Source organism: Amblyomma maculatum, chromosome 10 (genome assembly GCF_055883805.1).
Source record: "Amblyomma maculatum isolate TAMU_Amacu chromosome 10, ASM5588380v1, whole genome shotgun sequence".
Taxonomy (NCBI): domain Eukaryota; kingdom Metazoa; phylum Arthropoda; class Arachnida; order Ixodida; family Ixodidae; genus Amblyomma; species Amblyomma maculatum.
This window is the reverse complement of record NC_139353.1, coordinates 171,693,341-171,981,698: the sequence shown is the minus strand read 5'-3', so window position 1 is coordinate 171,981,698 and position 288,358 is coordinate 171,693,341. Positions and strand designations below refer to the sequence as shown.

The window sequence follows — 288,358 nt, the reverse complement described above, 5'->3', positions numbered from 1 at the left end:
ATCTGTGTGGATTATCTGACAAGATATGTGGAGACTGCAACGCTTGTATCAGCCAAGGCAAGTAATTTATCGTCGTTTAGCTGCACTCGATCGTTCGCTGTCATGGTGTTCCCCGTGTCATCATCAGCGACCGCGGACGACGTTCACTTCTGACATCGTAGAAAAATTAGTACTTCGGTTGTGCGGCTGCAACTACCGTCACTCCACACCTTACCACCCATAAACCCATGTTCTGACTGAGCGTACAAACAGCACCCTCACCAACATGACACCGTGCTTCCATTCATGACATACCCGTAAACACCGCGAAGCATTAAATCACCGGGCATTCCCCGTTCTATCTGCTCTGCGTCAGGATGCCCTGCACGTTTTTAGATACCATGATCGCCTTCTCACCTCACGACGACCCTTCTGTTTATCAGGTGGTATGTTATGCTGAGGAAGCTCGTCGCCTGGCGCCCCTGCGAACATTGGTCTCACAGCTCCGCTCCAGAGAACTGTATGACAAGGTTAAGGTGAAAACCTGCGAAACAAGAGGACGCGTTAACAAGGAAGGAGTGCACAAAGACGATGCTGGTACACAACTTAATTTTACCGCATGGAAATGGTCAAACAGAGCAGGGCCTTATGTGCGTCAGCACCAACGCCACAAAGGAGAAAAACACGATTCAATGATAGTGCAGGTGTTCCTATTTTGCACGTGGCAAAACTACGTCCCATTAATAAAATTATATCGTCTTGCAAGAAACGTGACAGAGCTCACTGGCGCATTCAGTGCCTAACTTCTTGATTTTGAAGGCTTTCAATATCTCTCTGTCCATCTGTTAAACCAGCGAAACAAGAGGACGCGTTAACAAGGAAGGAGTGCACAAAGACGATGCTGGTACACAACTTAATTTTACCGCATGGAAATGGTCAAACAGAGCAGGGCGCTTATGTGCGTCAGCACCAACGCCACAAAGGAGAAAAACACGATTCAATGATAGTGCAGGTGTTCTTATCTTGCACGTGGCAAAACTACGTCCCATTAATAAAATTATATCGTCTTGCAAGAAACCTGACAGAGCTCACTGGCGCATTCAGTGCCTAACTTCTTGATTTTGAAGGCTTTCAATATCTCTCTGTCCATCTGTTTTTCCACGGCCGATGATGTTGACATCACTAAAAAGGGGTACAGTTATCATAACTGTTGCACTGTTTCAGTACATTGGCTGTACTATCCGGCCTCAGTGAAGTGCGGTGCTGCCTTGAGTGGGCCTTAATGCACTGGTCAGTTTTGCCGATGTAGGCCTTACCATATGACAGGGGTAGACAGTATACAACATCGGTTGTACATCTGGTGAATAGTTCGGTACTTGATGTTGCAGGTCTTTTTTGTGTCCTTATTTGGAGTGATACGGGTACACAGTGTCGACAGCTTTGTGGGCTCAAGGCAGAACAAAGCAAGCTACACAGGAACAAGAAAGGAAGATAAGACACACACAGCGCTGTGCGTGTCTCGTCTTCCTTTCTTATTCCTTTGTAGCTTGCGCTGTTCTGCCTTGAGATGAGCTAACTAACCTGCGAAGTGTTATTCAAGTTTTGTGGGCGCTGAAAAGGCAACGTTGACTCCGTATGTCATGGCAACCTTTTCACATTATGCAATTTTTTGTGGATGTACGGTATTACAACCGGTCTCGGCTCCTGACGTGACGTTTCTTCATTGTGAGGCATGTGCTGTACTTTTAGCTTACGTGATAGTGATTCAGAAACAGAAATTAGGACCTGTTCAGGGTAACCCGTTGACCGCAGGCGACAAATCTGCTTAAGGAAACTGTTCTCCAGAACGTGTGGCCAGCTTTTTAGCAAGGCATTACTAGGCACAGGTAGGCTATTCCCCTTTTTACTAGCTTAGAATGCGACGAGGTGTAGGACATCAGGCCTTTCTTGGTACAGGGAGCGTATTTCCAGCAAACATGGCTATCGCCAGAAAACTTGAGGAGTAAAGAATCTGATGCTGTCATCAAGTGGCACCTCATGAGTGAAGCTCAAGTCAGCAGAAGTCTCTTTAAAAACAAACAGATATTATGTCATTAGCAGCCAAATCGAAGCTGTAAAAACAAGTTAGTTTTAAAAGGATTAAAAAGTCATTGACATACCTCAAAACCTTAATAACTGGAGCATCAGTGAGCTGGTCATGCAACTCATTGTCAAAGCTAGACAGAAATATATGGCACAGTATGGGAGCCGCACACGAGACAGTAGGGATCCCCTGTTTCTTTATACCTGCGGTCCTCATGCTCTACGAGGGTAGAAAACAGGTAACACATTAAAAGTTCCAGAAACGAGTTCCAGACAAGCTAGAACTGTTCTGGAAAGAAACCGCCCCTCGGCTTTCAGTGAGGTCACGCACAGTCTAAAACAAATTCTTGTGGGGAACAGAATTGAACAAGTCCTCGATGTCTGCGCATATTGCGGAATTAGCACTCACGGAAGCACTAGACAAAAACTCCACAACGCTCGTCGAGGTTTGGACGCCAACGGGGTCGTTGGGTGCCAAGACGTCCAGTGAACGTTTCAAGAGCGCTAGCTCCGACCGTTTAATTCTGCCATGAACCGTCCTAGGTGACGGCCTCCATGAGGAGGCATCCGGTCTTATGAGTTTTTGAGGCAAAGAACATTCTCAGGACATTAGTCTTTTCTTTATAGTTCACTTCTTTCAGCAAGCCCTCAAGATTGAGGTTCTTCAAAAGCTCAAAGGCATGACTTTGACAGATTAGCGGTCGCAGGCGTGAAGTTCTTATTAATCGCGTCGCGAGCTTTAGCGGATAACTGGTTTGTGAGCATTACAACAAAACCACCCTCCTTATTGGATAAGGTCAAACTAATGTTATGCTTCCTAAAGTGCTGAGTGACATAACGTTGGCGTACTCCATTGGGAACACCACGTGTACCGTTCTTTAAAAAGGCAGTGAACACCAAGCATATATCCCTTTCATCGGGAACTTGCAGCGACACGGCGGACTGAGTTAGTTCTCCTCTACAGTAGGTTCTAGGGCAAACTTAGAGCCTTTTTCAAAAGGGCGTCGATGTCAGGAGGAGCCGATGCACCTTCAGGATACGTCACTGCTGTGCCGATGGCCTGAGCGTTCTGCCTTTTCGGCAGAATACGACGAACAGATGTCCAATAAGATTCAGTGAGTTGAGCAGCAAGACGACGGTGCTGGCGCAGCCTACTGGCAGTGAACTGACCAGTTCCATATTGTAGGCAAATGAGGCCAGTCACGCAAATGACCAACCTGTCTCCACGGTTCAGTCCTGAGTATACGGCAGATTTGTTTCCAGTGTCCCACAGAAGACTTCTGAAGACCGAATGAATTGATGACGTCCAGCGGTGGAAGGTCGTTTCGGATGAAATATCAGTAAACTCGGGCTTTGCAGGAAATGTAAAAAAAAATCATGCTTTGCTTTTGATGGAAAAACATTGGTCATGAGGCTCGCGAACGGCGGTGCATCACAACAACTGCTGTATTTTTTTTTCTTGTTAGTCGGACGGCAGTCACAGTAAAACATGCTAAATATTACAGACTAGCGCACATGGCCGCCTGTGACATCTGCGCTATCCGCCCCCTTCACACATAAAGAAAACAAACGACAAAACACATCGCGATCAGGCCCCGTCCCATATAAAGCAATCACGCACCGAAGAAATCATCATTGCGGCTATCACTGCTGGGTTAAAGGCTTGGTGCAAACTGAAGTAAGTACTTTTCATCATGGACATTTACTATAGATGCATGCATACATGTTGTATCTGTGTTTTTGCCGCTCAGAGCATACGACGCACTTGAAACTATTGCCCGACGCTCAGTGTTCTTTTTTTTACCTTACAGGCGCGCCTTCGGTCTCGCCAAAGCATTCGTATTTTGTTCCTTCGGTGTGCGCAATCAGTTGCACTTCGTTAGGGAGCTTGAAAGTCGTCGTCTTCGTCCAACCGTCTGCAACGGCAAGGAAACCGCCCGGCACAAACGAGTCTCCTGCAGGGTTCGTGCTCCTTCACGTGCAGAGTGGAGCGCTCTGGAGGTAGAACAGGGTTGGTTCCTGACCGACATGCGCATCCGATATGTAGGAAATGCGCATGTGTCACCAGATCGTTGATTCCGCAGAAAACGATGCGGTGGCAGAAAGGTTGTGGATCCTTTCACAACAGAATGACAATTCCCTTTGTATTGAGAACCTTTCACCACTGCGACAGCACCCTTTCTGGGGGCAGAAACCTGCGACAGCGCTGAATCATCCATCCATCGCCAGAAAAATGCCGCGCGTTTCCTGCAGGCTTCTGTAGTGCATTCCGGCCGGGACAATGCCCTGTTCAGGGGGTGTGGATAAGTGCCTCTCTGCCAAACTTCGTAGACGAAATCCTATAGCTGCACGCTTGAAGATGACGCGAGGAGGAAGCGACGCCCATTGCACTATGACGCCGCCGCGGTGACCGCATGGTGCTCGGTAACTCAAGACGCTCCGCGCATACGCGCCGCTCATAAGTCACAGGAGACGATTCCACCTAGCTCTGCAGCATCAACAAACCCCTGGATGCTTTGCCCTTTTATATCCCTCTCTCCCTCTCTCTTTCTCTCTCTGCCTCCGCGCTCTCATTTCGAATTCTTTTTTGACACTAAATTTAACAGTCTGTCGTGAATCTGCACGCTGAGAATACGTCTGTCACGTCGAACAAAGCCCGCGCCATGGTACGCGCTACACGCTCGTGCAATACGACGACAGCATATGTGTGCGTGGGGCTGAAACGTGGAGGCTAACCGAGAGAGTTCTATTTAAGTTGAGGACAACGCAGAGGGCTATGGAACGAAAAATGGTAGGGGTAACATTAAGAGATAGGAAGCGTGCAGAGTGGGTCAGAGAAATAACTCAAGTTACCGACACTCTAGTGGAAATTAAGAAGAAGAAATGGACATGGACAGGACATTTAGTGCGAAGAGAGGATATACCGATGGTCGCTTAGGGTAACAAACTGGATTCCAAGGGAAGGAAAGCGTAGCAGGGGGCGGCAGGAAGTTAGGTGGGCGGATGAGGTTAAGTTCGCAGGGGTCAAGTGGACGCAGCTCGCACAGGACTGGGATAATTGGAGGAATATAGGAGAGGCCTTTGCCCTGCAGTGGGTATAGTCAGGCTGCTGATGATGATGATGATGATACGCGTGCGTTATGAGTGGATTGTGAAAACTGAGACATTCACCCATACTGCGTGAACATGATACTGCAATCACTCCGTCCCGAAGGGAAAAAAGGGGCATCTTTCGCTTTCTGCCTGCTTCGGCGTGTCCGTCTTGCATGGCGCGCTTTCGTGGCGTCTGCTACTCTACTTCTCGCCGCATCCGTATGATGGCGCCACATCCTCCACAATAATTAGGATATAGACCAACACCGATCTGTGACGTAAGCACGATGCGTGGGCCGAGTGGGGGTGAAAAATAGGCTTATCACCCATAGGAATACATGGAAGCGAAATATTCCAAAGCAGTTTCCTAATTTCACGTGTCATCTGTGATGTCGTTATTCGGTACAGAGCAACCATGAACGCCCTCGAATAGGCCGTGGAAGTGTGAAATCTCATTACCGAGGCGAGGTATTTTTAAAACACCGCGAAACGTATCGGGGTGCTAGTTGAGAGGGCGACCCATAGAAATAAATGTAAATATAACTCACCGCAACATTTTGCTCGGTTCAGCAGCGTTGAACCCTTCTCATTTTTGGGGGGAACGTCTTGCACGACGCCCCGATGTCATGTTGCATGACACACTACATTCTCTTGCAAGTAATGCAAGTCTGACGACTTGCGCGACCACTCACGGCACGATAAACTGACCGCGCACAGGGATGGATGGATGGATGGAATATAGGAGCGTCCCCTTTGAATCGGGGTGGTAGCAGTAGCTATCATGCTCATTTTTCTCCCTATATCTTAATTATTGATTTAGAATGGTTAACTAAACCACCATTCTATTTATTAAATTTTGCTCCTACATTACTAACATTATGTCACTTCTCTGCTTTTAAGCCACCAATCTTCCAGCCGTTTTTTGCTAGTTTCCACCGCCAGTTTATTCACCCGGCCACTGTTATCTCTAAAGCCAAGAGCTTCAGGAACAGTGATTGCGCCTGCATCAACTTCCGGATGGATACCATTGCATTCGAGTATAATATGGTCAATTGTTTCACTGCAGTTTCCACATACAGCACATGCGTCATCTCCATTGTTAAATTTGTTTTTGTAGCTGCGTGTTCTAAGGCACCCTGATCTAGCTTCAAAAAGTAGGGCACTGCCTCTTGAGTTATCAAAGAAATCTTCCTTCCTGATCTGTATTTTCCACTTTCGGTATAATTCCACACTCTGTTTCTTTTCCATCGAATTTATCCAATTTTTACCTTCTGTGTTTTTCACCTGTTGCTTAATGCTCTTTATTTCTCCGTCCTTGTTACTAGCATACTTACTAGTTAGTTTCCTAGTTCTTTTCCTCCATTGTGAGTCAACGCTTTTTAGGTACAGGTATTTAAATACCTTAGCTGCCCATCTGTTACTGTCCAATTTCCTCAGGCGTTCCTCATATAATATTTTACTCTGAGCTTCCCGTACTTCGAAAGATGCCCAGCCCATATCTCCCTGTACCGCCTCGTTTGTAGTTTTGCCGTGGGCACCTAGTGCTAATCGTCCAACGGATCTCTGATTTGTTTCTAATGTCGACTGTACCTCTGATTTTAGGCACAAAACCGCATTTCCGAAAGTAAGTCCGGGCACCATAATTCCTTTCCAAATACCCCTCAATACCTCATACCTATTGTATCCCCACAATGCCTTATGCTTCATTATCCCGGCATTCCTTCGCCCTTTGGCCTTAAGTGATTGCTCATGTTTTCCAATGTATGCCAATCCTTCGTTTACCCATACCCCCAAATATTTATATTCTGCTACTCTAGGTATTTCAAGGCCTTGAATTTTAAGACCCTGATCAGTTGAGCCGTTGAAAATCATCAGACCCGACTTAACTGCGCTGAAACTGAAGCCTAGAGCGTCCCCTTCGTCTCCGCAATACTTAACTAGAGTTTGCAATTCTTCCAGACTCTCAACTAGCAGCACAATATCGTCTGCATACATCAAACCGGGGAGGCGCTGCTCTACCGCCTTTCCACCTAATCTGTATGACAGGTTAAAACCTAGGTTACTGTCTTGTATCCTCCGTTCCAGGTTTATCATATAAAGCATGAACAGCACCGGTGATAGAGGACAGCCTTGTCTTAATCCTTTGCATACTTTGACATCCTCCGTACTTCTTATCCCTTCCCACGTAATTTCTACTTTGTTATCCCGGTATATTTCCTGTAGGAACTCTACTATCTCATAACCGATACCTTCTTCTTTTAATATGTTCCACAGGAGTTCCCTGCTTACGTTGTCGTACGCCCCGTTTATGTCCAGGAAGGCCAAATACAAAGGTCTATTTTCCACTCTAGATATTTCGATGCATTGGGTAAGCACGAACAGGCAATCATCTAAGCGCCTACCATTTCTAAAGCCGTTCTGAAGTTCTCCGAGTATCTTGTTACTTTCAACCCATGCTTGAACCTTTAATTTCACCGCCTGCATGGCTAACCTGTACATTACAGATGTTATGGTAATCGGCCTGTAGGATTTTATGTGCATCCTTTCTCCTTTCCCTTTATAAATCAAATTCATTTTACTCTGCCGCCAGCTGTCCGGAATTTGCTTATTCGCTATGACTGTTTCCAAAGCTTTTAACAACGTTTCCTTACTTTTTGGACAGAGTTCATTAATCAGCTTGATCGGAATTCCATCTATTCCTGTAGATGTGTTTTTAGGAATATTTTTTTCTGCCTTTTTCCAGTTTAGATTGGTCAGTTCTAAGCTGCTTTGTATTCTGCTACCTTGTGTTGCTTCCTGATTTGCGGAGATTACCCTATCGTCGTTCTTAAATGACTCGGCTATAACTGATGTAATGTAGTTCACTGCATTTTCTCCCTTTAAACAATTTCCCTCGTTATCTTGAATCCGATCTTGCTTTCTTTGATTCTTCTTCCCTAGCCAGCTTATATGGTTCCAGAATTTTCTTGCTCCGCCTCTAGAGGCATCGTGTATATCAGCCATCCAGCGATCGGTGGACTATCTTATTTTACTTTGCACGAGGGCCTGCACTTGAAGTTTCTTTTGTCGATATGATTCCCATTTTTGGTCGATTTCCTCCTGAGAAGCCTGTGCTTTCTTTGCCATTCGGTGTTCCCTTGAAGCAGCCCGTCGTTGTTCAATAGCTTCCCTGATTTCCTTATTCCACCAGCTCCGTGGCTTCCTCTTTCCATTCCAGCGGTTTGCTACTTTAACCTCCTGAATTTTACTCCTTATGAGTAGTTCTACCTGTTCATAATCCCAGTCTTCCATGGGGCTTTTCTCTATTGCTTCCTCTATGTCTGCAGCTATCTGCGCTATTTGATCGTCGTTTAATTTTGCGTTTACGTTTTGTCTAAGTTCCATTTCTCTTTTCATCAAGGGCCCCATCTGCAGACTAATACGTTTATGATCACTTCCCAGACTACACTCCCCTTCTTCGTCTATTTCCATTTTTGTGACCTTGCTATAAATTTCCTGCGACATTAGACAATAGTCAATGGTCGTCTGCCTGTTGCGGAATTCCCACGTGATTTGGCCTTCACATTTTGTTTCTCTATTTACTATAACTAGATCGTGTCGCTCGCAGAAATCTAGCATTAGCTTCCCGTTACAATCCGTGTATCCATCCAGATCGTCGATGTGGCCGTTCATGTCCCCCAGCAGAATAATATTGGCCCCGTTTCCAAACTGGCTTATATCGTCACTGAGACATTCAACAAGATCCCTGTTTTCTTGCCTGCATTGATGTCCTGTTCCTAAATAAACTACCCCTAGCCATGTCCTTATGCCGGCAATGGTTCCTGAAACCCAGATATGTTCTTTACAAGATGATTTAATTCTTTGCCAATTTGTTCCCTGGTGTATCAACATACCTACCCCTCCACCCTTTCTTTCCGTTCTCGTTCTGTTGCATCCTTCCCAGACGTAGCCTTCTATAAACGGCGGATCTTCTAGATCCCTGAGATGAGTCTCGCAAAGAGCGTACACACCTATTTTGTCATCCTTCAACTGCTGTTCTATCTCTAGCCATTTCGCTCTTTTTCTACCTCCTTGCATGTTTATGTAGCTGATCCTAGTGTTAAATTTCTTTTTTGTACTTTTCTTTCTCGACCTACTCTTTGCCATTTTTGGGGGCTCGGCCTCCATTATTACACTTTCTTCTGCTTCACTTCTAACTACCTCTGTGCACGGAGTCCTCGCGGACCCCCTAAAAAAGCTACAGCCCTGCCTGCCAGGCGCCAGCCGATCTCTGCTCCCACCCTTCTGTTAAAATGAATGCCATCTCGCTGAAAAGCCCTACCAAAACCTGCTTTATGGACCTCCCTGTTTACCTCAACCACTTCGAAACGCTTCTCCAGGCTTAACTTTCTTATGTCCTGATTAACTGTCACCACGTCCTTTTCCATCTTTCCGTTCAATCCTAGCACCTCTGGTACTGTGCATACAACTATCTGCGTCTGATGTGCTATCTCCCTGATCTCGTCAACTCCCTTAGCTAAACTTTCCACCACTCCTGCAGCGTCACCATTTAGGACATCGTTTAGACCCGCGGCTACTATTACCATACTGCGCTCTGCGGAATCCTTCAACAGCCTATTTTTACTCTCTTTTAGTACAGCCCTCATTGTTCTCCCTGGGAAGGCTCCAACCAACACTCTCTTATCACCCCTTACACGTTCCAAGATATCTCGCTTGCACCTGTTCATGTTAGAATCTCTGGCGATAAGCACCTGGGCCTTCTCTCTCCCTCTCCCAACTGTTGGCTCCTGCTTTCGGTTATCTGTGTCCTTATCTCTGGGATTTTCATTCTTCCTTACTTCTTCCTTTTTTTTCTGGCGTCTTAGCTGCTTCTAAATAACTCTGACGGTTCGGATCCGCCTGACCTACTTTGCTGATGCCTTCCATGCCAGTGCTGGCCCCAGCCACGTGGCCCGCATTGGAATGTTCGTCCTTGTTGGTTCCAAGGACAAAGTCGGCCCCTTTCTTTTCAATCTGAGTAAGCTGTCCAAGCAGTTTCTGATTTTCCGTCCTTAGCAAACGTACTTCATTTTCTAAATCCTCCACACGAGACACTAAACTGCCCCTTTCTTGATCAAATTTATCTAGACGTGCATTCAGTACGCAACATCGACACAAAAAGTCGCTGCCTTCCGCTTCCCCTACAGAATCAAAACGCGTTTCTTTGAGATTAACCTGCGCCTCACACTGAGTACACTTTACCTTCTTTTGATTGCACATCTTAAGCGCTCATCGACTGAACTATAACTGTTACGAATTCTTAGAATATACAAATTGCCAAAATAAGACACAAGAAACGACTAGCAAACACGCGTTAAAAACCAAATCTGCGAATGCCAATAGCCTAGAAAGAAAAATATTTATCTAAACAAGATAGCTAAACACTGAACGCCAAGAAAACCTAGCTGCCGGCACGAAAAACCAGGCCGCTAGGACCAAGAGCTAAAATCTATTCTTTAGGCTGCACCTAACCTAACTAGCTGAAAAAGAAATAAAGTTAATAAAAGAAAGAACTCATCTATTTGACGCCAAAAGAAGACACAAGAAACGACTAGCAAACACGCGTTAAAAACCAAATCTGCGAATGCCAATAGCCTAGAAAGAAAAATATTTATCTAAACAAGATAGCTAAACACTGAACGCCAAGAAAACCTAGCTGCCGGCACGAAAAACCAGGCCGCTAGGACCAAGAACTAAAATCTATTCTTTAGGCTGCACCTAACCTAACTAGCTGAAAAAGAAATAAAGTTAATAAAAGAAAGAACTCATCTATTTGACGCTTCGGAAGCTCCCGCTGTCGCCAGTCCGTCCGTTTCCGGTAGCCACGTGCAATCGGAGGAGCGATGGAACACGCGTCCGCACTACACGGCTGTCAACTGTCAACACGACAGTTGCAGACGACCATGCACCACCTGTTGTCGCTAGCAGAAGCTCCTGAGCTGGAGGCGGCCGCGGTGGGTATCGCCAGCTACGCTGTCGTCTGCTGCAATGCGCGAATATCGTTCGGTCCATAATGTCGTATGGCGTTTGAGAACTGATTTTTAAATATAATTCTGCCTAGGACGTGTCACTGGAGCGACAGTATTATTAAGCTTATTTACCCTATGCGGCAGCATATCAGACTGTAAGCAAAACTGCGCGATTCGCTACAACCAGCTTGCCTTTTGGCGGTGTCTGGATTCATAACACAGGTCATTCGGGAAGTTTTAAAAGTAGACTGCCTCCGTAATGACGCACCATACTTTATCACACACTTCTTCTAAGCGCTGGTCAATGTTTAACGTCCGGCCACCACTTCTGATGCTCTGCGAAATGAGAAAAATGTTCCGGTAAGTTGTGTTTACATGTATTTCTACGGGTCGCCCTCCCAACTCGCACCCCAACTTGTTTCGCGGTGTTTTAAAAATACTTCGCGTCGGTAATGAGATTTAATATTTTGACGATCTGTTCTAGGATGTTCATAGTTGCTTTGTATCCAATAACGACATCACAGGTGCCCCGTGAAATGAGAAAACTGCTTAGAAATATTTCGGTTCCATGTATTCTTATGGGCGCTAACCCTATTTTTCACCCCTAGTCGACTGCGACGCCGCGAGCGCCCCATTTGTTTGTAAACACGGTGTTGGTCTATAGGGACAAAAATGAGCATGATAGCAACTGCTACCACCCCGTTTTAAAGGGGACGCTTCTATATTCCATCCATCCATCCACAACACGGCTAGGCGGTCTGTGGCGCCGCCGCCCGGTTCAAAGGGTTTAGCCTCCGTCCGTCCGTCAGTCCGTCAGTCCATCCATCCATCCGTCCGTCCGTCCATCCATCCATCCATCCATCCGTCCGTCCGTCCGTTCGTCCGTCCGTCCGTCCGTCCGTCCATTCATCCATCCAAAGGAAGGCGGATTTGGGGATCGCATCCCAACACCTCCATCAAATGTCGGATGGGGGTTTATTAGAGGTACTGGGACTCGATCTAGAAGCACGGCAGGAACAGTCCACGTACAAGTCGGTCCTGCGCACACACCGATAGTGATAGTCTTAACCTTTGGACGTACATACATCTTCATCTAACAGTATGCACAATTTTTAACGTACAGAATCTCTTTCAGATATGAGATCAATAACAGTCCCCGACTGTGTGGTTGGGACGTTGTGATTTGATGCCAAGTTAAAGTTCAATTTCTGTTTCATATGATGCCTAAACGAGTCCTCCTCCCTGTTGAATTTCCCCCAAATTCACGCACAACTCTGAAACCATGCCGTAAGCTGGCACACAGGTGGCATCCACATTATTCACGTGTTCGACAGATGTTTGCGGCGGCACCTAAACTCCTTCTATGACAATGCCGCTCTTCACAACTGTAATACAGCAGGCTTCTCCATTGTTCACTGCGATCGAAAGTAGATGTCTGACAGCAGTCACACCCTGCCTTATGTAGAGGCAGACTACATCTTTCTTAATGGGTTGAAGACGACTGGCATCAGCAACCAAGTTACACCACGGGCATTTACTTCTGACGGCCCTCTTGACTTCCAATTACACACTTAATTGGCTGTAATTAAGTACTTAAATAACCCACATCAACCATTTTGCCACTTGCACATCTTGTTGAGAAACTTTGTTGAGGACATAAATTAAGCATCCAAGAAACTGGTGTCTGACGACGCAGACACGCATTTGCCATGTGCCAGGGTCACGATGCGAGATAGATTGGTGGGGACATAGCGGGCCACGCCTGTGTCAGATGAAGTCTCATAGTTCGTCTAAGCTTGACGAGATGGCAGCGGGCCGTGACATTGTGCAAGATGATATTTTTCTATGGGGAATGCGTGGTTTTGAGGACCATTTTCTCACAAACTGTGGCCGGAGACGAGAGCAAAATATTTTTGTCACATTGTTTTTGTGTAGGTCCATTCTTAAGTGCAGTTTTGTGAATCAGTGGCTTCTTCGCGCATGCCTAAATAAAGGCGTAGCTGGTGAGCAATGTTTCGAGTGTATTTTTATCCTGCTGCACCGATAAGCGGCGGCACGTTGACAGCAAAGCAATAACCATCGCTCTATTCGTTTGTTCTTTGACTTTGCCTCTTTTATTGGCGCATCAGTGTGTCCGCTCATCCGTTCGCCATCTCCACGCACACTCGTTTGAACCCTAGTTTGTTTGTTACTTTAATCCTTCCTTAAATCAGAGGTTCTCTAACTGGATTCTCTCACTTCCTGTATACCATTATTTCTCTTTCTTTGCTTCTTTTTTCCTTTCTCTCTCTCGCTATTTTATCTTTAGGAACACAGTACAGAGGGTAAAAGAATTTCACAACAATTAAAAAAACACCACTAAAAAAAAACCACTAGACCGAAAAAATTGAACAGTTTGTGCTCACGTATTCGAAATCGGCAGGAAACTGGCGGCGACAAGAAAAATAGGCGTGGTTGCTCCGTTAAGCACCGCTCGCCGTTTGTACCGGGGGGTTGACGTGGTGAATAAGCTGCCTTTGTCTTGCGGAGGCGTTTACATAGGACAAACGTCTCAATAGGTGTCTCAACGTTAGGCTAAGGGAACACCACAACTCCTTAAAAGGACAGTCTGGGAATCTCCCGCAGCATTGCCGCGCTTGTAGCATTATCATCATCATCATCATCAGCCTGATTATACCCACTGCAGGGCGAAGGCCTCTCCCATATCTCTCCACTTAACCCGGTTCTGTGCTAGCTGCATCCACTTGACCCCTGCGAACTTCTTAATCTCATCCGCCCACCTAACTTTCTGCCGCCCCCTGCTACGCTTTCCTTCCCTTGGAATCCAGTTTGTTACCCTCAGCGACCATCGGTTATCCTCTCTTCGCACTACATGTCCTGCCCATGTCCATTTCTTCTTCTTAATTTCCACTAGAATGTCGTTAACTTGAGTTATTTCTCTGACCCACTCTGCACGCTTTCTATCTCTTAATGTTACCCCTACCATTTTTCGTTCCATAGCCCATAGAGGGTAGCATTAAAGAGGACCATAAGGGGAAACAAAAGTGCACACCGCTTTTTTCTATGGCCACCGTTCTTTTTAGGCACCGTGACAAGCTGGTTCGTAAAATTATGGAGGCTTACCATATAAAAAAAAGGTCAAAATTTGTGTGTCAGCGAGCCGTCGGTCAACTTGGTAGATTGCGAATTTGATTTCTTAGCCTCTACTTTACCTTGACTTTACTTATCTACTTAGGTGTATCTTCCCTTTTCTTTCTTCCCTCCCCAGCAATGAGTGAGACGTGTTACTGCCTATGTTATGACCTAGCTTCCCATTTAGGAGGCTGCTTCTCTCTCTCTCTTCTGTCTCCTTTTGTTTTTTCTATTTTTTTTTCAAGTGCCCTGTATTTATTGCGTGCTTCAGCAATAAACCCTGCAGTTGCGAGTTAGCGCTTGTCCGTGTCTTCTTTCGTGTACCTTTTCGCGCTATTTTCCATCATGATCACAATTTATAGTATAAAACGTAGAGTTAAAAATTATGGTTATCAATTTTCCTTAATCTACACTAGAAATGTGATGTGGTGCACCAAAGCAGAATAATAAATCAGTAAATGAACACAAACACATTAACTCAACATAAACTGAATGGGATGATTGATGGTGTAAGGAATTTTATTAATTACAGGTTCTATAAGCAAATGATTTGCAATGACGCACTGTTCGTGGTTACGACGATAAGAAATGGTGATTCTGCTGCGCCATCATCGTTGAGAGCGTTAACATTTGTTGGCACTTTCGCGCCGTCAGCTTGTTATGTTGACGGAAGCGCTGGCGGCGGCACCCCACAATTCGGCAGCGTGCAACATTAACTGCATGTCTACGAACCTGCAGGAAGATGTGTAAAGGGGGCTGCACTTGGTTACGCATTTTGGGAATCATCAAGTCGTTCGTGCTGTCGGGATTCATGCAAATATTGATGGCGCTTGAAGCAAAAAAGGCTTAAATTACGGCAGCACTTGTACCGGTTTTCGTACAACTCGTCCGTACTTTTGTTAGCTTGCTCATCCCATTCGTTCACGCAGTCGTTTGCACGTTAGTAATTCGTATTTTATATATGCAGGGAGGCGGGGGGGCGCAGTCGCATTGCCTTGGTCGGTTAAGAATACAATTCCTTTTTGTGTTCGCCCAATCGAACGCGAAATTCGCATTCACTGCGCCCGATTTACGCAAGCTTAAGTGAGAGAACTGCTTCCTGAGCCCATTCGATTGAACAACAATTACTCAATGATTGAGTCATTTCAAAATCAGGTAGAACTTATACCTTTTCTTCGTTACTTTTTCAGTATATAAATTGCTTCAATAGTATTGACAACCCAATAATTTATTCTGGACTTCGCTTCTGCACTGATGCAATGTGCATTGCTTAAGAAAAAAGACGTGCTTCTCGCGACGACGCTAGAAACAGTTAAGGCCACGCGGTACGGCTTGCGGGGGAGAAACGCACCGTGCGATGTCAGCTTGCGGCTGATATGTGTTTTTTTTTCTTTCGGCGCAGATCCCCCCGCGCGATGAGCGTGGCTTTCTCTAAACGCTTGCTTCTTCGCCCGTGATGCCTCCCCCCAAATATTCTTACACCATGGTTTCCAGATTGGAGGCAGCATATGTCAAGTGGAGATCACCTTACATCATCGGAGCAGAATCTATGCAGAATCTTCTGTATCATTTACGGAAGGTGTCGAGCGAAAACGGCTTCGTTCTGTCTGCTCCTTCTCCGCTGCCGTCTCGAGGCGTCGGTGACAGCACAGCGCGACGAACTGCAGAGAATAAAATACAAGCTAACAACAAAACAATTATATTACTTATTGTTTCTTTAGTGAGAAGAAAAACGAGGAAGGAAAAGAGGAAAGAAAAGTTAAAATCCTTTCACTAGAGGGCGCCATCACCGTCTTGTGAGAGAGGGAAAGTGCTCTCCACCTTGGCGCCACCGGTCGATCGCTCCATCCTCCGTCCCAGCGGAGCGCACGATGGCCGCCCCGCTCGTGCTCCTGCTGTCGCTGGCGGTGGGCGCCGCCCCTTCCGCGCCGCGGTTGCGCGCCGTCGACCCAGAGGAGCCCGACGCGCTGCTCAAGTTCGCGCTGATCGAGCTGCAGCGCTCCAAAGTGGAGAGCCGAGAGATGGACGACTGCCACGGACTGGAGCTCGCTTCTATCGACACGCGAGACGAGAAGGTATGGTGCAGTGAGTGACTGAGCCCGAGTGTTGTACGATAACTTTTTTTTTTAGATATATATACATAGATGGAGTGCGGGTCCTTCTTTGTCTATACGCAGAGCTTCGAAAATCTCTCGTTTTCGTTGTTGCTATTAGGCGTGTATTCTGAAAGATCGCAGGTCGTCATGGTATCTTTTTATAAAGTATCGCTTGCAGTCATCAGCGAGATTCCCCTCAGCTAATATGGATCGCGCTGCCAAGCGATGCTCGCTCAGGGCATCGGCCTGATTGTAAACTGGCCATGGCAACGTTTAATGCTAGAACCCTAGCTAATGAGGCTAGTTTAGCAGTGCTCTTTGAGGAACTAGAGGGCATACCATAGGCCTTAGTGATGCTACGAGGCCAAATGAGGCATATACCATACTGAAGGGGGGGAATGTGCAGTGTTTTCGAGGTTTGCCAGGCAGACAAGAGCTAGGACAGTGCTCGTCCCGTGGCTTGTTCTTGTCTATCGTTGTTCGCGCTGTTTTAAAATTATGAAGGAGTGGGGTTCCTTGTCGGTAAGGGTATAGCTGGTAGTATAGATGAATTTTATGACATTATCGAAAGGGTGGCAGGTATCCTAATTAAGCTTAATATGTGGTATAAAATAAAGGTTGTGCATTCGTAAGCACCTACATGTAGTCATGATGACCAGGCAGTTGAAAGTTTGTACAAAGATGTAGAATCGGCAATGGGGAAGATAAAGACGCGGTATACTCTACTAATGGGCGACTTCAATGCCAAGGTAGAGAAAAAGCAGGCAGGAGACAAGGCAGTAAGTGACTATGGCATTGGTTCTAGGAATAGCAAGGGGGAGTTACTAGTTGAGTTTGCAGAGCGCAATAACTTAAGAATCATGAATACCTTCTTCAGCAAACGGAAGAACCGGAAATGGACATGGCAAAGTCCGAACGGGGAGACTAAAAATGAAATCGGCTTCATAATGTGTTCAACCCCCGCCATTATGCAAGATGTAGAGGTAATCAGGAAAGTGCGATGCAGTGACCACAGGATGGTGCGGTCCCGAATTAGTCTAAATCTAAAGAAGGAACGCAACAGATTAGTAAGAAAGAAATGCATTAGCGAATTAGCGGTGAGGGGAAGGGCACAAGAGTTCAGGATCTCGCTACAGAATAGGTACTCAGCTCTAACCGAGGATGGCGACATTACCCTAGAAGCAAGGAACAATAATTTCAGAGATATCATTACTGAGTGCGCGGTAGAACTAGGCGGTAATACAGTTAGAGAGGATACCGGTAAGCTGTCTAAGGAGACGAAAGATTTGATTAAGAAACACCAGAGAATGAAAGCTTCCAATCCAACAGACCGGATCGAATTGGCCGAAATATCAAAGCTAATCAATAAGCGCAAGGTGGCCGATATAAGGAAGTATAACATGGAGAAAATTGAGCATACTGTAAAGAACGGGGGAAGCCTTAAAGCGGTAAAGAAGAAATTGGGCATACGCAAAAACCAGATGTATGCGATAAGGGACAAGGCGGGCAACGTCATCACGAATATGGATAAGATAGTCAAAGTAGCTGAGGAGTTCTACACAAATCTCTACAGTAGCCAAAGTAGTCAGGACCGTAATGATATTGGCGATAGGGACAAACATTCAGACGTTCCACCAGTGACGAAGGACGAGGTCAAGAAAGCATTAGAAACTATGAAAAGGGGGAAATCAGCTGGAGAGGATCGGATAAGTACGGGTTTGCTGAAGGACGGGGGGGATATCGTGTTAGAAAAACTGGCCACCTTGTATACGCAGTGCCTGGTGTCATCGACGGTACCGGAACCATGGAAGAATGCAAACATTATCCTCATTCATAAGAAAGGGGACTCTAAGGACCTTAAAAATTACAGACCAATCAGCTTACTGTCTGTTACGTATAAGGTATTTACTAAGGTAATCGCTAATAGAATCAGGACAACCTTAGACTTCAATCAAGCAAAGGATCAAGCAGGGTTTCGGAAACGGTACTCCACTATCGATCATATCCATACCATCAATCAGGTGGTAGAAAAATGCTCGGAATATAGCCAGCCCTTATACATAGGATTCATTGATTACGAAAAAGCATTTGACTCAGTTGAAACCTCGGCGGTGATGCAGGCATTGCGAAATCAGGGGGTAGACGAGCCGTACGTGAAAGTGCTGGAAGATATATATAGTGGCTGCACAGCAACCATAGTTCTGCATAAAGAAAGCAACAAAATTCCCATAACGAAAGGTGTTAGGCAAGGAGACACAATCTCCCCAGTACTATTCACAGCTTGCTTAGAGGAAGTATTCAGAGACTTGAAATGGGAGCAGTTAGGGATAAGGGTAGATGGAGAATACCTCAGTAATCTGCGATTTGCTGATGACATTGCCTTGCTAAGCAACGTGGGAGATGAACTACAAATAATGATTGATGACCTAGACAGGAAAAGTAGAAAGGTAGGCTTGAAAATCAATATGCAGAAGACTAATGTAATGTTCAACAGCCTCGGGAAGGAACAGCAGTTTACATTAGGTAGCGAAGTACTGGAATAGTAGGCGAATATGTCTACTTAGGACAGGTAATAACCGCAGATCCGGACCATGAAAAGAAATAACAAGAAGAATAAGATTGGGATGGAGCGCATTTGGCAAGCACTCGCATATTATGTCTAGCAGCTTACCGGTATCGCTAAAGAGGAAAGTATATAACAATTGCATCTTACCTGTACTCACCTATGGCGCTGAAACGTGGAGGCTAACCAAGAGAGTTCTACTTAAGTTGAGGACAACCCAGAGGGCTATGGAACGAAAAATGGAAGGGTAACATTAAGAGATAGGAAGCGTGCAGAGTGGGTCAGAGAAATAACTCAAGTTACCGACATTCTAGTGGACATTAAGAAGAAGAAATGGACATGGGCAGGACATGTAGTGCGAAGAGAGGATAACCGATGGTCGCTTAGGGTAACCAACTGGATTCCAAGGGAAGGAAAGCGTAGCAGGGGGCGGCAGAAAGTTAGGTGGGCGGATGAGATTAAGAAGTTCGCAGGGGTCAAGTGGATGCAGCTAGCACAGAACCGGATTAAGTGGAGAAATATGGGAGAGGCCTTCGCCCTGCAGTGGGTATAGTCAGGCTGATGATGATGATGCTGATGATACATTAGTAGTCAGGACATTAATGAGATTGGCAGTAGTGAAGACCACTCAGACGTTCCGTCAGTGACGAAGGGCGAAGTTCAAAAGCTTTAGAAAATATGGAAAGGGGGAAATCAGCTGGGGAGGATCAGATAACGAGATATTTGTTGAAGGACGGTGGAGTTATCGGGCTATGAAGCGGGCCACCCTGTATACGCATTGCCTGGTATCATTCGATGGTACCGCATTCATGACAGAACGTTAATATTATTTTAATTCATAAGAAAGGGGGTGCTAAGGGCTTAAAAGTTATAGAACAAACAGCTTACTATTCATTACGTACAAGTATTTACTAAGGCATTCGCTTACAGAATCAGGACAACCCTAGACTATAGTTAAGCAAAGGATCAAACAAGTTTTAGGGCAGGGTACGCTACTATCAACGATATCCATACCATCACCCATTAATAGCAAAATGCTTGCAATATGACCAGCCCTTACAGATAGCATTAATTGATTACGAAAAAGTATTTGACTCAGTAGAAACATCGGCAGCCATGCAGGCATTGCGAGTCGTGTATAAAGTACAGGAAGATATATATATATATATATATATATATATATATATATATATATATATATATATATATATATATATATATATATTGAAATGTGGATTTAATAGTCGATTGGAACGTTTAGCGCTGGCAGTAATTCGGGCACAGCAGGATCGAATACCAGCCGCAGGGCACAGCTCCAGCGCGAGGGAGATGGGCGCCGGAGACCAGCGATGGTGATGGCGATGCCGCAGCGTTGTTTCTTCTTCGTCTTCTTTATATTTTCCCCGCGTGAAGAAGTCGCCATCCTGGCGACTCACGGAGAAGAGACAACCAGAGGGTTGTAATACGGCTTGAGGCGGCTAACATGGACAACCTCACGGCCGCGGCGGCGGTGGTCGGAAGAAGGGTTGACTGGCTCGATGACGTAGTTAACAGGGGATGTGCGTTCCAAGACGCGATAAGGTCCGTGGTATTTCGTTTCTAGTTTGCTGGTGGCAGGAACGCATAGCCAAACGAAGCTGTCGGCCAGGAACGTCGGGGCAGGGGTATCGCTATTATGCTGATCTTTGCGATAGCCTTGAGTGTTGGAGGTAAACGTGCGAGCTAGCTGACGGCATTCCTCAGCCTTCTGTACAATATCGGACAAAGCACTGTACTCAGAGAGGCATCTGGATGGTATGGCAAAATTGTGTCCGGAGTACAAGATGGTTCACGGCCGTATAAGAGAAAGAAGGGCGAAAAACCAGTTGTTGCTTGGGTGGCAGTGTTGTACGCGAATGTTACGAATAGCAGTACCTGGTCCCACTTGGAGCTCCCAGATTCAGATGTAACATACATTGTGACCATGTCCCCAAGTGTACGGTTGAAACGCTCCGTGAGGCCGTTGGTTTGCGGGTGGTACGCGGTTGTAGCCCGATGTATCGATTTGCAAGACGACAGGAGCTCTTGGACTACTTCGGAAAGAAAGGCACGACCTCTATCACTGAGTAGCTCGCGCGGTGCGCCGTGTGGAAGAATGAAGTGGTGCAGAAGAAAATGGACTACCTCTCGGGCTGTCGCCGCGGGAAGTGCAGCAGTCTCCGCATAACGGGTCACGGTGGTCGACGGCGGCGATGACCCATCGATTACCGGCGGCACTGCATGGTAGCGGGCCATAGAGGTCGATTCCCACGCGATCAAACGAGCGCGCTGGACACGGTAAAGTCTGGAGAGGATCAGCGGGGTGGCGAGAAATCTTGCGTTGTTGACAGGCGGTACAAGAGCGAATGCAACGACATACGAAATTGTACATTCCCCGCCAGTAATACCTCTGACGAATTCGATCATAGGTTTTCAGGACGCCGGCATGAGCGCTTTGCGAGTCAGTGTGATGGCGGGCACAAACCTCGGAGCGGAGGTGGCGCGGAAGGACAAGAAGCCATTTTCTACCGTCTGAGTTGTAGTTCTTTCGGTAGAGGAGGCCGTCCCGAATGGTAAAATGGGAGGCCTGTCGGCGGAGTGCCCGAGGATGCATAGCCGCGGAAGTAGTGCCAAGGACATCTAGCAGGTTAGAAACCCAAGGATCTTGTCGTTGCTCGAAAGGCATATCCTCAATGGTGAGCGCTGAGAAGGAGGCTTGAGAAGGGGATGATGAGTTAGGCGAACGCACCGGTGACCGAGAAAGAGCATCGGCGTCAGAGTGCCTGCGGCCAGAGCGGTACACTACACGGATGTCGTATTCCTGAAGCCTGAGGGCCCAGCGCCCGAGACGGCCAGACGGATCCTTGAGAGACGCGAGCCAGCAGAGAGCGTGATGATCTGTAACTACCTTTAAGGAGTGGCCATATAAGTAAGGGCGGAACCTCGTTATAGCCCACACGATTGCTAAGCCCTACTTTTCGGTAAAGGAGTAGTTGGACTCGGCTTTGGTAAGAGCACGGCTTGCGTAGGCGACAACGTATTCGGAGAAGCCAGGCTTGCGGTTGGCGAGGACGGCGCCGAGGCCGACACCACTGACATCGGTGTGAAGTTCTGTAGGTGCAGTAGGGTCGTAATGGCAAAGGATTGGCGGTGACGTCAGAACGAAGGGAACAAAATGTAGCACATCAAGACAAGGACAGAGAAAGAAGACACACACAACGTCAGAACATTTCGCAGTGTCGCGAATGCATCATCGCAGGCTGGCGACCAAGAGGAGAGGTTAGGGGTGCCTTTCAAGAGCTGTGTAAGGGGGGCTATGATGGTTGCGAAATTGCGAACAAAACGACGAAAGTACGAGCAGAGGCCCACGAAGCTTCGCAGTTGTTTCAAAGTGGTCGGTTTCGGAAAGTCAGCAACGGCGCGGAGCTTCTCAGGATCAGGCAGAACTCCATCTTTGCACACAACAATCCGAGTATTGTGAGCTGGCGGGCACCGAAGCGGCACTTTTTGAGGTTCAGTTGAAGACCGGCGCGGGTTAGGCATGTGAAGACCTGGCGAAGTCGAATCAGGTGGGTCGGGAAGTCGGTTGAAGAGACGACGATATCATCGAGGTAGCATAAACAGATGTTCCATTTCATTCCACGCACTACAGTGTCCATCATTCTTTCAAGTGTGGCTGGGGCGTTACAGAGTCCGAACGGCATAACATTAAATTCGTATAGTCCGTCTGGAGTAATAAAGGCGGTCTTAGCGCGATGCTCCTCTGCCATGGGCACCTGCCAATATCCAGAGCGCAAATCGAGTGAGGAAAAGAATTTTGCGCCTTGGAAGCAGTCTAGGGCATCGTCGATTCGTGGGAGGGGATACACATCTCGACGAGTAATTTTGTTGAGGCGGCGATAATCAACACAAAATCGTATGGAGCCATCCTTCTTCTTAACTAGGACCACAGGAGACGACCATGGACTACAGGATTCCCTAATTATTCCGCGTTTCAGCATGTCATCGACTTGTTGGGCAATGACACGGCGCTCAATCGGGGACACCCGATACGGCCGCTGATGGAGAGGTGGGTGAGCGCCAGTGTCAATGAGGTGAGAAACAGTCGTCGTGCGGCACAAGGAAGATTGCGGGATGTCGAAGGAGGAGCGGAATTGGTGTAGAAGGTCAAGTTGCTCGCGGTGGCGCGGCTCTAGAGCGCTGTCCACACAATGGTCAAAAAGGTCCCGCTGTAGCGGATCTGAAGCCGCAGCGGATCTGAAGCCAACTTGGCACACAAGGACTGACATACCATCAAAGGCGAACAGAAGGTCCACGGGCTCGTTGCGGCCGAGGCACTCCCCTTCGATCAACATAACGGGAGACGCAAGGGGATTGGCTACCAGAAGTGTTCAAGCGCCGTTGTTCATGTCAAGGACGGCAAACGGCAGCGGTAAGTGGCGGCGGCGGCCGACAACGTTAGAGGGCACAAAGAGGACTGTCTTGGCGGTGGTAAAAGGGGCAGTGAGGGGAACCAGAACAGTGCTAACGGGTGGGCTGGTTGTGTCATGAGCTACGAGGAGTTTGGCCGCAAAACGAGGACACGACTCGTGGAGCAGGACATCAGATGGTGCATCACTTGGTTCAATGAGCTCTACTCGAGGATGGGCGCAGTCAATGATAGCATGATGCTGGGACAGGAAATCCCAGCCGAGAATGACGTCATGAGAACATGTGGGGAGAACGACGAATTCGATGATGTACAAAGCTGCAGCAATGACGACGCGAGCAGTGCAGACAGCTGTCGGCTGTATACTGTGAGCGGATGCGGTACGAAGTGATAGTCCCTCGAGGGGCGTAGTCACTTTTCGGAGGGAGCGGCAGAGTTTTTGGCTGATAACTGATACAGCGGCACTGGTGTCGACGAGCGCAAGAGTATAAACACCTTCAACGATGACAGCAGTAACATTCGCGGGATTAAGACGAGGACTTTGAAATCCTGTCGCATACGCAGTTCGTGCCTCGCGAACTGCGGCGGTTAGTTTTCCGGCTGAGTAGCGGGTCGTCGGCGCATTGGCGAAATGGAGCGGCGACGTGGTGATGGCGAACGACGAGGCAGGAAGTCCGGAGGATCGGGGGATGCTGTTGGAGGACCCGATGGAACGCGGAACTGGGGGATCAAATAAGGTGGCGCAGGCCGTGCAGCAAAGGCCATATTTATTCGGCGCCGGCAGTAGCGGGTAGTGTGTCCAGGGATGCCGCAGTGGTAGCAAATAGACCTGTTGTCTGAAGTGCGCCATGGAGATGGTGTCTGATGCAAGGAAGGAGCAAAAGCTGTTGGTGCCGAACGGATAGGGGGCGAAGCATAGGCATACGCTGGCTCAGGATGTGGACTTGAAGTAACTTCGGCATACGTGCGACGCAATACCTGAGGAGGAGCCGGCGCATATGCTGGAGCGTAGCTCAGTGGCGCAACGCCGGGCGATGAAATTATGGGCGTGAGGAACGGCATTGAGGGTGCGACTGGAGCTGATTGAGGAGGAGGATTAGGGACGACTTCAGATACATAATACAACATTTTGGGCGAGTTGGTTACGTACATTCATTATTACAGCGCAAAGACGGACGGGACAAGAAGAGGACACAACAGCGCTGACTGTCAACTAAATTTTATTCGAGACCAGTGGGTTTTTTATACCGCCTGGCGAACAGAAACGGAAAAAACAGGAAACCATGCTGGAATAGCAACATGAATGTGCAAGGGTACAAGAATGAAGATTGGCCGACACGTATCAGATTTCACATTCTAGATATTTAACCTCTTTCTGGGACAATGCCACTGATGGTGCGCTTATGCAATCGTCCTGCAATCTTATAATCATACTAGCTTCTATAATTTCTCTAGTTAATGCGTCTCGGTGTTTCCCTATGACACTGCATTGCCTGTACACAGGTTCACATTGATAGTCACTATTATCTTCTGCGCAGCTTCCAATTTTTCGGAGGTTGTGCGACACCTGATGGAGGTAAGGCAAAACAACAACCTTCCTTCTTTCCCTTTGCCTAACTGGTTCCCTAGTGAGGCGAGGTCTCAGGCTTCTCAGCTGCTTTTCTGCCACCGACACTAGCACATCGGACGGATAGCCAGCCATTGTAAGGCGATCAACTTGTTTCGCAAAGCTTTGTCCCATACTATGCTCGCAACACTTCTTTAAAACATTATTAAAAACAGAATGAATAATGGCCCTTTTTACAAGTTTAGAATGAGCTGATGCGTATGGCAGGATGGGTTTTTTAGCTCGAGGCTCGTACGACCAACACACATGGGACGGAGTGCAATGAAGGGCGAGATCTAAGAACCTGATAGTGTCATTAAGTGGTGTTTCCTGTGTTATAACCAATGGTTCAAGACACTCTGTGAACACTGAATGAATCTTTAGGAACTGCTGCTCAAGGCTGAGGTTGTCGTACTGTACAAACACAAAGTAATCGTCAACAAATCTAAAAATGCGGCACACACCAAACCCTTCCAAACGATCTTGCAGTGTTTTGTCACGCAAGGCCAAAAACATATCGCTGCGCGGCGAAGCTCAGGAACAAGGCCAGTTGGTGCCGACTCCTTAATATATGGCTGCAGAGACATTGTCGCGCGACCTCCTGACGTACAAAAGCCTTGATGTCTTCAGAGAGGCTAGATGACTCCCTCTCCGCGGCTAGTTCAGCAAGTGATGCTTGAGACTGGCGAATCAAAACACGCTCTTTGCGGAGTTCGTCGTAGCTTTGACAGAGGTCGTATATTTCCTTAACAGTAGTGGGGCCTTTGGCGACGAGCATGTTGAAAGCGCCGTCATCAACTCCTGTGAGGACATGACGTATTTTAACGGCCTCGGTCATGGTCGGGTCAACGCGGCGACACAAATCAACATTGTCCTCAATGTAACTGGTGAACGTTTCACCGGGCAGCTGTAGTCGCGATCGAAGACGCTGTTCCGCGCGGAGTTTTCGGACGGTGGGGCGGCCAAAGACATCAGAAAATTTGGTGTTGAAATGCGCCCAGGTGGTAAAGTCCGACTCGTGGTTTCGGAACCGCAGATTAGCGACGTCGCTCAAGTAAAAGATGACATTATTGAGCTTACGATTGTCGTCCCAGTTACTGTGACGGCTGACCCGTTCGTAAGTGGACAGCCAATCGTCGACGTCTTTATCGCTGCTTCCGCTGAAGGTAGCGGGGTCCCGTTGGCGAAGGACACCTGTGCAGGTGACTGGCGGATGTAGGTGCGATGAAGTAGGCTCCGTCATTGGGGTAGTCAACGTTCTGCGGCGAAGTTCCAGGACGAGATGGGTACAGGGAACCTCAGCTTGACCTCCACCAAGTGAAATGTGGATTTAATAGTCGATTGGAACGTCTAACGCTGGCAGTAAATCGGGCACAGCAGGATCGAATACCAGCCGCAGGGCACAGCTTCAGTGCGAGAGAGGTGGGAAGAAACAACGCTGCGGCATCGCCATCACCATCGCTGGTCTCCGGCGCCCACCTCTCTCGCACTGAAGCTGTGCCCTGCGGCTGGTATATATATATATATATATATATATATATATATATATATATATATATATATATATATATATATATATATATATATATATATATATATATATATATATATATGAAGGAAAGAAGCCAACAGTCGGCGAGGCCAAGGAAAGCGTTGGGGATGGGACTTTGTCTTTTTTTATTTATTTTTTAATTGTTTACTTGGATAATCACAGAAATTAGTAATGTAGTGTTTAGGGGAAAGATAATTAAACACAAAGTAGAAGAAAAAACAACGTGCCGATGGTGGGAACCGAACCCACGACCTCCGAATAACGCGTCCGGTGCTCTTCATAGTAGAAGAAAAAACAACGTGCCGATGGTGGGAACCGAACCCACGACCTCCGAATAACGCGTCCGGTGCTCTTCATATATATATATATATATATGAAGAGCACCGGACGCGTTATTCGGAGGTCGTGGGTTCGGTTCCCACCATCGGCACGTTGTTTTTTCTTCTACTTTGTGTTTAATTATCTTATATATATATTCATTATATATATATATATATATATATATATATATATATATATATATATATATATATATATATATATATATATGAAGAGCACCGGACGCGTTATTCGGAGGTCGTGGGTTCGGTTCCCACCATCGGCACGTTGTTTTTTTTTTACTTTGTGTTTAATTATCTTTCCCCTAAACACTACATTACTAATTTCTGTGATTATCCAAGTTATATATATATATATATATATATATATATATATATATATATATATATTGTGAAGAGGAAGAAGTGCACAATGAACATGCCAGTCAGTGGCATCGTGATCGCTGCGCGTGCTGGAGCTGACTGTGTTCGCTGCCGCTGTATTCGCCGCTGATCTGCTCAGTCCTGCTGATCAAGTCCTGTTGATCTGCTGAATAAACCCCCCATTCTTACATTTGGTGGAGCTGCCGGTCAAGATCTATCCTCTCGCCCTGGAACTTCACAGCCGTACATTACCACCTTCTGCGATGCCTGAGGACGTCAACCACCAAGCCGTACAAGTTGGCTCTGCCATCATCTGTCCCGGCTCCCTCCGCCAGCGAGACCCCGCCATCTTCAGCTGCACTGACGACCACGATGTCGAGGACTGGCTCATATCCTATGAACGAGTGAGCGTTTACAACAAATGGGACGCGGAAACAAAGTTAAGCAACGTCATTTTCTATCTGACCGGCGTAGCAAACCTATTGTTTCGAAACCATGAAGCGGACATTCCATCATGGTCCGCGTTTAAAGCCAGCTTCTCTGAAGTTTTCGGCCGACCAGCTGTGAGGAAACTCCGCGCTGAACAGCGCTTGCGTACGCGGTCTCAGCAAGTTGGCAAAAATTTCACGAGCTATATCGAGGACGTCGTCGACTTGTGCAAGCGCGTTAACCCACACATGTCAGAGGCCGAGAAGATCAGCACATTCTGCAAGGCATCGATGACGATGCCTTTCAGATGCTGTCGGCTCGTGATATCCGCACCGTCGCGGAAGTGGTCACACTATGTCAAAGTTATGATGAACTGCGGAAACAAAGGGCCATAACTCGCGCGAACACCATGCACTCTGAGTCCCTTGCTGGCCTGACAGATGCAGGCGAACATTCTGCGCTCCTGCCACAAATTAAGACCTTCATTCGGGAAGAAGTTGCTCGACAGCTCTCCCTTATATCCTGCCATCAAGAACCTTCCTCACACCTAGCTCCCAGTTTGCGCCACATTATTCAAGAACAGGTAGCTGAATCTCTTCCTCCAGCCCCTCAACCCATGCCTGTTACAGCGCCGTTAACATATGCGGCTGTTGCGGCCCGACCGCCACCTACATATGCTCCACCGCCACCAGCCTACGTTCAGCCGCCTCCTGCGCCTGCGCGAGAACCTGCTCAGTTTATGCGACCGGCTCCAAGACCACGTAATCCCTGGCGCACGACGGATAACCGGCCAATTTGTTACACTTGCGGGCTTGCTGGACACATTTCTCGTTTTTGCCGCAACCGTCTCCCGGTGTCGGCACCACCTACTCATGGTTCTGCATACTGGTTCCGACGCCTCAGTATTCCGCGCCTACTGAGCCTCCAGCCCGCCCTCAGTTCTCCCCAGACCGCTCAGCCATGTCCGACCGCCGTTCACAGTCGCCGCGACGCCGCTCTATCTCTCCGATGCGACGTCGACAGAACGCTTCACATGAGGAAAACTAGAGGCCGCAGTTCCTGAAGCGAGAACTGCGACCCAGTCGAACTTCCCAAGTCCTCATCTGTCGCCGACAAACCTAATTGAAGTTTTCGTGGAGGGTGTTGCTGTCATGGCCCTAATTGACACTGGTGCTGCGATTTCGGTAATGGACTCAAAACTATGTCGCACTTTAAAGAAAGTGAAGACGCCAATTGCGGGACTTTCGTTGCGAACGGCCAGCGCTCAGCATATCAAGCCTTTAGCAGCGTGCACCGCTCGAGTAGTCATCCAGAATTCCCTTTATACGATTGAGTTCGTCATGCTGCCAAGTTGCTCGCACGCTGTAATTTTAGGCTGGGATTTCCTGTCGCGCCATGCTGCTATTATCGATTGTGCTCGAGCTGAAGTGGGGTTCTCGACTCTGCCCGATGCCTTACCAGACGCTGATCAATCAAATTCCGGTGCTAAAGCCCTCGTCGCCGAAGATATCGACCTTCCTCCCTGCTCCTCAGTGCTTGTTCGTGTCGCTTGTGCATCTATTAGCGATGACACCGTTCTCTTCACACCAGCCCATACCTTCCTGCGCCGCAAGTGCCTTCCATTGCCCTACGCAGTGGTCGCTATTTCCGCTGGCCTTTCCATGTTATGGGTCTCTAACCCATTTAACTCCCCTACTGCTTTGCGCCATGGCGAATGCCTCGGAAGTATCCAGCCAATCGCATCTCTTCTGATCTCTGAGGAACCTGACGACGCGCCGCACTGTGCCGTGACTGCGCTCAGCCCCCCTTCACCTGCGCCCGCTCCACCCTCTACAGACTTGTTCCTCCGTTCCATCGATGCCGATCTTCCTCCAGAGCAGCGTGCTCAGCTTTTGAACCTACTACATCACTTTCGCTCCTCCTTCGACTCTCATCAAAGTTCTTTGGGTCAAACTTCTACAGTAACTCATCGCATCGACACCGGCACCCACGCACCACTACGACAGCGCCCCTATTGTGTGTCTGCAACCGAACGCCAGGCTATTGAAGAGCAAGTCGACCTAATGATCCAGAATGGCGTGATTCAGCCCTCAAGAGGCCCTTGGGCCTCACCTGTTGTCCTTGTAAAAAAGAAAGATGGTTCTATCCGCTTCTGCGTCGATTATCGCCGCCTTAATAAGATTACGCGAAAGGACGTCTATCCTCTCCCACGCATCGACGACGCTCTCGATTGTTTGCAAGGCGCCGAACTCTTTTCTTCCCTAGATTTACGTTCCGGGTACTGGCAAGTCCCCTTGGAAGCGGCTGATCGCCCCAAAACTGCCTTTGTAACTCCCGACGGCTTGTACGAATTCACAGTTATGCCGTTTGGCCTTTGTAATGCTCCGGCAACATTTGAGCGGATGATGGACACCATTTTGCGTGGCCTAAAGTGGAAGACATGCCTCTGCTACCTCGATGACATTGTCGTCTTTTCTCGTGACTTTGACACACACCTCTACCGTCTGAAGCACGTTTTCACCTGCCTATCTGATGCCGGACTGCAGCTGAATTTGAAAAAATGTCGTTTTGCCGCCCGCCAGCTCACCATTCTCGGCCACGTTGTTTCCAAAGAAGGTGTACCTCCAGACCCTGCCAAACTTCGTGCCGTAACAGCCTTTCCGAAACCGACTTCCAACAAAGATCTACGTAGCTTCCTCGGACTCTGCTCTTACTTTCGCCGCTTTATTAGGAATTTTGCTTCCATTGCTGCTCCCTTGACAGAACTTCTGTCCGGCAGTTCCGACCTTTCGTCGTGGTCACCAGCGTGCGACGATGCCTTCAATGCTTTACGACACATCCTCACGGCACCGCCTGTCCTACGTCACTTCGACCCCACAGCGCCTACTGAGGTCCACACAGACGCCAGTGGTATTGGTCTTGGTGCTGTGCTCGCTCAGCGCAAAGCAGGTTGTACTGAATACGTGGTCGCCTATGCTAGCCGTACACTCACGAAGGCTGAATCCAATTACTATGTCACTGAAAAAGAATGCTTAGCGATTATTTGGGCTCTTACTAAATTCCGCCCTTACCTCTATGGTCGCCCTTTTGACGTAGTGACGGACCACCATGCGCTTTGCTGGCTTTCCTCACTGAAAGACCCGTCCGGCAGACTGGCAAGATGGGCTCTTCGCCTTCAGGAATATGATGTCCGCGTTGTGTACCGCTCTGGCCGCACACATCACGATGCCGATGCACTTTCCCGCTGCCCCCTTACAGCTGAGGTCGCGAGCCTTTCCCCTACCGACGATTCCCCGCCATCGCTTCACATCAATGACATGCCGTCAGCGCAGCGGCAAGATCCTTGGATAAACTCTATCCTCGATTTTATCTCCAATCCTACAGCTGCTTCTCCATCGCGTGCTCTCCGCCGCCATGCTTCCCACTTCGCCATTCGTGATAACCTCCTCTACCGCCGCAACTACTGTGCAGATGGCCGCAAGTGGTTGCTAGTTATTCCCCGGCAGCTACGTTCGCAAATTTGTGACTATTTCCACGCTGACCCATAATCCGGTCACGCGGGCGTCTTCAAGACATACACTCGTCTCCGGCTACGTTACTACTGGCTGGGTATGTACACCTTTGTACTCAAGTACGTTCGCTCATGCCTCACCTGTCAACGTCGCAAGCCATCTCCTCAACGTTCTGCTGGAGAGTTGCTGCCGTTACCCAGCCCACCACGTCCTTTCGACCGCGTCGGCATTGATTTGTACGGGCCGCTTCCCTACACTGCGACCGGCAACAGCTGGGTTATCGTAGCCGTTGATCATCTGACGAGGTATGCCGAAACCGCCGCACTTCCATCTGCCACAGCGTCCGAAGTAGCTTCCTTCATTTTGCAGCGATTTATTCTTCGCCATGGCGCACCTCGAGAGCTGCTCAGCGACAGAGGACGCGTTTTCTTGAGTGACGTTGTGAAAGCCTTGCTCACCAAGTGCAACATTATTCATAGAACCACCTCCGCCTATCATCCCCAGACTAATGGCCTCACTGAGCGTTTCAATCGTACCCTTGGCGACATGCTCTCTATGTACGTCTCCTCCAGTCACTCAAACTGGGACCTCGTCCTTCCGTATGTCACGTACGCATACAATACCGCAACGCAGTCTACTACTGGCTTCTCCCCTTTTTTTTCTCCTCTACGGCCGTCACCCCTCTGCTACAATCGACACCATACTCCCGTATCAGCCAGACATATCGGAGTATACACCTACGTCTCAAGCAGCCCAGCATGCGGAAGACTGTCGACAAATCGCCCGCGCATTCACGGCTAACACCCAGTACCGCCATAAATCCAACCATGACAGCCAACACTCGACACCACACTTCTCGTCTGGCGCTTTGTGTGGCTATGGATACCCTCCAATGCTCCTGAACTGTCTTCAAAACGTCTTGTTAAATACCATGGCCCATACCGTGTTCTGGAGCGCACCTCTCCGGTTAATTATGTGGTGGAACCTGTTACGCCGTCCCATGATCTACGCCGGCGCGGACGCGAGATTGTTCACGTCCAGCGTCTCAAACCCTATTACGACCCTGCCGTCTTGCTCACGCCGTAAGTCGCCAGGATGTCTCCTCTTCGTCCCGCGGGTAATTGTGAAGAGGAAGAAGTGCACAATGAACATGCCAGTCAGTGGCATCATGATCGCTGCGCGTGGTGGAGCTGACTGTGTTCGCTGCCGCTGTATTCGCCGCTGATCTGCTCAGTCCTGCTGATCAAGTCCTGTTGATCTGCTGAATAAACCCCCCATTCTTACAATATATATATATAACAGACAAAGGGAAATGAGGGGTTCGTTATTACAGAATTTAAAGCAGCCAACAGCCTACGAGTCTAAGGCTAACGTTGGGGATATATCTTTTTGTTTTGGTATTAACACGAATTAGTCTTGTGATGATTTTAATATTAAAAAAAAATTAAACGCAAAGCGGCAGGAAAAAACAACACGCCGAAGGCGAGAGCCGAACCCACGACCTCCGAATTCGTGTCCAGAGCTCTTCCAACCGAGCTGCATCAGCTTTTTTTTTTCTTTATTGCCTGTTTTGAGTTCACATCAATTCAAAAAAGATCCACAATAATGGTAAAACTCGCAACAACCAGACTTCGGCTGTCACGAAAGGTTTAAAATTTCTTGAGGACAGCCAGTTCATCGAGCACACTGATCCAGTCAGGTGGATCAGAAAGCACCCGGTACGTTTCTCTAAGGAGCAGCACACTCTCGATAAAGTTCTCGCGTACAGAACGCGTGTTGACATCTGCATGTTGCACTTGCATCCTTGTTTTCCACAGGCTGTGGAGACCCAAGACCATGACTAAATCCAAAGGAATACCCTCACTCTCGACTGGAAGGAACCGTATGCCATACGAATCTAACGGAAGGTCTTTCTTTAGTGTTTTCTGGAGAACATCCCAGTGAAAGACTTGGTCCCAGCAATCCAGAAAGACGTGCTCGATTGTCTCTAGTTTTTTGCAAAGGAGACAGTCCAGGGAACGAATAAGCCTCTTTCATGTAACCAGGTTTTAACAGGTAATGTGTTGGAATGTAGCTTAAAGAAGAACGTTTTAACTGAAGGCCTAACTGGCATCTTTTTCACACGCTTTAAGACATCCTGTCCGGGGCCTCCACGGTGTGGTGCACGGTAAATCGGCAACGGTATCGTCACATCCAGAAGATCTTTGTACAGCTTCTTCTTACACACTTTGCTCAAGTATTCCATTGAAAAACGCGCATGCAACATTCTGAAAGACAAGATAACTTGGCGCATGTACCCTTTTAAAGCGCCACTCATATTCTCACCAGAACAGACAACGTATTCTGGAAGCATTTTACACAGTCGTACTTGCATATGACCGTCCTCAAGAATTTGTCGTTTTGATCACGAAGGAAAAAAAAACGCGAGACAACCTGTCGCAAAAAGAGATGCACAAGGCCCAAGCCCCCCGCCTTAACAGGAAGAACGAGGTTGGTTCTGCTGCACTTTTCCCATGTTGATGCCCACATGAAAAAACGGCAAAGACACGATGAATTTTTTGAATGCTAACACGCGTCGCCGAAAGCACATTCATTACGTACCATATCTTGAGCTGCATCAACGGCTGTCGAACCTTCCGCTTTCTTGGGTATTCATGTTGACTGTAACCGAAACCTGTGAGTGTTCACCAGCGCCACCCTCGGATGTAGAACTTCCTGTTATACCGCGGGCGTCAAGTAGCATGTACCATTAGGGAGGACGGTAACTGGACGAGAAACCACTTACGCTATCTTTCCGACCTCAAGACTGTCAGAACCGAGACCCTCGGAAGCTATTCAGCACACAAGAAGGGGAAATGAGGGGCTCGCTGTTAGAGAATTCAAAGGAGCCAACAGTATACTAGATCAAGGCTAACGTTGGGGATATTTTTTGTTTTTGTTGTGGGTATTGACATTAATTAGTCTTATGATGATTTTAGGGATAAAGAATATTAAACGCAAAACGGAAGGAAAAAAAAGCACTCGCTGCTGGGCTAGTTCGTTTCGGTTCATAAATAAATAGTTTTAAGGCGCAAAAAACAGACAAGACGTATAGGTAGGTGACAGGACGTCAACTACCTATGTGTCTTGTCTGTTTTTTTTTTTGTGCCTTAAAAATATTTAATTATGAGCGGCAGGAAAAAACAACGCAGCGACGGTGGGAGTTGAACCGACGACCTGCGAATATCGCGTCCAGTGCTCTTCCAACTGAGCTGCATCGATTTTTTTTTCTTTATTTCCTGACCGAGGACGTACACAAAAAGACACATGTGACATCAATAACATGACAAAATAAAAGATCTAGCATTGACCTAAAGCTTCAGCCTTCCTTAGCTGAAGTTGTCGGATTAAAAATCCCTCATATGTGACAACCCTTCAAAACTAACCAACCATTCTGGCTCTAGTTTTAAAGCTTTCTGTTCGTCCACATATGCCCGTATGCTCTCTCTAAAGAGCTGTCTCGCTGAACGTGCATCGACGTCACCGTGCTCTACAGCCATTCTGCTTTTCCATATGCTGTGGAGAGCCAGTAGCATCAAAAGATCCAACGGTGTATCATTGTTCGCTTCTACTGGCAAGAATCGAATACCATGTGGGCTTATGGGTAGTTCCTTTTTAAGCGTCCTCTGGAGCACGTCCCATAAAAATACGGCATCCCAGCATTCGAGAAACACGTGTTCAATCGTCTCCTCTTTCCTGCATATTATGCAGTGGACACCCCAGGGTACAAAAAGCCCTTTCTGTTCCTTCCATTTCTTTACCTCCAATGTTCCAGTGTGCAGCTTAAAAAAGAACGTTTTCACCCCTGCCGGCACCATCATCCTCTTCACTCTTTTAAGAACATTTTTGCCCCCTGTGGACGAGTACACAGCTCTGTACAACGGTTCTGGAAGCACCACATCGCACAAGTCTTTATACAGTTTTTTTCCGGTTTACACTCCACAAATAGTCTAAAGTAAACCGCACCATCAAGAACCTGTACGCCAAGACCACTTCCCTTAGATACCCGTGGACACCTCCTGACATGCGGTCAGAAGAAACGACCATTCCCGGGAGAGCTTGACCCAGGCGTAACTGACAGACCGTACGAAGAAATGGATTTTTCACATTCCTCAAAAACATGAAACGATTGACTAACTGGCGCAGAAACAGATGTGCCAAACCAAGCCCGCCGTCCTTCGCCCGGCGGAAGAGATTTGTCCGACTTGTCCGTTCCCACGAAGACCCCCACACAAAGACGGCAAAGATACGATGCATCTTTTGGACATTAGCTCTTGAACAATATAACACTTGAAGCACATACCAAACTTTTGTCACTAAAACAAATTACAAATCGTGGCCTTAGCAAACACCGACCACTGCCATCCATTCCATTTGTCCACTCTATCTTTCAATTTACCGACTTGGTTTTTCCAGTATGGGTCACTGTCCCGATACGATTCAAGAGGGGCACCAAGGTAGCTGACAGGGTTGGTAACAAATTTCATGTTAGCAAAAATGCCTGGGGTCGCTGGCCAGTCACCGTGCCAGAAGCCCAGGCACTTGCCCCAGTTAACAGCACTGCCGCTTACAGCGCAAAAATCTTTTACAGTTTTCACAACTTCTACGATGCTTTCGTAGTCTACACAAAACATCGCGACATCATCGGCATAAGCCAAAAGCTTCACTTCTGCTTGATGCAGCTTGAAGCCCCGCATTTTCTCATGCTTGATAATGCTTAAACATAAGGGTTCAAGATAGATACAAAAGAGAAGAGGTGAAAGGGGGCAACCTTGACGAACTGAGCGTTGGACAGCAATACTGTCACCGACAGATTTGTTCACAATTAGTCTAGTTGTACAAGCACTGTAAGCCATAGCCACTCCTTCTCTGATGACGCATCCGACCTTGACATAGTCTAATATACACAAAAGCAAGTCGTGGGGCACTCTATCAAAAGCCTTTTCAAGATCTATTTGGAGCATTGCTACTCCAAGTCCACCAGCATCGCAACATTCAAGAATGGCCCTCGCGATGTGAATGTTCGTAAAAATGGACCTGTCTTTAATACCGCATGTTTGGTGGTCTCCAACAATATCTTTAATAACTGTTTGCAGTCTTTTAGCTAGTATTTTCATAAAAATTTTATAGTCGACATTGGTTAAACTAATCGGCCGGTAAGAGGTAACACTGCGTAATTGACCTCGGTCCTCCGTTTTGGGAATTAGCACAGTATGAGAAGATGCAAAGGACGGCGGCAGCACATTAAGCTCATATGCTTCATTATACACTTTTTCCAGTACCGGCGAGAGAAAAGCCTGGAAAGCTTTATAAAATGCGGCGCTAAGTCCATCAGGGCCAGGCGATTTGCCGGGGTTCAAATTCCCAATAGCGCATTTCACTTCGTCCTCCGTGATGGGGGTCTCTAGCACACGTGTCGTCTTTTCGTCGAGTTGTGGCATTAAAGGTAAATAAACTCTCTTGAAACTCTCGATATCAACTGCACACCGTGCGAACTGCTGACGATAATGCTCGAAGAAAGCTTGCTGGATTTCTTTCTTTTCATTGGTAATGGTCCCTTGATATTCAATTTCATCTATCTGATTCCTTCGAGCGTGCCACTTTTCTGTGCCTAACGCCCTTTTTGTCGGACGTTCCCCCCTTGTCAGCCGTTCGGCTCTAGCTCTGACAAGGGCACCGCGATATCGGTCAGCGTCGAGTAGTTCAAGCTTGCCCTTAAGGGCTCGTATGTCGTCTATGAACAAACCGGGGTTATTGCTTTCCACATCGATTAGACGCTGTAGATTCACGTGAAGGGACCTTTCTTCGGCCCTTTCTTGTCTGGCTATAGCGCTCGATCTTTCCAATGCTGTCATTTTGATATTCTGTTTAAAAACCTCCCATTTAGCCCCTAACTTTGTTACGCCTTTGTCATTCATATTTGCTATATGCCTTTCAACGTCGGCTTGGAAACTGTCATCAGATAATAATTTTGAATTTAACTTCCACATTTGCCAGTCAAATCCTTGACTTTTAGTTTTGTTCCCAGCGATAGTGACGGTGACCAAGCAGTGATCGCTGAACGATACTGGCTTAACGTGGTATTCGTGGAATACAGGCACCAGATCAAGAGATATGTACATCCTATCGAGTCGAGCGTGGCTAGAAGCCTGGAAATGAGTGAACTGTGCAGCTCGTCCACCCTCCAGACACCCAGCCACATCAACAAGGTTAAACTCATTTACCAATTCTGCGAGAACACAGGTGCTGGCATCACTATGCGGCCTTCTACTCGTTTTATCTGATGCGGAGAGTACACAATTGAAGTCTCCCATTATCACAGTTAGCCTTTCAGAGTTGCAATACTGACGAATACCTTCAAAGAAATCGCGCCTTTCGCCCACGCTGTTCGGTGCATAAACACAAATGATGCGCCATTCGTATGAATACAGCACGAGATCGCAAACAACGAAGCGGCCATACGCACAAGTCGTGACAGCTTGAATTGTGACACCAAGGCACTGACGCACAAACAGCACACAACCAGCCGCTGCTCCAACTGCATGACTTACAACGGCATTGTATCTTGAAGTAAAAAGGCTAACCATTCTCCCGGTTTCTTCTTCACCATCAACTTTAGTTTCCTGAATCGCGATGACGTCTAGTTCCAGCTCGCTAACCAAACGAAACAGTTGATTTTGCTAGCGCCTTGCTGCGAGCCCTCGAACATTAATAGTCGCGAATCTAATGGCTTTGTCTAGACAAATCATTGGTGATGAACGAATACCCGGGAGCATGGTCATACCTTTAGTGATGTCTGTGGCCGAGCAACCCTCCATGGTGGCAGGTGTTAAGTCTGAGGTGGGAGCGGTGCAGCCCCCCCTCTTTTCTCTAACAAGTTCGACCTAGTCCGATAGGACGCCCGCCGTACCGCCGTGGAAGTCTTTGTCGGCGGTCCTTCGACGTCTGCGTTCTCGTGACCTGGTGTTCGGTCCTCCGTGTCGTCGTGTGTCCGCTTCGCTACCGCTGCCGAGTTCGCTGCCTCAGATTCGACCATGCTGTCTGTCTCATGAATGAATACTGTGTTGTGACTGACCTCCGTGTCCCCAGTTGAGTTGCTGCTGCTGGCCACCTTAGCGTCCGCGACGCCGACGGAACACGCTTGCAAATTCTTGACACCCTGCTCCTTGACCTCGTCCGCATTTGGGGAGGGGGGAGTGACCGTTGTTTCTGCTGAGCTGGTGCCTGACTCCTTAGCTGCTTCTTCCGCATCCGCCTCGTCCATGAGGTGTTCCGACATGTCGTCGTTCCTCACGGGCCCTGCGACGTTTGCATACGTCTTTACACACTGCGGTTCATCGTGGCCGAAACGACGACAACGAGCGCAGCGTGGAACCTGGCACTCCTTCCGGATGTGACCCGTCGTCTTGCAGCGAAGGCACAGGGGAGCCCTGCCCGGAACGACGACGAGTGCTGGCTCACCGGCAACTCGCAGCTGGTGTGGGATGTCGTCAATTTTCACCCCTGTCTTCAGCTTTAGGGACACGGTGCGCGTAGTTGACCCTTTGTCGGTGACGCTTTGTGCGCGCCACCTTTCCCTTGCGATGTCAGACACCGTCCCATACGCATGCATCGACGGCTGTCGAACCTTCCGCTTTCTTGGGTATTTATGTTGACTGTAACCGAAACCTGTGAGTAGGCGAGGCGCACCCTACCTGTGAGCGTTCACCAGCGCCATCCTCATATCTATATATATTGCGCTCTATGCGTTAAATAAAGCAACAAAATTCCCGTAAAAATGGGTTAGGCAATTACACACGATGTACTTGATTAACGTCTTAAATTGGGCGTGTTGGTACATGTCTTGAAGGACGGCGCTGTCCTTGTCGTCTCGCCTTGTCCTTGTCTCTTTGCGCTGTTATATATTTGTTCAAGACACGATGTCTTCAGGACTGTTCAAAGCTTGCTTTGAGGATGTATTCAGACTTGGAATGGGAGGACGGATGAAAAATACCTGCAACAGGGAGGCCATGCGGGCTAGTTGGTTTGAATCAAGCATAATGCAACCAGAACAAAACGGAACCCAAGAAGGAGTACACAGGACAGCGCTGTTTTTTTTTTTTTTTTGTTTAGGGAGTCGGTGTCTCACGTAATTTCAATACTACTCGATAAGCTGACCCGCCAAACGACGCTGTTCCTGTAGATGTCGTGACCCCTTCAAGCCTACTTCCCTTTCATGGCACAACACTGTTAACTAGTCATCTAAAAATCCCACTTGCCTCCAGCATTCAGATTTCAGGATCTTGAAATTCCTCTTCCAATGGCCTGTTGAGGGTTCAAGCATCCCAACGTTTGCGGCGACCTCAGGAGGGCACAGGTTGTTCCTGACTCAGTAGGACAGGAAATGGGCTTTGGCAGGTGGTAGGCGCGACGAGGCTGACACAAAAGTTTGGCTCCCTAAAGAACGAACATATAGAAAGTAGTCCACTGAAGAAGGACTGAACTGCAACAGGGTGGCCGTGCGGGCATAATGCAAGCAGCGAACAAAACGGAACACAAGAAGAAGGAGTACACAGGATAGCGCTGTCCTGTGTACTCCTTCTTCTTGTGTTCCGTTTTGTTCGCTGCTTGCATTATGCTTGAAAAATACCTCAGTAATCTGCATTTCGCTGATGACATTGCCTTGGTAAGTAACCCAGGTGATTAATTGCAAATAATGATTGGTAACCTAGAAATGAAAAGCAGAAACGCAGGACTAAAATAAATGTGCAAAAGACTAAGAAATGCTCAACCGCCTCAGGAAGGGACAGCAGTTGAAAATAAATGGCGAAGCACTGGAAGTCGCAGGCGAACATGTCTATTTAGGACGTCTACTAACTGCAGATCCTGATCATGAAAGGGAAATAAATAGAAGAATAAAATGGGAATGGAGCGCATTTGGCAAGCACTCGCAGATTATGGCTTACCAAACCAAAATCGCCCAAGAGTCAATAGTTTTGCCGGGGCAAGTTCATGGTTAAATAGCTGCAGAACAGCGCAAAAAAAGGAAGACGAAAGAACACGCATACGCAGGACGGGCGCTTTCCTTACGAGGAAAGTATATGTAACCGTTGCATCTTACCTGTACTCACCTACGGGGCTTAAATGTGGACACTAACGAGACGGTTTCTACTTTAGTTCAGGACAACGCAGAGGGTTGTGGAACGCAAAATGGCAGGTGTAACGTTAAGAGATAGGAAGCGTGAAGAACGGGTCAGAGAAATAACTCGACTTAATTACATTCTAGTGTAAATAAAGAAAAAAAAGTCCGGACATGTAGTGCGAAGACATTACATGCAATTCAGCAGTGCGAACTGCTGGGCTAGTTGGTTGATATTGCATAGAAAGGGAACCAGCGAATACATACGCAAGACAAGAACAAAGAAGGCACACACCACCACGCTGAACTTACAACTTATTTACTCCGATAAAGAATTGCTCATTTTAAAATAACTTCCTACCTGCGCACACACCCTACAGACAATACACTTTGCGCACCACATGGGGAAATGGCTTCTGTAAATATAAAAACTTGCACACCTTTTCGGTCATACTCATGGACGGATCACTGACGCATTTCTGCTTATTCTTTCTGATCAGGAATGCTTCCAATAGCTCACGTTTAGATTTCCCCGTCCGATATTGCAGGCGGTGTGAGAACTAGGAGAGCACATACAGTCCTTGACATGCAAGGCTGAATTGCTGCCTGTGCCCAAAGTTGTGCGATGTTGCCTCAGGTGAAGCATGCTCCGGTTTGGCCTATGTAGATTTTCCTGCATGACAACGGGATTGAATACACCACGCCCACTGCGCATGTGGTTTACATAGTCTATTGTTTCGTCTTGCAAACACCAGTTCTGCGCAGGTCAGCAGAGATTTGGGTGCACAAACCAGAGAGTTTGCAGGGAGCAGAAAATGCCATAGTGACACCAAACTTCTAAGCCACTTTTTTCAGACAATGTGAAGTCTTGTGGAAGTAAGGAATGACTTCCAACCTTCTTGATTCCACTTCTACTGGCCTGGCAGCCTTCAAAGATAACTTCAGTTTTTTCCCCAAGGATTCCCCCACCGCCAGCAAAACCGAGGGAGGAAACCCAGAACATTGTAGCCGTTCAGTTTGCTCCGCCAGACTTTGCTGCATCACATGAGGGCAACTGTTCTTTAAGGCATTCAAAAAACACAATGCTGCGCTTCACTAACTAAGAATGGGTCGAATTATACGGCAAAAGGGCCTTAGACCTGGGCGCATATTTTCAGCACACGTGTTGATTGGATAAAAAAGTCAATTCTAAATCCAGGAACCTAATGGTGTTGTCGGAAGGAATCCCATTCCTAAAAACAAAGTTCTTAGAACAGATGCTAAAAACATTTAAAATCTGGTCTGCCACAAGGGTAAGCTGGTCAGTTTCAGGTAAGTTCAAAGTTACTAAAAAATCGTCAACATATATAAAAACCTTTACAACACGTGTATCGTTTAGACAGCCTTGTAGCACCTAGACAAAATGTGCTAAAATATATTGAACAGCACCGGCGCAACACGGGAGCCAATACAAATTCCATGTTTTTGCACAGCGTAATCGTCTTCATGCTGCGCAATCGTAGAATTCAAGTACACTTTTAAAAATTCGAGGAAGGATTCCAAAGTGATGCCACACCTATTCTGGTAGGAAATTTTCCCAGATATTTCAATTAATTCGCGCACAGCAATAAAAAGCTCGTCATGGGGCACAGAATAAAACAAGTTCACAATGTCTACCAAAAAGGCTGCATTAGCGCTGGGGAAACCGCGATTGAGGCACTCCACCAGGCTCATTGAAATTCTGCACAACAAAAGGATCAGCAGGCCCTCGAGGGTATGCAGCAGGTAGATTGAAACCACTTTTTGTCACGAACCATCTTCCGTGACGATCGTCCTGGAAGGGTTGCCAGTCTTATGTGTCTTTGCTGTGAAGAACACAGGCTGGGCGTCTTGTTGGCATTTGCGAACTTGATTCTCAATGCTGCCCAAATTCAACCTGTGAGATCATCTTCGTCTCGCTTCACTACTCACGAAAGCCTACTGGAATCACTTTCGGCGATATGTGGCCAGAGACAGAAAGCAACTGGTACAGCTGTCACGTACCTGGGCGGAGCCTCTCTTCCCTCAGAATTCAATGATATCCTGAAGCTCGGACCTACGTTCTCCCTTGAGCCACGGTCCCCCAAGCACGAGCTTCTGGCAGCGGTCCACAGAGTGGCTGACAAGGGCCCTTGTGAGGAGAAAGCTCGTTGCGTCTCGTAGGGAGTTGACTGTCTCATGAGAACCTGGACGGGTCGACGTCAGCCAAGCAAGAATCTGCGCCCTTTGGTCACCTACTTCCAACAAGAAGGCCTCAGTCTCCTTCACGCTGACAATGAAGGTGGGTTCGTGGTGCTTCCCTTTTTAAGACGAAACGGCCGAAGCAATAGAGAAGAACTTCAAGAAGGCAGAAGTAAAACCACGCAAAGCCAAGGCCTTAAGGCTTCTCAACAGGTTGAATTTGGGCAGCATTGAGAATCAAGTTCGCAAATGCCAACAAGACGCCCAGCCTGTGTTCTTCACAGCAAAGACACATAAGCCTGGCAACCCTTCCAGGACGATCGTCATGGAAGAAGGTTCGTGACAAAAAGTGGTTTTAATCTACCTGCAGCATTCCCTCGAGGGCCTGCTGATCCTTTTGTTGTGCAGGGTTCAATGAGCCTGGTGGAGTGCCTCAATCGCGGTTTCCCCGGCGCTAAGGCAGCCTTTTCGGTAGACTTTGTGGACTTGTTTTATACTGTGCCCCATGACGAGCTTTTTATTGTTGTGCGCGAATTAATTGAAAGATCTGGGAAAATTTTCTACCAGAATAGGTGTGGCATCACTTTAGAATCCTTCCTCGAACTTTTAAAAGTATACTTGAATTCTACGATTGCGCAGCATGAAGCCGATTACGCTGTGCAAAAACATGGAATTTGTATTGGCTCCCATGTTGCGCCGGTGCTGTGCAATATATTTTTAGCATATTTTGACTCGGTGCTACAAGGTTGTCTAAACAATACACGTGTTGTAAAGGTTTTTATATATGTTGACGATTTTTTAGTAATTTTGAACTTACCTGAAACTGACCAGCTTACCCTTGTGGCAGACCAAATTTTAAATGTTTTTAGATCTGTTCTAAGAACTTTGTTTTTAGGAATGAGATTCCTTCTGACAACACCATTAGGTTCCTGGATTTAGAATTGACTTTTTTACCCAATCAACACGTGTGCTGAATATATGCGCCCAGGTCTAATGCCCTTTTGCCGTATGATTCGACCCATTCTTAGTTAGTGAAGCGCAGCATTGTGTTTTTTGAATGCCTTAAAGAACAGTTGCCCTCATGTGATGCAGCAAAGTCTTGCGGAGCAAATTGAACGGCTACAATGTTCTGGGTTTCCTCCCTCAGTTTTGCTGGCGTTGGGGGAATCCTTGGGTAAAAAACTGAAGTTATCTTTGAAGGCTGCCAGGCCAGTAGAAGTGGAATCAAGAAGGTTGGAAGTCATTCCTTACTTCCACAAGACTTCACATTGTCTGAAAAAAGTGGCTTAGAAGTTTGGTGTCACTATGGCATTTTCTGCTCCCTGCAAACTCTCTGGTTTGTGCACCCAAATCTCTGCTGACCTGCGCAGAACTGGTGTTTGCAAGACGAAACAATAGACTATGTAAACCACATGCGCAGTGGGCGTGGTGTATTCAATCCCGTTGTCATGCAGGAAAATCTACATAGGCCAAACCGGAGCATGCTTCACCTGAGGCAACATCGCACAACTTTGGGCACAGGCAGCAATTCAGCCTTGCATGTCAAGGACTGTATGTGCTCTCCTAGTTCTCACACCGCCTGCAATATCGGACGGGGAAATCTAAACGTGAGCTATTGGAAGCATTCCTGATCAGAAAGAATAAGCAGAAATGCGTCAGTGATCCGTCCATGAGTATGACCGAAAAGGTGTGCAAGTTTTTATATTTACAGAAGCCATTTCCCCATGTGGTGCGCAAAGTGTATTGTCTGTAGGGTGTGTGCGCAGGTAGGAAGTTATTTTAAAATGAGCAATTCTTTATCGGAGTAAATAAGTTGTAAGTTCAGCGTGGTGGTGTGTGCCTTCTTTGTTCTTGTCTTGCGTATGTATTCGCTGGTTCCCTTTCTATGCTTTACAAGCAATAGTAGCTCACTTTAACAAATTGGATTCCAAGGGATGGAAAGCGCAGCAGGGGGCGAGAGAAAGTTAGGTGAGCGGATGAGGTTAAGAGGTTCGCAAGGGTCAAGTGGATGCAGCTAGCAGTGGACAGAGGTAATTGAAGAAATATGAGAAAGGCCTTTGCTCTGCAGTGAGTATAGTCCGGCTGATGATAATGATCGTCCAATATATACGTTGCCACAAATGAGCGGGCTTTCGTAAACGACACCAGATTTGCACGAAACGAACTGCACGGCAAGGTTTATATTGGGCAATCAGGTCGATATTTTAATGAAACGCTGAGAGAGAATCGCTTGGCAGATCCATATCATCAGGGGGAAGGGCGATCCCGCTGATCACTGGAGGCGGTGCTTTATCAAAAGATACCCTGTCGACCCAAACTCTCTACCCTGTGCACCGATCTTTCAGAATACAAACGTGCTGGCAATAATGAAAACGTAAACAGAACGAGATATTTTCGTTGTACGGGGGGGATATCGTCCTAGAATAACTGACCACCCCCTATACGCAATGTCTGGTGTCATCGACGATACCGGAACTATGGACGAACGTAAACATTATCTTAACTCATCAGAAAGGAGGCGCTAAGGACCTGAAAAATTACAGACCATTTAGCTTCCGTCTGTTACTTATAAGGTATTTACGAAAGTAATCGCTAATAGAATCAAGGCAACTTTAGACTGCAACCAAGCAAAAGATCAAGCAGGTTTTCGGAAAGGATACTTTACTATTGATCATGTCCATACCATCAACCAGCTGACAGAAAAATGCTCGGCATATAACCAGCTCTTATAAATAGCATTCATTGATTACGAAAAAAGCATTTGACTCAGTAGAAACCTCGGCAGTCATACAGGCATTGCGAAATCAGGGTGTAGACGAGCCGTACGTGAAAGTTCTGGAAGATATATGTAGAGGGTGCACAGCAGCCATAGTTCTGCATAAAAAAGTAACAAAATTCCTATAAAGAAAGTTGTTAGGCAAGGAGACACGATTTCCCCAACACTATTCACAGCTTTCTTAGAAGTATTCAGGGACTTGGAATGGGAGCAGTTAGGGATAAGAGTAGGTCGTGAATACCTCAGTAATATGCGATTTGCTGATGAGATTGTCTTGCTAAGTAACTCAGGCGATGAATTGCAAAGAATTATTGATGACCTAGACAGGAAAAGTAAAACCGGTAGGCTTGAAATTCAATATGTAGAAGAGTAAGGTAATGTTCAATAGCCTAGGGAAGGAACACCAGTTTACGGTAGGTAGCGAAGCAGTGGAAGTATTAGCCGGGTATGTCTATTTAGGACAGGTAGTAACCGCAGATCCGGACCATGAAAGGAAAATAACAAGAAGACTAAGACTGGAATGGAGCGTATTTGGGAAGCACTCCCAGATTATGACTGCCAGCTTACCTCAAGAGGAAAGTATACAACAGTTGCATCTTACCTGTACTTACTTATGCGAAGCTAACAAAGAGGCTTAAAAGAACTTGTAGACGGGCTAGATGGTTTTCACCGCACGGGGGTTGTATATGAGATCTCGTTGACTTGCGGGAAGGTTTACAATAGACAGACAGGCAAATGTGTTAACGACCGCGCGGCTCAACATTTCCGCTCCTTAAGCTCCGACAAGGGCGCTAGGTTCTCTGAGCACTGTGCTTGGTGCAGTGGGTGTGAGCCGCGGCTGAGAGAGATACGGATTCTGGGCAGAAGCGTTGATAAGAAGGCGGGCGAACTGCTTAAGCATTTAATATAAGAAAGAGGGGGGATGGGTGTTTTAGTGCGGTCGCTCTGTTGGGGGCAGAAGTGCGATTGCTTGAGAGGTTTCGGTAAAGGGGGCGTGTTTGGTTGGTCTGCGCATGTGTGGTCATTGCTATATATTGCAGGCCTTTTCAGTGCAATAAACCAGATGTGGTAGCGCCTGTTCCGTGTCCTTCCTTTTACTTCATGTGCGTATGTGTTTTTTTAGCGCTAAGAATGCCGTCCGAAGCTAACAAAGAGGGTTCTACTTAAGAATAGGACAACGCAGAGGGCTATGGAAAGAAAAATGGTAGGGATAACGTTCACAGTTATGAAACGTGCAGAGTGGGTCAGAGAAATAACTCAAGTCACTGACATTCTAGTGGAAATCAAGAATAAGAAATAGGCATGGGCATGACGTGTAGCGCGAAGAAAGGAAAACCGATAGTTGCTTAGGATAACAAATTGGATTCTAAGGGAAGGAAAGCGTAGCAGGGGGCGGCAGAAAATTAGATGGGTGGATGAGGTTAAGAATTTCGCAGGGGTCAAGTGGATGCAGCTCGCACAGGACCGGGGGAATTAGAGGAATATGGGAGAGGCCTTCGCCCTGCTGTGGGTATAGTCAGGCAGAGAAGGATGATGATGATGTTTATGACAAAGAGGTACGAAACTGTTTCAGCACTGCATCTGTGTATCTATCTTAAGAAGAATTATCTTACCTAAAACGTGGCAGTCCTACTGCGCATGTGTGATGGCCAGCACTTTCAGAGCTTGTATATTGCCGCGAAACCTTCAAAACAGTATTTGTTGTTTTTTTGGCGGCCGCCGACATACAGGCTTATCACTCTGATTCTGGACCGCGTATCGGTTCCGTAATCTTTGTTTGTTAATGCTCGATGTCGCGAGTCACACCTTTATCAGTTTTGTTGTAGCACAAGATGCACCGAGATCTGTCTCGAAGGTTCCGGCCACTCGGGTGTCTTTCCACAATGTTCCAGCCCGTGCTGGTAGCTGTTTGTGACGTTATCTAGATTGTTCTGTGCAGCCTTTAAATTGAGCGTTGCCGAGTGTGACGGGCATTCTTTGTTCGACGATCGACGAGCACGTTTGTTTCTATCGCCGCCGCCAAGTTGCTTAGTTCTTTTGCGGGCGCAAGTCAGCCCAAATAAAGAGTTTCTTTAGTGCAATCATCGACCCCTTCATTTGTGTCATCGACCTCGTCACCACTACGTGACAATATGACATGCTTTTCTTATAAGTGGCAGCGGAAGACTAGCATCTGCCCTGTTCATGTTTGTTCTTTTGTCCCTGGTGTTTAATAGCTATCAGAAATATGATTTCGGATGCTTTTCAGCTCGCCCAGGTTTCCGCCTTAGGACCGTTTCACATGATGCGATTTTTGCCCTGCAACGCTACAATTCTCGTCGGTCTAGCTAACGGTCTAAGAATCTTGCACCGTGGTCTAGCCGCAGAGCGAACGTCGCTCCAGTCGCGGTGTAGTCGTCGACGCGGTCATTCTCACGACTGACCAATGAGGAGCCGAGGAGCGTCGCGACCTTATGTGACGTATGATGACGTGCAATGGGTTGGCACGCTCAGTATTGAAGGAGAACGCGCGCTCCCATGAGACACCCCGGGTGTTTTTTTTCGGCGCAGCGACGCGCTTTTTGTATGCTGAAAAACTGCCCGTTTCATAAATACGTATGAATTATCGCTTAGAGTCTAAAAATACATCTGAGTATATAAATCAAACATGCTCTATGTATGCGCTTTCTACAAAGTATCAAACAACCCTGAAGGCATCTCTCACCGATTTCGCACGCGGGTTCGCTGCATGTGAAAGCGCTGTGCGAAAACGCACTGCGGTGTCAGCGACTGCACCGAAAATTTTCGCTGCAGTCGCAGCATGTGAAACGGGCCTTATAGGTGCCAATGGCTTTGCCCCTTTCTGATCTGATGTGACATAGCATTCATTCCGTGCCATGGAAGAAATGATGCCCTTCGCGTGTTTTCAATACACTGCGCGCTTTTATATCTTGCAGCCGACTAATCGATCAGATATCGTGTGAATCAGCGCAACGGCACAAGGCCAGAGGAAGAAAGGGACAAACCAAGCGCTGTGTTTGTCCCTTTCTTCCTCTGGCCTTGTGCCGTTGCGCTGATTCACTAGATATGTCAGACCAACTCGCTCACCAGTTCTAATTGATCAGATAGTTTTATATTTTCTTGTCATAATGTGCGTTTTAATTATTACCAATTTAATCCTTATAAGACCACCATGTGCGGTTGGAGACTGAAGTAACCAGGCCTCGGGGTCTGCTTACAGAACTTGCAGTGCCCCTAATATTCAAAAAGTCTCAAAGCTGATGATTCAGATTTTTCATAAGCGCTTCACTACACAGCCAAGAAGCATCGGCGGTAATGGAAACGACGGCGAGTTCTGACTTAGAGCGAGAGCTCTGTGTCAGATAGGTGGCCTATTGACCACAACCAATATCGACAACAGGCGCCTCGAATTTATGTGATAAAATTCCCGCCGGATTGACTGGAGGCATGTCCAAAGTTCTCTCGTTGAGGCCTAAGCTTGCCTTCGAACCGAAGCCGTCAGCACCGCAACTGCTTTAGATGGTTCGCTAACTATCGCAACGCAACTTAACAACACCGCTGCATACCCGAAGAAGTCACCGTGTTGCTCCGCTCTAAGCCAGGTTGTTCTAAGCTGCCTCTCAAGTGCGTCGAGAACTACATCTGAGAACATCAACTTTCCATGATTCCATCGGACAAAGTTTTTTTTTTGCCGTTTCTTCTTTCGAATTATACTCTTCTAAGGCCAACGAAGCTGTGTCATCCGTTTTTGAGTCGTGTGACGATGTAGCTATATAAAAAACAAAAGCCAAAGCTAAGAAGGTGTGTAACCAGTTAAACCTCATAAAGCTTGCCAAATCAATAGGAGAGTTATTTTTTAGACTTGGTTTTCAGTGTTCAATTACATAAGCTAGAACAAGCGTTCAGGGTTATCATATCTGAAACTGGCACATGGCAGAAAACTGTTTCCATATATATTCAAGAAAAGTTGAACCTTTTACGGAATGACGACCCTGTTTGCTGTTTTGATGAAATCATTGACTTTGTCCGGAACGTGCCTGGTGGCAACATTACGGAATTTTCAGTTGATATTTAGGATCTGCATCACTTGTTGACAAATGGCAAGGTGCATTGAAGATTTCGGGTGTGCTGCCTTCCAAAACACGGCTGGTTATCAGTGGACAGCGTCCTACAGCTTATGGAATTTTACTTGAAATCAACTTTATAAACTAGAAAGAATAACCGTACCTTCTGAAGGACGGGATATGTATTGGGTTATACCTGGCCCCGGTTTTAAGTAATCTGTGTAGAAAAGAGTCGTCCAGGCCGGCGTCGAGGTCGGCGAGGAAGCGGGCCGATCAAGAACAACACGATCTGCGCGATGGCAATTCCACAACTGCTTCATCTTCGTCAGAGTCCAGCGAAGGGGTCCATCTTCTTCACAATGCCCCCAGAGAAAAAGGAGCCATCCTGGCGACTTAAGGGGACGAAGATACAATGGGGTCGTAGAACGGCTTAAGGCGCTGCACATGTACAGCTTCGCGGCCACGGCGCGGAAGATCAGAAGATGGCATAAGAGGCTAAAGAATGTAATTGACTGGTGAAGTGAGCTCGACGACTCGGTAGGGCCCATGATACTTGCAGACCAGTTTTGTTGAGAGGCCGGGGCTGCCGGATGGAACCCAGAACCACACGAGTGCGCCAGGCTCGAAGTGTGGTGCATTCTTCTGATTGGTGTCATGCTGATATTTCTGGCGCCATTGAGAGTCGGTCGTGAACGACCGGGCAATCTGGCGGCATTATTCGGCATACTTGGCAGCTTCTGTCATTGTAGTGTATTCTGATGGATCAGGGTTGTAGGGGAGGACAGTATCAAGGGGAGCAGATGGATGCCGACCATAAAGCAGAAAAAATGGAGAGAAACCCGTGCTTGACTGCGTAGCAGTGTTGCTTGCGTATGTGATATAAGGAAGGACAATGTCCCAGTTGGTGCGGTTGGATCTGACGTACTTCTCTATCATGTCACCGAGGGTACGAATAAATCGTTCTATAAGACCGTTTGTTTGCGGATGGTAGGCAGTGCAAGTGCGGTTGATTTTGCACTGAGCGAGCAGGGCTTGAACGACGTCAGATAAGAAAGCGCGGCCTCTGCCGCTGAGCAATTCGCGAGGAGCACCGTGACGGAGAATGAAGTTCGTCAATAAGAAACCTGCCACATCTCGGGCTGTTGCAGCTGGGAGCGCGGCGGTTTCGGCATATCTCGTAAAATGGTCGACCGCGACATTGACCCAGCGATTGCCGTCAGCTGTGTAAGGAAGAGGGCCGTAGAGGTCAATGCCAATGCGGTCGAAGGGTCTAAGCGGACATATTAGAGGCTGTAACTCCCCAGCCGAACAGTGACAGGCAGGTTTGCGGCGTTGACAAGCCAGGCACGATCCAACGTACCTGAGAACCGAGTGGCACATACCACGCCAATAGTAGCGAAGACGGATCCTAGTGTACGTCTTGAAAACTCCGGCGTGACCGCACTGCGGATCGGCTTGGAAAGCTGCACATATTTCGGTCCGTAGATGGCGCGGGATCATGAGGAGCCATCGAGAACGCGCAAGCCCCTTTTTGAGCAAACTGCAGTGATAGCAAACAGTGGTGACATAACAACGCGAGTAATAATTTAATAAAAAATTATAAATGCCTCCAGAGAGACGTGTTAGCAGTCCAATTTTTTGTGATAAGCAACTCGCGTTTCTTCGGCAAAGATACTGTAAGCACAAGTAATATGTCTTTGGCGTATAAATGTGCTTCTTGTGTGAAAAAATAATTTTTTTGAAGTTAACGGTCGTGTTGTTCGTTTCTTCTTGCGTCCTGTCCTGTCCTGCTCTGCTCTACACTCTCGCTATGTTCACTCACCCAAAATGCCAAGTGTAAGGGATCGTCAGTTCGCGCGCGGCCTAGCGCCCAAGCAGAGGGGCATTGTTGGAATGGTTCCTAAAATGGTACGTATATGCCCTTCCGTGTCGCCGTTCGAAGAAGGGTGCCTCGAAGCGACGGCAACGACCCTTAACCGCTCCCGTGGCGGTAGCTGGTATCGGTCAGCGAAGACGACAGAAGCCGACGCGGCTGAGGAGTAAGCCGGCGCCTGGCGCTCAGACGGCATTGTTTAGTTAATCCCCTTCGAGTCCCTGAATGGGAGCCGCTCCGTGTCTCGTTCGAAGGAATGCACCGCAAAGCGTCGGCAGCGTCTTTTAATCACTCCTGTGTGGACAGGCGTCGTCGGCGGATGGTCAGACAGGTTGGGAGCGTAGATGCGTGGGAGCGAACATCTTCGCGAGTTCTCACAGAGTCCCCTAAACTAAAAAAAAAGAAAAGAAGCTCCATGGGTCGCCTGCCTGTACTGTTTCAGTGCGGGAGCAGCGCTGCGGACAGCGGTGACCGGGCACGGGGCGAGGGTGAATTTTCATGGTCCAATCAAGCCGCTTATGGCCAGTGATTGGATAGCTCGGGCCAAGAGGTGTGAACCCGAGGTGCAAACGGAAGTTGCCAAAGGTTCGTTGGGTGTTCTTGGTTGGGTCCTGTCTTAGGTCGCGCCCTGCACCATCGGCTCTGCCGAGTTTGGGAGTCTCTCCAAGGAAGACGGGACAACCAGTTCCCGCGTTTGCTATGTCTTTAAAATCCTGTAAAAGTGTACATATGTAAATAGATGTACATAAAGATGAATTATCGTTCATAATTAAGATCAACCGTTCAAGACCCTTCTGCCTCGCCCAAGACATCCGTCTCTGACGGAGGAGCACCGCTGGGGTAACGGGCCCCTGCCTGGAGAACGAACCAGTTCGTAATAGAAGAGACATCTGGGCGAGTTGGTATGGTGACATGATAGAAAAACAGCGCAACAGACGTGGACGGGGGTGAAGGACAAACAGGACGGGCGCTGAACTCACAACTGAAGTTTATTGAAAAAACACAGAAATATATAACCCAGCGAAGCAGCCCCAAACCGCACATTAAACAAGAAAATCATGATGACCCCCCACACACACCACGTTCAAGAAACTCAACCTCATTATCTGTTAAAGCGATTGACGGTTCACTAAAACATTTTTCACCGAATCGAATGCTATACCTGGCCTCAATGATTTCCCGGTTAATCTGTGCCGGTTGGGCATCCAAAATAACTGTCTGTGTTAGAGAAGGATGGCAGCCGTCACATCCCTTACAGTGTACAACCAGATTAGATCCTCTACCAATCTCTAATGACCTCTCGTGCTCTCGTAACCGGACATTGATACACCCACATACACTTTATCACTTCGCTACCTAAGGTAAACTGCTGTCCCTTCCCGAGGCTGTTGAACATTACCTTAGTCTTCTGCATATTGATTTTCAAGCCTACCTTTCTACTTTTCCTGTCTAGCTCATCAATCATTATTTGCAGTTCGTCCCCCGAGTTGCTTAGCAAGGCAATGTCATCAGCAAATCGCAAATTACTGAGGTATTCTCCATCTACCCTTATCCCTAACTGCTCCCATTCCAAGTCTCTGAATACTTCCTCGAAGCAAGCTGTGAATAGTACTGGGGAGATTGTGTCTCCTTGCCTAACACCTTTCTTTATGGGAATTTTGTTACTTTCTTTATGCAGAACTATGGTTGCTGTGCAGCCACTATATATATCTTCCAGCGCTTTCACGTACGGCTCGTCTACCCCCTGATTTCGCAATGCCTGCATCACCGCCGAGGTTTCAACTGAGTCAAATGCTTTTTCGTAATCAATGAATGCTATGTATAAAGGCTGGTTATATTCCGAGCATTTTTCTATCACCTGGTTGATGGTATGAATATGATCTATAGTAGAGTACCGTTTCCGAAACCCTGCTTGATCTTTTGCTTGATTGAAGTCTAAGGTTGTCATCATTCTATTAGCGATTACCTCAGTAAATTCCTCTTACGTAACAGACAGTAAGCTGGTTGGTCTGTAATTTTTAAGGTCCTTAGAGTCCCCTTTCTTATGAATGAGGATATTTTTGCATTCTTCCATGGTTCCGGTACCGTCGATGACACCCGTCACTGCGTATACAGGGTGGCCAGTTTTTCTAGCACGATATCCCCCCCGTCCTTCAGCAAATCTGTAGTTATCTGATCCTCTCCAGCTGATTTCCCCCTTTTCATAGTTTCTAATGCTTTTTTGACCTCGTCCTTCGTAACTGGTGGAACGTCTGACTGTTTTTCCCTACCGCCAATCTCATTACGGTCCTGACAACTTTGTCTACTGTAGCGATCTGCATAGAACTCCTCGGCTACTTTGACTATCTTATCCATATCCATCTTTGACTATCTTATCCATATGATGACGTTGCCCGCCTTGTCCCTTATCGCATACATCTAGTTTTTGCCTATGCCCAATTTCGTCTCTACCGCTTTCGATTTCTCTACTTAAAATATTTGCTCGGACAGATAAATCCTTAAAAATCAACCACCATCTTCGACGTCTGTAGCTGGCGTAATTGTATGAGTAGCTGCAGTGAAAATGGAAGTGCCACTAAGCGAGAGATGAAAAGTGCGTAATCATTCAGCAGAGTGTACAAAGCGTGGCGCATGATGCAGGTGGAAAACGGCGTGAAGCACCACCTGAAGCTCAAGGTGCAGCCGACACTCATAGTGACGTCAGCCTGCAGTCAACGCAACATCACGACCAGTATTAACCCCCAGGTAAGAGCCTTGCAAGTGTAGTGCTTCTCCAAACGGGAGACCTTTCATATTTCAGTTGTTTCTGCTCCTAAGATGCTAGACATGGCAGGATTGGTATAGTAAATCAAAATGACAGAGATTCAACAAGATTCCAAACAGATGAGTAAGTCATATGACTGATCAACAGCAGAAGTAACTCATCAGGTGCGCGAAGCGAACCATACGAGCTATTCCAACTTTGAGATATTAGTGGAAAATAAAATTTGATGTAATATATATGTGGCCTGGTTCCTTCGAGTAGCACGTGCAATACCGAAAGTAACCGCTTCTCAGAGAGTTCATACCACTTGTGAAACTCACCTGTTGTGATGCTCTGATAATACTTATTGGCTTTAGAACAAAAGCGAGAGGCAAATCATGCATCCTGGTTACTTGTGGCAAAGACGGAGCTTACGCAGCACGAGTGGACGAGTCTGCAAAGATAAAGGGTGAACGTGCGCTGAAGGTGACCGTAGATGAAATTGGTTGTTCTGATGAAAAGTGGAACATGCAGTGCTTAAAGTCTGACTCGATCGGGCTGTCTACTGATTCGATCACAGGTGGAAAGAAAATAGAAAACGCCGCTAGTGCCTGCTTCGCACATCGTTTTATACAAAGACAGAAATAATTTTTCTCCTCGGGTTTTAGAAACTCTCCTAATGAGTCTTACTAAACTGACTGTGAAACTGACGAGACAACACAGAAGAAATGTTCTGATAAGCACTGACACGAATAAAAGATGCAGCCTGCTTTGTATTCATGAAATCCCTATACATTTTAGAGGGATCTCAGACCCCCCCATTGGTCTCAGACCCCCCGACACCCCTCTGACTTCAAGCCCTGGGAATACGCCAGAAGTACTCAACAGTTTGTAAAGTCCGTGCAAGAGTGCACATGCAACAGTGCCATTATTCAAATCCTTTATTCAGTATTTTTTTACAAAACATACTAGGACAGAAACAAAAAGCTACTGTACTAGTAGCTTGACAGGGCTCTTGCCCCTGTCTTGGCATGGGTGGAAGACAAAAACAAACAGGCACTTATGCACAAAACACAATTCACAATGCTTTAAGATCACACACACTCAAACACAACATCGCGTAATTATGCACTTGCTCGGAAAATCAGATTAACAACAGAAATGAAAAAAGGAAATACAGGACATTGAAATGCACACTTTGCACAAAATGATTATTTGGTATTCACTGTAAAAAAAAAAGTAAAAAAAAACTAAAAAAAGTAAAAAAAAAGTAAACAAATGGTAGGTTTACGTTCTTTCTAATATCAGGTGTTCTTTCCATTTTTTCTTTGAGATGTTATGTATATCGATACTGCTTTCCTGTGATAGATTAAGGTATTTCGGCATGTGGTATTGTAGTCTGTGTAGGCCATGATTTGTACGTGAAAACGGAATTACCCACAATTCCCTTCTTCTAATCAGGTAAAAAGTTTCTAGTGTTCTTCTAAAATTGCATATGTTTATAAAAGTGTTATTGTTATGTCTGATAGCATCTTTGTATTTAATATTGAGGTTGAATTTGTGGACGCGCTGGACAGGACGCACATTAAAAGATGAAAATAGTTCATTAGTATGGGCGTCATAGGGGACATTTGCTACGTGTCGAATGGCTTTTTTCTGCAGTAGGCACAATTTATTTATATCACCTGGGGTTGTGTCAGCCCAGATAAGGCTACAATAATTGATGTGAGAAAGAAGTGAATTGTAAAGCAGAAGTTTTTTTTTTTTTTTTTTTTTAAGGAAGCATCTGCCTGAACCGACAAAGCAAACCAGTAACTTTTGCTAGCTTTCCGGCCACATGGTCCACATGCGTATTCCAGCTTAAGTGCTGGTTAAAGATTACCCCTAAGCTTTTAGCGTCACTTACTATATTTATTTTCTCTGAGCCAAGTTGCACGTTGAAATCCCGACTAATATGTTTTTGCACAGGTGCAAATAACAGAGCTTTTGTTTTACTAGCATTGATTTCCAAACCGTTTGTTCCACTCCACTGAAGCAGTTTCATTAGTGCTATATTTGCATAGTGTTTTAGATCATAGATGTTGTTCGACTGGTAGAAAAGGCTGGTATCAACTGCATAAATAATATAATGTGCACTAGTGCTAATATTTATTATAGCAGTGCTTATAGAAGTACCGCTTGCGGCGAATCAGAGTTCATGGTGACTGACCCACCGCGTTTCGCACGGCTTTACTGGTCGCAGAATATTTCAGGCTTCTTCTGGCCTAGTTACTCGATTTTTTTTTCACAATGGCGATTTTGCAACTCTTCCTTCTTTTCCGTTGTACATATGCGCGTAGTACGTTTCTAAGCTGAGGTGGGTACATATAAGACAAACTGATATGAAATTCCAATTGAATAAAGAAAAATTCCAATCGGATACGCAATGAATACGCTTATAATTATTCAATACTCATCATCTCCACAAGGGTCATGTAGCACGAAATTATTCTCTTCGGTAGTTATCAGAAAAGCACCTTTTGCTATTGATGACACTGGTGTAGAAGGCACACACAGTCTGCGTGTATCAGAGTGCCCATATGGCGCTCATCGCCCTTCGCGTGGACTAATAGGTCTTCAGGAAGGCGCGCTATACTTTGGCACAAGGAAGAATAACAAAAAACAAAACAAAGCAGTACGAACGCCAACTTTCAACTGTTTATTATATGTACTCCTTTTCTTATAAACTCACATACTAAGAAAAATGTACATACACGTAATACATATACAAGACGATAAATCATCATCATAATCCTCTTCATCATCACTCTGACTATACCCACTGCAGGGTGAAGGCCTCTCCCATATTTCTCCACTTAACCCGGTTCTCTGCTAGCTACATCCACTTGACCCCTGTGAACTTAATCTCATCCGCCAACTTCACTTTCTGCCGCCCCATGCTACGCTTTCTTTCCCTCGGAATCCACTTTGTTGCCCTAAGCGACCATCGGTTATTCTCTCTTCGGACTACATGTCTTGCCCATGCCCATTTCTTCTTGATTTCCACTAGAATGTCAGTAACTTGAGTTATTTCTCTGACCCACTCTGCACGCTTCCTATCTTTTAATGTTACCCCTACTATTTTTCTTTCCATAGCCATCTGCGTTGTCCTCAACTTAAGTAGAACCGTGTTGGTTAGCCTCCGCGTTTCAGCCCCATAGGTGAGTACAGGTAAGATGCAACTGTTGTATACTTTCCTCATGAGTGATACCGGTAAGCTGCTACTCATAATCTGCCAGTGCTTGTCAAACGCGCTCCATCCCAATCTTAATATTCTTATTTACTTTTCATGGAGCGGTTTGGGGTTACTACCTGTCTTAAGAAGACATATTCGCCTACTACTTCCAGTGCTTCGCTACCTAACGTAAACTGCTGTCATTCCCGAGGCCGTTGAACATTACCTTAGTCTTCTGCATATTGATTTTCAAGCCTGCATTTCTTCTTTTCCTTTCTAGGTCATCAATCCTTCTTTACAGTTCATCTGCTGAGTGACTTAGCAAGACAATGTCAACAGCAAATCGCAGATTACTGAGGTATTCTCGATCTACCCTTATCCCAACTGCTTCCATTTCAAGTCTCTCAATACTTCGTCTAAGCAAGCTGTGAAGAGTGGGGGGGCTGAAAACACAACGGGGGTGTCGTGTTTTGCTGCACTTATTTAAGTCGGTGCGATATCTTGTGTACGTATGCTACAACCGGCCTCACTCTTTCTTTTTCCTTCGTTTTCCCATTTTCTGGCCTGGTTACCTCTCTGATCAACTTCTCTACTATTACCCAATCAAATGTTTGAGGACTCCACCAGCAGCCAGCCTGTCAACTTGGTATTTGCTAATAGAGTCCGGACAACCTTAGAATGCAATCAAGCAAAGGATCAAGCAGGGTTTCGGGAATGGTATTCTACTATCGATCATATCCATACCATCAATCAGGTGATAGAAAAATGCTCGGAATATAACCAGCCCTTATACATAGCATTCATTGATTACGAAAAAGCATTTTACTCAGTTGAAACCTCGGCGGTGATGCAGGCATTGCGAAATCAGGGGGAACCATAGTTTTGCGTAAAAAGTAACGAAATTCCCATAAAGAAAGGTGTTAGGCAAGGCGACACGATCTCCCCAGTAATATTCACAGCTTGCTTAGAGGAAGTATTCAGAGACTTGGAATGGGAGCAGTTAGGGATAAGGGTAGATGGAGAATACTTCCGTTATCTGCGATTTGCTGATGACAATGCCTTGCTAAGTAACTCAGGGGATGGATTGCAAAGTATGATTGATGACCTAGACAGGAAAAGTAGAAATGTAGGCTTGAAAATCAATATGCAGAAGACTAAGGTAATCTTCAACAGCCTCGGGAAAGAACGCCAGTTTACGTTAGGTAGCGAAGCAATGGAAGTAGTAGGCGAATATGTACGCTTAGGACAGATAGTAGCCGCAATCCGGACCATGAAAAAGAAATAACAAGAAGAATAAGATTGGGATGGATCACGGCCTTGTTGTGGCGGAGGGGCTTGCGAAACTCTATGAAGTCGTGAGCTCTGCTGTGTAGGGCCACCCAATATAGACAGGTCACGGCAGAGAGTTCTGACAAAATGTAATTCACTGGAGAAGGTAATGGCAACCCACTCCAGTATTTCCTGCCAAGAAAACCCTATGGCCAGTCCCAATACCATTGATGATATGGCGCCGGAAGATGAGCCACCCAGGTTGGAAGGCGTCCAACATGTTACTGAGGATGAACAAAGGGCGATTCTTAGTAGCTCCAGGACGAATGAAGCGGCTGGGCTAAAGCCAAAAGGACGCACTGTTGTGGATGTGTCGGGAAGCGACAGGAAAGTCCCATGTTGCAAGGAGGTATATCACATAGCAACATGGAATGTAAGATCTATGACGCAGGGTAAACTGGATGTCGTCAAGCGAGAAATGGACAAGTTGAATATTGATATCTTGGGTATCAGCGAACTCAGGTGGACCGGAATGGGAGAATTTAATTCCGGCGACCATTATGTCTTTTATTGTGGGCACGCATTCAGGAGAAGAATGGGGTCGCCCTCATAGTAAACAGAAGAATGGGCAAAGCAGTGCTTGGGCACAACCCCAAAAACGACCGAATGATTTCACTTCGGATCCAAGGTCACCCTTTCAGCATAACAGTTATCCAAGTATATGCACCGAACACTACTGCTGAAGAAGCTGACGTTGAGAGATTTTATGCTGATCTGCAATGCCTTTTAGACCACACTCCATCATCTGACGTCCTTTCTCTCATAGGAGACTGGAATGCTAAAGTTGGGAGTGAAGAAATATCCTGAATTACAGGCAAGTTCGGTCTTGGTGAGCCAAATGAAGCTGGGCAGAGGTTAGTAGAGTTTTGTCAAGAAAACAACCTGACCATAGCGAATACTCATTTTCAACAGCACAAGAGGCGTCTGTACGCATGGACTTCACCGGACGGTCTGTACAGGAATCAGATTTATTATATTCTTTGCCGGCAGAGATGGAGAAGCGCTACACAAGCAGTAAAAACAAGGCCTGGGGCCTATTGTGGCACCGATCATCAGCTTCTTGTTGCCAAAATTAAGCTTCGATTGAGGAAAACGCAGTAAACTAGAAGGCCTTTCAGGTGTGATCTGGATCAAATTCCATAAGAATATGCTGTGGAAGTGAGGAATCGATTTCAAGAATTAGATCTAGAAGACAGAGAGCCTGAAGAGATGTGGACTGATGTTCGTGATATAATGCAAGAAGTTGCTACTAAGGTAATTCCAAAGCAAAAGAAGCGCAAGAAAGCAAACTGGGTATCTGAAGAGGCTTTGTAAATAGCTGAGGAAAGGATAAGATAAGAATGCCTTCCTGAACATACAGTACCAAGCAGTTGAGGACAACAGCCAATTGAAGAACACAAGAGCTCTGTATAAGACAATCAAAGATATCAAAGGAAGCTTCTGTGTTAAGCTGGGCGTGATAAAGGACAAACGAGGCAGGGACCTCACTGAAGCCTCAGAGATGAAGAGGTGGCAGGAATACACAGAACTGTACAAGATGGACGCGGAAGTGCAAACCCAACATACGACGGTTGTGATCACTGTTCTTGAGTCGGGCATCCTGAAGAGTGAAGTTGAATGCGCATTAGCCAGCCTTGCTAGGAACAAGGCTAGCGGAAATGATGGCATTCCAGCTGAGTTGCTTAAAAACCTCAACCATGACGACGCTGTTAACGTTCTGTATACATTATGTCAGCAAATTTGGAATACCCTGCAGTGGCCACAGGATTGGAGGAGGTCAGTTTACATCCCCATCCCAAAGAAAGGCAGTGCCAAAGATTATTCCACCTACCGCACGATCGCGCTTATTTCGCATGCTAGCAAAGTGGTGATGAAAATCCTCCAAGGTAAGCTGCAGCAGTATGTGGATCGGGAGCTGCCGGACGTGCAAGCTGGGTTTCGCAAGGGCAGAGGAACTAGAGACCAGATTGCCAACCTTCGCTGGATCATGGAAAAAGCAAGAGGGTTCCAGAAACCCATCTACTTCTGTTTTATTGATTATGCGAAAGCGTTTGACTGCGTAGATCACAGCAGATTGTGGCAAGCTCTCCAAGAGATGGGAGTTCCAATTCACCTCATCTCTTCTCCTCAGGAACCTGTATTAAGGGCAAGAGGCCACAGTCAGAACTGGGCATGGTCTTACTGATTGGTTTCCGATTGAGAAAGGAGTGAGACAAGGCTGAATACTGTCGCCCTGCCTATTTAACCTATATGCTGAGTGCATCGTGAGGAAGGCGGGTCTGGACGAGCCTTCAGTTGGAGTGAAGATTACTGGGAAACGTATCAATAACCTTAGATATGCGGATACCACCACTTTAATGGACTCAAGGGACTTCTGGTGCGCGTACAAAAAGAGAGTGAGAAGTTTGGGCTTAAACTGAACATTAAAAAGACAAAGATCATGGCGTCTTGCCCTATCAAGTCCTGGAACGTCAAGGGACAAGAAGTGGAAGCTGTGACAGATTTTCTCTTCTTGGGCTCCAAGATTACCCCGGAAGGAGACTGCAGCCATGAAATTAGGAGACGCCTGCTTCTGAGAAGTAGAGCCATGGCCAGCCTTGACCGCCTAGTAAAGTGCAGAGACATTACACTGCCAACCAAGATCCGTATAACTCGTGCTATGGTCTTTCCAGTTGTGATATATGGATGCGTAAGTTGGACTGTGAAGAAGGCTGACCGTTGAAGAATTGACGCGTTTGAATTCTGGTGCTGGCGAAGACTCTTGAGAGTTCCTTGGACTGCCAGAAGATCATATCAGTCGATATTGTCACGTAGTGGTGACGAGGTCGACGACACAAATGAAGGGGGTCGATGATTGCACTAAAGAAACTCTTTATTTGGGCTGACTTGCGCCCGCAAAAGAACTAAGCAACTCGGCGGCGGCGATAGGAACAAACGTGCTCGTCGATCGTCGAACAAAGAATGCTCGTCACACTCGGCAACGCTCAATTTAAAGGCTGCACAGAAGAATCTAGATAACGTCGCAAACAGCTACCAGCATGGGCTGGAACATTGTGGAAAGACAAGCGAGTGGCCGGAACCTTCGAGACAGATCTCGGTGCGTCTTGCGCTACAACAAAACTGATAAAGGTGTGACTCGCGACATCGAGCAGTAACAAACAAAGATTACGGAACTGATAGGCGGTCCAGAATCAGAGTGATAAGCCTGTATGCTGGCGGCTGTTAAAAAACAACAAATACTGCTTTGAAGGTTTCGCGGCATTACTCCCCCCTTAAAAAAAAACATCGCCTCGATGTTCCAAAACAAAGAAACTTAAACATAAACACTGCAAAGTTTAAACACCACAGATTCTTTAAGGCGCGTAATATGGCTTCAGTCGTACAACATGTACAATTTCTGGGCATGCGCGTCGCCGTTGTGATGCTGACGTTCCGTCGGGAATGACTTCATAGTCCAGTGGTCCGACGCGGCGAAGGATTTTGTATGGCCCAAAATATCGACGCAACAACTTTTCACTTAATCCGCGACGGCGAATTGGTGTCCAAACCCACACTTGGTCTCCTGGATTGTACTCTGCGTGGCGTCGTCGTAAATTGTATCGTCGGCTGTCGGTGCGCTGTTGGTCTTTAATACGCAGCCGTGCGAGTCGTCGGGCTTCCTCTGCACGCTGCAGGTAGGCGGCGACGTCAAGGTTGTCTTCGCTGGTTACGTGCGGCAGCATTGCGTCGAGCGTCGTCGTGGGCTCCCTGCCGTACACAAGCTTAAACGGGGTCGCTCTGGTCGTCTCCTGGACTGCCGTGTTATACGCGAAGATCACGTACGGCAAGATGGTGTCCCAGGTCTTGTGTTCAGCGTCGACGTACATAGCGATCATGTCCGCGATCGTTTTGTTCAGGCGCTCCGTGAGGCCATTGGTCTGGGGATGGTACGCAGTTGTTCGTCGATGACTTGTGTGACTGTATTCCAGGATGGCTTGCGTCAACTCTGCCGTAAACGCCGTTCCCCTGTCCGTGATGAGCACTTCTGGGGCGCCGTGTCGCAAGAGAATTTGTTCGACAAAAAATTTGGCGACTTCTGCCGCGGTACCATTTGGTAGTGCTCTTGCTTCGGCGTAACGGGTAAGGTAGTCAGTGGCCACGATGATCCACTTGTTACCCATAGACGAAGATGGAAAGGGGCCGAGGAGATCCATCCCAATTTGCTGAAAGGGCAGGATTGGGGGCGGATGCGGGTTTAGTAGTCCTGCTGGTCTGGTCGGTGGCGTCTTCCGTCGTTGGCACTCACGACACGTCTTCACGTAGTGGGCAACTTCGGCAGGCAGTCGCGGCCAGTAATACTTCTCTTGGATTCGACGCAACGTGCGCGCAAATCCGAGGTGGCCTGCTGTGGGCTCATCGTGCAACGCCTGCAGAATTTCTTGCCGAAGGGTTTTAGGCACTACGAGAAGATGCGCGGTCTTGTTGGGTGCGAAGTTCTTCTTCACGAGGAGGCCATTGCTTAACGTGAAGGATGATAAATGTCGTCTGAACACACCAGGAGGGGAAGCGGTCTTTCCTTCCAAGTAATCGGCTAGCGCTTTCAGCTCAGGGTCTGATCGCTGTTGTTCTGCGAAACTGCTGGCGCTTACCGGTCCCAAAAAGGCGTCGTCGTCATCGTCCTTCGGGGGAGCATCGACGGGAGCGCGGGATAAGCAGTCTGCGTCGGAATGCTTTCGGCCCGACTTATAGACTACAGTCATGTCAAATTCTTGAAGTCGTAGGCTCCATCTGGCAAGGCGGCCGGAAGGATCTTTCAAATTAGCCAGCCAGCAGAGCGCGTGATGGTCGCTTACCACCTTGAATGGTCGGCCGTATAGGTATGGACGAAACTTAGAAGTGGCCCAGATGATTGCAAGGCACTCCTTCTCGGTCGTCGAGTAATTGACTTCGGCTTTTGTGAGTGACTTGCTAGCGTAGGCGATTACTTTCTCCTGTCCGGCACTCTTCTGGACGAGAACGGCTCCTAGGCCCACACTGCTCGCGTCGGTGTGAATTTCGGTCTCGGCGTTTTCATCAAAGTGACCAAGTACGGGAGGGCATTGCAGGCGGCGCTTGAGTTCGTCGAAGGCTTCTCCTTGCGGCGCTTTCCATTTAAAAGGTACGTCAGCCTTCGTAAGCTGCGTCAACGGTTCGGCGATCCGCGAAAAGTTTCTGACAAATCGTCGATAATAAGCGCACAGCCCAAGGAATCGGCGCACAGCTTTCTTGTCGGCAGGCGGTGGGAATTGTGCGATTGCAGCTGTTTTCTCCGGGTCTGGGCGAATACCGTCCTTGCTAACGATGTGACCTAGGAACCGGAGTTCTTCGTAGGCGAAGTGACACTTCTCTGCTTTTAGCGTTAGTCCCGATGACTTGATGGCTTCCAACACTGTCTGTAGTCGTTTTAGGTGGTCTTCAAAGTTGGACGAGAAGACAACAACGTCGTCCAAATATACCAAACAAATTTGCCACTTCAACCCTGCCAGGACTGTGTCCAGGAAAGTCATCACGTCGGGGCGCAGGGCGACGTAATGCACCAGCGTAGTTCATTGCTGTTGCCTCTTGTGCTGGAACAGTCGCAGCCGTCGCTTGAGGAACGCCCAGCGCTTGCTGGACTTCTTCACGGACGACGTCCGCGAGCGTCGCCACCTGGGGTTGTTGCGATGATTGCTGCATTCTGCGGAGCTCTTCTCGCACGATCTCCCGGATGATGTCCCGAAGGTTCTCTCCGCTTGCAGATGCGCTGGGGTAGTGGCATGAGTAGTCTAGTTGAAGTGGTCGCTCGTAGTGGCGCATCCGGCTGTACAACGTCTTCTCGATGGCAGACGCTTCCGTTTCAAATTCCGCCACTGTTGTTGGCGGATTTCGGACAAGATTTGCAAAAAGCGATTCTTTGACGCCTCGCATTAAAAATTTGACTTTCTCACTTTCAGTCATGTTAGGGTTAGCGCGGCGAAAGAGGCGCTTCATCTCTTCAACGTACGCCAGCACAGGCTCGTTAGAAAGTTGAAGTCTTGACTGAAGGAGGTCCTGGGCTCTTTCTTTTCGGACGACGCTTGAAAAGGCAGTCAAAAACGCTTCCTTAAAAATGTCCCAATCCTTCATAGCTGCCTCATGATTTTCGAACCAAACTCGGGCATGTCCTTGAAGAACGAAGTAGACTTGCCAGAGTTTCGTGGCGTCGTTCCAGCCATTGAATTCTGCCACACGGTCGAAAAGGTCCACCCAGTCTTCTGCATCTTCATCCGGTCGTCCATGGAAGCAGGGGGGCTCACGGGGTTGAACGAAAACAACCGGTGCTGTAGGCTGGGCCATTGTGAGCGTCGATGTCTTCCGAGATCGAGTAGGGTCAGGCAGCAGACCGTGTTCGGGTTGTAGGCCTTCAAGTCGGCGGCTGGCTCGTTGACCTGTAGGATGGTTTTCCAGGGCGACAGGAACACGGCTTGGGTCTTCGCTTGAAGGATCAAAGGCAGCACCTCCACCAGATGTCACGTAGTGGTGACGAGGTCGACGACACAAATGAAGGGGGTCGATGATTGCACTAAAGAAACTCTTTATTTGGGCTGACTTGCGCCCGCAAAAGAACTAAGCAACTCGGCGGCGGCGATAGGAACAAACGTGCTCGTCGATCGTCGAACAAAGAATGCTCGTCACACTCGGCAACGCTCAATTTAAAGGCTGCACAGAAGAATCTAGATAACGTCGCAAACAGCTACCAGCATGGGCTGGAACATTGTGGAAAGACAAGCGAGTGGCCGGAACCTTCGAGACAGATCTCGGTGCGTCTTGCGCTACAACAAAACTGATAAAGGTGTGACTCGCGACATCGAGCAGTAACAAACAAAGATTACGGAACTGATAGGCGGTCCAGAATCAGAGTGATAAGCCTGTATGCCGGCGGCTGTTAAAAAACAACAAATACTGCTTTGAAGGTTTCGCGGCAATATTGTCGACCATAAACCCTGACTGCTCATTGGAGGGTAAAATTCTAAAGTTAAAGCTCAGCTACTTTGGTCATCTGATGAGAAGAGAGGAGTCGCTGGAGAAAGATTTAATGTTGGGAAAGGTTGGAGGTCACCGGAGAAGGGGTAGGCAGCGAACGCGATGGTTAGATGGCATCCTCGAGGCGCTGCGGATAAAGTTATGTGATGTTAGGAAGATAGTGAGAGACCAGAAAGAGTGACGTGATATGGCTCATAGGGTCACGAAGAGTCCGACACGACTGAACGACTGAACTGAACAGGAGCGCATTTGGCAAGCACTTGCAGATTATGACTAGCAGCTTACCGGCATCGCTAAAGCGGAAAGTATACAACAGTTGCATCTTACCTGTACTCACCTATGGGGCTGAAATGTGGAGGCTAACCAAGAGGGTTCTATTTAAGTTGAGGACAACGCGGAGATAGGAAGCGTGCAGAATGGTTCAGAGAAATAACTCAAGTTACTGACATTCTAGTGGAAATCAAGAAGAAGAAATGGGCATGGGCAGGACATGTAGTGCAAAGAGAGGATAACCGGTGGTCACTGAGGGTAACAGACTGGATCCCAAGGGAAGGAAAGCGTCGCAGGGGGCGGCAGAAAGTTAGGTGGGTGGTTGAGGTTAAGAAGTTCGCAAGGGATCATGTGGATGCAGCGAGCACAGGACCGGGTTAATTCGATGAATATGGGAGAGGCCTTCGCTCTGCGATGGGTATAGTCAGGCTGATGATAATTATAATGATGATAATGATGATGAATGCAAAACTTGTAAAAGCGGCATTGCTACGCAATGTTTGCTCATGGGAGCGAAATAAACAATTTTATATTATTAAGTTTAGTCTTAAGTTTGGGCTTCATTTTAAGAACATTGTAAATTTAAAGGCGCCGAAATCACACACGCACGCGCGCGCCGGACACACGCACACACGCACGTGCACACACCCTGACAGAAGCACGCACACACACAGGCGTGGACACAGATGCACACAAGCGCACACACACGCGCGTGAAGAAAACGGGAAAGCGCCGCTCACTATTGATTTATTGTACACGAAAACACGTGTATATATACCACTGCGGGTGCATACGCAAGGAACACATTCACACATCATGTTGTATAAGATAAGCCCTGTTCAAAAAACGCTTTTTCAGCTTTATACAAATTTATCGACATATCGCTGACGCACAAACTGCCTTTTTTTACTGATGTAGAACGCTTCAGTTCTCTGGCTTTCTTTTTACCACTCCTTGCAAGAATCTGCACATCTGAAAAACACGGTTCACGAGTGCGTGAATGGCACTATTTGATATGCTTCTGTGGATTGGTACCCTCTTCATTTTGCTCTACATTTCATTCGTGTTCCTGATGCACTTATTAACACACCGCGCAGCCATAGAACGACCGAAGGAGAGGAGAAAATCAGCCCCTTCGGCACATATTATGAATGGTCGCCCATGCATGGTACCAGAGCCTCTTTCTTTTTCGTTTTCATTCTTTTTAATATTTTAGGGCGAAGGCTTCCCTACTCACAACCTTCTTTAGGTTATGGGCCAACTTGTGACCTGTGAACCCGGCTGAAGCCAGCCTTGCCAATTGGTTCTAAAATCTCTGTCGCATCTTATGAATCCATGACTTCCTGAGTACATACTCATACTCAAGACGAAGGGAAGTAATACCTGTTTTCACCAGTTTCGACGCAGGTCGCCAAAAGCCTCACACAGAATACGGAGCAAAAGGCAGTGGGAGTAAGTGCGGAGGTCCCTCGAGAAGAGGTTGAGACCGGTGGCCGTGCTGTATGTGCACAAGTTGGTCCACAATTTGAAGAAGGTTGGCAGTAGACACGTATGGGGTGCCACTCGTCTTTTCTTCCGAGCAGAAGCTAGGAAGCATTTGCCCTCGAATAGTCAAAAGAAGGAAAAATAAAAAAAGCAGTGGTATATACTATGCATGGGTGACCATTTATGAAATATGCTGAAGGGGTTGCTTATGAAGTCCCCTTCACGTGCGATCGTTCCTACATAGGAAAAATGAGACAATGTACTAATGAGTGCATCAGGGAACTAAACGAAGAGCAATATAAAGAGGGCCCCAATTTTCCGAAGCATATCAGATCCTTCTTTTCGCGCGCTTGTGAACCATGTATTTCAGATGAGCGGCTTCTCGCAAGAAGTGGTAACACGAAAGCCAGAGAACTGACTGAAGCGTTCTACCCAGGTAAAAAAATTTCCCACGATTATATTACTTCTTAATGCGAAATTTGAGCGCAGCTCATCACCTGTTTAACCTTTTCGATAGATTGAGGCAAATGTTTCGAGCAAGACACGTATGTACAATAACAAACATTTATTTTTTATTTTTCACACGCATTCCTTCACGAAGAACTCCGCTAACAGTTCTTGGCTGTCGTAAAAGAAGCTTTGTGGTCGGAGAAATGAAGAGAGCAATTGAGTAATCGGGAGGTGGCGGGACGCAGCGCGTGGGCCAATAGGAACGTCGCGCGACGAACAGATAGCAGCGACTGACTGATGCCGCTGCGCCTCTAGTGTGTGAAGCGAGTGAGAACGGGTTGCACGCATGGTGATTCGCCGATAGCGAACAGGCGTTTCGGCAACCGGAGATCACCCTCGCCGCCACGCAGGAAGAGGGGGAGGACCCCCTCCTCCTCTTTCTGCATGGCGGCTACGGTGCTCTACGTAGTGACGTTGTCTTGACTCTCTAGCGGCGGCGGCGGCATCAGTCAGTCGCTGCTAGCGCCATCGTTTATAGATCCTATAAACGATGGCACTATAAACGTTGGATCTATAAACGTAAAGGATCTATAAACGTTGGCTAGCGCTGCCTCTAGCGACCCCCCCTTCTTTTCCTGTGTTCTCCGGTTGCTGCGCTCGCTCGTACTACCATCGTTCGCCGCTGAGTGTACTCCCCCCTCCCCCCCCCCCCCCCCCCCCCGTCTTCCTGCGAGGCTCCGCGTTTGCCGGAGCGCCGGCTCGAACTGGGGGAATGAAAGGGGTGCGGGGCTGGTCACGAGGCCGACGATGACGCGAAACCCAGGAACGGGCGCCAGAGCTGCGCTCTAAGAAGGCAATTAGAGATACGTTAATAAGTTTGTATAAGGCTTTTAACACTTTTAAGGCGAAAGCATTTAAGCGTTCATATTCACTGGGACAGTCCGTCCGTTACACCCTAGAGCAGAGTCAGCTGTTACCCTGCACTGGCGCACACCCTCCTCGGTGACAGCGCCGAAGCGCATGCGCATAGCAACAGTGATGTTACCTGCAGGAGGAGAAAGTACGCGCGGCGTCTTCGCCAGAAGTGTTGCTGCAGTCTAGTGAGTGAACTGGATGGATCCCAAGCGGCTCCGTGATTTCGCACGAAGAGAATGTCACTTTGACGCACAACTTAGTCGAAGGTTAGTCGAAGTAGTGCGACAAAGGCTTTCGCCTAGTGCACTTTAGGCTGCCAAAATGCCCCCATAGTTTTTTAACAGTGCTTATCTTAAGAACATGATGCGTGGATGTGCGTTGAATAAATCAGTTGTGAGCGGCTCTCTATCCCGTTTTCTTCACTTGTGCGTGAGTTTGGTTTCGGCGCCTTTACATTTATAAGGATCAGCTACCAACTAGCCCAACAAGAACTTCTCTTCATTTTACGAAGCCTAGCCATGAGATTGGACTTCTAGAAATTCACTAGGCGTTCAATTGTTTCGTAGGTCGTCGAGATCCCTCTTGTTTCCCCACGTTTTCTCGAAGGTCTGTAAATCAACAAACAAGCATCTTGTACAAGATGCTTGTTTGTTTGATATTCATTGACATCCCTATACATGAATGCGGAAGGGCTACGAGTTCCCAGCAAGAGTCTCCCATGCATATCCGCTGTGACTACAAAAATTATCAGTGGCTAAAGCGGCTAAACAAACTTTGAAGAGCAACACATTTGCTAATTTCATGTGCTTAGACGGGATCGTTGCGTGCGTATCACGTGATCTCTGATGTTTTGGGGATCTTTCCAAGTCAAAGGTGAAAGGTCAGAGGTCACGATCAAGTGTTCAATTAGTCATGTGGTCGTGCACTAGACTACCACAGCAAAATACACTCGGCAGGCTGCCCCATTCTGCCCTTGGCTAAGTGTCAATGTCACCCGGAAGCACCCAGGGGGGGGGGGGGGGGGGGTGTAAGTTCGTAAAGTTTGCGGAGTTGGCGCTCTGATGTTCATCAAACGCTGTTCTCCCTTGCGTGCAGCCAGAGATCTGTGAAGCGGAGGTGTGGGAGAACGACGACGACGAAGGCCACCACCAGATGGCTCTGCTCCGCTCCAGCTGCCTGCAGGTCGAGGAGGTGCGCATCTGAGCCCTAAGGACTCAGCTGGGGGACGTCGAGAAAGTAGCCATCAAATCGTTTTGTTCCGAGCTGCTGTACATTTCATTATTGCTTATTTCGATTTATGACGTCCAAATTTACTTGTGGAAACTGAGAGTACACTCTGACGTATTCTGTTGGAACAATTCTGCGATCCTTTTGGACTACTCCAGTTTGATACCGATGAGGTGATGCTCCTACAGAATTGTTTTTTCTCTTGAAAGTTTTCTGACATGAGAAACGTTTCCAGATTTATATTGCACGTGCCAGCTAGCTAGGTAATTGGAATCTGACCGGCGACGTCTAACCTAATGTATAAACACCAACCATTTTAGGCGTGCTTTACTTTAGTAATTATGCATGAATCACCGCGCGCTATTGTGGCTACAGACGCTAAAGGTTATAAAATTACCTGTTTCGGATTCGGCTTCAAAGGCCCGGCGATGGCTATGTCTAGGTCACTTGAATGTTTCTTGAGGTAACAGCGCTGAACGTGGACGGGAGCACAAGATTAGAAGACGACACAACGAGCGCTGACTTTCAACAACGTTTATTTTGGAAAACCCACAACTTCCTATACCCTTATGTCACACGTCACATACAAGTGACTTGCACATCTCAGCATTGTTATAATCAAAAAATACACGTGCCCCAACATGGATCCCCAAATGCCTGCTTTCTTGTTCGACATTGCTTCGAAGTTAGCCAGGATTATGTAAGAGACTGCGCCTCGAAAACTTGCTCCGTGCAATTCACACAATGTAAAGTTCTAACAAAACGTAATGAGCAGCTGGTTCGTGAGATACTTGAAGCCGCTCAGATAGTCAGACTGCGGGAACGATGTGTAAGCAAACCGTCCCTACTGCTAAAACAAAAAGAAATCGAGCTGCTAAATGTGGAATCCTTTCCGTGAGTGTTCAGAAGTGAGTGTACCATGCTGTTTGCAAGAGAAGGTTATGCGGCACGTGTATTTTTCGATTATAACTATGCTGAGATGTGCAAGTCAATTGTACGTGATGTGTGGCGTAAGGGTATAAGAGGTTGTGGGCTTTCCAAAAGAAACGCTTTTGAAAGTCAGCGCTCATTGTGTCGTCTTCCAATCCTGTGCTCCCGTCCACATTCCGCGCTGTTACCTCAAGATGCATAACCAACATGCCCAAGCTGCTACTCTAGTTGAATGTTTCATTGACTACAACGCTAACGCCAGCTTGCCTAAGAACAGAAACTTCAAAAGAGTGAAGAAACAGCGATCATATTACCAATTTTCACCCCTCACGCGGCCTAGACCCAAATTTGACCTCAGAGTCATCGCTTGGCCGTTCAACCACAACAAAAACAGATGAGAAATTTGATTTTAAAATATTCAACAAAATTAGTAAACTGCAAACAAAAATTTCCGTCACTGCTCTCTGCTCCTATAACCATTTAGCTTGTATTTCATCAAGCGATGTCACTAGATATTTTGTAGTAGAAATGAAAACTGATCTGTTCGCTTGTTTTTATTTGCTAAAATTCACCGAATACAAGCATTCCATTGACAGTGACATACAATTGTCATTAATACCAGAGATTTGATATGATTGGTATTGATACTAGTTATATGTCACTCTTGATATTAGAAGAGTCGCGTGGACAAAACACAAAGCTCACGACAGAGTTGTACAGAACGCTTTATCTGGATGGATTGTTATCCTTTTGCTCAAGGAAGCTGCAAAATTCGTTGAAGTAGCTGCAGTCTTTCCGACATGATAGTTGCGCTAGAAAGGCACACTCAAGATAGGGTGCGGGACGAGCGCAAAACTGACAACTGATTTTATTGTACAAAAGTTCTACATACTTTAGCGAAAAAAGACACACTTAGAGCATGCGCAGCCAAAGGTCATGCAAGTCACAATCAGTAGACACCGAACCTCTATATCTAGATCATGTTATCAAGATAGGCTACATGATCTAGGTTTCGAGGCTCGATGTCTACGGATTGTTACTTTGGCTACGTATGCTCCCAGTGTGTCTTACTCGCTAAAATATGTTAGCGTTTGTACAATAATATCCGTTGTCAGTTTTGCGCTCGTCTAGTACTGTCTTGTGTGTCTTTTTTGCTCAACCATTATGTCTGCAATATTGCACTAAATAGCCCGACAACACATTCTACTGTAGCTTGGTCATAGTTGTGAACTTTTGGATAATCCATGCTTGTTACCAATCGCATTGTAAGACAGCCTAGTTTGCAAACGTTTGTTCTTATAGAGACCCCAAAGTTAATATATATAGTTATGTGGGCTGAGGAAGATTAGTCTGTGGTGGCATCACAAACGCACACCTGGCCTTTTTTTAATAAGCAAGGAACTGACGCAAGCAAAAGCCTAGTTATCATTTTGTCTTTCATAAGATCGTCATGACGTAGTTTACTCTGTCAACTAAGCATTGCTCAATTCACCGTGCCAACATGAAGTGCACTAATAGCGTGGTGCCAACTCTATAGGGCTACTGGCTCGTATATGAAGAGAGTAATTGAAATGCAGACAATTTTTTGCCCGATTAACTCTGCTAGCCCGCACATGAGGAACAACTCAAATCCACTCCCTTCTGTGGCTCTACAGCGAAGGCTAGTGCTTAAGGAGTGGATTGTCTGCAGAGTCACAGAAAAAGCTGTCTAAAGTGCACCTCTGATAGCCGATGCTCGACGCAGTGCACATTACCATACCCTTTAAAAGATGCTTAGTCAATACTGAAGAGGCATGAAGTCCATGCTAAGCGCTGGAAGCCTTCATTCATGCTACAAGAACAGCTCCTTCTTATGAGGTGCTCTATGATCCGTGAACTGCCAGACTGTGGAATTTACAGAAAATAAACGGTGCCCACTCATTTGCCTCTCCACTGTCTTTTTCATATTTGTGCGACACAAGAGGCCCCATTTAGAGCTGCCGAAGGAGGCTGCGATCAAAATCCCACCTCTATTGGCGCCGTTAGTCGCTCTGTGGTGGGCTTTACTCATTTCTAACTGCGCGCTGGCTCAGTGCTCGATCGGTGAACCCAAGGATCAAATTTCGACATCGCAAAGCGGCCGTGTTCTGTGCGATGTCAGCGCACGTTAAAAATCCTCAGGTGGTCGCAATTTGCCCTCCAATAAAGCTTCCTTTACTAGCTCTAGTACGTTAAACCCTCACAAACCAAACTGATCCATTCATAGCTATAGTTGTTTTTCACTAAATTTAGACAAATTGCGATCGGCGAAATGCAGCTCACAGTAATTCCAGCTTGACAGGTACATAGTATGTGGTTAGATAGTGTTCACAAGACGCAGTGGGGAAATTTCGGCATGAGGACTTCTCTCTGTGTTCAAAACTTTCGATAGTGGAGCTCCTCTCACGCATATGATTCACTTTATGCGGTTCACAGCAGTGGCATTTCATGGCTGGTTAAAAGAGAGGTAGTCGCACCGAGGGTGAATGAATTCCCACGGATGTTTGAAAATCTTGTTAGGATGTTCACACGCTGAGATGCATACCCTCCCTTGAGAAAAGAAAAATTATATGAACAAACTGGAAGCGAGTAACGAGCGGATTGAACATATAGAAATGAACTTTCAACAACTGTTAGGAGTGTCTGCACAGCGGCTAAGCATTTGGCTTCATTCTACGTGCACTGTGCGCAAAGTTGGATGCCTGATACCCACAAAGAGTTATTATAATTTTTAGAAGGGCCTCCACAGCTGCGAATCGAGAAGCTGCACCATAAGACGAATGCGAAAGGCCTTCAGATTTTTCATATTTTGTTTCGGCGGTTAAGAGAACTCGAGACTAACGAAAGTTTAGAGGGACGTGCAGGTCATCGTACTGCCTTTTGGAGGAACGGCAAACGTAGCCTTCGATGGCCAAATTTCTTGGGCCGGCGCCGTGCTTGTGGCATTTTAGAGGCCTTGACTAACAATGTCGACGATTTGCCTACTGAGAAGCCATGAGACAAGGTGACTGACAGACGCCGAAGAAACCCAGGTTTCCGATTCCAGCTTATATCCAGCCTCTTCCGGGCTCTGGAGGAAATCACGCGCAACGTATAGTATTATTAAAAATAACCCAGATTCCATATAGATTGTTTTGAGGATTTGTTGATTCATTGTTTTTATGTAAACTTAAAAGACACTTAATATATTTCACAAATCTCTACCAAAGTTTAGTACACTCAACAATGAAGGATTTATATTTCAGTAGAGTTAGTTGTTGGGCTAGTTGGCCGCGTGCCTTTGCGCTGAAAACTATGTCCTTAAAAGGATTTATGTTCAGATTCATTTGGGAAGACGGTAATGTTTCCAAGCCTTACGCAAATGAACAAATCGTACAGCGATACTCACGTTTTGAGCGCAACCACACTATGAATTGATCCTTTTTAAGAACGCAGCGCCTATTGAGGCCTCAGCCAGGCTCGCAACTTCTCCTTTTTACATGAGAGAGAATTGCCAATGCAGCGGTACAAACTCATAGCTTTGTTGTATGGAAGATTCGCGCATCATTATCATTATCCTCATCATCATCATAGTCAGGATTATACCCACTGCAGGACGAAGGCCTCTACCCCTTTTCTGCAATAAACCCAGTCTTGCGCTTGCTGCATCCACTTGACCCCTGCAAACTTATTATTCTCATCCACCCACCTGTTTTTCTGCCGCACCTTATACTATGCTTTCTTCCCCTTGGAATCCAGTTTGTTGCCTTAAGTGACCTTAGGTTATCCTCTCTTCGTACTACATGTCTTACCCATGCCCATTTCTTCTTCTTAATTTCCACTAGAATGTCGGTAACTTGAGTTATTTCTCTGACCTACTCTGCACGCTTCCTATCTCTTAATGTTACCCCAGCCATGTTCCATAGCCCTCGGCGTTGTCCTCAACTTACGTAGAACCCTCTTAGTTAGCCTCCACGATTCAGCCCCATAGGTGAGTACAGGTAAGATGCAACTGTTGTATAGTTTCCTCTTGAGCGATACCGGTAAGCTGCTAGTCATAATCTGCGAGTTCTTGCCAAATGAACTCCATACCAATCTTATTCTCCCAGTTATTTCCCTTACGAACGGCACGACGTTAGTCTGGCGGACGACGTCGGTCGCCGTAGCCGAGAATTGAGGGCGACGCCGCAGTTTCGCGCTCCCGGGCTTCGTTCCAGAACTGACGAATGTTATATGGATGCCTGCTATAATCATGCAACAGTAGCATGCCCGCACAAGTGCGGAGCTTTCGGCAACAGTGCCTCCCTCGGGTGCGCCAGACGACAAACTGCGCTGCTGGCTGCTTGCCCGACTCGGCCTAGTCGTTATCGCCGGACGGCACTTCGGAACGGGACAGAGCTGTAATAGAGATTTGTATTTTGTCACCGCTTTACTAAGAAGCTCATCTCTACATTAGCCCGATGAGACCTGTGTTCGGCGGTGGTCCTCAATTAGGCTAATTTGCTCTCCACAAGTTGCGCGGATGACTATTGCCGGACGTTTTCAGCATTGCTCGGCGGATTGGATCATACTGGCGCTTCGTGGTGATTGTACACTCATCCTGCGATGTAAGGAACTGTCAGTGTCAGTTCACTGTAGTTTCCCACCGCGGTGGTGCAGCGGTTAGGGAGCTCCACTATTGTGACCAAAGATGCCGGATCGAATCGCGGCCTCGGCAGCCGCTTTTCAGTAGAGGCGAAAAGCTAGGCGCCCGTGTACTCTGCGACGTCAGTGCACGTTAAAGAAGGCCAGATGGTCGAATTTTCCGGAGCCCTCCACAACGCGTCTCTCATAGCCTGAGTCGCTTTGGGAAGTTAAACCATAAAACAAAATCAAACTAAACCTACTGTAGCTACATCACTTTAATAGGTGACTATTTTCATTCGCTAAAATTTGTTAATTTTATCTCTACAATCATTAGATTCACACATGAAAAAGCGGCGTTTGAAACGGTGCACGAAAGCGTTGCCTTGTTCAGGCCGACATAAACTATAAACTCACGAGAAATGACGTGCCCTCCTTCATTTCATTTTATTACCTTAAAGACCCCTCGCGGGATATTACATAAGGGTTGGGATGAGCAGAAAAGGTACAAGACAATGCAATATGTCATCACGTACAAAACAAAATGTTGTTTAGATTGCTAGCAAACGATAAATGGCAGGTGATGTCGACGATATGCTGGGGAAGGCCTTTCCAATCCTTAGCTGCACGTGGGGAGAAGGAGGCTGAAAAAGTAACAGTTCGGGCACGTGGGCGAAAAACTTGAAGCATGTGGCTAGTCCGGTGGGAAATGTAAGATGCTGGCGTGATGTAGGGGGCACGGTTAAGTGATGAGTGAAAGAACTTGTGGTACAGTGATAGCGTGGCTATGCGACGACGAACGGAAAGAGGCGATAGTGCTGATTTAGCTTTAAAGGCTGAAACACTGACGTCGTACGAGTAAGAAGAATGAATAATCCTTGTAGCGCGATTTTGAACGGCTTGTAGATCGTTTATGAGGTTGAAATGATGCGGGTCCCATATGGCGGATGCATATTCAAGTTTAGGTCTAATGAGTGACTTCTAGGCGAGCAATTTCACGTGATGCGAGGTGAGGCGAAGGTGACGTTTAAGAAATCCCAGAGTTTTGTTGGCAGATGATATCACGTTAGCAACATGTGCATTCCATGTTAGGTCATTAGATAATGTGACGCCTAAGTACTTGAAAGATGATACAGACTCGTTAGCGATTTTGTAATGGAAGGCATGACTTTTTTTGCGATGGGTAATGGAAAGAAGCTTGCATTTGCTAAGGTTCACCTTACTTTGCCAGAACTAACATTTTCAAATTTTCTTTTTTCCCGCGCACCATAACCGAATGGAATAACCTGCCATTATCATCCCTTCAGGACCTTGATTCCTTAGAAATGGCCGTGCATTGATTTGCTGTCTTGCTTGTACTTGTGTAAATTTTATGTTCATGTTTTTGCACTTTATGCTTTTCTGTTTTCTTTTGAAATTGTTGCCCCTCCTGCCAGGACCCTTCACTGGGTCTGCAGTATGATCAAATAAATAAATAAATAAATAAATAAATAAGCCAATTTTCGCACCACTGTTCAATTTGGCTAAGTTCCTGCTGGAGGGCTTCTTGATCAGTTATGTTTGTTACTTAGCGGTAAATTACGCAGTCGTCCGCGAACATTCGAATTTGGCAGGATACATACTGTGGGAGATCGTTAATATATATTAAAAACAGTAGGGACACAAGAACGGAGCCTTGTTGGACGCCGGATGTTACAGGGAGAGGGTTAGAAGAGTGGTTGTTTACAATGACTGACTGAAAACGATTTGTTAAGAAGGCCTTAATCCAATTTATCACGTTAGGATGTAAGTTTAGAATAGAAAGTTTTTGTATTAATCGCTTATTAACTTTATCAAATGCTTTAGCGTAATCCAGAAAGATGGCGTCAACTTGAAGGTCAGCGTCCAGGTCAGCATGTAAGTCATTGAGGAACATATGGCTAGTTGTGTTTCGCATGAATACCCCTTGCGGAAACCGTGCTGGGATGGATTGAAGAAATTGTTAGAGTCTAAGAAGTCCATTACCTGAGAGTATATGACAGGCTCCATGTTCTTGCAGGGGACGCTAGTTAGAGAAATAGGACGGTAGTTTAGGGGGGAATTTTTGTCACCTGATTTGTAGAGTGGAACGACCTTCCCAAGTTTCTGTTTTCCGGAATGAGACCTGTAGAGAGTGATTGCGAGAACAATAATTCTAGATACACTGCACTAATGCACTTCGTGCTTTTTAGTAGTTTAGTGTTTATCTCGTCGAGACCGGCTGACGAGGAAAGTTTCATTTTCCCAATTAATGACGAGATGCCAGTTGAAGAAAAAGTTATGGCGTCCATCGGTGAGGTGGCATTAGAAGGAGGTATCCTTGGAGGCGGGTGGCGCTGCTGGGTGAAAAACTGACGAGAACGCCGTATTGAAGATGTTAGCGCATTCTGTGTCAGAGGCTTGAATAACGGTTGCGTGAGTGAGGGTTATTGAGTGTGATGGTCCGGGATTGATAACGCGCCAAAATGTTTTGGGGTTATCGCAGAGCATGCGCTGTAGGTCGCTGTTAAAAAAATGCGTGTTTAGCATTGGTGACAGAAGTCAAGTATTTTTTTTCGGCTGAAAAGTATTTCTCTCACGCTTCGGAACTGCTTCTCAACTTGGCAGCGTGAAAAAGCCGCTTTTTTTTTTATTCTCGAGTCTTTTTAGTGTCTTAGAAAACCAGGGCTTAGAGCGATTTTCACGAAAAGTTATTCTAGGGATAAATTTTTGTTTTAGTTCGTGGAGTTTATCTTTAAATATTAGCCAATTCTCGTTAACAGGTCTCTGGTTATAACCGGCTTCGAAGAGTGAGAAAAAATGCTCAGGTCATGATTAATGGCATTGTAGTTACTCTTGTTATAGAGGGTGATTGTTTTCTTTTGTATTTCATGGCGCTCGGTGCGGAAGAAAAAATCTGCTTGAATGACTTTATGGGTCGCTAATGGGCTCAAAAGTATGTAATGGCTGACAAACTGTCAGGATCAGAGCTTAGTATTATATCTAAAATTTTGCTCGAATCGCCTGCGATGCGTGTTGGGCTGGTTACTAGTTGGTAAAGATTAAAGTTCAAGCAAACATTTAGAAAATCTCTTGATTTTGCACTGATTGGCTGGGAATGAGAGCGGTTGAGCCAGTTTATTCCTGGATAATTAAAATCACCAAATAGAAGAATATGCGCGTTCGGATAAGAGGTCATGAGCTGGTTGAGCATATTATTGAGTTCGCGGGAAAAGTTTTGGCTTGCATGCGGAGGCCTATAACACACGCCGATTATGACTGAATGCGGTGAAGTATGGCACAAAAGCCACATTATCTCTAAGTTAGATAGTAGGCGGATGGGCGAACAAGATAATTCCGGTCCAGCAGCGATCAGTACACCACCCCCTCGAGAATCTGTGCGGTCCTTTCGATAAACAGAAAAATTTGGCAAATCGGCAATAACATCAGCATCAGCGATATCATTAGTAAGCCAGGTATCAGTTAACAAGAGCATGCTGCTGTTAGATGATGTGTCTAATCTAGACACGCGTTCTCGTTTCGGCATAAAACTGCGAATATCAGTGAAGGTTACAGAGAACGAAAGATGATTATTTGGTAAAGTACGGGGACGGGTATTGATTACTTTAGGGGGAGGTGACTGCTATGGCATCTCTTGAACGGTCTGCGATGGGATATGGTGCATATAACGCTTAGCATCAATGTGCAATGTCTTGTAGCCAAGTGAAAATTTAATATTGTCACGACTGAAGTCCGAGGGAGCCGTGAAAGTACACGTAGCCAAGGACCCGAGAATGAGGTCGGCTTGTCGTTTCGAACACAGAGTCACAGCGTCCAGCACCAGCGCGCCGCTCGTGCCAACCACCGCTTCGTTGTCGTCGGCACCAAACACGGCTGTCGCGCGGCGCTAGGCACGTGGCATTATTCCCCCCCCGTGAAAGAAAACATCGTCCCGATGACAAGGTGAGAGGAGAAAAGAAAGAAAAAAAAAATTAGGCGTGAGGTGAACTGTACAATGACGCAAGGTTTCACTTGCAGGGAACGCTCAGTCACGCGAAAAGTACGGCTTTAAGCGCACCACATGCACAATTTCAGGCCGCTGGCGTCGAACACTGACGGTCACAGTTCCATCTGGAATGACTTCGTAATTAACGTTGTTTAAGCGGCGCAGGACTTTATAGGGTCCGAAATAGCGGTGGAGTAGTTTCTCGCTCAAGCCTTTGTGACGCACGGGGGTCCACACCCACACTTGGTCCCCTGGTTCGTAGTGGGCCTCCCTGTGCCGAAGGTTATAGTGTCGAGCGTCGGTGGCATGCTGCTCCTTGATGTGCAAGCGGGCCAGCTGACGGGCTTGCTCGGCCTGTTCTGCGAAATGGGCGGCGTCGGGTTCGACCGCTTCTTCCCCGCACGGGAGCATCGCATCCAACATCGTGCGGGCCTCTCTGCCATATACGAGACGGAACGGCGTAAACTTCGTGGTTTCCTGCGGCGCCGTATTGTAGGCGAAGGTGACATACGGCAGGATCTCGTCCCACATTTTATGCTCAACGTCGATGTACATTGAGATCATGTCGGCCAAAGTTTTGTTCAGTCGTTCCGTTAATCCATTTGTCTGAGGGTGATACGCTGTTGTTGTGCGATGCTCGGTACGGCTGAGAGTCAAGGTGTCCCGCAGTAGCCGAGCTGTAAACGCCTTTCCTCGGTCAGTAATGATGGTAGACGGTGCACCGTGTCTGAGCACAATGTCGTTCATAAAGAATCGAGCAACTTCGCCGGCAGTACCTCGGGCAAGGGCCTTCGTTTCAGCGTAGAGTGTTAAGTAGTCTGTGGCGACTACGATCCACTTGTGTCCGTTCGAGGATAAAGGAAATGGGCCTAAAAGGTCCATGCCCACTTGCTCGAAGGGTGTGAGGGGTGGTTCAATAGATTGTAACATACCGGATGGCTTGAGCGTGGGTTTTTTTCGCCGCTGGCATTGTCGACAAGTCTGTACGTAACGTCTAACGCTCGGAGAAAGATGTGGCCAGTAGTAGTTCTGCCGGACTCGGTTTAGGGTGCGTGTAAAGCCAAGATGCCCTGAAGTTGGTTCGTCGTGGCAGGCCAGGAGGATTTCGTGCCTTAGATCAGCCGGTATAACTAGCAGGTATGTTTTCGCACTCGACGTAGAATTCTTCGTATAAAGCACCCGATTGCGGAGGCAATACGACGACAACCCCCGAGCAAGGTACCGGGGTATTGTAGGATGCCCACCTTCAAGATGGTCAATAATCAGTCGCAGCTCGTCGTCGGCACGCTGTTTGGAGGCGAGATCGGACGTAGTGACTGCTCCGAGGAAGCTATCGTCGTCGGTGGCATCTGACGAAGGAGGGCCGACGGGCGCGCGGGACAGGCTATCGGCATCGGTGTGCTTCCGGCCAGACTTATAAATAACATCGAAATCGAACTCCTGTAGGCGCAATGCCCAACGTGCTAAGCGGCCACAAGGATCCTTTAAGTTTTTCAGCCAACACAACGAGTGATGGTCAGTGATGACGCGAAACGGTCGGCCATAAAGGTACGGGCGGAACTTGGCAGCGGCCCATACTACCGCCAAACATTCTTTTTCAGTGGTGGAATAGTTACACTCAGCACGGGAAAGTGCACGGCTGGCGTAGGCAATTACTTTCTCGACCCCGTCTTGGTGCTGAACTAGAACGGCACCAAGGCCGACGTTGCTCGCATCCGTGTGTAATTCTGTGTCGGCATCATCGTCGAAATGTGCCAGGATCGGGGGTGACTGGAGCCGGCGTCGTAACTCGTCGAAAGCCATCTGCTGCTCGGCGCCCCAGGAAAATGATGCGTCATCTCGAGTCAGGAGAGTCAGAGGGCTGGCCATCTGTGCAAAGTTTTTGATAAAGCGACGATAATAGGAGCACAGCCCCAAAAACCGTCGGACTGCTTTTTTGTGGGCGGGGACGGGAAAGGCAGCAACGGCAGCAAGTTTCTCAGGGTCAGCTCGGATGCCATCAGCACTCACGATGTGCCCAAGAAACTTCAATTCGGTGAACCCGAAGTGGCACTTTTGAGGCTTGAGAGAAAGGTTGGCAGACCGGACAGCTTCGAGAACAGTTCTCAGGCGGCGTAGGTGTTCTGTGAACGTCGGTGAAAAAATTATTACGTCGTCGAAATAAACAAGGCATGTCTGCCACTTAAGACCTGTGAGCACAGTGTCCATCATCCGCTGGAAGGTGGCAGGAGCACAGCAGAGCCCGAATGGGAGGACGCGGAATTCATAGAGCCCATCTGGTGTTACGAAGGCAGTTTTTTCACGGTCCCTCTCATCAACTTCAATTTGCCAATAACCACTCCTGAGGTCAATGGAGGAGAAGTACTTGGCTCGGCGAAGTCGGTCGAGAGAGTCATCAATCCGTGGCAGCGGATAGACGTCCTTCTTTGTCATACTGTTCAGTTTCCGATAGTCAACGCAGAAACGAAGTGTTCCGCCTTTCTTTTTAACGAGGACTACAGGCGAGGACCATGGGCTGCTTGAAGGTTGAATGACGCCATCGGCGAGCATCTCCTTGACTTGCTGTTGGATAGCGTCTCTCTCCCGAGGAGACACACGATAGGGCTGCTGATGGATGGGTCGAGTGCCTTCATGCGTGATAATCCGGTGTTTAATGACCGACGTTTGCTGCACCTTAGATGAAGACGTGAAGCACACACGAAACTCCAGCAATAGATCTTGAAGTTGCCTCTTTTCAACGGAGGAAAGGCTAGAACTGATGTCGACAGCGTGTACGGCATCATCTGGTTCAGTGCTAGGCGTAGCTTCCTCTGAAGCAAAACATTCGGCGACTTCGTGCAGATGGTCGACGTAAGCAATGACAGTGCCACGGAACAGATGTCGATGTTCATTGGAGAAATTGGTGACAAGTACCTCCGTCTCTCTTCCACGAAGGAAACAAAGACCTCTTGCCACAGAAACTCCCAAGGCGAGTGAGAGGGAGACATTAGGCTCAACAACCCGGAGGCCGTGATGTGGCTCGTCACAAGTAACTTTGGCGAGGATGCTGGCGCGTGGTGGCACTGTGAGGCTATCATCGGCGACTCGCAGCGTGGAGTGGGACCCGCGGTACTCATGCTTTTCAGTGGCCAGTTTGGCGGAAAACGTCACCAAGCGGTTCGGTAGATCTATAGTGGCACCGTGCTCACGAAGGAAGTCGATGCCAAGAATAACATCACGAGAGCATTCGCGTAGAACGAGAAAAGTCGCAACAAATGTGCAGCCTCGCACCGTAACCCGGGCTGTACACATACCCAGTGGCACAACCACATGTCCGCCTGCCGTACGTATGTCTGGTCCGTTCCATGGCGTCATCACCTTTTTCAGTGTCCTTGTAAGCCGCCCGCTAAGGATAGAATAATCGGCTCCCGTATCAACTAAAGCGCTGACCTCCTTCGTGTCGACGATAATAGGGATGTCCAGGGAGACCCGGCCAAGACCAGGGCCTGTTGACGACGGTTCGGAGTGAAGTGAGCGGTGTGGTGGCGGAAGCTGGACGGCGGTTGGGTGGTCGGCGTCGGGACAATTCAATGTCGACGGCAGGTCGGAGTGAAGCAAGCGGTGCGGCGACGGAAGCTGGGCGGCAGTTGTGTGGTCTGCGTCGGGGCAATTTAAGCGACGCGGCGGTGATAACTGGTCGGCGATGCGGACGACGTCGGGGCGATCTGGTCTGTGCGGCGAAAACTGGACAGGAATTCGGCGTTCAACGTCGGGGCGAATCGAGCGGTGCGGCGGTGGAAGCTATACGGCGAATCGGTGTGCGGCGGCCTCGCCCCCAAAGGTCGCCGGAGCTAGTTTTCCCGATGAGGACTCGAGGAACCATGGCGTCCAGCGGTATACCGTGACCCAGAGGGTGAAGAGCGACGAGGCGAAGGCGAGCGCGACTCGCGACGAGGAGAATGTGGCAGACTGGCGGGTGACGTACGCTGGCGGGTTACGTACTCGGCGATGTCCTGAGGCCGCTGACCAGGCCGTGGACGAGGGCTGTCGGGGGAAAATCCCCTAAGGCCCATTTGACGATAAGGGCACTGCCGGTACAGGTGACCTGCCTCGCCACAGTGGTAGCAGAGAGGGCGGTTATCTGGAGCGCGCCAGAGATCAGTTTTCCGGGGCGCCTGGCGCCGATCTTCCCAAAGGGGCAGCGGTGCCGCAGCGTGCACAGCGACCTGAGGTTGCGTGTAAGGCGAAGGGGTGGGTAGCAGGGCTGGGCGGCGTGTGACATCAGCATAAGTCATCCGCTCGGTGGGGCCCGGGGGTGGTGGTGGAACGACTGTACTTGTTGGTGGCGTGAGTGCATTCTGGACCTCTTCACGGATGATGCTGGCCAGGGAAGCTGCGCTAGGAGCTCCATGAACTTTCTGGAGCTCCTCGCGAACCACGGTGCGAATGAGGTCGCGAAGGGAGCTCATATCTGCCCCGGGATTGTAGTCGGTTCGGTCAGACGGCGGTAGTGTGGATATGGAATTCAGCGGCCGACCGTACTGGCTGCATCGCTGCTGTAACAGTTTCTCCATGGTCACAGCTTCAGCCAGAAACGCCGCGACGGTGGTGGGCGGGTTCCGCACGAGGCCGGAAAAAAGCTGTTCTTTGACGCCGTGCATCAGGTGCCGAACCTTCTTCTCCTCACTCATGGACGGGTCGGCGCGATGGCAAAGGCGCATGACGTCTTCAACGTACATTGCGACCCCCTCGTTCTGACGCTGAACTCGAGAGGTCAGGGCACGCTCGGCATTCTCTCGGCGGTCACTGTTGGCGTACGTACCGAGGAGCTGACTTCGGAAGGCCGGCCACGTAGAGAATGTGGCCTCGCGGTTCTCGAACCATGTCCGAGCAGCGTCTTCAAGGCTGAAGTAGACGTTCCGCATTTTCGCAGCGTCGTCCCAGCCGTTAAACGTCGCGACCCTTTCATAGTGAGCTAGCCAGTCCTCGGCGTCTTCAAACTGCTCACCGTGAAATGGTTTAGGGGTACGTGGGGTCTGAAGGATGAGACAGGACGAAGGGGTGGAAGGGACAGTCATGGTACGGGCGGGCGGTGTCGTTGCCACAGCCAGAGTCCCTTCGTCAAGAGGGAAGGCCTCGGGGGACAAGCATCGGAGCCGTCGGCTGGTACGATGAACCGGAGTGGTCACGAGAGGCGGCCGCGTAGGGTCGTCCGCAGGAGAAGGGATCATCGATCGCACCTCCACCAGTGTCACGACTGAAGTCCGAGGGAGCCGTGAAAGTACACGTAGCCAAGGACCCGAGAATGAGGTCGGCTTGTCGTTTCGAACACAGAGTCACAGCGTCCAGCACCAGCGCGCCGCTCGTGCCAACCACCGCTTCGTTGTCGTCGGCACCAAACACGGCTGTCGCGCGGCGCTAGGCACGTGGCAATATTTTTTTATTTGGCGAAAGCTACAAGGTGGCTACGCGCGGTTTGGGCAGAGCGAGAGAAGTCTTCGCTGATGCTATAGGATGTGTTCTTTAGTTTCCGGGCATTTGAGAGAATCTTGTCTTTAGTTTTATAGGACGTGAATTTGGCTATTATTGGTCGACAGCGGTCGTCAGACTGGCGTCCAAGACGATGTGTGCGTTCTATTGTTTAGGGTCGATTGATATGTTAAGGCGATCCTGGCAGTGACGAATGATTATATGTTCAGCCTCAGCGTATGTTTCGGTCGTATTAGTGTCTTCAAGGCCATAAAATGTTAGATTGTTCCGCCGCGATCGATTTTCAGCGTCGTCCAAGCGTGTTTCTAATGCAGAGACTAAGCAGCTGTCTGGGCGGCGTTAGTTCGGACAGGTCTGTTTGTAAGGTTTTTAGGGTTTGGTAGTGGTTCTCCAGGTCGGTTATTCTTTCGTTCAGATTGGAGATGGTTTGGTTTGTCGTTAGTAGTTGGTTTTTTATTTCGCCCACCTCGGCGATGAGTAGGGATTGACTGGCTGAATTTTTTTGCAGTTCGGCAAGAATGGTGTCAGAATCAGGACCGGGGTTAGTTTCAATATCACCAGATAACAACAGAAGGGAGCGGGCAAAATCGGCAACGATAGCACTCAGACACTGTGGGCTTGGCAGCTGCACTAAGAAGTAGTTACTAGTTTTCTATGCGAATAGGCTATATTTTGCACCAACCTGCATTGCCAGGAAGAGCGTATTAGGGGTCTTTGGCATGGCACAGCCACCAAGCCCACGAAGTGTCGTTGACGGATGCTGAGGTTTTATAGTTGAAGATGGTGATGCCGACTGTGATGGGGCGATCCAGGAGACAGCGAGGGTTGGGCAGATTCGTGGTGGTGTGTCGACGGCAGCGGTGACGTTGAAGTCATCATCATCATCAGCCTGATTATACCCACTGCAGGGCGAAGGCCTCTCCCATATTTCTCCACTTAACCCGGTTCTGTGCTAGCTGCATCCACTTGACCCCTGCGAACTTCTTAATCTCATCCGCCCTTTAACCTTTCTGCCGCCCCCTGCTACGCTTTCCTTCCCTTGGAATCCAGTTTGTTACCCTCAGCGACCATCGGTTATCCTCTCTTCGCACTAAATGTCCTGCCCATGTCCATTTCTTCTTAATTTCCACTAGAATGTCGGTAACTTGAGTTATTTCTCTGACCCACTCTGCACGCTTTCTATCTGTTATGTTACCCCTACCATTTTTCGTTCCATAGCCCTCTGGGTTGTCCTCAACTTAAGTAGAACTCTCTTGGTTAGCCTCCACGTTTCAGCCCCATAGGTGAGTACAAGCAAGATGCAACTGTTGTATACTTTCCTCTTGAGCGATACCGGTAAGCTGCTAGTCATAATCTGCGAGTGCTTGCCAAATGCGCTCCATCCCAATCTTATTCTTCTTTTTATTTCCTTTTCATGGTCCGGATCTGTGGTTACTACCTGTCCTAAGTAGACATATTCGCCTACTACTTCCAGTACTTCGCTACCTAATGTAAACTGCTGTTTCTTCCCGAGGCTGTTGAACATTACCTTAGTCTTCTGCATATTGATTTTCAAGTAGCCGTTGGACGTAGGACGTTGAAGTAGCCAGCCTCAAATCCGCCGCGGCCAAAATAAATCGCAGGTAGGGATGACGAAGCCGACTGCGCAGTCGTCAGGCCAGGCAGAAAAGCAGCGAAGTTCGTGACATGCACCTGCATTGTCAGGAAGAGCGGATTAGTGGTCTTTGCCATGGTACAGCCACCAAGCCACCAAGCAGTTAAAGCCCCTTTGTATTGTATCAGTCGCGCATGCGCTCTGGCCGTTATCATGCAGCCGCTTATAGGCTATATATACCAGCAAGCAATCTCGAAAAAACGCTCTTCTTCTTGTTGCTTCCACGCTGCGTGTTCGCTGTTGGACGCCAGAACTTGGTGTCAGAAGTGGGATGGCGTTCACGTATGCAAAAACGCACTGATCGAAGCGGTGCCACTGTGCACTGCATGATGGATGTAGTGAAGCCACCGCCGCCGCTGGTGCTGTCCGGTAGCACCGCGAAGAACTGGAGCCTCTTCAAGCAGCGGTTCGAGCTGTTCCTGCAGGCCATGGAGTCGACGAAAGAACCACGGCTGGAAGGAGCCAAAACCGCACTGCTGCTCACCGTAGCCGGGGAAGACGTTAGGCCTCATTCTCACAGCCGGACCAGTGAGCGCGCTCGCTTCTCTCACGTGACTCTACGTCACGGCTTCCGTGTCGCTACCGAGCCAGCGCTGGTATAGCGCTGGCGGAGCGGCCGCGCGGCCATCGCGGGCTCGCATGCAGACGGCTGTGCGCGAACACAGAGAGAGAGAGAGAAAAGCGGGGGTTGCTCTCCTGTTTGGTGCCCCGCGAAGCGCACGCTGACAAGAGACAACAGATGCCGTTTCTTTTTTTATTTTTTTTTTATTTTTCAATGCACGGGTGTCGCAGCTAAACATGACCTCCTGCAAACTTAACGATATTTTAGTTGTATGTTTGAATGGGTGCATCAAAAGAAATTCTGCAAGTTCTGGCGACCCATTCCTTTATTGATGACAGAGTTATTATATATGTTCCTATATATTTCTTCGATTTCGCTGACTGCCATAAATAATATTATAGATGTGCGCATTTATGCTGAGCTTGGATACTGGCTTGATATATATCCTTACCCATTTGCTGTTCCGTAGTACGTGCGGTGTTTGTACTGAGGCTGACATAAGAAGGCGTTCCAACTCTGAACTGCTGCGAAAAGCCGCGACACTAAAAGCGGAATATAAGAGACGGGTAATTTTTTTTTTTTTATCTGAGATGGTGAGGTAACACTATTTTCAAGTAGTAGATTCAGAATTTCACTCCCTTTCATTTTGGAGCTACGCAAACGGTACCTCGTTTCAAATAGTTAATCTGGTAGTTTTTTTCGCCAACCTAAGTCGATCCAAACGCAGAACAGGTTCTTGACAAATTGAAATCATGTAAAGCATGTGGCTCACAAGTTGAGCTAAGAGCCATTATGTAGACACAGCCAGAACCAAAAACAAGTACGGAGTGGCAAACAAGGTTCGAGGCAGTAAGGAAGAAGTCAAAACGACTGCCACACAGGTGAAGAAGGGAAAGGAAGAGGTAATGGGCGAGGTGAGGAAAGGAGCAGAGGACAAAACTGAACAAAGAAAAGAGAGAGAGAGAAAAAAATGCAAACAGCGGGTAAATGGCGCGGCAAGTAAAGAAAAAGCATATCAATGGGGAAAAGAAATGCAAGAAAAGGTCGCAATCTCCCCGCAAGACAGAGAACCCTTAAAAAAAAAAAAAAAGCTGTGACGAAACTGCGTTTCAAGAGGAAGCCACAGCTTTTGAAGCCGCATTGCTTGCACTTGCATGTGATAGCGAAATATTAGGCGCTACCTGAATATCACGAATGGTGGTATCGACAGGAACGTTTCATTGCTGGTGAACAATGCTGTCTTGAGTTGCGTGGAGTTTCGTACAGCTACTGAAGCACCAAAGCACAAGAGGCTAACAAAAAATGCCGATTTTATTTAATTTTGCAATATGCAGGACGTCACAGCTAACCTCGACTTCCGACAGATTTGCGTGAAATATTATTTCAGTCGGCGCCATTCTAACTTGATTTTTTAATGCTTGTATCAAAACCATCTTGCCATGTTGTCGCGAACAATTCTTTTATTGATAGAATAGTTCATTACGTTTTCTGTGATTGTGCTGATTGCGAAGAATGATTTTATTGGAGTGAGCATAATTTTCTGCGGTTTAATACATGCTTGCTATAATTATACTCATTTGTTTTGGCGCAGTACGCGTGGTGTTTGTACCGTTACCAAAGCTGAGATGAAAACGCTTTCTAGCTCTAAACTGCTTCTAGAGCACGTGAGACAGCACGCTTCTTTTTTTTTCCCCGTACAGACGCGGAGTTTACGACTTCCACCGCTGCAGAGAGGGCAGCCGCCCTCCGTATTTCTTTTTTTTTTCTTGCAGGAGAAAAAAAAAAGCGCTCTGACGTAGAGTCACGTGGGAGCGGCGAAGCCCCGCCCGAACAGGTTTGACGGCGTCCGGCGGCCATTTATGTTTGAACATCCACGGCCGGTCTCGGGGGAGAGCGCGCGCTCTTTCTTACGGCCTTCTCAATCACCCCGGGAACAATGGGAATGTTTCTCCTTGAGTTGCGCTCTCCGCCACCGCAAGGGGCGCGACCTGCTCACTGTTCGCTCCGCGTCTGCTTCAGCGGCGGCGGGTGGCTTTTGCCTGGTTTCGCGCTGTCGCTCGCGAGTTTCGTGGTTAGTGCAGCCCCGAAATTAAAGAACACAGAACGTAGATGATGCAGCGGCATGTCGTCAACGTACTACACACGCGAAAGGTTATAAAAAACACTGACGTTCAGCAAACGTTCGACAAGCATGGCATACATTGGGGCATGGTAGCTGCTTTTGTCCATTTTAGTCCGAATTTTTCCCAAGCCTGTACAAGAATAGGGGAAAAAAACTGAATGAGAAGTGATCTCATCGAAGCTTCTTCAAGGCTAACATGACAGCAACTCGTCTGCTACAGCAAAACCGCCTTTAGCGCTAGATGCGAAACCAATCATGTAACGCCGAAGATGAAAACAATTTCATAAAAATGAAATGTAAATTGCAAAATGCTTGCATGATATAAAGTGTTAGTATAACAGTCAAAGTAAACATTATAGAGTTGAGTTTTAAATGTTATTACAATTCATATATTAGCCAATGTGTGGTATTATACACATTATTTTAATTTTGCAAATAAACATTGTTTTATTGAAATTTTTGCATGATATTAAGCTTGTTATGAAAGCACTAAAAATGGTTTGATATTCATGACACCACTTGTGCTCGAAGTGGTAAAAAGAGGCCAATAAATGATGCAGGTGATACTAGATGCAATGATTTACAAATGAGTTGACCTGTTATATCGAAAGTATGCAAGAAACTTTAAAGCGTTAAAGTAGGACACTCTCACTGAAGACTCATTTCAAGCCCTATATAGCGACCCATTGAGGCTCTCTTCGGGAGAGTAAGGTTAATGTGCGGAAGGGAATGACATGCTAGATGCGAGGGCCGTAACAGCTAGCGGCACATGACTACATTGTTTCATCTGAGAGCAAAAGCAAGGCAATGAAGGAAGTGATGGCATCTCCTACCATCCCATTTCCCACTGTCACATATTCCGGTTTACCTTACGCCGCTGGATATATCGTTTAGTTAACCAACTTCGGGTGTGACGCTTGCTCTATTCCTCTTGAAACTAGCAAAAGAAGCAGCCCCATGTAGTATGCTCTTCTACGAGGACAATATTCTAGTGGACTGCATTATCCGAAACTAGAGCTTGTTGCCCTATTGGACAAGCTTTTTTTTTCTTTTCTTTTTTAGAAAAAGCTGCCGTGCACCTACTATACTAACAAATGTTCTCGAAGTACTTAAGATCCTGATTCAGTCAGCATTTCAGAACTCAACACTGAGTTGCTAGAAAGGAATTGACAACAGCTATATTATTAGGTCCGCTTCTTTGATGTTTGAAACATTTCTCAGAATTCTTCTTCTCAATTAATTATACCAGGAAAGTGACAGAGAAGACCGAGAGGCCAACTCCTTATGTGCACAAGCCGTGCAGGAAGATCTTGAGACTGAATTTTCTAGACGCAGGTCGCGTTTTGATGAATTGATGAACATATATGCAATGTGTAACTTTTAAGGACAATTTGTTTATTGTTTGCCGCTCTTTTCGATTCTGCTTAACTGTTTATGCCCATTTCCTTGATTAAAAGCATATATACATCTTGGGTCTTTCAACTGACTGATATGTTTTGAACGAAGCTAGAACAGCCCACTCCACTAGACAAGTGAAATTTTTATTATATGAGTAAATTTTTGTTCTTTACTCTGAATCTGAGACGCGCCATGAATTTTTGCCCGTGCCTCTTCTGATCTAAACGGTAGCGGTTGACAGAATCTCCACCCAACAGTTCACTATGCACTCACGTTAGGTCGCGCTACACCTGCTTAAAACATTCAAAGGCACATCGCATAGCCTGGTAAATTTAGTTTTGTACAAAACTTAGGGGTAAAAAATGTTGAACTGTTCCCGAAGCTTCATTCGACCGTGCAAGGCCGCACTGACGAAGGAGGGCGCGCGTGAGCGGATTGTTGACTGTATTTTATTCCTCGTACACGATAAATATTCGATGTTGATTACGGATTTTGTATAAATCATAAGGGGTGAAATTTCAGGACTTGCTGGTTGCAACTGACGCGGGCGAAGCTAAATGCGAGCGCGCGTTTCCCTTGCGCGTGAACGGGTGTAGCGGAGGAGCAGCAGTGGGGCGGTGCCGACCCCACCGAGGCGCGGCGGGCGGTAGAAACAGACCCCATTGGAGAGGCCGTAAGAGAAGAGAAGCGCTCTCTCCCTCGAAACCGGCCGTGGAACATCGCGCCGCTCCATCCGTCGTGCGGTGTCCCCCACCGGTGCCGCCGCGACGGAGAGGAGCACCGGCTGTGAGAATGACGGCTACGCGGGCCGCCACCATCTTGGGACGCGTTCCAATTCTCGCAAAGTAGTCTCGCGAAGACGGCTTCGCCGAAGTCAACATCGATGCAGACTACTTTGCTGTCTAAACATGGCGGACAGTGCGCGGTTCGCGCTCTAGAATATTGGGCAGTGGACGGCCGGCGCCGGAGAGCGGGCCGCTTTTGCGATGACAGGAACCGACTACCGCGAGAGGGCGCGACGTGCAACAGGGGTGCCACGTTCGCCGCTCGGCGCGTAGCGGCCGCGGGGATAGCAGGGGTACAGAGGAGGGGCGCGGTTCTCTTTGGAGCTATTTTGACACGTTGCGCAAATGGTGTGATATTTAATAAAAGGGCTACTTATTACAAGTGCTTAAACTCATCCCTGCCATTCCGTTACGTTAATTTGGAGACGCCGTGCTCGCTTGGGCAGTCCTACGGAGCATCGCGCGTTGTTTGAATCACTATTTCAAACTCTTTCAACATTTCTCCCTGCGGACAGCCATAATCGTCCAGATGAGCTTGTACTTACTGTTTTCAAAAAAGCGTGGTGTTTTGCATTCGTTCTTCCATAAGGAAATAAAGGCTACTGCCGAGGAGCGCTGTATTAACACGCGGAGAAAAACAGTATACATGCGAATCAAAGCTTGTGCTTCGTAAGGTCTCTTAGGAACAGCTTATTTTTTACGAACATTATTTACGAACACCTGCTTACATTTTGCTGCTTGTGCTTATTCATACATAACAACGTTTATCTTAAATCGTCATTAATTTGTAATATATCTCTTTAATAGGTGTTCTTTATGTGCCCTAATCACCGCTTATAGAAATTGCAAATACAGTGTGCGAGCAAAACACATTTATTTATTACCGTTCTAACACAAAGCAATGCGGTATTTAGCGGCAAAAAGAAAAAAAGGAAAATATAAGCGACTCAAGCATTTATTTTCTGTTCGTGATTAGCAAATACATATATCGCGGATATTTGTTTACGTGCCGCTGACCAAAGGGTGAAGCAGCTGTTTAGATTTAAAAAATGTCAAGTACAGCTAGGGCAATACTTCAGATAAAATATGAAAAATTGAACCTGTCACATATACGTATACGAGGGAATACGTTCATAGTGGGCACTTGAGAGCTGACGCTTTACTGGCATCAAATGGCTCAGAGCAAAAAAAAACTTATAATTGCGCGTCGTATTGGCAGATATGATGCAGGTCTTGGCGTGCACCGCAAGAAAACAAAAAATGCGAAAACGGTGACGGGCACCAAATGCACATGCAAATAATATAAGGCCAAATTCAGATGCGGACACTAATGTATGTTTATTCTTCGAGTGTGTGGTATGGAAATGTGAGTAATCGACTGAATAAACTCGCCAACCACTGCTTGCCGGACTATAATCGGGCTAATTGCCGCGGGTACTCTTTGCAGAACTGATCAGGCTATAATTGTTAACAAGGTTGATATTACACGTAAAATACTTCCAAGGGAATTCAATTATTTTCCCCTTGAGAACTCTTGTCGTGGTTCGCTTCCTTCGCAAAAAGCGAAGCCGCAAAAACACATGAAATTTCATTATTTCAAGTGAGCTTTGTGGTGCTCTAAGTAGGTAAAATTTTTGAATCTCCACATTTTAGATGAAGGTTGCAAAATCTGAAGTGCAAAAGCGTCCAAAAGGATCGTACACCCGAGCCAAATTTTTGGGCAAATTGCGACTATAGCTTGGAGCCTATGGCGCAGTTTTTGTTCGTGGCGAAAAACCGTGCCGACCTCACAACCTCTCTTTCGCTGAAGAATTATGTAGCGGAAGCGAATTAGGCGTACACTATAGCCTCTGCGTCCTCTATTTTCCATTGTTCTTTTTTTTTTTTTTTCAAAGCTATACTTCTTTTTTTTTTTTTTTTCATTTTATATGTGCACCAAAACAGGACTAGAGCGATCTTCTGGGGTCAATGACTTACATATTACCGGTTGCTTGAGCACGCAGAATAAAAACTACATAGAATGAAAACATTTTCTGGAACAATTAGGTCATTGTCAAACTATAATGCATTGAGATTAAATGTCTTAAGTATAGCGCGCATCTCTGGGTACTTAAAGCTACCCCTTACAACAATGTTCCAACTTATGGAAAGAAAATAAAATGGTTTATTCTTATATGAGTGTAGAGTTTTACAAAGTTGTTGACTTAATTTTCGACGCTTATATCTACGCGAACGATTGCAGCCTTTTTGTGCACTGCTTTCTTCTTAATTACCAGGCCTCAATTTGGTTCTTAAGCTCGATTGTTTCCCTTTTTTTTATTGCCTGTCATATTTCTCAAATTTTCTTCGTCTTTAGCTGCCGGCTTTCTTCACCGTCGTGCGTTTGCTGCGCCGCACGACAATTCCAAACGTTTGTTCACATTAGCGGTCGCTCTTTTCACGGCACGGCGTGCCTCCTTTCTCCCTCCCTTGTAGGCGACACGTTTCTTTTCTTTTTTTCTGTGCATCCTTTATTTCCCACTTCTTCCACCTTTCCTGACCCACTGTGTTTGGTTATTTAGTAGCCGTTTACCTGGTGTAGTGTCGTTCGTTTTTCATGTCTCTGCCTCTATGCGGGGTAGTCCATATTTAATTCATTCGAACTGAATGCCGAATTTTCTTGTGGCTTCAGGGAACTTACTGTAGTCGGCATAGTCTGCGCGTGAAACAACGGAATATACCATTTTTGACTGTTTTGATAATGGGGTTACTGTTGCCAGCTTTAGTCAGCGCTCGAACGCACATGTTGCATGTTTGACTTCTTCATACATCCCGTCTCCACACTGCCCTCTTTTCAAAACGAGTGCATTTCTGGACGTCAATTAGGTGCTTCAGGAATGCTAAAGCAAGCTGTACGGCGAGTGAAGCGTGGTGTACCAGTCTGAATTTGTGCGCCCTCTCCAAGCTGTTTTCTTCGGATTCCAGCTCCTGTCATGTTGCTTCCGCGAGGTGTTGCCGACCGCCAAAAGGGAAAATTAATTAGGTGGTTGCTAGCAGTACTGAGCCCCATTAACCGGCATATTTATAAAATCTTGTCGCGAACAGCTCGAGACGACGCACAAGCAAACAAGAACGTACAGTGCGCGCGGTATCCACCCTGCATACGCGGGCGCCCGGACGGCTGACACACCAGTTGCTGGTGGCGCCCTCTGCGCTGCGGCCCCTCCGTCATCGCAAAAGCGCACCCCGCTATAGTGCTCTAGAACATTGGGCAGTGTGTCGACCACGCCGTCAAATGCATGGGAGCATAGAGTTAATACAAAGACTCTAGAGGGAAAGCTGGGCAGGGAAACGTGCTTCCCACTGGTTCGTCGCCATTATCAAATTTGTGATTGTGGCCAGCACAGTTTCTGCTCACTGCGTCAAAAATGAATAAATGTTTGAAAAAGTTTTAAAAATCACTGCATATAACACAACTGTAGGAAATTTCTATAAATTGTTTTCATGTTTCAAGCCCATTATGTAATCTTTCAGGCACCTTCTTGGTCGTAAAGGAATGATGTAGAACGATTGGAAACCATGTTTGCGAGCAGACGTAGCAGCCGCCCTTTGAGTTTCGGTTTCAAATTTCAGTTTTCGAGCGCCTCGAGGTCAGACACTTGAAACAACGAGAAGTTTATAGCAAACAGGTGCTTGCTCTTTCATGCATCGCGATGGCGCCTTCCTGCACTGTATGCAAGGCAACAGCTATAAAAGGATCCGGCACATCGCTTCACGTGTTAGTAGACGTGCCACATTTTATATTTGCAAATTTCATAATAGGTGTTCATAATAATACCTGTGCAAACTACAGCTTTCTTTCAAGCAAGTCAAGTTATGCTAGATTAGATTTGTATGCTTGATTCTTTCCCCTCTTTCTTTTTTCCTCTTTAATCTTTAGTTTTACATTTTTTTTTTATGTCAGCTGACAGGCATGTATGCTCAGACTTGTCTTACGCTGCTAAAAACTGCCCTACAAGCCTTCTGTTGGCTTTGGCAGGCCAATATATGCATCATGGCATTCCACGAATTAAACATTATTATGATATACTTACATGATCTCGTTTGATGCTACATGGCTGTGAAATTGCACACTATGAGATGACTAAAATGCTCAGTCCATAAGTTCGGGCTGCAACTCGAATAAAAGGTCTTCAGTGATATGCCTTACCGCTGTGTGCATATCTTGCCATGAGATGCACAAAAACCGTTATGATCCTGTTTATATTTAGGTATATTCAGCTTCCTTATTGCCATTTCCCCAGCATACTAGGGGACACATTATGATAATTTTAAAATGTGAATGATCGAGTGTTTTCAGTGGCATCTAAATTTGTTTTAGAGTAATGTTTTGCATCACTAATACATGCGGTAATACAGAGGATATTATTTAGTGCATTTCTGATTTCTCATAACTGCTACTCCGTATACTGAAGAACAAACAGTTGTTAAAATGGCTGGAGATGATGCTGTGGTGAGATATAATCCCATTGCGACATCGTCCCGCGCCAGAAAAGATACGTCAACTTCATCCTATACGAAACGCAAGGTAAAAAAATGCACAAGGTCCACAGGAGTTAAGAAGCCTTTGAAATTTACAAAAGTAAACAAAATAAAAAATACGCACACAAGGCAAATCAACAGTAAACACACACGAGCACCCTTTGACATTTACTGTATGCAGCACTAGCCATCCGGGGATAGATCAAGAGGGCTGTTGCTGTGGAATTCGTCACTATTTTTTTTTAATATACTGTGGTCGCCGTCTTGCGCCAAAGCAAATTTCTGACGTGTTTTCAGGTGATCAGGCACAGAGGAGATGCATGTGTCCTCGACAGACGAAATGCATGCGAAGCGCGTAACAATCGCAGGGATAGCCCGCCTTACGATAACAACCCGGAAGAGGTAGGAGACCTATGTGATGTTACAGTAGGTACGCGACGCAACATACCACCAGAAATGCTCCAGAAGCGACGATTCTGCGGTTGTTTACAGCACCTACTCTACAGTAACACAGTAGCCGCCAGTTAACTGCACGCCGCCATCTTCCCACGATCTACGTTGCCAACTTCAAACCATCTTCATCTGCCAGATTTAGCAAGTAAAAATCATCTGGCAACCAATGAACAGTGTGATGATGGCGGCAATCACGCGGTCACCGCTCGAATGCATTGGCTGAACGGACAGCATTCCCTCTAGAGTCTTTGTATTAACTACAGGGTCTTGAATATTTGGGGGCTGGAATTTAAAAAATTCCTATGCAAAATCTACTACCCCATTCCAGCTGAAATAACGTTCACAAAGTAGCAAAATATCGTCTACGTTATCTGATAAGTGATTCAACATTGGTACTTGCCTAGATTTTCCGAAATCGAGGAAAAACTGCTCTCGGCGGCGTGTACAATTTTCGCAGAAGAGTCGAAAAGCTATTTTGACATGATACGTCATCTGTCGAGCAGTGAGACAAGCTCCATCCCGGCCGTTGGCGCGCTTGCCTCGCTGCCCGACAGATGACGCATCATGTCAAAATAGCTTTTCGACTCTCTTCTGCGAAAATTGTGCACGCCGCCGAGAGCAGCTTTTTCTCGATTTCGGAAAATCTAGGCAAGTACCAATGTTGAATCACTTATCAGATAACGTAGACGATATTTTGCTACTTTGTGAACGTTATTTCAGCTGGAATGGGGTAGTAGATTTTGCAAAGGAATTTTTTAAATCCCAGCCCCCAAATATTCAACACCCTATATATGCATGGGAGCGAGGGGCCGCTTTTGCGATGACGGAGGCGCCGCAGCGCAGAGGGCGCCACCAGCAACTGGTGTGTCAGCCGCCCGGGCGCCCGCGTATGCGTGCTGTGCGGCGGGGCGGATTCCGCGCACACTGTACGTTCTCGTTTGCTTGTGCCTCGTCTCAGTCTGCTGGCGTCAAGATTTTACAAATATGCCGGTTAACGAGGCTCAGTACTGTTAGCAATCATCTAATCTATTATCCATTTTGGCCGTCGGCAACACCTCGCGGAAGCAACATGACAGCAGTTGTGATCCGAAGGAAACAGCTTGGAGAGGGGCGTACGATATAGACAGCACAGCACGCTTCAGTCCCCGTACATCTTTCTTTAGCATTCCTAAAGCACCTAATTCCCATTTTGGAATGCACTCAATTTGAAAAGAGGGTAGTGTGGAGACAGGATGTATGAAGAAGTCAGAACGTGCAACACGTGCGTTAGAGCCCTGACTAAATAAAGCTGGTCATCGGTAAACCATTAATTAAAATAGTCCAAAATGGTATATTCCGTTTTTTCACATGCAACCATGCCGACTACAGTACGTCACCTGAAGTCACAAGAAAAGTCGGCATTCAGTTCGAATTAATTAAATGTGGACAACCCCGCATGGAGGTAGAGATATAGCAAAGACATGAAAAACGAGCGACACACCAGGTAAGCTGGCTATTGAATAACGGAACACAGTGGGTCAGGAAAGGTGGAAGAAGTGAGAGGTGAAGGTAAAAAAAAAAAAAACCCAAAAAAAGTGTCACCTACCAAGGAGGGATAAAGAAGCGGAAGGCACGCGGCATCGTGAAAAGAGCGACCGCGAATGTGAACAAAGCCGCTGAAAATGGAGATATATGAAAGGCAATTAAAAAAGGAAACAACGGAGCTTAAGAACCAAATGAAGGCCTAGCTGGGAAGAGGAAAGCAGTGCACAAACAGGCTACAAGCGGGGCGTGCAATCGAACGAGTGTAAAGATATGTGTCGAAATGTAAGAGCCAACAACTGTGTGAAAATGTACACTAATATAAAAACAAACCTTTTTTTTTTTTTTCGTTCTTGTAACGGATAGCTTTAAATACTCAGAGATGTGCGCCATACTAAAGACATTTAATCTCAATTCGAGCAACCGGTAATATGCAATCATTGCCCCCAGAAAATCACTCTAGTCCTGTTTTGTATTGGTTTCACCGCGCTAACACATTGAACGACTGAAAAGACAAACACCACGGAGCGCAAATACAAAATGGTTTTGGTGCAAATACAAAATGAAAAAAAAAAAGGATAGCTTTAAAAAGAAAGAACGAAGTAAAGATAAAGGACGCAGATAGTGTGCGCTTATAATTAGTTTCCGCTAGATCATCCTTATAACGTCAAAACGTTTAGTTTACTATATATGGCGGGATATGCAGCTCTTAACATTGTGCGATTGAGAGGTTGCTCGGTTTCTCACCAAGAAGAAAAACTGATCCATAGGCTCGAAGTTACAGGTAGCAATTCACCCAAAAATTTGACTCAGGTGGTCCGTCGCCTTCGCACTTCAGATTTTGCAACCTTCCTGGTAAGTGCGGAAGCTAAAAAATTTTAGCGGGACCAGAAAGCTCGCACTTGAAATAATGAAATTTCATGTGCTTTTGAGGCTTCGCTCTTTGCAAAGTCAGCGAACTGCGACAAGAATTCCCAAAGGGAAAAATAGTTAAGTTTCCTTGGAAGTATTTCACGGGTAATATCAACCTTGTTATAGTTTTCCTAGAGGAACAAATATAGCCTGATTAGTTCTGCAAAGTGTAGCCGGCAAGCAGTCCGAATATAGTTCTGTAAGCAGTAGTTGGCAAGTATATCTAATCGATTACCGTACCACACACTCGAAACACGCATCACTGTCCGCATTTAAATTCGGCCTTATATTAATAGCTTCCGAGGCTCGTTATCTTTTTTCGCGTTTTTCCATTTTCTCTCGGTAAGAACTGCATCATAGACAACGCGCAACTATAAGTGCTTTTATTTTTTTTTTCGCTCCGCATATCTGCCATTTATGCTAGTAAAGCGTCAGCACTCAAGTGCCCACTATGAAACTATTCTCCGCATGTGATAGGATTAATTTTTCATATTTTATCTGAAGTATTGCCCAGCTGTACTTGACTATTTTTTTTTCATCTCTACAGCTGGTTCACCACTTGGTGAGTGGCACTTAAAAAATAAATGTCCGCGATATATGTATCTGTTAATCACTAACAAAGAATAAATGCTTCAGTCGCGTATACGTCTTTCTTTTGCGGTAAATACCGCAGTGCTTTAAGTTACTATGGTTATCAATAAATGTGTTTTCCTCGCACACTGTATTTGTCATTTCTATGAGCGGTGATTAGGGCACAGAAAGAACACCGATTATAAATATATATTACAGATTACTGACAATTTATGGATAAACGTTGTTATATATTGATAAGCACAAGCTACAAAATGTAAGCAGGTGTTCCTAAATAAGGTTCGTAAACAATAAGGTATTCCTAAAGCGGCCTTACAAAGCGCAAGCTTTGATTCACATGTATACTGTTTTTCTCCGCGTGTTAGTAGCGCTCCTCGGCACCAGCCTTTATTCCCTCACGGAAAGAACGAATAAAAAACACACGCTTCGTTGGAAACGTTGAGTACAAGTGTCTCATCTGGACGAATTATGACTGTCCGCAGGACGAAGAAACGCTGAAAGAGGTTCAAATAGCGATTCAAACATCGCGCGCTGCACCGAAGAGAAACCCAGGCGTGCACCGCATCTCCAAGAGACGTAAAGGAATTTCAGGGATTATTTAAGCATCTGGAATAACTAGCTTCTTTAATAAATATCGCATTAATTGCGTAGCGTGTGAAAATAGCTGCATAGAGAAACGCGCCCCTCCTCTGTACCCGCCGCTATCCCAGCGGCCGCTTCGCGCCGAACGGCGATCCTGGCACCCCTGCTGCACGTCGCGCCCTCTCGCGGAAGCCGGTTGCGGTCATTGCTAAAGCGGCCCGCACTCCGGCGCCGGTCGTGACATTGCCCAATATTCTAGAGCAGTATAGCTGAAGCGGTTGCTAGGCAGTGACGCGCCAGCTCGGCTCAACCGTGGCTACGGCCGATGCTACGCGACGAGGCGAAGCCTGCAAGGCCCATCGAAACCTGCTGCCGGATTGCGCACCGCTCTCAAAGGCCTATGTCCTATTGGTCAGTTCTGACCGGCGGCCATATTGCTTTTCTGCGTCACCAGTGGACGTCATGAGACGTCATGAACACAAAAGAAACGATGACGCTGAGCACCTAAGTATGGCCGCTAGTTGAGAGCGTTTTTTTTTAGAGCGACAGAAGCAGTCTCAAACGTTTGAGGGTGAAAATGGCGGCCGCGTACATTGCGATGCGCCGCTGTGAGGCAATGTATCGGCGATCCACGACGAAGAATGAATTACGAAGACGCGTTTGACTTGCCGGACGAGTTATTCCGACTCTACCTAGAAATGTGGCGCAACAAACACAATCGCATGCGAAGAGACACAACACACGCACACATTCTCTTCGCATGTGATTTTGTTTGTTGCGCTACATTTCTGGGTATTATGCAGCACCAACTTGCCCCTCAAGCTGTTACTACGACTCTGTTCAACTCGGGAACAAGCAGAAAGTGTAGTGACTGTGCGACGATTGCCGACGAACATCGATGAACGGCGGCTTGCGGGCAAGTGCGTCGTCACCGCGGCGGCAAGCGCATCGCATTTTTTTGCTACCGGAGGCTTAAAACACCACGATTGTACCATGCTTCCAACGTACTACGTAGGGAATGCAAGATCGTTTGCATCACACAGTGCGCCGTTAGCGGAAGCCATCGGGCGGAACACTGATTGCCGTCAAGGGTACGGAAACAAGTCGCTAGGCAAGGGGTTTTACGCACGTTGTGAACAACACAATAGTGAGTAGATATTGTTTTTGGCTTCTTGTGTTTGCCTAAGAGTGCGGAAGATCATAGTAAACTTGTATTGTGCCTGCTTTATCTCAGATCTGCGACGCGAACACGCGCATTTCGTGACCCTCGCTGCCCCGCCGGACCAACGCCTCCTCCACGACGCGTTCGTCTAGTGGTACTCTGTATCGAAAGGTGAACGAAGGTCTGCTGCACACCTGCGTTTTTTTCCTGGTTAAGCTCTAATAAACCCGTTTTGGTCATCGAAAGATCTTGATTATATGCATTGATTTGTGGAATGGACCACTTGTAAGTCGGCTTCTCTGCAAGGCTTTTTTTCCAGTGCATTGTTTGAAGAAACGCACAGAGGCAAGTTCTGTTTTCTTTTCAACAGTTGTCTTCAAGGTGACCTAGCGACAGCTGTCGAAAGGGTTCAATAGCTGTATACCTGCCCTTTATATGTAAAGTACAGGATGAAGGCACTATTGATCCAGGCAGCACAAGACAGTGGCCCAATATTGTTAATGTATTGGCAAACGGTGGTCCTATAGAGGCCCAACTTTGCCGCTGTCTGACCAACATCAGTCAAGCCAATCCAAAGACATCCAACGATGGACCAAGGTTCACGGTGTTCACCCAATGTTGGTGCTACCGTTCTAGAACGTTGGCGACGTTGGACCAGTTTATCCGACACTTTCCCGATATTGGTGCAACCACCTTTAGAAAATGGCTACATTGGACCAGTTTGCCTTACGTTCACCCAATAGCGGGTGTGCCACCTCTAAGAATTGGCTACATTGGGCCACTTTGTACTGTGTGCTCCCATTATGGGCTTTGCCGGGTTTAAGCACTGTCTATGTTGGACTACATTTTCTGGTCTCATTCCAATATTTGCCAAACTGTTCTAAAAAACAGCCGACAATGGACCACATTGTCGCTTGATATCCCGATATTGTTTCCGCCACGTTGTGGCCTGGCTATACTTAATTTCGAAATAATATTTAGTGTTATTATTCAAATCAAAACAGGGATCGATGTTCGCATACTTTAATACAGGCGTACTAGAACCAATTCAATGAAATTTCTCAGAAGGAATTTTATTTGTTATTTGTTATTTAAGCATGTTATTTGTTACTTTATTTGTTATTTTTTGTCTCTACAGCCTTTTTATTCCACCATGAGCCACAGGCCACAGCACACGGCGGTGCATATAAACGTAATGTTCAGAGCTGTTTTTGGAGAAACACATGGCTATCTCCGCGATTTTCGCTTGAAAGTAGCAGGGAGAGGTTATATCTAATTAAATATTGTCACGACTGAAGTCAGAGGAAGCCGTGAAAGTACACGTAGCCGAGGACCCGAGAAATAAGGTCGGCTTGTCGTTCCGAACACAGAGTCACTGAGTCCAGCACCAGCGCGCCGCTCGTGCCAACCACCGCTTCGTCGTCGTCGGCCCCAAAAACGGCTGTCACGCGGCGCTAGGCACGTGGCAATATTCCCCCCCCGTGAAAGAAAACATCGTCCCGATGACAAGGTTAGAGGAGAAAAAAAAGTTAGGCGTGAGGTGAACTCTACAATAACGCAAGGTTTCACTTGCAGGGAACGCTCAGTCACGCGAAAAGTACGGCTTTAAGCGCACCACATGCACAATTTCAGGCCGCTGGCGTCGAACACTGACGGTCACGGTTCCATCTGGAATGACTTCATAATTGACGTTGTTTAAGCGGCGCAGGACTTTATAGGGTCCGAAATAGCGGTGGAGTAGTTTCTCGCTCAAGCACGGGGGTCCACACCCACACTTGGTCCCCTGGTTCGTAGTGGGCCTCCCTGTGCCGAAGGTTATAGTGTCGAGCGTCGGTGGCATGCTGCTCCTTGATGTGCAAGCGGGCCAGCTGACGGGCTTGCTCGGCCTGTTCTGCGAAATGGGCGGCGTCGGGTTCGACCGCTTCTTCTCCGCACGGGAGCATCGCGTCCAGCATCGTGCGGGCCTCTCTGCCATATACGAGACGGAACGGCGTAAACTTCGTGGTTTCCTGCGGCACCGTATTGTAGGCGAAGGTGACATACGGCAGGATCTCGTCCCACATTTTATGCTCAACGTCGATGTACATTGAGATCATGTCCGCCAAAGTTTTGTTTAGTCGTTCCGTTAATCCATTTGTCTGAGGGTGATACGCTGTTGTTGTGCGATGCTCGGTATGGCTGAGAGTTAAGGTGTCCCGCAGTAGCCAAACTGTAAACGCCTTTCCGCGGTCAGTAATGATGGTCGACGGTGCACCGTGTCTGAGCACAATGTCGCTCATAAAGAATCGAGCGACTTCGCCGGCGGTACCTCGGGCAAAGGCCTTCGTTTCAGCGTAGCGTGTTAAGTAGTCTGTGGCGACTACGATCCACTTGTGTCCGTTCGAGGATAAAGGAAATGGGCCTAAAAGGTCCATGCCCACTTGCTCGAAGGGTGTGAGGGGTGGTTCAATAGATTGTAACATTCCGGATGGCTTGAGCGTGGGTTTTTTTCGCCGCTGGCACTGTCGACAAGTCTGTACGTAACGTCTAACGCTCGGAGAAAGATGTGGCCAGTAGTAGTTCAGCCGGACTCGGTTTAGGGTGCGTGCAAAGCCAAGATGCCCTGAAGTTGGTTCGTCGTGGCAGGCCACGAGAATTTCGTGCCTTAGATCAGCTGGTATGACTAGCAGGTATGTTTTCGCACTCGACATAGAATTCTTATAAAGCACCCCATTGCGGAGGCAATACGACGACAACCCCCGAGCAAGGTACCGGGGTATTGTAGGATGCCCGCCTTCAAGATGGTCAATAATCAGTCGCAGCTCGCCGTCGGCACGCTGTTTGGAGGCGAGATCGGACGTAGTGACTGCTCCGAGGAAGCTATCGTCGTCGGTGGCATCTGACGAAGGAGGGCCGACGGGCGCGCGGGACAGGCTATCAGCATCGGTGTGCTTCCGGCCAGACTTATAAATAACATCAAAATCGAACTCCTGTAGGCGCAATGCCCAACGTGCTAAGCGGCCACAAGGATCCTTTAAGTTTTTCAGCCAACACAACGAGTGATGGTCAGTGACGCGAAACGGTCGGCCATAAAGGTACGGGCGGAACTTGGCAGCGGCCCATACTACCGCCAAACATTCTTTTTCAGTGGTGGAATAGTTACACTCAGCACGGGAAAGTGCACGGCTGGCGTAGGCAATTACTTTCTCGACCCCGTCTTGGTGCTGAACTAGAACGGCACCAAGGCCGACGTTGCTCGCATCCGTGTGTAATTCTGTGTCGGCATCATCATCGAAATGCGCCAGGATCGGGGGTGACTGGAGCCGGCGTCGTAACTCGTCGAAAGCCATCTGCTGCTCGGCGCCCCAGGAAAATGATGTGTCATCTCGAGTCAGGAGAGTCAGAGGGCTGGCCATCTGTGCAAAGTTTTCGATAAAGCGACGATAATAGGAGCACAGCCCCAAAAACCGTCGGACTGCTTTTTTGTGGACGGGGACGGGAAAGGCAGCAACGGCAGCAAGTTTCTCAGGGTCAGCTCGGATGCCATCAGCACTCACGATGAGCCCAAGAAACTTCAATTCGGTGAACCCGAAGTGGCACTTTTGAGGCTTGAGAGAAAGGTTGGCAGACCGGACAGCTTCGAGAACAGTTCTCAGGCGGCGCAGGTGTTCCGTGAACGTCGGTGAAAAAATTATCACGTCGTCGAGATAAACAAGGCACGTCTGCCACTTAAGACCTGTGAGCACAGTGTCCATTATCCGCTGGAAGGTGGCAGGAGCACAGCAGAGCCCGAACGGGAGGACGCGGAATTCATAGAGCCCATCTGGTGTTACGAAGGCAGTTTCTTCACGGTCCCTCTCATCAACTTCAATTTGCCAATAACCACTCCTGAGGTCAATGGAGGAGAAGTACTTGGCGCTGCGAAGTCGGTCGAGAGAGTCATCAATCCGTGGCAACGGATAGACGTCCTTCTTTGTCATACTGTTAAGTTTCCGATAGTCAACGCAGAAACGAAGTGTTCCGTCTTTCTTTTTAACGAGGACTACAGGCGACGACCATGGGCTGCTTGAAGGTTGAATGACGCCATCGGCGAGCATCTCCTTGACTTGCTGTTGGATAGCGTCTCTCTCCCGAGGCGACACACGATAGGGCTGCTGATGGATGGGTCGAGTGCCTTCATGCGTGATAATCCGGTGTTTAATGACCGACGTTTGCTGCACTTTAGATGAAGACGTGAAGCACACACGAAACTCCAGCAATAGATCTGGGAGTTGCCTCTTTTCAACGGAGGAAAGGCAAGAATTGATGTCGACAGCGTGTACGGCATCATCCGGTTCAGTGCTAGGTGCAGCTTCCTCTGAAGCAAAACATTCGGCGACTTCGTGCAGATGGTCGACGTAAGCAATGACAGTGCCACGGAACAGATGTCGATGTTCATTGGAGAAATTGGTGACAAGTACCTCCGTCTCTCTTCCACGAAGGAAACAAAGACCTCTTGCCACAGAAACTCCCAAGGCGAGTGAGAGGGAGACATTAGGCTCAACAACCCGGAGGCCGTGATGTGGCTCGTCACAAGTAACTCTGGCGAGGATGCTGGCGCGTGGCGGCACTGTGAGGCTATCATCGGCGACGCGCAGCGTGGAGTGGGACCCGCGGTACTCATGCCTTTCAGTGGCCAGTTTGGCGGAAAACGTCACCAAGCGGTTCGGTAGATCTATAGTGGCACCGTGCTCACGAAGGAAGTCGATGCCAAGAATAACATCACGAGAGCATTCGCGTAGTACGAGAAAAGTCGCAACAAATGTGCAGCCTCGCACCGTAAACCGGGCTGTACACATACCCAGTGGTGCAACCACATGTCCGCCTGCCGTACGTATGTCTGGACCGTTCCATGGCGTCATCACCTTTTTCAGTGTCCTTGTAAGCCGCCCGCTAAGGATAGAATAATCGGCTCCCGTATCAACTAAAGCGCTGACCTCCTTCGTGTCGACGATAATAGGGATGTCCAGGGAGACCCGGCCAAGACCAGGGCCTGTCGACGTCGGTTCGGAGTGAAGTGAGCGGTGTGGTGGGAGAAGCTGGACGGCGGTTGGGTGGTCGGCGTCGGGACAATTCAATGTCGACGGCAGGTCGGAGTGAAGCAAGCGGTGCGGCGACGGAAGCTGGGCGGCAGTTGTGTGGTCTGCGTCGGGGCGATTTAAGCGACACGGCGGTGATAACTGGTCGGCGATGCGGACGACGTCGGGGCGATCTGGTCTGTGCGGCGAAAACTGGACAGGAATTCGGCGTTCGACTTCGGGGCGAATCGAGCGGTGCGGCGGTGGAAGCTTTACAGCGAATCGGTGTGCGGTGGCCTCGCCCCCAAAGGTCGCCGGAGCTAGTTTTCCCGATGAGGGCTCGAGGAACCATGGCGTCCAGCGGTATACCATGACCCAGAGGGTGAAGAGCGACGAGGCGAAGGCGAGCGCGACTCGCGACGAGGAGAATGTGGCAGACTGGCGGGTGACTTACGCTGGCGGGTGACGTACTCGGCGATGTCCTGAGGCCGCTGACCAGGCCGTGGACGAGGGCTGTCGGGGGAAAATCCCCTAAGGCCCATCTGACGATAAGGGCACTGCCGGTACAGGTGACCTGCCTCGCCACAGTGGTAGCAGAGAGGGCGGTTATCTGGAGCGCGCCAGAGATCAGTTTTCCGGGGCGCCTGGCGCGGATCTGCCCGAAGGGGCAGCGGTGCCGCAGCGTGCACAGCGACCTGAGGTTGCGTGTAAGGCGAAGGGGTAGGTAGCAGGGCTGGGCGGCGTGTGACCTCAGCATAAGTCATCCGCTCGGTGGGGCCCGGGGGTGGTGGTGGAACGACTGTACTTGTTGGTGGCGTGAGTGCGTTCTGGACCTCCTCACGGATGATGCTGGCCAGGGAAGCTACGCCAGGAGTAAATGATCCATGAACTTTCTGGAGCTCCTCGCGAACAACGGTGCGAATGAGGTCGCGAAGGGAGCTCATATCTGCCCCGGGATTGTAGTCGGTTCGGTCAGACGGCGGTAGTGTGGAGATGGAATTCAGCCGACCGTACTGGCTGCATCGCTGCTGTAGCAGTTTCTCCATGGTCACAGCTTCAGCCAGAAACGCCGCGACGGTGGTGGGCGGGTTCCGCACGAGGCCGGAAAAAAGCTGTTCTTTGACGCCGTGCATCAGGTGCCGAACCTTCTTCTCCTCACTCATAGACGGGTCGGCGCGATGGCAAAGGCGCATAACGTCTTCAACGTACATTGCGACCCCCTCGTTCTGACGCTGAACTCGAGAGGTCAGGGCACGCTCGGCATTCTCTCGGCGGTCACTGTTGGCGTACGTACCGAGGAGCTGACTTCGGAAGGCCGGCCACGTAGAGAATGTGGCCTCGCGGTTCTCGAACCATGTCCGAGCAGCGTCTTCAAGGCTGAAGTAGACGTTCCGCATTTTCGCAGCGTCGTCCCAGCCCTTAAACGTCGCGACCCTTTCATAGTGAGCTAGCCAGTCCTCGGCGTCTTCAAACTGCTCACCGTGAAATGGTTTAGGGGTACGTGGGGTCTGAAGGATGAGACAGGACGAAGGGGTGGAAGGGACAGTCATGGTACGGGCGGGCGGTGTCGTTGCCACAGCCAGAGTCTCTTCGTCAAGAGGGAAGGCCTCGGGGGACAAGCCTCGGAGCCGTCGGCTGGTACGGTGAACAGGAGTGGTCACGAGAGGCAGCCGCGTAGGGTCGTCCGCAGGAGAAGGGATCATCGATGGCACCTCCACCAGTGTCACGACTGAAGTCAGAGGAAGCCGTGAAAGTACACGTAGCCGAGGACCCGAGAAATAAGGTCGGCTTGTCGTTCCGAACACAGAGTCACTGAGTCCAGCACCAGCGCGCCGCTCGTGCCAACCACCGCTTCGTCGTCGTCGGCCCCAAAAACGGCTGTCACGCGGCGCTAGGCACGTGGCAATATGAAGTAAGGGATCCATATTTCTATATTTTATTGCGCGTATGCTAGAAGCCATCTCATGGAATTTCTGGAAAATGCCGTTGAGTCAAATTGCATTTAAACGCATTCATAGCATAGCAGTAGAAGCTAAAATTCGCTTTTGCCCGTCCATCTGGTGTACAACTGGTATTCCCATGCACGCTAATATATAGATATTTGAGTTCCCGAGGACAGCGCGTAATTTGTCTTTACACCGAATTGCGAAGGAAGAAATGTTAAAACAACATGGCATTATTAAGGTCTGTTTTGCATAGCAGCGGCCAGTGAGGTGTTTTTGCATATAGAAGCCTATTCCCCCGGACTTCATGAAATATAAAATGGGCTGCCACCTGACGCGGCTAGTGGTTTATATTGCCGCGAGACCTTCAAAACAGTATTTGTTGTTTTTTTACAGCCGCCGGCATACAGGCTTATCACTCTGATTCTGGACCGCGTATCAGTTCCGTAATATTTGTTTGTTAATGCTCGATGTCGCGAGTCACACCTTTATCAGTTTTGTTGTAGCGCAAGATGCACCGAGACCTGTCTCGAAGGTTCCGGCCACTCGGGTGTCTTTCCACAATGTTCCAGCCCGTGCTGGTAGCTGTTTGCGACGTTATCTAGATTGTTCTGTACAGCCTTTAAATTGAGCGTTGACGAGTGTGACGGGCATTCTTTGTCCGACGACCGACGAGCACGTTTGCTTCTATCGCCGCCGCCGAGTTGCTTAGTTCTTTTGCGGGCGCAAGTCAGCCCCAATAAAGAGTCATTTCAGTACCATCAGGCCTGTGTCTTCTTTTGGCCTGTACGGCCTTGTCACCACTACGTGACAATATGCATCTGTATTGCTTACCACGAATAAAAGAATTGACTTTTGCAGCATCGTACTGTTCAAACAATACATATCAACACTAGGTGGGGCATTTGGCGCTCTATTTTGCCTTGGTTGCACAGAGAGTTTCACTGCAGCCATTTATGAAACACGTATATAAGCCACGAGAATGGCAATGTGAGTCGCCTCGTGCACGCGATAAAATTCCATATGTCGCGCCATGTAACAACAGATATTCCCGCGTTCTTTGACGAGGTATTTCTTCCTTGCCTGCAGATGATGATGTAGTATATTTTTCTTTTCTGCGTAATAATTTGCACTCTGATAGCTAAACATTTCGACAGATTTGCCTGTCTGGTTGGGTTGATAACTAAATAAAACTTGAAATTTCTCCAACCAACACTTTTATTTTATAAAACCCGATGTTTCGGAGCCGGCTCGGCTCCTTCTTCAGGGGTGCATGACGCGGGGCTGCGTGCAGTTATAAGTAAAGGAATTGTCGAGGGGGAGAAGAAGGGGGGGGGGAGAATGGGGAGGGGGTGAGATGTGTGTGAAAGAAATGGGAAGGAAGGAGGGGGGTTTAGACGAGTGAGGGTGCCGCAGGTGCAGGTGTGCTCGCTGGCGACTTTTTTCTTTTCTTCTGTGAAGTGGTCAGGAGAGAGCAAAGACCTTGCAAATATACAGCAGGGAGGTTGCCTATTGTCCGGTTGATGTTATTTGCGGTCGACTGTATGTGCCATGACTCGAGGAGGCGTCTTTTGCGATAATTGGTTTCGGTCTCCAGGATGAACGTTTCTTCGAAATTCATTCTGTGGTCGGAATCTTTTGAATTTTCAGCTACGGGGTTTCGTTCTCTTGAAAAATTTCGTACATCGTTCTTGTGTTGCCGAATTCTTTCTTTTAGGTTTTTTGTTTCGCCAATGTAGCTAGCATCACAGTCGGCGCAGGGAATTTTGTAGACAATGCCTTGTGCTCTTTCTCTTGGTGGTCGATCTTTGGGGAAGGGTAGTATGCTCCTCAAAGTGTTTGAAGGCTTGTGCGCCACTCGAATTCCCTCTTTTCTTAGAATACGGGTGATGGTTTTGCTGGCGCCTCGGACATAGGGGACAGTGACGTACTTTTGAGATGTAGTTGTTTGCTGCTGGTTATTTTCTTCCCGGGGCCTGTCGTTGCGTTTTTGGTGGCGAATGATTTTCCGGATAATTTTTTTTGGGTAGCCGTTCATGGTTAGTTCTTGAATATTAAGCGTTTTTCGTTTGCTTTGTCGGGCTCTGTGGTGCAATGTGTTTCCACTCTTTGTAATAAGGTCTTCACAACTGACGCTTTATGGCTTGTCGGGTGGTTCGAAGTGAAATGCAGATATCGCCCTGTGTGGGTGGGTTTTCGGTATGCGGAGAATCGCAGACGGTTGTTTTTTCGGGTCACCAGAACGTCCAAAAACGGCAGGGCGCCTCGCTTCTCCATTTCTAGGGTGAACTGAATCTCCGGTTGTATAGAATTTAGATGAGAGAGGAAATTTTGGACTTCAGATTTCTTAATAATTGAGAAACAGTCATCGACATATCTCAGAAAAATTTTTGGCGGTGGGCGGAAAGAGTTGAGAGCTCGTTCTTCGATGTGCTGCATAGTTATATTCGCCATAGCGACAGAGATGGAGGCACTTATTGGTGTTCCCTTAACTTGTTTGTAGAATTCTCCTCGGCATGAGAAGTATGTGTTTGATAAGCATAGTTCCAGAAGGCGGCATATCTCGTCTACACTGAGTGGGGTTCGTGCGCTGAGTGTATCGTCGCGTTGTAGGGCTTCTCGAGTGGCGGCCAACGCGAGATTTACAGGGACATTTGTGAAAAGGGACACCACGTCAAAGGAAACAAGGCACTCGTGGTGGTAGTGGTTGATTTATTATTATTTTTTTTAAATAACCAAAAAGAAGGAAAAGAGTATTGCCGGCCGCGGCAACTGCTATCTAAAAAACTGAAGCACTTGAGCTGCGGCCGGCGGGAAGGAAAAGGGGTTAGGGAGAGGATAGCAAGGGGAAGTACAGAGGGGAGCGATAGGAAGAAAGGACAGGGGAGCTTTGTACATTATTTACAAAGTAAAGACGGTTAACGAGTTCGCATCGCTCGCGCGCAAGTGTCCGAGCATTGTCCACAAAGGCCTGCGCGCGAGCGGCCCCTGCAATTGTTTACAAGATATATACACATATATATGTAATATCATTGATGTATATACATAGTCGCGCGCACGTAGCGTCCTGTCGCAGACAGGTCGCGCGCGCGACACAATGCACCAGCTGCCGGGGTGGGGCGCCCGGCAGCATACGTTCAAGGTAGCACACACGGAGCGTTCAGGTCACGCACGCACTACCTGGCGAATAGCAAGCGAGGCTTCAAGCCTGCCCGCTCGATGAACGCACAGAGGCTCACCATTGCCCTGTCACGGGTGCGCGCACTGCCTCGCGGCCACAGGAGCGTCTCGATGCTGTCCGGGATGATTCCGAGCGCCCTATAAGCCGCGAGCATCTCGCGACGTGGCTCTGCGGATGCGGTACAGCGAAGCAGCATGTGCTCCAATGTCTCCATTGCACCGCAATCACCACACACCTCGCTGGACGATAGGCCGTGGCGCACCCGTCTTACCCCGGGCCACGCGCAGCCGACGCGCACTCGAATGAGCATTGCACGCTGTAGGCGCGACAATGAGCGCTCGCCGACAGCAGGGATGCGCTCTCCTCGTGCGATGCGTGGGTCCGGGGTTGCTGACGGAGGTGGTCATAGATTACCACGCGCACGTCCTCCAAAGCGAGAAGTTCGTCGCTGGGAGGGAGTTGATGTGCGGCGGTGGCGAGTTCATCGGCTTGCTCATTGCCGTGTATGCCGCAGTGGCCGGGCACCCACTGCGCGCGAATGCTGCACTTTCGTTCTCCGAGGTGCTCGAGGCGCTCGCGTATCGCGCACAGCAGCGGTGTGCCACGGCCGGGAGTCTGCAGGCGGCTGAGGGCGGCGCGGGACTCACACAGCAGTGCACACCTGGGAGGTGGCGGAGCCATGGTGAACAATAGGTCAAGGCCCATGCGAAGGCCCAGTAGTTCCGCCGTGGTCGAAGAGCCCAGGTGTGTCACTCTTTGCTGGCGGTGCAACTGCAGGGCAGGGATGGTGGCCGCTGCGGCGAGCGAGCAGCTTTCTCTCGCCACGGAGCCGTCAGTGAAAACAAGCAGGTGGTCGCTTAGTTGCTCGTGTATGACGGCTCTGGCTAGCTGTTGCACCGCACAGAGTGGTGTGCCGCGTTTTCCCGCCATGCCGATGATCTCGCGCTGTACCTCCGTCGTGAGGGGCCAGGGGGAGCAGAGGCTGTAGGGGGGCGTGGCACGCGTCAGTTGGTCATACTCCTGCAGCGCCGCACCCATTCTAGAGCGTGGGAAATTCCGAAGGCGCTGCAGGAGTTCGCCGCCATCTGGTGCGCGGTGAAGGCGGTCGATGTGGTGCAGCGCTCGCTGTGTGGCCTGTAGCTGCAGTGGCCACGCGCCTGCCTCGACGAGTGTCGCTTCGCATTGAGAGTTACTCGGCAGGCCAAGGCAGGTTCGCAGCGCTTTGCGATGCTGCACCTCCAGTGCTATCCACGATGGTTTGCGCACCGTCACGAGTGGCAGTGCGTAGAGAATCGCCCTCACGGCTGCTGCGTTGTAGAGGCGCAGCGCAGCCTTCTGGGAAATCCCCTGGCCCCGGGCGGTGAGCTTGTGCACGGCGGCGGTGTGTCCTCTTCATCTGCTGGCATGCCCTGGTCGCCGCGGGATGGAAGGAAAGGCGCTGGTCGATATCTAGGCCCAGGTACCGTACGGAGCTTTTCCACAGCAGCGGCATCCCAGCCAACGTTAGCGGTGAAAGGCGGGCGCCCCTGCGAGCGCCGCAGGCCATGGCCGCGGACTTGCCCGGGCAGAGCGCCAGACCGAGATCCCGCAACCGGGCGTCTATCGCGCACAGGGCCCCCTGAAGGCACTCTCTGACGAGGGGGGCCTCGCCCGGCGGCCCCAGGCACCACAGTGCGATGTCGTCCGCGTACATGGAGATGTACACACGGTGCCGGTTGACTGCGGGCAGACAGCCCGGCACCGCCGACATCGCCACATTGAATAGAAACGGCTACAACACCGATCCTTGCGGAACGCCTAGATCCACCGGACGGGGTCGCGAGAGAGCCCCTCCTACACGCACGCGAATAGTGCGCGCGTTGAGGAAGCCCTGCACATAGCGCCACAAGCGCCCGTTCACGCCTGCCTCTTCCAGCCTCGCGAGGATCACCGCACGGCGGACGTTGTCAAACGCACTCGACACGTCGAGCAGCAACAGCAGTGCGGCACTCGTCGGCCTCAAGGCTCACCTGGGATACGAGTTCGATGAAATGCCCGGTGTGTCGGACGTGGGTCGCGGTTTTCCCCGTGATTGGTGTTATGAGCTTGTGCAGGTATTCCGACAACGAACGGAGGGGGGAGAAACGGAAGTCGACAATTGGGCGTAGAGGAGTCCCAGGTTTATGGACTTTGGGCAGACCGTAGAAGGCTGGGGCTGATACGTTGGTGCACGATAACTGCAGGTAGAGGTTTCGGTGGTTTGGGAGGTTTTTGAAAACTTCTTTTAATACCTTGTTCAATTTGCCTGGGTGCTTGTTGTGGGGTCCTTCTTCAATTTTTCGTATTCTTGACTGTTTAGTAGAGAAGAAATTTTCTCGTCATAGTCCTGTCTGTCCAGAACGACTGTTGTGTTGCCTTTGTCCGCTGGGAGGATTATGATGGTCGTGTCTCTCTGGAGGTCTTTGAGCGCCTGCAGTTCATCCCGTGGTAGATTCTCTTCCTTTCGGCGTGAATGCAGACCTTTCAGTACCCCGACTGTTTTGAGCCTGACTTCTTGTCGAGGACCTGTTTTCAGCTGTTGGAGGCCGTCTTCAAGAGCAGATACAATTTTCGGGAGAGGAGGTCCGTAAGCCTGAATATTGAATTTGTGTCCCTTGGCCAGAATTGAAGTTTCGGCGGGTGTTAGATTTCTGGAAGACAGGTTCGTGACCACGTTTGAATGGTCAGTAGGGGCGTTGTCAGGTCGAGGTTGTAATTCTGCCAGCTTCTTCATTTGCTTGGTGCGGTGTTTGTTGGCTTCGGAAGCTGCTGTCTCCTGGGCGAAGGCCTCAATGGGTGTTAGAAGCTTGGACATCCTGTGGTCGAGCTGTCGACGAGCAAAAAAGGCGGCGGTTTCTTTTTTCTTGATCACTGTGCGGCACTCCCGTATCCGAGCAGTTACTAGGTGCTGTTCTGCCTTGTCGATGATGTTTCGTCCTTCCGGTGTGGAGACCGGGCGTCGGAGACGTAGGCAGTGCGGTATGACCTTGGTATCCTTGCACTTCTGGTTGAACTCCACGTGTGTTTGGTACACCGAGATACTCTTCATAGTCTTGACGTACTTCTTTGCAAGCTGCATAGCTTGCAGCCCGAAGTCTGCACGGATAGATTGAAAGCTAAACGTTTCGACAGATTTGCCTGTCTGGTTGGGTTGATAACTAAATAAAACTTGAAATTTCTCCAACCAACACTTTTATTTTATAAAACCCGACGTTTCGGAACCGGCTCGACTCCTTCTTCAGGGGTGCATGACGCGGGGCTGCGTGCAGTTATAAGTAAAATAATGGTCGAGGGGGAGAAGAAGGCGGGGGGGGGGAGAATGGTGCGGGGGGGAGATGTGTGTGAAAGAAATGGGAAGGAAGGAGGGGGTTTAGACGAGTGAGGGTGCCGCAGGTGCAGGTGTGCTCGCTGGGGACTTTTTTCTTTTCTTCTGTGAAGTGGTCAGGAGAGAGTGAAGACCTTGCAAGTGTACAGCAGGGAGGTTGCCTATTGTCGGGTTGATGTTACTTGCGGTCGACTGTATGTGCCATGACTCGAGGAGGCGTCTTTTGCGGTAATTGGTTTCGGTCTCCAGGATGAACGTTTCTTCGAAATTTATTCTGTGGTCGGAATCTTTTGAATTTTCAGCTACGGGGTTTCGTTCTCTTGAAAAATTTCGCACATCGTTCTTGTGTTGCCGAATTCTTTCTTTTAGGTTTTGTGTTTCGCCAAAGTAGCTAGCATCACAGTCGGCGCAGGGAATTTTGTAGACAATGCCTTGGGCTCTTTCTCTTGGTGGTCGGTCTTTGGGGAAGGGTAGTAGGCTGCCCAAAGTGTTTGAATACTTGTGCGCCACTCGAATTCTCTCTTTTCTTAGAATACGGGCGATGGTTTCGCAGGCGCCTCTGACATAGGGGACAGTGATGTACTTTTGAGATGTAGTTGTTTGCTGCTGGTTATTTTCTTTCCGGGGCCTGTCGTTGCGTTTTTGGCGGCGAATGATTTTCCGGATAAATTTTTTTGGGTAGCCGTTCATGGTTAGTTCTTGAATATTAAGCGTTTTTCGTTTGCTTTGTCGGGCTCTGTGGTGCAATGTGTTTCCACTCTTTTTAATAAGGTCTTCACAACTGACGCTTTATGGCTTGTCGGGTGGTTCGAAGTGAAATGCAGATATCGCCCTGTGTGGGTGGGTTTTCGGTATACGGAGAATCGCAGACGGTTGTTTTTTCGGGTCACCAGAACGTCCAAAAACGGCAGGGCGCCTCGCTTCTCCATTGCAGTCTTGCGGAATGTTCGTCGATTGGCACTGGCATAGGCTTTTGCATCTCTGTGTGTTCTGGCTAGTAAACGTGATATTTATTGAACAAATGCATCACGAGAAGTTAATAGTTGTATTTGTGATCATTTTTGTTCGTTTTGGTTGTTTCCTGCAGGAAGCTGTAATACATTTGGATTCAGTATCTGGTACAGCGGGTCACCCTATGTGGGTGTAGGTTAGTGACGCGTGGACGGGCAACATAGTAATAAGATTCGGCCAACCTGCTAAACTTCTTGCTCAAAAAAAGAAAAAGCTATGGTTTCTTGGATCTGCGAGAAAAAGAATGGATTGACGATAAGTGTTGGTTGGATGTGAGACAAAAAAGCCCACATCCGAGTGCATTACTGTTTTAATAAGTGTTTTAGATCTGTAGCTTTCTTCTGAGCAGCCTTTGTATTCCACCATGAACCAACAGGCCATAGCACACTGTCGCACATTTAACAGTATTTAGAGCTACTTTGGAGAAATAAGTGGCTGAGTCGTTGTAAAGTAGTAGAAGCAAGAGGTGTATAATAAAAAAAACAGGAAGGAAAATATTTGTGCGAGAGCGTGGGATTCGGGGCTGGTGGAATGAATGGGACAACTAGTAGACACTAAGAGGAAATAAAATAAAGCAGTGGTAGGATGAAGGAGCAGGTTAGAGGAATAGTAAAATTATTATAAAGTGTGTATATGAGCTCGCGACCCACGCCCGTAATTGTCAGCAATTGCTGTAATCCGCGTAACGCGTTTAGCTGGTTTAGCCCGCGCGCTCACAGCTAGGAAGAAAGAGGGAGGGAGTGGGGAGAGGGCGCACTCGCTCCGCGCACGAAGTTTTGCCAGTGACTGAACGATCACTGAAATGCCATCTCCAACACTCCCTTCCCTTTCCCTGTAAATTTCTATCCCCCGCCTTTTTTTCTTTGTGGTTTTACATGCTCACCCCTCGAACCTGTTTTCTCTCTCTCCCGACTGCATGCTGCACCATCCAGTCGCCCTCTTCCTCTATCTTTGTGTGGGAGAATAGGGTTTTGTGAGTTGGTCGGGGTGGCTCTTCCCGAGCGCTGCTTCTTAGTCACCTGTATCCCCGTCTACCTATTCTTGCGTTGATGTGCGCGGCATGGGGGCTCTGGATGACCGGCGCTTCGGGACTCATGCACCTACTCGGCAGTGCTCGCTGCTGCGCACCCAAGATCTGGTTTCTTTGTCAGTGCCTGGGTTGCTAGAGAGAAAGGGAAATGTACTTGCCCATTGAAACAGGCGCTCTGGGCTCTGGATCCTTCCTTTACACTTGCCTTGTGGACGGGAAAGAAGACGCTCTTGCAGTGTCTCTGGCCGACGGCTTTTGTAATTTAAAAGCTAAATAGTTTTTGTTGTTTGTGTTAATGACCGCTCTCCGTATCGTCACTGCATCCTCCAGCAAGAGTCACCGTCCCACGATTCAACTCAGCATATTTGGAGATGTTCTTAGACAGCGGAAACGAAAACCCTCATCTCGCATGTTGTGAGAGCGCTTACGGTCTTAAAAGCTCTGCCAGGAAGACCCTACATGTGAGTAACCCCGCATTTTCATCTCGTCATACGTTGGGAAAATACTACAGTATATGGGACAATTTGCACGTTTTTACAGGAATAGAGGATGAGAATAATGGGACAAGTTCTCGATAACTATGAGAACTCTCAAGCTTGGCATGTGCGCAAAGCAATGCTGAACGAATGGTGAGAATTTGAATTTCCGTCTTTGGTACGGACCATCTTTGTCATGTCGTCTACCATCTGTTGCGACAGAGTGCACGTCGGTCATCCACTGGAAATAAGAAGCGCTTGCTCTTGCAATGCAGCAGCTCACATGCAAATGATCGTCAGTTTTGTCATAAGCGGCGGCATTGAAGCCAAATATTTCGAAATTGGAACATTGTAGTTCTTCGATCCTGCTTGAGCCGCCACAACCGCTCAGAATTGCTTTTTTTTTTGCAACGTAGCGGCAGAAATAGCGAGCGTTTTCATTTGCATTTAATCTCTCCAAGGAAGTGCGTAATGCTAGCGTACTGTTTTTTTTTCTATGCCAAATTTTAGGCCCCCATTAATTGCTCAATTTGCACCATTCGGCAAGGTCCTTGCTGGCGTAGATATGTTTGCTTTAAATTACGCTGTACAAAACAAAGCTGCATTGAAATTTATGCCTTCTGCGGATTTCACCACCTATGCGAGCGTTTGCATGTAATTACAAAAATAAACTGTTCTAGAAAGGTATACCATTCTACCTTTTCTCTCTTCAGAGCGAATGGGTACTAGGCAACAGCTAGTCTAATTTTTTAATTAGCGTAGATGTCAATTCCAAAAACAACAAGGAATGTTCACTTTTTTACATTTCGTATCTATTGCTACAATTTTATTTCCCGTTCTTTTTCATTTTTCACAACCTTTCCGTCGTTTTGTATGCGGAGATGATTATGACCTTGGTGTAATTATTTATGAAGTTATCTGAAATTTTACAGCTGGAAAGAACCAGTGAAAGAGAAGAGAAGATGCCCTTCAATCGGAGCCGAGCTCCGCTACCATTCGAGTCCATCTGTTGTTAATTGGCTCTGTTTCAGACTTCCAGCCGCCTACAATGTCATCTTGCCATCATTGTTTGAAATGACATGTATGCTAATCCTTTATTGCTTGTGTATTTGAAGAATTAATCGGATTTCTGCGTTTTTCAGTAACGCTTGTATTTCGTTTTTTTTTTTTTTTTTTTGCAGATTGTGAGAGCAAGGAATGGCGGCTTCTGATTCCCAGGATTTCATCTTCAAATGGTTGCCGGATTTGCACGCATCCTCTCCAGACTATCCATGCAGAACTTCTGAACCACTGGGCGCGTCATAACGTGGCGTAACCTCCCCTCCCTGGATGATCCGAGCGCCCTCCGAAGAGCACTTCCTCCAGGCATTTTATATATAATGAGCGGTCATATGTTAGTATTGGGTTGCTTTAAATTGCCTGCAGCTCAACAATGATACGAGAGGGGTATACAATTCTGAATAAATGTACTGTGAATATTGAAAGCCTGTTCACACTCTAATAAAATAGCCAGTAACCTTCCCCTCCCGTGCCCCGCGTGCCAGGAGGCACTGAATGCATGTATCGAAGAGTCAACTTTTTTTTTCTCAATCATTTTGCTGCCTGTTTTTGAATGCGTTGCTGTTTCTTTCGAGTAAAAAGATTTATTGCACTGGTTGTCAGAGAAAGATCGGAATGAGAGGTTTAAATGTGAGCCCTCCTTACTCCTTCAAATAGAAAAATTTAGTTTCGTAATCATGTACGATAAACTGCTCCACGGCTTGTAAATGCCTACGAAATACCCAGGTTTATGATGGGACATGAATGGAAGAGCCATTTATAAGACAATATACGAAATCCACTGTTTTCCCAACCTTGGAATGCCAATGGATTAGGAAGGCCGTCATAATTGGGCTATGAATGGAAACGCCAGTAGTAAACGCATATTGGTAGTGCCATAGTGGATTAACGCTGGACCAGTGATGGCAAGAAACGATGGTCCAAAGTAGTAAGTTCTTCTAGAGCCAACGTAGGGCTGATATTGGAACACCGGTTTTCCAACATTGGACCACCGATGTTCCAATAGTGGCGTGCTGCTTGTCCAGCGCACCTTGCTCTCGGGCCATTTGTCACGCTCCATGCCTGCGACACATTCGCGACTTGAAAGTGAATGCGCCGTAAAAACGCCTGCTTCTTTTCATTGCAGCAAAGACCGGGGGCCTTTTCTGAGAACAAGACCCCATTTGTTTTTTGTTTTTTTTGAAAACAAGCCTTGCAGGGAGAGGCTGACTCAGATTTCGGCAAGGGATCCACTTCCTGAATATGTTGAAGCTGTATGAATGAGACGGGCTAGTTATGCCAAATAATGCACGTTGGAGTGAAATTTTGTTATGGCAGAAGCAACAATAAGAGACAAATATTTATAGTGTTTAAATCTATTTACTGCCTAAGAAACCGGGGTGCTTGTGTTATGCAGGTAATCATCATTACCAAGTTACAAGGCTGTCCTTATAATGATGCTTGCCTAAACAGCATTGGCACACGTTGTAAGCATTCCCGCGAATGTTTACGATTCTGGCTGTGGGCTACTTGGTACGGATCTGCTGGTATGGTATGCTAAAGCATGTTTAAAAGCTGTTGAGCTTAGCAAAAGGTGAGCCTAACGGGATGTCATATTTTGGTTATGCAGGAGACGGCAACTACCCACTGAAGTCATGGCTGATTACACCAGTGCCAAGCCATCCCAGTCCCAGCTCGCTGTCCCTTCTCTGCTACCGTCTTGCAGCCTGGTACAGTTGGCTGTGGCACTGTGGTGCAAACATGCTTAAACTGAAACGTGCAGTATTACGGCAAGGCAGTAAATGTTCATGATGCTGATTGTAATCAGAAAATACTACCAACAAAGATCTTTTTACTGCCCCTTATATTCAGTAGAAACTCTTATTTCTTGGCAGCCACATTTCACTTGAGTGTTTTCACTGCAACAGAGGCAGCATATAGAGAAGCACATGTACCTTGATGTAAATTGACCATACAACATTGACATGTACATTATTAGGCTCAAAGAAGCCATTCCTTTTCATATTGAGGCTACCTATACAAATAGTTACTGTATACATGGTGCAATATACAAAATGCTTATATATCAGATATAACAAAGAAAGCTGGATGGTAGACTATTACACGTCTTGCTCCGTGCTGTAGCAGTTGCTAGGAGAATAGTGTACTTTACTAGGCTTCAGTGTCCAGAATGACTACTGAATGACAAAAATCGTAGTGACAATAAAATAACAGTAAGCATAAAAAAATGCATTGCTGGGGCGATGTGTGAATAAAGGGCAATTTACACTAATAAAAGGTGCAGCATTGTCAAGAAGAATGCTAAACGGCTTGAGGACAGTAGAGGAAGCTAAACTGTAAGCATCCGAAAAAATAACTACGCCATAAGTGTGTGATAGGTACACCTTTTGCACAGCTACTTTTGTCATTGGCATTTATTTTCGAAGTCTTTTCAACAAATACCCTTTGAAATTCATCTTCTGTTCAAACTGATATTTTAATAGAAAAGGCTTTTACATAATTCACACAATATTGAAAGAGAATGCGTAATGTGTATAAAGTTAACATATTTTGAAACACTACAGACTCCTTGATGGATATAAAGGCACTTGAAAGCTAGTTGTCATAGTGCGATCACGGAAATTAAACCGATTTACAGCTCGCCTGCGGCATCATATGCATGATACGCTTGCCTTTCCTGCCGACAGAGTGGATACCGTCTAGCACGAACAGGCACTATGACACCGTCAGAGAGGCATTGCAACAATGTGCGACCAACACCATCACTCATCTCACTGCGCGAAATGCAACATACTAGACATCCCTGCTCAGAGATAGTCTTGAACTTGGCCCCAAGAGAAATGCTGAGCCTACACTTTAGTCTGTCTTCACTGGTTCCACCTTTGTAAGCATTATTAACCAATTAGTTCAGCAAAACAACTAATAATAAAGTAATATTTATTTACGCTCAGGAAAGATGAAAGAGAAAAGAATTGAAAAATGAGTCATCACAAAAAGTACGAGGGTTAAGCAAAAAGATACATAGGGATGAGCCACTGAGCGTGCGCAGATCCGGTTTTTTTATTTAATGCAGTTTTCTCAGCGCGAGCGCACTTTCGGCTGTGGTCATGAAGATAGGTTTAGGAGGAAAAACAAAAGGGAGAAGAGAAGACAGGTTGTGCGCGGGCGGGGAAGCGCGCTTGGAGCCCAAATATTTGTTAGTTTTCTTTTTCTTTTTTTTTTTAAATCGCAAAATTCCCAAGTGACTTGTTCGGTTGTTACTTATGCCGCCCAACTCTCTACTATACGAAAAGTTAGTAAAACCTTTTCGTAGCTAGAAATATATGTACTGAAAAGTTCGCAGCGGCGTTTTTATTTTCCTTTTTTGCACATAGTTAGCCCATCGGCTAACTATGTGCAAAAACACATGGAGGAAGAAAACAACTAAAGAGGCCCTTGCTATTCCCAAGGCATTGGAGAAAGTGCGGCGAAAGTGACGTCCAAATTTAGGGTTAGCCAAGTTGGGCCATTAGTAGCAGCGGCATCGCTGTTGTTATGAAAACTCGTGCCACTAACAGCAGCGTTGCTAAGGGCCCGAGGTACGTGAGCGTCGCGGAGAGAGAAAATGCGGAGGGTAAAGGAGGAGGAGAGAAATTGCAGCGTCCGGTCATGGCGCGGTCGCGCAGCCATGCCGGCTTCAAGAAAATGACGTCAGGGCCTCTCCTTTTTTCCTTCCTCCAGAGAGCAGGCTCCGTGAACTGCGCATGCGCGCCCAGGACTAAAGTGGAAAGGAGGATGCGTTGATTCTCTCGACGGATATGACGGGCAATAACTTTTAGTATTTGTTTTTTTTTTCGGAAATCAGCCTCGAAACCAAGTTCCCACCGAGCCACCTGAGGTAGCACCCAAACACCTGAGCCACCGTACCCCAGCAAAAGCTGGCGCGCTTTTCGGACAACGAGTGCTAGCGCCTTGCGAGCCTTTCATGCGTCGGCTTGTTTTAGTTTGCGGGGCATCATCCCGATAGATGCAAATTCGATGAAAATCTGATTCAGTTTGTGGATTGTTGCCCTAAATTCAACAGCGTAGCCTTCGGTCCTGTCGCTGGCCTGTCTGCAGCCTCCGACTACGGTGAGTCGTACGCGAATGATGGTGTTTCGTACATGCCCGCGAGCTCTAGGTAAAGCATTTGTCGGCGTTCTGCTACCGTCTTGCAGCTTTTTTAACGAGTTTTTACACGGCAGTGCAGCTATGCGGTAGTCACAATTACTGACGCGGCGTAATCACGCGACAGTCTCCGGGCGAAGGCATGTGGAGACTGCATAATGGCGTCGATCCCGTTTCTTCGCGCTTGAAACAATCGTTGCATACCTGCTGCTGTGCACCGATCGGTCGCCGGTTGCTGTTGTCTTCAGGGTACACTGGTACGCGGTGACTTACAGATAATGTGAAACTGTGAGTTAGCAGTCACGGAAGTTTGTGATTTGCTTTTTGAAGATGCTTCATTTATGGCTTAGTTTGTTTGGGCAAGCATTTTTGTGTGAACGCGCTGGTTTATGATCAGAGGGTTTTATTGCCTTGCTCGCAGTTTCAGCAGATGGAGTGGCTGGGCCCATAGAAACGGTCGTGCTTCTGTCGAAAAACTGTCGGATGGTATTCATCCGTGCGGCCCATACGTGGTGCTGCAGTGCAAGAAGTCAGCTTCTTTGTAGTGTCAGCGAAGTGCTAAAGAAAGTTGCTGGCTAGCTGAGAGATAGTATAAATGTAAACTGGCCCAGTGCGAAATGAGCCCCGGAGTGAAACGAGCCTACTGCTCAGCATGAAATGGCTACAAGATACGGGCGTATGCACACATGAATTTATTCTGCTTATTTGCTCACACATTCCCCTGTCGAGAACTGACTTATATCGATAGATGCAGCAATGAGGAAGACTTCATTACTCTTCGGCTAGCATAGGTTCTTGGCCATGAGTGTATCTGTCCCTTCTACTACCGGTATAATTGCATTGGTAGAACTCGCTGAGCTTGTTTATATAAATTTAACACTTCGGATGCATGTCGCTATCGCATAGTTCCCTAATATATAACTTTTACCTCCTCCAATAGCGTCATCATTTTAAATTGATAAAACTAAGAAAGATAACAGAAACAATGCCCTCATAAATAGTGGGCACTGCTTGGCTTCAAGTTGCTGTCAAGGTCATTGACAGCTTATTTGAAAACAAAGCAATAATTAACCTGAGCTGGTGCGTTTTGCGGAGGAGAGTGAATCAAATTTGCCTGTACATACCTCGGAATCCTGTCGAATAGTTTGGCAGTTGCTGCTATAAGCACTCTTCATTACAGTTCCACGCAAACCGCAGCACTTACTGCACCAGTGATTTATTTAGATTCTCTTTGTTTGTTGCTATTTCAGCGTTTTGTAAGTGTGCTAAATATTTGTATTTGTGCTAGAATTGACTGCCAGTCTCACTACTGCCTTTTTCTTTTGCAGCAGGCAATCTAACTTGCTTTACTTGAACCAAACTCTACTGTGAGGGAGTTTGCTGAATTTATGCAAACTAAACGTAATTACAGTATTACTCTGAGAGCATTCTCATTTATTTACATTTGCAGAGGCAAGAAATATTCGGGGCCGACGCACGAGTTCCCTCCACCAGTTCGATTACGCCGCTACCTCGGTAGTGCAGTGAGCTGTGAGTGGTGTGACCAAATGGATACTCTCACTCCTTCTACTAGTTTAGAGCGTGCTCCCAGTTAAGTTTAAAATACCTTGTTTGCAATGTATTTTTTCTTGTGGAATATTGTCACCTTTGCTGATATTTTGGTTTGGTTTGGTTTGTGGGGTTTAACGTCCCAAAGCAACTTAGGCTATGAGAGACGCCGTAGTGGAGGACTCCGGCAAATTTCGACCACCTGGGGTTCTCTAACGTGTACTGACATCGCACAGCACACGGGCGCCTTGCTTTTCGCCTCCATCGAAAAGCTGCCGCCGAGGCCAGGATTCGATCCCGCGTCCTTGGGAACAGTAGTCGAGCGCCGTAACCACTGCGCCACCCCGGCGGGGTCCTTGCTGATATTTTATTATTTGGAAAGCATTCAGAGTGTTTTCGGACGCATGATTTGCAGTGGCGGGAGAAGCACGAATGTGTGACTGCAATTTTTTGCCTCTCTTGTTTTCAGTCTTCAGAATTAAAGCAAGATATGTGAACAGGCCTGGCATGGATTGAAGTGTTTTTCATATACAACAAGACTTGACCCTTGCGGGGGTAGCATAGCTGTGGGTATCTGGGAAAAGGTCTGTGTGTGTAATTGCGACTAAAACATGGCGTGGTCTTAAGTAAGTTCTTGCACTCTCGTGACAGCATCTATTGTAATATGCGCTAGGCGACATGCCTTCGGATCTGTTGTATGTCTGCAGCAGTTGCCTTGATGTATCAAGATGGGGTGGTTGTTGCGAGTTGGATATTCCTATTCTCCTGACAACACTAATAAAATGCAATGAAGCCAAATTACCAGGAATCAGTGCGCTACGTGGCTCATTGTGCAATTCTCGTAACTTTGGCAAATTGCTAGAAACATTATTTTAAGCTCGGTCTTTTTTTTGCTCATAGAACAACTCATTTCATGCATTTCTGGGCTTTTTGTTGTTTATGGCTGGTACATTTTGCAGAGGGTGACGAGCTGGATTGCCACGAAGGTTAAATATCGGTGTACTGAGTTCTCGGGAAGCTACGTGCAAATCCTTCCTAATGTGGCTGTGAAGGCTTCGCAATTGATTGTCTGAAAAACCCACATGTACCGGAGCTTTACTTGCGGCAGCTGGTCTACATTGTACAGGTCTGCCACTTGGAGGAGCACTAAAACTGCTATGAAGCAGATTCAAAGCATTATTCCTGGTGGAAGCAAACCACTGTAGATGTTGCCCTCATTCGAATGCAGCTTCAGTCGACGTAATTTCAAAATGCCCGTGTCGGACAAAAAGGTGCCTATGAACGTAAGCATTTCACTTAGTCATTTGCTACAAACATTCATCAAAACAAGTAACCTGTTGGTTTCTCCAAAATCCCTGTACAATGATATTTATTTGTACTTTTACAAATAGCTTGTTTCGCTTGTATCCAGAAGAAACAAGGAGTACAAAACAATTCGGAAGTTTGTTTGATAAGCTGGAGAGTCTTTACTCAAGTATACACTAGGTCCTTATCTACGTGAAAACTCTACAGGCTTCTGTATTGGTGGCAGCAGGTTGTGGAAATTCTCCCAAATAGAGGTAAAACCGAGAACATGCAGCGATAATGTGTACGTACTCAAAAGCAAATGGGAACTGAAACTGTGTGCACCTTTGGCCTTGACGTCCTCGCGTTCTTCACGGGAAATAGCCACAAACCTGGGTACGTGGGTAGATGGGTAGGTGGCAAATGCAAGTGGGAGGCTTCCTTAAGCGTCATTTGAATGGCCTAGAAAATGACGACCCTTTCATGGTGAGGAGCTCCTCAGATGTTATTGAAGGGCTTGAAACATTGCCATCATGGCCCTTCTTGTTCGCCATTGATGTAGATCTTTTCTATTCAGTGCTGCATTCAGGTTTGTTTAAGGCTGTCAGGAAAAAGGTGAATTATGCGGGAGTGATTTGTTTTCAGAATGCGACAGGCCTGAGCTGAGACAACTTCCTCACCCTCCTACAGCTCTACCTGGAATCAATGGTTATCAAGCACAACCGGCAGCATTACGTGAAACAGGCACGAATATGCATCGGGTCATCCTTTCATCAGTCCTGTGCAACACATACCTGGAGGTTGGACAAACGCATAGCGGGAGAAGTCTTCACCGGACAAATGTGCGAATGACTTTCTTTTGTAAAGAGATCACCGGATATTCCGTCAATCTTACATCCTTTCAGTACATTGTGAGATGGCCTCACATTCACTTGGGAAGCAACAGAAAATGACAGCATTCAGTACCTAGATTTGCGTTTATGTGCTTCTCAGACCCACCTATGTTGGTTTTACAACACGCGTTCATAGAAAGCCCCACTTCCATTTAACAGCGCCAAATATAAGCTTGTAAAGCGTGGCCTAGTTGCCAACAGCCTTCGTGCAACTTGAACAAAAAGCTCCGAGCATTGTTAGAAAGAAAGCTTCAATGCACAGGTTAAACGACTGTAGAGGGAGCAGGCTATCCTGTCAATGTAATTTCTAGTGTTTGTGAGAGCCTTCTACAAAAACTGAAACCAAAAATCTGCACCAACGCCATGAAGGAAAGCAACTTGTTCACGTGATGCCGTACTTCCACAAGCTTTAGCACAATCTTATGGATATAGCAAAGCGCTACAAGGTAAACCTGCTTTTTCCTGAGCCGTGCAAAATGCCTAGCATATGCAGCACTCTAGAAAATAAAAAGAAAAAAGCTGGAATAATGCACGAAAAACATGCATTGAAAGCCCCAGCTTGTGCAACTGGCGTGGTATACGAGATCCTGTTGCTATGTGCCAGTTCCTTTATTGGATCGACTGGGCGATGTGTTAATGACAAATTACAGCATAGGCGTTGTGTGGACAACAATGCAGGTGCTCATTTTGCCAACCACTGCAAGAAATTCAAAAAATTATTGCAAGGGACTTTAGCCACTGTAGTAGTAAAAGGCGAAAATCTGAGTGCCGCATTCTGCTACTCAACTGGCGGTAATTAGGAATTATTTGATTAATTCATTAGTCAATATTTATTATATTAGTCATTGAGCAGGTAATTGATTATTCACGATTTAGGTAATAATTGAAATACCTAATTAATCCATGATTAGTAACAATTATATCAACTAATTAGTTATTAATAAGGAATTGATTATTCATTGGCATATGACCACGTATGGCACGCATTCGCGCATACTGCGATGGCGCTCTGTGATTGGTCAAGACATCTATGACGTCATTCTTCCTCGGCCAATCAAAGCCGCCGCAAAAGCGGGACACATTTTGTCCCGCTGTGATTATAAGGCTGTGATTATTATTGTGGGCCAGAGTGGAATTTCAAATTTTAACCACTATATGGTGAATCAAAAATAAGGGCACGTAAAGAAAACCAGCATGAAAGGGAGGTAGTTGAAGCTTGGCTCATTTCTAGGGGTGGAGACATGGTGCGTCAGCAATCCGTTAATTTGCGTCGCCGAAAGAAATTGCCTTTTTGCATGGTTCAATTAAATGATCAGTTTTCGTTTTAAAGCAAGGGTGTGCCTACGGTTAGCTTCTGGCGCTTTTAAACTCCTTTTACTCCTGACTTTGCTTTTGCTCTATTACGTTAAGGTTTGCCTAAAGTTTCCATTTGTTCGTGTTTCTGTTGCCTTTATGGTTTCAGTGTTTTGACTCTGCTTTTGCTACGATGTTCCGACTCTGATTTTGCTATGTTGGTAACTGATAACTGCTGGTTGTTTAATCTTTCTAATTTCCCCTTACATATAAGCCTGTTGATTGCCTCTGAACATCGGTGGTTGATAAGATGTTCGTCGTGCTGGCAATCATTGTGCTTCTGCTTCGTGTTTCCAGCTTACTGGTCGTTTGATTAGGAGTATAAAATACGTCCTGTTTTTCAATAAAAATTGAGTAGGTAGTCGGCGCTGTGTGTGTGTGTTCTTGTGTCTTTCTTTCTTGCGCTGCTCCTCTTTATGATCCTAACTGCGTTCCCTTCCGGCAAAATAAAGCCGGATTGAATAAATTGAATTCTAGGAGAAGGAAAGAATACCATGGGGCGGCATAAGGTTAGGCTGGCGGATGAGGCTAGGAAATTCACAAGGATAAAAGTAGGTGCAATTACAACTGGACCAGTTAATTTGGACCGGCATTCGACCTGCAGTGAGTGCACTCTAACTGATGCTAAGTATAGGGCTCCCTTCTTACCCATGTCCTAACAGAGCCCCCAATTTCCCTGTATTTGTTTGCCGATGTGATGCACTGGCTCTTAGAACAGAGTAGTCCCAGCCTGTTATTTATATTCGTAACTTCATGGAAGTGTTCTTTGCTAACGCAGTGCAAACAATGAAAGAAGAAAGAGAAAGCTTAGAAAAAGTTTGTGTTGCCAGTTATGAGGAGCAGATTTTATATTTTATTTGCATGTTTTCCTTTCTTGCCCCCGCCTATTCTCCCCCATTTTACTTTTTTGTAATCGAGGCCGACTGGGTTTCTGGTTTAAGCCGGACTTCTTTTTCTTACCACGAAAGCACTGAAGCGCTGGAAAAATTTCCTATATTTTATTGCACAATGACGCAGCTTTTTCAAACCATGGCAGCGGTCACGGCGGTGCGTTTATGGGCTGGCGGAAGACCGTCACGAAGGTGTACAGGCCATGAGCAAAGTGCGATATCCCAGCAGTAAGTCCAGCCCCCTGAAAGAACAGAATCAAAAGTGAGAAAATATTACGAGACCTTCATTCCTCCTTTTCTTTGTTTTTAACATCCTGCACTGTAGCCGCAACTACCGATTAGCTCTGCAATGGCCAAACCTTTGCACTGTCGTTCAAGCAGATAAATATTTAGGCATATACTGAATACGTATACGCATCATGGAGCTTATTGATAGAGGTGAAGAACAACAGCGCGAAAACGAAGACGAGAGCACACAACACCAGCGCCTGTGTTGTGTGCTATCGTCTCTATTATGCACCAACTAGCCCGCCAAAATGCTCTCTTAGCTTACTGATCATCTGTGAATTTTGAATTAACCTAATAAGCCCAATGTCTTAGACAAATCCGATGGTGTTATCAGCTGATTTATTCAGTTCTGAAACTACCTCAGATAGCGATGGCATATAACATCTGGCCGCCATGTAAAAATTTATTCGCCATTCCTCATTAGTTGTGCAGGCGAACTGGCCTATTTCAGTGTACCATTCAAGAAGAAAACTGAATGTAGCGGCTTTTTTGTGGTAGGAAGTCAAAAGGTCTTTTCTCACAACACTACGACATAAAAACACGAAACTGCTCATTACGTAATCTGCACAGCTGATACTAGTTTATGTTCTGCAAACAACTATTGTGAAATTCTAGCTTCTCAAGCCAATGTCACAATGTACAAAATAAATTCACGGGCTCAAAGTAATTGTTTAAAACTTAATTTGCTCTCCTTTTTCACCCCCGTCACAGCATATTCAGTTGCCGCAAACTGTCTTGAACAACACCAATATTGAAGCAGTAAAAACATTCAAATCCTTAGGCATATATTTCTCTGAAAGTATCGTATGGGATGAACACGTGAAAAACGTAGTTAATAAGCTGTCCGGGACGACTGGCATCGCCACCGTCTTTATATCCCTACCTAAGTTAACTTACTTTTAAACAATTCCCCTTTTTCTTCCTCATTAAACTGCGCATTAGGGTTATGGAACTAATCTCATGATTAATTCCGTAAAACCCCGGCCCTTAGTCACCAGCGCCTACGGAACAACTGACCACAGCGGCGGTCAGACCCATGATTGATGACCTAGATAGGAAAAGTAGAAAGCTAGGCTTGAAAATCAATATGCAGAAGAGTAAGGTAATGTTCTCTCTGTCTCTCTCTCTCTTACTAGAGTAAGGTAAGGTAATGTTCAGGTAGCAGCGGTGGTGTAGAAGTAGCAGCGGTAGCGTAGCGATAGAACATCCGCCTCGCATGCAAGAGGACCGGGGCTCAAATCCCGGTGCCGCGCAATTCTCCACCGGTTTAAAAAAAAAAAAAATATCCGCGTGCCGATGGAATTGCATACACAGGTTTGGGGTGCGACCTGATGCCGGTGAACACCTCCGGCAACGTACCCCCTCAGCAGAACAGGAGCTGGCCACCCTGGTGCAGTAATTGGCCACAACCTCTCATGATAAGCTCCACAAAACCCCGGCCCTCAGTCACCAGCGGCTGCGGAACAACTGACCACGGCGGCGGACAGACCTGTGACGCAGCAGGGGGTGCTAAGAAAGCCTGGCTCCGCTGGACAGGCCGCCATTGGAAACTGACCCTGGCAACGTTTAATGCTAGAACCCTAGCTAGTGAAGCTAGTTTAGCAGTGCTGTTAGAGGAACTAGAGGGCATGAAATGGGATGTCATAGGGCTTAGTGAGGCTAGGAGGCCGAATGAGGCATACACTGTACTGAAGGATGGGCATGTACTGTGTTATCGAGGTTTACCAGAGAGGCGACAACTAGGAGTAGGTTTCCTTGTCACTAAGTATATAGCGGGTAATATAGATGAATTCTATAGTATTATTGGGAGGGTGGCAGGCATCGTAATTAGGCCTAATAAGCGGTATATACTGAAGGTTGTACAGGCCTATGCACCTACATGTAGTTATGATGACCAGGCAGTTGAAAGCTTCTACGAAGATGTAGAATCGGCAATGCGAAAAGTAAAGACGAAGTATACTGTACTAATGGGCGACTTCAATGCCGAGGTAGGGAAAAAGCAGGCAGGAGACAAGGCAGTAGGTGACTATGGCATTGGTACTAGGAATAGCAGGGGGGAGTTACTAGTTGAGTTTGCAGAGCGCAATAACTTACGAATAATGAATACCTTCTTCAGCAAACGGAAGAACCGGAAATGAACATTGAAAAGCCCTAACGGAGAGACTAAAAATGAAATCGACTTCAAAATGTGTTCAACCCCCGCCATTATGCAAGATGTAGAGGTAATCGGGAAAGTGCGATGCAGTAACCACAGGATGGTGAGGTCCCGAATTAGCCTAAATCTGAAGAAGGAACGCAACAGATTAGTAAGAAAGAAACCCATCAACGAATTAGCGGTGAGGGGGAGGGCAGAAGAGTTCGGGATCTCGCTACAGCTCTAATCGAGGAAGGCGACATTACCTTAGAAGCAAGGAACAATAATTTCAAAGATATCATTACAGAGTGCGCGGTAGAAGTAGGCGGTAGGATAGTTAGAGAGGATACTGGTAAGATGTCTAAGGATACGAAAGATTTGATTAAGAAACGCCAGAGTATGAAAGCTTCCAATCCAACAGACCGGATCGATTTGGCCGAGATATCAAAGCTAACCAATAAACGCAAGGTGGCCGATATAAGGAAGTATAATAACATGGAGAAAATTGAGCATGCTGTAAAGAACGGTGGAAGCCTTAAAGCGTTAAAGAAGAAATTGGGCATAGGCAAAAACCAGATGTATGCGATAAGGGACAATGCGGGCAACGTCATCACGAATATGGATAAGATAGTCAAAGTAGCCGTGGAGTTCTATACAGATCTCTACAGTAGCCAAAGTAGTCAGGACCGTAATGAGATTGGCGGTAGGGAAAAGCAGCCATACATTCGACATTCCACCAGTGACGAAGGACAAGGTCAAGAAAGCATTAGAAACTATGAAAAGGGAGAAATCAGCTGGAGAGGATCAGATAACTACAGATTTGCTGAAGGACGGGGGAGATATCGTGCTAGAAAAACTGGCCATCCTGTATACGCAGTGCCTGGTGTCATCGATGGTACCGGAACCATGGAAGAATGCAAACATTATCCTCATTCGTAAGAAAGGGGACTCTAAGGACCTCAAAAATTACAGACCAATCAGCTTACTGTATGTTATGTAAGAGGGATTTACTAAGGTAATCGCTAATAGAATCAGGACTACCTTAGACTTCAATCAAGCAAAGGATCAAGCAGGGTTTCGGAAACGGTACTCTACTATCGATCATATCCATTCCACCAATCAGGTGATATAAAAATGCTCGGAATATAACCAGCCCTTATACATAGCATTCATTGATTACGAAAAAGCATTTCACTCAGTTGAAACCTCGGTGGTGATGCAGGCATTGCGAAATCTGGGGGTAGACGAGCCGTACGTGAAAGTGCTGGAAGATATATATAGTGGCTGCACAGCAACCATAGTTCTGCATAAAGAAAGTAACAAAATTCCCATAAAGAAAGGTGTTAGGCAAGGAGACACAATCTCCCCAGTACTATTCACAGCTTGCTTAGAGGAAGTATTCAGAGACTTGGAATATGAGCAGTTAGGGATAGGGGTAGATGGAGAATGCCTCAGTAATCTGCGATTTGCTGATGATATTGCCTTGCTAAGCAACTCGGGGGATGATCTACAAATAATGATTGATGACCTAGACAGAAAAAGTAGAAAGATAGGCTTGAAAATCAATATGCAGAAGACTAAGGTAATGTTCAACAGCCTCGGGAAGGAACAGCAGTTTACATTAGGTAGCGAAGTACTGGAAGTAGTAGGCGAATATGTCTACTTAGGACAGGTAGTAACCGCAGATCCGGACCATGAAAAGGAAATAACAAGAAGAATAAGATTGGGATGAAGCGCATTTGGCAAGCACTCGCAGATTATGACTAGCAGCCTACCGGTATCGCTAAAAAGGAAAGAATATAACATTTCCATCTTACCTGTACTCACCTATGGCGCTGAAACGCGGAGGCTAACCAAGAGAGTTCTACTTAAGTTGAGGACAAGCCAGAGGGCTGTGGAACGAAAAATGATAGGGGTTACATTAAGAGATAGAAAGCGTGCAGAGTGGGTCAGAGAAATAACTCAAGTTACCGACATTCTAGTGGAAATTAAGAAGAAGAAATGGACATGGGCAGGACATGTAGTGCGAAGAGAGGATAACCGATGGTCGCTGAGGGTAACAAACTGGATTCGAAGGGAAGGAAAGCGTAGCAGGGGGCGGCAGAAAGTTCGGTGGGATGATGAGGTTAAGAAGTTCGCAGGGGTCAAGTGGATGCAGCTAGCACAGAACAGGGTTAATTGGAGAAATATGTTAGAGGCTTTCGCCATGCAGTGGGTATAGTCAGGCTGATGAGGATGTCTTGACTAATTTGGCAGGATTGCGAAATAACTCCAATATTTACGACGTACACGTGCGGAGATAAGTAAACGGAGCAAGCTTTACCGTTCAAATTAATATCACGCCTTCTTCACTGTAGATAAGAAAACAATATTTGTCGAAGTGAAAAGGCACTGGCGTCTACCACAGGTTCGCACATACCACGACTGCCAGTTTCAATTTTTGCTACGCGTGCAAAATGGTAGACGGAAAAAGTGCTCTCCGTTAAATTTTGTCCGCATCGGTAGGCATGGAACGTTGCCAAATGCAGAACTAAGTACGGATAACATGCTGAAATATTTATTGTCGACAGTTCTAAGCCAGACATTCAGGGAGAAAAATATTGACATAACAAGAATATCGTTAAATCAATCGCGCGCTATGTTTGAATTTAGTGTCTTTTTAGGCCTATGTCGTTATTTTTTGTTAGTGTGATGTAGCCTAGCCAACGTGTGTGCTGATACTGCCTCCATCGCACGCTGCTGTGCTGCTGTGTGTGCGAGGGGGTCAGCTTTCAGCTGGCCTCCTAGCAAGAATCTTTATGTTGCAAAATAAATTTCAATTTCAAAGTACTCTCATATAGTGGCCTATTCACTGTAAAACTGTCTTGGACCGTGTCGCGTTGACGTGCATCATGGTGCAACCAGTGATGCGAATAGCACCCACCGCCGCCGCTTGCATGAGGATCTCTCCCTTGGCCACGCCCATGAGCCAGCCACTGCTGAGCAGGAGGAAGCTGCTGCCTACCAGGTGGTACAGCAGGAACTGCGAAGAGGGACAGCTTCAGCTCAGTGCAAATTGGAGAGACGACCTTCGCTGTCACGTTCACTGTTACAAAAGGACAGGGGCAAGATTTCTGAAGATCTATTCACGATTCAGTGCTCATTGGCCAATGCTATTTTATATCATGGTCACTGCAGCAATCCTTGACGAACCATCTTTTTAAAGCGGGAGCATTTCTTGACTCATCAGCGACGTGGATGGAACGTGACACTACAGTGCATGCGTTGACAGAACAAAGTGTCGCTCACTGATAGGAAAAGATTCTTCCACTCCCCAGCCAAGCGCTCCACTTCTTCAAGTGGACTTACTGAGTCGGTATAGTTACCCGTGTCTAGCGTGTGGAAGCGGAAAGACGCCGAGGGAAAGGACAGCAATAACAGTAAGTAAAGAAAACGATTAAAATGAACATAATTTAAAAAGCAGTTCCTGAATATAGGTTATGGAAGGTAAACCAAGCGATTAGAAATCTGCGTATCCAAAACAAAGAGTCATTGTACTAAAACCCCTCAATAAACTAAAAGTAGTCCTCCTGCGGCGCCGCCGCTCTTCCTTTCGCTCTTCGACTGTGGCTCCATCCTCGCGGTACACGGCTTGCGCGCGCTCTCCGGAGCAGGCGCCGGTCACGGCTGCGCGCGCGGGCAGATAGAGGCGGTCCTGCACCAGTAAAAGCGCTGGCGCAGGGTCTCACCAGAGCATTTCAGCTTGTACTTTGTCGAAATGTGTTCAGATTAAAATATTACTCGCTGCTGAAACATCAATACCGAATGTTGACAGGGATTTCCCGCCAAAATAGTTTCAGCTGTGAGTGTCTTTCACCACACGTACGCGATTTCGGCGTTGGTTCAACTCGCCTTCACCTCCGTGCGTCCGTAGTTTGTCAACTGCTGGTCAAACTGAGTAGCTTGCTTTAAAAAAATTGTAACTAGGCGGCTAATGGGAACAATTTAGCAAGTCTGTGTATGGTTTCTTTGCAGTTTTGACTGGTTTTGCGAGCTGCCGGTAAACTTGAGAAGTGTGGCAGCAGTTGTCTTCCATGTATTTTCAACTTCAGCTGCAGATCTATGAGCGCTTGCATGCGTGGCGTACGAAATCGAGAACTGGCACACCAAACGAAAGCAAAGCACGAAATATGTGGCTTTATCCGGTCGCTTTAGAGTCGTCACTGCTTCGTTAAATGCTGCACTCAAAACATGCAGTTAGCTTACATTCACGACACAGACAATGCCTCAGAAAGCATGGCTGAGCAGCTAAAAGCCAAGGACCTTATTCTATACTTAGATGTATAACGCGAAAAGTGTAAAAAAAGATATGACGCGCGCGCGCATGTGGCACTAAACAAGGCGAAAATATGAGCAAATCCGTACAGAGTGTGTGGCAGCATATTAGTTTAGAGATGAGCAATTGCTCACTTGACTAACAGAGCCGCGACCATAGCGTTGAGTCATTCCCCAGTGAAGCATGCCATAAAGTGCACTTACGCGTAGTGCACTTCGCAGCTCAAAAGAGACTTTACGCTACGCAGTGCTAAACGGGAAAGCGGAGTGCACTCGCATAAGCACTCGTTGGTACGAAACTGGCAACTGAAAAACATGTTTTAAAAAAGAAATTTGAACCTCCAAGCGCTAAGCTCAGTGAACTGCTTTTTAAAATAGTAAAACACTCAAAAAATGCCTAAATTTGACATCAGGCCATAATTCGGGAGACCCCCTATCAACAAACACCACGCACAATGACAATCGCACCCTAACTGAAAATGGCGTAGTCGCAGTGGCGCACCACGCTTAATGTGGAAGTTGCGTACGTGGTTTTTGTTTTTGTTACGTAATATTTTACCCGTCGCTATTATAAAACGATTCCTCAAATGAAAATATGAACAAAACACGTAAAATCAACTTGTATACATATCTTAATACATAATACATTTCTGACGCAGAAACTTCTGCCGGCGAGGCTACGCACTCGGCCCTCAAAGTCTGTTTTGCGAACGCAATCCGACCTGAGTGCACATTTTGGCAAGTGCACTTGTGTTACGCTGTTTAGCAGCGGTAGAGTGCACTTTTCGTAAGTGACACTCGCCGTAAGTGCACTTTATTTTGCACGCTTGACAGGGGTAAGGCGCGAATATAGTCCGACGCAAAGCACGCACGCGCGTGCGCTCGCACACACTCCGTTACGTTGGCGAAAACACTCCGTCGATAGTTCCGCGAGCTCCAGCGCCCAACGTAACCGGCGGCGGCCAGCGCGCCCCGACGGGCCCGGCGTAGAGAGGGCTCCTGTTCCATTCGAGCTTCGGCGCCGTCCACCGCGTTTACACACAATGCATCGCGTAGAGAAGGATGGCGGACGGCCGCATAAAGAACGTGAGTGGCACGAGTGGCACAAACGTTGAACTTGCTTCGGACAGCTTGGTGGAGAGGTTTATCGAAGCCAGCGGCTGACTATTGTATGAACCTTGAACCGACCTTGAACCACACGCCCGCGTATTGAGTGCCCTCCGAACGAGGCCCTCGACACGCCCATCTCAGAAGCGGAAGTTAGAGCCGAAATCCTGAGCTTAAAGACACGATCAGCTCCCGGCCCCGATGGAATAACAAATAAAATGCTATGAAACGTAGACGACGCTTCCATAGCGGGACTCACCACCTACGTGCAAGAAGTATGGAGTAGCGGTCGTCTTCCCCAGCAGCGAAAAACTGCAAACGTGTGCTAATTCCAAAAACTGGCAAGCCACCGAAATTGGAAAATCTCAGACTATTTTTCTAACTTCATGCATTGGAAAGCTTATGGAACGCGTAATCCAAACAAGGCTGACTAATTTCATTGAGAAAAACGACCTATGGCCGCATGAGATGGTCGGGTTCCGACCGGGCCTGTGCACACAGGGCGTAATGCTCCGATTACAACACGACATAACTGACTCGAAAGCCAGAGACGCGAAGGTAATTTTAGCACTAGATCTAACAAAAGTATTTGACAACGTAAAACACCAGGCAAATCTCGCGGGACTGCAGGAATTAGGAGTCGGCGAGAGGACTTATAATTACGTAATGGATTTCCTGACAAACAGGACGTTGAAAGTAAAGTTTCAGGACCTAGAATCCCCCACTGTCCACCTGGGAAGTAAAGGAAGGCTGCAAGGCTCGGTGCTCTCCCCCTTCCTCTTTAACGTGGTGATGAGAGGCCTGTAAACTCAGATAAATGCAATGTCAACAAGCGCGATGGAGCGTCTGCTTGCTGTGATGATAGTGATGGTGGCTTTGCCCTTCGTAGCGGGTCGCTGCTGCCTTCTGGTGTGGCGGAACCAAATATTAAAAAAAAATAACAAAGAAAGAAAAAAAAGTCCGCCAATACGCTGTCCAGGCTCTACGGTCACAAGAACAAAGGTCACTTCCACAGGCTCCTCAAATCTCAAGGCAGCTGACAGCGTCCGGATCTCGGAGGTCGGCAAAATCGCTGGACAAGCAAAAATCACGTGGTTGATTGTTTCTGCCGATGCCCCACAGATGGCGCTAGTTGTGTCGACATTGCACACAACTAAGCCAATTCAAGAACAGCGGAAAAATCAGCCACGCGCTTCATGAAGCTACTGGAATTCAGCCGCAGGCGCGCTTACTGAGCATCTGGCCCGAATGGAACCAGAATCTCATCGTCATAGGAGCACGCAACGAGGAAGCTGTCCGCAAGCTCTTGAACATCAAGCACATTAGGGTCGGAGGTAATCTGTACGCAGTGTCTGCATATCTCAAGCCTCAAGATGCGACATGCAGAGGAGTCATTCCTGTCGACTTGGAAACCACGGAAGACGAAATCATGCAAGCCATTTACTCTCCACAAGCTGCAGTCATCGGCGTTCGCCGCCTTGGGAAAACAGTCATGGTAGCCCTCACATTTGACGGGCGCAAATTACCCCGACACATCTTCTTCTACCAGCAAGCGACCCCGGTCCGGCTATACAAGAAAACCACACCGACGTGCCTGAAATGCGGCCAGGTAGGCCATCGCCAAGACGTCTGTCCTCATCCGGACGCGTCATGCTGCCCCTCCTGTGGTGTTCAGAACCCATCTTCTGGCCATGAGTGCACAGTTACCTGTTTCACCTGCGGAGGCGATCACCTCACCAACTCAAACAGATGCAAACTTAAATATCGGACACCAACCCCCCGAGGTCAGCGATCTGGCACCGATCAAACCAGCACCCGCTCATCCAGGGACAGACAACGTTTGCAGCACCATGAGCCACATAAACATCAGCGCCTGCGGTCGTCCAGCGGAGGCTCTGCAAACTCCCGGCGTTCCAGCACTTCACCCGGGCGGCGAGGCGGCAGTCAAAGAGAAGACAAGCGAGACGGCTCCGCACAAAAGGTGAGCTGGGCTGAGGTAGCCATTACTTCCCCTCAGTTGTTGGCACAAACCAAAATGCAAGATAAGCTCAACACGCTCGAAGCCGAAAACCGCCGGTTAAAACAGCTCCTCTCTCAACCCCAAAACAACACATCACCCACGCAAACCAACCCCCTACCCTCCACTGACACTAGCGCCTCTCCACTCGCACCCAACCCCCCTACCATCCGATCTGAAGCCACAGGGGAACCCGAGCAGTATACCGAAATTAAAACGTGGGTAACCCAGGCTATAGATAACCTAAGGACAGAACTTTTTCAAAGTATGCGGCAGATGATTCAGGAGGCTATGCAACCAGTCGTGCCACAGATGAGGGAAGAAATTAAGCTCTTATTAGAACCTATGTTTCAAAACCAACGCGTTCACGACGCAAAGATAGCGCGCCTACAACAACAGGTGGCGGAACTCATGCGGTCTGCCTCCCCACGATTGAAAGGCTTCCGTCGCCGACACGCTGTCGCGGACGAAGACTTGGAATCCTGCCTCGAACCCACCCTCGAACCTATGCGTTCCATTTCCGAAGAATCTTCTCCACCTGTACCATGCCTACCGCCCGGACAGCAACCACCCACAACTTAAGCGTCCTACAATGGAACTGCCGCAGCTTCCGCCGTAAGAGAGCCTCACTCCAACAATACATTGATTCTCTCCCAAACCAACCAGATGTCATCGCTTTACAGGAGGTTAACAACTCCGCAAAACTCATTAATTACTCCACACACCAACGCACTCCAGCAACTTGCATTATGGTTCACAAGGATTATACTGCACTTGCTTTAGATCTAGAAGAAGATGATGTAGTGTACGACTTTGTACAAATCCTACCTAGACACCGCAACGGTACGGGCACCTACATTCTCAACATTTACAGTAAACCCACCCAAATTGCCTTCCCTTGCGCCAGGGTGTTCACAAAGGCACTCACTGTCGCCCAAAGAGCTCCGCTCCTTATTTTGGGTGATTTCAATGCGCAACATCCATCCTGGGGCTACCCTAAAGCAAACAAGAAAGGCCGCATCCTAGCAGACACCATCTCAAACCTCATGCTTACCATGCTGAACGACCCGGCCCAACCTACTCGACTTGGCAACAGTGTCACGCGTGACACCAGCCCCGATCTCGCACTAACCCACGGCGGTAAAGCTTGCCTATGGGAAAACACACTGGAAACTTTAGGCAGTGACCATTTCATTCTGATCATCCATCTTGCAAGCAAAACGCATCGACATATGCGCGGTACTGCCAAAATCACTCATTGGACCGCGTTTCGAAAAGAGCAAGCTGACCTTGATCACCCAGATATCACTGATTACGCTTCCTGGGCATCGGACCTTAGGCACCTGTCTTCTAAGTACACCCGAGCCCTGAAAACATCTTTAGACCGCCCTGCTATTGACTCCCATCTCCTGCACCTGTGGGATGCCCGCAGAGGCCTGGTGAAACGTTGGCGCCACCAGCGCCACAACAGAACGCTCAAACGCCGCATCGCAACCCTAACGCAAGCTGCAGAGGACTATGCATGGAACCTTGCTCAATCAAATTGGCTGACAAGATGTGATTCCCTGAGTGGTAACCTTAGCTCGAAACAAACTTGGAGCTTACTCAGATGCCTCATTGACCCCAACAACTCCAAAAGCGACCAACGCAAGAACCTTGCTAGGGCTCTACATGGTTACCGCGGCTCCAATAGAGATCTCGTACAAACCATCAAACAAAAGTACTTCTGCACCACAGTCGACACGGACCCCCTCCCTCCCTATAATGGGCAGCCAAACGAGAAACTAGATGCGGAATTCACCGTCAAAGAAATACAGGCCGCCATCCTAGCCATGCGCAGAGGCACAGCTCCTGGGAAAGACAAGATCACGGTGGAACTCCTCGCCAATCTCCACGACGCAGCCCTCACGCAGCTCGCGAATTACATTAACAACTGTTGGCGCATGGGTCGCCTGCCAAACGAGTGGAAGACTGCGGAGGTCCACTTCATCCCCAAACCGGGCAAACCCATAGATATTAACAAACTACGGCCCATCTCTCTCACCTCCTGCGTAGGGAAAGTTATGGAGAAGGCGGTGCACATTAGGCTCACCCGATATCTTGAAGAAAACGACTTGTACCCACACACCATGTTCGGATTCCGGCCTGGCCTATCCACCCAAGATATACTCCTCCAGCTTAAGGAAGAAGTCATAAACCCCCCTAACAAGCCTTTCTTCAGGACAATTCTCGCTCTTGACCTCAAGGGGGCGTTTGATAACGTAAAGCACCACTCTATTTTGGAAAATATGAGCCACATCAATTGTGGTGCAAGGACCTATGCATATGTTAAAGACTTCCTTCACGGTCGTACCGTCTACGCCGACCTCGGTCTGGCAGAACCCAGCCAAATACAGCTAGGCACACGCGGCACGCCACAGGGAGCTGTTCTATCACCCTTACTTTTCAATATTGCTTTAATCAAACTCCCAGCCCAGCTAAATAAGGTATCGCATCTACGGCACGCCTTCTACGCGGATGACATCACCATCTGGACCACTGCCTATTCTACCGCGGAAATCGAAGACCGCCTTCAAGAGGCCGTAACCATCGTGCAAGCCTACGCCGCTAACTGCGGCCTTACTTGCTCCCCCGAAAAGTCGGAGTTGCTGGTACTACACAGCTCCCGCCAACGCAAACCCACTGTTGAAGTCAACCTCAATGGAAACCCAATACCACAGAAGGACACCATCAGGGTTCTAGGGCTTTACATCAACGACAAGGGCAGAAATGTGTACGCCCTCACTCGGCTCAAAAACACCAGTCTGCAGGTTGCTCGTATGATAGCCAGGGTCACTACCAACGACAGGGGTATGCTCGAACAAGACACCCTGCGCCTGGTTCAAGCATTCATCATTAATAGAATTGTGTATTCGACACCGTATCTGCACCTCAAAACGGGAGACTATAAGCAAATCGACTTTATTATACGAAACGCAGTTAAAAAGGCGCTGGGCCTGCCCCAAAGCACTTCCACAGAACGTCTTTTGCAATTAGGGGTGCACAATACAGCCGAAGAACTCCTTGCCGCCCAACGCGCCACCCAGATAAATCGCCTAGCAGCAACCCGCACGGGCCAGACCGTTCTTATGGACCTTAACCTGACTAGCCCGCAAGGTCTCGTACAAAAACAGACTATACCGCCCGGGTGGTCAGACTCGTTCATAGCCAATCCCCTACCCCGCAATATGCATCCTCTGTTCCACCAAGGGCGCCGGAAGGCGCGGGCCAAATACATCCAGGAAAAGTACGGGACGGACACTGAATCCTACTACGTAGACGCAGCAAAGTCAGAAGCGGGGTACACGGTAGCGGTTGTGATTCACCAACAACAACTGGTTGATGCCCTCACCATCTGCGATGACAATATAGAAATGGCGGAGGAGGTGGCCATTGCTTTAGCCGCCACGCATACCACCTGCGCCTATATAATAACAGACTCTATGGCTGCCTACCGCAACTACATCAAAGGGCGAATATGTCCCCAGGCTGCCAGAATATTGAAAAATTATGGACACCCCGAACAAGACAAATGCCTCGTCTGGACACCGGGACATGAAGGCGTGGAAGGGAACGAGTGCGCCCATGCCGCTGCCCGAGCTCTCCTCCCCCGGGACTCGACCCCTCCATCCTCCACACCGCCCTATCCCGGCCCTCTGGCGACGTATGCGGAGAGGTTACAGCACTGCAGACTCTCTCGCAGAAAATATCCACCCCCAGCCAAGGGGCTCTCCAAAGCGGAGGAAGTCAGATGGCGACGCCTACAGACAGGTACATATAACACACCAGCCCGTTTAAACACAATACACCCCGGGTTCTGCGACCCCAAATGCAAATATTGCGGGGAAAAGGCAGGCCTGCACCACATGGTGTGGACCTGCCCACACAATCCTCCAGATGATCCGAATGCAGTGCCAACAATTGAGGGGTGGGAGGCTGCCCTATCCAGCTCTGGACTAGAGGCCCAACGGGCCCTCGTGACACGTGCGCGGGTAGCAGCGGCAGCCGCTGGAGTCCCGGACTAGGGACCCCACCTACACATCCCCCTTCCTTAAATATACTAAATAAAGTTTTTCACTCACTCACTCACTCACAACAGGTGCAGACGAGATATCTTGGAACGTGTAAAGGGTGATAAGAGAGTGTTAGTTGGAGCCTTCCCAGGGAGAACAATGAGGGCAGTGCTGAAAGAGAGTAAAAATAGGCTGTTGAAGAATTCCGCAGAGCGCAGTATGGTAATAGTAGCCGCGGGGCTAAACGATGTCCCAAATGGTGACGCTGCAGGAGTGATGGAAAGTTTAGCTAAGGGAGTTGACAAGATCAGGGAGATAGCAGTGCAAACGCAGATAGTTGTATGCACAGTACCAGAGGTGCTAGGATTGAACGGAAAGCTGGAAAAGGACATAGTGACAGTTAATCAGGACATAAGAAAGTTAAGCCTGGAGAAGCGTTTCGAAGTGGTTGAGGTAAACAGGGAGGTGCATAAAGCAGGTATTGGTAGGGCTTTTCAGCGAGATGGCATTCATTTTAACAGAAGGGGGAGAGCAGAGATCGGCTGGCGACAGGCAGGCAAGGCTGTAGCTTTTTTAGGGGGTCCGCGAGGACTCCGTGCACAGAGATAGTTAGAAGTGAAGCAGAAGAAAGTGTAATAATGGAGGCTGAGCCCTTAAAAATGGAAAGAGTAGGTCCAGAAAGAAAAGTACAAAAAATAAATTTAACACTGGGATCGGCTACATGAACATGCAAGGAGGTAGAAAAAGAGCGAAATGGCTAGAGATAGAACAGCAGTTGAAGGATGACAAAATAGGTGTGTACCCTCGTCTGCACTTTTTAAATAATGTACAAAGCTCCCCCAGTCCTTTCTTCCTCTCTACTTCCCCTCGCTATCCTCTCTCTATCCCCTTTTCCTTCCCGCCGGCCGCAGCTCAAGTGCTTCAGTTTTTTAGATAGCAGTTGCCGCGGCCGGCAATACTCTTTTCCTTCTTTTTGATTATTATAAAAAAAAATAAAGCATCCACTAGCCCCCCCCCCCCCCCCCCCTTTGCGAGACTCATCTCGGGGATCTAGAAGATCCGCCGTTTATAGAAGGCTACGTCTGGGAAGGGTGCAACCGAACGAGAACGGAAAGAAAGGGTGGAGGCGTAGGTATGTTGATACACCAGGGAACAAATTGGCAAAGTATTAAATCATCTTGTAAAGAACATATCTGGGTTTCAGGAACAATTGCCGGCATAAGGACATGGCTTGGGGTAGTTTATTTAGGAAGAGGACATCAATGCAGGCAAGAAAACAAGGATCTTGTTGAATGTCTCAGTGACGATATAAGCCAGTTTGGAAACGGGGCCAATATTATTCTACTGGGGTACATGAACGGACAAATCGACGATCAGGATGGATACACGGATTGTAACGGGAAGCTAATGCTAGATTTCTGTTCTAGTTATAGTAAAGAGAAACAAAATGTGAAGGCCAAATCACGTGGAAATTCCGCAACAGGCAGACTACCATTAACTATTGACTAATGTCGCAGGAAATTTATAGCAAGGTCAGAACAATGAAAATAGACGAAGAAGGGGAGTGTAGTCTTGGAAGTGATAATAAACGTATAAGTCTGCAGATGGGGCCCTTGATAAAAAGAGAAATAGAACTTAGACAAAACGTAAACGCAAAATTAAACGACGATCAAATAGCGCAGATAGCAGCAGACATAGAGGAAGCAATAGAGAAAAGCCCCATGAAAGACTGGGATTATGAACAGGTAGAACTGCTCATAAGGAGGAAAATTCAATAGGTTAAAGTAGCAAACCGCTGGAATGGAAGAGCAAGAGGAAGAGAGGAGCTGGTGGAATAAGGAAGTCAGGGGAGCTATTGAACAACGACGGGCTGCTTCAAGGGAACACCGAATGGCAAAGAAAGCACAGGTATCTCAGGAGGAAATCGACCAAAATGGGAATCATATCGACAAAAGAAACTTGAGGTGCAGGCCCTCGTCCAAAGTAAAATAAGGCAGTCCACCGATCGCTGGATGGCTGACATATACGGTGCCTCAGAGACGGAGCAAGAAAATTCTGGAGCCATATAAGCTGGCTAGGGAAGAAGAATCAAAGAAAGCAGGATTGGATTCAAGATAACGATTGAAATTGTTTAAAGGAAGGCAACGCAGTGAACTACATTACATCAGTTATAGCCGAGTCATTTAAGTGCGACGATAGGGTAATCTTCGCAAATCAGGAAGCAACACAAGGTAGCAGAATACAAAGCAGCTTAGAACTGACCAATCTAAACTGGAAACACATCTACAGGAATAGATGGAATTCCGATCAAGCTGAATAATGAACTCGGTCCAAAAAGTAAGGAAACGTTGTTAAAAGCTCTGGAAACAGTCATAACGAATAAGCAAATTCCGGACAGCTGGCGGCAGAGTAAAATGAATTTGATTTACAAAGGGAAAGGAGACAGGATGCACATAAAATCCTACAGGCCGATTACCATAACATCTGTAATGTGCAGGTTGGCCATGCAGGCGGTGAAAATAAAGGTGCAAGCATGGGTAGAAAGTAACAAGATACTCGGAGAACTTCAGAACGGCTTTAGAAATGGTAGGCGCTTAGATGATTGCCTGTTCGTGCTTACCCAATGCATCGAAATATCTAGAGTGGAAAATAGACCTTTGTATTTGGCCTTCCTGGACATAAACGGAGCGTACGACAACGTAAGCAGGGAACTCCTGTGGAACATATTAAAAGGAGAAGGTAGCGGTTATGAGATAATAGAGTTCCTACAGGAAATATACCGGGATAACAAAGTAGAAATTACGTGGGTAGGGATAAGAAGTACGGAAGATGTCAAAGTATGCAAAGGATTAAGACAAGGCTGTCCTCTATCACCGGTGCTGTTCATGCTTTATATGATAAACCTGGAACGGAGGATACAAGAGAGTAACCTAGGTTTTGACTTGTCATATAGATTAGGTGGAAAGGCGGTAGAGCAGCGCCTCCCCGGTTTGATGTATGCAGACGATATTGTGCTGCTAGCTGAGAGGCTGGAAGAATTGCAAACTCTAGTTAAGTATTGCGGAGACGAAGAAGACGCTGTAGGCTTCAGTTTCAGCGCAGTTAAGTCGGGTCTGATGATTTTTAACGGCTCAACTGATCAGGGTCTTAAAATACAAGGCCATGAAATACCTAGAGTAGCAGAATATAAATATCTGGGGGTATGGGTAAACGAAGGATTGGCATACATTGGAAAGCATGAGCAATCACCTAAGGCCAAAGGGCGAAGGAATGCCGGGATAATGAAGCATAAGGCATTGTGGGGATACAATAGGTATGAGGTTTTGAGAGGTATTTGGAAAGGAATTATGGTGCCCGGACTTACTTTCGGAAATGCGGTTTTGTGCCTAAAATCAGAGGTACAGTCGACATTAGAGATGCGTTGGAAGATTAGCACTAGGTGCCCACGGCAAAACTACAAATTAGGCGGTACAGGGAGATATGGGCTGGGCATCTTTCGAAGTACGGGAAGCTCAGAGTGAAATATTATATGAGGAACGCCTGAGGAAATCGGACAATAACAGGTGGGCAGCTAAAGTAAAATACCTGTACTTAAAAAGCGTTGACTCACAGTGGAGGAAAAGAACTAGGAAACTAACTAGTAAGTATGCTAATCACAAGGACGGAGAAATAAAGAGCATTAAGCAACAGGTGAAAAACACAGAAGGTAAAAATTGGATAAATTCGATGGAAAAGAAAGAGTGTGGAATTATACCGAAAGTGGAAAATGCAGATCTTGAAGGAAGATTTCCTTGATAACTCAAGAGGCAGTGCCCTACTTTTTGAAGCTAGATCAGAGTGCCTTAGAACACGCAGCTACAAAAAGAAATTTAACAATGGAGATGACGCATGTGCTGTATGTGGTAACTCCAGTGAAACAATTCACCATATTATAGTCGAATGTAATGGTATCCATCCGGAAGTTGATGCAGGCGCTATCACTGTTCCTGAAGCTCTGTGGTTTAGAGATAACAGTGGCTAGGTGAATAAACCGGCGGTGGAAACTAGCAAAAAACGACTGGAAGATTGGTGGCTTGAAAGCAGAGAAGTGACATAATGTTAGTAATGTAGAAACAAAAAATTTAAGAAATAGAATGATGGTTTAGTTAACCAATCTAAATCAATAATTAAGATATAGGGAGAAAAATGAGCATGATAGTTACTGCTACCACCCCGTTTCAAAGGGGAGGCTCCTATATTTCATCCATCCATTGACTACTGTCTAATGTAGCAGGGAATTTATAGCAAGGTCACAAAAATGAAAATAGACGAAGAAGAGGAGTGTAGTCTGGGAAGTGATAAACGCATTAGTCTGCAGATGGGATCCTTGATGAAAAGAGAAATGGAACTTAGACAAAAAGTAAACGCAAAATTAAATGACGATCAAATAGCGCGGCGTTTTCCTCCTCGAATACCCTCGACCGCCGGCTGCGCGTGCTGCACACGGGACGCTTTTTTGGGCATCGCTAGCTCGCCGTCCGGAAGTTGGCTAACACATGCGCACGCTCTTAAGTTCGCGCTTTTTCCAAGCTCTGTTATTGAATGAAAACACGAGTAAGACATGCGACACGCTTGACAACCACGAACCACATAAATTAGCGTCTCGTACGCGCCATGAAAGTGCCAAATACGAGCGCTTGCGGTACGAACAACACCACCTGCTGCATACATCTCACATTCCTTTTGACTTTTTGATAGCGTCTGTCTAAAGCCGGCATAGTATATGAATCTTAATATTTACAATATATTTGAACATTCCAGAACATGTTCAGCATACCAATGTTTAGTTAAATGTAGATTCACCTCGAACTAATTTTCGTGGAAGTACAGTTTATGAAGTTGCTCACGAGTGGAGTTTTTTTAGTAGTGGGATGGTTACTGGGAACAAGCAGGGACATTTGCTTTGATGGCCGTCCTAGAATTTTCTATCGAGGTTCAGTCTGAGTTTGGCACCGCGCAGTGCACATGCTACGGCTTAATCGTTTTGGTAGTCGAGAAATTTCGCGGCGGCTTGAAAACGAATATGAACTTTTTTCTATTAAGCATGAAACGCCTTTAGCTCCCGCTGTCGGCGACCTTGAGGTGATGTCGAGCCGAAATCGAGAGCCAAAGATCCGAGCACCGATTTCCCGCCATCCAAGGAAATTGTCCGCACCCCAAAATTTGGCCCTCTCGACCACCGAAATTAGACCTTGTCCGAATTGCATCGAAACTGGAGTCAAGCCTAATTTTAGTATGACGAATTCAATGGTGATCTCCAAAAATTAGGTGGGCTAACCCCAAAATTTGTCTCTCTGGAACCCACATATTTGACGTCGTCCATATTTGACCAACATTGGGGTCCAACCTAATTTGGCTATGGCGAATTTAATGGTGACATCCAAATTTAGGTTGCCACACCAAAATCTAGCCCACCTGGACTCTGAAATATAACTTGTTTCGGATCTGATCGAAATTGGAGTCGAACATTTGACTATGGGAAATTTAGTGTTGGCTTCTAAACTTAGGTAGGCCACCCCCAAAGTTTGACACACTTAGGCATTTTCCGCCCACATTCTATTCCTATTTCAACCCGCCTAAAAAGATGTTACAAAGAATTTCTGAACCTAGGTCTCGCGTTATCGTTGAAAAGCGAGACCTAGGTTCAGAAATTAAAGCGTGTATGCGAATGTATGCGCATTGTATGCATCAGCCGTCGCTATTATAGCACGTTGAGTGGAACCATGAGGTGAAAACAATAACACGCATAACGGTGCAAAATGATCAGTGAATTAAGTGAGATTGCCAGATTAGTGATGCGCTTGCATGGAGTTTCAGTATACACAGTCGCTTGTACCTCGCAGAGATGGGCAGTCTTCGTCGGTGTTAAAGTTCTTGCGGCCGATGTTGTGCAGCCGCTTTTTTCTTCTAACGGTGTCTTTCTTGCCGCTCGGAACCGCGAAAAGAACAAAGCCTTTTTCACGCCGGCTTGTGCACTGAAAGGCGCAGCAGCTGGGCATAGTGCTGCACTAAAGGAGCGCGAATAACGCGAAGTGCAAGCTCAGGGAGCTCGGTCGTAGCAGCGGCAGCTGCGTAAAAAATGGCGCTGACGAAAAATGAAAACACAAAAAGAGCGAACTTTTAGCGCGCTTTTCCCGGAGACCGCCCGCGGAGCCAATCACCATCCGATGGGAGAGGTGAGAGAGGAGGATCGACGAGGGTGCGCGGCGCGGCAGCATAGTTCGCAGAAAGTTCTTCGGGCCCTCCATATGCTGCGCAACCTAGACACCCCAGAAAAGGCCCGCCTCCTGCAGGTGTTCAACGGGATCTGGGAAAGCGGCATCCTTCCTGAGAGTTGGACTACGGCCATCGTGGTCCCCGTCCTCAAGGGGAAGAAGCCCCCCCCAGCAGCTCTCGTCCTACCGCCCCGTGTCCCTGACATCCGCAGCCTGCAAGGCCGTGGTCCTGGAGCGCCTCTCTTGGATCGCACGGGTGAAGAACTTTCTCCCTGAAAGCCAGTCTGGGTTCCGGAGACACAGGTGCACAGCGGACTCCATTGCGGACGTGGTGTCCACCCTGGAAGAGGCACAGTACATGGGCGATGTCGCCTTTCTCGCCCTTCTGGACGTCGAGTCTGCCTTCGACCACCTACCACACCAGGCCATCCAACAGGCTCTGGATGACCTGGGAGTCACAGGTAACCTGCGGCGTTTCATAACAGCCTTTCTTTCCAATCGTACCCTGCAGGTCCGGGTTGGACAGACCCTGAGCTCGCCTCGCCCCATCAACACCGGAGTGCCCCAGGGGTCTGTTCTCAGCCCCTTCCTGTTCAACCTGGTGCTGGCCGGTCTCCCGAGCGCCATCAAACAGGGTCAGGACCACAGAGTGCTGACCTCGATTTACGCTGATGACGTGGCGCTCTGGGTCCCGGCCCCAAGGAGGAGGATGATCTCTGCCAGGAAAGCCCTTCAACGAGCCCTCGACTCCGTGCAGCAGTCCCTTCGCGACAGGGGGCTCAAGCTCTCTACCGCAAATGCTGAGGCCCTCATGGTGCACCCTTTGGGAGCACGAGCGTCAGCTCATGCAACCACCCTGATGATCGACGGCACCAGCCTGCCCTGGAGATGCCAGGTCAAGTACCTGGGGCTGGTGATCGATCACCGCCTCACATGGATCCCTGCAGACAAGGCCTACCTGGGTCATCTGAACCGGGTTGGACGAGCAGCCCAACGTCTTCTTGCAGGGGGCAACGGCTGCTCCACATCATGGGCAATCCGGCTGTTTGAGGCGGCCGCCACCTCTTCCATACTTTATGCCCTACCTTTTGTTTCCCTCAGGCCCACCAGAGTGAACATCCTGGACGGAGCACGCAGGAAATGGATCCGACGCCTGCTGGGAGCAACGCAGTGCTCTAGGATTGCGGCAACTCTGGCGGAAGCCGGTGTCTACCCCCTGACCCTGCAGCTCCTCCAGAGAGGCCTCACTCACGTGGACCGCCTTCACCATGCCCCTGACGGAGCTTCCCTCTTGGCACGGCTGTGCAGCGCCCCCATTCACAGATGGGGCAACTGACGGCTGTATACAAGGACTTCATCAGAGATGCCCCAGGGTATTCCATCCTCCCTCCTCCACCAACACGTCCTCCTTTACAGGTCACCCTTGACCTGGAGGGGGTCAGCAAGCGCCGCTCCCCAGTTGCTGCCCTGGGCCAGGCTGCCGCAGCCCTGATTGAAGAGTGCAAAGGGAGCACCCTCCTCTTCACTGACGGCTTGGTCCTGCCTTCCACGGGCCAAGCTGCAGCGGCTATGACGGCCCTACAGGTGTGGGTGTCCAGCTCTTGCTGGCTCTCCTTTCCAGGTAGCTTTACCGCTGCCAAGCTGGCGGGCCTCCACCTGGCAGGGGACTTCCTGGAGACTAGTCAGCCCCCAGGCTTCTACACCATCCTGTGCGACTCGAGGCCGGCACTGCAGCTCCTGCGCAAGCCGTCCTGCTTCCAGCTATCGGCTTGCCACCTACGAGCGCGCCTCCAGGCCCTGGAGGATGCCGGCTTCGTCATCTCACTGCACTGGATCCCGGGCCATGCGGGCATCCAGGGCAACGATGAGGCCGACGCACTTGCCAAAGCGGCCCACTCCGACCAGGTAAGTATGACTAATCATATATCTGCCTTTGACTTTTCCAGGCTCCCCCTCAAGAAGGCCGTGAGGGCCCTGCACCCCGATCGGCAGATCGCCGAGGGGAGGACTTTCCACCGCCTGTCCGACAAGCTCGCCCGCAGGGAGCGAGCTCTCCTCTTACGCCTCCGCACCGGAGGTTCCTGGACGCCCACGGAGATGTATGTCCGTGGCCGGGCCCCCACCCCAGCGTGCCCATCCTGCGGTGATACAGGAACGCTGGGGCACCTCCTCTGTGTGTGCCCGGCACACGCCCACCACCGTCGCAAGATGGAGGCAGGCTACCGGGCCCTCGGACTTCCTGTGGCCACCGAGGACCACCTGCTCTTCCCGGCCAGGAGCCCCCTGGCAGCCCACCGGCTCCTGCTGGCCTTCCTGGAGGAGTCCGGCCTGGCTGCAAGACTGTAGCCCACCACCGGACCTGCTGGCCACGGCGCTGGCGACGGAGCCGACGACGAGAGCGACTCCACGACGATGATGACCCCCCCTCCCCTCCCAACATCCCATCTCCCCTTCCCTCGAACACCAAGAGTGCCGCCGCGAATTAAGGCCGGCATAACCCGTGTCCGGTATCCCCCCCCCCCCGAGAATAACCCAAAGACCCCAACCAACCCAACCAACCAAGTCGCTACTTTCAAATTATCAAGGGATTTTACATCCGAGTAGGGAACCTACATGTTTCGCCGTGGCGCCCGGCTTAAGGGACACTGCAGCGGTTCTCAAATGTACCTGTACCATTGGTTTTGAGGTAGATTATTTGTTGATCATGCCTGTGAAGTTATGTTTTCGATTGTACATAAAACACCTGCGCAATCGTCGACTAAAAGCGCGCAATTCAAATTTCCCGCGCCCCTCACGACAGCTACAGAGGAGGAAAGCGGTGGGAGAAACCTCGCTTCTCCGTCCGTCGTGACGTCACCGTTAGGAGCCGGAGGCATTCAGTGCCAACGGAGGGGGTTTTCGGCGTGCGCTGTTCCTCGTTTTAACGCGGTAGCGTTAAGGAGCTCGTGTCGCAGAAAAGCCGGTGTCGTCGGCGGCGTTGGCCGTGAGCGATAAATCCCGGCATGCACTTCATGCATGCACGTCATAAATAAAAAGCAACTTCCAAGATGGGCTGGGTGGGAAGCGAACCAGGGTCTCCGGAGTGTGAGAGGGAGAGGCTATTACTCAGCCACGAGTTCGATGCTTGAAAGCGGTACAAAAGCGCTTCTAGTGAATGCGGTGTTGCCTTAGAAACGTGCCGTAGAACGTTATACTGCGGTGTATATCGGTAATTATGAGCATGTTACTTACAGAAGTCGCAGTTACACGAGTAGCGAAGTACGTTTCCGCTACATTTCTTCTGCGCTCTGCGCAAATGCAGAGCCATCTTGCGGCAAACACAGAAGAACCCCTCCTCGCAATGTGCGGCGCTGCCCCGACACGTGGCGCGCCACTCGCCCCTGACGTTTAGCCGTGCACCCTCACGGGTTATAGAATCAAGCGTCTTTCCTTTCTTTAGATCACTATCTTCGCTCACCCGCTTCTCCCCTTCGGGCCGCGCGGTTACCGGTGCGAGGATGCCCCAATATCCTTGCGTTTAATAAGTTTTCTCGCTCTCTCCCCTTCCAACATCCAGCGTGCGTCACTCGAACAGTGGCGTTTAGGCGACGCGGCTCCTCTTTCCGCTCACAGCGCGATTCTAGGTGCAGCGTCTGATGCCGGACGCCTCTGACCTGATCGCTGCGCCGTAGCGCTTCTGCTGGGAAAGCGTCCCCTGCGATGTGTGCCGAGCTGCTTCCGAGGAATCATGCTTTTGCGTGGTGCTCCCAAGCGAGATAGAGGACGATCCCATCAAGGCGTCAGCCCCATGATCGCGTCCGCCTTCATGGCGCGTCGCTGCCCGGCTTTCTCCCTCCGAGACACCGAGTTCTTTGGTTCGTTCCGCTTGCTCAGGCGCACGTTTCGTTGCCGCGCCGAACGCTGTGTGACTCAAGAACATACCGAGCGAATGTGTGGGCGGTGCGAACGAGGTGCAATAACGCTATCGCGTTCCACTCTTGAAGGCGAAGCTTAAGCGTCCTCCAAATTTTTGCGTACGTTGCGGACGTACAAAACACGTCAACTTAGTGTTGTGCACCTGATACAACACAGCTCTGCATGTGTTCGGATGCACGAACAGCTGTGGACGCGACGATGTGATCTTCCATTGTATTAAAAGCTCACGGCGTAATGTGGTGTTGCTGAGAAAGATAAATTCAAGTCGGCCAAAGGAAACTTTCTACTCGAAGCATTTTCGTAACTGTGACCACATGAAGTTTGTTTCTAATGCGATTTCTATAGGGCTTTGACAAAAAGGCATGGCTGAACCATGACACGGTTCCTTCTGTTTCCTTGTACAAAATAGTCGGGACAGTCATCTGCGATCCGTTCATGGACTGCTATCTCATGATGGGACGATCAGACAGCATCGGCGCATAATTGTATTCGCGTGTCTCTTTTCTTCTTTTTTTTTGTTTGCGCGAAAGCTTCGCGCAACGGCCTCTGTGCTAAACATGGACAACGCATCAGTAGCACACGCTGATGATTTTTGTGAACTAGCAGATGATTAGGAAGAGTTCACTGCTGTGTCGAGCTACATTGTGAAGACTGCGAGATCGTTTTCAGCACGGCACGTGCCTGATATGTTCGTGGAACCCTTACGGGAGCATTATTAGAAGATAAGGATTGTACCGCTCAGCAGGGTAGAGGCGCATTCAGGTAAGGAGCACGAAGAGCGAGGTTTCCTTCGGTGCGTCCCAGCAATCAATCATCAAAGTTGTTCATACATGGTCTTGCGATTTTGCACCTGTTGCTGCCTTGTCATTTTACATAGCCCTGCCTTGTTTTGAGATGCACATTAAATTGGAAATGAAAACGACGAAGCTCTAGTAAGAGAACACATTTCGGAACACTGCTTTCTCATGAAGGTATGGGTGAGGAGGAGCTGCAGCTTGGCTTTCAACATACCTCAGCCGTCAATTCACTAAACGTGTATTGTGAGAGTACGATAAAAAGGGAAGGCTTTCAACGTCTGCTAAATGTCGTATGACTCAAGCAGCATTCTGCGCGCATTTGACTTGGTCTCCAGCACAATGGCCCCCTCAACGCCTCGTATGCATTGCAGAGCTCCGCAACCGCATTTGTCTGGTGGTAGCTGTGCACTTCTTCACCTTTCTATAACATTCTTCGTTTACCCAAGGTGCCACGACTGGCATTCAAAGCAGGATTTGGTACACCAAGCTTTCGGTTCATTTTTCACAACAATGACCTTTCGGGCGGGGTGAGAGGCCTGAGACGGAGATGGTCCGCTAGAGCATTGTTCGCTGCCCTTCCTTCCCAGGAAAATGCGGGCCGAGGTTTCGCTGAGGGCCATGTAGTTTCTGCTAATAATCACACACACTATTTTTCAAAATGCCTGTAACTAAAGCAAGTTTTCGTGCCAAATCTACGCTCCCCGCAACGGAAGTGCTGCATCGTTTGTGGGCGTATCTTGTACGGATACATGCGGTAAAAATCCCGATGGTCATTCGTGTGGAAATGGCATGCCATAATGACATTCACAATGCCGCAGTGAGCTGCGATCAACCCAGTGCAGCGAAGGAGCCGCATCGGCAGCTTCCCCGCTCCTCGGAATGTCGTCACGCGACGTCTTGGCCAATCACGGGCGGCGGCGCGACCCGCGGTGAGCCCCGTCGCGCGGGCTACGTAGCTCTGCTGAAAAAAAAAGCTATTTTTGCTTTCTTCTGCCTAATTTTAATCGGATAACCGAGCTCGCAGCATGAAAAACTACGGCTTTCTGCTGAAAGCCCAACTTTTGCAAAAAGTGCTGCAGTGTCCCTTTAGGCCTCATTCTCACAGCCGGTTTTTCTCTCCTCCGTCGAGTCCGTCGCGCCGGTGCTCGCCGGAGAAGGGGAGTTAATGGTGGCAGTGCTCGCCGAAATCGGGTGGCCGGCGCCGTGGGGTTATACTGGTTATACTATGTTTTGATCCAAGGCGCCATCGGTCAAGACGGTCCAGTGAGCGCGCTCGCTTCTCTCACGTGACTCTACGTCACGGCTTGCGTTTCGCGACCAAGCGAGCGCCGGCCGCGCGGGCTCGCATGCAGACGGCGGTGCGCGAGCACAGAGAGAGAAAAAAAGCGGGGGTTGCCCTCCTGTCTGGTGCCCCGCGAAGCGCACGCTGAAAGAGACAACAGATGCTGTTTCTTTTTTCTTTTTCATTTCTCAATGCACCGGGAGTCGCTGCTAAACATGACCTCCTGCCAAACTTTACGATGTTTTAGCTGTATATTTCAATGGGTTTATCAAAAGAAATCTTGCAAGTTCTGGCGACCCATTCCTTTATTGATGACAGAGTTATTATATATGTTCCTTTAGACTTCTTCGATTTCGCTGACTGCCATGACTAATATTGCCGCGAAACCTTCAAAACAGTATTTGTTGTTTTTTCACAGCCGCCGGCATACAGGCTTATCACTCTGATTCTGGACCGCGTATCATTTCCGTAATCTTTGTTTGTTAATGCTCGATGTCGCGAGTCACACCTTTATCAGTTTTGTTGTAGCGCAAGATGATCCGAGATCTGTCTCGAAGGTTCCGGCCACTCGGGTGTCTTTCCACAATGTTCCAGCCCGTGCTGGTAGCTGTTTGCGACGTTATCTAGATTGTTCTGTGCAGCCTTTAAATTGAGCGTTGACGAGTGTGACGAGCATTCTTTGTCCGACGAGCACGTTTGTGCTATCGCCGCCGCCGAGTTGCTTAGCTTTTTTGCGGGCGCAAGTCAGCCCAATAAAGAGTTTCTTCAGTGCAATCATCGACCCTTCATTTGTGTCGTCGACCTTTCACCCCTACGTGACATCTGGTGGAGGTGCTGCCTTTGATCCTTCAAGCGAAGACCCAAGCCGTGTTCCTGTCGCCCTGGAAGACCAGCCTACAGGTCACCGAGCCAGCCGCCGACTTCAAGGCCTACAACCCGAACACGGACTGCTGCCTGACCCCATTCGATCTCGGAAGGCATCGACGCTGACAATGGCCCAGCCTACTACAGCACCGGTTGTTTTCGTCCAACACCGTGAGCCCCCCTGCTTCCACGGACGACCGGATGAAGATGCTGGAGACTGGATGGACCTTTTCGACCATGTGGCAGAATTCAACGGCTGGAACGACGCTGCGAAACTCAGGCAGGTCTCCTTTGCTCTTCAAGGATATGCCCGAGTCTGGTTCGAAAATCATGAGGCAGCTATGAAGGACTCGGAGATTTTCAAGGAAGCGTTTTTGACTGCCTTTTCAAGCATCGTCCGAAAGGAAAGAGCCCAGGCCCTTCTTCAGTGAAGGCTTCAACTTACTGACGAGCCTGTTCTGGCATACGTTGAGGAGATGAAGCGCCTCTTTCGCCGCGCCGACCCTAACATGATCGAAGGTGAGAGAGACAAATTTTTAATGCGAGGCGTCAAAGAATCGCTTTTTGCAAGACTTGTGCGAAATCCGCCAAGAACTGTGGCGGAATTCGAAACGGAGGCGCCTACTATTGAGAAGATGTTGGCCACCCGGATGCGCCACTACGAGCGACCACTTCAGCCGGACTTCTCAATCCACTACCCCAGCGCATCTACAAGACAAGAGAACCTTCGGGACCTCATCCGGGAGATAGTGCGAGAGGAGCTCCGCCGACTGATGCCATCATCGCAACAACCGCAGGTGGCGACGCACGCGGACGTCGTCCGTGAACAAGTCCAGCAGGCGCTGGGCGTTCCTCAAGCGACGGCTGCGACTGTTCCAGCACAAGAGGCAACAGCGATGAACTACACTGGTGCATTACGTCGACCCCCCCCCCCCCCCCCCCCGACGTGATGACTTTCCGAGCCCTCGCCGCTACCGTCCTGTTCCTGAAAACCGCTCCTTTGCCCCCGCCCGCCAAGCCTACCAACGACCAACAAGCCCCAGGAAGTGCGACGCATGGAGGACAGCGAACAACCTGCCATTATACTTCCACTGCGGTGAGGCCGGCCACATTCTTCGGTACTGCCCGTACCGACGAATCGGTCTCCGCGGATTTGCAGTCGACGCTCCACGACCACGCCCAGGTGAACGACCGCAAGAAATCGACAACTATCTGCGTAGCGGTGAGATTCCGCCACCAAGCAGTCGATTCAGGTCTCCATCGCCGTACAGGGCCCGCTTTGCGTCGCTAGGACGTAACTATAATGATAGTGTGCGTGGAAGGTCCCCAAGCCCGCGCAGGGGAAACTAAACAGAGCAACCTTTGGAGGTGAGGTTGCTCAACAGCGAAAAGACGAACATCCTCCGCCGCCGACGACTACTAACGACGACGCAGCCATTTCACCGCCGCTCCACACGACGACAACACGACCAGAGTGCAAGCAGACACCGCCGCCCAGCGAAGTAACAACGATATGCCATGGCCATGACCTGAAGAAACGACGGAGCCGGGATCGGACACTAAGACCCACGTGCAATGCGAGGACGCGAACAAGTGACCTTGAAGTTGATATCGACGGTCGCAGAGTCACTGCCCTTGTAGACACCGGAGCTGACTATACAGTCATCAGTGGACCGTTAGCCTCCCATCTCACGAAAGTTACAACCGCGTGGGATGGCCCGCTGATTCGCACCGCAGGTGGCAACCTGATTACTCCATCGGGACGATGTACTGCAAGAATAACCGTAAATGGGCGTACTTACCCCACCAGCTTTGTGGTCTTGCAGCCGTGTTCCCGCGACGTGATTTTAGGCATGGACTTCCTAAATGAAAATAGGGCTATCATCAACCTGTGATCTAATCTCACCAAGCTCTCTGCAGACAAAGCGATACCTGCTACGACGACTTCGACGCAACACGTCCCTCTAAACGTCCTCGACGGAGAATTGACCATGCCGCCCCAATCAAGCGTCGCCGTCAGCGTAGGCAGCACAGATATCGAAACCGCTGAAGGCATCGTCGAAGAAAATATCCAATTGCTCTTGGAACTAGGTATCGGCATCGCAAGAGGCATCGCGAAATTCCGGAGAGGACAAGCTCAGGTGCTGGTAACAAACTTCTCCGAAGAATACCGGCATCTCAACAAGGGCACGACGATCGCTTTTCTCGACGAATTAGCGGACCTCAAAGATGTATTCGCCCTCCACGACCAACCACTGGAAGGTGCACCGGACCAATTCCGTCAGCCCAGTATTGACCCACAGCAGGAAAGACCAGATTCGCAGTCTTCTTCGAAACTACAAGGAGTGCTTCTCGTCATCATCGAAGGTACAACAAACACCACTGGCCAAGCACCGCATTATAACGGACGAACACGACTGACCTCTGCGCCAAAGCCCTTATCGTGTATCGCCTCGAGAACGGCAGGCCATTCGCGATCAAGTTGAGGAAATGCTACGTGATGACGTAATCCAGCCATCGAACAGCCCTTGGGCGGCCCCAGTCGTTTTGGTCAAAAAGAAAGACAGCACACTTCGCTTCTGCGTTGATTACCGCCGCTTGAATAGCATAACGAAGAAGGATGTCTACCCGCTTCCCCGCATCGACGACACTCTCGACCGGCTCTGCAGTGCAAGGTACTTCTCATCGATGGACCTGAAGAGCGGATATTGGCAAATTGAGGTCGACGAAAGAGATCGCGAGAAGACCGCATCCATCACACCGGACGGCCTTTATGAGTTCAAGGTGATGCCATTTGGCCTCTGCTCCGAACCAGCCATGTTTCAACGAGTAATGGACACAGTCCTGGCAGGCTTGAAGTGGCAAATTTGTTTAGTATATTTGGACGACGTTGTTGTCTTCTCGTCCAGCTTTGAAGACCACCTAAAACGTCTACAGACAGTGCTGGAAGCCATCAAGTCATCGGGACTAACGCTAAAAGCAGAGAAGTGTCACTTCGCCTACGAAGAACTCCGGTTCCTAGGTCACATCGTTAGCAAGGACGGTATTCGCCCAGACCCGCAGAAAACAGCTGCAATCGCACAATTCCCACCGCCTGTCGACAAGAAAGCTGTGCGCCGATTCCTTGGGCTGTGCGCTTATTATCGACGATTTGTCAGAAACCTTTCGCGGATCGCCGAACCGTTGACGCAGCTTACAAAGGCTGACGTACCTTTTAAATGGGAAGCGCCGCAAGGAGAAGCCTTCGACGAACTTAAGCGCTGCCTGCAATGCCCTCCTGTACTTGGCCACTTTGATGAAAACGCTGAGACCGAAATTCACACCGACGCGAGCAGCGTGCGCCTAGGAGCCGTTCTCGTCGAGAAGAGTGCCGGACAGGAGAAAGTAATCGCCTACGCTAGCAGGTCCCTCACAAAAGCCGAAGTCAATTATTCGACGACCGAGAAGGAGTGCCTTGCAATCATCTGGGCCACTTCTAAGTTTCGTCCATACCTATACAGCCGACCATTCAAGGTGGTAAGCGACCATCACGCGCTCTGCTGGCTGGCTAATTTGAAAGATCCTTCCGGCCGCCTTGCCAGATGGAGCCTACGACTTCAAGAATTTGACATGACTGTAGTCTATAAATCGGGCCGGAAGCATTCCGACGCAGACTGCTTATCCCGTGCTCCCGTCGATGCTCCCCCGAAGGACGATGGCTATGACGCCTTTTTGGGACTGGTAAGCGCCAGCAGTTTCGCAGAACAAATGCGATCAGACCCTGAGCTGAAAGCGCTAGCCGATTACTTGGAAGGAAAGACCGCTTCCCCTCCTGGTGTGTTCAGACGACATTTATCATCCTTCACGTTAAGCAATGGCCTCCTCGTGAAGAACTTCGCACCCAACAAGACTGCGGAGCTTCTCGTAGTGTCAAAACCCTTCGGCAAGAAATTCTGCAGGCGTTACACGATGAGCCCACAGCAGGCCACCTAGGATTTGCGCGCACGTTGCGTCGAATCCAGGAGAAGTATTACTGGCCGCGACTGCCTGCCGAAGTTGCCCACTACGTGAAGACGTGTCGTGAGTGCCAACGACGCAAGACGCCGCCGATCAGACCAGCAGGACTACTAAACCCGATTCCGCCCCCAATCCTGCCCTTTCAGCAAATTGTGATGGATCTCCTCGCCCCCTTTCCATCTTCGTCTATGGGTAACAAGTGGACCATCGTGGCCACTGACTACCTTACCCGTTATGCCGAAGCAAGAGCACTACCAAATGGTACCGCGGCAGAAGTCGCCAAATTTTTTGTCGAACAAATTCTCTTGCGACACGGCGCCCCAGAAGTGCTCATCACGGACAGGGGAACGGCGTTTACGGCAGAGTTGACGCAAGCCATCCAGGAATACAGTCACACAAGCCATCGACGAACAACTGCGTACCATCCCCAGACCAATGGCCTTACGGAGCGCCTGAACAAAACGATCGCGGACATGATCGCTATGTACGTCGACGCTGAACACAAGACCTGGGACGCCATCTTGCCGTACGTGATCTTCGCGTATAACACGGCAGTCCAGGAGACGACCAGAGCGACCCCGTTTAAGCTTGTGTACGGCAGGGAGGCCACGACGACGCTCGACGCAATGCTGCCGCACGTAACCAGCGAAGACAACCTTGACGTCGCCGCCTACCTACAGCGTGCAGAGGAAGCCCGACGACCCGCACGGCTGCGTATTAAAGACCAACAGCGCACCGACAGCCGACGGTACAATGTACGACGACGCCACACAGAGTACAATCCAGGAGACCAAGTGTGGGTTTGGACACCAATTCGCCGTCGTGGATTAAGTGAAAAGTTGTTGCGTCGATACTTTGGGCCATACAAAATCCTTCGCCGCGTCGGAGCACTGGACTATGAAGTCATTCCCGACGGAACATGAGCATCACAACGGCGACGCGCACGCCCAGAAATTGTACATGTTGTACGACTGAAGCCATATTACGCGTGTTAAAAAATCTGTGGTGTTTAAACTTTGCAGTGTTTATGTTTAAGTTTCTTTGTTTTGGAACATCTAAGCGATGTTTTTTTAAGGAGGGAGTGATGCCGCGAAAGCTTCAAAACAGTATTTTTTGTTTTTTAACAGCCGCCGGCATACAGGCTTATCACTCTGATTCTGGACCGCGTTTCAGTTCCGTAATCTTTGTTTGTTAATGCTCGATGTCGCGAGTCACACCTTTATCAGTTTTGTTGTAGCGCAAGATGCACCGAGATCTGTCTCGAAGGTTCCGTCCACTCGGGTGCCTTTCCACAATGTTCCAGCCCGTGCTGGTAGCTGTTTGCGACGTTATCTAGATTGTTCTGTGCAGCCTTTAAATTGAGCGTTGACGAGTGTGACGAGCATTATTTGTCCGACGACCGACGAGCACGTTTGTTGCTATCGCCGCCGCCGAGTTGCTTAGTTCTTTTGCGGGCGCAAGTCAGCCCAATTAAGAGTTTCTTCAGTGCAATCATCGACCCTTCATTTGTATCGTCGACGTTGTCACCCCTACGTGACAATATTATAATTATCATCAGTTCAGTTCAGTTCAGTCGTGTCCGACTTTCGTGACCCTATGGACCATATCACGCCACGCTTTCCGATCTCTCACTATCTTCTTAACATCACATCGGTACCGAGGCTGAGTCAAGAAGGCGTTCCAACTCTGTACTACTGAGAGAAGTCGCGACACTAAATGCTGAATATAAGAGGCGAGGATTTATTTTTATCTGGAGTGTTGAAGTAACAGTACTATTCTCAAGTAGTAGATTTAGAATTTCACTCCCTTTCATTCCGGAGCTACGCACGATACCTCGTCGCAAACAGTTAAGCGGGTAGTCGCGCAAGCCTAAGACGATCCAAGCGCAGAACAGGTTCTTGGCAAACTGAAATAATATAAAGCATCTGGCTCTTAATATGAGCTAAGATCCATTATATAGACACAACCAGTAACAAGAACAAGTACGGCGTAGCAAACAAGGTTCGGGACAGTAAAAATTCGGACGGGCGGAAAATCTATTGGCTAGGCAGGCGAAGTCAAAAGGACAGCTGCACAGGGGAAGGAAAAGAAAGAGGTAATTGGTGAGGTGAGGAAAGGAGCAGAAGAGAAAACGGAGCAAAGAAAATAGAAAAAAAGCAAACAGTGGGTGAATGGCGCGGCAAGAAAACACCATGAATGGGACTGGGAGGAGGTCTAAGGAAAGAAATAAAGAAAAAGCATATCAATGGGGAAATAAAATTCAAGAAAAGACCGCAGTCTACCGGCCAGACAGAGAACCCCTTTTATGAAAGTTTTGACGAAAGTGCTTATCAAGAGTAATATACTGGAGTGTGCATTTACACAACGTTTTAATACTCGCTGCTTATACTCGTACCTATTTGCTTCCGTGCTGTACGCACGGCGCTTTGCAGTAAACTCTGGAGTTGCCTACAGCTACTGAAGCTAAGATGACAATGCCTTCCAGCCCCAAAGCACAAGAGGCTAACACAAAAATGCCGATTTTATTTACTTTTGCAATATGCAGGACGCCACAGCTAACCTGGACTTCCAATAGATTCGCGTGAAGCAATATTTCAGCCGGTGCGATTCTAACTTGATTTTTAATGTTTGTATCAAAACCATCTTGCCATGTAGTCGCGAACAATTCTTTTATTGATAGAATAATTCATTATACTTTCTGTGATTGTGCTGATTGCGAAGAATAATTTCGCTGATTGTGAAGAATATTGTTATTGGCGTGAGCCTAATTTTCTGCGGTTTAATACATGGTTGCTATAATTATACTCATTTGCTTTGGCACAGTACGCGTGGTGTTTGTACTGTTATCGGAGCAGAGATGAAAACGCGTTCTAGCTCCAAACTACTGTTAGAGCACGTGAGACAGCACGCTTCTTTTTTTTTTCCGTACAGACGCAGAGCACACGACTTCCACCGCTGCAGGGACTGCAGTCGTCCTCCGTATTGTTATTGCGAAAGCAATACAACTTTTGTATTGCTTGCGGTGCGACGGCGGTGCACATTAAATGATCTTCCGCATGACCTCTGTGTGACGTCACGCCTCAAAGCTGGGCGACCAACTCGCTCCGTCCGTGAGAGACGGCGGTGCGCATGAATGGCGGCCTAACTCCCGCTCTCTCCGCCAGGAGCGCCACAGGTGTTATGACGTCACGCCTCAAAGCTGGGCGACCAACTCGCGCCATCCGTGAGAGACGGCGGTGCGCATGAACGGCGGCCTAACTTCCGCTCTCTCCGCCAGGAGCGCCACAGGTGTTGTGATGGTATACAGCTGTATGACAGTAGCATTGATAATGGCGGGGCATTTAGCTGATAATAATGATGAGAGCAAACGTAATGCACCGTATGCAGCACCAAAACTCCAGCTTTCGCATTTCTGCAGTGTAGATTGCACTGTGCTCTCAATTTCTTTTTCTTGCAGGAGAAAAAATACCGCTTTGACGTAGAGTCACGTGTGAGCGGCGAGGCTCCGCCCGAACAAGTTTGACGGCGTCCGGCGCCCCTTGCTGTCTGAACATCGCGCCGCTCCATCCGTCATGCGGTGTCCCCTTTCCGCGACGGAGAGGAGCACCGGCTGTGAGAATGAGGCCTTGCTGCGCCATCCTTTGTGGGGCACTTGCCGCCGCCCGCTAAAGACCAGTGTTGCCAGATGAGCTAGCGGCGCCATTTTGGTCCTCAGCTGAACTGGCGCGGCCGGGCGCTCCGCATGAAGGAGAGCGTTGGCGCTCGGACATTGCGGCGGTCTGATTTTTTCTTCGCTGCTATCTGCATGAAATATTTGCGCACTGCGGTAAATATTAAGTGATGCATTTTATACAGCTCATCCGGTAAAAAAGCCATCGGCATATAGAAATAGTAGTAGTAGTTGTAGTCTGAACCATGTGCTGGAAATTATCGGGGGCCGCGTAAAAATACGTGTCATGGTAATTTGTGGTTCTAGAAATTGGTGATTGACTGATGTATGATAGGTGATGACGAGTTCATAAATTGTAATTAATTATTGAATTCAGAAAAAAAGAAAAATGGGGTTCAAAGGTATCAAAATGCTCAGAATATAAAGCCAATGCTTGATGATGCTAAACAAGAAAATTTAGAGCACACAATTAATGAAATAAATAATATAATTAAGAAAAAATGAGACACCAAAAAAGGGGTTTCAAAGGTGTGAAAATGCTCATAATGAAAACCCAATGTTGATGGGGCTAATTAAGAAAGTCTAGACTTTGTAATTGAACAATTAAGTAATTGAACTAATTGGAAAAAGAAAAACTTGGAAAAGGGGTTCCAACGTGTGGAAGTGCTCCGAAAGAAAAGCCAATGCTTGGTGAGGCGAATATAAGAAAAAAATAAATTATATTTAATGAATTTAATAATTTTCATTATTGATTGAAATATTCTTAAAATGAAAATTAGGAAATGCGGTTTAAAAGATGTCAAAACGCACAGAATGAAAATCGGATGCTTTTTGATGCTGATTAATGAATAGATAATGAGTAACTAATGAATAAATTAAAATATTTTGAAAAATAACACTTGAAAAAAGGAGTTTCTAAAGAGTCAAAGTGCTCAGAATGGAGAGCCAATGTTTGCTGATGCTAGTATCGATGTAGAAAAGATAGAAACGAAAACTGCAATCAACGAATTTTATTAGTTACAATTCACTTTTTGGGCGGTTATAGACAAAGGAAGCCAATGAGCATACTGCATTCATACTTGATTAAGATAACCCGTGATATTACTTGGTGTAGCCAAAAGTACAAAAGGTAATCACCATTAACTAATTAACGGCTAATAACTAACACCCGAAATTAGTGTAATAGCTATCCTGTGATATAAGATTTGACATAACTTAAAGTTATAGCTTTAATCACAGCTAGTTAACAGTGCTTAATTTAAGCCGGTAATTAGTGTCTGCGAACATCCTCGCTATAAGTTGTCCAATGATATATAACTTCATGCTATAGACTGAAGTTCAATATTTAATAAAAGTCAATTATATAAGGACAATTACCCGCAATTAGTGCATTGCGATCGTGTCACATATGAGCTATCCTGTGATATATGACTTGACATTATAGCCTTAAGTTCAATTGTTAATCACATTTATCTAATTAACGGCAAATAATAAAGACAGGTAATTAGTGTATTGCAATTGTGATGGATATAAGCTATCCTGTGATATATGACCTGACATAGCCTAAATTGCAGGTGCAATTACCTAATTGCAATTACCTAATACCTGCTCATTAACTAGTAGTAACTAAAAATCACAATTAACTAGTTAACAGTTCTTAACTAATCCGGCAATTAGTGCAGTGCAATCATGCTCTGCATAAGCTATCCAATGATATATGACGATGCTGTAATTTGAAGTTCAATATGTAATCACGGTACACTGAATAATGGTAATTAACAAAGGCCGGCAATTAGTGTATTGCAATTGTGATGGATATAAGCTACCCTGTGATATATGACTTGACGTAGCCTAAATTTCAAGTGATAATCATAATGATCTAATTAACGGTGATTGACTAAAATTAACTAAAGGAGAGTTGAAATGATAATCACAATTAACTAGTTATCAGTTCTTAACTAAACCGGCAATTAGCGTATTGCGAACATGCTCTTTATAAGTTATGTAATAATATATATTTTTAATCAAGGGTAATTAGCGAATAGCAAGTAATTAACAGTTTCAAATAGTCAAGCGCAATTATAGTCGACGCAAGGTATCCAACGATATATTACTTGATATTGCAGCGCAAAGTTAATTTCTATTCACAATAAACTAATTAATTATTGTACCTACAATAATTTTATTCCTATTATACTCGACATAAGCTTTCAATTTATATAGCAGTTGAAGTATTGTAGTTAGTGTACTGTGATAGTCAGCCCTTCAGCCATCGACATGCACCAGTGCGTTGTGCGACGAAGACAAAGAAGAAGTACGCTGGGCTCGCTGTTGCAAGGTCCTCTCCTCACAGCTCTCCATCTGAGCGTCAATAAACGCCCTATTACAATTGGTGGAGGTGCTGGGTATGTACGTGAACACCGACCATTCCAATTGGGACCAAGTTCTACCGTTTGTTACTTACGCATATAACACCGCGGCACAGACCACTACTGGATTCTCTCCATTCTTTCTCCTTTACGGGCGGGAGTCACCCTGTACCATGGACACACTTTTTCCCTACCGCCCTGACGTTTCCGAATCTTCCCCGCTATCCGATGCCGTCACATACGCAGAAGAATGCCGTCAGCTCGCCCGCTCTCTCACAACAGAAAATCAGTGGCAACAAAAATACCTCCTTGATACCGGCGAAGCTTCGTCATATCTCCCGAACTCTCTGGTGTGGCTCTGGGTGCCCTCCACAATCCCTGGCCTTTCAAAGAAATTTCTTGCTCGCTACCACGGGCCATATAGGGTCCTCCACCAAACATCTGCAGTCAACTACGTAGTTGAGCTTGTCACGCCCTCTGCGGACTTGCGTCGCCGTGGTCGTGAAACAGTTCACGTGAACCGATTGAAGCCATTCTATGACCCCGCTGTGCTTTCCGCGCCATAAGTCGCCAGATGGCTCCTTTTTTTTACCCGGGGGGAAAATGTACTGTGATAGTCAGCCCTTCAGCCATCGACATGCACCAGTGCGTTGTGCGACGAAGACAAAGAAGAAGTACGCTGGGCTCGCCGTTGCAAGGTCCTCTCCTCACAGCTCTCCATCTGAGCGTCAATAAACGCCCTATTATATTAGAATAAAAACACAGCTACACAGTGACCGTGGAACTTTATCTATACACTAGGTACACAATGCTCATCAACCAATAATGATACACATTGAAACAAGGTGTCGGCTATCGATATTTTCTACTAAGAAATGTCATTTTGGTCTAATTACCAAGCTGGGATCCCCAAAAAAATCCACGTAATGTTCATTTTTAGTTAATTCGGCCAATTTCTCCCCTTAGCTCACCCTGGTTCTACCTATGCAAAGCGTGCCACTTCTAAGCTGGGGACCAACATGGCGGCCCACCAAGCTTGACGGCCGTCTTTGGCCAAAATCGGCAACCCTGGCAGGAGATGTCACCACCCTAAGCCGGGCGCCGCGGCGAAACATGTAGGCTCCCTATACCTGAGGAAATAACGCAAAAGGCACGGGGTTAAAAAAAACGCGTATATGGGCGTCAAGCCAAGCTGCTACGTTTATGGCGGTGTCACCTCGCAGTGTAACATTGCGGCAAACGTCGTGACTGCCCAGCTCGTTCATAGGCTTTGTGCCGGCATCAAGTCTATCTCGGTTGGCTCTGGATGTCCCTATGGCCTGCGTTCTTAGCTTAGATTTGCCTACGGCTTAAATCGCTTGCACAAAACGTTCAGTGCGCGTTAAGAGTGCGGTTAAGACGGAGGGACACTGCAGCACTTTTTACAAAAATTGGGCTTTTAGCAGAAACCCACTGCTTTTTATGCAGCGCGATCTCGAACATCAGATTCAAAATAGGCAAAAAAAGATGAAATAGCCTTTTTTCGGCAGAAATACGCAGGCCGCACGACGGGGCTCACCGCGGGTCGCGCGGCCGTCTTTGACTGGCCCCGACGTCGCGTGACGACATCGTGAGGACCGGGGAGGCTGCCGATGCAGCTCCTTCACTGCGCTGTTTGCCGATCTCTGCGGCTTTGCAAATGTCATTATGGCACGCAATTTCCACACGAATGACAATCGGGATTTTCACCGCATGTATCCCTACCAGATGCGCCCACAAACGATGCAGCACTTCCGTTGTGAAGAGCATGGATTTGGCATGAAAGCTTGCTTTGGCTAGAATAATGCATTTGGAAAAGTGGTGTGTGGCATTATGAGCAGAAGCTATACTTCGTCTCACGAGATATTTGCAGCCCTGCAAAAGGCAGAGGCACCCGGTCCAATCAGGATCACGCGCACTACAATAGGCAATTGTGCTCCTACCCGCCTCTCGCCCCCCAAATTGGCAGGGGTGCCGGCCAGTAGAAGCACAATTCTCTATTATTGTGCGCAGGGGAAGAGGAACTTAGGATCACAATTGCAAGGGCTTCTCTGCCTTTCGAAGTGCTGCAGATATCTTGTGAGACAAAGTATACATGGCCCTCCGCGCTCACATTCCTCGAAAGGAAGGGCAGCGAACAATTATCTACTACCCCCGTCTCAGGCTTCCCGTCCCGCCCGTAAAGGTCATTGTTGTGAAAAAAAAAAGGACCCTGCACAAACGATGTTAAGACTGTCTTAGCTAAGTCCAGACTTAACTGGAGTCTTAAGGATAGGCCGCTAGCATGGCTGCTTAAGACTGGAGCCAAGACTGGGCTTCAGCCTTGACTTGAACAAGTCGCTTGCAAGATTACGACTCTAGTGCCGTCTTAGTTAAGACACAAGGACGGCAGGTACCTAAGTAGCAAAATAGGGGAAAGCAGGGACGTGCTGGCCCCGTCCTAGCTTTGAGATGTAAATGACCACAGGCAAAGGGAATTTTATAGACCACCCCCTGACAACAAGGAACATACTCCCGGTCATGTTTTATTCTGCACACCGGTTTTGGATTTAAATCGTTACTGGTCTTGTTATCAACGATAGAAAAAATCTTTCCAAGCTTATTTGGGGCCGAAAAAACAACTCGAACACCGAACCTGCAGGCCACATACTTAAGGTTATGCGACAATTGGTGTATATAGGGAATAACCGCTATCTTCTGCCTTTCACAATCTTTCTGAGTAGACGGCAAGGCCTTGAGCCTTTTGAATAATTTATTGCATCCAAGAGCGATCACCTCATCCGGATAACCTGCCTCTTTAAACCTCCGTACCTGATCATGGAAGCTCTGATCCATCCTGTGTGTGCAGGATCTAGATAACGCCAATGACAAAGAAGATACAACAATCCCGGCTTTAACGGTTTTTGAATGCTTAGATACATAGTTAAGTAAAGGTTTGTCAGTCCGCGGCGAATATTTCCAGCATAAATGATCTTTCTCTATATACAGACATAAATCTAAAGAATTTATTTGATCATCAACCGGGACTTCATTGGTGAACTGTAAACCACAGCCGTTCGCTTTGAACACATCCATCACTTCTACCATACGCCTCGGAAAATGCATTTTACCAACAAATACTAAGAAATCATCCAGGTATCTGAAAATGCGTGATGTAGTCTCACCTAAGTCATTTTGAATGGCTCTATCGATAAAGGCAAGGAAAATATCGCTAAGTACAGGCGCCACTCTCGAACCTATACACACACCTGCTTTTTGAACGTATAGAAGACCGTCCCATTCAATGAATGTAGACTGCACATAAAAAGACAGCAGTTCTAAAAACCCCTCTACAGAAATGCCACAAGACCGTATGAATAGTTCTTCATCATTGTCAGATGTGATACAGTTGGACATAGCTGTCATTAAATCCTTGTGGGGAAGAGAGTAGTATAAATCCACCACATCTATGCTGAAAGCAGTGCACAAACCTGGGTTATCCTGTTGTAAAAACTTTGTAACGGAATCCGAATTGCAAGCCTTGAAAGGATCATTAATAACCAAAGAAGACAACTGCTTCTGTAAATACCCAGAAACCTGGGCCCGCTTGCACAAAACAATCTTAAGACTGTCTTAGCTAAGTCCAGACTTAACTGGAGTCTAAAGAATAGGCCACTAGCATGGCCGCTTAAGACTGGAGTCAAGACTGGGCTTCAGTCCTGACTTGAATAAGTCGCTTGTATGATTACGACTCTAGTGCTGTCTTGGTTAAGACACAAGGACGCCAGGTGTCTAAGTAGAGAAATTAGGGAAATACAGGGATGCGCTGGCACTGTCCCTGCTGTAAGATGTACACATTCCGTCAATTTTGCGTTGTGTAAAATCCGTGCCATTGCTTTTTGCGGCTTAAGATTGTGTTACGAGGAAAAATGCCCCAAGTGGTTGCTGAGGCCGTTCTGGGAAGCCACTCTGGTGAACATGAACCCGAAGCGTTCGACATTCGGAACACGAGCCGTCTTAAATAAGCTTGGTCTTTCTAAAGACACCATTTAAGTCTGGACTTAGCTCGGACTTTATCGTGCAAGCCGGCCCTGGTATTGCCAAGTGTTCCTCTCCGTCACAATGGCATGGAACGGTGTCTCTAATTTATGCGTTTTAGCTGTGAAAAAAAAACATGCAAACAGTTAATCTTTGCCTTCTTCCCGCTGCCTAAAAGTTGTCCTAGATTCAGCTTTTCAAGCAAGCGCAACGCTCCGGATTTTACTTTTACTGGGTCTTCCGAGACCTTGCGAAAGTTCTTACGGATAGCCCCATCGCCTTTTCCGAGAACAACGACTCTGGTAAAACCACAAAACAACCTTCCTTATCCGCAGTGACCAGTCGCAAATTATTACGGACTAAAAAGTCTACCAGAGAGTCAAACCTCTTGCAAGGTTTCCCGCCAGTGGTCATCCTGGTCAAAACCGCCGTACACTCTTCAATGCATCTGGAGCGAAACTCTTCTTGTACACGGTTAGAAATGGATCGCACAAGGGTCACCTTCTCTTCCTTTTTGAGACGTGGCTCGACGCAGAACTTTGGGCCCATACGAAGAAGTTGCTCGTGGCTCCTCAGAAGAGCCGTATCACCAAGGATAATCACCTTTCCAGGTCTCGTTGATGTCACCTTCTTTGACGGGAGAGGCGGACGTACTAGCACAAGATACCACAGCAGGTGACGGGCAAGTGTTCACAGCACAGTAGAGAGAACACAGCAAGTGTTCAGGCAAGTCCCAACGGTTTCTTCAGCTTCGTCTTTCTTTCGCGTCACTACTGTTGATCGTCCTCTTCTTCAACATCCAGCGACGCGCAGGGCATATATGTAACAATATCATGAAAGCTTTGCTATACCGCTGCTGGGGCGAGCGTCTACAGTAAGTACTAAGACATCTCCCTTGCAAGGTGAAACTTAATTGTGCTTGCCCTTCGAGAGAGACAGCGGAACATACGGACCCAAATTCAAGCTCAAGAAGAAAGCCAGATATCAGACTGGGAACCCTCGTTGGTCGACAAGTGTCCAGTGATATACTTCTATCAACTACCAGCAGCAGCCGAGGCACTCACTCGACCATCTCTGTAAAATAGTTTACTGCGCGCCAAGTCCTACAACGTACTGAGAGAGAATACTAAAACCGGAAAAGAATCTTTCACACATTAAATAAACTGATCTGAATAATGCTATACATATCGCGTTAAAATGATGAGGGTTGCGACGAGATAATCACATTTCTAAGCAGCTTGGTTTGCGCTTCTTTAAGGAAGGTCGCTTTTCACTTCATTCTGCTTGAGCCAATTTTTTGAGCCCATTCTGCATTTCAATACCCCTTCTAGAGTTATCATGAATTTTGGTCATCAATTCAGTTTGTCATCCCAATAGCCTACTTTTCGTTCCTTCATTTTTGCGAGGTTGGAATGTTATTTCCTGTGCACTAATTAGCTAAGTTTCTTATAGAAGGTTCACTGGGTAAATAAAAACAATAAATTTTACACGTTCTCTACTCACGTAGAGCGACAGCGGAAGGTAAGCCTGCGTGTAGGGTGAAACGATGCCGCCCATGAGCATCATGAGGGAGGTGTACCCGTCGGCGAAAGACACCACCACCATCAGCTGGGCCGCCGTGCTCTGGTTGGTGGAAAGCATGATGACCACCAGCGCCGACAGGGCACCCGCCTGCGGGGCAGGAATATAGTCTACATGCGGAATGGTTATCGGGCCGCTTGGCGGCAATTCGGGCTTTCTAAATCCTGTTTTCGCAAAGGATGTGTGTTTCTTTTTCTTTCAAAAACAATAATAGCGGAATGGCGGAGTTAGACAGGAACTGTTTCCTTAGAATCAGGTGAAAGATATCTGCGTACTATTTCTTTGTGTCTGACAGCTCTGCCCATCTGTCTAGGAAATTATGTAGGCGTGTCAAGAATAGTGAACATGCTTCCTCGTTCCGGGGACTCGCAGACCTGAATTTTTCTCTGAACCATTCCTCTGTCATACGGAAGCGAATCATGAGTATACCTTAAAAGCATTTACGGTTGGGCTAGTTAGTGATGTCTTAAAATTCATCTTAAAACAAGATGAGTTTTAAGAGTCATGAGTGCCTGCCGGAGCTTATTGTAGTCCAAGCACTCGGACGCAGACATGCGGCTAAAAAGCTTAGCGCTTCGCCACTTAAACTCAGACTGAGGGCTGTAGCCGACTGGACCACTGAACGCGAGGTCAACTATGATTCTCAGTGACGCGCTCGAAACGCATGAGGTAAACGTCAATGTCGTCCCTGCCCTCATTAAAAAGCCCTCATTGTGCGGGCTTATGCGTTCTGACCGAGCAACTTGACCTTCCCGCGTTTTTGACCTCGTTTTTCCGAGTTGCTGGACTATTCGGTAGGTCTCGCCGGAGGATCAGTGACTCCTTTTCTTTCTACATCTCCGCAATCTGTAACACCTTTTCTTTCTCCATCTATGCTATGCTGAGTTGGGCCTTTTGCGGCTCTAGTTTTTTCCTTTCTCTGTCTTCGCCATTCAGAGTTTAGACTCTAGTTGTGCCTCCTCTCTGTCACGCACGTTCCTCATTGCATTCCTCTTTGCGACAATCTCACTCCTGGTCGACGCATTTGAGCAGCTCTTGACCTCAAAGCCGAAAAGTTCGGCCATACTCAAAAAGTCGTTCTAACTCTGCTTCGGCCATGTTAGGTGGGAAGCGTTATGCAGGACATAACAGTAAAAAAAAACGATAACCTACTTATTTCTCCCTTACCGACACTTGGCTGACCAGTACGGTCAACAGAGGCGCTAAATCCCTTTAATGCCGGTTACCCGTCGACCTCGAGGAGGTTTGAGAACATAGTTAAAGGTTAAGCCGGTCAACCCGTGAAGTAATTACAAGATGGAAAAACTCAATGAACAAATCACTGCGATAAAAGCAAACTATAAAGATAACAAAGCAAGTGTTCCAGATGTATTAAGTAGGGGCAATAGTTACACAGAAAACAGCTTAAAATACTAAGCCAGATAAGAGTTTAAACAAAGGCGAAAATAATGTTAAATAACCGGCAGTCTGTGGTAAAAAGGAATTCTCACGGCGTTCTTGTTCGACGAGGAGTCGCAGTCGCAGAGTTGATCGGTTATTGCGGCCGTACAAGATGGGGAGAAACCATGAGTTGATCGCGGGCTCGGTGAAAAAAGGTGACACTTTCCCAGAGCGAGCGGCGGCAACAGAGACCCGGAGGACTGAATCTTCCTGGACCGAACTGCCGCAGCCGTGCTGCGGTCATGCCTCTTTGTATACTCTCGCCTAGCTACGCTGCGGCCCATCGTCTAGGGCGCGCTCTGGCCGGTCGGTGCTCCGGAGATTCATGTCGAAGCATACTTGTAGGAGCGGGGCGATTCCCTAAGTTTCGCTATTCATGTGAGGCAGGAGATCCTGTAGCTTCCGCTGTATATGTCAGGCCGCTTGTGAGAAAGGTAAACGCCCCCGGACCTAACAGCGGACACGTCTCGCCTAAATAAAAACAGAAGACATCTTTTTGTTGTGCAATGTCTAAGTTACAAAACACCCGGTGGAAGAAATAAATCCGGACCCCTCCACGACTGAAAGAAGACGAATATTTATTCGAAATCATGCTCCACAAAACGTTTCGAGAGCTCCGGAAAGCGCACTTGAAAAACCAATACACATGTTTCTCGAAGACACCGTCGGGTAGCCGCCTCCTTGCCCGATTACTTATCCAACACACCACTGTGATGGAATAGCGCATTCCATCCCATTACACGAACAGGACCTGATGGGACAATAATGGCCGGTGCCTGATGCGGACGGAAGACCCCGCTCACCATTATGCATCGAAACCCAGAATATTCTACGCGGATCCTTCCGGCCCTCACCCTGGTAATGGTGGATGGCCGCAGTCGTCCACCAATACAAACCAGTCAAAAGCCTTATTTTTTAGAGCCCGTAACATAACACACGCAGATGAGGTCGCCATTGCAGTGACATCTCATCCCACATCTCATCCGAATCGCGGGCGGCATGTCGGAACGTAGATTAGGGCCGGCACCGTGCCTCTTCTACTGCCTTCTCTAAAACAGCCTCTACAACGGGGACGTCTCTCACCGTAATGTTGTTGACATGGGCATGAAGGAAACGAGGCAGCTGACCCTCCGCCCGCGCGCTTCCTCACCGGCCTTCCCCTCCAACCACGATGATCAGGAACTCGAACTATCTACGGTCTACGCTTTCAAAAACTGTTATACTCTGTAAAGGCCCGTCAAAAGAGGATGAGCAGCTTCGGCTCTGCTTTGCCTCCATACTAGTACTTTGCTGTGCCCTGCAGCTCCCATTTGGGCCCTTCTACATGGACAGCTGCCCACACAATGTGAAGTCTTCGGATACCTACCACATGGTGTGGTCTGCCCGTCATCCTGCATTCGTTTTCACTTCAACTCAACTGTAAGGCCACGGTGGTCCGCTTTCTAATGTTTCGGCGCGCACGCCGGAGGAAGCGACGCAGATGAAAAGATCTAGCGTCTTCTTGATCGAGGCGCGGCCAATTGTGCAATCCCGGCCACAGCGCTGCGCCTCCTCGCCCTCGTCGACATGGTCAAAAGAGCACGCTGACTCATGTGTGCATCTCCTGGCGCGGACCTGGCCCTCCTCACTTCGTGTCCTTGAGGAGGTTAAGCCAGCCCATGGGTTCGAGAGATTTCTGGACTGCTCTAGCGAACCGGAGGGATGGAAGCATAGCTATGGCAGCAGTTTCCGCTCCTCCTCCGTGTCCCGAAGGTTCGGCGCTGGTAATTTGAGAGCCCGTCGGCGGTTCTGGTTCTGTTCGTCGACGAAGCTAGCGGTAGCGGGCAGGCCCCGACTTAGAACTCGTAAAAGAGCGATGAGCTCATGCTGCTGTTAGTGTGTCAGCTCGTGAAGCTGCGCGTAGTTTTCATTCAGCCAACCTCTCGTCAAGTCTAGTCGCCTCTCTTTTGTAAATAAGTTTTCTGTACTTCGCGTTTTTGTTATATAAAGGTAACTTTCGTCTTGTTACTAAGTTCGCCGTCCTTTGCCTCATTGTGCGTGTATGTGTGCGTGCGCGTGCGTATGTGTGCGTGTGTGTGTGTGACCTACATGTCGCCTGCCGAATCGACGAGCAGCTGTGAGAGGTGCAGAACTCCAGAACAACCGAACGAACCTGACCTTTACTGGAGCAGTCTACAAACAAGATGTATCAGATTGCAGCTTATCAGCTTGGAAGCAAAGCAACTTGCATCTTCTCTCCTCCAATTCCCTTTCCCTCCTTTCGTTCAATGGGCAGGCCAGAAATAAACCGTCGACGGTCTTTCGTTGGTCGGCGCAGCACCTTGCTGCAATCTGTGCCTGTGTATTTTAAATGCATGATACATGGTGTCAGAAGTGGGGTACGAACCCACGCCCTCTACGAGGACTGAGCAAGCAACAGAATAGGTTTTTCCAAACTTGTTTCTTAGCCCCGAGTTGTGTTGGAAGGCGGTACCGGATGGTTCTACGAGCGGATGCTGTTCCAGTCGTGCATCCAGCACGGAGAATACCTTTGGCTCTCAGGGGAGCTTCTTAGAAAAGAACTGGATCGTATGGAAAAGGCTTTCATGAATAAGAAGATAATGAAACCACAGAATGGGTGAGTCCTATGGGTATAGCGCGTAAAAAAAATGGTCAGTGTCTTCATGGATCCGAGATAGTCCAACAAAAACATAAAGTGCGAGCTCTACCCGATGCCAACAAGAGAAGAGATTGAGGCAGAGCTTTCGGGGACGAGTTATGTTTCCGCCTGGATGCGAATGCAGGCTTCTATCAAATCCCATTGGACGAAGCTTCATCTCGAGTGTGTACGTTTGCGACCCCGTCTGGACGCTACCGGCTTCTTCGTCTTCCCCTTGGAATTTATTCAGTGAGCGAAGAAACGCGAACAGAAATTTTCGAGGGATTGGCAGGTGTCCGCATATACATTGACAACATTCTCATGTGGCGTTACAGTGAGCAGAACAAGCGCTTGCATGCCGTACTGAAGAGGGCAGAACAAGCGGTTTTGACATTTAACCTTCGGAGTGTTTTTGGTAGAAATTGAATTTTTGGCCGGCTTAATAGGTGAAATGGACAAGCTGTCGGGCTAGTTGGTTTTCTATCGTTTATGCAGCGCCTAGAACGGGGGAACAAGTAGGACGCACAGGCGTCGAACTTCAACATTATTTTGGTAATCCGCCAACCACGTCATACATACCACCCACGATAGGGAGAAAATCTAAACACGTGCAAAAAAAAACCGGTGCAATAAATTCAAAGCGTCGAATTGAACAAACCACAAGTATAAATTTGCCTAACACATGATTATCATGAGAAAGCGGCATTACGCAAGTTCTGACAATAGTACCCGTGGCGAAAGTGCGTGAAAAGTCAACAAAATTCCCAGTCCTTAACAAGCTTCAGTGGATAAAAAAAAGCGGATGCGCAGAGGACGTTTTTTATATAAGAGCTTGTTTAAAATCGCAATTAAATATATGAGATAGTCAGAAAATGAGTTATACGTGAAAAAAATGAAGTGAGATGTTGCTCCGTTCTTTGTCCTGGTCCGGCTACGCGCTGCAAAAACAATGGTAATATAGGTGAGCATGGCATAAGCCCGAGTCGCAACAGTGTCCTTTCGGTACCGGCTCTGAAAGATAGGCATTCGATGCGCTAAATTATGGGCGTTGTTAACTCTTCCCAAAGTACGTCCCGTCACTCAGTGATAAGGCTGTCTTGCTGCGGAGCCTCGTAAAAGAAAACGTCATGTTTGGACGGCGGCACTTGAGCGTGAATGGGGATATCTGCAAAGCATTAACAAAGAGGTTATTGCAGGTCAGTTGGTGCATTCTTCAAGTAAGTTTTATACCGCTGTCACACGGGCATTTCGAAGGCCCTCGAACCTACTTTCTATCGACTCGAAGGCCTTCGAAAGCTGCCACACGGGCGTTTCCAACGGCCATGAGTCAATAGTCTATCGAGTCAACGGAACAGCTCAGAACTCTATCGAGATCTGGAAGGCCTTCGAACATCGCTCAAGGTTGCTAGCGTTGACCCGAGGAGCGTCACGCACACACGTGCACAGCGCGTTTACGATACCAAAGCGTGAACAAGCGTTATTATTTTATATCTTTAATTTACGCGGTAAAATATTATTACGCGTAATAATTTTAAAATAGCATCGCTCTTTGTTTAAGGCGTATTATTTATGTAATCTCTACTACTGTAGCATGCGCTGCCGAGAAAACCAAACACAATGAAAAGCACAGTCGTATGAACGCCAACGCGTTAAAAAAAAGTTCTCCTTGAATAACAACTAAACACCTGCAGTTACTAAAAAAAATGAACAGTTATATTTTATTTTGCCTTTATAGAGAGATTTTAGTTCTTTAAGCAAAACCGAAAGCAACGATAGTGGCGCCATAAAAGGTTGGCGCCAAACACCAGAACTATTTCAATAGCCTTCGAGTTTTGCCGTGTAGCAGCGGCAAAACTCCTTCGAGTTCGATCGTGATTGAAAATTTCGAAGGCTATCAACTCAATCGCCTTTGAAAATGACCGTGTGACTGGGGTATTAGGCGCAGAACAACGGGGCACAAAGAACAATGTGGACAGGACAAGCGTCTTGTCCTGTCTACATTGTTCTTCGTGCCCCGTTGTTCCGCGCTTAAAACTTGCATTAAAAAGGCCGCCATTACTCGCTCTTTTTGATGAAGAGAAAGAAACAAGATTACTGCGGACGCTTCAGGGACTGGTTTAGGCGCTGCGCTACCACAACTACGTGACAGTGACTGGCGCCCAGTGACCTATGCATCAAGGACCTTAACAGATTGCGAAACACGCTACTCGTAAATTGAAAACGAAACACGAAAAGTTTCATCTTAAAGCAGCGCGAAACACAGGACAAGAGAACAGGAGACGACTCCAGTTCTTTTGTCCTGTGCTTCGCGCTGCTTTAAGATGAATCCAATCCAACTCGCCCAGTTTTCTATACTCGCGAAAAGTTTCACCATTTGGATTATGGCCGAAAGACCCAGATCGAAACTGATTTCATAGAAGAGCATTGGAGACACCACTACTGCAGCGTTTTTATATCAGGCATTGCAGTTCGTGCCTGGCAAGAACTTGCTGGACGTGCTGTCGCGTGCACCGGTGGCAACCCAGTTGTGCGTCATGAAAAACAGACGGCGACGTGCATGTAATGCAGGTCGTCTCCATCACCGCAAGTACGCCGATGAAAGTGCAGCTGGAAAAAGAATGCAGCCAGGTCGCGCGCTAGGTCAGAAAGCAAATTGCTGAACTTGCTGTCATCGATAGTGAGCTCAAGCCATTTGCAGGAGAGCTGTCTGTAGTGGAAGGAATACTTCTGAAGGGCTGTAAAGTCATCATGCCTAAAGCTATGGGAGAAGAAATCCTTCGACGAGTTCACGAGGGGCACCTCGGATTTAATAAATGCAAGGTCACAGCACGGATATTGGCATTCTGGCATAGGCTTAACAGTGCCATTGATGCACTGATTCGGGGGTGCAGTACTTGCAAAGAGTATGCATAAAACCAGAAGAGCGAACCTCTCCTCATGCAGCCTACCCCTGGTAGCCCGTGGCATCACGTAGGAATTGACATCTTTCAGTTCGGGGGAGCCTCCTATGTGGTAGCATATGACGCCCACTCAAATTTCCCTCAAGTGGAGCAGCTAAGATTCACAATGACAAAGAGTTCATAAGGAAAATATTTGCAATTTTCTCGCGGCATGGCATCCGCGTTGAAGTTTGGACTGACAATGGGCCCCAGTTCGCATTAAGGGAGTTTCGTCTCTTTGCGCAAAAGTATGACTTTCACCACATCACATCCAGTCCGAAATTCCGGAGGTCTAATGGGCTAGCGGTGAAGTGGGTTCAAATAGTCAGCGCATCCTTAAGAAGACCAATGAGTCGCGTATTGACGTTTCGTTGGGTCTGTTAGCATATCGTTCTTCTCCCCTTGAAGATGGCTGTTCTCGTGGTGAACTGCTACAAGGCCGCCACCTCCGTAGTTTTCTGCCTGAGTACAACGAGCAGCCAAGTGTCGTAGCGCTGAAGCATCGGCAGTCTTCGGCAGGTAAGGTACGCTCAAGGAGGGAACTTCAGTTCGCGTTCATGGAGACATCTGGGCACGTACGGCGACGGTAGTCGAGAAAGCAGCACCGAGGTCGTACGTGGAGGAAATGGAGGACCAGCGGCTCCTGAGGCGGTACAGGCAACACTTGATGCCCATTCCCGAAAATGTCGGCAGCCCTGCAAAACAGTCTCAAAGAAGTGAACACCAGATTATCGACAGCCGTGGAGGACAAGCTGACACGGATCAACAAAACATGGTGGATCCGACACCCGTAATCACAGATCAAGGCGGGACTCCACCAGCCCTCAACAACAATCGCAAAGGCCTAGACCAAGCACGGTGGATCACACTGCCTCGATGCCTGGTACAGATCACTCAGTCAACTCGCCACGCTTACAAAGATCAACCAGGCAACGTTCGGAACCTCGAAGTTTTCATTATGACAGCCACTTTCACCAAGTTTCATAGTTGTTTATTGACAAGAGAAGTATCAGATTTCAGCATATCGGCTGGGAAGCAAAGCAGCTTCTCTCTTCTCTCCTCCGATTCCCTTTCCCTCCTTTCGTCCCATGGGCTTGAAAAAGGCCCGAAATAAACAGCCGATGGTTTTTCGTTGGTCGGCGTAGACCTTGGTGCAATCAGTGCCTGTGTCTTTTAAACGCGTGATACAGCCCATAACCCTGTTGACGTGCTCATCATCATCATCAGCCTGACTATACCCAGTGCAGGGCGAAGGCCTCTCCCATATTTCTCCACTTAACCCGGTTCTGTGCTAGCTGCATCTACTTGATCCCTGCGAACTTCTTAACCTCATCCGCCCACCTAACTTTCTGCCGCCCCCTGCTACGCTTTCCTTAACTTGGAATCCAGTTTGTTACCCTAAGCGACAATCGGTTATCCTCTCTTCGCACTACATGTCCTGCCCATGCCCATTTCTTCTTAATTTCCACTAGAATGTCGGTAACTTGAGTTATTTCTTTGACCCACTCTGCACGCTTCCTATCTCTTAATATTACATTCGACATAGCCGCAGCGAAAAAAACACAATCACAGAAGGAAGACACCTACACAAGGACCAACGCTGCGTTGGTCCTTGTGTACGTGTCTTCCTTCTGTGATTGTGTTTTTTTCGCTGCGGCTATGTCGAATGTAAGCTACCAACTCGCCAAAAATCTTGTTTTACTGAATCTTAATGTTACCCCTACCATTTTTCTTTCCATAGCTCTCTGGGTTGTCCTCTTGGTTAGCCTCCACGTTTCAGCCCAATAGGTGAGTACAGGTAAGATGCAACTGTTGTATACTTTCTTCTTGAGCGATACCGGTAAGCTGCTAGTCATAATCTGCGAGTGCTTGCCAAATGCGCTCCATCCCAATCTTATTCTGGTTATTTCCTTTTCATACTCGTACTCACCTCAACCCAACCCAACCAAGCCCGGGACGACTGTGAGACCAACCTGCCCGGCTGCTCTGTCTTACAGGCCCAGAAGGCCTTAGTTGAGCGCGCCCAGGCCGCGGACTATGTCTTTGGGGTTGCGTACTGGGACCCCACCTAGTCATTAGGTGCCATTTGCTCACATAGATATGGGGTATGGCAGCAGCTTGAGTGGCAACATGAAGGGAAACCCTTTTCGTTTCGTGTTGCAGGTTCGGAGTTGAAGCAATGCCAGGCAGTGCCTTTCCAGTGGCAGCAGCGCTTGGCTTTAGCGTTTGTCTAAGCCAGCGTGGAGTATACGTGCTGAAATCGCCAATAACGACACCACTTCACCTGCATCCGTTGCTTCCGTCAGTGAAGAGTACCCTCATCTGGCAACATGATGCCAGTACCTGCACGGAAATTCCCGGGCTACATCTCGCGCATTGGGTGAAATTGCTGATGTGGAGCACACCATATACGCAGACGATGTTACCATCTGGAGCACCGGTGGCAGCGATGCGGAATTGGAAGCGCGCATGCAAGAAGCCATCACGGTTACCAAAGCCCATCTTGCCCCAATGGGACTTCGCTGCTCTTCTAGAAAATGCGAGCTACTCATCTACCACCCCTCAAGACCAGGGCGCCCGTCCAACGACTGGCGCCGACACCACACACCATGCATAGAGATACACGACAGGGATGGAAATCGCATACCCACTGTCGATAAAATACGAATTCTAGGATTAACCATCCAAAGCAACGGGTCCAACTGGGCGATGCTTGACAGCAGCATGATCAAGATTGCAAAAGCGATCCGGATGTTTCGGCGCATCATGAATAGGCACAGGGGACTGAGCGAGGACAACGCTATTCAAATGGTCCATGCTTTTGTACTCTGTCACATCACATACGTGGCTGCAATGCACAACTGGAAAAAGGAACATCAGAGAAGGCTTGAAGTACACATACGCCGAGCTTTCAAGACAGCGTTGGGGCTCCCCGATAATGCCTCCACTGAACTACTCTTACAGCTAGGAGTGCACAATACCCTTGCCGAAATCATCGAGGCACAGCACACGGCACAGATTGCACGCCTATCAAGCACCAAAGCGGGCAGAGAGATTCTCATTAAGCTCGGCCTGAACACCATAGTAGAAAAGAACAACGTCCTGTAGTTACCTAAAGTCGTGCGAGTAGCAATCAAAGTGTCCCCCTTCCCAAGAAACGTTCACCCGATCCACAATCAAGGAAGAAGGCTCGCCCGCGCCAAAGCCCTCGCTGCGGACGCGGCACAGTTCCCCGACCAGACAGCTTTCGTGGATGCAGCGTACATACCGGGAAAGCATGCCTACTCGGTAGCAGTAGTCGACGGACACGGGCGTACGCGCAACTCACTCACACTTTACACCAAGAAGCCAGAGGTAGCTGAACAAGCAGCGATAGCACTAGCTCTAAAAGACTCGGACTTCACAACTGTATACAGCGACTCTAGAGCAGCCACTCGAGCTTTCGCCAAGGGCGGGATAGACAAGACGACGCTACGTATCTTGGGCGGAAGTAACATCACCGATCACTCCATCGTATGGTTCCCGGCACACATGGGCAGCTTAGGGGGCGGCCTGCGGAATCTCAATGAGATCGCACACGAGGCGGCGCGAGGACTCATCGACCGCGTCCCTCCGGTTTCCCCTGCTACTCCATATATCGAGTACAGAGATCAATTATTCACGTACAACGAGCTCACTAAGCCCTTTTATCTAGGCAGACGAGCATTTCCCCTCCCGGATAAGAAATTAACCCGCAGCCAATCAGTCACGTTACGCTTGCTCCAAACGAAATCATACCCCAACCCCTGGCGCATGAAGCACATCGACCCAGACTACGACGGACAACGTGTGTGTGAACGGTGCAGTGATCGTGTAGACTTAAACCATATGCTGTGAGGTTGTGCATCGAGCGACGCCTACGCCAAGAACAAGGAACGTTGGGACAAAGTTTTAAAAAGTGCTTCCCCACATGATCAGCTTAGGGCTGTCCAGGAGGCCCGCGCTGTGGCGGAGAGCTTCGGGCTCTCTGTGCCGACGTGGGAGCTGCCCTCTACACCTGGCGCCTAGCCGAGTGTCCTCCAGGACCCCTACTGTGGGAAATAAAGGTTTACCAAACCAAATAAGCTGCTGCGCCGTTGGATCCATTTGGGGCACGCCACCGCAAATCAACCGGTCACGCAGACGCCTTTTCTCCTACTGCAGGTTAGTTATCTGCCCTGTGCCACATGTATTCGCTCTAGTGACCCCTTCCTGCTAGCGGTGTCGTGCCCCAAAGACTCCATTGACCTTTGCCAAAGATTGTTATGTATTGCCTCTTTTTTCCTAAACGCCCATCTTGTTTCTCTCTTGCTAATTTTATCCGGAGATATCGAGCTAAACCCAGGGCCTCCTGAAAACGACGCCCCTCCGTCCCTTGAATCCATCTCACAGGCCGTATTACGCATAGAATCGAGCCAGAACACCATAATTTCAGAGCTCGCCTTGATCAGGCCTACCGAAACTAGCATTGAAGACTCCGTGCGTCGGCTTTCCTTACGCGTCGAAGTACTTGAAAAATTGTTGAAAACAAGCCCGGAAATGGTGCCGCATCTGTTAACACCTCCGAACTGACCAAGATTTCTTCTGATGTCAAACTGCTGACGTACAAGTACGATGACGCCGAAAATCGCTTGCGCCGCTCGAACTTATTATTCTTTGGAATTACAGACGAACTCGGTGAAACCTGGGCGCAATCTGAGGAGCGCGTTATTTCTTTTTGCTCGTACAAGCCTCACATTGGAATTGAAAATAAACAAATCGAACGTGCGCATCGCTTGGGTCGATTCGAAGTAGGCAAAAACCGCCCAATCATTGTGAAGCTAGCGCATTTCAAAGACGAATCAGGGATATTGCTTGCTGGTTCAAAGCTGAAGGAGACATCGTTTTCTATCCTCGAAGATTATTCAGCCAAGGTTCGCGAAGCTAGAAAGAAACTTTTCACTTATGGTCAACAAAACAACGCCTCTTTTAAGATTCGTTTTGACAAGCTGCTCATCAGAAAAAAGGTTTTCACTTATAATGCAGATACGGATTCTGTTGTCGAACTAAAGCCATAGCGATTACTGAAATCACCGTGGTCCCCACAATCGCCTCATTCCAATCTTTCACAGCGCTCTCGCTCAATCGACGCCTACAATAATATTTCTTTCTTGCTGACAAATATTCGAAGTTACCTGCGAAAAAAGAATCTGTTGAGGCGCTTCTCGACGACCACGGCACTGACACCGCAGTATTTACCAAATCCTGGTTAACATCCGATATAGCTGATATCGAACTTTTGCATGACATTCAGTCATTTCGCTCCTACCGGCGAGACAGAATGGGTCGTCTGGGAGGCGGCATTCTTGTTCTGGTGAAAACTAGCCTTTCTTCTACTCGAGTTGATAATTTCTACACGAAATATTGTGTATTAAATTTTGTTCCCCCCTTGCGCAAACTTTCTAATTGCATGCTATCGAGCCCCCGTCACGGATGCTCCTTTCTTTAGTGACCTTCACTCTGTTCTAGAGGACTTGCAATATCGTTTCTCTCATGCCAACTTCATACTCTGCGGCGACTTCAATTTTCCCGACATCGATTGGGATAACTTGACTGCATCATCTCGTCCATCAAAATACTTTTTAGAACTGGTCCTTACCTTTAACCTTACAAAAACAGTGTGTGGCAAAACTCGAGACTCAAACATGCTAGACCTCGTCCTTGTATCCAATCCAGAATTAGTCCAATCGCTTTAGTGTACTAGTCCTCTAAGTGATCACTGTATCATAACTTTCAACCTGTCAATTGAAATTCCTATACGCCAACCGTCTGTTAAATACATCCGTAATTTCACAAGCATTAACTCCCACCTTGAAGAATTTTTTCATACTTTTCGAATTTCTATACATGCCAGACCCGTGAATGACAACTGGTGTCTGTTTAAAGAGACAATTTTATCGCTTATAGAAGGTCACGTCCCGCTTATCTGCATTCGAGGGGATGCCAATAAACCTTGGTACTCAAATGCGCTGAGGAAGCTGTCGCGAAAGAAAAAACGCCTATTTCGTAAAGCCAAGAAGTCAGGATGCGCTGCGAAGTGGGACAAATACATTGCAAGCCTGCACGAATACACGCAGTTATTACGATCTTCAAAACCAAAATTCTACTGTCATGATCTTATATAGATACTGCGGGTAAACCCTAAGAAATTTTGGAAATTACTCACGCCCAATAAAAACAGTTCGCACAATATTTCCCTGAAAACACAAGACGGCTCCGACGTTCCAATATCCGAGCGCTGCGATGTAATGAACGCCTATTTCACCTCCGTGTTTACCCACGAAGCAACAGTAAGCACTTTTTCCATGCCAAGCCTAAATTATGCACCTATTCCACCTATCACAATCTCAGCAGAGGGAATTTCAAACCGCATTGATAATCTAAAGACGTCCACTTCCCCTGGACCAGACAACATCCCTGCTAAGATTTTCAAAGCCACTAAATATTTCACGAGCCAAATCTTGCAACTCATCTTCACCCTGTCTCTTAATTCTAGTCAGATTCCAGACGACTGGAAATTAAGCAAGGTTACACCAGTCTTCAAAGCTGGAGATCGCTCCGACCCCTCAAATTATCGACCAATTTCACTGACATGTATCTCTTGTAAACTTTTCGAACATATTGCCACCTAGCGTTGCCAGGTGGCACATGACTGAGTGAAGAACAGCGAAGTGTCGCTTGCGGGTTTTGCGTCTATGCTGCTCACCGCTGTTGTATCGGAGCTAACCCCTTGCTATTCTTGATATCCTCAATCACCTTGTACGTAACATTCTGGTGGAGCTGCTGGGTAAGATCACCTATGCAAGAGTCTCCATCTGAAAGACGTCGCGCCAGCCCTGTGCCATTGGACACCCCCGTGCATCGCTCCAGTCGACGGCTCCAGGGACTGTCTCCGGAGTTTAAGCCATCACCCGCCGCCATGACATCTAGTGCTTCTGCTCAGCAGGTAACGGGCGTCGCACCGGCCTGTAACTACACCTTGCAGGCCCCTCGAGTACCGAAGTCTTTCCATGGTGACCTCTTTGAGGATGTGGAGGACTGGTTCCTTCAGTTTGAACGTGTCGCTGCTTTTAACCAGTGGGACGATACTGCCAAACTAAGGAACGTCTACTTCAGCCTTGAGGATGGCGCCCGGATCTGGTTCGAGAACCGAGAGCAAATGTTAACATCGTGGCGGGAATTCCGTCGTCAACTGCTCGAGGCCTACACTAGCGCAGATCGTCGCGAACATGCAGAACGTGCCATTCACTCCCGCATCCAGATGCCGAATGAGAGTGTCCAAGCGTACGTCGAGGACATGACGCGCCTCTTCAGGCGAGCCGATCCCTCCATGTCCGAGGACAAAAAGGTCAGGCACTTGATGCAGGGTTTGAAATAGCAACTGGCCTTGTGCGCAACCCACCATCGACTGTAAACGGATTCTTTGCGGAGGCCGCCACAATGGAAAGGGTGCTACAACAACGTGCCGCGGCTTATAACGGACCTCTCCATACTGGCACAACTGCGGAATCATTTGCATCTTCCGAGCGGCATCCTGATGCTTTGCGTGAACTAATTCGCAGTGTCGTGGGCGAAGAACTGAGAAAGTTCTGGAACCCCCTGCAGCATCGCCAGCTTCCGTTTCTGCTATAGTGCAGGAGGAGGTACGACAGGCTCTCAAGAGCTCGCCATTGCTGTCGGGGACCGAAAACCGTCCAACATATGCGGAAGTTCTGCACAGTCAGGCTTCCCCTTCACCGCCACCCATTCCCTACAGTTCCGCTGCCCTCGGTGCAACCAGTGCAGTACTTCGACGAACGTCCCCTGCCCCGACGCAAAGCCGACATTTGACGCACGCCTGAACGCCGTCCACTCTGCTTCCACTGCGGTGAACCAGGCCATCTCTACCGGGATTGTCCTTATCGACGCCTCGGTCTTCACGGCTTCCGCATCGACTCGCCTCCTCCCCGGTTTGGTCAACGACCCCGAGTTATTGAAGAGTACCTGGCGGAACAGCGTTCATCTCGTTCGCAGCGTCAGTCCCGCTCCCCTTCACCAAGGCGCTCATCGACGTCCACCCAAGGTTGCTCGCGAGAGGGGCAAGGCCGCTCGTCTAGCCCTGGTCGGGAAAACTGAAAACAGCGACCTTCGGGGGCGAGGCCGCTGGTAGTCGCTGCGTTGAAGACCTCCCGTTGTCGCCGCTTCGATCCGACCGCGAGCTATTGGTACCGTCCCCTAGGGAAGCCAAAAGCGTTTCTCTGGACATTCCTGTTATTTTAGACGGTCGTACTACAGTCAATGCATTAGTGGACACCGGTGCGGAATATTCGATTTTGAGTGGTCGCATGGCGACTCTTTTGAGGAAGGTGCTCACTGCTTGGCCAGGTGTGTACCTTCGAACCGCCGGCGGTCATATAGTTACCCCAAAGGGGATGTGCACGGCTCGTATTCAGATTAACAGATATACGTTCGTAGTTAGTTGCGTCGTTTTGAGTGACTGTTCCCGTGACCTTATCCTCGGCATTGACTTTCTGCGAGAATACGGAGCAGTTATTGACCTACGAAATAGACGCGTCACATTTTCGATGGGTCAATCTGCCGAACGAGATAGTAGCAGTTCTTGCAATGCCGCACTTCGCTTTTCCGCCGAGAGCGTCTCGCTGCCGCCGCGAAGCAGTGTTCTCGTGGAAGTTACCTGTGACGATTTCCGTGCCGGCGATGCTGTAGCGGAAGCGAACCATTCACTCCTGCTCGCTCAAGGCATCTGCGCTGCTCGAAGTTTATTGTCGCTTCACAATGGCCGGGCTGCAATCCTTGTCACAAATTTTTCTAATGAGCACCGGCACTTGTTTCCGGGAACTGCTATTGCTTTCGCTGACCCTGTTACGCACGATCCGGTCTGTTTTGCATCCACGGCAGTCGAAACTAATGAGCCATCTCTTGACAACATTGACATTAACTGCCACTTGTCAAAGGAGAAACGGCGGGCCTTAGAGCTACTGTTGCTGGACTTCAAGCACTGTTTTGCTTCTTCCTCGAAGGTTCGTCAAACGCCCATCACACAACATCGCATCATTACTTATGAAGACGCTTGCCCTATACGACAGCAGCCTTATCGTGTGTCTGCCAAAGAACGAGAAGTGATCCAGACGCAGGTTCAGGAGATGCTGGATGATGGTGTTGTGCAGCCTTCACAAAGTCCGTAGTCTTCACCAGTAGTCCTGGTCAAGAAGAAAGACGGCACTCTTCGATTTTGAGTCGACTATCAGAAATTGAATAATGTGACAAAGAAAGATGTATACCCGTTGCCGCGCATCGATGACTAACTGGACAGATTGCGACGTGCGAAGTATTTTTCATCTAATGATTTGAAAAGCGGCAATTGGCAAATCGAAGTAGACGAAAGAGACCGAGAAAAAAACCGCATTTGTCACTCCAGATGGCCTATATGAATTCAAAGTACTCCCATTTGGATTGTGTTCTGCCCCAGCTACATTCCAAAGGATGAATGACACCGTCCTCACTGGCCTCAAGTGGCAGATCTGTCTTGTGTACTTGGACGACGTAGTTGTTTTTTCCAAAACATTTGACTAACACCTCGAACGCCTTCGAGCTGTACTGGAAGCACTCCGTTCTGCTGATCTCACGCTGAAGCCAGAGAAATGCCACTTCGGGTGTACAGAACTCAAGTTCCTTGGCCATGTTGTGACCGCTGATGGGGTGCACCCGGATCCCAATAAGACTGCGGCCGTGCACGGTTTCCCGTTCCAGCTAACAAGAGGGCTGTTCAGCGCTTTTTCGGCCTGTGCGCATATTATCGGTGGTTCATTGCGGACTTCTCTCAAATTGCGGAACCTCTAACGCGCCTCACAAGGAAGGACACCTCCTTTGTGTGGAACTCTGAGGAGCAGACGGCCTTCTCTTTGCTTCGCGAGCGCCTTCAAGCATCCCCTGTTCTGGGGCACTTCGATGAAGCGGCTGACACAGAGGTGCACACTGACGCCAGTAGTATCGGTCTTGGCGCGGTCCTTGTTCAGCATCAAGACGGGATTGAGCGAGTAATATAGCCTATGCTAGCCGCACACTCTCTCGCGCCGAAACGAACTACTCCACATCGGAAAAGGAATGCCTGGCGGTCGTGTGGGCCACTATGAAGTTTCGCCCCTATCTTTACGGCCGACCATTTAAAGTCGTCACGGGCCATCATTGTTTGTGCTGGTTGGCAAATCTGCGAGACCCATCGGGACGACTTGCACGCTGGAGTTTACGACTTGAGGAATTCGACATAACTATTGTTTATAAGTCAGGCCACAAACACGAAGACGCTGACGCGCTGTCACGAGCCCCCGTTGACACTGACGATGCTGCAGCCGATGGCGACAACGGCTTTCTAGGAGCTCTCAGTGCACCTGAGCTCAGGGATCGACAAAGAGCTGATCCAGACATCCTTCCATTCTTCGATTACCTGGAAGGGCGTGATACGACGCTCCCTCGATGCCTATCTGGGCACATTGGTTCATTCTGTATGCAGCAAGGCGTCACGTATAAAAGGAACTCCCAAGGCCAAGAAAGAGCTTACCTTCTGGTAGTACCATGCGAGCTCCGTGCGGATATTCTATTTGCTTGCCACGACGAACCGACGTCTGGTCATTTGGGTTACTCACGGACGCTTGCTCGAGTCCGCAACATGTATTACTGGCCAGGACTCTCCGCAACTGTGAAACGCTATGTAAGAAGCTGTCGCGAATGCCAGCGCCGTAAAACACCGCCCCTGAAGCCTGCCGGATTTCTCAAGCCCGTTAGAGCACCACGTATTCCGTTCGACCAAATCGGCATGGACCTCCTTGTCTCTTTCCCTTTGTCGCAGGCGGGAAACAAATGGATAGTAGTCGCTACTGACTACCTGACCCGATACGCTGAAACAAAGGCAATCCCTCATGCCACAGCTTCCGAAGTAGCCGAGTTTTTCATCCACAACATAGTCTTGCGGCATGGCGCCCCTTCGTATGTCATTACCGACAGAGGGACAGCTTTCACTTCGCAGCTCATCGACCACATATTTGAGTTGAGTTACACGACGCATCGCAAGACCACAGCGTACCATCCGCAGAGCAATGGTCTTACCGAAAGGTTAAATAAGACGATTGCGGACATGTTGTCAATGTACGTCGATGTGCAGCACAAGACCTGGGACGAGGTGCTGCCGTACGTTACATTTGCGTATTATACAGCCCAACAAGAAACAACGCGCTTCACACCATTTCGACTTGTGTACGGGCGTGAAGTTCAGAGCATGCTCGATTCCATGCTCCCGTGCCCAGATGATGACCAGCTTCCCCCAGATACCCAGCAGTATGCCATCCGCGCTGAGGAAGCACGCCAGCTTGCCCGTGTGCACATCGGGCGGCAGCAGACCTCTGACTCGTACCGCTACAACCTCCGGCACCGCCAGGTTCACTACAAACCTGGGGACCAAGTCTGGGTGTGGACACCAGTTCGCCGTCCAGGCTTGTCAGAGAAACTCCTTTCCCGCTACTTCGGGCCGTACAAAGTGTTGCGTCGTGTGAGTGACCTCAGTTATGAAGTTACTCCAGACGGCGCCGCACTTTCAAAACGTCGAAAGCCCAGCTCGGACACTGTGCACATTATGCGGCTGAAGCCGTACTACCAACGATAACGCACGGCCACCTCCTGTGACCACTCTCCTACTTTGCACACCGTTCTCACCGGCCGTCTTCACTTTTTTTTCCATTTTTTTCGGAAGGGAGAGTAATGCCACCTAGCGTTGCCAGGTGGCGCATGACTGAGTGAAGGACGACGAAGTGTCGCTTGCGGATTTTGCGTCTGTGCTGCTCACCGCTGTTGTATCGGAGCTAACCCCTTGCTATTCTTGATATCCTCAATCACCCTGTACGTGACAATATAATATACTCACATATCGCATCTCACCTTGACTGCAATTGTTTTTTCTTTCCCAATCAGAATGGTTTCAGGATAGGTTTTTCTTTCGAAACTCAACTATTCGAACTTACAACTGATCTTCACTTAAATCTAGACGCTTCTTTCCAAACCGATATCATTTACTTAGACTTCGCCAAGGCATTCGATCGCGTTCCTCACCAGCGTCTCTTTTCCAAACTCTCAGGTCTGTCACTTGACCCTCTTGTCTTATCCTGGATCTACTGTTTCTTAACAAACTGTTTGCAATTCACCGTCATCGCCAATCACGCATCCGAAACTACTAGAGTAATCTCCGGGGTCCCTCAAGGATCGGTTCTTGCTCCGTTACTCTTCCTAATTTTCATTAACCATTTGCCATTGGTATTTTATCATCTGTCCGTCTCTTTGCGGACGACTGCGTCATTTATAGCGGCATCATCAATAGCAGAGGTCCGGAAATATTACAGGATGACCTAACCCGAATTCAGAAGTGGTGTTCCGACTGGCTAATGCAGCTCAATGTCTCGAAATGTAAATTCATCCACATCTCACGTAAACGTTCCATTCTTCATTTCTCGTACTCCCTGAGCTCCATAGCGCTTTCTTAAACAAATTCATACAGGTACCTCGGCATCGAAATAACAACCAACCTAACTTGGGCTGACCCCGTCACCAAACTATGTCCTATAGTGCTTCCAAATCACTCGGATTCATCAGGAGATCCCTTTCCATGTCCACCGCAGCCACCAGAAAACTAGCATATGAAACGTACATTCGGACTAAACTAGAATACGCCTCAACAATATGGAATCCTCACCAGACCTACTTGATAGATTCTCTCGAAGCCATTCAGAATCGGGCAGCACGCTTCATCACCTCACAGTGCAAATCGCAGTTCAGCATCACAGTCTTGAAATCATCTCTCGGTCTCAAATCATTAGCTTTCCGCAGGAAAATTTTTATTCTTTGTCTTTTTCACAAACTGTACTTTAACTTTCCAGCACTTCGAGAAAACCTTCTACGAGCTCCGGTACGATCATCTCGCCGTTTATTTAACTCTTTAAGCATATAGCGTTTGCACGGTTCCACCAATTCCTTCAATAAATCCTTCCTTCCCAGTGCGATAGAAAGCTGCAATAACCTCCCCGAATGCATTGTCATAGAGGCTAATCCTTCTAGATTCAGACAGCTCCTAATCGACTATCTCAATGAAAAATAATCTTCCTGTACCTTATCTCAGCTACCAAGCCCTGCAAACTGACCAGCCGGTTTTACTTCCATAGCTGTTATTTGAATTTGTTTTATATTTTTGCCACTCTGCCATGACTTATCTGAATTTGTTACTCTTGTCTTTTTTCACCTTGTTTTACCTGCTGTTTCTATTTTGTGTTTTTATCTTATCTTACCTTGTTATTTTCTATATACATATATATATTTTCTATACTTCTATATTACTTTTATATTTATGATCATGTATGACTGCTGAACAACCCTGTACCCCCACCCCCCCTTATGTAATGTCCCGAATGGGTCCTTTAAGGGTTAATAAATGATGATGATGATGATGACAGTCTTTCCTCACATCATCCTGCCTCCGTCATTGTTATCGTCGGGAACATCAGATCACGTGGACCGAGAAAAAAGAATAAATGTACCACGGACCAGCTACCTGTGCAGTGGGCATGCATGACAACAACTTGAGTGGTAACAGGTGTTGCAGGTTAGTGATTACCTAGCTGCTAATGGTTATCGAAGTGGTGACCGCTTCTTAATGCTGCTGCCCTGCCCACATTTTGTTATTTGTCTCGTACATTCTGGTATTTCTTTGCTTATCAATCTATTGGTTTGTGGCGATATTGAGGCCAATCCCGGTCGTGATGAAAAAGAAATGCTGCTCAGAAATATTAGCGGGCAAGGAAAAAATAAGCTGCGCAATTCAAGTACATGAACAAACCAAAGCGAAGTTGTGAAAAAAATTTCAGCACTGACAGAGCGCGTGGATAGACTGTTTGTCGTTATTTGTTCTCTCTTGTCCTGTTTATCGCGCGGTAGATATGGAACTATCTACAGATAGGAAATAACAATAAAAAAAGGAAATAACAAGAAGAATAAGATTGGGATGGAGCGCATTTGGTAAGCAGTCGCAGATTATGACTAGCAGCTTACCGGTATCGCTCAAGAGGAAAGCATACAACAGTTTCATCTTACCTGTACTCACCTATGGGGCTGAAATGTGGAGGGTAACCAAGAGTGTTCTACTTAAGTTGAGGGCAACTCAGAGGGCTATGGAACGAAAAATGGTAGGGGTAACATTAAGAGATAGGAAGCGTGAAGAGTGAATCAAGTTACCGACATTCTAGGGGAAATTAAGAAGAAGAAATGGGCATGGACAGGACATGTAGTGCGGAGAGAGGATAACCGATGGTCGCTTAGGGTAACAAACTGGATTCCTGTGGAAGGAAAGCGTAGCAGGGGGCGGCAGAAAGTTAGGTGGGCGGATGATGTTAAGAAGTTCGCAGGGGTCAAGTGGATGCAGCTAGCACAAAACCGGGTTAAGTGGAGAAATATGGGAGATGCCTTCGCCCTGCAGTGAGTATAGTCAGGCTGATGATGAGATATGGAACATCGTCGCCAACTCGCCTAACAACTGACCTTCTCTGCTCGAATACGAAAAAAAATGTCTGATATGGGGAACTTATGAAACCAAGAATGAACAATAATTCCAGGATTTAAATAAACATAGGAATCGTTTGGACAAAGATAAATAAAGCGAGGCGGAGTACTTTTTCCATTTATTTAATTCTTCAATTTCATGCTCGGACGTAAGATGGAAAAAGAACTTCAATCTGTTTTAAATTTTAACGTTCCGTCAGAAAAAATGCATGGCTTCAAAATAAATGGCAATGAATTGAAGAACGAAGTACTTGCAGATACATTTAACGACTATTTTGGTAAAGAGATAGGTAGGGACGCCAAATTTTCGTGCTGTACTTTTGCGTTGTAAATACTCCATAGCGATTCTGTAAGCATAGAGCACGGTGATAGCACAAATACGTATTACTTAATTTACTAATTTCGGTTTCGGTTCGTAGTTACCATGTTTTTACTTGAGATCAAAAAACAGAAAACATAACATTGAAATGTCCCGTGGACCAAAACCACGTGGCTTCAATGAGTCGTCTGCTCTCTTTGCAGTGTGACTCCGCCAATTAGTGCTCTCATGGCGGAGTCACACAACGGAAACAACTGCATCCGAGACCGTAAATATGATGTTTGCGTAATTCTGGCGACGACGCCTCGCCGCGCTAACATGAACTATTCGGAAACATGCCGTTGCTGCCTGCTGTCGCCAACTCCGAAAACTTGTTGCTCGTAGGAGTGCTGATGTTGGCCATTCGCTTCGTTGCATTTTCGCCCAAATGTTTACGCTATGCGAGCGGTTGGAAAAATAAAAAAAGCAGGACAGGCTTTGAACATGAAAGAGCACGTGTCAATTCTCGCGGGTGTATAGTTTGAATGATCGAGGCAGCGCCATTTTCAGCGCCGCTTTCATACATGTTTGCGAATCAAGCGATTGTTGAGAACAAAATCGCAAATTTTAGCGAATATCCATCGAGTATAGCTTTGGTAGCTGAAGTCTACAATTGCTTACATTGCACAGTGCGCGTACAATCGCCACGACGCGCCGGTGCGCCGAGCAGTGCTGCAAGCGGCCTGGAACATTCGTCGGCGTGGAGAGAAAATTAGGCCGATAACACATCGCGCTTATTTTATTACGAGATCGGCTTCGAACCTTTGTAACAGCTTTGAGTCGCTGAACCGTTCCAATATGCCGTCCGGCGAAACCACTTAGGCCTAGCGACTAGTATAGGGTATGCTGAGAGCAGCGCAGTTCGTCTCCTGGCGGGAGGCGCCATTGCTGAAGGCTCTGTACAGGCATACTACTGTTGCACGAGTAAAGCAGTGGTCCTGATAACATTTTGTCGTTGCTGGTATAAAGCCAAACAGTGCTATGCACTGCTGCGCCCCCGGCTATTCTGGTCTCGCCGGCCGAAAACAACGTCGTCCTCCCACGCCGTCGGCGGCAGCGTTCGCAATATTATTGAATGAATATTGCCATAAGCATAATCTTGGCTACAGTGCGGACTGTGCGTTAGAACACATACGGAAGAGCCGAAACGAGGCAGCATCGTCTCTTTTCAGTGAACCTACATCACAGTCAGTGCGGGAGCGAGCATTCCAACAAACGTTAAAAAAGAATTAAAATATTTGGTTTGCTTTGTGGGGTTTAACGTCCCAAAGCGACTCAGGCTATGAGAGACGCCGTAGTGGAGGGCTACCGAGTAATTTAGACCACCTGGGGTTCTTTAACGTGCACTGACATCGCACAGCATACGGACGCCTTGCTTTTCGCCTCAATCGAAAAGCGGCCGCCGAGGCCGGGATTCGATCCCGCGTCCTTGGGAGCCGAGCGCCGTAATCACTGCGCCACCCCGGCGGGTAAAATATTTCATACGCCTCCCTTCTGTCTAATACTTACGTACGTACTTGTACTTGCGAATACAAATGAAGCACGTGCTTTTAATGTGGCGTGTCTACCCCTTTAATGTTGGTGGCAACAGCAGACCAATCCAGATAGCATTTCTTGCAATCCTAGCTTTGTCCAGTACATCAAGGGGAAATAACTAACACAACTCTCACCCTAAATAAAGAACGTTAGTGCCATGGGTATTGACGCTACTCACAAAAAAAACCTGTAAAATATGTCGCGGATCTCCTTGCCTTAAGCACGTTTTTTCTTCTGAATAAATCCAGGCAGATAGCGCGCGTCATTACGGTTTCCGTAAGGGCATTGCTAGCACAATTCTCCTGCATTTGGTGATGGGAACATTGTGCTGGGCATCTTTGTTGCATTAATCAGCATATCCTAATTCAAAAACGAATGTTGTCGCGTTCGTGGTGATGCCTCGTGTCTTATACGTTCGTATATTGATAATCACAGTCTGTGTAAATGACCATCATCCTGATCCCCTATCAACCTCCTCAGAAATTCCGTAGGGAAGCATCTTAGAGCCTTTTCTAAAAGTTATTTACGTGAACGATGCCATTAATATCAATCCAACTGCTAAATATATCATGTATGTTGACGAAACAAGCATATTACTTGGGGTAAAACTGTTGACAACATTGTCGATGTAGCCTATTTCAATTTAGCAAACTTAGCCTAATGGACGCAGAGAAACAAAGTTCAAATCAATGTGCTTTATGCACATTGATTTGAACTTTTTGATTGATTTCATTTGAACCAAAATTGTGATATTTAGAACTAAAACAAATCTATATAAATCAGATCTCTCTCATTAAATGGTAGACCAATTGAAATAACTTCCACAGAAAGACACTAGCGTTATTTTTCAAGAAAACGTGCATGGGATGTCCACGTGGCAATTATTCTTTCAGAAATAATCAGGTGTATGAAGAAATCGCCACATACTTCAACCAAAAATTTTAATGTTAATCTATAAATCTTTGTTGTTCTCCAATTGAACTACTGCCATTTAATCTGGGCTACCAGAACAAATGGTAACTTACAAAGGCTTCACAAGCTGCCGAAAAGGTTTCTCCTTTGCCCTTTTATTCTCATAGACAACACCTTTTTGACAAATACAATGTTATTCCAGTTACCAAACCGTTCGACTGTATCTTATCCAAAGAATGTAAAAGCGAAAAATGTATATAAGTTATTTTTCAAAACGTTTAGCCAATTTACACGAAAATGATACTACCATCCAGACATGTAACATTGACCTTTGGAAAGCGAGAACTTTCGGAACAACGTACGGTATGCAGACACTCCAGAACAACGTTCCCAGGTTACTAAACGAATTATACCAAGAGCATTTACAGCCTTAATGCACCGCGTTTAAAGAACTTGGAGAGTACAAAAATGCTAGGTAGTTTTCTCTCCTTTCCTGTCATTTAAGGTCACCCGCCCCGTAACCGTGTGTCTTATTAATGAAGTCTTGTACTTTCTTTGCTTGCTACTAGTCAAAAGTATTTCTATTGTTATTACCTCACCACTGTTGCATATATATTTATAAATTTTGCTAGATAAGTGAAACTGCATTTTTGATGATTTCTTTTTGCCGAGAATTGCTGGGTATGTTCTTCCTGCTTGAGTAACTATTTTTGCCTTATTGAATAAAGTGTTTTGTACGTTTAATTAGGCGGATTAGGCAATTCGCACCTTACTGCCACGTAGCTGCTGCCAAAGCCGGCGTTTCTCAGAGCGGGCACGAGCTTCTTCGTCTTGGTCAGTTTGTCATCTTGGCATTTTATTCTTCTCGCAATTCCAACTATGAGCCCTGCGCCACGCGAAAAGACGCCACCCTGGCGGCTTAACGGGAAGATCGTGGGTTCGTAGTAGGGTTGATCGATGTGGATCTGCGGCAGAGATCCGTGGGCTCGACAAGATAATCAACATGGGATGTACACACTTTGATATCTACTAAGGAGGCTTGAACAAAAAGCGGAGAAAGGAAGGCGCTGAAGGCCTCTAAGGAACAGCTCGCTCTCTGGCTTGCACAATACGACGAGACGACGTTCACGCGATTCGTTCGCAATAAAAGTTCAGCGCCGTCCTTGTCGTCTCGCCTCGTCCTTGTCTCTGCGCTGTTATATATTTGTTCAAGACATGTACCAACACGCCCAATTAAGCACTTTAATCAGGTTCACAGGCCTGAGCTTGAAGAGGAAACACATAGCCACACCACGGAGTATTGACGATAAGCAGGCGGTCGACATGTGCAGACAGAAGCGGTGCAACGGTGGCGTAGCGGTAGAACATCCGCCTCGCATGCAACAGGACAGGGGTTCAAAACCCGGTGCCGCGCAATTCTCCACCAGAAAAAAAAAATCCTCGTGTTGATGGAATTGCATAAACAGGTTTGGGGTGCGACCTGATGCCGGTGAACACCTCCGGCAAAGCACTCCCCCATCAGAACAGGAGTTGGCCACCCTGGTGCAGTAATTGGCCGCAACCTCTCATGATTAGCTCCATAAAACCCCGGCCCTCAATCACCAGCGGCTGCGGAACAACTGACCACGGCGGCGGTCAGACCTGTGACGCAGCAGGGGGTGCTAAGAATACCTGGCTCCGCTGGACAGGCCGCCATTGGAAATTGACCTTGGCAACATTTAACGTTAGAATCCTAGCTAGTGAAGCTAGTTTAGCAGTGGTGATAGAGGAACTAGAGGGTATGAAATGGAATGTCATAGGGCTTAGTGAGGCTAAGAGGCCGAATGAGGCATGTACTGTACTGAAGGATGGGCATGTACTGTGTTATCGAGGTTTACCAGAGAGGCGACAACTAGGAGTAGGTTTCCTTGTCAATACGTATATAGTGGGCAACATAGATGAATTCTATAGTATTAATGAGAGGGTGGCAATCTTAATTAGGCCTAATAAGCCTCATAAACTGAAGGTTGTACAGGACTATGCACCCCCCATGCAGTTATGATAACCAGGCAGTTGAAAGCTTCTACGAAGATGTAGAATCGGCAACGTGAAAAGTAAAAACGCAGTATACTCTACTAATGGGCGACTTCAATGCCAAGGTAGGGAAAAATCAGCAGGAGACCAGGTAGTAGGGGACTATGGCATTGGCTTTAGGAATAGCAGGGGGGAGTTACTAGTTGAGTTTTCAGAGTGCAATAACTTATGATTCATGAATACGGAAGAACCAGAAATGGCCATGGAAAAAGTCTTAAGGGGACACTAAAAATGAAATTGACTTCATACTGCGTTCAACCCCCGCCATTATGCAAGATGTAGAGGTAATCGGGAAAGTGCGATGCAGTGACCACAGGATGGTGAGGTCCCGAATTAGCCTAAATCTGACAAAGGAACGCCACAGATTAGTAAGAAAGAAACTCATCAACGAATTAGCGCTGAGGGGGAGGGAAGAAGAGTTAGGGATCTCACTACAGAATAGATATTCAGCTCTAACCGATGATGGCGACGTTATCCTAGAAGCAATGAACAATAATTTCAGAGATATCATTACTGAGTGCGCTGTGGAAGTAGGCGGTAGGATAGTTAGTGAGAATACCGGTAAGCTGTCTAAGGAGACAAAAGATTTCATTAAGAAACGCCAGAGTATGAAAGCTTCCAATCCAACAGAACAGATAGAATTGGCCGAGGTATCAAAGCTGATCAATAAGCGCAAGGTGGCCGATGTAAGGAAGTATAACACGGAGAAAATTGAGCATGCTGTAAAGAACGGGGGAAGCCTTAAAGCGGTAAAAAGAAATTGGGCATAGGCAAAAACCAGATGTATGCGATAAGGGAAACAGCGGGCAACGTCATCATGAATATGGACGAGATAGTCAAAGTACCCGAGGAGTTCTATACAGATCTCTACAGTAGCCAAAGTAGTCAGGACCGTAAGGAGATTGGCGGTAGGGAAGAACAGTCAGACGTTCCACCAGTTACGAAGGACGAGGTCAAGAAAGCATTATAAACTATGACAAGGGAGAAATCAGCGAGAGGATCAGATAACAATAGATTTGTTAAAGGACGGGAGGGATATCGTGCTAGAAAAACTGGTCAGCCTGTATACGCAGTGCCTGGTGTCATCAACGGTACCGGAACCATGGAAGAATGCAAACATTATCCTCATTCATAAGGGGACTCTAAGGACCTTAAAAATTACAGTCCAATCAGCTTACTGTCTGTTACGTATAAGGTATTTACTAAGGTAATCGCTAATAGAATCAGGACAACCTTAGACGGCAATCAAGCAAAGGATCAAGCAGGTTTTCGGAAACGGTACTCTACACTCGATCATATCCATACCATCAACTAGGTGATAGAAAAATGCCCGGAATAAAGCCAGCCCTTATACATAGCATTCATTGATTACGAAAAAACATTTGACTCAGTTGAAACCTCGGCGGTGATGCAGGCATTGCGAAATCTGGGGGTAGACGAGCCGTACGTGAAAGTGCTGAAAAATATATATAGTGGCAGCACAGCAACCATAGTTCTGTATAAAGAAAGTAACAAAATTCTCAAAATGAAAGGTGTTAGGCAAGAAGGCACGATCTCCCCAATACTATTCACAGCTTACTTAGAGGAAGTATTCAGAGACTTGGAATGGGAGAAGTTAGGGATAAGGGTAGATGGAGAATATACCTCAGTAATTTGTGATATGCTGATGACATTGCCTTGCTAAGTAACTCGGAGGATGAACTGCAAATAATTATTAATGACCTAGACAGGAAAAGTACAAAGGTAGGCTTAAAAATCAATGTGCAGAAACTAAGGGAATGTTCAACAGCCTCGAGAAGGAACAGCAGTTTACGTTAGGTAGCGAAGCACTGGAAGTAGTAGGCTAATATGTCTACTAAGGACAGGTAGTAACCACAGATCCGGATTATGAAAAGGAAATAGCATGAAGAATAAGATAGGGATGGAGCGCATTTGGTAAGCAATCACAGATTATGACTAGCAGCTTACTGTTATCGCTCAAGAGGAAAGTATACAACAGTTGCATCTTACCTGTACTGACCTATGGGGCTGAAACGTGGAGGCTAACCGAGAGAGTTCTACTTAAGTTGAGGACAACTCAGGGGGCTGTGGAACAAAAAATGGTAGGGGTAACATTAAGAGATAGGAAGCGTGCAGAGTGGGTGAGAGGAATAACTCAAGTTACTGACAGTCTAGTGTTAATTAAGAAGACAAAATGGGCATGGGCAGGACATGTAGCGCGAAGAGAGGATAACCGATGGTCGCTTAGGGTAACAAACTGGATTCCAAGGGAAGGAAAGCGTAGCAGGGGGCGGCAGATAGTAAGGTGCACAGATGAGGTTAAGAAGTTCGCAGGGGTCAAGTGGATGCAGTTGGCACAGAACCGGGTTAATTGGAGAAATATGGGAGAGCCTTCGCCCTGCTGTGGGTATAGTCAGGCTGATGATGATGATGATGACGAGGCATGTAGAAGCTGGGCAGTTGTTTTTCTGGTGGTGCTGGTGGTGAGCAGTAAGCTGACGGGCGATCTGACGGAACTCTTCGGCATAGGCAGCGGCTTGAGAAATGGGGGTGATTTCAGAGGCGTCGCGGGACAGTAGGGGAGGATAATATCTATCATACAAGGAGGTTCTCGGCCGTAGAGAAGGAAATAAGGGAATATGTGGTAGTCGTTTGCATGGCAGCATTATAAGCATCTGGAATAAATGGCAGTCCATGGTCCCATTTGGAGTGGGTTGAAGATACATACTGGCCATCATTTAACCAAGGGCCCGGTCGAAGCGCCCAACCATTCCGTTTATTTGTGGATGGTAGGAATACGTCGTACATGACATTTGTGAAGAAGGGCTTCAACGAGATGTGATAAAACCACGAGACCCCGATCACTGAGCAGTTCCTGGGGCGCACCGTGGGGCACAGTGGCATTCTGAAGTATGAAACCAGCAACGTCACGAGCGGTCGCAGCTGGTAGAGCAGCCGTTTCTGCATATCGGGTAAGGTGGTCGATGGCAACAATGATCCACCGATTTCCTGCTCAAAAGCAGGGAAGAGGTCCGTAACGGTCGATTCAAACACATCCGAAAGGTCGATCTGAACACATTCGAGGCTGCAGAGGAGCTTGAGGGTGCGGCGGTGGTTTCTTGCGGCGCTGGCAGTCGATGCAAGAGCGTACGTATTGGCGAACAAAACGATACATGCGTCGCCATTAGTACCGATGACGCAAGCGAGTAAAAGTTTTGAGCAATTCAGCATTGGCGCACTGAGGATCGTCGTGATAGCTGGCGCAAATGAAGGATTACAAGCAGCCATTTGTGGCCGTCGGGATGAAAGTTTCGGCGGTAAAGAGGTTGTCACGCATAGCAAAGTGATGTGCTTGATGTCGGTGTGTTCAAGAGGGGGAGGGCACAGTGCCTGGTTGGCCAGAATGTCCATTATGGAAACAATCCAGACATCCTTGCGCTGCTCATGCGCCGTCCCTGGTAGCACAAAGTGGGCTATGAAGGGTGGGCCCCGGTGGGCCCGATGTAGGCAATGCAGGACAGCCCCGGTGGGCTCAGTGTGGGTGCTGCAAGAGGGGCCGACGTAGGCCCGAAGGGGGCTGTCGACAAAGCCCCAATGGGCCCCACCAGGGGCCGATGCAGGGGCCCACATTTTTCCGGCATTGTTAAAAGGGCACATCCCGCCAACTCCCCGCGATGGTCCTACTTTGGACCGATTTGGGCAGCCGCTTTGGAGGAACATTTTTTTTTTTTTTAATGAGATAATGACATAGGACCAATGCGGGTTTATAGCGCTAGCCGCTTTGGGCTTGCCCACATTATTCTCATAGAGGTCCGACTCAGGAAATTAATGGAAAGCCCTAGTCCAAGTTTTCCCAATCAATATTTATGCACATAATTAGGTAATTATTTTATACATGTCTGCACTTTCTCAATAGCCACAATATTAAATTTTACAATAATTCATAACATTCATCTAGCCGAAATGACTTCATGTACATCTTGTTCAGGCTATGGAGATGTGTGTTCTGAACAGTAATATTGTTTTAAAAATAAAACAGCGCAAAACACACAGACGAAAGAATAGAAATAGACACCACAAGCGCTGAAAGCCCACAAGCAATAGACACCACAAGCGCTTGCGGTGTCTATTTCTATTCTTTCGTCTGTGTGTTTTGCGCTGTTTTATTTTTAAACCATGTATCACCAACTCGCCCGCTTTGTCATTCTGTTGAGTAATATTGTGCTGACAGTTGCAGGTTGTCCAAAGCAACCACATAAGAGGCAACAGTTAGCAATCAGTTTGTTTTAGTATTTGTAGCGCAATTTGCATGAGCACGAGAACTAAAGCCATGTAAATTTCTAATCGACTAAACATGGCAACAACTATTATACAAATCATCTATAATAGTAATTTAAGGCAACAGCTAATGCAAATAAAGGTTGGAAACAATGATTACGGTCTTGCACGCACGCCTTCTAGCCCCATTACGGCCGATGTGGGACCTACAGCGGTTTTGCGTGGGCAGCCCCAATTGGGCTGGGTGTTGGTTTTGAACCTAAAGCCCACTTGCTGTTGCACGTGCCTTCAAATTCCCTACAAGGGACCAATTTTGGTATCATGCGGGCCCTCCCGCATTCCAGTCCCATTACGGCCCATGTGGGATATAAAGCAGTTGTATGTGGGCAGCCCCAATTGGGCTGGACGTTGGTTTTGAACCTAGAGCCCACCTGCTGTTGCACGGGCCTTCAAAGTTCCCACAAAGGACCGATTTTGGTACCATGCGGGCACGCCCGCCTTCCAGCCCCTATACAGCCTATGTGGGACCTAAAGCAGTTTAGCTAAGGCTGCCTCATTTGGGCTTCACGAGGGCTTGCCCAAATTGAGCCCTTATTCATATTTCACCTGCCCTCAAGTAACCTACAAGGGGCCGATTGGGGCAGCATGTGGGTATGTCCGTTTTCTTGCCCCACTACGGCCGATGTTGGTCCCACAAAGATTTAATGGGGGCGGCCTCAATTCGGATCTATGAAGGCTTTCCCATAAAAAGCCCACATTTAGGTTGGATTGCCCTTAAATATCCGACAAGGGACCCTCGTGGTGTGGATGCAGGATTGTGCTCTGCATTAGCCCGAGCAACGCCGTTATGGGACCCATTGTTACGACCGTGCATCCGCATTTGCGCGCTCTATTGTTCGCCTGTGGGCATGGATAAGTGCTGTGGATATGGGCTGTTGGTACAAAGGCTCTAAGTGAGCCTGTTTCCATAAATCCTTTGTGTAAGCCTGTTTTGCCTTGTGAAAACCCTGCAAATGCCAAATTGACCCTGTCAAGAGAACGTCTAGAAAAATACAAAGGAATGTCGTCCTGCGGGAAAAAGCCGGAAGTGCTTTCTTTCTTTTGTTCACCCTTCCCATCGAGAAGCCCTATCGTCCAGTGAGGAATGCCTACTGTCCAAAAGAAGACAACAGAGTGACATGTCCGCTGACTTGCAGGACAAGAAAGGAGCATGACGCATACAGCCATTAAGTGATTTCCCAGGAATGCAGGAAAGATTTGCAATTGTCGGAAAGGGACAATGCTGGGATCATTATGTGGCGCGCACGTGTACTTGGGTTTCTGAGAAGTAAATCCACTTGCCGGAACCAGCCTATCGATTCTTGGCTGAAGAATAGAAATGTACCTCCTCGCCGTTCCCAAGCTTTTCCCGCCAACAAGTGACCAGGCTCAACGAAACAATGCCGGGCCAGTCAGTGCTTCAGACCATCAGTGCTGTGATGTGTTCGATTGGATGCCGATATCTGAGGGGCGTGCCCTGGATTTGGTTGGTCAGCATCTTCAGAGAGGGGCTGGACATAGGGGTTTTTAAGGACGCTGCAGAGCACGAAATGTCGCTCTGAGCCCTGGGTAAACGGCTCATCCAGTCGCTTCTCGCTATGAACTCTTAACGCTTGCCATTTTGCTGATGTACCCTTCTTTTTCGTGTAAATAATCTTGTAAATAAGTTTCTCAAAGTGCCATTAAACCTGCTTGTACATATTTCACCAACTCCGAAGATTCAATCCTACTTCAACCCCGAGTCTCTGCACGCTACCAAGTGAAGGCCGGGTCGACATAGCCCCAGCGTCACGACAACTGGTGGCAGCGGTGGGATCTGGATCTACAAGCTACAACATCTGGTGATTCGAGGTGGATCAGAATCTACAAGCCACAACATCTGGTGATCGGAGGTGGCATCTCAAGCAACAAGCAGGAGCAACAATCGGCCAACAAGAGGGCAGCTCGGAACATCGATCGCATGTGTGGGTGAGTGCTTGGCTTTTCTTCTGATGTGGACCAGGTTCTAGAACAGGGTTAGATTTTAGAACTGGTAAAGTGAGTGTGGAAACGCCTTTAGGTTTGGTAGTTTGCACAGATGTTTTGGAAGTAGCCGACACTCGGAGCGATCATGGACCTACAAAAGCTGCAGAAACCGGACCTGTTGCTACTGTGTGAGGAATTGGGAATTGATACAAGTGGTTTGGCACGAAAACCCTTGATTATAAAGGCAATCACTGATCTGGGAACCGATGATGAGGAGCTCAGTGAAGCATGGAACCTCATCGGTCAAAAAAAGGAGCAGCTCAGACAGCAGAAAGAGCGGGAAAAAGAGGAAAAGGAGCGGGAAAAAGAGGAAAAGAAGCGTGAAATTGAAAGAGAAGCAAAAAAGCTGGACCAAAAAATTGAGCTCCGGAAATTAGAACTAGAGTTGAGCAAGAGGTCGGGCAATTGTCCCCAGCTAGCGGTACCTCTTCTCAACAAGGAGGCAGATTTCAAGATGTCAAAGTACATGCAGCCATATGTGATATCAGGGGATATCGGTCTGTATCTGGCTAACTTTGAGCGAACCTGCGAAAAACTGTCCTTCCAGCGAGACACTTGGTCTCAGAGATTATTGACGGTTCTGCCCTGCGAGGCAGCGGAGGTTGTCGCGCGGCTAAGCAAGGAGGACGCGGACAACTACGAGAAGGTCAAAGCTTGCCTTCTGAGAAAGTATAGGCTTAGCGCCGAGGCGTTCAGACAACGTTTTCGGAACGCTACTAAGTCCAGAGACGAGATTTACCCTGAATTCCTGTATAATTTAAGAGTCAATTTGGGCGAGTGGCTAAAGAGCACTGATTCCTACAGTGATAGGGACGCTGTAGTCGAGCGAATTCTTTTGGAGCAGTTTTAAAACGGCCTCCCAGAAAAAGAAAGAAATTGGCTACAAAACCGAGGCGACAGTAATTCGGCAACTGAACTGCCGAACTCATTGAGGAGTACGCTTCGCGTCGACAATTCAGCAACCCAGCAGTGGATAGGCCCCGCAATCCCAAGTTGAGTGTGAATAACCGTCAGGAAAGGCACTTTGCTAGAGTTGCAAACGAAGAAAGGAAGGCTTCTTCAGGCAAACTCTCTAGAAAGGACGGCAGTGAGAAAAGTGGGCAAGTGAGCAACGCGCAGAACACAAAAACAAGCGTGAGGCTAGGAAGCCGCTCACATGCTTTAGGTGTAATGAGCAGGGTCACATTGCCGTCAACTGCCGGAAAGAAAAGATTGCTTTCTCGTACGTCAGTGACTGCGATGAAAATATGCACCTTTTGGAACCTTACATGCATGACCTAGTAGTCAACGGGAAGCCTTGCAAGGTACTGCGCGATTCGGCCGCAACGATGGATGTTGTCCATCCGGCGTATGTGTCGCCTTCCGACTATACAGGACAGTGTGCATGGATCCGCCAGGTAGTGGAGGAACAGAGTGTGTGCTTGCCAATCGCGAACGTGGTCATCGAGGGCCCTTTCGGCAAGTTAACAACCGAGGCTGCCGTTTCAGGAAAGCTTCCTAAGTGCTATCCGTATTTGTTCTCCAACAAATCGGACATGCCACTGCGAAAGAGGGGCATCCTTTTCGGAGACAGAGTTGTGCAAGCCTTAACACGTTCAAAGGCGCGAGAACTAGCTACACTGCTCATTCCAGAAGAATCCACAGCGGAGGAAATGGCAGTTAAAACAGTGGTAGATGCGGAAGATAGCAGGTCAGAAAGCTTTGAGAGCGAGGCATCTCAGATAAGTCTACTTGAAAGTGAGCTTGATGAGACGCGGAATGAGGACGTTCTTGAGAGTAACCTCTTGCCGCCAGTGTCTAGTAATCTCACGAGACTTTTAAGTGGAACTCGAGAGGACTTAGCTATGGAGCAAGCCAATGATCCCAAGATACAGGAGATAAGAGAGCGCCACCGCACCACTAAGACAGCAAAGAACATTTCTTTTGAGATGAGAAAGGGAGTGATGTATCGCTTATTCAAGGATAAGCGCGGAGTAGAGCGGGACCAATTAGTCGTTCCCCAAAAGTACCGCGGAGACTTACTGCGACTTTCCCATGGCAGCTCGTGGTCATGTCACCTTGGAATAAGGAAAACAAAGCAGAGGCTGTTGCAAGAATACTATTGGCCTGGATGTTTTAAGGACACGGAAAATTTTGTACGGTCATGCGACACGTGCCAGCGGGTTGGAAAGGCGCAAGATAAGTGGAAAGCTCCGATGGTGTTAGTACCAATCATTACCGAGCCGTTTCACCGTTTAGTAATAGATGTAGTTAGGCCACTTCCTGTGACAGAGTCAGGGTACCGTTATATCCTCACTATGTTATGCCCAGCCACAAAGTTTCCAGAGGCTGTTGCGCTGCGCGAGGTGACGTCCGAGAGTGTAGTGGATTCGCTACTGTCAGTGTTTGCACGAGTTGGATTCCCTTCCGAGGTCCAAAGTGATCAGGGTTGCGTTTTCACGAGTGTCCTCACCACCTCATTTCTCGAGCGATGCGGCATTAAGGTAGTGCATAGCTCGATCCATCATCCGCAGAGCAACAGCGTAGAAAGATGGCACTCTGTTCTCAAACGAGTCCTGAGGGGACTGTGCTATGAAAACAAGCGCGAATGGGATACCTGCCTGCCTGCAGCGCTTTTCGCTTTGCGGTCAGTGCCGCACGAATCCACTGGATTTAGCCCAGCCGAGTTGGTGTACGGAAGGTCACTGCGCTCACCTTTGCGAATGGTGCGCGAAGCCTGGGAGGGGCGCGGAGAAGACCCAACAGTAGTAGAATTCATTCTGAACCTCTTGAATCGCTTACATAACACTAAGGAACTCGTTGAGGCCAGCATGAAGTCAGCCCAGGCTCGTTCCAAAGTGTACTATGATAAGTCAGCCCGTCAAAGGACGTTTTGTATCGGGGACCAGGTGATGTTGCTGAGAAGTTCAAGGCAGAATAAGCTCGAAGTACAGTGGGAAGGACCGGCTGAAGTCGTTGCAAAGCTTTCTAACACTAACTACGCAGTAAAAATCCCCGGTAGACGTAAAGAAGTGCGCATTTATCATTGCAATCTTATGAAACCTTATGTGCAGAGGGAAGCCGTGGTAAATATAACGTTAAACCTTCCCGAGGAGATGGGGGACAACTTGATTTGCCTCAGCGGAAAGGGAAGCAACGCTCAGGAGCTTCTCAAAAAGACGGAGCAGAGAGGAGAACTAAAGAAATCCCAGCTGTCCGATCTGGGCGAAATAATAACAGAGTTTGAGGCCTGCTTCGTGGACAGGCCAGGCAGGACTGATTTGACTGAGCACGATATTGAGCTGACTTCAGACGTGCCAGTGCGATCAAGGTGCTACCGATTCTCTCCAAGGCAAAGAGAAATTCTGGATAGGGAAGTAACTCGCATGCTGGAATTAGGAGTAATAAAACCCTCGGAAAGCGATTATGCTTCGCCTATGATCTTAGTAGAAGCTCCAGGTAAAGACCCTAGGCCTGTGGTAGACTACCGAAAGCTAAATTCTCTCACCAGGGATCAAGTGTATCCTATTCCGAATATTGAGGAGAGAGTAGAACAGGTCAGTAGAGCGGCATATGTGACTACGCTGGACCTTACTCGAGGATACTGGCAAGTACCGCTCACTGAACGCGCCAGCAGATACGCGGCTTTCGTCACTCCGACGGGCAGCTACCAGCCAACAATGATGAGTTTCGGGCTCAAAAATGCTCCATTTTGTTTTTCCCGACTCATGGATAGTGTTTTAAAGGGGTGTGAAACATTCGCGGTGCCTTATTTAGATGACATTGCGGTTTTTTCCGACTCATGGGCGGACCATATGGTACATCTAAGAGCTGTACTGAGCATTTTGCGTCAAGCCGGGCTAACCGTAAAGGCCGAGAAATGTTGCCTGGCAAGGGCGACCGTGGACTACTTGGATCACAATGTAGGTCAAGGTTACAGGAAACCCAGCGAGATTAAGATTTCTGCGGTAGCAGACTACCCGCGGCCGAGCACGAAGACGGAAATTCGGGCATTCCTGGGGCGGGCTGGATACTACAATCACTACATCCTACAAGCTTTGGCTAGCCCTCTGACCAACGCTCTCCGCAAGACAGAACCGACAGATGTAGTCTGGGACGAACAAAAGGAAGCCTCCTTCGTAAACCTGAAGGCTGTGCTGATTAGCCGTCCGGTATTGCGAGCTCGAGACTATGACCGAGCTCGGTCCAGTGTGATGCAAGTGATCGAGGGCTAGGTGCTGTTCTCTGCCAGAGAGATGACGACGGTAATGAGCACCCTGTGCTCTACCTGAGCAGAAAACTGAGTTCTAGAGAGAGGGCTTATTGCGCGTCAGAGAAAGAGTGCGCTTGCATTGTATGGGCCATTCAAAAATTGCAGTGCTATCTTGGAGGGGCCAAATTCACCGTAGAGACGGACCATTGACCATGGCAGCCAAGCCAGGGGGCTTGGCTGCAAACTGCGACATCGAAGAACAGTCGCCTTCTTAGGTGGAGCTTGATTTTACAGCAGTACAATTTTGAAATAAGATACAAAAAGGGGAAGTTAAATGGGAATGCGGACGCGCTTAGCCGCTCTTTCTAAGCGGTCCGAGATGTTCCTCACCATGTATCCAAATTGATAATCAGGTTTTTTTTTTTCGTGCGCTTGTATATGTGTGACTATGTAAAGCAGCACGTTTGGTTTTCTAGGAATACGTGGGTCCTGAACGTCTTGAGAGTGGGCTTTTCTCGAACAACAATGGCAGTTTTCTTTTAACCTGGTCTCTTCAGACGGGAGCCGAGTGCTTGCTTCGACATGTGGTTGAGTTTCAGACAGCTCAAGCAATTTGGTCTACGACAATCAAGACAACGCGACAAGCAACAGCGAGCTTCAAGCGTTCATGTGCAGGCCATTAAGTCGTCTCTTCATGCAGCAACTGCAACTGCTGCCCTCCGAGACTCTTCTGGCGGGGGAGGAGGCTGTTACGACCGTGCATCCGCATTTGCGCGCTCTATTGTTCGCCTGTGGGCATGGATAAGTGCTGTGGATATGGGCTGTTGGTACAAAGGCTCTAAGTGAGCCTGTTTCCATAAATCCTTTGTGTAAGCCTGTTTTGCCTTGTGAAAACCCTGCAAATGCCAAATTGACCCTGTCAAGAGAACGTCTAGAAAAATACAAAGGAATGTCGTCCTGCGGGAAAAAGCCGGAAGTGCTTTCTTTCTTTTGTTCACCCTTCCCATCGAGAAGCCCTATCGTCCAGTGAGGAATGCCTACTGTCCAAAAGAAGACGACAGAGTGACATGTCCGCTGACTTGCAGGACAAGAAAGGAGCATGACGCATACAGCCATTAAGTGATTTCCCAGGAATGCAGGAAAGATTTGCAATTGTCGGAAAGGGACAATGCTGGGATCATTATGTGGCGCGCACGTGTACTTGGGTTTCTGAGAAGTAAATCCACTTGCCGGAACCAGCCTATCGATTCTTGGCTGAAGAATAGAAATGTACCTCCTCGCCGTTCCCAAGCTTTTCCCGCCAACAAGTGACCAGGCTCAACGAAACAATGCCGGGCCAGTCAGTGCTTCAGACCATCAGTGCAGTGATGTGTTCGATTGGATGCCGATATCTGAGGGGCGTGCCCTGGATTTGGTTGGTCAGCATCTTCAGAGAGGGGCTGGACATAGGGGTTTTTAAGGACGCTGCAGAGCACGAAATGTCGCTCTGAGCCCTGGGTAAACGGCTCATCCAGTCGCTTCTCGCTATGAACTCTTAACGCTTGCCATTTTGCTGATGTACCCTTCTTTTTCGTGTAAATAATCTTGTAAATAAGTTTCTCAAAGTGCCATTAAACCTGCTTGTACATATTTCACCAACTTCGAAGATTCAATCCTACTTCAACCCCGAGTCTCTGCACGCTACCAAGTGAAGGCCGGGTCGACATAGCCCCAGCGTCACGACACCATGCAGAAGAAACAGGGGCAAGCCCAAATGGGGCTTGCCCACATTTGCCCCATCGGGGACCGATGCAGGTTTTATGATGGTTGCCCCAGCCCCACTTGCCTACATCGGACCTCCTGGGGCCCTGCATTCTGTGCTACCTGGGGTGCCCATGGTTTCAACGGAAGAAAGAGTGAGGCCGGCGACAGAGGGTGCTTCATGATCAGAGGACACAGGGAAGCGGAGAGAGCATCGGTATCGGAGTGCTTGCGACCAGAGCTATAAAGGAACCGAATATCGTAATCCTGTAAACGGAGAGCGCAGCGGGCGAGGCGACGTGCAAAATCTTTCAAAGACGACAGCCAGCAGAGAGCTTGGTGATCAGTGATGACATCGAATGGCCGTATGTATAAGTAAGGGCAAAATTTTGGGATGACCCAAACAATCAGCAAACATTCTTTTTCGGTGACTGAATAGTTACGGCCGTTTCACATAAAGCAATTGTCGTCGCAGCGGAGTTCGATTTCAGCCGCACAGTGACATGTAGGGCACGCCGCTCTCGTCGCAGAGTGGCAGCGGCGGACTTCCAATGAGTTGGTCGCACGCCGCTCCGTCGCAGCGATCGTTGCGAACGAAGTGGCCGCCAGCCAATAGAATTCCGAAACGTGACGTAATTTGATCGCACAAAATGTCACGAAATCGATGAAATCGAGAAGCGGTCACTTCTGTTGGATGTGCCATTGAACGACTATTTCAATGCAAGCAATAGCCAGTGGTGGTAAGAAGTGCAAGACGCCCTGATCAAGATTGATTCATCAGGTATGTATGGTTGTTTCGAAATCGCCTTGCATTTCTAGCTTGATAGGGCGCTGGCGCGATGAAGTTAACAAAGCGCGTCTCACTATTCTGTTTGTTCATAAGTTAATGATGTTATGTTTTGGTTTTGGCCCTAAATACAAGGTGTGACAGCGCGCTTGCCTATGGCTCTAGTATAACATCCAGGATTGCCGTAGGCACGGATACCGCCAGACACCAGCTTTGCATTGGTAATTTTTGCACGTCCAGGCAAAAGTCTAAATGCACTTATATATATATATATATATATATATATATACAGCACAGGCGGGCGCAGGTGTGCAGCCCGCCTGCGCTTAGTCGCTTCGCAGCTTGATAAATTTAGCGGCTGATATATATATATATATATATATATATATATATATATATATATCAGCCGCTAAATTTATCAAGCTGCGAAGCGACTAAGCACAAGCGGGCTGCACACCTGCGCCGAGCCCATCAGCAGCCGCCAATAATTCATGGTGCATGGTAGTGCTGGGCTAAACGCTCCAAGCTGTCGGCGTTAGTAAATAAAACTTCTGCAGGAATGCGAGACGAAGAGAGAGACACAACAGCGTAAACTTCCAAAACAGTTTATTGTTCGGAATTTTAAGGTCGACCAAAAAAAAAAAAAGTGCAAACAAAAGTGACATCATTACAGGGATTGGAGAAGATAGGGGAAGGATTCCCACGCGTAAAAATTGTTCTGGCTTTTGACATGAGTGTCTAAACTTTTCAGTTTTTGCATTTACGATGATAAAAAATACCTTCTCTTCCAGTCCTATCTGTGCATTTAATGAAACGTTAATTTATTCTAGATGTGCAAAACAACCTTCATAGCTTTGCACTGGAAACACACATTACTGCCTGTAGCAGAGCAAAGAAAAAACTTCTGCAATCTTCCTCATGGAATTTTTTTTTATCAACATCAAAGCTTCCAATTAATCGTCCTTGTCCCCACTTCCACAACGGAAAGCTGTATGCACAATTAAGTACATGTTTTGTCTGAATTACAAAAATTGAATTTTTATTTCATTTTTGAATTGTAAGGCTTTAATAATTTTGAAACTCTCGTAATTGTTAAATTTGTGGGGGCTTGAAAAAATACTTTCATAACGTTTTGTGTCATTTCGTTCTTCTCACAGTAAGAATAGACGAAATCCAATCAAGACGGCGAAACCTGAAAGACACGCTTCGCTGAAAGCTGAAAGAACTAAAAGACGAAGCGGCTCCGGCGAGGCCGCAAAATCAAGATCCAAATAATGCAGTTTATGAAAAATATTTTGCTACCAAGTCAGTGAGTATTCATAGGTAAGCGGAATAGTGAGGTAGAATGGTTGCGCATCGTGATAGGGAAAAATACAGGAATGTGATTAAATACAGGTTATGTGATTTTGAGTCAAGTTTCACCTCAAATCACATGCTCAGATAGGGTGTTTCCTTTACTTACTATATTTTATCTACCATGTGCTGAGGCATTGCGTTCAAATTTATTTTGCTTTTCAGTCAGTGTTTTGGCCATTTAAACATACCCAGAACTAAGATATTGCACACATTCACAGGAAAACGTGATTTACTTGCAGGAGCCATAGCAACATGCTAGCGGAGCCCCAAGTGATTTGCGAAGAATACTAGCTACTACGGCACGATTCCCAGATACACGCATCCCCGCAAGGTGAAGTTTCCAACGAAATTACTTCAGCAGCCAATGAAGTGGCTGTGAATTTTACTACATGCCTGGCGATGCATTGGTGCAAAAAAAGAAAAATACACTCTGAGGAGCCCACAGTCTGCTCCAAAAAAAAAAAAAAAAAAAGGAAACGCAGTGCAGAAGTAGATGCTATCGACCGCCAGATCGAAGCAGTCAGAGCTGCTATTGAGGCCCATGGAGGACATAAAGCATTTTCTGCTCTCATTCTATATAACAATGACAGAAGTTCCAAAAGAAAATCTCAGTCACTTGAAGATGGAGATGATTCATATTAACTCCACCTATTCCAGGCGAACATACCCAAGTAGCTTGTTTTTTACAGGTGTCCAGGGCCCGTATTCAGAGTTTGCGTCATTAACGTGAGTGTCGCTGTCTCCCCTACCTCGAGTCACCCGATTGGTGGAAGCGCTGGAAAATGATGTTGCCCCCTCTTCCGGTTCCGCACTAGCAACACCAAGTTCCGGCGTTTCGACCAATCAGGTGACTCGCGGTTACGTTAGATAGCGACACTTGGATAACGACGCAAACTCGGAATACGGGCCCTGGTCTTCGACCACACTGTGAATGAAAGTTTTTCTTCAATGTATACTGCGAGTCTGATGATATGAGTATGCGGAGGTGTTCATTAACATTAACAACCTACAATGTATGATCTTAAGCTTTCTAAGGAAAAATCAGTGTTTTCCTATTCTTCAAATGCCATTGCAACAAATTGATGTACTTTGCAGGTATCTACTTATGTAAATTATTCGACATCCAATTTATATTTACAGCGGTTTACGTAATGGCAAAAGAGCTATGGGCTGATGTTTTGAAATTGCATTTACTTAGCTATACCTGGCATGGTTTAGATTGGGTCTGGGAGTCTTCGCAAATTATGGCCGCAGATCTGCGGAAGCTCGCCGCCATGACACTGAACCTGAAGCACTAGAAAAGTATGTGCCGAACAAGTCTCTAGTTTCAGCAGCTGATCGTCTGTATTTGTGTCCGAGTGGTGGTTGCAGAAGTATAATGCCCTGTCCCTCTCTTGCAGTGCTAGGCTCGTCGTCGCAGGTGGCAGACATGTAAATGACATCGCCCGCAAGAGGTTGTGCAGAACTCAACATGCCATTACAGCATAATCTGCGTTATGCGGCAGCAGATTTTTCGTTCTGTGGAAAATTCGGAATCTGGAAGCGAGGACACCATATGTATTTTCCACGCACTTCCTGAAAAGTAACCGGAAAAAGAATTAGATGCATGTAAGGATAATTTTTTAACATAAAGGTGCTGACCATGCTTTCACCTTGCTCTGCTCAGCCGGTAATTAAAAAAAGTAGCTGTGGCTTAGCTTTAGTTAAGCCTGGAAATTGCGAAAGCAATGTCCGCTTGACTACGCAAAGTGTTTCGCTTGTGTTGCCTCCATCAGGTTAAACGGTAACACATCCGAAATCTTCCATATAGCTATACTGAAGAAACCGGCGAGTAGGCGCTACTTTTATTCTCTACACCCCGATAACGCACGTCATACCACACGCTGCAACACACGCATCTATCACCGCAGCAAGGCCTGCAAGCTCTTGCAACTTGTATGACGTCAGTCGCTTGCCGCCGTTCGCAGGTGGTCGACCGACCACGGAGCGTAGCTGCGGCGCGCTGAAGAGCCGACTTGGTCCCCCGTCTCTCGCTCTGGTATGACGTCAGTAGTCACGTGACCAACCACCGCCGCCGTTTGACCGTGGAGCGTAGCTATGGCGCGCTGAAGAGCCGACTTGCTACCCTGTCTCTCGCTCTGGTATGATGTCAGTTGTCACATGACCGACCACCGACCGTGAAGGGTAGGCTCCGGTACGGCGAAAAGGCGAAACCTGACGTAGTATTGCTTTTGCATAAAATTTCTTTTTTCATCACTCGGGCCTCTGCCAGAGTAAGGGCGAAGGAAATCCGGTCGAAGCTGGAAGGCCTCGCCTCCCACAAAAATATAGGGTGCTGGGATATCGGTGCCTGGCAGGTGTGCAGGGCTTGGCAGCCTAAGGAGGCCTTTCTCTAGATACTGGCCAAATCGTGACACACTTAGAGTGCCTCTATCACTCTAGTGGCCGTATGCACCCACACCTATCATGACAAACGTCAAGTTGCTGTCCGCAACAACCACCAATACAATGGAGTATGTTCCTTGAAAAACAATGTAACGATACAGTAAAATGTCTGCTTAGGAATCAAGAACTTTATACCTTATAGATGTAGTAAAGACTTCCAGAGCCTGAATTTGTACATGCTTCCCGTCCACTGCACCGATGCAGTTCATTTCCTCGAAACCTTGGGCAACCACTTTCCATTTTTCAGTGGTCACAACACACAGAATGGAAGCTGTAAGGAATCGACAAAATGCGCGCGAGGGCGTGCATTGCCCCGACGACCAGAAACCGACGAGAAGCGGCTGAGGGCTAAGCCGGCGCCCAGACAGTTGGACAGGTTAATAACCTTCGAGTCCCTGAATGGGAAGTGGGTGCCCCTCCGTGTCGCGTTCGAAGAAAGGCGCCGCGAAGCGACGGCACTGTCCCCTAATGACTCCCGAGTGGGGACCTTGTATCGGACAGCTTTGCTGGAGGACAGCGGCGATGGTCAGACGGGTTAGACCAAAGATGCGTGGGAGCGAACATCTTCGCGAGTTCCCACGATTAAAAAGAAAAGAAAAAAAGAAGCGTCATGGGGGGGGTGAGGGGGTCGCCTGCCTGTATTGTTTTTAGCGCTGTGGTAGCGGTGACCGGTTATGGGGCGAGGAGGAATTTTCCTGGCCCAATCACGCCGCTTATGGCCAGTGATTGGATAGTTCAGGCCAAGGGTAATCCGAGGTGTAAACGGAAGTTGCCGAAGGTTCATTGGTTTTTCTTGGTTGGCTCCTGTCTTCGGTTGGTGATCTGCACCATCGGCTCTGTCGAATTTGGTAGTCTCTCGACGGAAGACAGGCCAACTAGTTCCAGTTGTTTGCCATAACTTCTGCAATCTTGTATGAAAGTACGGTGTAAATATTTTGTACATAAAATCATAAGTTCATCAGTCAAGACCCTTCTGTCTCGTCCAAGACTTCCGTCACAGACGGAAACGCACCGCTGGTGCAACGGGCCCCTGCGAGGAAAACGAACCACTTCGCGCCAACCCCTGGTTGGTCTGAACGGTGGTTAGAAATATACTGAAACCTTCCAATGTACTATACATTCATGTAGCAATAACAATGTATGTTTGTATGCAAGCTGCAAAAGTACTGTTGGACTGATATTAGTGGTACATTATATGCCAGTTTATACGATGAAAGAGCAACACAAACATCACGCTAGAGAATACTAAATAAACATATAATATGCTTGTCTGGCCGGCTGCTCAATCGGTCCCCAATTAACTCCTTTTTTGTCTTTTCTGCTCACTTACTTGTGGGCAGGTAAACATCGTGTTCAGTACTCTATGTAGGAATACTTTGTTACGGTAAAGTACATTAGCTGATGGAATATCTCCAGCGCTGACACAGAGAAAAAGAAAAAAAAAAGCTGGCTTTATTTGTGCATAAAAATATGGGTGAGTAGTACAAATACCTTGAGGTACAGAGGCTGCAATGTTGTCCAGAGGATTCGGCATGCTATTTTATTTATTTTTATTTATTACATACTGCAGGCCGAGAGGCCCAAGCAGGAGGGGATTAAAACAAATTATTACAGTGATCAGTAATATCAAAATGCGAGCAAAACAGAGCACGAACAGCAGGAAATGAAAAATGATAATAGCGGAGCATAAAATTATGCTAAACATGGTCATTTATCAGGTCAAGAGATTGTAGGCAGTAGGCTGGCAAGCTGTTCCAATCATTAATGGTCTGGGGAAAGAAAGAGTGTTGAAATAAGCTAGACTTGGCAATGCACGGGGTCAGAGAAAGAGAGTGGGAGTGTCGGGTTTGTCTGGTGTTCGATCGTATTAGGTACGGTGAAGGATTTATTCCAAGTTTATGAATAAATATTAAAATAAAAATTTTAATCGATGACATTTTCGCCGGGAATCAAGGGTAGGTATGGAATTCGATTGCATTAGTGCAGAGACAGAGACAGTTCGACTGTACTGAGAAAACATGAATCGGACAGCTTTTCTTCGGATTCTCTCTAGTGCGTTTATGTTGGTGATAGTCCCATAAAATACAGGCATACTCTAATTTAGTCCTTATAAACCTTTAACTTGGAGGGGTGCATCCTTTAGTTTATGGCGCAGCAAGCAAAGTTTTCGAAATGCTGACGAGCAAGTGTTAGAGATGTGCGTGTTCCAGCTAAAGTTGCTTGTTAATGTCACACCATGATATTTGTATTCGCTAACTTCAGCAATTGGACCTGAACCCAGAAAGAAAGAGCATTTTAATGAATGAAGTTTTCTTGTAACACGTAGCAAGACGGTTTTTTCAGAGTTTAGTTTCATACCCCAACTACAACACCATTTGAGGATATTGTTAAGGGTCGTGTTTAGAATTGCCTGATTGTCAGCTGACCGGATCACACTAAAAATAATGCAGTCATTTTCATAAATACGGACCTGCACAGGTTCATTAACCACATCAACAATATCGTTACAATATACCAAAAATAGCAGCGGTCCAAGCACACTGCCCTGAGGGACACTAGATGTGACCGGAAGAGCATAACAATCTTCTCCGTTAATTGTAACATGCTATTTGCGTTGCATTAAATACATCGATACCTAGGCAACAAGAAAATTGGTCAATCCTATCATTTGAAGTTTCTCGATTAGTTTGTTATGTGGCACTCAGCCAAACGCATTGCTGTAATCTAAGAAAAGTAAGTCTACTTGGCCGGTCCTATCTACTACGGAAGCAAGAAATTGAAATAAGCTGACTAACTGTGTAACCGTAGAAAACCTTTTCCTGAAGCCGTGCTGGTGTTGCGACAAAATGTTATTATCTTGAAGAAACTTTGAAATGAGGTTAGCTATGATGTGCTCCATAAATGTACAAGAAGAACGTAATATAGATATTGGGTGGTAGTTACAAAAAAGAAGTGGGTCGTCCCTCTTCGGGACGGGCACCGCACGTGCGGGCTTCCAGTCATCAGGTATGGATGCAGTTCTAATGGAAGCTCGAAATATTAAAACGAGGAACTTGCATAGCGTTTCAGCGAAACGGCGAAGGAATGCGCCTGGTATACCATCAGGTCCTGGAGAAGATTTAACGTTTAGCCTGAGTAGCATGTTCAATACCCCTTAATGTGAAATCAAATTGCTAACATTGAGGAAATGCGAGGCCAAAGTTGAAAATATAGGTCCGGCAGGCGCGGAGAAAACGCTGTGAAAATATTGGTTAAAATTTTGCGCAATTAGGATTATTAATATGCACCGTTAAGGGATATTCGTTGTACACTCTGTAGTGAACGAAGAGCGGGTGTCACGGAACACGAGGAAGAGAATAACGATGTGCCGCTGCGCTGCTCGAGCTCGTTGGTTTGTGCCTAGACGGACTGTGTTCCTGTGCTGTTCGCCGTACAGCTTACAGAGGACTATATTCCGTTGAAACCTCAGTAAAACCCATTTCTCTTGGTGGAGGTGAGGATTTCTGTCCGCCCTGGAGATTCGCAGCCGCACACTACCGACAACAGCCATGACCGATGCTACCACTCCTAGTCCAACCGTCTTCTGCGCTGGAGCTTTGCGCCAACGGGACCCTCCTATCTTCAGCGGAACCGGCGACCACGACGTGGAAGATTGGCTGTCCTCATATGAGCGGGTCAGTACGCACAACAAATGGGACGACGGTCTCAAATTAAATAACGTGATCATTTACCTAACGGACGTTGCCAACCTGTGGTTCCGCAACCGCGAGGCCGATATCTCCTCGTGGTCTGCTTTCAAGACCACTTTTTCCGATATCTTCGGCAGGCCTGCAGTGCGCAAGCTGCGCGCTGAGCAACGCTTGCGCGGCCGGGCACAGCTACCCGGCGAAAATTTTACAAGCTATATTGAAGATGTTGTAGACCTGTGCAAGCGCGTGGACGCTTCAATGACAGAACATGCCAAGATTGGTCATATTTTACAAGGAATCGACGATGACGCGTGCCAGATGCTTCTGGCCAGAAACCCAGCAAACGTGGTCGACGTAATCAATGCATGCCAAAACTTTGAGGAATTACGCAAGCGCCGTCAAATCACTCGTTCTTCGCTCTCACACCAGGAGCCTCTTACAGCTTTAACAGCTGACGCAGAACAGTCCTCCTTGCTTCAACAAATCAAGCAGTTCGTTCGAGAAGAAGTCGCCCGTCAACTGTCCCTCGTTACCCATCGTCCTGACGCTTCCTCTCCTTTGGTGCCAAAGTTGCAGCAAGTCATCCGCTAACATGTCGCAGAAGCACTTCCCACGCTTCCTGAAGCTCCTGCTGTCGCTCCCTTAACATACGTCGGAGCACCAGTACAATATAGCCAACCTTCTGTCCCAGCCCCTTTGACCTACGCAGCAGTGGCTGCGCGGCCTCCGCCTGAGCCGTTACCTCCCATGCAGCCTGTCCTACGCCATGCACCGCTTCCTCAAACGGCTCCGCTTCATCCTGCGACTCCGCGCTATTACAACCCGTGGCGCACTTCGGACAATCGCCGAATTTGTTACTACTGTGGTTGCCCTGGACACGTGGCCCGTCGGTGCCGTCGCCACATGGCAGCGCGTCCCGAGTCTGCGTCTTCGCAGTACTCCCCACCGCTGCTTCGTTCTGCTCCGTCTTCGCCTGCATACGCCGCCGAACAGCGTTCGTATACGACCCATCGTTCTCCTTCTCCACGTCGCAGGTCACTGTCACCAATGCGCCGGCGACCACCACCTGCTGATGAGGGAAACTAATTTCCGCGGTTCATGAGGCGAGAACTGCGTGCCCTGCGAAAAGCTCAAGGCCTCAAATTTTGCCCACGAACGTTATAGTAATCTCCATCGATGGTCTGTCTGTATATGCGCTGGTCGATACAGGTGCTGTAGTGTCTGTGATTCATGAGCGACTTTGCCGACGATTACGAAAAGTTACAACGCCATTAAACGGTTTGTCGCTCCGCACTGCCAGCGAAGAGAGGATTGCACCTTTAGCATGTACAGCGCGTGTCGTCATTGAAGGTTTTTTATACAGTGTCGAGTTCGTAGTTTTGTCGTCTTGTTCTCACGATGTGATCCTTGGATGGGACTTGTCTAAAAATAACGCCGTGATCGATTGCGCCCGAGCTGAAGTAGAATTTTCTGCACTGTGCGACGTACTGAACGACGACAACCGTTCACTGTGTCCTCAAAAGCTCGCCATCGCTGAAGATGTCGGCGTAGCTCCAGAGGCTTGTGCCCTTGTGCCTCTTTCGTGTCCTGCCGTGTCCGCCGTTAGTGTTCTATTTACGCCGTCTGCATCCTTCATCCACCGCAAGCACTGCCGTTGCCGTCTGCTGTTCTAGACGTTCACGGTGGCTTCACGAAGCTACTCATCTAAAACCCGTCTCCGCGCCCGATTACTTTGATACGTGGGGAATCTCCCGGTTCTATTGAACCAGCCCACCTTCTCTCTGACCTGGATGCCTCCGAGACCAACCATGGTAACTACATCGATGCTCTGCAGTCCGATCCGACGCCTGATTCGTTGCCAGACGACTTCTTCCGAACCGCCATCGATGACGCCCTTCCTTCCGCCTACCGGACGCAGCTTGTGGCCCTTTTACAGACATTTCGCTTCGCCTTCGACGCCGCCCACACACCTTTCGGCCGCACTTCCACAGTCGCGCATCACATTCAGACCGGCTCTAACACGCCTTTTCGACAGCGCCCCTATCGTGTGTCAGCGGCAGAGCGTCGCGTGATCAATGAGCAAGTTGAGAACTTGCTACAACGTGGTGTGATTCGTCCGTCTCAAAGCCCCTGGTCTTCACCAGTGGTCTTCACTAGTAAAGAATAAAGATGGTTCGCTTCGCTTTTGTACCAATTACCGACGCCTCAACAAAATTACCCACAAGGACAATTACCCCCTTCCGCGTATAGACGATGCTCTTGATTGCCTCCAAGGTGCCGAGTACTTTTCGTCCCTTGATTTACGTTCCGGTTACTGGCAAGTACCAATGGCCGCCTGTGACAGAGAGAAGACCGCATTTGTGACGCCGGATGGCCTTTATGAATTTAATGTGATGCCCTTCGGTCTGTGCAATGCGCCCGCCACATTCGAGAGAATGATGAATAACATCTTGCAGAAGTTCAAGTGACACATCTGCCTCTGCTACTTGGACGACATTGTTGTCTTTTCTACTGACTTCGCTACGCACCTAGAGCGCTTGCGGCAAGTTTTGGTTTGTCTTACTGACGCTGGCCTACAACTGAATCTTAAGAAGTGTCACATCGGTGCCCAGCAGTTGACAATTTTGGGTCACATCGTCTCTAAGGAAGGTGTTCGTCCTGATCCGGCCAAGCTGCGCGCAGTCGCAGAGTTTCCTAAACCGGTCTCACTCAAGCAACTTCGAAGCTTCATAGGTCTGTGCTCGTATTTTCGGCACTTCGTACGGAACTTTGTTTCTATTATTGCACCCCTGACGAAGCTACTCGGGGGAAACAGTGAGTTAAGTGACTGGTCGGTCGAGTGCCGACCAGTCACTTTTCTTTTATAAAGTTCCAGAACTTTAGAGCATCCTCAAAAATAAAGTTCGGGAGAACAGTGTTGAAATAAAAAGACTTCGCACGTACAATGGCATCGGAAAGAGCTTCGCTGAAAGCATGAGATGCCGTTCTTTCTTTCATAAGCGTTTTTCCTTCCGTTTTAAATGCATTGTATATTTGGCTGTTCTCTTTGTTCTATCAGGCACAAAATGTCTCAAGCAGAAGTGGCATATCTTCTTAAATTTGTTCCAAAGAACAGCAGCATCATCGTCAGCGAAGACAGAAAGATGAGCATCCAAGTAAGCTAAAATAACATCATCATCGGCACGCTCAAAATCTTTCACTGTTTTAACCACTGGATCACTTTTTTACACGTTTGGAAACAAGTGACAAGCAAACAGATACCAACGAGTGCACAAAACTGGGCAAGTTGGTAAGTATTCACCTTGTTGTGGCACCACAGGGACGAGGACAGATACGCAGAAAGACAGACCAACTGCTCATCTGTTGGGTCGATAGTTTCCTTGAACTTTATCTCACGTCAACCTTTATTGGATGGAACAACAAGGTGTACATTCAAAATACTGGTATCTGTATCGAGTCAAGGGTTGCCCCCGTATTGAGCGATATTTTTCTGTGTGGTGTAGATAGGTGGCTGGAGCATGATTTAGAAGGGATGGTCACGAAAGTATGGTGGTACGTGGATGATTTTCTTGTTTTTTTCGACTGTTGTGACCCCAATCGTGTTATGGTCAACGTTTTGAAGGCTTTAAAAGAAAGGGGCGGTGGTTTGAACTTCACTTGCGAAGCCCCTCATAACGGGAGAATCCAATTTTTGGATCTGTCTTTGTTTTTTGTGGGTCAGCACGTGTGCTGGTCTTTTTCACCAAGGTCTTCTAAGCCATTGTTAAATTTTCATCAAGTCATTCGAAGCTGATTAAGAACGGCATTGCTTCTAATGCATTGAGTTCGGCCCTTACCAAGTCATGTCCACATCAAACTAACAAAGCTTTTGCGGATCATGTGACCAGGCTGAAAAACGCAGGGTTTCCAGACTCAGTGTTGGCAGCGGCAGCACAGAGAATCCTGAAGCGACTGAAGCTAAGCCTAATGACCGTAAGGACACTAAATAAAGAGACCAGGAGAAAGAAAAGTTCGCCGTCATCGCGTACTTTCACGGTGTTTCTCACGGCCTTAAAGGGGTCCAAAACAGCCTTAGCGATACAGTTTCCCTATGCCTAGTATGTGAAAGAATGTCGATGTAAAATAACCTTCCCGCTAAAAATTTTTAAATGCGGCATTTGGAAGCAGAGCTATTTGCAATCAAATTTTGAATATCTGCGCCTTCGTGGCTTTCCTCCGCTTTTAAACTTTTTAGCGCGCGCAAAGGCTGGCCCTCCTCCAAGGCCTCGCCCACTAACACGTCACAACTGACGCATCTGCGCTTTTACTTTTTTTGCTTAGCGCCGCACGCTGCAACTTCCATTTTGTCGCGCTTGCTTGCCGACACGCCGCCAGGGGCCTCTTGTCTGGTTCATCGTCATCGCCCTTCGGCACAACTCGCAAGTTTTGTTGCCACGCTATACATCCCTGGCGTTGACCTCACTTTCGATTTTGTGTTACGTCGTGTGCGCGACGGGTGCAAGACAGTTCTGGGTTAGACTGGTCGCTCTCTTGAGTTCGCGAAGGCAGTTATCGAAGCGCTGAATTGTTGACGAGACATGAGCGGGAGGTTGTTACAGTGTGCAGTCCCTGGCTGCGACGATATTGCTAGTGACGGCAGGAAAAACATTCTGCATCAAGTGCTTCAAAACGCCAACCTCCGGAAACAGTGGCTACAGCTCATCGGATAGCCAGCATCGGTGAAGAAAGCGTTTATCTACGTTTGCTTTACCCGGATATGTGGTTCGCGATTTGGGGATCCCAACAAGACTGAAGCGTGACCCGCATGGAGAGTTTTTCCGGACGATTCGCCGGCGTCGACGGCAGCGGAGCGTTTTTTTGCCGCCGGAGAGGACGATTTTGCCAAATCGTCGGAATCTGGCTGAACAGATAAAAACGCCGACGACGCGCCGACGCTGGAAGTCGGCAGCGGCAGAGGGCCAATGAGAGCCGGAGCAGCCGTCACGTGATTCCGGTTGAAGCCACGCCCACGCCGGCAGAGAGAGAGAAGCTCGCGAGAGCGGAAAGAACGACGGGAGTTTGGCGCTCCGACGGCGCCGACGGTTCGGGTTTCTCGGCCGAAACGGCCGGGCAGCAATGTAGTCTTTCGGAATTGCTCCGCGCACAAGGCGACGACAGCAAGGTCCGGGCATCGGGCACCGTGCATTTTCTTTTTTTTTTTAGCTTTTTAGGTTAGAGTTCGGTGAAGGTGGGCCGTCCGCTGGGGCCACGAGTGTTTACTGTGTTTACGCTGAGCTCGGAGGTTGTTTATGAGCAGCCTTGCCAGCGGACCTCCGATACCTCCCTTGTGCTATGGCTTCTGCATTTAGATCCATAGCTGTTGGAAGTGATGCCTGTGCCTGTTTTCTTGACACACCTGACCCAGAAGAAAGAGAGGAAACCACAACTTGAAGCTCGCGGCGACAGGGAAAACAAGATGTGCGCGACCTCGACGCACGGCCGGATGGGGGCGCGTGCGTCGCGCAACTGGGCGGCAAAAAAAAAAACGCCACTCGGTCGGCTGCTGACCATGCGGAAGTGAAATCGTCGACGCCGGCGCGGGCGTCGGGCGTGCGACGCGTTTTCGCGTGCCAAAAACGCTCCATGCGGGCCACGCTTTAGTCTGCGTGAAGGAGCGGTACCAACGCTGTTTCTTCCAACCCTGCCGGTAAGTGTAAAATGAAAAGACGGTGATAATATTAGCTTTAGACGCGTTATCACAGTACAGTGTGGATTATTTTTTTTTAACTCAGGCGATCTTGCTCGGCGTTGTAGCATGCAATATAACATGATCACTGTGAACTACACTGCTCAAAATAAACCAGTGGCGAGCTTACAATGGGATTTTATTATTTTTTAATGTTATGCTAGTCGACCCCACGCACCAATGCACCCATATAAGCCGTATACTATCATCGTCGGGGTTCAGCAGCGGACTCCAACGGCGTGTACTTATGGGGGTCGAGTCCCATCTCGGTACTCATTCGCCGAAGTCGCTTTTCGAGCTCGGGGTACATAATATCCATACCGCAGCAAGGGTATGAGATGCTAGCGAAATACTAGAAATTCAGAATCGAGATCGCAGAGAGCGGTTTTCCGGGCGTTTCGGAGGGAAACTCTCTCGTGCACCTTGTCCGAACCTTGAAATCTTCGTGTTTAGGCTCCTCTTGCTTTTGACTATACGATGCCCCTTCGTGAAAGATAACGATCGATTGTAAAGAAAAAAAAAGAAGGGAGGGGATGAGGAGAAGGAGACTGCGTAGTTGTGCGATGTGGTGTAGTTTGTCAGCCGCGGTTCGGCGTCAGCTGACTGCAACGGCGAACGCGCGCGTCGACAGGAAGTAAACAAACTTCGTTCTGTGCCCGATTATTATCGCAGCATGACTCCCGCCCTGTTGCCTTTTTTTTTCTTTTTTTTTTTTACGTCGTGTGGTGTTTGTACAGAGCACACCCTGAACTGTCGCGCGGATGGAGCCGCGTCTAAGTTCACCAACCGAGGCGGCCAAGAATTAGAAACACGTGAAAACCGAGATGGGCGTTGATAAGAAGAAAGAGAAGAAAGGAGGGACACTGTCAGGAAGGAAGAGATGGAAACAGAAAAAAAAAAGTGCCAATAGGCTTTACCCTTCAACAGGAGGGGGGGGGGGTCGAGAATGAAACGTTATCAATCGCGCGAACTGGCTTAGTCGCTCAAAGTTGTGCCTCTTTATCCCTAAGCGATCAGCTGCCGATCGGAAGTGTAAGAGTTGGTTTTGACACGAGCACATATAGACAGGAGTTATACACACCTAGATTTTTCCTGCGGAAAGAGGGGGGGGGGCGGAGAGATAAATCGCAGCAAGGGAAGAGGACTTCTCCAAATGGCTCACCGACAGCAATAAGAGCAGGAGCCTTCTCCGGTTCCTAACGGAAAATAATTTGCACGGGTTCTTACAATATGCCTTATGGCAAGCTTGCGTAATAAATAAAGAAAAAAACAGCGCGCGCATGCAGTAGTGCAACGATCGAGTGACACAGTTCGGCACAATGTTACAGGTGGCTCACAAATGCACATTTATTTTTGTCCCAGCTTTTCCAGGAACAGCGGGTGCAGATCATCAGCCAGCTAGATGGAATGGAAGTGGACCTCGCAGGAGATGGGCGTTGCGACTCCCCGGACTACAGCGCCAAGTACTGCACGTACAACGTTGTTATCATTCAGACTGGAAAAAGGTAAGAATAGGAGAGGTAAGGCAATGCTGCGATACGAAAATTGGCAAGCTGCAATACATATTAACTGTGTGAGTCAGCTGCAGTGCCCAATAGTGCGAGCATGATGCCTCGCCTCAATTTAACGAGTCTCAGTGCAGTCTTTAACAAAAGGCGACAATTTCTGCATATTATTAGGATAAATTATTTTCATATTTTCAGCTTCACCAAGAGTGCCCTTGGCAAGTGCTGCTTGCATGTCTATACATAAAAAGAATCAAATTAATCATTATATAATACAAACAATTGAATTACAAAATGTTTCATCGTTGCAAACTATTAGGGAAGAGATACATTTGCTGACATATGTTATTATGTAATGAGTTTTTAATTTCATCTATCTACAGACCGCCACCCAGCTATCCGGACATATTGCAAGATCAGCAAATCGCCCATACAGCACTACTTTGATGCTTGACGCATTGCTAAAGATGCATGTAGTTGCTTAAAAGCACTTGCTGCTGGGCTAGTTTGTTTTGGTTCATATTTAAAATATTTTAAGGCGAAAATAAACAGACAGACACAAATGTAAGTGAAAGGACGAAGCGCCAACTCCCAACTGATTTTATTGCATGCAAGAAAACGTACTTAAATAGTTTTGTAGTCACATGCGTAGGTGTCACCTAAAGCTCAGGAACGACCTGATAAGGCGCGCTCCAGGAATATCTTTTCGCAGTTATATAAAACAATTGGTGTGTCGCTTACGCACATGTCGCCTTTCTTTTTGATATAAAACGCTTCTATCAATTCCCTGGCATTCTTATCTTTGCTTTTGCCCAGAATGCGCACATCAGTGAAGCATGGCTCACAATCGCGGGACGGGCATTCATTAATGTGCTTAGTTATATGGGTGCCTTCCTTGTTCTGATGTACGTTTCTCTCATGTTCCCTCGTCCGCTCATTCAGGCACCTGCCTGTCTGACCTATGTAGGAGTGGCCGCAAGACAGGGGGATTTCATATACAACCCCTTCAGCACATTTCATGAACGGTCTCCTGTGGTTCATTCCGCAGCCTCGTTCCTTGGTATTTTCTTTATCGGTACGGGAGCAAAGACCACCTAGCTTTCTCGGTGCAGAAAAGGTGAGCCGCACACCATGGCGGCTGGCAACTTTTTTCAAATTATGGGCCACACGATGCACGTATGGCACCACCACTGGTCCTCGAGGGACCTCCGGCCTAGCTCTACCAGTACCCTTCTTTGTCTTGTTTAGGAGACATTCAGCCACCGCGGTCACGAGCGAACGGGGGAACCCGGCTGCAAAAAGCATAGCCAATTGGTGATGGTGATTAAAACTGTCCCGCATTTTGTGAAGGCATGACTTTTTGAGTGCCGATTCTAGGCAAAGCGAAGCAATCCATTCTAAACTAGTGAAACGCGGGATTGCTTCGCTTTGCCTAGAATCGGCACTCAAAAAGTCATGCCTTCACAAAATCCGGGACAGTTTTAATCATATGACATAGCCGAGAAACCCCTAATGAAGTGAAGAAACAAAATAATGTAAATATGAGTGCTGAGACTGCAAGATATTTTAATACTCAGGCAGCTTGGTTATACATGCCAGTATGGAACACAACTACAATGGGAGTTTCCATACTGCCCTACACTGACAATTTTAAAGAAGACAAAGTGTAGCATGTTTGCTCGACAACATCCCTTAGATTTCTTTTCACCGTTGTCGTGACGCTGGGACTAAGTCGATCCCGGCCTTCACTTGGAAGCGTGCAGAGACTCCGGGTTGATGAAGGAGTGAATCTTCGAAGTTGGTAAAATATATACAAGCAGGTTTAATGGCACTTTGAGAAAACTTATTTACATGAAAAAGAAGGGTATATCAGCAAAATGGCAAGCGTTAAGAGTTCATAGCGAGAAGCGTCTGGATGAGCCGTTTACCCAGGGCTCAGAGCCTCATTTTGTGCTCTGCAACGTCCTTAAAACCCCCTATGTCCAGCCCCTCTCTGAAATGCTGACCAACCAGTTCCAGGGCACGCCCCTCAGATATCGGCATCCAATCGAACACATCACTGCACTGATGGTCTGATGCACGACTGGTCCGGTATTGTTTCGTTGGGCGTGGTCACTTGTTGGCGCGTAGAGCTTGGGAACGGCGAAGAGGTGCATTTCTATTCTTCAGAAAAGATCCGATATGGTGGTTCCGGCAAGTGGATTTCCTTCTCAGAAACCCAAGTGCACGTGCGCGCCACATACTGCTCCCAGCATTGTCCCTTTCCGGCAATTGCAAATCTTTCCTGGATTCCTGGGAATTCCTCTAATGGCCGTATTCGTCATGCTCCTTTCTTGTCCTGTACGTCAGCGGACGTGTCACTCTGTCGTCTCCTTTGGACAATAGGCATTCCTCACTTGACAATAGCGCTTCTCGACGGGAAGGGTGAACAATTGAACAAAAGCACATCCGGCTATTTCTCACAGGGCGACGTTTCTTTGCATTTTTCTTGACGTTCCCTTGACAGGGCCAATTTGGCATTTGCAGGGTCTCGACAAAGCAAAGCGGGCTCACACAAAAAAGATTCATGGAAACAGGCTCACTTAGAGCCCTTGCACCAACAGCACATATCCACAGCACATATTCATGCCCACAGGCGAACAATAGTGCGCGCAAGTGCGGACCATGCACGGTCATAACAGCCTCCTCCCCCGCCAGAAGAGTCAAGGAGGGCAGCAGTCGCAGCTGCTGCATGAAGAGACGACTTAATGGCCTGCACATGAACGCTTGAAGCTCGCTGTTGCTTGTCGCGTTGTCTTGATTGTCGTAGGCCAAATTGCTTGAGCTGTCTCTGAAACTCAACCACATGTCTAAGCAAGCGCTCGGCTCCCATCTGAAGAGACCAGGTGAAAAGAAAACTGCCATCGTTGTCCGAGAAAAGCCCACACTCACGACGTTCAGGACCCGCGTATGCCTAGAAAACCAAACGTGCTGCTTTACATAGTCACACATATACAAGCGCACGAAAAAAAAAAGAACCTGAGTATCAATTTGGATACATGGTTAGGAGCACCTCGGACCGCTTAGAAACAGCGGCTAAGCGCGTCCGCATTCCCATTTAACTTCCCCTTTTTGTATGTTATTTCAAAATTGCACTGCTGTAAAGTCAAGCTCCACCTCAGAAGGCGACTGTTCTTCGATGTCGCAGTTTGCAGCCAAGCCAGGGGACAATGGTCCGTCTCCACGGCGAATTTGGCCCCTCCAAGATAGCACTGCAATTTTTGAATGGCCCATACAATGCAAGCGCACTCTTTCTCTGACGCGCAATAAGCCCTCTCTCTAGAACTCAGTTTTCTGCTCAGGTAGAGCACGGGGTGCTCATTACCGTCGTCATCTCTCTGGCAGAGAACAGCACCTAGCCCTCGATCACTTGCATCACACTGAACCGTGAATTCTCGGTCATAGTCTGGAGCTCGCAATACCGGACGGCTAATCAGCACAGCCTTCAGGTTTACGAAGGAGGCTTCCTTTTGTTCGTCCCAGACTACATCTGTCGGTTCTGTCTTGCGGAGAGCGTTGGTCAGAGGGCTAGCCAAAGCTTGTAGGATGTAGTGATTGTAGTATCCCGCCCGCCCCAGGAATGCCCGAATTTCCGTCTTCGTGCTCGGCCGCGAGTAGTCTGCTACCGCAGAAATCCTAATCTCGCTGGGTTTCCTGTAACCTTGACCTACATTGTGATCCAAGTAGTCCACGGTCGCCCTTGCCAGGCAACATTTCTCGGCCTTTACGGTTAGCCCAGCTTGACGCAAAAGGCTCAGTACAGCTCTTAGATGTACCATATGGTCCGCCCATGAGTCGGAAAAAACCGCAATGTCATCTAAATAAGGCACCGCGAATGTTTCACACCCCTTTAAAACCCTATCCATGAGTCGGGAAAAACAAAATGGAGCATTTTTGAGCCCGAAACTCATCATTGTTGGCTGGTAGCTGCCCGACGGAGTGTCGAAAGCCACGTATCTGCTGGCGCGTTCAGTGAGCGGTACTTGCCAGTATCCTCGAGTAAGGTCCAGCGTAGTCACATATGCCACTTTACTGACCTGTTCTACTCTCTCCTCGATATTCGGAATAGGATACACTTGATCCCTGGTGAGAGAATTTAGCTTTCGGTAGTCTACCACAGGCCTAGGGTCTTTACCTGGAGCTTCTACTAAGATCATAGGCGAAGCATAGTTGCTTTCCGAAGGTTTTATTACTCCCAATTCCAGCATGCGAGTTACTTCCCTATCCAGAATTTATCTTTGCCTTGGAGAAAATCGGTAGCACCTTGATCGCACTGGCACGTCTGAAGTCAGCTCAATATCGTGCTCAGTCAAATCAGTCCTGCCTGGCCTGTCCACGAAGCAGGCCTCAAACTCTGTTATTATCTCGCCCAGATCGGACAGCTGGGATTTCTTTATTTCTCCTCTCTGCTCCGTCTTTTTGAGAAGCTCCTGAGCGTTGCTTTCTTTTCCGCTGAGGCAAATCAAGTTGTCCCCCATCTCCTCGGGAAGGTTTAACGTTAGATTTACCATGGCTTCCCTCTGCACATAAGGCTTCATAAGATTGCAATGATAAATGCGCACTTCTTTACGCCTACCGGGGATTTTCACTGCGTAGTTAGCGTTAGAAAGCTTTGCAACGACTTCAGCAGGTCCTTACCACTGTACTTCGAGCTTATTCTGCCTTGATCACCTGGTCCCCATAACGAAACGTCCTTTGACGGGCTGACGTATCATAGTACACTTTGGAACGAGCCTGGGCTGACCTCATGCTGGCCTCAACGAGTTCCTTAGTGTTACGTAAGCGATTTAAGAGGTTCAGAATGAATTCTACTACTGTTGGGTCTTCGCGCCCCTCCCAGGCTTCGCGCACCATTCGCAAAGGTGAGCGCAGTGACCTTCCGTACACCAACTCGGCTGGGCTAAATCCAGTGGATTCGTGCGGCACTGACCGCAAAGCGAAAAGTGCTGCAGGCAGGCAGGTATCCCATTCGAGCTTGTTTTCATAGCACAGTCCCCTCAGGACTCGTTTGAGAACAGAATGCCATCTTTCTACGCTGTTGCTCTGCGGATGGTGGATCAAGCTATGCACTACCTTAATGCCGCATCGCTCGAGAAATGAGGTGGTGAGGACACTTGTGAAAACGCTACTCTGATCACTTTGGACCTCGGAAGGGAATCCAACTCGTGCAAACACTGACAGCAGCGAATCCACTACACTCTCGGACGTCACTTCGTGCAGCGGAACATCTTCTGGAAACTTTGTGGCTGGGCATAACATAGTGAGGATATAACGGTACCCTGACTCTGTCACAGGAAGTGGCCCAACAACATCTATTACTAACCGGTGAAACGGCTCGGTAATGATTGGTACTAACACCATCGGAGCTTTCCACTTATCTTGCGCCTTTCCAACCCGCTGGCACGTGTCGCATGACCGTACAAAATTTTCAGTGTCCTTAAAACATCCAGGCCAATAGTATTCTTGCAACAGCCTCTGTTTTGGTTTCCTTATTCCAAGGTGACATGACCACGAGCTGCCATGAGAAAGTCGCAGTAAGTCTTCGCGGTACTTTTGGGGAACGACTAATTGGTCCCGCTCTACTCCGCGCTTATCCTTGAATAAGCAATACAGCACTCCCTTTCTCATCTCGAAAGAAATATTCTTTGCTGTCTTAGTGGCGCGGTGGCGCTCCCTTATCTCCTGTATCTTGGGATCATTGGCTTGCTCCATAGCTAAGTCCTCTCGGGTTCCACTTAAAAGTATCGTGAGATTACTAGACACTCGCGGCAAGAGGTTACTCTCAAGAACGTCCTCATTCCGCGTCTCATCAAGCTCACTTTCAAGTTGACTTATCTGAGATGCCTCGCTCTCAAAGTTTTCTGACCCGCTATCTTGCGCATCGACCACTGTTTTAACTGCCGTTTCCTCCGCTGTGGATTTTTCTGGAGTGAGCAGTGTAGCTAGTTCTCGCGCCTTTGAACGTGTTAAGGCAAGCACAACTCTGTCTCCGAAAAGGATGCCCCTCTTTCGCAGTAGCATGTCCGATTTGTTGTAAAACAAATACGAATAGCACTTGGGAAGCTTTCCTGAAACGGCAGCCTCGGTTGTTAACTCGCCGAAAGGGCCCTCGATGACCACGTTCGCGATTGGCAAGCACACACTCTGTTCCTCCACTACCTGGCGAATCCATGCACACTGTCCTGTATAGTCGGAAGGCGACACATACGCCGGATGGAGAACATCCATCGTTGCGGCCGAATCGCGCAGTACCTTGCAAGGCTTCCCGTTGACCATTAGGTCATGCAGGTAGGGTTCCAAAAGCTTTATATTTTCATCGCAGTGACTGACATACGAGAAAGCAATATTTCTTTCCGGCAGTTGACGGCAATGTGACCCTGCTCATTACACCTAAAGCATGTGAGCGGCTTCCTAGCCTCAAGCTTATTCTTTGTGTTCTGCGCGTTGGTCGCTTCCCCACTTTTCTCACTGCCGTCCTTTCTAGAGAGTTTGCCTGAAGAAGCCTTCCTTTCCTCGTTTCCAACTCTAGCAAAGTGCCTTTCCTGACGGTTATTCACACTCAACTTGGGATTGCGGGGCCTATCCACTGCTGGGTTGCTGAATTGTCGGCGCGAAGCATACTCCTCAATGAGTTCGGCAGCTTCAGTTGCCGACTTAATGTCGCCTCGGTCCTGTAACCAATTTCTTTCTTTTTCTGGGAGGCAGTTTTAAAACTGCTCCAAAAGAATTCGCTCGACTACAGCGTCCCTATCACTGTAGGAATCTGTGCTCTTTAGCCACTCGCCCAAATTGACTCTTAAATTGTACAGGAATTCAGGGTAACTCTCGTCCCTGGACTTAAGTAACGTTCCGAAAACGTTGTCTGAATGCCTCGGCGCTAATCCTATACTTTCTCAGAAGGCAAGCTTAGACCTTCTCGTAGTTGTCCGCGTCCTCCTTGCTTAGTCGCGCGACAACCTCCGCTGCCTCGCTGGGCAGAACCGTCAATAATCTCTGAGACCGTCTCGCTGGAAGGACAGTTTTTCGCAGGTTCGCTCAAAGTTAGCCAGATACAGACCGATATCCCCTGATATCACATATGGCTGCATGTACTTTGACATCTTGAAATCTGCCTCCTTGTTGAGAAGAGGTACCGCTAGCTGGGGACCACTGCCCGACCTCTTGCTCAACTCTAGTTCTAATTTCCGGAGCTCAATTTCTTGCTCCAGCTTTTTTGCTTTTCTCTCAAATTCACGCCTCTTTTCCTCTCTTTCCCTCTAAAGTTCACGCTCACGCCTCTTTTCCTCTTTTTCCCGCTCTTTCTGCTGTCTGAGTTGCTCCTCCTTTTTTTGTACGATGAGGTTCCATGCTACACTGAGCTTCTCATCATCAGTTTCCAAATCAGTGAGTGCCTTTATAATCAAGGGTTTTCGTGCCAAACCACTTGTATCAATTCCCAATTCCTCACACAACAGCAACAGTTCCGGTTTCTGCAGCTTTTGTAGGTCCATGATCGCTCCTAGTGTCTGCTACTTTCAAAACAACTGTGCAAACTATCAAACCTAAAGGCGTTTCAACACTCTTTACCAGTTCTAAAATCTAACCCTGTTCTAGAACCTGGTCCACATCAGAAGAAAAGCCAAGCACTCACCCACACATGCGATCGATGTTCCGAGCTGCTCTCTTGTTGGCCGATTGTTGCTCCTGCTTGTTGCTTGAGATGCCACCTCCGATCACCAGATGTTGTGGCCTGTAGATTCTGATCCACCTCCAATCACCAGATGTTGTGGCCTGTAGATTCAGATCCAACCGCTGGTCACCAGTTGTCGTGACGCTGGGACTAAGTCGATCCCGGCCTTCACTTGGTAGCGTGCAGAGACTCCGGGTTGATGAAGGATTGAATCTTCGAAGTTGGTAAAATATATACAAGCAGGTTTAATGGCACTTTGAGAAAACTTATTTACATGAAAAAGAAGGGTATATAAGCAAAATGGCAAGCGTTAAGAGTTCATAGCGAGAAGCGTCTGGATGAGCCGTTTACCCAGGGCTCAGAGCCTCATTTCGTGCTCTGCAACGTCCTTAAAACCCCCTATGTCCAGCCCCTCTCTGAAATGCTGACCAACCAGTTCCAGGGCACGCCCCTCAGATATCGGCATCCAATCGAACACATCACTGCACTGATGGTCTGATGCACGACTGGTCCGGTATTGTTTCGTTGGGCGTGGTCACTTGTTGGCGGGTAGAGCTTGGGAACGGCGAAGAGGTGCATTTCTATTCTTCAGAAAAGATCCGATATGGTGGTTCCGGCAAGTCGATTTCCTTCTCAGAAACCCAAGTGCACGTGCGCGCCACATACTGCTCCCAGCATTGTCCCTTTCCGGCAATTGCAAATCTTTCCTGGATTCCTGGGAATTCCTCTAATGGCCGTATTCGTCATGCTCTTTTCTTGTTCTGTACGTCAGCGGACGTGTCACTCTGTCGTCTCCTTTGGACAATAGGCATTCCTCACTTGACAGTAGCGCTTCTCGACGGGAAGGGTGAACAATTGAACAAAAGCACATCCGGCTATTTCTCACAGGGCGACGTTTCTTTGCATTATCTTGACGTTCCCTTGACAGGGCCAATTTGGCATTTGCAGGATCTCGACAAAGCAAAGCGGGCTCACACAAAAAGATTCATGGAAACAGGCTCACTTAGAGCCCTTGCACCAACAGCACATATCCATGCCCACAGGCGAACAATAGTGCGCGCAAGTGCGGACCATGCACGGTCATAACACCGTAATATAGTAGTACAAGAGCTGGGGTCTTTTTATGAATATGATGCTAAAACTGTTTTCAGCATCTACGATTGACTAGAACACACACCAACACTGCAACTTATCAGACAAATATTTATACATATTTTTTATGTATATATTTTTAGCAGATTCACGTGCTTTCAAGAAGCTGAACTCCATTCTGAAGAACTCCCGATTTTTGATTGACACTCGACAACTGTCTCCCAAAGCCCAAACATCTTTCCTTGAATCTTTTCACAACTTTGTAATCAGGTTTGCTCCCAAATAAATTGCATACTCGGATGGTGGGATGCAAGTAAAGTAAGTTGAATAAAAGAGGAGACTAAGACATTATTTTTCACTCCAGTGAGACTATGTAGTCCACCTTTTCTGCATGGCATGTGCAAACAATAAATCATTGCATGAAGCTTTTAATGTATGTACATAATATTGTCATTATAAAAAGAACAGAGGCCAAAGGAAATAGAACACAGTGCGAAAAAGAAAAACAGAAGCTCATCTTTGAAAGCTTGTGCTTCATTTGCTCCATTTCCTTTTGCTCCTTTTTATTCTTCAACTTGCTAAGCAGCCCATTGTAACTTGCAACTAAGTAGTTCGCTTTTAGCTCCTGCTATGGAATAGCCCTGGAGGGCTGAAAAATTGCTTTGTGACCAATTTCAAGCACCTCAAAACAGTTTTTCCCATGGTCTAGTGCTGAGGTTTTGAGAAAAAGAGTTCACAGGTTTCTTTTTTTTTTAATGTGAGGGGGGGGGGAAGCTGCTGTGTTACTGGACGCATTTGGCGCCTTCTTTTTATGGAAGTTGGGCTTGACTTCACTCTCCTTAGTGCAGGGCTTGATCTGGAGCTCTCATGTTATCAGGCCAGGTAAAACGAGACCCTAAAATTGCGATTCGCAGGAGTCGACCCTGACATCTGCAAAAAAAAAAAGTGCCCACCACGTAACTCAATCCCAACTTCTGCATAAAGTAGGCACTCAATGCACCTATGAGCCAGCTGCCACAATCCTTCCATCCTGATAGTAAATACACTGCTGTAAAATTAGCTGGACTTATCTTGTGTCTTTCTTTTCGAAACTTGGAACACTGCCATGTCGAAGGTAGTTATCATTCATTTGGAGGAGACTGCAGTGCACACTTCTGACATTCAAGGATGTTTCATATAATATTGTCACGACTGATGTCAGAAGAAGCCGTGAAAGTACACGTAGCCGAGGACCCGAGAATAAGGTCGGCTTGTAGTTCCGAACACAGAGTCACTGAGTCCAGCACCAGCGCGCCGCTCGTGCCAACCACCGCTTCGTCGTCGTCGGCACCAAACACGGCTGTCGCGCGGCGCTAGGCACGTGGCATTATTCCCCCCCCCGTGTCATCACCTTGTCATCGCCCCGATGACAAGGTGAGAGGAAAAAAAAAATTAGGCGTGAGGTGAACTGTACAATAACGCAAGGTTTCACTTGCAGGGAACGCTCAGTCACGCGAAAAGTACGGCTTTAAGCGCACCACATGCACAATTTCAGGCCGCTGGCGTCGAACACTGACGGTCACAGTTCCATCTGGAATGACTTCGTAATTAACGTTGTTTAAGCGGCGCAGGACTTTATAGGGTCCGAAATAGCGGTGGAGTAGTTTCTCGCTCAAGCCGTTGTGACGCACGGGGCTCCACACCCACACTTGGTCCCCTGGTTCGTAGTGGGCCTCCCTGTGCCGAAGGTTATAGTGTCGAGCGTCGGTGGCATGCTGCTCCTTGATGTGCAAGCGGGCCAGCTGACGGGCTTGCTCGGCCTGTTCTGCGAAATGGGCGGCGTCGGGTTCGACCGCTTCTTCCCCGCACGGGAGCATCGCGTCCAACATCGTGCGGGCCTCTCTGCCATATACGAGACGGAACGGCGTAAACTTCGTGGTTTCCTGCGGCCCCGTATTGTAGGCGAAGGTGACATACGGCAGGACCTCGTCCCACATTTTATGCTCAACGTCGATGTACATTGAGATCATGTCCGCCAAAGTTTTGTTTAGTCGTTCCGTTAATCCATTTGTCTGAGGGTGATAAGCTGTTGTTGTGCGATGCTCGGTACGGCTGACAGTTAAGGTGTCCCGCAGTAGCAGAGCTGTAAACGCCTTTCCTCGGTCAGTAATGATAGTCGACGGTGCACCGTGTCTGAGCGCAATGTCGTTCATAAAGCATCGAGCAACTTCGCCAGCAGTACCTCGGGCGAGGGCCTTCGTTTCAGCGTAGCGTGTTTAGTAGTCTGTGGCTACTACGATCCATTTGTGTCCGTTCGAGGATAGAGGAAATGGGCCTAAAAGGTCCATGCCCACTTGCTCGAAGGGTGTGAGGGGTGGTTCAATAGATTGTAACATACCGGATGGCTTGAGCGTGGGTTTTTTTCGCCGCTGGCATTGTCGACAAGTCTGTACGTAACGTCTAACGCTCGGAGAAAGATGTGGCCAGTAGTAGTTCTGCCGGACTCGGTTTAGGGTGCGTGTAAAGTCAAGATGCCCTGAAGTTGGTTCGTCGTGGCAGGCCAGGAGGATTTTGTCCCTTAGATCAGCCGGTATGACTAGCAGGTATGTTTTCGCACTCGACGTAGAATTCTTCTTATAAAGCACCCCATTGCGGAGGCAATACGACAACAACCCCCGAGCAAGGTACCGGGGTATTGTAGGATGCCCACCTTCAAGATGGTCAATAATCAGTCGCAGCTCGCCGTCGGCACGCTGTTTGTAGGCGAGATCGGACGTAGTGACTGCTCCGAGGAAGCTATCGTTGTCGGTGGCATCTGACAAAGGAGGGCCGACGGGCGCGCGGGACAGGCTATCAGGATCGGTGTGCTTCCGGCCAGACTTTTAAATAATATCGAAATCGAACTCCTGTAGGCGCAATGCCCAACGTGCTAAGCGGCCACAAGGATCCTTTAAGTTTTTCAGCCAACACAACGAGCGATGGTCAGTGATGACGCGAAACCGTCGGCCATAAAGGTACGGGCGGAACTTGGCAGCGGCCCATACTACCGCCAAACATTCTTTTTTAGGGGTGGAATAGTTACACTCAGCACGGGAAAGTGCACGGCTGGCGTAGGCAATTACTTTCTCGACCCCGTCTTGGTGCTGAACTAGAACGGCACCAAGGCCGACGTTGCTCGCAGCCGTGTGTAATTCTGTGTCGGCATCATCGTCGAAATGTGCCAGGATCGGGGGTGACTGGAGCCGGCGTCGTAACTCGTCGAAAGCCATCTGCTGTTTGGCGCCCCAGGAAAATGATGCGTCATCTCGAGTCAGGAGAGTCAGAGGGCTGGCCATCTGTGCAAAGCTTTTGATAAAGCGACGATAATAGGAGCACAGCCCCAAAAACCGTCGGACTGCTTTTTTTGTGGGCGGGGACGGGAAAGGCAGCAACGGCAGCAAGTTTCTCAGGGTCAGCTCGGATGCCATCAGCACTCACGATGTGCCCAAGAAACTTCAATTCGGTGAACCCGAAGTGGCACTTTTGAGGCTTGAGAGAAAGGTTGGCAGACCGGACAGCTTCGAGAACAGTTCTCAGGCGGCGCAGGTGTTCCGTGAACGTCGGTGAAAAAATTATTACGTCGTCGAGATAAACAAGGCATGTCTGCCACTTAAGACCTGTGAGCACAGTGTCCATCATCCGCTGGAAGGTGGCAGGAGCACAGAAGAGCCCGAATGGGAGGACGCGGAATTCATAGAGCCCATCTGGTGTTCCGAAGGAAGTTTTTTCACGGTCCCTCTCATCAACTTCAATTTGCCAATAACCACTCCTGAGGTCAATGGAGGAGAAGTACTTGGCTCGGCGAAGTCGGTCGAGAGAGTCATCAATCCGTGGCAGCGGATAGACGTCCTTCTTTGTCATACTGTTAAGTTTCCGATAGTCAACGCAGAAACGAAGTGTTCCGTCTTTCTTTTTAACGAGGACTACAGGCGAGGACCATGGGCTGCTTGAAGGTTGAATGACGCCATCGGCGAGCATCTCCTTGACTTGCTGTTGGATAGCGTCTCTCTCCCGAGGAGACACATGATAGGGCTGCTGATGGATGGGTCGAGTGTCTTCATGCGTGATAATCCGGTGTTTAATGAGCGACGTTTGCTGCACTTTAGATGTGAAGCACACACGAAACTCCCGCAATAGATCTCGGAGTTGCCTCTTTTCAACGGAGGAAAGGCTAGAATTGATGTCGACAGCGTGTACGGCATTATCCGGTTCAGTGCTAGGCGTAGCTTCCTCGGAAGCAAAACATTCGGCGACTTCGTGCAGATGGTCGACGTAAGCAATGACAGTGCCACGGAACAGATGTCGATATTCATTGGAGAAATTGGTGACAAGTACCTCCGTCTCTCTTCCACGAAGGAAACAAAGACCTCTTGCCACAGAAACTCCCGAGGCGAGTGAGAGGGAGACATTAGGCTCAACAACCCGGAGGCCGTGATGTGGCTCGTCACAAGTAACTCTGGCGAGGATGCTGGCGCGTGGTGACACTGTGAGGCTATCATCGGCGACTCGCAGCGTGGAGTGGGACCCGCGGTACTCATGCTTTTCAGTGGCCAGTTTGGCGGAAAACGTCACCAAGCGGTTCGGTAGATCTATAGTGGCACCGTGCTCACGAAGGAAGTCGATGCCAAGAATAACATCCCGAGAGCATTCGCGTAGATCAAGAAAAGTCGCAACAAATGCGCAGCCTCGCACCGTAACCCGGGCTGTACACATACCCAGTGGTGCAACCACATGCCCGCCTGCCGTACGTATGTCTGGTCCGTTCCATGGCGTCATCACCTTTTTCAGTGTCCTTGTAAGCCGCCCGCTAAGGATAGAATAATCGGCTCCCGTATCAACTAAAGCGCTGACCTCCTTCGTGTCGACGATAATAGGGATGTCCAGGGAGACCCGGCCAAGACCAGGGCCTGTCGACAGAGCAAAAACAGCGCAAACTTCACAATGGACAGAGAAGGGCAGACGAGACACAGGCGCTGACTAACAACTGAAGTTTCATTGTTCTGACACCTCGGTATATATACAGCAAGCATCAAAAATAAGAACAACAACAAAGCCTGATAGACACTCATTTCAGCCAGACATCAAGCAGGACCACCATAATCATCCAACACCCGATAGGAAAAGCAACTCCTTATCTAGAAGGGCTATGGAGGGAATGCTTACACAGCTGTCTTTTAGGTTTGCAATTTTTTCGGCCTCGATTATTTCTCGCGTGGTCTTGTCACCGCACCTGCGCAGCACGCTCGTGTTACGCAAATCAGATGTACATTTACAATCTCGGCAGTGCACACCCAGATGAACCGAGATCCGCTCTGTCACATTGTAGTTGTGCTCCAATAATCTTTTATTAAGACATCTGCCGGTTCGGCCTATGTACGCATGGCCACAAGACAAAGGGATCGAATAAACGACGCCTTCCGCACGCGAGACGAATCGGTCGCGATGGTTTGTGGTGCAGGCGATGTGTTTTCGACCCATCCCATTCACTCGCTTGCAAAGACTTGACAAGCGGTCCGGAGCCGAAAAAACATCTAGTCCAACCCTTCTTCCTATCTTTCTCAAGTTGTGTGAAATCCCGTGAGCGTAGGGAATGACTGCGATCTTCTTATCCCTGTCTCTACTGACTGTTTCTTTAGTTTTTAACATAGCCTCCGCTACTGAGGATAATAGCGCCGGTGGATAACCAGCCTGAACTAGTCGGCGCGTCTAGTTTAAAAAACTATCTTCCAGCTTGTGGTTGCACGATTTCATAACTGAATTGTAGAAGCAAGAATTGATGATGCTGCGCTTAACCAACTTCGAGTGCGCTGAATTAAATGGCAGAAGGGGTTTGTTGGCGCGAGGCTCAAAGACCTAGCACACATGATTGGGGTTGAAATATAGTCCTAGTTCTAAAAACCGTATGAATCCATTAGGCAGTTCGTGCGTGACAATTAAAGGGCGACGAGGCGAAGAGCGACGAGGCGAAGGCGAGCGCGACTCGCGACGAGGAGAATGTGGCAGACTGGCGGGTGACGTACGCTGGCGGGTGACGTACTCGGCGATGTCCTGAGGCCGCTGACCAGGCCGTGGACGAGGGCTGTCGGGGGAAAATCCCCTAGGGCCCATCTGACGATAAGGGCACTGCCGGTAGAGGTGACCTGCCTCGCCACAGTGGTAGCAGAGAGGGCGGTTATCTGGAGCGCGCCAGAGATCAGTCTTCCGGGGCGCCTGGCGCCGATCTGCCCAAAGGGGCAGCGGTGCCGCAGCGTGCACAGCGACCTGAGGTTGCGTGTAAGGCGAAAGGGTAGGTAGCAGGGCTGGGCGGCGTGTGACATCAGCATAAGTCATCCGCTCGGCGGGGCCCGGGAGTGGTGGTGGAACGACTGTACTTGTTGGTGGCGTGAGTGCGTTCTGGACCTCCTCACGGATGATACTGGCCAGGGAAGCTGCGCCAGGAGTAAATGATCCATGAAGTTGCTGGAGCTCCTCGCGAACCACGGTGCGAATGAGGTCGCGAAGGGAGCTCATATCTGCCCCGGGATTGTAGTCGGTTCGGTCAGACGGCGGTAGTGTGGAGATGGAATTCAGCGGCCGACCGTACTGGCTGCATCGCTGCTGTAGCAGTTTCTCCATGGTCACGGCTTCAGCCAGAAACGCCGCGACAGTGATGGGCGGGTTCCGCACGAGGCCGGAAAAAAGCTGTTCTTTGACGCCGTGCATCAGGTGCCGAACCTTCTTCTCCTCACTCATGGACGGGTCGGCGCGATGGCAAAGGCGCATGACGTCTTGAACGTACATTGCGACCCCCTCGTTCTGACGCTGAACTCGAGAGGTCAGGGCACGCTCGGCATTCTCTCGGCGGTCACTGTTGGCGTACGTACCGAAGAGCTGACTTCGGAAGGCCGGCCACGTAGAGAATGTGGCCTCGCGGTTCTCGAACCATGTCCGAGCAGCGTCTTCAAGGCTGAAGTAGACGTTCCGCATTTTCGCAGCGTCGTCCCAGCCGTTAAACGTCGCGACCCTTTCATAGTGAGCTAGCCAGTCCTCGGCGTCTTCAAACTGCTCACCGTGAAATGGTTTAGGGGTACGTGCGGTCTGAAGGATGAGACAGGACGAAGGGGTGGAAGGGACAGTCATGGTACGGGCGGGCGGTGTCGTTGCCACAGCCAGAGTCTCTTCGTCAAGAGGGAAGGCCTCGGGGGACAAGCCTCGGAGCCATCGGCTGGTACGATGAACAGGAGTGGTCACGAGAGGCTGCCGCGTAAGGTCGTCAGCAGGAGAAGGGATCATCGATGGCACCTCCAGCAGTGTCACGACTGAAGTCAGAGGAAGCCGTGAAAGTACACGTAGCCGAGGACCCAAGAATAAGGTCGGCTTGTAGTTCCGAACACAGAGTCACAGAGTCCAGCACCAGCGCGCCGCTCGTGCCAACCACCGCATCGTCGTCGTCGGCACCAAACACGGCTGTCGCGCGGCGCTAGGCACGTGGCAATATGGTAAAAACATATTTGGTAGAATGGTAGCACTAGCTATTCTGTAATCCCCTTCCATGGAAAAAGTGAGACAGGAGGCTATAGACGCACTGCACAGGCCACCAAGGGTCCTCATTGAAAGTCATTGCTGCTGTATTAGAATAGGCAGATTGGATGAGATAAAGAACAGTGCACCAGGAATACATACAGTCAGAAATGACATGAGCTGAGACACAGCAATGACACAAAGTTGAGGGCAAGCATGGAGGGCTGGCTGGAAAAACACCTCGTCTCTTTTTTGTGCTCCTCATCTTAGTGCTGTCCCAAGACAAAGGTAGTTTTTAAAGAACTGGAAGTTGTCAGCGCAAGTTTCCGACCCCTCTAGAACCGCCTCGAATGTCCCGAAGCTAATGTATTGAAACTGAAAGAATGCTCAAGGTTCACTTAAACGCTTGGACTAATGATGATCGCTAGGATACAACAGCAGGGAGAACACGGGTGATCCACGATATGAAGTTGTATAGCACATGTCATAAATTCATTTTGCTGCTGAAGATCATTGCATCATATTCGGAATTTCATACAAAGGCGCTGGATATAGAAGCTAAAACAGAAGCAATCTCTGCTGCAGTGATGGGAATATAATGCATAATGGTTTCTTATAGTAGCCTCTACTTGGCATAATTTTGCTAGTAGGCAACAAGAAACACATTGTTTTCAAAAGTATGAGAAATTCATTCATATTTACCTTCTTCTTAGGTGACATCTGGCTGTTATTCACTTCAAGGGAAATTCTTCTAAGCTCCAGGCACAGAAAAAGAAAGGAGAGGACGGCGGGAAAATGAAAATGGCAAAATCAAGAAAAGGATATTTCAGTGCCGCTCCAGTGAAAATGGAGCATACTTTTTGTAAGTTAAAACTTTGTCCTACTTATATTATTACACAAAAAACTAAGTGAACTGTTGTAATCACGATCACTATTTCACGCAGGGCACGTTCAGAGGCTCCTCTAGGATGCGGAGAAACGGTCTCAGGGCTCTTCACACAGAGACGCAGCTGCAAGCATAGCTTCAGAGCGCCACCTTATGACATGATGCCTATGAAAGACCGTCAAAGGAAGAACTAATTGCTGCACACAGGCACAGATTTGTGCTTCATCATGACTATTGAATTGCACAGCACCACTGTCAGTATACTTAACCCAAATAATGCTCAACAGACTGGCATCAGCGAGGCACAGCATTGGCCGCTGGAGCCAAAACAATTTTTTCAATATGTTTAATGCGACTAATAGCTGGAGCGCAGTTTCATATGACTTTTTTTGTCGTAGTGAGTGCAGTCTTGTACCCATGTCTCTGTGTTTCGGTTCTGGCTGCGGCCAAGCAAACGTGCACACAAAACATTTTGCTGTTTGCTTATCGCGGCAACTGCACATGGTGCTCGACCGCTCGCAGGCCCTTCAAGTATTGCATCAAAGCTGCCGCTTGAAACAAAAGGTAGGAAAGACAGAGCAATTGTGGGTTCAGGGTGTGTGTAAAGCTAGATAACGAATAATTATGCCGATCAGAGTTGCTCAGCTTCTTGAGGTCAAGCTGGAAGTAAATGGAAGTAATTAAAGTGAGCCGACTTCACAAGCGACCATGTCACATCTCTCTTTTCACGGGCTCGCTGTTCATCCGTTAAGCTGCACAGTTTACAAGACAACAATGTAAATACGCTGATTATTATTATGTGCGCGAAATAATACTGTGTTCCTAGCAGTAATTCATACTGCTGAGCGACTAAGAAAGCAGCAGATAGAATGTTTAAAAAAAAAAGTCAATTGTTTACTGCCTCAGGACATAATAGAATATGCTCTAGGACTTATCTAGAGAAATGCTGTAGGCCTTCTCTCGAAATAAAGTTGTTTTCTTTGTTTCTTCGATGTCTCCTCATCACTGTACGTCATGTGAACCCTTGCAAGGGGCCGATACAGCATGCGAATCCTAATACGTGTTTACCGCGGCGTCTTGTATCTCTCTGGCCTAACCGCTGAGTAGTTTGTGGTGAAACTGCACACGGGGCTTTGATATTGCGGTAACTTTTATTTGCTCGCAGTAAGTTAGGTAAGGGTGCTTAATTCGTTGCTGCTGCGTACAATGCGAACCCGCAATCTGCGCCAGTATCAGGGGCCGAAAGCTGACAACGCCGGCACATGATACCACGGGTTCGCGCATCGCGCACGGCCGAGCCAGGTAGGTACAGTTGGCTTAGCTAATTTACTATACGACAAAAGTTCATACGCTACAAACTTACAACGTGATAAAACAAGTTTGATGCAATCAAGTCAACAGTTGAAGCGGTAGGATTTTAAAAGCCGCCATTGTATTGATACATCACAACACTGACTAACTCATTGCACCCGTAAAACCGTTGTTTATCTGTGCGCTATATTCAGGCTAGTAAACACATTACTTACCAGCGTATGTTGTCGCCTTGACTCCATCCGAGGGGCGTATTTTGGTTTGGTGGACACGGGACGGCGGGAACGGAGCGGTTGCCTCCGAAATTTTGCTGCACTACGTACGGCGCGGTGCACTGGGGCACGGCATTTAAGGCGCCGACCTAATGCTGGAGACCGGTAAGCCGATTTCGAAGTCCATTTCGCATAGGAGACACAAGAAACGAGAACATACACAGGTGGAAAGCGCCCCGCAGGGAACTGAAACGAGGTCGCCGCGCGCAACCTCGCCATGGTTACCGTGGTTACCACGATACCCGCATGACACCGGAAGTGCAAGGAAAAAGCTTTCAAAAGATGTTTCTGTCTACAAAACATTCTAATTTTCTTTCCTGATAACTAAAAGTTAAGCGTATTACAATTATTTTGGCATGAGTGGTAGTGTTATGGATGCGTGACGTCGCAAAGAAGAAGACCAATAGTCATTCGAAAACACGTGTACGTAGATGCGTTGCACGGAGGAGATGGGGGACCGCAAAAGTGGAAGGGAAGAGAGCACCAACTTTCGAATAGGATTGCGGGACCTGTGCTGCGCGTAGACGAGTTTTATTAAGTTCAGATGTGTATCGCAGTATAACCTAGCGACAGAGATAGTTTGCGAGCAATGCTCGGGAGGTGTTTGTGGGCCCCTTTAAGGAGGTGGCTTGACGTTAGGATGTGAACATGGTGTTTTCGTCTAGAAATAAACTGGGTCAATTATGTGCTGCTATCAAGCGGAGAGATACTCCGCGGGTGAAGATGAATGGGTGTGGTGTTAAGCTCTCTGATCCGTTGGTGGAGTGTGCCTGCGGGGTGGTTTACACCATTTCGTTTTCCTGCGACCTGCACCATACGGGTCAGACGGGGCGCTGTATCAATGTGCGCCACTCGAAGGCGGTTCGGGGACACACTTCAAGCATGTCAAGAGTCATGATTGCACACCGCTGTTCCATGAATCTCGCATTATCTGGAAGCATAATGACACGACAGCCCGAGAAATTGTGGAGGCGTTTAAAATAAAAGAGTCATCCGATAAATGTGTAAGCGCGCCGTCCTTAATGCTGCTTGATACTGAATTTGACTATCTCAAACATTGGTACGGTGATACGGTTTGACACCAGGTCGATTTTGATATGAGTCTTGTAACCATGGGCCGGAGTGCGCATGTGTTGCCTTTTGTTTCTTTGTGTATTCTTTTGGGTTTTTTCATATATATTACTTTACTGGCGACGAGGATGGGATCTGCGCGGCTGTCCACTTGTTTCGGCAATTGTTACTGAAGACTGCGATTTCCTGGCCGGCGCTGCAATGTCGAAGGTAGGAAAAATTGATTCCTTTGACGAAGGAAGCGAAAGCTTAGTGTCCTACCTGGAACGATTTGAGCTTTACGTGCAGGCAAACGATGTGTCTGAAGGCAAGAAACTAGCTGTGTTTCTGACGGTCGTGGGCCCTCGAGTGTATGAAGTTTTGAAGAACCTTTTGATACCCCACTCTTCAGCCAGCAAAACGTATGACGAGGTCACTACCCTGCTAAAGAGCGACTACAGTCCCCGAAAGGCCGTGATCGCGGAAAGGTGCAGGAGACGGTAGCTGAATTTATGGTTCAGCTCAAAAACCTGGCTAGAAGCTGTGAGTTCGGCGAATTCCTGGACGAAGCGCTTAGAGGCAGGCTAGTCGCCGGGCTACGCTGCGTTGACACTCAGCGTGAGTTGTTTGCAGCTGAAAAACTGACATTCGAAGAGGCGTGCAAAATCGCTCTAAATCGTGAGCTAGCCTCCGCCCAGACTCAACAAATAAAGTTAGAACAGCACCAAAGTATATTGCAAACGCAACCGAGGCTAGAAGTTGATCAGCTGGACCAAGGGCGCCGGGTAAAGAAACACGGTAGAAACAAGGCGGAACCCCTAGAATGCTTCCGTTGGGGGAAAAGGCATGCAGCCGAAAGGTGCCGGTATCGCAAGTACAAGTCCCATATCTGCGACGAGCAAGGTCACTTGAAAATAATGTGCAGACAGCAGGCGATCAAAACGAAGGCACTGAACGCAATCGATAGTCCCGCAGATAAGTCGGAGGACGAGCAACAAATCTACAGTATGACAACGAGTACTTCTGCCTACTATGTCACTGTTAAGATGGAAGGACGGGCCGTAAGAATGCAAACTGACACAGGGGCGTCAGTCACCGTCATGCCAAAATCGGTTTTTCGGCGCGAGTTTCCGCATTTGACCGTTCCTTTAAAGACGTACACAGGGGGACTGGTGCCGGTCGTAGGATCGGCAAACGTGCAAGTCGAGTACGGTAATCAAACTGAGGTTATGCCGGTGCTGGTAGTAGATGATGGTGGAAAAGAGTTGCCGTGTCTACTGGGTCGCAATTGGCTGAGTAAGCTTAAATGGAACTGGCAAGAAGTTAAAGCTTTGCAGCAAGATGATGCCGTACTTGAGATAACGAAGAAATTCTAACCCTTGTATTAGCCGCAAATGGGGCTGATAACGGGCTACAGGGCACACTTTCTTTTGAAGCCGAACAGTAAACCAGTGTTTTGTAAAGCCCGCCCAATGCCTTTTGCTTTGAGACAAGCTGTGTCCGAGGAACTTGACTTCTTGGAACGGACTGGCGTATTAAAACGGGTCACTAGAAGCGATTGGGCAACACCTTTGGTAGTAGTACCAAAGGATGGAGGAGTAAAAGTACGGCTCTGTGGTGACTACAACGTCACAGTAAACCCCGTACTGTTTGTTGAGTGAACATTACCCTCTCCCCGTGCCAGAGGATTTGCTCGCAACGTTGGCAGGCTCAAGGGTATTCTGCGTGCTAGACCTGGCTGCCGCTTACCAGTAAGTGGAACTTGACGAAGACTCGAAGGCTGTTTTAACTGTAAACACACACCAAGGTCTTTATCAATTTCAGCGACTGCCTTACGGCATCGCAAGTGCTCCTGCCATATTCCAGTCGCTCATGGACGGTATTCTCAAAGATATTCCCCAAGTAGGATGTTACATTGATGATAACATCATTGGCGGTTCAAGTATCACTGAATGTCGCCAAAAGCTAGAAGAAGTGTTGAGACGATTATTTATTTATTTATTTATTTATGGCGCTGAGTTTGCCACACGGCATAAAAGGGGGTGGTATAGCGTCACAGGAATGTGTGGAGTGCAGCCATGTGCAAGACGTCACACAAACTGCGTGCATAAATGTTGTTTGTTGTCCATAAGCGGAAATGAGAGTCATTACTTGGTGAAAGTCCAGCTTTTTGTAGAATGGTGTTCGCATATGCGAAGTTCCTGGGCATGTCCATATTAGATGCCGTACAGTGGTGTCGCAAGCCGGTTCTTCGCAGTGTGGGCATTTGTCGTGAACTGGAATAGTAGTACATTGCCACTGGTGTCGAACGGCGGGCGTAAGAGCCACTCCGACCCTCAGCTGTCTCAGAGATACCTCCTCCACCCTTTTAGATTGGGGGGAAGGGGGTACGTACACGGGGGAATTAGAGCACGTGTACGCTGCCTAAGGGATGCTGATGATGTCAAATGGGTCAGGAGTGGATCCGGTGGCAAGGAATCATGAATAGGTTGTGACATATCTGCATGAGGAAGCACGTCTGCTGTTATGGTATTTAAATTTTTGTTGTCTTGAACCCAGTGAATGGTTATAGTCACTGGGTAATGGTGACAAGCAGCATGTATAGTCTGTGCGACCCTAAGAGTGCCATGGACTTTACTTAAATGTTTTAAGGATTCTTTAGAGTGATTCATTATGTGTACTTGTTTAAACGTAGTGCCGCGAAACCTTCAAAACAGTATTTGTTGTTTTTTAACAGCCGCCGGCATACAGGCTTATCACTCTGATTCTGGACCGTGTATCAGTTCCGTAATCTTTGTTTGTTAATGCTCGATGTCGCGAGTCACACCTTTATCAGTTTTGTTGTAGCGCAAGATGCACCGAGATCTGTCTCGAAGGTTCCGGCCACTTGGGTGTCTTTCCACAATGTTCCAGCCCGTGCTGGTAGCTGTTTGCGACGTTATCTAGATTGTTCTGTGCAGCCTTTAAATTGAGCGTTGCCGAGTGTGACGAGCATCCTTTGTTCGACGATCGACCAGCACGTTTGTTGCTATCGCCGCCGCCGTGTCGCTTAGTTCTTTTGCGGGCGCAAGTCAGCCCAAATAAAGACTTTCTTTAGTGCAATCATCGACCCTTCATTTGTGTCGTCGACCTCGTCACCACTACGTGACATCTGGTGGAGGTGCTGCCTTTGATCCTTCAAGCGAAGACCCAAGCCGTTTTCCTGACGCCCTGGAAGACCAGCCTACAGGTCACCGAGCCAGCCGCCGACTTCAAGGTCTACACCCCGAACACGGTCTGCTTCCTGACTCCATTCGATCTCGGAAGGAATCGACGCTGACAATGGCCCAGCCTACAGCACCGGTGGTTTTCGTCCAACCCCGTGAGCCCCCCTGCTTCCATGGACTACCGGATGAAGATGCGGGAGATTGGATGGACCTTTTCGACCGTGTGGCAGATTTCAACGGCTGGAACGACGCTGCGAAACTCAGGCAGGTCTACTTTGCTCTTCAAGGACATGCCCGAATTTGGTTTGAAAATCACGAGACTTCTTTCAAGGATTGGGAGACATTCAAAGCACAGTTCTTGACGGCCTTTACAAGTTCTGTCCGAAAAGAAAGAGCTCAGGCCCTCCTCCAATCAAGAATTCAAATACCCACCGAGCCCGTCCTGGTCTACGTAGAGGAGATGAAACGCCTGTTTCGCCGCGCCGACCCTAACATGACCGAAGGTGAGAGAGTGAAATTCTTAATGCGAGGAGTTAAAGAGTCGCTTTTTGCGGGGCTTGTCCGGAACCCGCCGAAAACTGTGGAAGAATTTGAAAGTGAAGCATCGACCATCGAGAAGACGTTGGACACCCGGATGCGCCACTTCGAGCGACCACTTCAACCAGACTACTCATGCCACTACCCCAGCGCATCTGCAAGCGGAGAGAACCTTCGGGACATAATCCGGGAGATCGTGCGAGAGGAGCTCCGCCGAATGCTGCCATCATCGCAACAACCCCAGGTGGCGACGCTCGCGGATGTCGTCCGTGAAGAAGTTCAGCAGGCGCTGGGCGTTCCTCAAGCGACGGCTGAGACTGTTCCAGCACAAGAGGCAACAACGATGAACTACGCTGGTGCATTACGTCGCCCTCCGCCCCGACGTGATGACTTTCCGAGCCCTCGCCGCTACCGTCCTGTTCCTGAAAGCCGCCCCTTGGCCCCCGCCCGCCAAGCCTACCAACGACCACCAAGCCCCAGGAAGTGCGACGCCTGGAGGACTGCAAACAACCGGCCATTATGCTTCCACTGCGGTGAGGCCGGCCACATTCTGCGACACTGCCCGTACCGACGAATCGGTCTCCGCGGATTTGCAGTCGACGCTCCACGACCACGCCCAGGTGAACGACCACAAGAAATTGACAACTATCTGCGTAGCGGTGAAATTGCGCCACCAAGCCGTCGGTTCAGATCTCCATCGCCGTACAGGGCCCGCTTTGCGTCGCCAGGCCGTACCTATGATGAGAGTATGCGCGGAAGGTCCCCAAGCCCGCGCAGGGGAAACTGAACAGAGCAACCTTTGGAGGTGAGGTTGCTCAACGGCGAAAAGACGAACATCCTCCGCCGCCGACGACCACTAACGACGACGCAGCCATTCCACCGCCCCTCCACACGACGTCATCGACGACATCACGACCATACTGCAAGCAGACCACGCCGCCCAGCGCAGTAACTACGGTATGCCCCGGCCATGACCTGAAGAAACGACGCAGCCGAGATCGGGCGCCAAAGCCCACGTGCAATGCGAGGACGCGAACAAGTGACCTTGAAGTTGATATCGACGGTCGCCGAGTCACTGCCCTTGTAGACACCGGAGCTGACTATTCAGTCATCAGTGGGCCGTTAGCCTCCCATCTCAGGAAAGTTACAACCGCTTGGGATGGCCCGCTGATTCGCACCGCAGGTGGCAACCTGATTACTCCATCGGGACGGTGTACTGCAAGAATAACCGTAAATGGGCGTACTTACCCCACCAGCTTTGTGGTCTTGCAGCAGTGCTCCCGCGACGTTATTTTAGGCATGGACTTCCTAAATGAAAATAGGGCTATCATCGACCTCCGATCCAAGCTCATCAAGCTCTCTGCAGACAAAGCCATACCTGCTACGACGACTTCGACGCAACACGTCGCTCTAAACGTCCTCGACGGAGAATTGACCGTGCCGCCCCGATCAAGCGTCGCCGTCAGCGTAGGTAGCACAGACATTGAAACCGCTGAAGGCATCGTCGAAGGAAATGTCCAATTGCTCTTGGAACGAGGTATCGGCATCGCAAGAGGCATCGCGAAATTCCGGAGAGGTCAAGCTCAGGTGCTGGTAACAAACTTCACCGAAGAATACCGGCATCTCAACAAGGGCACGACGATCGCTTTTCTCGACGAATTACCCGACCACAAAGATGTATTCGCCCTCCACGACCAAACGCTGGAAGACGCACCGGACAAATTCCGTCAGCCCAAATTTGACATCAACCCGGCATTGACCCACAGCAGGAAAGACCAGATTCTCAGTCTTCTTCAAAGCTACGGGGAGTGCTTCTCGTCATCATCGAAGGTACGACAAACACCACTGGCCAAGCACCGCATTATAACGGACGAACACGCCCGACCTCTGCGCCAAAGCCCTTATCGTGTATCGCCGCGAGAACGCCAGGCCATTCGCGATCAAGTTGAGGAAATGCTGCGTGATGACGTAATCCAGCCCTCGAACAGCCCCTGGGCGGCACCAGTCATTTTGGTCAAGAAGAAAGACAGCACACTTCGCTTCTGCGTTGATTACCGCCGCTTGAATAGCATAACGAAGAAGGATGTCTACCCGCTTCCCCGCATCGACGACACTCTCGACCGGCTCTGCAATGCAAGGTACTTCTCATCGATGGACCAGAAGAGCGGATATTGGCAAATTGAGGTCGACGAAAGAGATCGCGAGAAGACCGCATTCATCACACCGGACGGCCTTTATGAATTTAAGGTGATGCCATTTGGCCTCTGCTCCGCACCAGCCACGTTTCAACGATTAATGGACACAGTCCTGGCAGGCTTGAAGTGGCAAATTTGTTTGGTGTATTTGGACGACGTTGTTGTCTTTTCGTCAAACTTTGAAGACCACCTAAAACGACTACAGACAGTGCTGGAAGCCATCAAGTCATCGGGGCTAACGCTAAAAGCAGAGAAGTGTCATTTCGCCTACGAAGAACTCCGATTCCTAGGTCACATCGTTAGCAAGGACGGTATTCGCCCAGACCCGGAGAAAACAGCTGCAATCGCACAATTCCCACCGCCTGCCGACAAGAAAGCTGTGCGCCGATTCCTTGGTCTGTGCGCTTATTATCGACGATTTGTCAGAAACTTTTCGCGGATCGCCGAACCGTTGACGCAGCTTACAAAGGCTGACGTACCTTTTAAATGGGAAGCGCCGCAAGGAGAAGCTTTCGACGAACTTAAGCGCCGCCTGCAATGCCCTCCTGTACTTGGCCACTTTGATGAAAACGCCGAGACCGAAATTCACACCGACGCGAGCAGTGTAGGCCTAGGAGCCATTCTCGTCCAGAAGACTGCCGGACAGGAAAAAGTAATCGCCTACGCTAGCATGTCTCTCACAAAAGCCGAAGTAAATTACTCGACGACCGAGAAGGAGTGCCTTGCGATCATCTGGGCTACTTCTAAGTTTCGTCCATACCTATACGGCCGACCATTCAAGGTGGTAAGCGACCATCACGCGCTCTGCTGACTGGCTAATTTGAAAGATCCTTCCGGCCGCCTTGCCAGATGGAGCCTACGACTTCAAAAATTTGACATGACTGTAGTCTATAAGTCGGGCCGGAAGCATTCCGACGCAGACTGCTTATCCCGCGCTCCCGTCGATTCTCCCCCGAAGGACGATGACGATGACGCCTTTTTGGGACCGGTAAGCGCCAGCAGTTTCGCAGAACAACAGCGATCAGACCCTGAGCTGAAAGCGCTAGCCGATTACTTGGAAGGAAAGACCGCTTCCCCTCCTGGTGTGTTCAGGCGACATTTATCATCCTTCACGTTAAGCAATGGCCTCCGCGTGAAGAAGAACTTTGCACCCAACAAGACCGCGCAGCTTCTCGTAGTGCCTAAAACACTTCGGCAAGAAATTCTGCAGGCGTTGCACGACGAGCCCACAGCAGGCCATCTCGGATTTGCGCGCACGTTGCGTCGAATCCAGGAGAAGTATTACTGGCCGCGACTGCCTGCCGAAGTTTCCCACTACGTGAAGACGTGTCGTGAGTGCCAACGACGCAAGACGCCGCCGATCAGACCAGCAGGACTACTAAACCCGATTCCGCCCCCAATCCTGCCCTTTCAACAAATTGGGATGGATCTCCTCGGCCCCTTTCCATCTTCGTCTATGGGTAACAAGTGGATCATCGTGGCCACTGACTACCTTACCCGTTACGCCGAAGCAAGAGCACTACCAAATGGTACCGCGGCAGAAGTCGCCAAATTTTTTGTCGAACAAATTCTCTTGCGACACGGCGCCCCAGAAGTGCTCATCACGGACAGGGGAACGGCGTTTACGGCAGAGTTGACGCAAGCCATCCTGGAATACAGTCACACAAGCCATCGACGAACAACTGCGTACCATCCCCAGACCAATGGCCTTACGGAGCGCCTGAACAAAACGATCGCGGACATGATCGCTATGTACGTCGACGCTGAACACAAGACCTGGGACGCCATCTTGCCGTACGTGATCTTCGCGTATAACACGGCAGTCCAGGAGACGACCAGAGCGACCCCGTTTAAGCTTGTGTACGGCAGGGAGCCCACGACGACGCTCGACGCAATGCTGCCGCACGTAACCAACGAGGACAACCTTGACGTCGCCGCCTACCTTTAGCGTGCAGAGGAAGCCCGACGACTCGCACGGCTGCGTATTAAGGACCAAAAGCGCACCGACAGCCGACGATACAATTTACGACGACGCCACGCAGAGTACAATCCAGGGGACCAAGTGTGGGTTTGGACACCAATTCGCCGTCGCGGATTAAGTGAAAAGTTGTTGCGTCGATACTTTGGGCCGTACAAAATCCTTCGCCGCGTCGGACCACTGGACTATGAAGTCATTCCCGACGGAACGTCAGCATCACAACGGCGACGCGCACGCCCAGAAATTGTACATGTTGTGCGACTGAAGCCATATTACGCGCGTTAAAGAATCTGTGGTGTTTAAACTTTGCAGTGTTTATGTTTAAGTTTCTTTGTTCTGGAACATCGAGGCGATGTTTTTTTAAGGGGGGAGTAATGCCGCGAAACCTTCAAAACAGTATTTGTTGTTTTTTAACAGCCGCCGGCATACAGGCTTATCACTCTGATTCTGGACCGTGTATCAGTTCCGTAATCTTTGTTTGTTAATGCTCGATGTCGCGAGTCACACCTTTATCAGTTTTGTTGTAGCGCAAGATGCACCGAGATCTGTCTCGAAGGTTCCGGCCACTTGGGTGTCTTTCCACAATGTTCCAGCCCGTGCTGGTAGCTGTTTGCGACGTTATCTAGATTGTTCTGTGCAGCCTTTAAATTGAGCGTTGCCGAGTGTGACGAGCATTCTTTGTTCGACGATCGACCAGCACGTTTGTTGCTATCGCCGCCGCCGTGTCGCTTAGTTCTTTTGCGGGCGCAAGTCAGCCCAAATAAAGACTTTCTTTAGTGCAATCATCGACCCTTCATTTGTGTCGTCGACCTCGTCACCACTAACGCTAGAAGGTAACGCTTCTATGGCGTTTAAGATAGCTTGCAGTTCGAATGCAAGAGTTGATTTGGCGTCGGTAAGGTAACTTCAATTGGCGTTCAGGTGAGGGTGGGTTGTGCTTATAAAAGCAACTGAACCACCTGTTGGGGTTACGGCTGCATCTGTGTAAATAATACAGTCATCATGTGCTGCGCAAGACGTTATTGGGAATGATGATGAGAGCTGCGACTTGGTGAGTAGAGGCTTATTAGAAGTAAGGTGGTAGTAGTCCCATGGAGGTGGTTGGTTCTCTAATTCAAGACGAAGGGAAGTTTTTCTTGCTCTGTTTGTCTGTATTTGGGCAGTTAATTCTGCCAGCGAGTTAAGGTGGGCGTACTCCTGGAGCAGACGGATAGTTGATCGAGGCAGTCCCGTAATGACTCGCATGGCCTCCTGGTTGAGTGCCTCGAGTGTAGACCATTGCCGTTTTGTCAGTTTCTGAAACTGTGCCTGGTATAGAATCCGTGGCTGAAAGACAGCACGAACAAGTCGGCGAGCGGTATCTGATCGGGCACCACCAGAACGATTTGCTATTCTTCGAATTAGTCCCAGTGTGTTCATGGCACTTTTGCGTACATCGGATAGCCAAACTGTGCCTTTTCCTGAAGAATGTACATGGAGACCCAACACCTTGGTATGTTCCACTTCAAGGAGGGGTGTATTGTCAATTGTCAACGCGAATGGATTAGCTTTGAAACTTCTGCGGCCGGCCTTATTGCCCACATGGACATAGCATGTTTTAGTGAGGTTGAGGGATAGGGCTGTGTTGTTGAGAAAGTTTTGAAGGATATTTATGGCATTTTGCAGGGAGTCTTGCTGCACCTGCACTGAGCGGTTTGTAGACCACATAGTAATGTCATCTGCGTAGGCTAGCACTTTAATATTAGGAATTGAGGCAAGTTCATGTATGAGAGGAATAAATGCAATATTAAACAAAGTTGGGGCTAAAACTGAGCCCTGCGGTACTCCACGATTAGAAATGAAATGTCCTGTTGGTTTTCCATTTACACGGATAGCAAACGTTCGGTGGGAGAGGAACGCGTGAATTGCACGACAAAGCTGTAAGGTCATTCCAAGTGATGACATAGTATTGAGGATCGCTGTGTGGAGAATGTTGTCGTAGGCTTTCGTGATATCTGTTGCCACGACTGTGCGGACGAGACGACTATGAGATGAACAATATATTACTTCATTGGCAAAAAGTTGAAGACCATCTTCAGATCCGTAACCAGGTCGAAAGCCAATCTGTGAAGACGAATATTTGTGATGATGGTCAAGCCACCAGGATATTCGAATGGCAAGTAGCTTTTCGTACAATTTACAGATAGTTGGGGTAAGAGAAATCGGGTGTAGAGCACCAAGGGTTGTAGGTGGTTTTCCGGGCTTTGGTATGGGAACTACTACAGAATGTTTACAATCTGGTGGCATTTCACTGGAAATCCAGATTTCATTGAAAATTCTCAGAAGTGAGGTCAATGATTCACCTTCTAGATTGCGGAATAGTGTATAAGGAACACCATCATGACCGGGTGTGGTGTTTGGGCGGATGTCTTCAATCGCAGCGATCAGCTCAGCCATGGTGAAAGGGTTCGTGATCTTATCTTCTGGGAGATGGTTGTCGAGACTGAGTGGAACCGGTGCAGGTTGGCAGTCATAATTGGGGAAGAACTGAAGAGCTGCTTGCTTGGCAAATTCTTGCGGTGAAAGACGCAGGGCTATTCGAATACTCTCGGCGTAGTCTTTAACTGAGGGTTTTCTTTCCATTGGATGAAACACACGCCATAGGTGGCGGTTTCCGATCGGAGTACTTATGTGAGAACACCAGTCTGTCCAACGTTTGTGTAGAAGGTGCTTAGAATACCGACGGGCTTTAGCGGTTAGTTTATGAAGTTCTGCTATGGCAATATTATTGGACGGATGCTGACTGACGTATACGTCCATTTGCTTGCGCCGTGCCCAGAGGTTAAGGAGGTGAAGGTCAGGGTTTGGTTGGTCTTCATTGATGGTTGAAGACACGGTGTGCTGATTTAGAACTTGCATGAAAGTAGAAAGTGCCGAATTAGGAGTTATTGAGATGAGGCGAGCATCTGTACGTAGAGTATCCCAAGAAGTAATGTGAATTTTGCGGCGAATTTTACGTAGTGTGCTTGAGGTAAAATCGATTAGAATGGGGGAGTGGTCACTGTCCCAGGTGTCTGGTTCGCAATTCCAGCGAGGATTCCCAGGGCCTAGCCACCACGTAAGGTCCGGAGTCGACGCCGGTGCACGCGGGCGGGTACATGAGACGATTACAGGATCACAATGTGACACTGCGCATGGAAAAATGCAAGTTCTTTTGCAGTGACGTCCGCTACCTGGGTCACAATATTTCAGTGGAGGGAATCAATCCACTGCGGTCCAAAGTAAGGGCAATAACTGACGCACCTGAGCCCACCAATAGTACTGAGCTGAAATCATTCCTTGGAATGACAACCTTTTACTCAAAGTTCCTGCCAAACTTGGCAACAGTTGCTGCCCCGCTGTACGAGCTTCTGAAGAAATGAAAACGTTGGGAATGGACAGACATGTGTGTTCAAGCATTTCAGAAAACAAAAAACTTGCTCACGGACAGTCCGGTACTATCGTACTACGATCCAAAGCAACCCTTGGCTATGAGCTGCGATGCGTCACAGTATGGGCTCGGCGCAGTTATTTTTCACATACTTCCAAATGGCATGAAAAAACCTGTTGCTTTTGCGTCCAGGACGTTATCACAAGCGGAAAGGGGCTATGCCCACATCGAGCGAGAAGCGCTAGCGATAATCTTTGGCCTCAAAAAGTTTCATCGCTCTCTATATGGGCGAAACTTCACGTTGTTCACTGATCATCAACCATTGCTAGGCATCTTAGGCTCACAGAAGCTTGTTCCATCTTTGGCGGCGGCCCGAATGCAGAGATGGGCTTTGATCTTGGCTTCTTATCGTTACGACTTGAAATATCGGAAAGGATCTCAAATGCAAGTCGCAGATGCGCTCTCCAGACTGCCTGTTGCAGTGGGAACCAATATAGATCAGACATATACACTAGCCGTTTTCCAAACTATGCTACTGACGGCCAAAGATATTGCCAAATCGAGCAAGTATGACCGTACGCTCAGCAAGGTATACCGATATACACTGGAAGGATGGCCAGCACAAGTGCAAGATGCCGAACTTGTGCCGTACTATAGCAAACGCTCGGAGTTATGTCTCGAAGCAGGTTGCATCACGTGGGGGAACAAAGTTATTGTGTCCACAAAGTTGCAGGACTCTGTGTAAGGACTGCTGCACGAGGAACACCCTGGGCCGTCACGCATGACGATGCTCGCACGCAGCCTGCTATGGTGGCCAGGGTTAGACTCGGACATCGAAAAAACTGTAAAACGCTGCAGCATTTGCCAAGCAATGCAAAATACTGCTGCCCGTGCTTCACTCGAGCCATGGCCGTTTCCCGCCCGCTGCTGGCAGCGAGTACATGTAGATTTTTTTGAGTTTGAAAAAGCGACATTTCTCCTGTGTGTCGACTCGTTTTCAAAGTGGCTCGAACTGTTCCCTATGTCCTCAACTACCGCCGCAAAGACCATCGAGTGCTTGCGAAGTCTGTTTGCTGCTTACGGATTCCCTGAACAACCTGTTTCTGATAATGGCCCACAGTTTTCATCGCAGGAATTCCAGGACTTCCTCGATACATGTGGCATCCGACGCGCGTACAGCCCGCCATACCATCCGGAGTCCAACGGGGCAGCCGAAAGGGCAGTTCAAACGGTCAAGAAGAGCCTTCGCAAGCAGCTCCTCCACGACAGCAAGGGAGTTAACAGCATGATCGCTGCGGGAGAGACTGGATCACTTCTTGCTGGCGTATCGGACAACACCTAACACGGTCACAGGCAAGTCTCCCGCAGAACTATTCCTGAAGCGAACGCCGCGCACAAAGCTTTCATTACTAAAGCCGTCGTTTCGTGATGACATGGAGAAAAAGCAAGAAGTAGTAAAAAGGCAGCTTGATCAACGAAGATCGATTTTCCGTTCATTTAGGTAGGGCGACTTCGTATACGTGAAAACCGCCAGGAAAGAGAAGGTGTCATGGACGGAAGGGCGTATAGTACAGTCGAGAGCGATTTGAAGGTTATCGCAAGGTAGTTATCGCGCGAGCGTCGACTGGGAACATGAACAGCGCCATGGCCCAGAATTCTCTGCCGAGGCGAGGGGGGTATCAAGCCAGCTTCCCTCGCTCTTTTTGCTGTTCCTTCACCAGCCGTCACTCCCTGCTGGGACATGACTTCCTTTTTTTTTTTTACTTTGGTTTTGCGAACAGGCAGTGATCGTTGTGCGTACGACGTATTCTTCGGTATTATCTGAAATTGTGCACTTTATCGCAACAAATGGAAAGCTTAGAATAGGGAGAAAGGGCGGTGTGTTTGTCGCGGGGGAGGGGGGGGGGAGCGATGGTTGTTGTATGGAACAGCGAACGAGGGAGAGAATAGTGCGAAATCATGATTTTTCCTGTTCCAAATTTGGCCGCCAGGTGCCTGAAGTGCTCGGCTGGTCGACGCTCGCGCGATAACCTTCAAATTGCGCTCGACTGTACGGCAAATCAGCCCTGTGACCTACCTTGTAGAAACGCAGAACGTCGTCCGGCATGTTCATATTGATCATTTGCGTTCGCGAAGTTGTTTCCGACATGCAGGGTTGGAGACCGAGGCGATGGGTCCTAGATTACCCAGGACCAAGGACTCCGCACGCCATCAGGAGGCCTTCGCTGAACCCCAACAGGCGCATCATGAGGTGGACATGCCTGCCCTGAGGATACCCAGCACGGATGAAGATGGCTTCACCGCACGCCAGCAGGTGCATCCTGAGGTGGGCATGCCTGCACCTCCCCTTCTCGAAGATGCTACAAATCGGAACCCACCACCACTGGAAGAGCAGGAAGCGCTACCTCCAGCTGCCGACATCGGGGATCCTCGGACGCAAGCCTAAACTCATTCAGACTCTCAAACACCTCTGCGCAGAAGTCAGCGCACCCGAAAACCACCTGACCGGTACACTTCTCATGATTTCCGTCATTGAAACAAAGGATTAAAGACAATGATCTTGGGGGGAAGGAAGAATGTGATAGCGCGTGTGCATGACGCGCCACTTGCGAACTGACAGCAGCGGATAAGTAATCGCGCTAGCTATATAAGCGCGTCAAAGAACGAATAAACGTCATTCCTTATCCTGCACCTGGTCTGGGCTGTTTCTTCGAGTACGGCCAGCTCGGCTGCCGCCGCTACTACAATTACATGTCCCAATAAATTTTCACAGTTGATAGGAGCACTTCATTCTCCGTATCTGTCCTCGTCTCTGTGGTGCCACAACAAGATAAAAACAGATACCACTTCATGATCGAATAAGTCGGAATAGACTGATACAACATAATCATCAACACAGCGATCAAGAAAAACCAAATCAAGGACAGAACTGGATGAACTGCCTACACATGTAGGCTCATTCACAATTTGAGCGAGATTATTTTCAAACATGATATCAAACATATTGTAGGAATCATTTGCAGAGTCTGCTTTGGAAAGGAAGCGGTTCCACTCAATGCACGAAAAGTTGAAATCACCTACCAATATCATTTTGTATTTACTGTAATGCCTCATATGATCTCTCTATATACTGCATACAACACGAGAACATACCCAAATAGGTTCATCTTTAAGCCTAAACATTGAACGTCTTTAACATCTGGAAGAAGGCTTCTATGTCCAATTTTGTTATTACAGCTACACCACCGCCCTGGCTGGTCTGTCGTTACGATAAATTTTGAATGCTGGCGGAACTAGATCGTCATTACTGACTGCACTGTGCAACCAAGTTTCGGTAATGACGGTGATGTGTGGGTTGTAGGATAAACGAACTCCTTCAATTAGGCTTGTCTTATTTACAATACTCTGGGGATTTATATTTAGAAGCCTAACAAGCTTATTCGGGATGGGTTATGTGCAAGCTGCTTAGGGGGGGGGGGGTGAAATTAACTGGCGTTCTGTTTCGTCTCGTCCCAGACAAACACGTCACTGCCGATGTGCAATTTGTCGTGAACAAGAAACACTTTCTGGCCTTGTAAATTTTCGGTTTTTGTGCTCTTCCACAACATCTTCCGTCTATTTAAAGTAGCCGGCGAGTAATCGTTCTGAATAGAGATAGCTGAGCCTTTATGTTTGCTGCCATTATTAAAGAGTGGTGCTTTTTCATAGAAATCCTGAAAAAAGACGATAACCGGTCTTGCTGATGCCTTCTTATCTAGCCTATGAATGCGACCAATTGATACACAATTTACGCCAAGTTGTTCTTCAAATGTTTCTGTGATTAACAGGGCACGTTGTTGGGCTAGTCGGTCATACATACTTAAAAAAGGGGAATTGCGCTCTTCTCGTCCGTGTCTTTTTTAGCGCAATTCCCCTTTTTTAAGTTTCTGTGATTACTTTACACTTAAGATCGGATTCAGTTTCATTTGTTTCTTCGGTTATACCGTAAACCATAAGGTTAGAGCGCCTACTTTTATCTTCTAAATCTGTAAGCTTACGAGCTTGATGGCCTACAGAAGAATGGCATGTACGAAGCGCGTTTTCGAGAACTTCTAATTTCAAGGTTTTAGCTTTAAGTTCGGAAATGTGCTCTTCAATGCAAGTGAACTGAGCTCGAATGTCCGCAATCATGCCATCTGTTTTTGATTTCAGTTAAAGCATCTCTTCTTGCAGATAATTTTGTCCTTCTAGTGTCATTTGAAGTAATTCATTGTTGGAAATGGGACCAGTATTTAGTTCAACGTCCCCACATAAAAGGAGGTCAAGAACATGTAACACTCATACGCTATCACCAGACACCGTTGTGGGCACGGCAGGACAAGCAAAAAACGGCAGCCACTTTTAAAAGAACTAGTATACGAACCAACCTGTACAAAGTAAAGGAAGGGCTTCCTTAACGCCATACTCTCGCCAGGCCCACCGTGCCCAGTGAAGGTGAAGTGGTGAAGACAGTCCTTTAAGTAGACACCGGTCGGTGATGTAATGAATCCCACGGGAGGAGCGGTCGGCAGCATCACGGTTCTATGGCTGCCATGATGAAGTTGAAGATGTCCCGGATCATCGCCGATCGCGCAAATGTCAAGCTGTATTGTTGGCACGTGCAAGGAAGTTGGTTGATATAAGCACGATGGGTCACCGGCGCAGAAGCATTGCATCGACATTCCAGATAGGCATAGAAACCCAGTACAAAGTAAAAGAAAGGCTTGATTAACACCGTGCTCTCGCCAGGCCCACCGTGCCCACTGAAGGTGAACACAGGGCCTTTAAGTAGACACCGGTCGGTGACGTTATGAATTCCACGGGAGGAGCGGTCGGCATCGTCACGGTTCCATGGCTGCCATGATGAAGTTGAAGATGTTCCGGATCATCGCCGATCAAGCAAATGTCAAGCTGTATTGTTGGTACTTGCAAGGAAGTTGGTTGATATAAGCACGATGGGTCAATGGCGCAGAAGCATTGCATCGACGTTCCAGATAGGCATAGAAACCCAGTACAAAGTAAAAGAAAGGCTTGATTAACACCGTGCTCTCGCCAGGCCCACCGTGCCCACTGAAGGTGAAGCGGTGAAGACAGGGCCTTTAAGTAGACACCGGTCGGTGACGTCATGAATTCCACGGGAGGAGCGGTCGGCAGCGTCACGATTCCATGGCTGCCATGATGAAGTTGAAGATGTTCCGGATCATCGCCGATCAAGCAAATGTCAAGCTGTATTGTTGGCACGTGCAAGGAAGTTGGTTGATATAAGCACGATGGGTCACCGGCGCAGGAGTATTGCATCGACGTTCCAGATAGGCATAGAAAGAAACCCTGTACAAAGTAAAAGAAGGGCTTGATTAACGCCATGCTCTTGCCAGGCCTACCGTGCCCTATGTACTATGTTGGCTACAGTTGAAATTACAACTCGAAAATTAATAGCAACACCTTTCATAAACACGCCATATGCCAAGTACCTAAAAAATCATTTCACAGTTAATTGTGATACTTCTTTCTGCGCTTTAATGGTAGCGCGGCCACTTATTTGCTTTATTGGATAAAATGAAACATAGAGGCTAGAATAAAAACACAATGCATTTTTATAGTCACCTAAATGAATAATTTGAAAAACAAAAAACATCGAACCATAGCAGTTGTAATTAAAGTTTAGAACGTCATTCCATTCAGCATTACGTCCCTCTCAAACATTGCGTCTGCTCTAAAAAAAATCACGTGCCATCAAAACATGTACCTCCCACGACAATCGAAATACTCATGCGTTTGTTGCAGCATAATAAGCTCCGTGGCTAGATATACAGCGATTTTGTAAGGATCCAGATATCGCCATCAACGTGAAATTTATGTACGTTTTCTGTGCAATAATGAAGAAATAAATCATTTAAGAAAAAGCAGAATACGGAACAAACCTTCCGTTATATGTCCGCAAATGGTACCTGAACGTGATCGCAAGTTCCGCTCGAGAAGGGATCGGCTCCCGCACGACATGCAGTTTTGTCAGAGGTTCTTCCAGAAGCGAGTGCAGTTCCCCGAACTTCTTAGGGGTCATCCTGTAATATTTCTTGAAATAGGCTGGGTCCCCTAACATAAGCACTTGCATCTGCAGACAACAAATTAACTACAGTATGAGAACACAAGCAGAGTACGAACCGTAGAACATGAACTCACCCCCGTGTAAAATTCCGATTCCTGCTTTCTGTTGAGCCAATAGGCTTCGTCCACCACTGACTCGGAGTAGGAGCATTCATTAGGGCGTGTCTCTTCTTTAGCAGAAAATACTACGCCAATATCAGAAGGTACCGACGACTGCAATCATTCGCTGGTTACAATCATTCACCGCAGCCATGGCCTAGTGGTTAGAGCACCCGTCTCGGCTGCGGGAGGTGGTTAGTTCGATACCCACCGCCGGACACCCACCGGTAAAAATGGGTACAAGCGCCCCCTGGCTTGGCGCTCGGCTTTTCTAGGGGTGTTTGCTTGGGAGAGATATATTGCAACAAGATTTGCCGAGATAGGTGGTTCATAATGAAAGTGTGTTAACTGCGCGAAAAAGTAGGACAACAGGAAGAAACACATACGACACTTAGAAGCGCAGACTGTCAATTTTCGTTGAGAGTCTGCGCTTCTAAGTGCCGTATGTGTTTCTCCCTGTTGTCCTACTTTTCCGCGCAGTTAACACACTTTCTTGGGAGAGGCTTAGTAAACCCTTCTGCGCCGTCCCTCCCCGGTGGGCCCAAACCCAGTTTCGAACCTTGCAGCCTGCAAAGGTGGTTCATGTTCGTCTTGCAAAGGTAGCCAAGTGTCCGCTTCGCCGTTCTCCTCATCGGCTCCGCGATTTCTTCTTTCTAGGAGCACCTTCGTTTTTTCGAGATGACAGAGAAGATCGAGGAGCGGGCGTGTATTGCGCGTATGTTCCATTACGGGCGGGAAACGTCGCAAAGCGCGCTAAACGAGGCACTGGCTAGCAGACGCTCAGCCAGAGCCCAACTGTTGCACACATTTGCGTGCAAAAGTAAAAACAAAAATATTGTTACATTGTTACATGGATGCCATCCAGCCGGACCCCGACAAAATTCGCGCTGTAAGTGATTTTCCTATACCGAAATCTAGCAGCGACTTGCGAAGCTTCCCTGGTCTTTGCTCATATTTCCCGCGATTTGTACCAAACTTCGCGGAAATCGCCCCTCCACTCACGCAGCTTCTGAAAAAAGAGGTCTCCTTTTCCTAGGGCCACGAACAACCGGTCGCCTTCGTCGCTCTTATTGCCCACCTCATCGTTGCGCCAGTGTTGGCTCACTTCAATCCGTCAGCGCCCACAGAAATACGCACCGACGCATGAGGTCATAGAATTGGTGCCGTTCTCGCACAACGTCAGCTCGGCTCCCCTCGCGTCATCGCCTATGCCAGCCGACTCCTCTCCGCGGCCGAGCAGAATTAGTCCATCACTGAACGTGAGTGCTTAGCCCTAGTTTGGCTCATTACGAACTTCCGCCCTTACTTGCACGGGCGGCCATTCACAGTTGTCACTGACCACCACGCATTGTGCTGGCTTTCCACACTGAAAGACCCTGCCGGCCGCCTTGTACGTTGGGCCTTGCACCTTCAGGAGCACAATTTTTCAGTAGTTTATAGATCTGACCAGTTGCATCGAGACGCCGATTGCCTGTCCCGTCATCCAGTCGACCCGCCAGGTCAACTTAAATATGACAATGACGCTGGCGTGCTATTTCTGACTTTTCCCACATTCACCGTGAGCAACGCCAGGACTCTTAGCTTCGTGAAATTATCAATCGCCGAAGCGCCGATCGCCATGACCCTTTCGTTTGTGCTCTACGACGGCACCTTATACCAGAACAATATGCGACCTGATGGCCCCGACCTACTACTAGTAGACCCTCAGCACCTACGCCCAGCCGTCTTGAACAGCTTCACGACGCTCCCCCAGCGGGTCATCTAGGCGTCTCTCGCATATACGACAGTGTGCGCCGTCGGTTCTTTTGGCCAGGGCTATACCGCGCAGTCCGCCGCTACGTGGCCTGCATGTGACCGCTGTCAACGCCGGAAAAAGCCATTAGTTTTACCAGCTGGACTTCTGGAGCCTATCGACATCCCCATAGACCCATGGACATTCTAGGGCCTTTTTCAATGTCCGCATCGGGGAACAAATGTATTGCGGTGGCCACTGATCAAACCACGCGCTACGTGGTCACACGAGCAATACCAACCAGTTGTGCAACTGATGTCGCTGCTTTCCTCCTGAACGACGTTATATTCGTCCATGGAGCTCCCCCTACAACTGCTCACCGACCGTGGCCGCTGCTTTCTTGCGTGTATAGTCGACGAGATCTTACGATTGTGCAACGTTTGTCATTCTTTCACGACTGCCTATCATCCACAGATGAACGGGCTTACTGAACGCCTTAACCGGACATTAACTGACATGCTGTCTATGTACGTTTCTGATGACCACCGCGACGGGGACATAACGCTGCCATTTGTGACATTTGCATACAATTCGTCGCGTCACGACATTACCAGCTACTCTCCCTTCTATCTTCTATACGGCCGTGAACCTCTGCTTCCTTTTGACAGCCTGCTCCCTTCTGTCCCCACTGCCAGCTCATATGCTCGTGACGCCATAGCCCGAGCTGATGCTGACCGCGTTGTTGCTCGCAACCGACTCGCAGCCTCGAACACTCCCAGAAACGTCGCTATGATTCCTGTCATCGCAACACCCAGTATTCTTGCGGCTCTGTCGTGCTACATTGGACCCCAGCTCGCCGCGTTGGCTTCTCGCAAAAACGTTTGCCCCGTTATACAGGACCCTACCGTATTTTACGACAAGTGACTCCAGTGACATACGGAATTGAGCCCTTGCACCCCGCAACGCCTACTTCTACACCACGCACCGAGACGGTCCATGTTGCACGCCTCAAGCCGTACTACACGGACCCTGGTTTGGACGCTAGTACGCACCGGGACAGTGCTTTTCAGCCGGCATGTTACATTAGGCGGTGCATGAACTGATATCTGCATAAGGACGGAAGAAGAATCTCGTGAGCTTGGTGAAGACGATGCTCGAGCAGTGTCGGTTGGTGCCCGGTTGACTCTGCCGTGTTTCTGTGTGCTGTGTGCGCTGTCATCTGGGACTAATCTCTTGGCCTTACCTTGCTGCATATCAATATGTATCTTGTACTTTGTATTTTAATAAAATGACCCAAAATAGATACAATATCGCTAGTTCTACATTTATTATTAGTAAAATATGCCGGTGCCGCTTGCGCCGCACCGACAAAAATCACAGGCGCCGCAAGCACGTGAAATGACTGTTGCGGCCGCAACGACACTGCGACTGGAATGAAATTTTTCGTCTGAAACGGCCTTGCTTTGGTCAGTGCTCGCGTAAACAATGGCGTACTCAGGGAAACCAGGTTTTCGCTGAGCGAGAACGGCACCGATGCCGCTGGCGTCCGTGTGCAGTTCTTTTGGAGCGCAGGGGTCAAAATGAAGCAGTGTCGGAGAGGACGTGACAAAGCGGCGGAAGGTGATGAACGCTTCGTCGCATGCAGGTGACCAGGCAGGCAAGTCTGGGCTCCTAGCAAGAAGCTGCGTCAAAGGGGCAATATTGTCGGCAAAATTTCGCACGAAGCGGTGGAATTAGGAAAAAGCCCCATAAAGCTGCGCAGTTCTTTCAATGAGCGGGGCCTGGGAAATTCCGACATTGCACGAAGCTTGGACACCGTCCTTGGACACGACGTAGCCTAGCGTGCAAACCGGCACATTCTTTAAATTGAGCAGCGGACCTGCATCGCTCAGACATCGAAGAACACTCTCGAGGCGAAGAAGATTTATTTATTTATTTAGCAAATACTGCCGGCCTGTGTCAGAGGCCTTAGGCAGGAGTGGGGTACAAACATCCTGGTAAAAACAAGATGAACATTACAACAGAAGCAGGAAAGAGTAAGAATCAAAACCAGAGCATGCCACACAAAACCGAGTGCAGAGGCAGAGAGTTGACAAACGAAGTCTAAGTTGACAACGAACAAAGGCATTCAACTTGGCCCAAAACGGGGGAACATAAGAGCCCTATGCTTCATTAAGAGCTTGTAAAAATAGATTCACGGATTCGCAATTGACCCGGATTCGAACCCGACCTCGGCGGCTGCGTTTCGATGGAGGCGAAACAAAGAGGCGTCCGTGTGCTGTGCGATGTCAGCGCACGTTAAAGATCCCCAGGTGGTCGAAATTACTCCGTAGCCCTCCACTACGGCACCTCTTTCTCTCTGTCCACCTTCACTCCTACCTTCCTCCATTCCCTTACGGCGCATGAACTGGGTTCAGGTGTCCACAGAAGCAAGTGTGACAGATACTGCGCCTTTCCCTTCCCGTGAACCAATTATTATTATTATTATTATTCGCAATTGACAATGTCTGCGGCAATGTCTGTTGACAATGAACTATTCCATTTAGTGACGGTATGGGGAAAGAAGGAGTATTTAAAAACATTTGTTTTACACGAAAACGCGGCGACTCTTAGGATGGTAGGAGCGTGTAGGGCGACGAGAAGTGTGCTCAACTAAATTCCTTCCTCTATTTTTATTTCACTGTGATAAAATAAGTGGAACAAATTTAATTTTTCGCGATGACGACGCAAGGCCAGTTCTTCAAGACCTGCGGTTTTCAGTAGGGCAGTTGAAGAAACTTTCCAACTGTAACAATTAAATATAAACCTGGCTGCTTTGCGTTGGATATTTTCTAATTTAAGTTTGTTAGTTTCGGTCCAAGGGTCCCACACTGTTGCAGCATATTCCAATATTGGCCTAAGAAATGTTTTATAAGCTAAAAGTTTTATTTCTTGTGCGGATTGTGCCAGCGTTCTTCTCAGATAGTGTAGTTGTCTTAAAGCTTTTTTTCTATATACGATATGTGCTCGTTCCATCGAAGATCAGAGGTTAAGGATTCCTAAGTACTTAAAAGTGCTTACAACTAAGAGGGGTTCATTGGCTATGCGGTATGTAAAACTTACAGGATTCTTTTTACGTGTCACAGTCATTGCTACAGTCTACTTGGAATTTAGAGTCATTTGCCACGTGGAGCACCATTTTTCTATTGCAGATAAAGAATCGTTTAAGAGGAGGTGTCGTCAGGGCTACTAATTTCTTAATAAATTATACAATCATCTGCAAATAGTCGTATTTTAACATGCACGTTTTGAACTATGTCATTAATAAATACTAAAAAGAAAAGGGGCCCCAAGACTGAGCCCTGCGGAATACCGGATTCTACTGGAAAGCATCAGAAAGGATACCATCAATAACCACACTTTGACGTCTCTGCGAAAGATAGGCTTCAATCCATGAGAGAAGACAATCGTATTTGAGTATAGGTTTTAACTTCTGCAGTAATTTCCGATGGAGACACACGGTCAAACGCCTTCTCGAAATCAAGAAAAACAATATCAACTTGATTATGGCTATCTAGTGCTGCCGCTAAATCGTGAACTGTTGCAATAAGCTGTGTTATGGTGGAGAGAACGCGGCGGAACCCGTGCTGATTATTATTCTCCTTGAGAAAGTTAGTCAAGTGCTTGCTGATGATATGTTCAAGCAGTTTTACCGAAGTGCACAAAAGGGAAATCGGCCGGAAGGAAGAAGGTGCTGATTTGTTTTGTTCTTTAGGAATCGGAGTGATTTTTGCAAGTTTCCAATCACACGACAATTCAGAGCGTTCTAGAGATTTTCTAAACATTAAAGTTAAGTATTTTGCGCACGATTCCGCGTATCGTACTAGAAAGGTGTTGGGTATTTCGTCAATCCCTGGCGACTTCTTTACGTCTAAGTTAAGCAAGAGAACTAGCACACCTTCCTCTGTTATACAAATGTCACTGATTGGAGACAAATTGTCAAAAGAAGAACATTGTGGGATACAGCCGTCTTCGTGCGTAAATACGGAGCTGAAGTACTGGTTGAGCGCCTGTGCTCTTTCTAACTTATCGTCCATAATTGCAGTATCTGCAGAAAGACCAAGAATCGATTTCTTGCGTGGCGCGAATTATCGCCAAAACTTGCTTGGAGAAGAAACAAGGAAGTTTTTCAAACGAACCGTGTAGAAATGATGTTTAGCCTTACTGATAGCGTTCCGAAACGACAGGCGTAGCACGGAAATCTTATCGGCAGTCCGCGAAGAAGGACGTTTTGAGTGTTGCTGTCTCGTTTTCTTTACTTTACGTCGAAGATGCGCGATATCTTTTGTCATCCATGGATTACTACTGCGCAAAAGTTTCCGTTTTCTTGGTACAAACTCACGTATACATTGGTGAACTAAGTAAGATGGGATGGAAAGTCCTTCGAGAAGATGACAACATCGTCTAGGTAGCAGAGGCAACTCTACCATTTCAGCCCCCGTAGGATGTTGTCCATCACGCTCTCAAAAGTGGCTGAAGCGCTGCACAAACCAAATGGCATGACGTTGAATTCATAGAGTCCGTCTGGCGTGACGAATGTGGTTTTCTGACAGTCATCCTCAGCCGTTGGCCAATAACCAGAGTGGAGGTCCAGCGTAGAAAAATTTTCAGCTCCTTGCAGACAGTCAAGGGTGCCATTAATACGAGGTATAGGATAAACGAGGATAGTCGATGCAGAATCGAATCGTCTTGACGGGGAATACCTATGGGCTATGATAGGGCTGCATTACTTCGCGCCCGAGCATATCACTCGGTCATCGATGATGCCGCGTTCGGCGGCTGAGACGCGGTAGTGGTGGTGGCGTAGAGGTGCATAGGCACCGGTGTGGATGTGGTGGCGGACTGCGGTTGTACGTCCCAGCGAAGTTTGGGGGCGGAGTCGAAGGAGGCGTGAATTGTTGGAGCAAAGCGACAAGCTTGTTGTACTGGGTAGTGGGCAGAAAGGCGTCGATAGAACGGTTAAAAACGTGAGATGGCATCGAGTCTGTGACTCCAATAAAAGTGAGGGCGTTAATATGAAGCGGTCTAGAGTCATGAAGAACAGTAGAGGCGTCGGCGGGAACAATGATATTAACAAGCGATTCTTCACGAAGTAAAGTTGCGTGAAAAGGAAGCTGGTTGGCGACTTACGCTATTACCACCAGAAATTGTCAGCACGGCGGGAGCAGCACATGTTTGCGATTGGCACAACGATCAGAAGGTGTGTACACGACAATAGCGTCAGCGAAGTTGGCACAAGTGACAGGCACAAGAACAGACGGGAAAACAGGGACGTCGGTGTCGTCGGCGGCGAGGAGAAGCGCTGCAGTAGCAGGAGGTGCTTGCACGATACTGTCACAAAGTGGCAAGAAATCAACGTGAGTACGAGCAGAGTCGATGATGGCGTGATGTTTAGACAAAACGTCGCATCCGAGAATTACTTCATGAGAGCAACGCGCGAGAACAATGAATTTAATGGTGCAAGAGATGCCTTGTATGATGAGCCGGGCGGTACACTCAGCCGGGGGTCGAATTTGTTCTGCACTAGCTGTTCGCAGCGAAAAATCTGGGAGCGTCGTAGTCCATTTCTGAAGGTTTTTGGTACAGATTGCGACTAATCGCGGACACCGTCGCACCTGTGTCAACAAGGGCATAAATAGGAACACCTTCGACAAAACTTCAATAATATTGACAGGGCTTGACATGGTTGCTATGGATGAGGCTACCAAGATAAAGTACATAATGAAGGGCATTGATGTAGATGCATTTCACATGCTGTGGGCAAAGAGCCCAACCGCAGTGGTCTCAGTATACAACCTTTGCAAGAGTTTCAATGAAATGCTCAAGCAACGCCTCTGCACTCGTCGCTCTCCCGCACCTGCTGCGTCCATCTGTGGCCTGGCTGTGAGTAGTGACATTTTGGCTCACATCAAAGATTTTGTTCGAGATGAGGTCTCCCGACAGCTTGGGCTTTTGTCTGGTCCACGCCCGTCGACTACAGCCCAGCTACTTACCCCTGCGATCCTACACACCATCACGCAGGAGGTTGTCGATGCACTTCCCAGTTTTGGCCAGCCAGCGCCTGTCACACCACATGTCGACCCTGTTCCACTGCAGCCCACACCCCGGCCTTGCTGCACCATTAAGTTACAACCCCCCTGTGGTCGTGCCGCCACTACCTGTACCAGTACAAATGCCTCCCACATATGCAGAAGTGACCGCCCGCCCTCCGCCGCCACAGTCTTTTGCGTACGTGCCGACAATGGCGCCACCGACTATCGCTCCACTGTACCTATCAACGACGCCTCCATACAATCCTTGGCGCACGAATGACAACCGGCCTATCTGCTATGCCTGCGGTATTCCAGGCCACGTCGCCCGCCTGTGCCGTCGTACTCTGCGTTCTGCCCCTGCACGCACTATGGTTGACAGCAATTATCAGTACGACACTTTGCGCCCACCTTCGGGGACACCTCCAGGGCAGCCGCACAGCTCATCGGGCCGACAGAACATTGCCTTGCACCGCTCGCCGTCCCCTCGCCGTCGGTCCTTGTCGCCAATGCGGCGTCGCAGAGTGACACAAGACTCGGAAAACTATCAGCCGCAGTTCCTGGGGCACGAACTGCGCACATTTCGCCTACCACAAGTCCTCGTCTGTCTCCACCGAACATTCTCGAAGATTTGTCGACGGTATTCGTGCCCTTGCACTCGTCGATACCGGGACCACTCTGTCAGTCATTAGCGAAAGTGTTCGCCGCTCGTTTCATAAAGTCACCACCCCGCCTTCTGGACTTTCTCTTCGCACTGCCAGCGCCGATTCCGTTCGTCCGTCTGCTGCTTGCACTGCACGTGTAGCTATTGCGGACGTCTTATACGTTGTCGAGTTTTTAGTGCTTGCGTCCTGCTCGCATGACTTAATTCTTGGCTGGGATTTCCTTTCCCGCCACCATGCGGTTATTGACTGCGCCCGCGCCCACGTCGCCTTCTCTGTGCTCTGTGATGCGGTTCTTGACCATTCGCCATCTTTTTCTTGCGTCAAACATGTTGTCGCCGACGACACCGACATTCCGCCCAACTGTGCTGTGATTGTCTCCATGTGAGTACCGTTTTCTTTCGATGCAACTGTTCTTTTTGCGCCTTCTCCCATATTTGCCTCTCGCCGTCACCTCCTTCTTCCCTTTGCTATCATTGATATTAACCGCGGCGCCGCTGACATAGTTGCTGTGAATGTCTCCACCGCTGTGGTCCCGCTACTTCGTGGAGAATGCCTTGGTCATATTGAAGTTGCTGACCTCATCTCGCCGTTTGAGGTTGATGGGTATCTACCACAGAGTGCCCACGTAGCCTCCGTAACGCCGATTACTGAGTCTTCCGATATACCAAGTTGGGACCTTTTTCAATTGTCTGTGGCCAGTGACTTCGACCCGACTCACCGTGAACAACTGTTTGCTCTCCTCAACCAGTTCCGTTCTTCGTTTGATGCTCAGACGACTTCCTTGGGCCGTGCGACTGAGGTTGTTCACCACATCGACACCGGCACTCATGCCCCTCTTCGCCAGCGCCCTTACCAAGTTTCGCCCACAGAGCGCCGTGTTATTGTTGACCAAGTCGACGACATGCTACAACGGGGTGTAATTCAGCCTTCATCTAGTCCGTGGTCGTCTCCTGCGGTACTCATGAAAAAGAAGGATGGCTGCATAAGATTTTGCGTTGACTACCGCCGTCTTAACAAAATTACTCGTAAAGACGTATACCCACTACCCCGCATTGACGACGCCATCGATTGTTTACAAGGAGCTGAGTTCTTTTCCTCCCTGGACCTGCGTTCTGGCTATTGGCAAGTCCCTATGGCTGAGTCTGACCGACCCAAGACAGCCTTTGTTACCCCTGATGGACTACATGAGTTCACTGTGATGCCGTTTGGTCTTTGCGACGCTCCTGCTACATTTGAGCGAATGATGGACAACGTATTACGCGGCCTCATGTGGAAGATTTGTCTTTGTTATTTGGATGACATCGTCGGTTTCTCTCCCGATATTTTCGACGCACCTCGTGCGCTTGCACCAAATCCTGAGCTGTCTCACTGGCGCCGGTCTCCAACTTAACCTGAAGAAATGCCGTTTTGGCGCCCGCAAGCTGACAATACTGGGTCATGTCGTGTCCAAGGATGGCGTCCTGCCCGATCCGGACAAACTACGTGCGGTCACTGAATTCCTGTAACCGATGTCTGTTAAAGAGCTGCGCAGCTTCCTATGCTCATATTTTCGCAGTTTTGTCCGCAATCTCGCTACCATCATTGCAGCGCTTATAAAATTGCTGAATGGTGCCGCCGACTTGTCTACATGGACCCCACTCTGCGACGGTGCTTTCACTACGCTCCGACGTCTACTAACTTCACCGCCCATTCTCCGCCATTACGACTCATCCGCTCCTACAGAGGTGCACACTGACGCCAGCGGCATCGGCCTCGGTGCTGTCCTCGCTCAACGTAAGCAAGGCTTTTCCGAATATGTGGTTGCTTACGCTAGCCCAGCGCTAACGAAAGCTGAATCTAACTACACCGTCACAGAAAAGGAGTGTCTTGCAATCGTGTGGGACCCTTCTGGGCGCCTCGGCCGCTAGTCTCTTCGCCTTCAAGACTTTGACTTTGAAATGATATATCGATCGGGACGCAAACACTCCGACGCTGACGCCTTGTCACGCTCGCCGCCGCCTTCTCCTGCACCCTCGCACTCGATATCCGAACCCTCCGTTGCAGCCCTCACCTCCGACGACCTGCCTTTTGAACAACGCCGGGATCCCTCGATATCTTCGCTCCTAGACGTCCTCACCGCGTCCTCAACGTCTTCATTCCCACGAGCCCTTCGTCGCCAAGCTTCCCATTTTACGATCCGGGGCGGTCTGCTGCATCGCAAAAGCTATCGCCCGGATGGTCGCCAATGGCTCTTGGTCATTCCCCGCCATTTTCGCACAGACATTCGTGCCCATCACCATGCCGATCCGCAAAGCGCACATGCTGGTCTGTTGAAGACATACGAGCGTCTTTGCCAGCGGTACTATTGGCGGGGGATGTACAACTTTTTCCGCCGCTATATTCGGTTCTGTACTGCTTGTCAGCAGCGGAAATCGTTTCCGCGCCACTCCGCCGGCCAATTACAGCCATTGCCTCGTCCAGCGCGACCCTTTGATCGTGTTGGTATCGACCTCTATTGTCCCCTTCCATCTTCGACATCAGGCAACCGCTGGATAATAGTCGTCATGGATCACTTCACTCGCTACGCGGAGACTGCAGCCCTGCCTACGGCTAGTGCTCGTGACGTCGCCTCCTTCATCTTGCGTCACTTCGTTCTACGTCACGGGGCTCCTCGTGAACTTCTCAGTGACCGCGGCCGCACCTTCCTATCTCAAGTGGTCAGCGAGCTGTTGAAAGCTTGCCAAACAATAAATCGAACCACCACAGCTTACCATCCTCAAACCGACGGCCTCACACAAAGGTTTAACCGAACGCTTGGTGACATGCTCGCCATGTACGTTTCTTCTGACGCGTCTAATTGGGACCAGGTGCTTACATATATCACCTATGCCTATAACACAGCGTCTCAGGCAACGACTGGATTTTCCCCATTCTTTCTCCTATACTGTCGTGAGTCTTCCTGTCTACTGGACACCATACTTCCTTACCACCCGACAGTTCAGAGTACACTTCTCTTTCTGCTGTTGGCCGTAATGCTGAGCAGTGCCGTCAGTTGGCGCGCTCATTCACGTCGTACATTCAAGATCTTCGCCGACATGAGAGCGATCACGGAAAGCCCGCTGCTGACTTTCCTACCAACACCCTCGTTTGGCTGTGTGTTCCGGCTGATTCCAAATTCTCTGCAAAGTATAATGGCCCTTATCGTGTATTAGAGCGTACATCACCAGTTAACTACGTCGTGGAGCCGGCAACGCCTTCTTCAGACCATCGTCGCCGCGGGCGAGAAGTCGTTCACGTAAGTCGGCTTAAGCATTACTACGACCCCCTTGTCATACCCTCGCCCTAAGTCACCAGGATGGCTCCGTCTTTCCGCCGGGGCAATTGTAAGGAAGATGATGATACAGCGCCGAAGCTAACGACGATGAAGACGCCGATCAGCTGGCGCGCACACTGAGAGCTCGGACCGCCTTGTTCGGACGATATTGTGCCTCGCTCTACGATCGCCTTGTGCCACCGGTCGCCGTCTCCAGTCCTCCGAATAACCCCCAACAAACCCATCTTCAATATATATATATATATATATATATATATATATATATATATATATATATATATACCTCAGTAATCTGCGATTTGCTGATGACATTGCCTTGCTAAGCAACTCGGGGGATGAACTGCAAATAATGATTGATGACCTAGACAGAAAAAGTAGAAAGGTAGGCTTGAAAATCAATATGCAGAAGACTAAGGTAATGTTCAACAGCCTCGGGAAGGAACAGCAGTTTACATTAGGTAGCGAAATACTGGAAGTAGTAGGCGAATATGTTTACTTAGGACAGGTAGTAACCTCAAATCCGGACCATGAAAAGGAAGTAACAAGAAGAATAAGATTGGGATGGAGCGCATTTGGCAAGCACTCGCAGATTATGACTAGCAGCTTACCGGTATCGCTCAAGAGGAAAGTATACAACAGTTGCATCTTGCCTGTACTCACTTATGGGGCTGAAACGTGGAGGCTAACCAAGAGAGTTCTACTTAAGTTGAGGACAACCCAGAGGGCTATGGAACGAAAAATGGTAGGGGTAACATTAAGAGATAGAAAGCGTGCAGAGTGGGTCAGAGAAATAACTCAAGTTACCGACATTCTAGTGGAAATTAAGAAGAAGAAATGGACATGGGCAGGACATGTAGTGCGAAGAGAGGATAACCGATGGTCACTGAGAGTAACAAATTGGATTCCAAGGGAAGGAAAGCGTAGCAGGGGGCGGCAGAAAGTTAGGTGGGCGGATGAGATTAAGAAGTTCGCAGGGGTCAAGTGGATGCAGCTAGCACAGGACCGGGTTAAGTGGAGAAATATGGGAGAGGCCTTCGCCCTGCAGTGGGTATAATCAGGCTGATGATGATGGTGATGATGATGACATATATATATATATATATATATATATATATATATATATATATATATATATATATATATATATATATACTTGCGATAAAAGACGTTCTTGGCTGCAGAGGAAATAAATAGCAAAGATGCTTAACACTTCATTTATTCGTCGTCGACGTTTCGACCGGTGTCCGGTCTTTCTCAAGAGTGTAGGTACATTGCTTGAGTTTCAATTTTAAAGGCTTGAAAATAGTACGGATGCAGAAAAGAAGGAACAACCCCGCCCCTCACACACACACACACACACACACACACACACACACACACACACACACACACACACACACACACACACACACACACACACACACACACACACACACACACACACACACACACACACACACACACACACACACACACACACACACACACACACACACACACACACACACACAAAAATATATATATATATATATATATATATATATATATATATATATATATATATATATATATATATATATATATGTATATATAGCACTGTATAGATTTTTCCGTCCCTTTTACACAATGCCTCATGGCCCTGTAAGGTATTCGAAATAAAAATATCGTAACGGATGAAATGGTTTTAATACAGGTGAACTTCGTATGAAGGACGGATGCACACGGCTCAAAAATCCCGGATCAGTCTGCGCGCGCCTCGCTTCCTCCGCTTCTTCGTCTGCTGCTTCTGCTGCTTCTCAGTGTGCCGCTACGCTGCGTAACAATTCCCCCGGGCAAACGATTCTCATCCTTTAGAAGATTAGGTAGATCGAAGATAGCAGCGCTTTATGCGAACCACGTGAACAACTTGTGTCTTGCGGATTCGGCGGTTACCCACCGTGACTTTGGTGATAACGTAATTCACGTCATTCAGTTGGTCCAACACGACGAAGGGGCCATCGTACTTGCAGAGGAACTTCTCATATAATCATCGCTTGCGAATTGGCGTCCAAAGCGAGACGTAGTCTTTAGGGTAGTAAGCAACTGCACGATGATGCAGATGTTCTTTCGAGCGGCTTTGAGAAGCCAGTGTCCGTAAGCGGGCTATACGACGGGCTTCTTCGGCACGGCATAGTATCTGGGAAACAGACGCATTGTCGTTGGGAGACAATGGGAAGATGGTGTCTAAGAAAAGCTTCTGCGGATCCGGCCTGATACCATATCCTCGTTGACGAGGAACCCAAGAACTAAAGTTTGTCGCTCTCCAAAATGGCACTTCAAATTCAAAATGAGGCCCGGTTCGCCAACGCATTCAAGAACTTTATGGAGCCTCTCACTGTGCTCTTGGAAGGTCTTTCCAAAAATGATAACATCATCAAGGTAACACATGCATATTTCCCATTTGAGGCCACGAAGGATAGTGTCAATAAATCGCTCGAACGTCGCGGGAGCGTTGCACATACCAAAGGGCATTACATTAAATTCGTATAAACCCTCTGGTGTTACAAGAGCAGTCTCACGGTCGGATGGATGTAGAGGAATTTGCCAATAGCCAGATCGCAAATCAACAGAGGAGATATATGACGCCGAATGCAGACGGTCGAGAGCGTCATCAATGCGAGGTAACGGGTATACGTCTTTCTTTGTTGCCGCATTCAAACGACGGTAGTCTACACAAAATCGCCAAAACGTGTCTTTTTTTTTCGCACCATGATCACAGGTGCGGCCCACGGACTGGAAGATTCTCGGATGATTCCTTTGTGTAGCATTTCGTCCACCTGTTCTTGAATTATCTTGCGCTCTGCCGGGGAGACTCTGTAAGGTTTTTGGCGAATAGGGGGTGCGCTTCCTGTGTTAACTTTGTGCTGTAGCCGAGAAGCTGGGAAATGGCTACCCGATCCATTTGAGGCAAAGTCGAACACTTGGGCATGAGTTGTCAAAATGTCTTGAAGAATATGACGTCCACTAGATGGGAGCGATTTGTTGACCATGCCCTCAAACTCAGCAAAATATTCAACTTGTCGTTCACGGCTCATCTGCAATCGGAAATAATTCCAACGGTATGAGTCACATAATTCTCAAATCTCGCGAGTGTCAAACCAGGAGGAAGACGAACAGGCTCCTCTGATACGTACGCTGACAGCCCAGAGGTATGCGCGACCTTCCTCCGCCTCCACGACGGAACGTGGCACCAAAATATTTTTTTTACGCTTCATTCGAGACATTTCGCTCGAGGACTATTTAATGTTTACCCCTGAAGGGTAAACTGTTTATGTTTACCCCTGAAAGATGACTTCACGGGGAGAAACGTCGCCGTCATCGCAGGCAGCAGCACGTCTTCCTTCAAAGCGAGAACTCCTTGATGACTCTGAGACATGTTATCTACTAATGCGGGGATAATGTTCGGCTGCAAACAAATTTCACCGCCACTAAAGTCTAAAGTCGCACCACACTCGCGCAAAAAGTCAACATTCAAGATAACGTCATGCGTGGGACGTCTCAATACAACGAATTCTGTCCTATAGCACTCGTCACAACTGAAACTGAGCACAGGCCAACCGGAACTAAAGTTTCACCCCCAATTCCACAAAACGTAGTGTTTTTGTCCCACACAAACTTAACTTTCTGTCGAAGACGGTTCTTAAATGAAAGGCTCATAACTGACACAGCGGCACCAGTGTCAACAAAAGCATCCGCTTTAACATTGTCTACACACACTGACACTTTGTTCATTAGCATGACGATAGGTAGAGGTATGCGTGAAATTGACCGTCCGGCGACCTTTCCTCCATCGGTCGCACCACCTAGTTTCCCAGCGGTGGAGAAACAAAGCGGCGACGTGGGGATGGCGAACGGGGTTTTGCTGCGGTAGGGGAGTGATTCTGCGGTCGGACACAGGGGAGTCATTCCGTGCGTGGCGTCATAAAATCGGAATTCAATGGGAGAAAGGGCTGCGTGGCTAACTTAGGCATCATCATCATCAGCCTGACTATACCCACAGAAGGGCGAAGGCCTCTCCCATATTTCTCCAATTAAACCGGTTCTGTGCTAGCTGCATCCACTTGCACACTGTGAACTTAGCCTCATCCGCCCAACTAACTTTCTGCCGCCCCCTGCTACGCTTTCCTTCCCTTGGAATACATGCCCTGCCCGTGATAGTCTCTTCTTGTTGATTTCCACTAGAATGTCAGTAACGTGAGTTATTTCTCTGACCCAATCTGCACGCTTCCTATCTCTTAATGTTACCCCTACCATATTTCGTTCCATAGCCCTCTGCGTAGTCCTCAGCTTAAGTAGAACCCTCATGGTTAGCCTCCACGTTTCAGCCCCATTGGTGAGTACAGGTAAGATGCAACTATTGTATACTTTCCTCTTGAGCGATACCGGTAAGCTGCTAGTTATAATCTGCGAGTGCTTGCCAAATGCGCTCTATCCCAATTTTTTGTTATTTCCTTTTCATGGTCAGGATCTGCGGTTACTACCTGTCCTAAGTAGACATATTCGCCTACTACTTCCAGTGCTTCGCTACCGAACGTAAACTGCTGTTCCTTCCCGAAGCTCTTGAACATTACCTTAGTCTTCTGCAAATTGATTTTCAAGCCTACCTTTCTACTTTTCCTATCTAGGTCATCAATCATTATTTGCTGTTCATCCCCCGAGTTACGTAGCAAGGCAATGTCATCAGAAAATCACAGATTACTGAGGTATTCTCCATTTACCCTTATCCCTAACTGCTCCCATTCCAAGTCTCTGAATACGTCCTCTAAGCAAGCTGTGAATAGTACTCGGGAGATCGTGTCTCCTTGCCTAACACCTTTCTTTATGGGAATTTTGTTACTTTCTTTATGCAGAACTATGGTTGCTGTACAGCCACTACATAATCGTCCAGTACTTTCACGTACGGCTCGTCTACTCCCTGATTTTGCAATGTCTGATTCACCGCCGAGGTTTCTTCTGGGTCAAATGCTTTTTTTGTAATCAATGAATGCTGTGTATAAAGGCTGGTTATATTCCGAGAAAGTTTTTATCACCTGGTTGATGGTATGGATATGATCGATATCAGAGTATCGTTCCGAAAACCTGCTTGATCCTTTGATTGATTGCCGTCTAAGGTTGTCTTGATTCTATTAGCGATTACCTTAGTAAATACCTTATACGTAACAGACAGCAAGCTGATTGGTTTGTGATGTTTAAGGTCCTTAGCATCCCCTTTCTTATGAATAAGGATAATTTTTGCATTCTTCCATGGTTCCGATACCGTCGATGACACCAGCCACTGCGTATACAGGGTTTTTCTAGCACGATATCCCCCACGCGCCCTTCAACAAATCTATAGTTATCTGAACCTCTCCAGCTGCTTTCCCCCTTTTCAGTTTCTAATTCTTTCTTGACCTCGTCCTTCGTCACTGGTGGAACGTGTGACTGTGTTTCCCTGCTACCAATCTCAATACGGTCCTGACTACTTTGTCTACTGTAGAGATCTATATAGAACTCCTCGACGACTTTGACTATCTTGTCCATATTGTGGGACAGCACTTGCACAAACGTCTGTTCTTTTCCAGAACCAGCTGGCACACAGCGCGCGACGCTCCGAGCAGCAGTCAGTGATGATGATGATGATGGATCTACACAGATGAAAGAGGTGAAAGTTCACGCGCTGAGCTCACACAAATCCCCCGGACAAGAGAGCGGCCACCCTGGTCGCTGATTACAGGGATGAGGGACGACGGGCATAAGGCTTCATGCGCGAGACGTGGACGATCTCTTGGGAGCGATTACGTCGATCTACGACGGTGTGCGAGGGAATAACGCGATGGTTCACCGGAGACTTTTGTTGGAGTACTGTATAAGGACCAATGTAACGATGGCGGAACTTCTCACACAGGCCAGGAATGCGGATTAGTGTCCACAGGCGAACATCACCGGGGTAAAAGGAGGGAGTTCGATGGCGTTGATCATACAGGGCTTTGCGTTCTTGTTGAGCATCTTCAGTGTTCAAACGGGCAAGTTGGCGACACTGAGCCATACGAGTGGCAAACTCTTCGCCCAGAGATTCAGACGTAGAGGGAGCAGAGTTGAAAGTATACTGTCGAATACTGTCGATGGTTGACGGCCATAAACTAAAAAGGAAGGGCTATAACAAGTAGTGCGCTGAACAGCGGAATTGTAGGCGCAGGTGAAGAAAGGTAAAACGTTGTCCCAGTTCCGGTGATCAGGAGCGATATACATGGATATCGTGTCGCACAAAGTGCGATGAAACCGCTTGATGAGTCCGTTTGTCTGAGAGTGGTAGCTAGAAGAAGTCTTAAGGACGGTGTTGGCTGCGCGCAGTACTTCCTCAACCACTTGAGAAAGAAATATCTTTCGACGGGCGGTAATGAGAACACGAGGAGCACCATGACGCCAAACTATCGCACGCAGCAAAAAGTTGGCGAGTTCAGAGGCGGCACCGGAGCGAAGAGGTGCGGTTTCAGCGTACCGCGTTAGATGGTCGATGGCAGTGACAACAAAACGGTTGTCGTCTGACGTCAAAGAGAGAGGACCATACAAAGCAATGGCGACCTTGTCAAAAGGCACAGATGGGCAAGGTAGAGGTTTCAGTAGGCCAGCAGGAGGGAATGTTGAATGCTTGCGATGCTGGCAAGACGCACATGATGAAATGTATTTGGCGACGCTGGCAGAAAGCCCAGGCCAGAAGTAGCGGCTCTTGATGCGGTCGTAAGTTTTAAAGTGGCCTAAATGTCCAGCAGTGGGGTCGTCGTGGTAAGCCTCCATAATTTTAAAACGAAGGGAGCGAGGGGCACAGGTACCCAGCGTTGACCCGTAGGGTGATAAACGTCGCGGTAAAGTGTTCCATGGTGAAATCGGAACCGACGAAGCTGACGGCGCAAGCGACTGTTTAGGACAACTGATTCTCCACGGAGGCGAGCGATGATTGTGCGGCAGTAAGGGTCAGTCAGCTGCAGGGACGAGAAATCAGCATTGTTCTCGAGTGGAGCTATAGCGATGGGTGCAACATTCAGGTGCCCAGCGGAAGGCTGACTCGGATGGCAGAAGGGAGAGGAGACCGTATGTGGGGCCGCGTCAGTAGGTATCAATGGGCAGCAAGAGAGGGCGCCAGCGTCGAGGTGTTTTCGCCCAGATTTATATGTGATGGTGAAGGTGTATTCTTGAAGACGTAGTACCCATCGACCCAGTCGACGCGGTAAGTTCTTCAGCGATGACAGCCAACAGAGTTCGTGACGGTCTGTGACAATAGTGAAGTGGCGGCCATACAAATAAGGTCGAAATTTTTGAACCGACCAAACAACGGCGAGGCACTCTACCTCGGTAATAGTATAGTTACGCTCAGCTGCAGTAAGCGTACGACTGGGGTATGCGAAACTTGCTCTTCAGACACTGCGTAGCAGCTGGATCCATCTGGTTCGCCTTAATAAACACGCCCATACAATTGCAAAGTTTTGTTTTTATAGTCTCAACCAGTGACTTTACACAGCCTACACTGTAAAAGTTTCTAAAAAAAAATGTTTGGCCAGCTGTCTTGCCAGAAATGTTTTCTTCTGCTGTGTTTCCTTTCTGATTTTTTGGTGATTTCACCACTTTTTCTGCTTACAACTAAGATAATTTCTGTAAATTGGCAGAAAGTATCTGTTATACAATATTTTTTTTTCACATTGAAGTTAATTGACATATTTTTCCTTTGTAGCTAGAAGAAAAAGTTTTTGATTTCATTTCTCTCTTTTCATATTGTATTAATCCGCATGTTTTCGTGTTAAAACCGGGTAATTACGTGAAGCTCCACATTCTTTCATTAACAGGATTTTTTAAAGCCATAGCCTTATGCGAAAATCTGTCCGCCCATAGTAAGGGCGAGGGAAACGACGGTATGCTTAAGGGAACCACTAATCTTTACTTTTTTGCGGGCCACTGAAGGAGTAGTGGCAATCCGTGTTAAAATTGTTACCTTGTGACCGCATTCGTGTGGATATTATTGCGCTTCCTATTTAGCAGGCATCACCTGATATTTAGGCAGGAATCGCTTAAAAATAGGAAATTGAACAGATGACATATGAACCTCTACTGTCTTGCCTTCTATCCAAGATTTCTGCTAAAAAACAAAGAATTGCTGTTTTTATTTAGTAAACTTGCTTTGGTAAATGTCCTACAACAGATTTCATCTGCATGTTAGCAGAGAGTAATTTTCTTTAAGGATCATCATCATCATCAACAGCCTGACTATACCCACTGCAGGGCGAAGGCCTCTCCCATATTTCTACCCTTAGCCCGGTTCTGTGCTAGCTGCATCCACTTGACCCCTGCGAACTTCTTAACCTCATCCGCCCACCTAACTTTCTGCCGTTCCCTGCTACGCTTTCCTTCCCTTGGAATCCAGTTAGTTACCCTCAGCGACCATCGGTTATCCTCTCTTGCAAGGGTGGAAGAACGGGCTAGTTGGTAAATTATCTTGGAAAGCAAACTAGCGCACTTCAAAACAAAGACACAGGAAGAGAACGACAACACAGCGCGTTGTCGTTCTCTTCCTGTGTCTTTGTTTTGAAGTGCGCTAGTTTGCTTTCCAAGATTATCCTCTCTTCGCACTACATGTCCTGCCCATGTCCATTTCTTCTTCTTACTTTCCACTAGAATGTCGGTAACTTCAGTTATTTCTCTGACCCACTGCACGCTTCCTATCTCTTAATGTTACCCCTACTATTTTGCGTTCCATAGCCCTCTGGGTTGTCCTCAACTTAAGTGGACCTCTCTTGGTTAGCCTCCACGTTTCAGCCCCATAGGTGAGTACAGGTAAGATGCAACTGTTGTATGCTTTCCTCTTGACCGATACCGGTAAGCTGCTAGTCATAATCTGCGAGTACTTGCCAGATGCGCTCCATCCCAATCTTATTCTTCTTGTTATTTCCTTTTCATGGTCCGGATCTGCGGTTGCTACCTGTCCTAAGTAGACATACATACATACAAGTAAAGATACTTATAGGTTTACACAAATTTTTTACAGTGTACCTAAGTTATAAGGCGAATATGACATTGCATCAATAATGCCTACGTCAGCCATTCAACGCTAGAACTGTCACACTCGAACTGAGCAGTTGGATGAGTGGGATATAAAGCGGCGACACAGCAAACTCACCACTTCTGCGATGTTCAGAAAGCCGTGCCAAGTGACCGTGTACTTGGGGTTAACGGCCAGGTTTCCTTTCAGTTTGGCCTCCTTCATTGCAGCCTGGGGAGTGTCTGCCATAGCTTCTTCTTGGATGCCTCATGGGGGGGGGGGGGGGTAACAATGAGGCTTAGCTTAGTGTAAACACCTTCTAACATGATATGCTACAGCTACGATAGCCTATTTCAATTCAAAAGAGCAGGAGACAAGTCACGCAAAACGGGGAAACCACAAGTCTAATGAATTAGTACAGGGGAAAATCAGAAAAAATTGAAAAGTATACGAACAGCTGATTAAATATTACAAGAGCAAGGTAATGATTTTTTTTGCACAAGACTAGAAAACGACGCTGCAGACAGTTATATACAGCACGACTAGGTATTGTGCTGATTGTATTATGTAATCGTCGCGAATCACACTTCTTTCGCAAAACATGGGCGACGCGTAAGTCAGAAACGGGAAAAAGCGTTTCTTCGGCGACATGCATAGTAATAGCGGTATGCGTGAGCAAGTTCGTAAGCGCTTCTAGGTTCCTTTCATGAAATCTTTCCATGGTGAATTATTGCTTCAAACGAGAAAAAGCGTCGCAAAAAGAGATGCGGCTAGGAAGGACGAAATGATACGTGTAGACAAGGAACGTTAAAAGCTGCAGATTAAATTCTACATGTTATGCAGCTTTGATGAGGCAACTGAATTTTGCATCACTTCTGAAATAGTTCTTGTACACCTTAGGTGTTCATTGTCTTGTCTGTTGCATGGAATTTACTGTTTTAAGCAATTGTTCCAGCTACGAGGAGTTTCATGGGCCCCTTTCGTTTATACGGGGTGTTTAATTGTACACCATACAGATGAATTATGCAGTTTTTTTACACAGTTGATCTAGCTGATGTCGATAGTTGATGGGCAAATAATACACTTGTGGACAGAAAGCCTAAACATTTATGGGATATAATGAAGTCATCCTAGCATGGTCATTAAAAAAGCGCGCTTTTTTGCAGAATTCTCTTTCCACATATATTCTTAACAGCAAACTTTTGGATCCCCCTAAATGGTGTAAGGCGACAACCATTATTGCGCTTGCTGTCTCCGTTGTCGACCTTCGATCGCGTACAAGCGCTTTGATAGCTGCTTATTCGTAATCCATATCAATTTGTGGCTCTGTTTTCTCGGACAAACTCATAAACTGACCACCCTAAGCTACTGCATCATATTCAAGACCACTACATGACGTAATTATGAGAGAAGTAGCCATACAGAGGATGAGGGGACAGCTGCCTCGGTATCCGAGAGTTCAGGAGGGTTGCATTCATATCTGAAAGGAATCTCTTCCTTGATTTGATTTGAATCTCTTCCAAGGTATGTAATCTCGCGACGTGACAAGATCCGGTAAAATGATGAATAAACAGCGCTAAAGACGAGGACGAAGACCAAGAAGCAAACATGACGGGCGCTGACTAGCCACTAAGTTTATTAACTAAAACACATAATAAAACCCACAAGCCAAGCCGCACTAAACCCCACACTAAACAAATACCTAGTCATGACGACCCAGCACATATGCCACGTTTAAGGAACCCAACCTCATTATCGGCTAAAGCGATTGACGGGTCACTAACACATTTTTCACCTAGTCGCATGCTGGGACTGGCCTCAATGATTTTCCGGTTAATATCTGCCGGATGGGATGCATCCACCGCTTCGTGGAATGTGCCACTGGCGTAGTGTACGAAATTCCCCTGGCGTGCGGCAGATCGTACATCGAGCAAACAAAGCGTTGCATCAACGACCGGCTCAGGGAGCACGCTAGAGATCTAAAGAATAAGGAAGGTGCTAACCCTGTCGCGCACTGCGCTACTTGCAAGGATTGTACACCGCTGTTTTCTGGAGTCAGGATTTTAAGCAAAAGCAAATTAAAAACCACCCGTGAAACGATAGAAGCATATTATATTGTTACGGTGCGCAATATTTAGATGACGACGCACTGGTGTGGTGTTGTGAAGAAGACGACGCTCAGCCTAAGCTGGGTTCGTGCAGGTGGTGTGTGCTTCTGAGAGTTATCTGGCGTTTTCCGCGGTGTAAGTTTCCCTTAACATTTGGTGGAGGAATGCTGGAAGTGCACCCGTAAGAAACTTGGATCTTCGTAGTGGCCGCCAGATTGGTACCATCACTATGCCGTCCGACGCGATATCAGCTTCAGCTGCACCACCGGCTTCAACAGTCGTCATGACGCAGCCTCGTGACCCGGGCACCTTTTGCGGCACCGACCATGTCGACTTAGACGACTGGATCGGTATGTACGAGCGCGTAAGCAAGCACAATCATTGGGACGTGACCCTCATGCTCGCAAACGTCATCTTCTATCTGGCGGGTACGGCGCGCGTCTGGTTTGAGACGCATGAAGATGATATCACATCCTGGGATATGTGCAAAGAGAAGCTTCGCAATCTATTCGGCAAGCCGATCGGACGCAAGCTCGGAGCACAAAAAGACCTCGCATCTCGTGCCCAGTCTTCCACGGAATCATATTTGTCTTATATTCAAGATATTCTAGCCTTATGCCGAAAAGTGGACAGCGCCATGTCCGAGTCAGAGAAAGTGGGCCACATTTAAAGGGCATTGCAAACGATGTTTACAATTTGCTGCTTTGCAAAGACTGTCCGACGGTCGACTCAGTCATCCAAGTTTGCCGGCAGTTTGAGCAAGCAAAACACCGTCGCATTACTCCCGCTTCGACCGCTTGCCAAACACAGCTGCTACGTCTTCGTGCGAAGACAGTCCAACACTGCAGCAGCCATCTCATCCCTCCAACTTGACCAGGATTGTTCGCCGAGAGGTAGAAGCTATGGCGCCCGTTGCGTTCGCTCCTCAGCCGGCAGATGCTATTATAGCCTTAATACAATCTGTCGTTCGCCAGGAGTTCGCAAATGTGGGCCTCAACGCGAACGTGGGCTTCAACTCTGGCCAGTCTTCCGCACAGCCCTCGTTCTAACCTAACGCACAGCCATCTGTCCAACCCACCGTTCCGGTGGTAGCAGCTGCGGCTCCAACAGCGCCCTTGCCGACACGATGCCGCTACCGCTACCGCTACCGCAATCCGGACGAATGGCGAACCTCGGACGATCGACCCATCTGCTTCAACTGTTCACGTCTCGGCCCCATTTTTCTTCATTTCCGCAGCTGTTGGACAAATGGATTGCTGTGGCGACTGATTATACTACCCGATATGCTGTAACCAGGGCCACCCCACCAGCTGCGCCTCCGACGTTGCTGAAGTTCTTTTGCATGACGTAATCTTGACTCATGGCGCTCCGCGTCAACTGCTCACAGATCGTTGCCGCTGTTTCCTTTCTAAAGTGGTTCACGACCTTCTCCGCTCATGCGCTACTCGTCACCAATTCACCACGGCCTACCATCCGCAAACGAACGGTCTTACTGAGCGCCTTAATCGCACACTGACCGACATGCTATCTATGTATGTGTCCGATCACCATCGTGACTGGGACATCTCCTTACCTTTCGTCACGTTCGCCTATAACTCCTCACGCCATGATGCCGCCGGATACTCCCTTTTATCTACTTTTCGGCCGCAAACCTTTACTCCGCTTTGACACCTTGCTGCCTCTTGACGACTCTTACTGTAATTACGCTTCGGACGCCATCGCCCGCGCTGATGCCGCCCGCCACATTGCTCGAGACCGGCTTGGCGCGTCTCAGTGCTCACAAAGCGTCGTTATGACCTACATCACCGAGACGTCCACTACCCTCCTGGTTTCCTCGTCCTTCTTTGGCTTCCGGCCCGTCGTGTGGGGATGCGCGAGAAACTTCTGCCTCGTTACGTGGGTCCTTACTGCGTCCTGCGACCAGTCATCGATGTGACCTATGAGATCGCCCCTCTACAACCCAAATATCCTTCCACAACCCCTCATCCAGAAATTGTGCACGTCGCCCGTCTGAAACCATACCATTCAAGTTCTCCTGTGTAGGCAGCACCGAGACGGTGCTTCTCCCGCGCGGGGAATACTGTTACGGTGCGCAATACCTAGATGACGACGGCGCACTGGTATGGTGTTCTGAAGAAGACGACGCTCAGGCTAAGCTGGGTTCATGCTGGTGGCGTGTGCTTCTGAGAGTTATCTGGCGTTTACCGCTGTGTAAGTTTCCCTTAACAATATTCAGAGGGCTGGGTCAGGTTGTGTTAGCGATACCTCAGTTGTTTTGTACAACGCAAAAAAGATTTTCCTTCCTAAGTTCTTGAGATAAAGGTGTGATGCGTTTCGTTTTGTTTACCTTTTCCCTGGCACGGTATGCGCCTGCGCGTCTGGTTGTATATAACTCTTGTGTGCGTCTAAAAATAAACAGTTGTGAGTCAGCGGTGTGTTCGTCGTCTTCCTTCTTCTTCTTTCCTTTGGCCGCGTTCCTTTGCGCTAAAAACTATGTCCTTAAATCTAGAATACCACGTAGCCCACCAACTAACTCTACTGAAACCATATATGTTGTGCGTAATGGTGAGCAAAGGCCCTACAGATATTATCCGCTGCAAGAGAAAACACAAAGACAAATTTAATTAATGCTTGTGTCACT

General features: G+C 48.0%; 2 protein-coding genes across 2 annotated transcripts; one reads left to right on the top strand and one right to left on the bottom strand.

Moving 5' to 3' along the window:
- The first annotated feature begins 16,044 nt into the window (after positions 1-16,044).
- LOC146177949 (uncharacterized) lies at positions 16,045-70,320 on the top strand. Its single transcript, XM_084581784.1, has 3 exons — positions 16,045-16,369; positions 53,910-54,014; positions 69,791-70,320. The coding sequence occupies exons 1-3, from the start codon at positions 16,166-16,168 to the stop codon at positions 69,896-69,898; spliced, it is 417 nt and encodes a 138-aa protein (XP_084437910.1). The 5' UTR covers positions 16,045-16,165; the 3' UTR covers positions 69,899-70,320.
- Positions 70,321-128,529: 58,209 nt separating this feature from the next.
- Positions 128,530-283,858, bottom strand: LOC146177948 (uncharacterized). Its single transcript, XM_084581776.1, has 4 exons — positions 283,748-283,858; positions 170,998-171,165; positions 133,746-133,844; positions 128,530-128,642 (listed from the first exon to the last, which is right to left on the bottom strand). Exons 1-4 carry the CDS (start codon positions 283,856-283,858, stop codon positions 128,550-128,552), a joined length of 471 nt encoding a protein of 156 aa, XP_084437902.1. The 3' UTR covers positions 128,530-128,549.
- Between the last annotated feature and the right edge of the window lie 4,500 nt (positions 283,859-288,358).

What these genes read in the sequence shown, in the direction of transcription:
- LOC146177948 (XM_084581776.1), bottom strand. Translation starts at nt 283,858, where the DNA reads ATGGCAGACACTCCCCAGGCTGCAATGAAGGAGGCCAAACTGAAAGGA. An exon ending in ACCTTCCGCTGTCGCTCTAC is followed by an intron (nt 133,845 to 170,997) that starts GTGAGTAGAGAA and finishes CCCTCTTCGCAG; the next exon opens with TTCCTGCTGTACCACCTGGT. An exon ending in TCCTCATGCAAGCGGCGGCG is followed by an intron (nt 128,643 to 133,745) that starts GTGGGTGCTATT and finishes CTGTTCTTTCAG; the next exon opens with GGGGCTGGACTTACTGCTGG.
- LOC146177949 (XM_084581784.1), top strand. Translation starts at nt 16,166, where the DNA reads ATGGCCGCCCCGCTCGTGCTCCTGCTGTCGCTGGCGGTGGGCGCCGCC. An exon ending in TCGACACGCGAGACGAGAAG is followed by an intron (nt 16,370 to 53,909) that starts GTATGGTGCAGT and finishes CGCATGATGCAG; the next exon opens with GTGGAAAACGGCGTGAAGCA. An exon ending in CGACCAGTATTAACCCCCAG is followed by an intron (nt 54,015 to 69,790) that starts GTAAGAGCCTTG and finishes CCTTGCGTGCAG; the next exon opens with CCAGAGATCTGTGAAGCGGA.